Source organism: Phocoena phocoena, chromosome 17 (genome assembly GCF_963924675.1).
Source record: "Phocoena phocoena chromosome 17, mPhoPho1.1, whole genome shotgun sequence".
Taxonomy (NCBI): Eukaryota; Metazoa; Chordata; class Mammalia; order Artiodactyla; family Phocoenidae; genus Phocoena; species Phocoena phocoena.
The window spans coordinates 80,608,104-80,850,689 of NC_089235.1; the positions used below are offsets into that span (position 1 = coordinate 80,608,104).

At 59.2% G+C, this 242,586-nt stretch overlaps 18 protein-coding genes and 1 non-coding gene across 20 annotated transcripts; 8 read left to right on the forward strand and 11 right to left on the reverse strand.

Moving 5' to 3' along the window:
- The first annotated feature begins 1,822 nt into the window (after positions 1-1,822).
- Positions 1,823-18,049, forward strand: ADCK5 (aarF domain containing kinase 5). The gene is made up of 15 exons (XM_065895297.1): positions 1,823-1,834; positions 9,669-9,772; positions 10,260-10,409; positions 15,598-15,673; positions 15,787-15,987; positions 16,077-16,217; positions 16,296-16,409; positions 16,487-16,618; positions 16,687-16,770; positions 16,854-16,935; positions 17,013-17,091; positions 17,182-17,273; positions 17,335-17,587; positions 17,678-17,794; positions 17,879-18,049. Exons 1-15 carry the CDS (start codon positions 1,823-1,825, stop codon positions 17,982-17,984), a joined length of 1,743 nt encoding a protein of 580 aa, XP_065751369.1. The 3' UTR covers positions 17,985-18,049.
- Positions 18,050-18,179: 130 nt separating this feature from the next.
- On the reverse strand, positions 18,180-33,608 carry CPSF1 (cleavage and polyadenylation specific factor 1). The gene is made up of 38 exons (XM_065895278.1): positions 33,497-33,608; positions 33,258-33,416; positions 26,449-26,476; positions 26,214-26,356; positions 26,035-26,115; positions 25,766-25,917; positions 25,532-25,678; positions 25,259-25,398; positions 25,075-25,185; positions 24,896-24,989; positions 24,723-24,810; positions 24,527-24,649; positions 24,394-24,445; positions 24,216-24,310; positions 24,074-24,148; positions 23,911-23,991; positions 23,748-23,837; positions 23,420-23,530; positions 23,192-23,333; positions 22,929-23,107; positions 22,712-22,848; positions 22,455-22,629; positions 22,165-22,371; positions 22,007-22,096; positions 21,773-21,916; positions 21,537-21,689; positions 20,631-20,747; positions 20,442-20,532; positions 20,286-20,370; positions 19,768-19,909; positions 19,527-19,679; positions 19,274-19,450; positions 19,122-19,188; positions 19,005-19,052; positions 18,765-18,920; positions 18,556-18,685; positions 18,335-18,473; positions 18,180-18,249 (listed from the first exon to the last, which is right to left on the reverse strand). The coding sequence occupies exons 2-38, from the start codon at positions 33,399-33,401 to the stop codon at positions 18,202-18,204; spliced, it is 4,335 nt and encodes a 1,444-aa protein (XP_065751350.1). The 5' UTR covers positions 33,402-33,416; positions 33,497-33,608; the 3' UTR covers positions 18,180-18,201.
- Positions 33,609-37,019: 3,411 nt separating this feature from the next.
- Positions 37,020-41,524, reverse strand: SLC39A4 (solute carrier family 39 member 4). The gene is made up of 12 exons (XM_065895287.1): positions 41,256-41,524; positions 40,382-40,666; positions 39,708-39,903; positions 39,441-39,592; positions 39,179-39,350; positions 38,690-38,862; positions 38,383-38,520; positions 38,177-38,305; positions 37,948-38,002; positions 37,668-37,820; positions 37,333-37,520; positions 37,020-37,240 (listed from the first exon to the last, which is right to left on the reverse strand). Exons 1-12 carry the CDS (start codon positions 41,493-41,495, stop codon positions 37,112-37,114), a joined length of 2,010 nt encoding a protein of 669 aa, XP_065751359.1. The 5' UTR covers positions 41,496-41,524; the 3' UTR covers positions 37,020-37,111.
- Positions 41,525-46,079: 4,555 nt separating this feature from the next.
- On the reverse strand, positions 46,080-49,031 carry VPS28 (VPS28 subunit of ESCRT-I). The gene is made up of 9 exons (XM_065895344.1): positions 48,965-49,031; positions 48,368-48,396; positions 48,210-48,247; positions 47,892-47,981; positions 47,060-47,165; positions 46,847-46,948; positions 46,472-46,525; positions 46,306-46,397; positions 46,080-46,214 (listed from the first exon to the last, which is right to left on the reverse strand). Exons 1-9 carry the CDS (start codon positions 48,999-49,001, stop codon positions 46,097-46,099), a joined length of 666 nt encoding a protein of 221 aa, XP_065751416.1. The 5' UTR covers positions 49,002-49,031; the 3' UTR covers positions 46,080-46,096.
- Positions 49,032-52,016: 2,985 nt separating this feature from the next.
- On the reverse strand, positions 52,017-63,832 carry TONSL (tonsoku like, DNA repair protein). Its single transcript, XM_065895279.1, has 26 exons — positions 63,808-63,832; positions 63,612-63,707; positions 63,296-63,438; positions 62,670-62,853; positions 62,160-62,289; positions 61,747-61,918; positions 61,545-61,659; positions 60,857-61,002; positions 60,611-60,763; positions 60,315-60,440; positions 59,994-60,192; positions 58,961-59,037; positions 58,772-58,861; positions 58,422-58,494; positions 58,159-58,322; positions 57,946-58,069; positions 57,100-57,827; positions 56,908-56,984; positions 56,343-56,496; positions 56,183-56,261; positions 55,504-55,805; positions 55,176-55,347; positions 54,276-54,451; positions 53,964-54,037; positions 53,423-53,556; positions 52,017-52,210 (listed from the first exon to the last, which is right to left on the reverse strand). Exons 1-26 carry the CDS (start codon positions 63,830-63,832, stop codon positions 52,017-52,019), a joined length of 4,107 nt encoding a protein of 1,368 aa, XP_065751351.1.
- A 4,087-nt stretch (positions 63,833-67,919) lies between these two features.
- Positions 67,920-79,930, reverse strand: ZFTRAF1 (zinc finger TRAF-type containing 1). The gene is made up of 4 exons (XM_065895327.1): positions 79,559-79,930; positions 70,706-70,944; positions 69,877-70,088; positions 67,920-68,311 (listed from the first exon to the last, which is right to left on the reverse strand). Exons 1-4 carry the CDS (start codon positions 79,928-79,930, stop codon positions 67,920-67,922), a joined length of 1,215 nt encoding a protein of 404 aa, XP_065751399.1.
- Positions 79,931-81,361: 1,431 nt separating this feature from the next.
- TMEM276 (transmembrane protein 276) lies at positions 81,362-82,612 on the reverse strand. Its single transcript, XM_065895346.1, has 2 exons — positions 82,061-82,612; positions 81,362-81,895 (listed from the first exon to the last, which is right to left on the reverse strand). Exons 1-2 carry the CDS (start codon positions 82,151-82,153, stop codon positions 81,410-81,412), a joined length of 579 nt encoding a protein of 192 aa, XP_065751418.1. The 5' UTR covers positions 82,154-82,612; the 3' UTR covers positions 81,362-81,409.
- Positions 82,613-83,515: 903 nt separating this feature from the next.
- Positions 83,516-90,729, forward strand: KIFC2 (kinesin family member C2). The gene is made up of 18 exons (XM_065895286.1): positions 83,516-83,614; positions 83,851-83,932; positions 84,110-84,261; positions 84,390-84,528; positions 84,667-84,791; positions 84,883-84,948; positions 85,037-85,165; positions 85,595-85,672; positions 85,787-85,901; positions 85,980-86,089; positions 86,479-86,587; positions 86,698-86,855; positions 88,534-88,638; positions 88,721-88,842; positions 88,939-89,062; positions 89,167-89,296; positions 89,382-89,638; positions 89,729-90,729. Exons 1-18 carry the CDS (start codon positions 83,516-83,518, stop codon positions 89,981-89,983), a joined length of 2,355 nt encoding a protein of 784 aa, XP_065751358.1. The 3' UTR covers positions 89,984-90,729.
- Positions 90,730-90,845: 116 nt separating this feature from the next.
- Positions 90,846-92,398, reverse strand: FOXH1 (forkhead box H1). The gene is made up of 3 exons (XM_065895347.1): positions 92,140-92,398; positions 91,754-91,858; positions 90,846-91,649 (listed from the first exon to the last, which is right to left on the reverse strand). Exons 1-3 carry the CDS (start codon positions 92,311-92,313, stop codon positions 90,846-90,848), a joined length of 1,083 nt encoding a protein of 360 aa, XP_065751419.1. The 5' UTR covers positions 92,314-92,398.
- A 22,964-nt stretch (positions 92,399-115,362) lies between these two features.
- PPP1R16A (protein phosphatase 1 regulatory subunit 16A) lies at positions 115,363-120,374 on the forward strand. The gene is made up of 10 exons (XM_065895315.1): positions 115,363-116,007; positions 117,087-117,157; positions 117,235-117,380; positions 118,481-118,584; positions 118,679-118,803; positions 118,894-119,019; positions 119,100-119,175; positions 119,258-119,387; positions 119,611-119,776; positions 119,990-120,374. Exons 1-10 carry the CDS (start codon positions 115,749-115,751, stop codon positions 120,362-120,364), a joined length of 1,578 nt encoding a protein of 525 aa, XP_065751387.1. The 5' UTR covers positions 115,363-115,748; the 3' UTR covers positions 120,365-120,374.
- Positions 120,375-122,546: 2,172 nt separating this feature from the next.
- On the forward strand, positions 122,547-125,520 carry GPT (glutamic--pyruvic transaminase). Its single transcript, XM_065895318.1, has 11 exons — positions 122,547-122,844; positions 123,004-123,093; positions 123,168-123,276; positions 123,455-123,588; positions 123,731-123,974; positions 124,123-124,202; positions 124,285-124,421; positions 124,538-124,712; positions 124,790-124,945; positions 125,035-125,147; positions 125,218-125,520. The coding sequence occupies exons 1-11, from the start codon at positions 122,683-122,685 to the stop codon at positions 125,306-125,308; spliced, it is 1,491 nt and encodes a 496-aa protein (XP_065751390.1). The 5' UTR covers positions 122,547-122,682; the 3' UTR covers positions 125,309-125,520.
- A 1,495-nt stretch (positions 125,521-127,015) lies between these two features.
- MFSD3 (major facilitator superfamily domain containing 3) lies at positions 127,016-128,956 on the forward strand. The gene is made up of 5 exons (XM_065895326.1): positions 127,016-127,830; positions 128,132-128,279; positions 128,363-128,487; positions 128,554-128,663; positions 128,746-128,956. The coding sequence occupies exons 1-5, from the start codon at positions 127,065-127,067 to the stop codon at positions 128,917-128,919; spliced, it is 1,323 nt and encodes a 440-aa protein (XP_065751398.1). The 5' UTR covers positions 127,016-127,064; the 3' UTR covers positions 128,920-128,956.
- Positions 128,957-129,268: 312 nt separating this feature from the next.
- Positions 129,269-135,584, reverse strand: RECQL4 (RecQ like helicase 4). Its single transcript, XM_065895174.1, has 23 exons — positions 135,501-135,584; positions 135,403-135,436; positions 135,165-135,268; positions 134,805-134,945; positions 133,899-134,500; positions 133,707-133,806; positions 133,503-133,629; positions 133,269-133,382; positions 133,036-133,161; positions 132,858-132,950; positions 132,640-132,776; positions 132,126-132,209; positions 131,868-132,041; positions 131,604-131,783; positions 131,391-131,532; positions 131,048-131,310; positions 130,686-130,971; positions 130,478-130,607; positions 130,228-130,397; positions 129,974-130,154; positions 129,740-129,893; positions 129,485-129,593; positions 129,269-129,393 (listed from the first exon to the last, which is right to left on the reverse strand). Exons 1-23 carry the CDS (start codon positions 135,582-135,584, stop codon positions 129,269-129,271), a joined length of 3,660 nt encoding a protein of 1,219 aa, XP_065751246.1.
- A 680-nt stretch (positions 135,585-136,264) lies between these two features.
- On the forward strand, positions 136,265-139,406 carry LRRC14 (leucine rich repeat containing 14). Its single transcript, XM_065895319.1, has 4 exons — positions 136,265-136,397; positions 137,501-137,854; positions 138,035-138,619; positions 138,734-139,406. The coding sequence occupies exons 2-4, from the start codon at positions 137,526-137,528 to the stop codon at positions 139,299-139,301; spliced, it is 1,482 nt and encodes a 493-aa protein (XP_065751391.1). The 5' UTR covers positions 136,265-136,397; positions 137,501-137,525; the 3' UTR covers positions 139,302-139,406.
- Positions 139,407-140,226: 820 nt separating this feature from the next.
- LRRC24 (leucine rich repeat containing 24) lies at positions 140,227-145,208 on the reverse strand. The gene is made up of 5 exons (XM_065895316.1): positions 144,955-145,208; positions 142,690-142,940; positions 142,264-142,542; positions 141,925-142,093; positions 140,227-141,255 (listed from the first exon to the last, which is right to left on the reverse strand). The coding sequence occupies exons 2-5, from the start codon at positions 142,855-142,857 to the stop codon at positions 140,333-140,335; spliced, it is 1,539 nt and encodes a 512-aa protein (XP_065751388.1). The 5' UTR covers positions 142,858-142,940; positions 144,955-145,208; the 3' UTR covers positions 140,227-140,332.
- On the reverse strand, positions 144,282-146,922 carry C17H8orf82 (chromosome 17 C8orf82 homolog). The gene is made up of 3 exons (XM_065895343.1): positions 146,753-146,922; positions 146,052-146,100; positions 144,282-145,802 (listed from the first exon to the last, which is right to left on the reverse strand). The coding sequence occupies exons 1-3, from the start codon at positions 146,912-146,914 to the stop codon at positions 145,357-145,359; spliced, it is 657 nt and encodes a 218-aa protein (XP_065751415.1). The 5' UTR covers positions 146,915-146,922; the 3' UTR covers positions 144,282-145,356.
- A 2,136-nt stretch (positions 146,923-149,058) lies between these two features.
- Positions 149,059-186,301, reverse strand: ARHGAP39 (Rho GTPase activating protein 39). 2 transcript variants are annotated; one of them, XM_065895282.1, is made up of 11 exons: positions 186,222-186,301; positions 180,115-180,549; positions 172,172-172,255; positions 162,705-164,064; positions 160,306-160,867; positions 154,483-154,575; positions 151,301-151,374; positions 150,632-150,831; positions 149,919-150,010; positions 149,359-149,528; positions 149,059-149,279 (listed from the first exon to the last, which is right to left on the reverse strand). In XM_065895282.1, exons 1-11 carry the CDS (start codon positions 186,299-186,301, stop codon positions 149,085-149,087), a joined length of 3,345 nt encoding a protein of 1,114 aa, XP_065751354.1. In that variant the 3' UTR covers positions 149,059-149,084. The 2 variants fall into 2 exon arrangements, with proteins under 2 accessions (XP_065751354.1, XP_065751355.1); XM_065895283.1 differs by lacking the exon at positions 154,483-154,575 and having other exon boundaries at positions 149,085-149,279.
- Positions 186,302-237,033: 50,732 nt separating this feature from the next.
- COMMD5 (COMM domain containing 5) lies at positions 237,034-238,622 on the forward strand. The gene is made up of 2 exons (XM_065895342.1): positions 237,034-237,109; positions 237,716-238,622. The coding sequence occupies exon 2, from the start codon at positions 237,772-237,774 to the stop codon at positions 238,444-238,446; it is 675 nt and encodes a 224-aa protein (XP_065751414.1). The 5' UTR covers positions 237,034-237,109; positions 237,716-237,771; the 3' UTR covers positions 238,447-238,622.
- A 2,294-nt stretch (positions 238,623-240,916) lies between these two features.
- On the forward strand, positions 240,917-240,989 carry TRNAR-CCU (transfer RNA arginine (anticodon CCU)). Its single transcript has one exon. It is a non-coding gene; the product is annotated as a tRNA-Arg (tRNA).
- Positions 240,990-242,586: the final 1,597 nt, after the last annotated feature.

Below are 242,586 nucleotides of genomic sequence, written 5' to 3' on the forward strand. Positions count from 1 at the left end.
AGTTCATTCCTTTGTTCATCTGGGGGCTGGGAAACAGCTATAAACCCTCCTCCCACCCCCATTCCCAGCCCAGGGCAGTTGATGGCCCAGGCTTCCAGTGCCATCTGTACCTGAGTACCCGGTCAGCGCATCCTGCTACCTTGCACCTTGCTTTTGTCCCTTCTCAGATGTCCTGGAGGCATTCCTGTGTCAGCTACACCTACCCTATCTCCTGGAACTGGTTCATTAAATGTTATGGGGTTAGGTGGGGAGGTCCAATGTGTACAACTGGAAACTTTCCGGAAAGCCTGGCCCTGGGAGGGGCTCCAGATCCACTCTGTCAGGCCCTGGCCTGGACACTAGGACACAGCAGTGGAGATGAGAGGTCACATTCTTGTCCTCCTGGCAAGGCAGGCAAAAAATCAGCGCCTGAATACAGCCATCTGTATTCAGCCAGGGTATGGAGCCCAGCATTTGTTACACTGGGGACAATGGGAACGAGGTGATTCAGGACATTGAGGTACATCGCAGCAGAAGGGAAGGAAGGAGGCACAGGCCTGCCTGGGCCCAGGGATACCCAAACGAGCAGGCACCATTGGGAGGAGGAGCCATGTGAGGGGGGAGGGGTCGTGTGGGAGGGGAGGGGCCACGTGGGAGAGGGAGGGGCCACGTGGGAGGAGAAGGGACTGACAGGAGAACCGCCAGGTGGGACCAGACTTCAAGGAGAAAGCTTCCTGAGGCATCAATGTGAAGGTGGGGTCCTAGTACGTGTGGGGTAGGGGACACGAGGCCCAGGGCATCCACTGCAGAATGGCCAGGCCACAGGAGCACTCGGGACAAACCCCTGTCCCCGACCCTGAAGGCGTGAGCTTCGCAGAGGTTAGCACATGGCTGGCTGGTGGATCTGCCCTTGAAGAAGTTATGCGGAGTGGGACCAGGGGCTGGTGGAACGTCGGAAAGGGGGCCGCGACGGCCAGAGGAGAGAACCTGAGCGAGTGGGTGCTACCTGTCAGGGTGACAGGGAAGCAGACGAGGGGAGGGGAGAGAAGGTTTGGCATCAGCTGGGATGGCCATTGAGCAGAGAGGACGGGCCCTGCCCTCCCAGAGGGCGGCAGGAGAGGAGGGGCGGGAGAGGCTGGCAGGCCAGTGACGGAGGCAGAAGCTTTCTCCGCGGGCCTTGCCTCCCCTGTGCGCCCTGTTCACGGCGTGGTTACTGAGTGTCCACCTCCCCGGCCGCCCACCCGCACACAGCAGGTGCTCGCATCAGTGGCGTAGATCCAGGTGAACAGCAGGCATTGCATGGATAGGGAGCTCTATTAGCTTGTGACTTATGACCTCATTTTGCAGCGAGGAAAATGAGGCTTGAGCAGTTAGAGAGATTCACCCTAATCCGTGGCACGGAAATGCTGGGCCGGACTGGCCGCCCCTCCCCCTCCCCAGGTCCAGCTCCAGCCCTCGGCGCTGACCTCCTAGTGGGGTCCCTTCTCTCTCTCAGCTTCCGCCCGTTCTGTGAGCTCCTGGGCAACAGGTGAGCTGACCTCCCCGAGCCTCACTTCTATCGGGGGTGGGAAAAGACACCAGCGGCAGGAACCGATGGCGTGCCGGCCGGAGGGACTCGCCGCGGTCCTCAGCCTTCACGGGGGCCGGTCCTTGCCGTAAAGCCAGGTCGCCGGGGGCCGCCAGGGGGTGCTGCTCAGCCGCGGCCGCGGGCCCGCTCGGGGCATGGCCTCCAGTTCCCGCCCACTGGGGCGGTGCGCGCGTGCGCACTGCGCCCCGCCCGCAGGGACTGCTGGGCCGGCGACGCGAGTGTGCGGCCAGCGGGAGCGGAGCTGCGGCCCCGAAGATGTGGAGACCTGTGAGCCCCCCGCGCGCCCGCGCCCCTCCCGCGGCCCGGCCGGGACCCGCAGGGCCCCGAGACCCTGCCCCCAGAGGTCCTCTCGCCCGACAGGGACCCTCAGGGCTCTAGGAGGAGCCCGTCACAGCCCTCAGGCGTCCTGTCCTTCGGGCCCCCGCTTCAGCCCCCAGGCCCTGTGGGGAGATGCCGGGAGCCACTGGAGAGGCTGCCTTCCCGACGCACCCCACAGCCCCCCTTCTCCTCAGAAGCACGTTCTCCCTGGTGGAGCCTTGTCTCAGAGGCGGCCTCTCCAAAGCGCCTCCAAGCCCGCGAGGGATGACCCTCTAGTCCCCTCACGGGCTCCCCTCCCCAGGGAGACACTGTCCCGAGGCGACTGCCCAGCGCCTGACCCCTCCTCCCGCCCCGTGTCTCCCTTAGACCCGTCGCTGCTGCAGACTCTGCCAGAATCCCAGACCGGATCCCCCGTCTTTCCTTCTACCTGCTCCCTTGGGCACCCTTTTCGCCTGGTCACCAACCCCCACGCCCTGGGTCATCCTGGGCTGACAGCTGCCCCCCTGCTTCTGGGGAGACAGAGGACTTTGGGGGCTGGGAGGGGCGCAGAGCCACCCCTCCTCCCACCCTGTCTCCGAAAGCCCCTCTCAGGCCTTCCTAGGCTTCTGCCTGGCCCGGGGCTGCCCTCCTGGCTCAAGCTTCTTTTGATCCTGAACGTGGCAGCTGACTTTCCAGTTTTTCTCCTGGTCGGGCCTCCCCGTTTTATCGCGTCTCTGCAGTTTGGATTAGCACCTTTCAAACCGGGTGTCATAGTCATTGACCCAGATCTTAGCCACTCCCTCCCCGGGAATCTAGCCCTTTTTTCCTGTGGTTGGTCTAGAGCTGAAGAGACTGAGGGGGGCTCATCACCGTTTCAACTTGGAATTTTCTGTAGACCTTGTCTTTTCCTAATAAGCCTAGCCTTGTGGGTTTAGGTATTAATACAAATAAACGCCCATGACCTTTTGTGGCTGGCAGTGAACAGCTCTGTTACATGGGGGTGTTTCATGGGCTGAGATGGTGAAGCAGTCTGAGAGTAAGTCTGAGAGTCAGGCAGAGAGACGCTGAGTTGGTCTTTTATAGTTTTTTTATCTTTTTATAGTTTATAAAGCTGCTTCACACAGTCAGTTCACTCAATCCTCCAGGCGGCTTTAGCCCCTGATGAGGAGATGCCCATGACCAGTAAGTGGAGCAGGGCCCAGTAGCCTTGTAAGTCCTGACTGGTGTTGAGAAGGTCACAGACCCTTGGAAAAGAAAAGGACAGGGCATTCGTGGTCATCTCCGCCACCTCTTCTGGGCCCAGATTCCCAGTCTCTCTCTTCCTAACCGTGAGAACGTTTCTGTGCTTTGGCTTCCTCTCCTGGTGTGGGCGCAGGGCTGTTGACCTCACCGTTAAACCGCTCAGGTTCTTGTCACCTCTTTGTAGTTTCTGTTTCAGGCCTCATGAGACTCAGCAGTTGGCTGGGGGCTGGTTTATCCTGCAGTGACCTTTCACCTTCCTCCTAATCTGCTGTGTCTAATCAGTAGTGTGTTAGAAAAACAGACAGCTCAGCTTGTGCCTAAGACGGGAGTGCTGTGTTGAAGCACACACAAAGTTTGTGAGGGTTGTAGCATCTATCCGAGTGTTACTACTCGAGCTCTTTCTGCTACTTTGTAGATTGTTAGCTGAGTTCCAGATGGGCACTCTGTTTCTGCTGACCGACTGTTCAGGCACTCTTAAGAAAGCGCTAGAGGCTGGGGTAGAGGAGGCCCATCTCATCTTGTCCCAGCTGGGAGGCTTTTGGAGTGAGAGGGGTGCTGGGACAACCCCTATAAGCCAGGACCGCCCCAGGATAGCCGCGTGCGTGGTCACCCTGGTGAGAAGGCACGGTGTGCGGGAGTGTGCCTGGGGACCCACAGCCCTCTCTACACATGTTTCCTGCCACGCTGTGGTGCCTGAGCTCTGGGTATGGTTTGGGTTACGTGTAATGTGGTGGAAACCGTGCCGGACTGGTTCTTGGAAGGTCTGGCTGCAGGCTCTGCCCCACATTTATAGCTACGTGACCTCGTTGGGCTTCAGGGATGTCTCCTCTGTGATGGGGACATTTGGGGAGTCGCTGGGCACCCCGGCTGGAATGAGCCAGGCACACTGGGGGCCCTGTGGGCACTCTGGCGTCGTCAGCAGGAGGCCTCATCCTTGGAGGCCGGCCCAGGGCCAGGCTGCGGTCGGGGCTGGGGCAGTCTCTCGCCTGACCGTGGCCTTCGCCCTGTTGCTCAGTGACATCCTCGCTTGGGCCGTGTGGGGTTCTGGCTCACTCACCGTTTATCTTAATTCAGCGAGCATTCATGGAGTTACTGCTTTATCTTAGAAAGCACAGGGCTAGTCGAAGTACAGAGATGATTGACTGGTGGGCCCTCCTCAGGCTGGTGGAGAGAAAGACCGCGAACTACCAGGCACAGTCCTGTGTGATAACGACAGTGGGAGAGGGATGGGGGGGATGGTAACCGTGGTGAATCAGGGTGAGGGAAGGGCCTTCTAGGCAGAAGGGCAGCCTGGGGAGCAGGCCTGGCCAGGCTCTGCGCGGCTCTCCAAGGTCTGCCAGAGGGATGTTTATCCCAGGAGAGTGAGTGAGGAGTCAGTGCTGGGAATGATGAGCTGCAGCCAGAGCTCCTGCTGCAGTGGTGGCTTCTCAGAAAACAACAGAAGACTGTTACGGGGGCTGTGGTCAGGGGCGCTTACTTTTCTGGCCGTGCCCCCTCGGCATCGGCCGTGTGTTCGGAGGCTGTGGACTCTGGTCCTCAGCTTCCCTACCAGAGCCCCTGCTGGTGGTGGATAGTGGTTAGGAGGCTGCGGGCGCAGCTGGGGCCCCGTGCCCTAGAAGATTCAGCTTCAGTGTCCTCCTGTAAAAGAACTGTAGGTTTTAACATGATCGTGATGTGTCAACTTATTTGTCAGTTAGGTGACTTTTTCCCTCACCAGACCCTTCCTACTAATGGCTCAGGGGGACAGTGTGCTCCGCCCTATGGCTGTCAGGACCTGCCGCCTGGGGAAGGAAAGGGTGACGACTGGGGCAGCGGTTTGACTCGGGCTCCACCCCCAGATTCACCAGGCATTTCTGCTGTGGACCACGTGAGGAAATATGTGTGAAAGTCCCGCCGTCAGAAATGCCCACCTTTTGTTGAACACCTGTTAGGTGTCAGACCCTGAGCGAGGTACTTTTTTTCTACCGTGTTTTTTCTAGCCTGGCGAGGTGTCAGTGGGGATTCGCCCCCAGGCAGAAGGTAAAGGTTGGTGAGGCTTGCGGGCCGGGCCTGTGTTGCTGCAGTGCAGCGCTCGGCCCTCGTGGGCTCTGCCCGACTCCACGGCACCCCGTCAGCACGAGGGTGCTGAGTTCTGTGCCTTTCCACTGGGGTCACCAGAAAACCGGCTGGGGCTGCACACGCTTCTCCGCTGGGGTGTCCTCATCGTGTGCCCCTCAGGGTCTCCCTGATGGACTCTGGTCTTTCCCCAGGCGGCAGGGCTTGGAGGGTGAGCCCTCTCTCAGGGGCGCCCTCCTCGCCCGCAGTCTTCTGCTGCTTCTAAGTCAGACATACGCAGACCACGTGTGCGGGGCCTCTGGGGGAGGAGGTGTAATGTTGGGTCCAGCCGTGGTCTTGGAGCAGCTGTGCCCGGGCTCTGGGAGTGACAGCCCCTGCCAGCCCTCATCTCAGCGTTGGCGCCCGCAGCCTCTTGACTCTGCCCCTCCAGGTCGTTGGCACGTTGGCTAGAATAACTCGTGGACCTGTCCTTTCTTTCCTTCTGAATGTAATCATCATCAATCAGCTTTGGCCATTTTCCTTCTCTGTCTCAGGGTGCAGTCCCCATGGGACTTTGCAGCAAGGCCCACTCTGCTGCCCGTCCACTTCAGTAGCTGAGCATTTCCTCATATCTGTGTATAATCTACCCCAAGCTTTTCATAAGTTGCTCCCTGACTCATGATGGTTTGACTTACGAGTTTTCAACTTTACGATGCTGCAAAAGTGATACACATTCAGTAGAAACCATGCTTCGAATTTTGAATTTTGATCTTTTCCTGGACCAGCGATGCAGGGTGGATACTCTCTCCTGATGCTGGGCAGTGGCAGCCGCAGCTCCCCAGCAGCCCCGAGGTCACAAGGGTGCACAGCGGTGCCCTGACAGCCGTTCTGTATTCACTTTCAATCAATTACATGAGATAGTCCACATTTTAGTATAAAACAGGCTTTGTGCTAGATGGTTTCGCCCACTTGTAGGCTAATGTGAGTGTTGTGAGCACGTTTCAGGAAGGCCAGGCTGAGCTGTGACGTTCGTTAGGTTCAGTGTATTAAATGCATTTTCGACCTATGATATTCTCGGCTTACAGTGGGTCTAGCCCTAACCCTAACCCCATCGTAAGTCGAGGAGGGTCTGTAGTCTCTCTTCTGGGCTAAACAAACCCTTTTTTCCTTCTGAAAAAGCAGGGGGCAGCTGACGATCCTTCAATATAAATAGTTGGACTTCCCTGGTGGCGCAGTGAATAAAACTCCATGCTCCGAATGCAGGGGGCCTGGGTTCGATCCCTGGTCAGGGGACTAGATCCCACATGCATGCCACAACTAAGGAGCCCTGGAGCTGCAACTAAGGAACCCACCTGCCGCAACTAAGACCTGGTGCAACCAAATAAGTAAATACAATATAAATAGTTTAGTTCAACCCAGCAAATACGTCCTTCTTGTTAGGTGGGGTGGTCTGCAGAGCAAGGGGGGCAGGGTTGTTGGGAGGAGGGTTAGGGCATTGGGGACCAGCGGGCAGCTTAGTGCAGTGAGGAGGGCCTAGCAGCCGGTAGCTTCAGCGTGTGCCTCCGCCTGCCCTGCCCGCTGGGCTGGACATTGCTCGAGGGCTTTGCAGATGTCAGCTCACTCACCCTCACTTCAGCAGTACAGCAGTCCCCACCTTACAGACAGGGAAACTGAGGCACAGAGGGAAGGCACTTACCCACGCTGCATGACTGGTAAGTGCTGGAGCCCAGATTCCAGCTCCAGCCCCAGAAGTCTGGCTCCAGGTTCTACTTGAGTCTCTGGGGTGGGGCCTTCCAGTGTCTGGTGTTGAGTGGTATCCCTGGCCTCTACCCCCTACATGCCAGGAGCACCCCTCCCCAAAGTTGTGACAACTAGGAGTGTCTCCAGACAGTGCCAGGTTTGCCTGTCCTGTACCAGCTACCTCGCCTTCCACATGCCGCCTTCCTGATAGGACTCTGAGAGTATAGCAGATGCATTGCACCTTTGATCATGAAAACATTTACACATAGGGACAAGCTGACAGCGTGGTCCCAGAGAGTTAATTATCCAGATGCCACCACCTAGATCTACCCATTATTAACATTTTGCCCTAGTGGGTCTATTTCTATATGAAAATATATATTTTGTTATTGTTGGATCATTTGAAAGTAAGTCACAGACATTTTGACACATAATCTCTAAATACTTCAGTGTGCGTCCCCTAAACAAGGATATTGTGTAGCCACGGTAACCGTCAGGCCTAAAAATCGTAATTTTTGTGTTCCCTGGTGTCTGGGGTCCCTCACATGTTTCATAGGTGCTTTCTTTAAGATTGAGGTTTAGTCAGGGTTCATGCTTTGCACTTGGTGCAAAGTCATCCCACGTTTTTTCTCGTGACTTTTTTTTTTAACTTGTAAGGAAAAATTGCAAATATTTACAAAAGTAGAGAAAACTGATCAATGACGGTGCCGGGCACCAGTAGTTCTCAATGCGTGGATGCTAATGCCTTTCTGGAGAGGCCGGGCTGCTGTTTAGAGACACCCCAGGCCCGGGAATTCTCAGGGTCACTGATGACGAACGAGGAGCCCCAGGGCTGGTAGCTGCTGGCTGTTGTCATTTCTTATTCCGTGGGCTCGTGATCTCGCTGAGAAGACCAGAATCGCGGCAGAACGCTCGCTGGCCAGAGGAGCAGGCAGCTGGTGTGTGGGGCGTCCCGGCCTCGGCCGTCTTGCCTGGTTCCTCACGCTGGCCCTGAACCTACCCGCCCCCCCAGCCCCCAGGCCACAGCTCCGCCTTGAGCTCCAGCCCCCTCCCAGGCTGACCACTCCAGCGTACGCCCCCCCCCACCCCGCCCCGGCCCCCGCTACAGCTCACTTTACTGCCCACCCTTTTCTGTCTGGGTGCCCCTCCCCACCTCTGACCACACATTATGTTCTCCAGTCACAAGCCGCACGGGCCTGTCTCCTCCCCAGCAACGCCCCCCAGTGTCCGGGTGGAAGACCCACTTGCTGCCAGGCCGCAGGGTCCCTGACGCCCCCTCGCCTGGTTGCTGCCCCTGCGTGCGGTGCGCGGGCCCCACCACTAGGGTCTGGCTTGGGACACAGCCAGGGCTGTGGGCTCAGAGAGTGGGGGAAGGCGGGCCTGCCGGAGACGGGGCCAGAGCCAGAGGAGGGCAGCAGGGATGCGGGCAGGAGCGTTCTGCCTGTGGTCCTTGGTCGCACGTGGCCCCTCACGGGCAGGGTGTGTTTGGTGGGTGTGTGGGGTACAGTGAGGGGTCTGGACACCTCGCAGAGAGCAGGCAGCGCCGGGCAGCCAGGCAGGGCTGCCTGAGGGGGAGACCCAGTGTGGAGCGCCCCCCCACGCCTGCTGGCACCGCAAACCCTTGTCATCTGTGAGGTGGGAGGTGGCTGGGGTCCCAGCCTGCAGCCGCTGTGTGTGCCATGCCCCAGGCCAGGTCAGGTCGTGTGGGCCAGGTAGGGGGGCAGCGGGGTGGACAGCAGGCTGGGCTGCCCTCTGGCACGGAAGGCCTGGGGCTCTGCATGCCTGAGTCCACCCGCCACTGCCTCTTTTGCCTTTGCGGGGCCTTCCTTGAGGATCTGCCCTTGCTGTGTGTGGCCTTATGGGGTGGAACTTCCTGTCCTGTCTCCTCTTGGGACAGCAGGTCATGGACCTTTTCCTTTGACTTTTGTGTTGTTCTGCATCCTCGAAATCGCCTTCAGGGCTGTGTGCTTTGGCCAGAAAGTGATTGGAAAGTCAGTTCCCTATTTGGCCCATAATAATAATACTACCATTCATGATAGCAGTGTTAACGTCTGTGTTGTGGGCTATGACTTACTTTGCACAATCTTTTTTTTCCCTAAAAACTGAGAATTTGGAGCTGGGGAGTCTGTGGTTGAGGAACTCTTTAAGGTCTTATTCAAATAAGATTGGGAGACCAAGGCTGCCAGTGAGGGTAGAGGAGCCGCGATGTTTCTTCCGCGGCCCCTGAGACAGCGCAGCATGTTGGCCTGTCTCCCTGGCACTTTGCTTCTCTACCTGTCCCTCCCTCCTCCAGGCAGAAGCTTTCCAGGTCTGACCGCTGGGGGCTCAGCAAACACAGGTTCCTTGTGCCCCCTTCGGCTTTCGGAACAGGCACCACCCCGAGGCCCTCTGCCTCCTTTCTGATCGTGTGGTGAAGCATTCTAGACCCTTCCTTGGGAGGCCGCTGGTCTCGGCAGCGGGAAATAGGAAACGAGGGCTCTCGGGGCCCAGCAGAGTGTTAGGGGCAGGGACCGAGGGGCGTTTCCAGTGGCCTGTGGAGGGGCTTCCGAGGAGGACGCCCCATGTGCAGTTGCACGTAGCCTTCCCTTCCCTTCCCTTCCGAGAGCCTTGCTCTTAACCCGGCGGCGTCTCTGCCTCCCCGCGTCAGACACGCGAGGGCCCAGGAAGCACCAGTGCTCTTCAGCGACGTGCCTGGGGCGGGGGCGGGGGGGTGGGGGTGGTCCCTGCCTGTGTAAGGCCGGGGGGGCATGTTCCTGCACCAACCCTGTGCCCTCTGCTCACTTCGCAGTCCCAGCTCTGCCACTTCCACTCGGCCCTGCTGCAGGGCAGGCTGAAGCCCTGGCCATCCCCCACCGCCTTCTTCAGGAGAAACCTCGGGGCACCGCCTGCAAGGTGGTGAGTTGGCCACGGGCGCCCTCCAGAGCATGTGCCCCTCATCAGGAGAGGCGACCTCCGCTGGGGGGCCGTGCCTTCTCTACGCCACCCGCAAGACGGGACGCACCTGCTCCCACGTGCAGTGCGCTGGCCGCCCCACCGCCAGGGTCCTGGCCTGGGCCTCGGCCAGAGCTGTGGGCTCAGAGAGTGGGGGAGGGCGGGCCAGAGCGAGAGCGGGAGCAAGGGGTCGGAGGGCCGAGTGGGCAGCGGGCAGGATGGAGCCCGCTTGGAGCCCTGGGGTCTGGGGGTCTGTGGGGCTCAGGCGAGGTGACTCGGACCCGGAGGTCAGAGAGCACTGCAGTGACCACACAGGCGTCCGGAGTCGGTGCTGCCTGCCGAGGTCCTGGTGAGGCTGCAGCGGCTATGGGCTGGGCCCGGAGAGCCAAGGCCGGAGGGGCCGGGGCGGACGGGAAGTAACCCAGGCTGTGCGCCTGTCGTCTTCCAGGCCCTCGAGACCGCAGCCCCTGTGGAAGAAGGCACTCTCCGCCACGGTGCTGGGGGTGCCCCTGCTCCTCGGGGCGAGGTACCTCATGGCTGAGCCACAGGAGAGGAGGCGGATGCGGCTCGTGGTGGACGGCATCGGGCGCTTCAGCAGGTAGGGGGCCAGCAAGGTGGCGGCTTCTCCCCACTGCCTCCCATCCTCAGGCGTGTGGGGCCTTGTGCGGGGGCTGGGAGGGGCAGCAGGGTTTTGCTGGGAACTCTGAAGCTGCCTTCCAGGGATCTCTTGTGCTGCCCGGTGGGGCAGCCGAGCGCTGCGGGGCCCACGCCATCCACGCTGGGCACGGCCTCCGCAGACCCCACCTCAGGCCTCCGCCTCCTCTCCCTTCGGGCTGCCCACCACTCCCAAGGAGAGTTGGCATATCCAGACGGAGAATTTGGGGCTCACGGGGGTGGGGGCTCACAGGGGAGGACTGCCTCTCGCCTCCACTCCCAGTGTCCTGGACTAGTGACGGGCCTTGTTGGTCATTGGCGTCCAGGGCGCCTTAAGCAGAAGGGTCTCTCATACTCCTGTATCTCCCGGGACAGGATTCTGGGGGTGTGGGGCGGTCTTCCCATTGGAGCAGCTTGGGCAGGCATTCCTGCTCCAGTCAGATCCAGGAATTCCTACAGCCACAGGGTCTTGAGAGCTAGTTCTTGGCACTGAGTGAAACTTCAGCTTACCCAAACCCATGGTTGGACTGGGGGTGCACGATTGCCTGGGGAGAGGGCTCACATGAGACCTTGGTTGAGGAGGCCGCTGCATGTGTCCTGCTCTGCCAGCTCTGAGCTCCTGCTGCCCTCTGGGAGCCTGGGTCGGTTTCCCAGGGCAGGCTCGGCATGCCAAGGACTTGGGGCACTTGGCCGAAGCTTTGCTGAAATTTACCCCAGTGGCAGCCGTAGGTGGGCAGATGGCCAAACGCTTTACCTCATTCCATCTTCGGGATGAAACAAGGCCTTCTGTCTTCAGCTCGCTGGCAGCGGCTGTACCCACGCCGTCTTCCAGGGTGGTGGTTTGATGGGTTTGCCTGGAGCTCCCAGTTGCCCTCCTGGGCAGGTTCTAGGCAGTGGCCTCTGTGTCCTGCAGGGTTTCCCAGTCTCCACAGCCTAGAGATTGATGAGGGCAGAGCCTGGGGTTGGCTCTCCTGTGGCTTTCCACCATGAGGGACCGCACAGGACCGGTGGGGACTGTCCCCAAGCAGCCTGGTTCTGAAGATCACACTGAGCAGGTCTGGGCCATCTCACCTTCTGCTGCTGCGTATGCGCTGCTGTTTCCCAGCATTAGATACCCCGTGGCAGACTCGGTATACCCCTGCCTTCTCCACTTCCCTCCTGAAAAGGGTATTTTCACAGCTTGCTTTCAGAGGCTGAGCTAGAGCTATTTTCCCAACAATCTGTGCGGTCTCGTCAGCTCTCAGCCCTAACAGTTGCCAGGACAGGCAGGCCTGATGGAGCACCCCTGGCTGGGCGCAGGGTGACCACGGGGCCTCTGGAGACCTCGGGGCCTCTGGAGACCTCGGGGCCCACAGCGCGTCCTGGGTAACAGGGCAACGTACGTGCAGGAGCCCAAGGAAGGAGCGTGGGTGGTGAGTAATTCAGGACCAGCTCGCCCAAGGGCAGCGGGGCTCATCCTGTTGTGGGAGGGGAGACCAGAATGTACCACACACGCCCAGGCTCACTCACAGGGGCTGGGGTGGTGGAGGGTGGCATCGGGGTCCATTTCTGCCCCCACCCCTTACTTAATTTTAACTTTTAAAAATCCTGTGGGCTTTTTGTGGACACAATTTCAAATGTCCAAAGAAGTTGGACTGATAACAAAAAAGAACTCTTTTCTTTTTGAAACATTGACAAATAAGTTGTCAACATGCCCCATTACTCCTGAAACCTTGAGTTATTTCCTAAACAAGGACATTCTCCTCCACAGCCACAATCAGGAAACTGACACATTGTGACCCTCTAACCCTCAGACCCTGTGTTACCAGGTGCCCCAGTAACAACCTTTTCAGCCCCAGGACCCCACCTGGGCCCATGTCAGTCTCCAGTCTGGAAGAGTCCTAATTGTCTCCTCAGCTCTCATGGCTAAACTCGAGGTCAGGGCATGGCCCCCCAGACCCCCACTTGCCCAGGGCGTCTGACACCAGCTGCAGGTTCCAGCGTCCCCATGGGTTCCCTCACCTCAAACCACTGGCTACAAATTGGGGGGTCCCCACAGACTCCCTCAGTTTTGATAGTTTCCTAGGACAACTCAGGAGATACTGTACTTATATTATGGTGTTATCTTAGCAGAGAGATAAAGTCAGAATCAGCAAAAGGAAGAGATGCCCAGGGTGAGGTGAGGTCTGGGAGGGTCCTAGCCTCAGAACTTCATGTCCTCTGACACATCCCCCGCCTCTCATCCCCCTCTGACAGTACACGTGGGTCACCCCCAAGCTTTGGTGTCCAGAGTTTCATCTCATAGCCCTGATTGATTGAAGACCCTGAACTCTAATCCCGCGGTTGTCCTTTCTGGCTGGCAGAGCCCCTCCCTGGTTTGAACCGTCAAGGCTGTTATGCGGCTCCGATGCTGCCGTCACTCAGGAAATCTCATGGGTTTAGAGGCACCTCCCAGGAGCTGGGTAACGTTAATCCTTCGTCACATGATGACCTTGACATGTTTGTGGGCAGCTAGGCCATAATATTGTACAACAGGGGTCAGCAGACTCTGGCCCTGTGCCAAATACAAGGGTCAGAGGTGCTGCCTGTTCTATAAATAGAGCTCCTTGGAGCGGCAGCCACGCCCCCCTCACCCTCCTGAGGCTGCCCCTAAGACCCAAAGTATTTATTGTCTAACGTTTTCAAGAAAAATTTTGCCGAGCCCTGATGTGGGTGTGTCTGATGTTTACTCCCAGTTTGTCCCATTGTTTCGCTCTTTGCTTCCCTTGTCCTTTGATGTGGGTGCCTGTGCCCCTTGCCCCTCCGTCGCTAGTTTAGCGTCCCCAGTACTTCTCGGGTGAACTCATTCCTACCTCTCAGCTGTCCCATCCACGCTGAGGGCTTGTGTTCCACCATAAGGGATGCTTGCGTCAGTCTGGACGGGGACATTTTACTCCGAGGGCTGCTGTCACTCAGCATCAGTGCTGTGTAGTTGCTGAGACTGGGTTTGGCTCATAGGAGGAGCCCCTCCGCCTGGCTTTTAGGACCCTTCTCTCACTTTTTTTTTATTTTTAATATTTATTTATTTATTTAGGCTGCACCGGGTCTTAGTTGCAGCACACAGGATCTTTAGTTGCGGCACGCAGACTCTTAGCTGTGGCATGCGTGCAGGATCTAGTTCCCTGACCAGGGATGGAACCCGGGCCCCCCGCGTTGGGAGCACGGAGTCTTAACCGCTGCAGCACCAGGGAAGTCCCCCTCACCCTTCTCTCTTTAAAAAAAAAAATTTGTTTATTTTTGGCTGTGTTGGGTCTTCATTGCTGTGCGCGGGCTTTTCTATAGTTGCGGCGAGCAGGGGCTACTCTTCGTTGCGCTGTGCGGGCTTCTCATTGCGGTGGCTTCTCTTGTTGTGGAGCATGGGCTCTAGGCACGTGGGTTCAGTAGTTGCAGCATGCAGGCTCAGTAGTTGTGGCTCGCGGGCTCTAGAGCGCAGGCTCAGTAGTTGTGGCGCACGGGCTTAGTCGCTCTGCGGCATGTGGGATCTTCCCAGACCAGGGCTCAAACCTGTGTCCCCTGCATTGGCAGGCGGATTCTTAACCGCTGAGCCACCAGGGAAGCCCCTGACCCTTCTCTTGTAATCTCCAGCATCTGACTGTAAATTGTTTCAAACGTACAGCAGAGCTGGTGAGTCTGGCTTTTATCGATAGCATCTCGGAACCCTTCCAATGCCCTCCGTCCTTTGAGCATTTTACTCCAGCTGGCAGCACAGTCACTCCAGGCTCAGCCTTGGAAGCAGCCAGTCTCCCGATGGTTCTTCGGGATGGAGCAGGGGCTCGGGGGCCACGGTGAGGATGCCGGTGTGCTCGCCACTCTGGGCTGTCTGCCCCAGACTCCTCCATGGACAAGGGCTGCGGGTGTGCGCGCGTGTGTGGCTGTGAGCACACACGCCCAGGGCTATATGTTTGCTTCTGTGGCCAGCCATCGACGGCAAACCCGCTCTTCCATTTCCCACACGGGTCATTCTGGTTTTCTCCCTTTCTGTGTCTGTAACTCCTTCTCCAACTGGGAGAAGCCCGGCTCCCCTTGTCCCTAATTTACTGACCTATTAGCTAGGCCACCCCGAGTATAGCCATCACCCCGCTGCCGTCACCTGCACCCCTACCCTCACTCCTGTGCAGACCTTGCATTAGCTTTTGGACGAATTATTCAGGAAGGAGGGCAGCTCCTCTTTGGGTCTTGGGGTGCTCAGAGAAATCCTGTCTCCTTGCTCACCCTGCCTCACACAGACAGCCCTGTTTGCTTCCTGTGTCAGGCTGGGGTGGGTGGGACAGACCCGGTTCGTGGCACTCAGTCTGGGCTGACCTCATTGCTCTAAGACACCGGTCTCTACAGCTGCTGGGAGGGCAGGGAGCCTGTGCAGGATCTGGCAGCCTCTTCCTTGCCACCTTTTCATCCTGGCCCCTCGTGGCGGAGGGGCTGGAACAGGATATGCTGGGGCGGGCGGAGGCTTGGCCTGCACCGGGGCCCCGAGAAGCAGGAGCCCCACACCCTGCTCGTGACGGTTTGAGGGGCTGGGGTCTGCGGCACTGGAGGCCTGGATTCTGGTCCTGGATCCTCCCCTCTCCAGACCCAGGGCCGCCTTGTCCGTAGCCTGGGGTGTGGGAGTGAGCGAGGACCCCTGCCCACACCAGAAGGCCTGGGCCTGCGGGACTTCCCAGGGCCGTGCCCTCAGCCAGGAGAGCAGGCCCCAGCTCTGGGGTTTGAGCCCCAGGGGCTCCTGTCCACTCCAGTCGGAGTGCAGAGGAGACAGGACCAGTGATGCAGGGGGGCCTGAGCGAGGGCATGTCCACAGACGGAGCAGCCATTGCAGCTGTGCTAGCTCGTGGATGGATTTTCTTGTGTAACAAGTGTTATCAAAGGATGAAAAGAGCACACCCGCTTGTTAGGGCCCGAGGCCCCCGTTCCCGTCCCAGGCGCCCCTGGGTGCACGTTCAGGGGCTGAGGGGTGGTGTGGATGCAGGATGCCCAGTCCACAGCCCAGCGGCTGAGACTGACCTGCTAGCCACGCAGTCCCGAGAGCCCAGCAGCCCCGCCAGGTGCTCACAGCGGTCCGGGGTGCTGGCGGGGATCTGAGGCGAGTGCCCGCTGGGGCTGAGGGCAGCCTGTGCCCACAGGTCTTTGAGGGTCGGCCTGCAGATCTCCCTGGACTACTGGTGGTGCACAAATGTCGTCCTGCGAGGGGTGGAGGAGGTTTGTTCCTGCGTCCTGGCCTGGCTGGTCCTGGCCTGCGGCCTGCGGGGATGGGGGTGCCCAGGTGGAGGTGCCCGCCCGCCCCCATCCCTTCCCTCTATACCTGTGGTCAGAACAGCCCGGGGTACTTGGAGGTGATGTCTGCATGTCACCAGCGGGCGGCTGACGCCCTGGTGGCTGGGGCCATCAGCAACGGGGGCCTCTACGTGAAGCTGGGCCAGGGGCTGTGCTCCTTCAACCACCTGCTGCCCCCCGAGTACATCAAGACACTGCGGGTGCTGGAGGACAGGGCTCTCACGCGGGGCTTCCGGGAGGTGAGCCCTTCTCGCGGGACCGTGGAGGCAGGAAGCAGCCGCAGGCTGCTCCGAGCCACGCCCCCCACCCCACCCCGCTGTCCTGCCAGGTGGACGAGCTGTTCCTCGAAGACTTCCGGGCCCCGCCCCACGAGCTCTTCCAGGAGTTTGACTACCAGCCCATCGCGGCGGCGAGCCTGGCCCAGGTGCACCGCGCCAGGCTGCACGACGGCACCGTGGTGGCCGTGAAGGTACGCGGGGCCCCCGCGGGGCGCCGCGGGGGGCACCCGGGCGCCGGTGGCCAGTCCTCCCTGCAGCCTCCCGTGCAGGTGCAGTACATCGACCTGCGGGACCGCTTCGACGGCGACATCCACACCCTGGAGCTCCTGCTGCAGCTCGTGGAGCTCATGCACCCCAGCTTCGGCTTCAGCTGGGTCCTCCAGGTAACCGTGGGGGCCCGAGGGGGCCGGGGGTGGGCCGCCTCCTGACCTGGACCTCCAGCTGCCCCTGTGGCCCCCAGGACCTGAAGGGGACCCTGGCCCAGGAGCTGGACTTTGAGAACGAGGGCCGCAATGCCGAGCGCTGTGCACGGGAGCTGCAGCACTTCCGCTATGTCGTGGTGCCACGCGTGCACTGGGACGTGTCCAGCAAGGTGGGCTGGGTCCCCTCCTGGGCGGGGATGTGCAGGCCTGCTGAGCCGAGACACCTGTCCTCTCCCAGCGCGTGCTGACGGCGGAATTCTGTGAGGGCTGCAAGGTCAACGACGTGGAGGCCATCAAGACCATGGGGCTGGCAGTGCGGGATGTGAGTGCTGCGGGCCCGGGGCGGGGGAGGGTGCGTGCGCTGTGGGCCCAGAAATGATGGCCTGCGGCCTGTCCTGTCCCCAGGTCGCAGAGAAACTGATCCAGGCCTTTGCCGAGCAGATATTTTACACAGGCTTCGTCCACTCCGACCCCCACCCTGGCAATGGTAGGCAGAGGCCGCAGGGGGTGGGAGTCGGGTCTGGGGTCGGGGTGCGGCGGTGAGACGGCGTGCCCTGTCCCTAGTCCTGGTGCGGAAAGGCCCCGATGGTAAGGGACAGCTGGTGCTGCTGGACCACGGGCTGTACCAGTTCCTGGATGAGAAGTAAGCTGGGGGTGCGGGGGCTGGGTGGGCACACCCCGCCCTGCAGGCCGGCCTCCCCCCCCCCCCCCCGCTCATTGCTGGGCCCCCCAGGGATCGGTCAGCCCTGTGCCAGCTGTGGCGGGCCGTCATTCTGAGGGACGAGGCTGCCATGAAGGCGCACGCGGCCGAGCTCGGGGTGCAAGGTGAGGCCGGGGTGGGTGTGAGGCGAGGAGGGGGGCACAGCCCTGGCTCAGGCCCCCCCAGACTACTTCCTGTTCTCCGAGGTGCTCATGCAGCGGCCTGTGCGCCTGGGGCAGCTGTGGCGCTCACACCTGCTGAGCCGCGAGGAGGCGGCCTACATGCAGGACATGGCGCGGGAGCACTTCGAGGAGGTCATGGCCGTGCTCAAGGCCCTGCCGCGGTCCATGCTGCTCGTGCTACGCAACCTCAACACCGTGCGCGCCATCAACACCGCCCTGGGCGCCCCAGTGGACCGCTACTTCCTCATGGCCAAGAGGTGCCCGCCCCCACCCCACGCGTGCGCACGGGAGGGGGGCGGAGCCAGGAGGCGGGGCTGACGGCCTGTCGGTCGGTGGTCTCTGTGCAGCGCGGTCCGGGGCTGGAGCCGCCTGGCGGGCGCCCCGTGCCAGAACACCTATGGTGCCAGCCTCCTGCGCCACATCAGGGTCATCTGGGAGTCGTTAAAGTTTGAAGTGGCCCTGAGGTGAGCAGGCGCGCGGGGTCCGAAGGGCGGGTAGCCAGGGCCCACCCCCCACCAACCTGCGACCCCTGGATTCCCCCACCCCAGGCTGGAGACCCTGTCGATGCGGATCACTGCCCTCCTGGTCCGAGTCCTGGTCCACCTGGGCCTCATGCCCAAGACCAAGGGGCTGTACGAGTACCTGGAGATCTAGGGAGCCCCGGCAGGAGGACCACAGAGCTCGCCCCACCGCAGGCTGAGGGGCCGGCCAGGGCCAAGGCACAGACGCCTAAGAAAGGCCTGGGGGCGCTGGAGTGACTGTGGCCTGGAGCCGGGCCTGCAATGACCACATGCTCTTCTCAAATCAAACAAACGTTTTTCTTTGTGTTTTGTACAAAGGCGGGGTGGGGCAAGTGGCAGTGTCCAGGGGTCTAGAAGTGGGCAGTGACTCGGTCCGTCTCCAACAGGTCGTCCAGGATCTGTGGGGAAAGAGGTGGGTGAGGGCAGGGGGTGGGGTGGGGGTGGCTGGGGGCACGTGGAGGGGCAGGGCGGCGGGCGGCTCACGATGTCGGGCGTGGTGCCAATCTTCTTGGCCAGCTCCCCACGCTCCATGGTGCTCAGGTACAGGTAGCGGTTGAGCAGCTCCCCATCCAGGACATTGCGCACCGCATTCTGTAGGACGCGCCGGTCCACGTGCAACATTCTGGGGGTAGGCATGGAGGCAGTGAAGAGTCGGGGCAGACGCGGGGTGGTGGGAGAGTGGGGCGGGGCGGCGGCAGGCTCACCGGAAGGCACGCGGGTTGAGGCCGGCGTGGTGGGGCAGCATGGTGGTCAGTGCGTTCTGCAGCATCAGCAGCCGCCGGTAGGTCTTCTCCTGCATGGGCAGCAGGAGGCCGATGCCACCGTCCAGTGTGGCTAAAGCGGACACGGTGTGAGCCCCGTGGGCCCCCACCACACCCCACTGCCACCTTAACCCCCTCCGCCCCACACTCACCAAACCACGTGATGTGCTTATTTTCCCACACAACGGACTTCTTGCTGGGCCCTTCAGCAGCCCCCCGGCAGGGAGTCCTCCAGAACGTGTTCACATGGGCGCCCACGTGGAAGTCCGCCCGGCGCAGCAGCCGCATGCCCCCGAAGCTCTCCTTGGCTGGGCCAGAGGGACCTCAGGTCACTGCCTGCCCGGCCCCATGCCCAACCCCCCTGCCCAGGAGAGGGTGGAGGGGGCACTCACCTTCTGGCAGGTACATGTAGACCATGAGGTTGCGGTCACGGTCGGACACTAGGGAACAGAGCCCACAGTCAGCCCCAGCCCCAGTGACGTCCCGGGGACCCCAGCCCCCATGCTCACCCAGGAAGCCCAGCTGTGCACTGTCCACCATGAAGTCCACGCTGTACACTTCCAGGGGTTTGGCGTCCTGGGGACGGGAGGGGAGGGACGGACGTCAGGGTGGGCCTGGGGCAGCACTCACCCACCCGCCGTGCAGCCCAGCCCCTCGGTACCCGGGACACGAGGCTCAGCGTCTTGCTCTCCTCCTGGTAGCGCAGCAGCGAGATGCTCTTCATGACGTCCGCGGCCAGGATGAAGTTCTTGACGCTGATCATCTGGTGGATGTAGAGCTGTGTGTCGATGAAGGCCATGCCTGTCAGCTCGCTGGCCCGCAGGCTCCACAGGAAGATCTGGGGGGTGGGAGGGGTGGGCGGTGAGCGGTGTGCGGTGAGCGGTGGGTGCCAGGGTGGGCGGAGAGGGGCACACCTTCTGGCCGATGGCCGACACCAGGTGGCCGTTGCAATGGCACAGGGCAGTCACGGGCCCCTTCTGCTCCTTCTCGTACAGGACCTTGAACTTGTTCTTGGTCAGGGGCTGGCCAGGCTCGGGCACCACCTCGATCACGTCCATGATCAGGATCTGTCAGGGAAGGCGGGTGGGTGATTCACAGGGGCTGCGTGCAGGCCGCTGGGCACTGCCTGCCTCCCACCCCCTGCCAGCCGCTTACCCGCCCTCGGCACGTGACCTCCTCCCCTTGCATGAGGCAGGTCCCGGCGGCTACGTAGCCCTTGAGGCCCGACACGGTTTCCTCACTGCGCAGCGACACCGTCTTCATGCAGGTCACGTGCTCCCACTCCTCTAGCTCGATCCTGCATCAGCCCAGGTCAGGACAGCAGCCCAGGTCAGGACAGCTGCCCAGGTCGGGACAGCAGCCCAGGTCGGGACAGCTGCCCAGGTCGGGACAGCTAGCCCAGGTCGGGACAGCTAACCCAGGTCGGGACAGCTGCCCAGGTCGGGACAGCTAACCCAGGTCGGGACAGCTGCCCAGGTCGGGACAGCTAACCCAGGTCGGGACAGCTGCCCAGGTCGGGACAGCTAACCCAGATCGGGACCACTGCCCAGGTCAGGACAGCAGCCCAGGTCCAGACAGCCCAGGTCAGGACAGCTGCCCAGGTCGGGACAGCTAACCCAGGTCGGGACAGCAGCCCAGGCCAGCCACCAGCCCCGACCTGGGCCCAGCCTCACCTGGCGTTGGGGATGGCCTCCCAGCTGACCGGGGAGATGAGCTGGATGGAGAAAGCCTCCTGCTGAGGGTGGATGTAACGGTCATCTGCACGGACAAAGGGGTGACAGTCAGGGAGGGTGGCCCCGAGAACGGGCCCAGCCTGGGGCACCTCGCACCTCTCTCAATGGTCTCAAACTCCTTCTCCTCGCCCGTCATGCGCGGGATGCGGGTGCACGGCGTGTTGGTGCTGGTGGCAACAGCATACACCTGGTGGAGGGGAGGGCGGGGAGGGTGTCACATGCCAGAGGCCAGGCCCCCAGGCTCCAAAGGTCCCTGGTGCGGTGGGGTGGGGGGCGGTGTCAGACCTTGGACTCCACATGGTAAGCCACATAGTGGGCCGTGCAGCGCAGCGGGATCTTCCTGACAGGCCACGGGGCATCGTAGGACAAGTAGGCCGGCAAGACACTGATCCTCAGCTCGCCCTGGGTGGGGCAGGGCGTTAGCGAGGGCTGGCACAGCCCAAAGGCCAAGCCGAGGAACCCAGGCCTCCAAGGGCTCCCTTGGGTCAGCCCTCAGCTCTGCTGGAATGGGTGGCGAGAGACCGCAGCATCCAGGCAAGGACTTGGAGAGACCACGGCCCACTGTCCTGTGCTTTGTGGGCCTCCCATCCCTTCAGCCAAGCTCGCCCAGGGCTGGGACACTGGCCACAGCTGGGGTCTGGGCCGGGACAAGGGAATAGCCAGGCTCAGGGGGTGCTGGAGGCTGCAGGCAAAGGGTGGGCGGCACACACACAGGCCACGCCAGGGTCTGCACAAACAAGCACGGGTGCCCTGCCGGGGCCCCGAGCCAGTTTCCTCCGCCCACAGTTGTAAGCGCACCAGCACCTACAAAGCACCTACCACGTCACCATCACTGAGTCCTCAGAGTGCTGACACCTTGGTGACAGGTAAGGAAACTCAGGTTCAGAGAGGGTGAGCATCTCACCCAGTCACACAGCTTCTAAGGGGCAGAGCTGGGGTCCAAGCCAGCAGAGCAGTGACTGGACCCTGGTTGCCCAGGCGGGTGCCCTTGTGGGCTACAGCCTCCAGTCCCGACCTCCCCAACTCGGCCTTGGCTCCCACCACCCTCTGGACACCCCCTGACTCTCCATTCCAGGGTGCCCCCATCCCGAGCCACTGAGGGCATCTTTTCTGGGGCCCCAGCACCTGGTCCTGCTTGGCAGCATCGGCGAGTGTCAGAGAGCCAGGCTGGGCCGCATGGGGCCTCCCTACCTGTCTGTTGAAGTACAGGAAGCCGCGGGGGCAGTTGACGTTGTGGAATGGGGCGAAGGAGTCGATGGGGCCATCGATGCCCATGGGGTGCAGCCGCAGGGCCCCCCGGCCAGTCACCAGGAGCCAGTGGGGCGAGGGGCCGCAGATGAACACCTGGGGGCAGGCAGTGTGAGGAGGCTGCTGGGGCCGGAGCCCTGTCGGCCGCAGCCCAGGCTCCCTTGGAGCCACCAGCCTACCCCCGAGTAGCCGTAAATGTCCTCAAAGTAGCGGAACCGCGCCACACGGCCTCGGGCCCCGGCACCCTCCTCAGCGCTGCCGCCTTCGGCCTTCTTCTTGGACGGCTTTGGCTTCTTCTCTCGGAAGTTGATGCTGTGCGGGACCTGGGGGGGCGCCGCGGCCGTGAGGGCCAGGTCCTCCCCGCACCCCTGCTCCACACCCTCCCCACACCCAGCAGAGCCCAGACGCTGCACCTTCTTGAAGCGAACTTTGAGGTTCCCCTGGCCGAGCTGTGAGTCGTGGGGGAAGGCCTCGTACACGAGCAGCTCCTGGTCCACGTGCACCTGGGGGCGGGCGGGTCGTCAGGGGCGGGGGCTGCGCAGAGCCTGGGGGTGGGCGGGGCCATACTCACCAGCAAGTAGGGCCTGCGCTGGCGGCTCCCCAGCGCCACCAGCAGCACCTCCTTGACGAGGGGCAGCTCGCCCTGGCGCGTGGCCTCTTCCTTCCGGGCCTCGCCCTGGGTGGTGGGCTGACCAAAGGAGCTGTCCACGAGGACCCGCTGCCCCACAGGGAAGTTCTTCACCAGGAACACCAGCCGCCAGTCAGGGAGCTGGTAGATCTGCGGGGACAGCAGCAATTAGCTGGGCGGGGAGGGGCATGAGCGGGGGACGGGGGCCACGCTGAACACGGGGCGCCACGCACCTCCATGGTTCCGTTCTCCCGCACCAGCAGGCACCAGTGGGTGGGCTCAGCCCGGAAGGGGGTGGGGTCCCGGTCGGCGGGGGGCTGGCTGCTCCTGCGGGCCTCCTCCTTGCTGGGGCTGAAGAGGGAGCCCGAGTCTCCGTAAAGCATCTCCTCCTCGTCATCCACCGTGGGGCTGGGGGCCAGCAGACACGTCAGTCACAGGCAGCCTGCCCCAGGGGCCCCGGTCCCAGCCTGCAGCCCAGCCCCACACACACCTGGTCTCCGAGCCCTGGCACTCGGCCTCTGAGCCGCTGCGGCCGCCCAGCTCGTCGCGGGCCCCGCCCAGGCGGCTCTCGGTGGTGAACATGCCGCTGACGTCCCGGTACACGCAGAGCGTAATCACCTTGGACTGCTGCGGGGATAGGGGGGCTCAGTGGGGTGGGGGGGGCGCGGGGGGGTCAGCCGGCCCCAGGGACGGAGGAGGGAGCCTACGTGGTGCAGCGGGGGCTTGTGCAGCGCCAGGCGGTGGTGGCGGCCCCCATACGAGTCACTCTTGAGCAGGAACATGGTGACGTGGCCCTCGGCACTCATGATGACCACGTAGGGGTCGGCCACGGCGCACTGCACGATGGGGGAGCCCAGGTCCACGGGGATGAAGTGCAGCTGGTTCACTGCGGACACAGCCCGTCAGCAAAGGGCAGTCGGCACGCATTAGCCCTGAGCCCCGCGCTGCCTGCCCGTGTGGCCCGGCCCACCTCCTTCCAACAGGCGGATGCCGAGTGGCGACACTTGCACGATGTAGCGGTTGTCCCCGATGTTGCCAGCAAAGACTGTGGGGCCCTGCGTGGCGAAGCCGCTGGTGTCCAGCTCCATGATCTCCTGCCCCGTCTGTAGGATCTGTGGGTGACGGTGGGTGATGGTGGGTGAGGTGCAGCCCCCACCAGCGGCCCCCCCACCCCAGGCTGCCGGGCGGGCCCCATCACCATGGTGGAATCTTCCCGGCTCAGGATAAGGAACCCGTGTCTCCGCCCATCGTCATCTGCTTCGGGGGCGCTGGGCTCCTGCTCCGCCCCCTCCCCCTTGGTGCTCTCCTCCTGTGAAGGCAGAAGGAGAGCAGGAATCCCATCGCCCAGCCCCAGGTGCCCGGAGCACCGAGCCAGAGCAAGCCCGTGGCCAAGCCCGCCTGAGCTGTAGATTGGCAGAGCCTGGTGCTGGGACCAGCAGCCTCTGGGCCACCCACACACGGGCCAGGTGGGTGGCAGCTCTGGGACCCCGCACCGCCCAGGCCTCGCCAACCTGGGGCGCACCTACCTGCTCCTTCCGCACAGGAGCGATGACTGTCCACATGTCATAGCAGCCAGGAAGCTCAAAGGTTGTCACCACCTGGGGCCGGATGCTCTTCTGGAAGGACACGAGGCGTGTCAGCAAGAGCACCCGGGCCCGCCAGGAGGCGCCACCCCTGCCCCCCACACACCTGCAGCACCGACAGGGCCCCATTCTTCCCGTAGCCGGAGCACACCACGATCTCCAGGTCTGGCTCGGGACTGTTCTGAAACTGCATGGCGGGCAGGGGGGTGAGGACGGCACCTCCCTGCTGTGCAACCTGCCCCCCCACCACCTCGCCCCCGAGCGGGCACCTCTTCAGAGAGGAAGGCGGGCTCGCCCATGGCGGCGTTGGCACAGGGTCCGATGTTGAGGATGCTGTCACACACCTGCGGGCACAGCAGTGGTCAGGCGGGCAGGCGGGGCAGGCGGTGACCCCTCTATGCCCAGGCTCACCTCAAAGGAGTAAGTGGCCAGCTGTGTGCCTGACTGGGCCTCGCTGCCGTACACCTCAATCTCGTCCACCTCGTCCTGCGGCACTGACTTGCCCCCTACAGCATGTGGAAAGGCCACCTGAGCCCACCTGGCTGCCCAGTCCAGCCCCCGCCCTCAGCCCTCACCTGACGGCCCTCACCTGACCAGCCCGCTGTGGCGTCCACGCGCTTCTTCTTGGAGGGCGGCTCCTCCTGTGAGGCAGGTGGGGTGGTGAGCAGCCCCCAAGGCCACCCCGCATGGGAGGGCAGCATCCCCACAGTCCCCGCACCCACCTTGTCGGCAACCTCCCGGGCGGTGCCGGCAGGGGGCTCCTGCAGCTTCTCCGTGTACTTGAGGAGCAGGGAGTTGCCCAGGCGAGAGCAAAGGAACAGGTATCCGGGCTCCATGGTGACCATCTGAAGGCAGGACGGGGGTGAGGGCGGGGCCCAGTCCAGGCCCGGGCCCGCCCCCCCCTGAGACCCCACTCACACTAGTGGTGAGGACGCTGGCGGCGGCCTTGTCGAAGTGGAAGGCGCGGACGCTGCGCATGCCGTCCGTGATAAGCGTCAGCACATAGCTGCCGGGAGGGACACGCTGAGCTGGCGCGGGGGACCCACACCACCCACCAGAGAGGACGGGGCTCCCTGGAGTGGGAGACTCACATCTCGCCGCCCTTGAGGGAGATGACCATCTTGTCGTAGGAGATGAAGGCTGCCTGGGCACAGTCCAGGGTGATCCGCACACCCTCCTGGGTGCCTGTGGTGGGGAGTCAGCCGGACCCAGCAGCCTCCCGCCCCTCCCCCCCACACACACCCCTCGGCCCTGGCACCCCAACACTCACGCAGGGGGAAGGCAGTGGTGCCGGTGGTGAGGCTGTTGAGGGCCACGCCGTAGGGGGGGACGCTCTGGTTCAGGTACAGCAGCGAGTTGACAGCAAAGACCACCACCCCGCCTGGAGGTGGACACGCTGGTGGGTGGGGCCCAGCGCTCTCCATACCCACCCCCTCCAAGCAGCCCCACCTCACCTATGGGCTTGGGCACGGCAAGGGCCTGGGTGCAGTCAAAAGGCAGGCTGGTGAGGGACCAGATGACGGGGTGGACCTTCTGCGTGATGTTCAGCGAAATGGCCACAATGGAGCACGTGTCCTGCCGCACAGCCACCCGCCTGGGACCACGACAGCGCGTCAGTCCCCAGTCCCACCCCACAGAGACTCGCCCGGCTCCTCCCTCCCTCCCTCCCTCCCTCCCCCGGGGCGGGCCTCTCCCCGGGTCAGGGCCACAGCAGCGCAGGACCTCACCCAGGCCAGGTCTGGTTGGGCTCAAAGAGGATGAGCAGGGTGGGCTCGTAGTAGCCGTGCAGGAACTGCAGGTCGACAATGTTGAGAAGCTTCTCGTCCAGGGCCCTCACGTCAATGATGTAGCTGGGCAGGAAGCTGGACCTCTGCCTGGGGGCAAAGGGCTTCAGCTGGGGAGGGGTACGGGCAGGGAACCCCGGCTCGGCAGCGCCTTGCCTCCCCTGCCCGGGCACTCACCCCTCACCCACGAGCCCCTCGTGCTCCTCGGCCAGGCTCTCCCTGCGGAAGGGAAGGACCACCAGCCGCGTGCCGTAGATGAGCATGGCCGCGCAGCGCCCGTCGGGGTCCACGCGCACCCTCGGTGTGTGCACGTTCTGCACGAAGCCGTCCTGCAGGGGAGGGGCATCAGGCAGGCCCTGGCAGGGGACCCCGAGGGGAGCCAGGGGGTGGGGCGAGGCAGGGGGTGGGGCAGGGCAGGGGCGGGGCAGGGGCGGGGCTAGGCCTACCCGCAGCTCAGGCTCCTCAAAGTAGTGCAGAGACAGGGTCTTGAGATCGTGGGTGCCCGGGTCGTACTCCACTACCGACAGCTGGGGGCGGCAGGTCAGAACTGGGCCCGCCCACCGCAGCCCCCCGGCCCGGCTCCCGCCCCCACTGCCCCCCCCGCCCCCCCGCTTCCCACTCCCACCTTGGCATCCTTGAAGCTCAGGAGCAGGGCATCCCTCTTGGCGCCCGCCAGCTGCACGCTGGCCATGGACATGACGTTGCCGAAGAAAGAGAAGGAAGCCACCAGCTCCAGCTTCTCCCGGTGCTCCCGGTGGGCCTTCCCCTCTGCGGAGAGCCAGTGGGTAGGGATCTGGGCCGCGTGCCCCAGCTGCCAACCCCCAGGTGCGTGGCCAGGCAGCCACCCTGCGCTCACTCACCTGCACTCCTGTCATTCTTGGTCGGCACCTGTAGGAGGGAGAAGGAGGGAGGGCAGTGAGGGGCCCACCTCATGGAGGGACAGGAGAAGACCACCCAAGGCCGGCCCTGCAGCCAGGAGCCCCACGGGCTCGCCACAGTGGAGCGTGCGACCAGACACTGCTGGACACAGCCGTGCCCACAGACTCACACTGGCATCTGGGGTCCCCAGCCCGCCCCAGGGCTCCTCCTCGGGAAGCTCCCCACCCAGCTTCCCCAGCAGCCGTCCCGACACGGGACGCTCAGGGTCAAAGGATGGACAGCACTCTCTGCGCACCCCCAACCCACCCCAGACTCACCCTGGGCCCAGCCATGGCTGCCACCAGCTGCCAATGACACGTGATTGCTATGAAGAAGGAACCCCGGCTCTGCTGACATGCCGGGCGCACCCCTGAGCCCGAACTGGGCGTGACGGTGACCCCAACACGGGGCTATGGCCCTCGCCCCATCTGTGTCCTACCGACTACCTTCCCCAGGGCAGGAGGGTGTCTCCAAGTGAGCCTGGCGACATTTGAAAGGATACTACACCACAACCAAGTTGCTATTCCAAGCATGCAAAGTCAGTTTACCACAAGAATGCCCATTGCTACAATCTACCAAAGTCTCAAAATTAAGGAAAAAATCATGTATTGTTTTCAATGGATATGAAAAGCACTTGATAAAATTCAGACCCATTCACGATAGAAATTCTTACTAACCCAAGAATACAACTTCCTTAATCAAATAAAGGTCATCCACAGTAAATCTATAGCAAGTGTCGCACGTGAGCTGCAACGTGAAATGAGGACTGGGCCTGGACAGCCTCTCCCCTCGCCAGACACGAGGTCAAGACCCAGAGACCAACTGCGATTCTGTACAGACGCAAGACACGGAGTAAGAACGTAAATCCACTGTAAGAGACATAGGGACATACTCAAGTGGTCTAACGCACCACTGGCAACACAGAAGGACGGAGGAAGGAAAAGGACAGAACCCATAACTGAAGAAATGACCAAAAATATTCCGCTAAGAAGCATCGGCCTACAGATTCAAGGCCAGCCAGCGAGTCCCGAAGCAGAGGGTAAATACAAAGAAGCATGTCGCAGTTGAAGGACAGGAAACCAAAGACAAAGACAAGTATCATAACAGTGGTCAGAGGCAAAAAGAGACAACACCTTCATACAAACTCATGTTCACGGACTTCCCTGGTGGTCCAGTGGTTAAGACCCCGCGCTCCCAATGCAGGGGGCCCTGGTTCGATCCCTGGTCGGGGAACTAAGATCCCACACGCGTGCCACAACTAAAAACCCCGCATGGCGCAACGAAGACCCCACGTGCTGCGAGTAAGGCCCGGTGCGGCCAAAAGAAATAAACATTTTAAAAAACAAACTGATTTTCAACAGAAACTACAGAAGCCAGATGAAAGAAAAAAGTCAACCTAGAATTCTAAACCCAATGAAAATATCCCTCAAAAGGGAAGTTGAGGGCTTCCCTGGTGGCGCCGTGGTTGAGAGTCCGCCTGTCGATGCAGGGGACACGGGTTCGTGCCCTGGTCCGGGAGGATCCCACATGCCGCGGAGCGGCTGGGCCCGTGAGCCATGGCCGCTGAGCCTGCGCGTCCGGAGCTTGTGCTCTGCAATGGGAGCGGCCACAACAGTGAGAGGCCTGCGTACCGCAAAAAAAAAAAAAAAAAAAAGGGAAGTTGAAATAAAAACATTTGCAGACAAACAAAAGTGGAACAAGTTCACTGACAGCAGAAACTCTTCAAGAATTGCTAACGGAAGGTCTTCAGGCTGAAGACCCCAGAGGATAAAAAAAGGCTACAACCTACTGAATAGAATAAGAATCCATGAGCCTGTGTGGTGTTATAAAGAAAGGAATGAATACAGGGAGAAAGGAGAGCCCACCAAGAACGTAGCAGACAGGGTGGGGTCAGGAAAAGCACCACAGTCGCGTCACCGTCACCATGGACGCTGACAAACACAATCACTGCTGCTGAAACTGGAAGAGGAAGGTCTGAGCAGTAAGACGGCATTTACCGTCTCAAAGTCCCAACATCCCAGTGGGAGAGCTGGCGGGCTGCTCACCCCACCGAGCCACCTACGGCAGCACCCAGGGACTGTACCAAGGAGCACCACAGGACTCGCTGGCCAGGTGTGACCAGGCCTGAACCACACCAGCACCGGCATCCTGGTTCAGACCACTGGCCTGTGGTTCTGCAGAGACTTTGGTATTGTCTGAACGCACGTGACATGCTGACCTCTAAGAGCCAAGGGGTCCCCTGCCTGCAATTTATCCTCCAGGTCCAGGAAAAAAAGACAGCGATACGGCACAAGGTTCACCTTTGGGACTCTGGGTGAGTGTACACAGGAAATCTTTGTGCTTTTCTGCGTCTGAAATTATGTAAAACCGAAGTGCTAACGACAGCAATAATGTTCTGCAGAGCTTCTAACCTACGCAGGGGCAAAACTTGTGATGATAGAACAAAGCGTGTGGGTCAAGAGGATAAAGGGTTACAGGACTCCGTGTTGTTTGGGGAAGCTCAGTGGAGCCAGATTGTAATAAACCACAGAGACCTGTTGCGGCCTCAAAGGTATCAGCTAATTAGAAAATAATGCAGGCTTCCCTGGAGGCGCAGTGGTTGGGAGTCCGCCTGCCAGTGCAGGGGACACAGGGTCGAGCCCTGGGCCGGGAAGATCCCACATGCCGCGGAGCAACTAAGCCCGTGCGCCACAACTACAGAGCCTGCGTGCCTAGAGCCCGTGCACCGCAACAAGAGAAGCCACCGCAATGAGAAGCCTGCGCACGCAACAAAGAGTAGCCCGGGCTCGCCGCAACCAGAGAAAGCCCGCACACAGCAACAAAGACCCAACACGGCCAAAAATAAATAAATAAATAAAATATAATTTTTTTTAGAAATTCTTAAAAATAAATAAAATTACGCATTCTTGATTTGACTCTTCCATGTAAATCTCAGAATCAAGATTATGAAATCTTACAAGAAATCTTATGGCAACTTTGAGAAAAAGGACATGGTTTTTGGATTCATCTGAAAAGGGTATGACATCTCTACAATATCGAGACTTCCCATCCATGATACATTTTCTATTTACTTGAGACCGTGCTTAATTTCAAGGAAGTGCTATCCACTTTCTTTCCTCCCAAAGGTCACAGCTGCCCGGCCCTGCAAAGCAGCGAGACCTGCTGCTCCCGCAGCTGCCTGGGGTCTGCTTCCCCCAGGACTGAGGGACCAGGCACACGCCCCACCCCCACCATCTGCTCCCCACTCTTTTCTTCCCTCCTGTCACCGCGGCAGCCCCTGCACTTGCACTTGATTCCTTGGAGCAGACCGAAGACAGCCTCCAGAGGGGGCTTACCACCCCCTCTTGAATCTGGGCTGGGGGTGGTGCTCTGAAGGACAGTCAGTGACAAAAGGGATGCTGTGCCCCCAGGGTCTGGCCCTGGCCACGACTGGCCGCTTCCCTCAACGTAAGAAGCTCAACTACCTCAAGGCCGTCTGCCACGAAAACCAAGCCAGCCACGTGGAGAGAAAGGGGAGAGACGCCCTTCAAGTCACCCAGACAAGACCCAGAGCTCACAGAGCAGAGGCCAGGCGTCCCCACGGTCCCTGCTGTGCCATCCAAGCTCCCGGCTGCCCACAGGTGTGTGCCACCCTGGTGACAGCGCTGTCTGAAGCTCCAGGGCGGGCTGTCCCGCAGCAGTGACTAGGCTGACCCCCAACACGCTCACCCACCCGAGGACTCCACCCAGCCCGCACTCCATCTCCGGCTCCCACACACTCCACTCTCTGGTGTAAGAGTAGGCAAACTTTCCCATGAAGAGCCGGGGAGCAAGTATCTGATTCAGGCTTTGCAGCCGCATCTAGTCTGTCAAGGATCTTCTTGAAATCGTTTACAGCCCTTCAGAGGCGTGCGAGCTCCCCTGGATCTTGGTGGGCTGAGAGTGGGCTGTGCTGGGGACCCTGCACAGGCAGCTCCTTCCCTTCAGAGAAAAATGTGCCATCTCACTCCCCTTAAAAAGTCCTGCTCTTCCTACCAGTTTCTGCTCCATTTCTTCTCTTCCCTTTGCGCAAACCTCTCCCAGGGAGCTGTCTCTGTCCACTGGTACTGACCCTCCTCCTGCACCAGGCTCTTGGCCTCACTGGCCCGCACCCCTGCCTGCCACCAGACTTCCTCGTCGGGGTCACCAGGGGCCTCCAGGCCTCAGGACCCACCTGAGGCTCAGAAACATGGGACCCAGCATCAGGTCCCCAAACGCTGCCCTCCCTCGGCCGCCAGAACACTCTCTGGCTTGGCTGCCACCTCCCTGACCATGCCACTCCCGACTCATCCACGGCTTCTTCTCTTCGTCCTACCCCTTGATGCTGGGGCGCCCCAGGGGCCATCTTCGGGGTGATCGCAGCCTGCTGCTACCGCGTCTAAACACCACCCACAGGCTGCAGACCCCGACGCCAGCTCCAGCCCCCAACCCTTCCTGGACATCGACTCCGGCTGTGGAGTGAGCACCTCAAAGTGCCTGTGGTGGCCCCAGCGGCTCCCTGCGCTGGGAGGTCCACGTGGCCCTGACCACTTCTAGATCAGGTTACAAAAGACATGGGGCTTCCAACCCGGCAGGCTGAGTTGTCCTCGGGGAGGCTGTGTGTGGTGCGCAGCCCTGTGGAGAGGCCACACGGTGAGGAACCGATGCTTCGAAAGAAAGCAGAAAACACAACCCCAGTGGGGCCTTCAGAGGACGGCGACCCCAGCTGACGTCTCACTGCAGCCCCAAGAGACCCTGTCAGGGCCGCTGCCGGCTTCCCACCCCGAGACCCTGTGAGGCAGTGCCCGCTGTTTCACGCTGCTGAGCTTTGGGGCACCTTGTGATGCAGCAACAAGTAACTCCTACGATATCCAAAGTGAGCTCCTGACCCCAGTCCCTACGCCCTCCCTGCAGCCTTCTCCCTTCTCAGGTGCCGACAACTCTGCCCTGCAGGTGCCCTGCGGGCGCTCAGACCGAAATTCCGACCCAGGCAAAGCCTCGACCCTGAAGAGCCTCGGCATCGCCCTGGGCTCCTCTCCCCTGCCCACCACACATCCCTCCGTCCTGACCCAGGCGCTTCCGCCACCTCTAGCACCCGCTGCTCCTCCGCACAGCGGCCACAGCGACCCTGGGAGACACCGTCTGGTCAGCTCACTCCTCCGCCCAAACCTTAACACCCCATCTGCCTCAAGTCACCACTCAGTTCCCACAATGGCCCAGATGGCCGCGGTGCCAACGCCCCACCCCCGGCCCGTCACCCCTCTGACCCTCTGCTCTCACCGGCTCACTCCTCCCTCCCTCTCCGCCGCTGGGCTGGTCCCGGAACACTGGCCCCTACTGCCCTGGGACCTTCGGCTCTGCCTGGAAGCTCTTCTCCCCACACCATCCTCCTGGCCCACTCAAATCTCACCTGCCCAAGGAGGGGAGCTTTAGACCACGCCTGGCTCCATCCCATCCTGTTGGGGGGCGCAGGCGCTTTCGCCTCCAGCATGTGACGTGCTGGCAGCGTGTGGTCCGCCCCCCCAACCAGAACCAGAGCGCCACCCCGGCGGCGGCGCTCTGAGGCAGCGCTCACCAACCCCTCCCAAGATGCTGTGAACCCTTTTGTAAAACACATAACAATGTAAAAACTTCCAGTCTGTCTCTGAAAGTTGACTGAAAACCCGTCTCAGATTTAGTAACAGCAAAGATCCTCCTGTTCAGTGTGGAACCATATATATTTATTTGCAAAATTTCTTTTTCAGTTTTGACTGAAATTTTAACAAAAGCCAAATACTGACCTCAAAACTGCTGTATCGCAAAAGCTTAAACTAAGATTTTTAAATGACGTATTCAGTCACAAAGCTCTTACATCCTTCTGTATTTTGCTTGTTTTGTCACGTGTGAATTAGTACAACAGTACACACGTTTAACACAAAACAAACACCCATGTCCTGAGGTAGGTCCCCAGGAAGGTGGCGTCCTCCTGGCTGCCCTCTGGCCCTGTCCACCTGCTGCCCCGCAGACGACAACCCCTCCCACCCCACCTCCACTCTGCACCCCAGTCCAACCCCTCCCCCCTCCCCTCCCTCAATTACTTCTGGCCTGCGCACAGGCCTTCCTTCTGCCTGGAACCTACCCCCTCCCCATCCTTGCGCCTGGCTCTTACTCCCGGCTCCTACTCCCCCTTCAAGAACAGATGAGAAGCCGCCTCCTGCAAGAAGTCCCCCTGGACCAAACCTCACACCTCCGGCAACCAAAGCACCCCTGTATCTCCTCTACTGATGGGTTCATCACACTATACCGACCTCCGACCCACACCTACACCCAGCCTTGTTCTCTTTGCCAGGAAAGTTCTTCCCCCAACAAACTCCTACTCTGCCTAAAACAGGCTCCTCTGATCGCTCATTCTCTCCTCCATTTCCTCAGCTGCCCCTTCTGCAGGCTGCAGTGTGTCTACAGGTGTGTTCGCACGTGTGCATTTGGTCAGCGGGTGTCCTCCTGCCCCAAGTTTTTGCAGATTTTGTTCACTACTGCATCGCTACCATCTAGCGCACAGCAGGTGTTCATGTAATTTGCTAAAAAGACGAAAGAGCAAATGAGACGCGCAGGGCAGGCCTCTGAGCCCGCCAGGCGTGGGAAGAGGTGGAGGAACGTGGCAGCGAAGAGAACAGGCTCTGGACACAACCAACCACGGGGCCCGTCTGGCCTGCCTCTCTGTCTGTACCGGGCAACCCTCGCCGCGTGGCGCTGCGGCTGGAGCGGGCCTACCTACCTCGGCGTCGCGGTTGAGGCGGTACACGTAGAGCTGCGATGTCCCAGCCACCACGAGGTTGCGCTCGCTGTTGTTAAAAAAGTTGCAATACATCGAGAACTCGAGGCCGGTGGGCGGATGCGCCTGCTTGTATACGGCGTACATGGCGCCGAGCCCGGACTGCACAGGGCCGGAAGGCGACAAGATGAGCCGGGCCGCCGGCGCACGACCCCAGGACCGCTCGCCCGCCGGCCACCCACCTAGCAGTTGGAGCCGGGTGGCGGGGGACCCGTACGGCAGCGAACACGGCCCGGCAGGGCCCGGAAGCCGCGCGCCGAGGTTCCGTGTTTCTGCGCTTGCGCAGTGCCGCCAAGGCGCAGCTGCCGCGGGGGCGACAGCGGCCCCTGGTGGTCTGGAGCGGCCTCGAGGCTCCGCCTCCGGAGCCCCGAAAACCGAGCTCTCTGAAGATCCAGAGTCCCACTGCGGGCGAACGCAGGAGCGGGTTGGAAGCCGGACGGGGGCTGAGGCGGCTCAGGGCCGCCGGTCAGGGCCCTGCCCGCCCCAGGACCTCAGAATGGGGTCACCGCTGAGGGTCTCGCCCGCAGGAAGAGGCGAGGTCTTAGGCGCCCTGCCGGGTGCCGAAGCCCAGCTCAGCCAGACGAGCCTCGCAGTGTGGAGGCCGGGAGGGCAGAGACCCCCGGACATAAACACTCGCCAGATTACGCCCCGGCAGGTGCCGCTAGTGTGGCAGACGCCCGACTAGTCCAGGGAGAGCTTCCTGGAGATGCCGTGTCCCGTCCCTGCTCAGTGATCCCCCGCAGAGCGACCCCCCCACCCCCTCCAAAACACGCGTACTCACGACGCACGGCGGTCGCGTAGCTGCCGGTGGTCCCGCCGGCCCCTCTACGAGCCCCTCCCCGCAGAACGGCGCTTTTCGCGCCTCTTGCCCACTGCTCCCTCCCGATTCCTGGCACAGTTGCCCACTTCAAGGGCCTTGGAGCCAGGACCGTGCACAGCTAAGCAGTCCTCTCCTCACTTGGCAGGGACTCGCCCTAGGGTACCCGCGAACAGGTCTGGGATTTAGAAACAGAATTTTTTTTTTTGGCCCCACCCGCGCGGCTTGCGGGATCTTAGTCCCCCGACCAGGGATCAACCCGGGCCCCCTGCAGTGGGAGCGCGGAGTCCTAACCCCTGGACCGCCAGGGAAGTCCCAAGAAACGGAATCTTAGGAAATAAAACAAGAAAGTATAATCACAGCCGAGAAAATGGCGTAGAAATATGTGTTCATGTTGCATCCAGATGTGCTCACTTGCTCATTTCGGCAGCAAGGCTTCAAATCTGGACCCTTGAGCGGTGGACAAAGGGGTCACTTGGATGCCTGGGCAGGTGTGTGACCCCTAAGTCACAGCAAAGCCCTTTAAAAGTCATAACAAAACTCAACCCTGAAAAGAGGGGTAGGCTGGGGCAGAGCTCACCCTGAGCAGGAGAGAACACCCGCAGCCCATTTCTCTAGGAGCCCCGTGCCCTTTCCTAGAGTTCCTGCGACGTGTAATTGTGTCAGCTGAGCCTTTGTGGGGAGCCTGCCTCCCAGACTTGCTATTTTATGTAATGTATTTATATGTATTTGTAGATGTGATAGAAGTCTTAGGGGAGTGGGGGCCAGCTGCTACTCTCCCCACTCAAGCCCCTTCTTGCTGTAGCAAAATAAGCCCCCTATTCCCCTTTCTTCAGGCCTTCTATTAATATATAGCCCCCTGGCAGGCTGGTTTAAGGCAGTTTGGGTATTGGGGTCAGGTACCAATGAAGAATCACGACTTACCTCGCTCCCTTGTAAACCATTATTTGAGTTTTCGTCCTCGTGTAATTACTTTATTCCTTGATTTGTTTTTTTTTTTTTTTTGCGGTACGCGGGCCTCTCACTGTTGTGGCCTCTCCCGTTGCGGAGCACAGGCTCCAGACGTGCAGGCTCAGCGGCCATGGCTCACGGGCCCAGCTGCTCTGCGGCATGTGGGATCTTCCCAGACCAGGGCACGAACCCGTGTCCCCTGCATCGGCAGGTGGACTCTCAACCACTGCGCCACCAGGGAAGCCCTATCCCTCGATTTTTGAGAAACTGGTCCTTTTGTCATTTGTCATGTTTCCCTCCCTCCAAATCTTGATCTGGAAATAGCAGAGATATAGCCCCCGCCCCACCCCCACCCCTGCCCAACATAAAAGTGGTACCTGTTTGTCTCCATACAGAGCAGGGACTTCTGCTTCTGTTCTGGTCTTGACCCCAGAGACATGCCTTCCTCCGGCTGACCATTTTAAAATAATCTGAATTCACACTCAGAGATATTCAGCCTGTCAGCCCCAGAGACCTGCCTTCCTCCGGCTGACCACTTTTAAATAATCTGAATTCACACTCAGAGATATTCAGCCTGTCAGCTCTCCTTTTAAAAAATCAAAGATATGCTTTTGTCTCAGTGAAAGCATGTCTCCAAGCAAAGGCTCCTCTATTCTGGTCGTCCTGAACCAGGTGGGTGACTGCTTCAGAGGTTTTCTCTTTTGCCCAAACTCCACCTAATAAAGTTCTGATAGCATGGAAAAAAAAAAAAAAGGTAACAAAAACTGTAGCCAGAGCCACCCTGAGGGTGTACTAGAGGAGGGAGCAGGGGCAGAGGTGGGGCTGTGGCCAGAACACTAATTCTCCTCATCCAAGACAGATGGGCATAGTCATGGCACCCACAGCGCAGGGCATCTGTGATGGATAAAGAGGTCAGTAGCCACAGAGCCCTCAGACTCGAGCCTGCATGTGGCAAGTGCCCTGACAAAGGAATGAGAGTTTGTGTGTGGGAGAGAGGTGGTCGGTGCAGAGAGAGGCAGAGATACTGAAGGAGCACAGTCCTAGGAGAGCAGCAGCAGGCCGGATGCAGCTCCATTCCAGTCAGACAGGAGGAGAAGGTGGGCAGAGGGACTGGGAAGTTGTAGGGCTGCCAGCAGGAAAGCAGATGTGGGCCTGCCTGGTGGACGCACTTCTTCAATGGGAAATTTAGGGAGGCTGTCAGTGGAAGTGGTGGCTCAAAGCTGCTCGAAAGGGACAGTGATGGGCTGGAGGATGGTCCAAGGCTGGGGGGTGGGAGGGGTGATGGGGCTGCCAGTACAAGAAGCCAGTAGAAGCTCACATAACAGATTCTTCCCTAGAGACTTCAGAGGAGCACAGCCTGCTGCCCCCTTGATTTCAGACTTCTGCCTCCAGAACTCTGAGAAAATAAATTTCTGACGTCCTAAGGCACCCAGTGTGTGGTGGGCTGTGCTACAGCCCCAAGAAACTACCACATGGGGACTCTGAGGATGGACACTTCTGGTGAGGACAGTGGAGCAGAGCAGTAGAGGCCCGGGCCTCACGGAGGGTTGCCACACACCCTGGTCTGATTATCTCCAGGCCCATTTTTCATGAGAGAGAAACAAGCCCTCACCTGTGTAAATGCTGCTGCTTGTTTTGTTTTTTCTGCTACAAGCAAACAAATTTGATTCCTGATTGGATCCCAGGTCCTCCCTGCGGCCCTCAGACCCTGGCCCATTTCTCTGGCTTCACTTCCCATGCATTACAGATGAGGGGACTGAGGATGGCTACTTGCAGGTCCCTGAGCTCAGCTATACTGGCTCCTCGTCAGGCACCAGGCACTGCTATGGGGAGAGATACTGCCCCACCTGTCGACCTTTCTTGGTGGGAGACCCTTCCCTCCCAGCGAGGTGAGCAGGCTGGGCTCCAAGCACAAGTGTCTTTATTGAAGATGGGCACTGGGGCTCTCCGGGTGGCTGCGGTTTCTAAGGGGCTGAGATAGTGCAAGGCCAGGAGCCAGAGTCAAGGGCTGAGACTGGGGCAGAGGCTATCAGAGGGTGATATTATCCTCATACAGCGACAACAGCAGCAGGACGGTCCAGCCGCCCAGCAGGCCCACGTTGTGCAGCAGGAAGAGGAGCCAGGGCCGCCGGTCCCGCACGTTCAGCATGGCCGGGAGCTGCGGAGGAGGTGGGCCCTGGGTCAGAAGTCAGCTCAGAGCTCCTGCTCAGCTGCCGCCCACTGCAGTCCCCTCCCGCACTCCGCGCTGACCATGTCGCAGAGCGCCACGTAGAGGAAGAGACCAGTGGCTACCGCCAGGATCCAGGTCTCGCCATCTTCGCCGACGCCTACCGCGAGCGCCACGTAGAGGCCGATGAAGGCCGTGAGCCCCGAGGCCAAGTTCAGCAGCAGCGCCAGGCGCACCGACAGCCCCGCGTGCAGCAGGGCCGCGAAGTCCCCTGGGGCGGGAGGGGCGGGGTCAGGCCGAGAGCCCCGCCCACCCCGACAGACCTCGCTCCGCTCCGATAGTCCCTCCCAACTGTCCCGCCAACCAACCAACCGCACCCCAGGCAGGCCCCGCCCCGCTGGAACCCCTCGCGGCTCACCCAGCTCGTGCGGCACCTCGTGGCAGAACACGGCCAGCGAGGTGGACAGCCCCGTCTTCCAGGAAGACGAGAAGGCGGCGCCCACGGCCAGACCGTCGGCGAAGTTGTGCACGGCGTCTCCCAGCGTGATCACGTAGGGCAGCAGTCTCAGCTCTGCGGGCGCGGCCGGCGTGGGTGGGCATCTGCCTCGCAACACCTCGCCCCCGCCCCCCGCCCCGCGCCGGTGCTGCGCGCCGAACCCCTGGCACCCAGTGCTTCCGGGGCCTCCCTCAGGGCTCACCTGGGCTCAGTCTCCGGGGCTCCGGGCTCAGCAGTTCGGGGCTCTCCTCCGCCACCTGTGGGGCGGGGGGGATGCGGTCCGCGTAGATGAGCCTCTGGGCGGGGAGGTGAGGAGGGGCTCGCGGAGCTAGGTCCTCAGCTCAGGCCAGGGGCAGAAGCCTTGGCGTGGGGGCTGGGAGTGCAGACAGGGCTCCGCGTGGGGTAGGGACGTCCGGTAAGAGCCAGCTCACCAGGTCTGCGCGCGAGCCCTCGTGGGGCTGCTTGGGAGGCCGGAGATCGCTCGGCGCTAGCTGCAGGGACACGCCATGGCTGTGGCCGCCGTGACTGTGGCTGTGGCTGCAGGGCCCGTCCTTTCGGTCCTGCGGGGACAGCTGCTCAGGGTCCACCACGCCTCCCCCCTCCTCCCCACACCGCGTCCAGCCCCCATGCACCTGACCTCCGGGTCCAGGGGCAGCAAGAGGTTGAAGAGGCTCTCGAACAGGAAGAAGGCATAGAGACCACCCAGCACAGCTAGGAGGCGCCAGGTGGGCTGCGAGCCAAGGCCTTCGCCATCATGCGAGTGCAGCCCCAGCACCTGGGGGGGCAGAGGGCGCTGGGCCAGTTGCCCCAGGGCCTCCTCCCCCCGGACAAGGAGATAGGGGTTAGGGGTCAGGGAAGGGTCCCAGGAGGGTGTGCCTGGAAGGAATTCTGGGTAGGCGAGTCCCTGGTGGGGGAGGGAGGGTCCTGGCGGGCTGGGGGCCAACCTGAGGCGTCAAGTGCAGAAGGGCGTCGCCTGTGAGCGCGCCCACAGCCATGCTCAGGAAGGTCTGGATGACGTAGTGGGTAGCAGTGCCGCATCTGGTACAGGTGAGCAGCAAGAGCCCGAAGGCGGAGCTGAGGCAGGTGAGCAGTGTGGCCAGCGAGCCGTACAGGTACCCTGGGGGGGACATGGTGAGAGCCTCCCTCTCAGCCTCAGCCCCCCACCCCCCGCTTCCCAGGGAAGGGTGTCCAGGTGGGGTCCAGGAGCGAGCAAGACCCGCCAGGGCCGCTCCTTCTAGCCCTCCGGCCCCGAAACCCCATCCTCTTCCCTTTCAGGCCCCCATATTCCCTGCTACCCCTCTACGCCAGCCCCGGCCCAGCTCTCCCCGCCCCTCCCAAACCCAGCGGCCACTTCCTCCTCCCTTTTCGGTTCCTCCTCCATGCTGCCAGGCCCCTGGGCACAGCCAGGCACAGCTGGGGAGGTGGGCACTCACTCTGCACCTGACTGAGCTGGTCCTGAGTGGGCTGCTCAGGCTGGGGGCTGCAGGCCCCACTCAGTTGCTGCTGGAGCAGGGCAGGGCTCAGTAGGGCCCAGGCCTCCGGTGTCACCCCAGCCTGCTCAGACAGCCCATACACAGCCATCACATCTCCAGCACTCAGGCATACCTGGGGGGGTGACAGGCCTGGGGGTCAGGGACCTGAGCAGACTGGTGGGACCCCACCTCTCTCCAAGACAAGGGTGCATGGACTGCTCACTGTGTCCCACATGCTGGAGCTGCTGTTGGGGGTGGCAGGGGGCCCAGGGCCCTGGCGGTTGGCCCCCTCTCCCCGATGACCGTGGTCACTGTGGTCACCATGGGTCTCGGTCGCTCCGCCCACCCCCAGGCGCTGCATCAAGGCCTCCAGCTCTGGCCGGGAGGACAGAGTGACAAAGTTTGTGTGGGCTCCAGCCCTGCACTCCCCAGGGGCACCGATGCTGGGGTTCAGGGCACTCCCTGCCCAGTGGCACAGCTCAGGCCTCACCAGCCAGCGTGATGTTGGGGTTCTCGCTGCTGTGCTGCCGGAACACGAAGTCCACGAAGTACTGGGGGGTCGGCAGGGCTCGGAAGCAGGACCCGCTCCTGACGTGGTCCAGCAGGGCAGCCAGGACTGGGCCGGGGCTGCCGGGAGACCCCACCCCCGCTGCTTCCTCCAACAGCTGAGGCAGGGCTACACAGGCCTGGGGAGGAGCTGGACCTCAGTCTCACTGGCCGTGTGGACTTCCTGACCTCTAGCTCTGCCATTGCCCCTGGTGCCCCCTGGACTCCAGTGACTCTGGAGCAGCCTCCTGGGAGCACCACTTCTTCTTGTTCACCTCAGACCTGGGCTGGGCCCCTCCCCTGCTTGGGGCACCTCCCTGGTACCACAGGCCTCCCCCTTCCTGGCCCAGTGGGTCCAGGCCCCCACCTTCCCCCCAGGGCTCCTCCCTGTAGCCCCAGGAGCTTTCTCAGACCCCGTCCAGGGTCAGGGCCCCTCCTGGGGCTCCTGCAGCCCTGCCCTACTCAGTGGGGAGCGTCCATTTGTGATTCCCCCAGCCCAGACTCCCCCAAGTGCCCAGAAAGGCGTTGAGGCCCAACCCCCTAAGGGGTCCCCCTCCCCCCAATCCCTCCTGGCTCCTCTTCACCCACCACCCCTGGCCAGCCCGCCCAGGCCCCCACCTCCACAGAAGTGGGCCGGCCAGCGGCCTGGGCCTGAATCTTCTGCAGCAGCCTGGTCAAGCCTGGGGTCAGGGCCTCAGGGCTCTCGAGCAGGGCCAGGAGCTGGTCTGCGCGGGAGGCCCAGCGGCCAGCCCGGACATCCGCACAGGTGCCCTCCGGGTTGCTGAGGTAGACGGTGGCGGCAGCGCTGAGGCGGGCGATGTGCCTGGGCTCCAGGGCCTGAGCGGAGTGGAGCCCTGGCTCCTCAGGCCTGCCCAGGGCCAGGGCGTCTTCCACAGACAGGCACTGTGGGCAGAGACAGGTGGGCGGGGGCCAGGTATCTGTGGCCCAGGAGCCGCCCCCTTCCCTGCGGGGCCCTCGCACAGGGACCACCATCCTCTCCGTCCCTCTCACAGCGACACCCCTCCATCACCTGCTCACTCACGTGCTCTCCCCACCATCTCTCCCCACCATCCCCCCCCATGACAGGACGACGCGTGCGCATACGTACATACACGCATACGCGCACCCCCCCACACACACACACATACCACACACACGTACACACAGGGGTCCCGCCACCTCAGGGTGGTTTCTTCCTGGAACCACTGCCACTTTGCTGGCCTGGGGGCTGATGGGGTGGGGGTGGGGCAGCCCTGGGGTCCCGGAGCCGCGGGTCCCTACACGCCACCGTCCCACCAACAGGGAGGGCAAGTGGGTCTGAATGCGGAGTGGGGGAAGGTGGGCTCGGGCCTGCAGGCAGCGCCCGAGCGCCAGGCCACTGCACTCGGCCCGCCTCCTGGAGTTTGCCCGAGCCCTTTGCCGCCGGCCCTCGGGGTGGAGCGGCGGGCTGGGGCTGGGGCCGGGGGACCCGTCGGGTGGGGCCGTTCGTTACCTTTCCACACGGCCCGTCAGCGCAATGCACACGGACCGCTAGTGTATTTAACAGGCTGCCCAGCGCCTTGCGGTCCAAAACACCCCGGCCAGAGGACAGCAGGGTCAGCAGACGGGCAGGTGGGGTCGCCGTCCCGGTCAACGCCAGCACAGCCAGCAAGGCCAGCAGCAGCCCCGGCTTGGGCCCGGCCAGGCCGGCCAAGCTGCGGCCCCCGGGTGCTCTGAGTTCCAGGGAGGCCATGGTCGCCTGGGTGGCTGCGGGCCGCGTGGGCTGCCTGGTGCCAGACTCTGGGCTGGGCTGGGACCCGCCCGCCCCGGCGAGGCTCTCCAGGCATTTCCTGCGGGGCCCTGTGATTGGCTGCTGGAGGTGTCGCAGGTTAACCATTCCAGGTCCTCCCCGAGCGAGCGAGCGAGGTGCTGCTGCCCCCCGGGGGCAAGCCCGGGCCGGACTGGGCGGCCCACTGAGCTGTGGCCCCCGGCCACCCACTCTGCTCCTGCAAGGATCTTGTTACCGAATGCAAATCTGTGTGCCCGACACACAGTGAGGCCAAACAAACCGAAACGTCAGAGTCTGGAGCAGAGACGGGTTTACTGGGGGGCCGAGCAAGGAGAACGGGTGGCTTGTGTTTAAAAACCCTGAACTCACCGATGGTTTCCGGGGAGCCTTTAATAGGCAAAATTTGGGGTGAGGGCAGCAGGGCATGTGACTTTCTCCTGAGTGGTTGGTGGGGAGGTGGCGGCGGTGCTCTGGGGTCCCAGCTTGTAGTCGCCATCTTCCACCTGGGTGGGGGCCTTAGTTCTGGCAGAAGAGCTCCAAGGGGAGCCAGGACCTTGCCCCAAGGCTGTAGTTTCTTGACTGCCCCTCCTTTGTTTCTGCATCCCCTCCCTTCCCTGATTAGCAATGGTTTAAACCTGCCCTTTCGAACTCAGGGAAGGTCTTAGGGGGCTGAATGAAGCCCGTTTCCTACAAACAAGAAACGGGGGACAAGGAAAGGAGGATTTGTACTCAGGAGGCCCCCCAGGGTCCTGCTCAGTTTCAATCCCCCCCCTTTTTTTTGGTACTCCTCAGTCTTGAGGGGAACAGGTGTCAGACAAGACAGGGAATAAGATTTGCATAGAGAGGCTGAGGAAGAACTTTGCAGAGGAACTCGGTTTTAGGGGAACTCCGTTTCAGTGTGGGTGTTGCTTCCCAGGGCCCTCTCTCTGAGAGCTGCCCCCAAGGCAAGGGGGCCTGGCGCAGAGGTTCCAAGACACCACTACAGGCCCGGTCCCCACATCCCACCTGAAAGCCCCCATACAGCCCTGCCCCACTCCCCTCCCTGCAGCATCCCCAGCAGGGCCCCCCCCAGCCCCCTGGCTCAGGCAACTTAGACACCCCAGAGCCTTCGAGGGCCTCCCTGGGCGTGGGATCCTGAGCTGCGATAGAATTCTGTGTTGAAATTCTTGCGGGGGCTGGAATCCGAGGGAATTGAGATAAGGTGCTGGCTGAGTCATGTGCCCCTCTACAAACCCTCCAGGGGAAACTCCCCAGGAAATGGCCAAAGCCCCACACAAACAAGAGCAAAGAGGAGGCTGGGCGCCCTACCCATACCCCCCGGCTCACCGGCCAGTGAGGGGCTCCTGGGCCCTGAGGGCAGCAGGAAGCAGGAAGTGGGCACTAGGCTCAGGGAGAGGGGGAGAACTATGGCTCCCAGCCCTGCCCCTCCCTGATGCCTCCTGCTCCGGCCTTTGAACTTCTAGGCCTTATCTCTGCCTAGTTGGCAGTCTGGGGAAAGGGGCAGACCCCAGGGAGCTAGCCAACCCCAGTCTCGGGGCAGCCTTGCCTTCTAGAGGGAGTGTGGGTGGCCCCTTCCACACCTGGTTGGACCAGCTGCTGACCCTGACCCTGTCCCTAGGCGGGGTGGTTGGGGTGGGGGAGGAGAGGCTCCAGGGGAGCTGGGAGCTCGGGCCCCAGGACTCTGTCCCCATCATCCTGTACCACCCAGGGCGGGGCCTCAGGCTGAGGACGGTGTCCTGGGCCCGACTTCAGGTGTGGCTCCTGCCCTCCCACCCACATACATGCTGGACGGCACTGCAGTGTGACCTCGGTGGGTCTTACAGGGGTATCAGGCAAGGGGAGGGGATGGGAAGAGTCTGCCAGGGGTTCAGATGACTCCTGGACCCCTGAGTCAATGAGAAGGGAAGCTGGAAAGATTTGGGCTACCCCCCGCCCCCAGTTGTCGGGCCCAAACTGGCCTTTTTCCCTACCCCACCTTGTCAGGGCCGGGGCTGGCTGGAGCTGAGCCTGGCACCAAGCTGCTGCCTCAGGTCATCCACTGCTCAAGGCCTGCTTAGCTTCAGGGAAAAGGTCTCAGCCCAGCTGTTCAGGTCCCCTGGTGGAGGCCTGGCACGCAGCTGGCACCCCCTTGGGCCTCGGCACCCCTCTGCGTGGGCCCACGTTTCCCTGCTTCGTGTCCCCCCAACCGCTTACCCATGCCCTCCCTTCCTAGTCCAGGGCAGCCGCAGGGTGTGTCACCAACTGCCCTGCACATCTGCCTGTCGCCCGCCAGCGCTGGGCTTATCCCCAGGCCCCTCGTGCATCAGTCCGTCACCCAGCAAGCGCCAGACACCCACCTTCATCGCAGGATATTCACAGAAGCCCAAAGAGGGAAGCAGCCCAAGGGCCCATCAGTGGGTGAACAGATAAACAAATATGGTCTAGACACACCACGGAATATTACTCAGACATGAAAAGGAAGGAAATCCTGTCTCTCGCTAAAACATGGATGAACCTTGAGGGCGTTATGCCAAGCGAAATGAGCCAGTCACAAAGGAACGAATTCTGTGTGATTCCACTCATGCTTCGAGGTTTCGGGGGTCGTCAGAATCCAGGGGTAGAAGGTAGAATGGCTGGTGCCAGGGGCTGGGCGGGATAGGGAGCTGTTGAACGGGGACAGTTTTAGTTTAGGAAGATGAGAAGGATCCTGCAGACAGATGGTGGCAATGAACGCACGACGTGGTTAATGCACCCGATGCCGCTGAACTGGGAAATGTTTCAGGTGGCCGACTTTATGTTTTACATATTTCATTGCAATAAAAAATTAACAATAATTAATCAAAAATTAAAATAGACCTAAACAACCCTCCCTGGCCCTTTGCCCCCTCAGCTCCCTTAACAGCAGGTCACGGGGACTCAGGCACTGGTGGCCTCTCCCAGGCTCCACTGAAGCCTCACCCCAGCCCACACTGTTGTCAAAGTCACCGAGAGCCCCGCAGGCCAGACTCGGCAGGGCTCTTCCTCGGCTCGGTCCGCCCTGGAGCTCACCGTCCTCCACACCTGGGCCTCTGGTCTCCTCCCCAGGCCCCGGTCGCCCCTTCTTCAGCTCCTGCATTGATGCAGCGCCAGTCCTGCCCCTCGGGTAGAATTCCTGGCACCCATGATAGTGTGCCTTCACCCCAGACACCAGCCTTCACCCTTGTCTATGGAACTCCACCCGCTGGTGTCCAGCCACGCACTTGACAGTTCCCCTTGACCATCGGAGAGCGAAGTCCAGCTCAGCCTGTGCACACAGGGCCCCTCCTCCCCAAGTGTCCACATTTCAATAGGAGTTCCTCCACCCCTCCAGGTGCTCAGGCTCAAGCCTGGTGTAACCCCGGAGTTCTCATTCCACCGCTGCATCCAGCAGACTGTGGGCACCACACACAGCACGGTCCACACCCAGAAGCTGACCGTCTCTCCCCGTCACTTGCTGACTCTGCTCTTCCCCCTAACACACCAGGGAGATGAGGGCCTCTGCTCTGAGTCCCTCACTGGCATCTGGGGCTCCTGGGTACAATCCCAAGTCCTGACCTGCCTTCCAGCCCCATTTCCCACCCGGCTTCCCACACCCTTCCTCCTTCCCCAGGGAGCCCTGCTCACTTCTCCTGGACCTTTTGTTCAACGCTGAGAGCTGCTCCTGACCACCCCGTATGCAATGGCACCTCCTCACTGGCAGCCTTGGACCTCCTCCATCACCACTCGAAATACCACACACTTTATTTGGTTGCCTCTAGAAGCCAGGTACAAAGAAGTACCACTAAGAGAAGATGCTACGATGAAACTCTGGCGTGTCCCTTATCCCAACACCACAGCTGCTAAAACTGGAACCCACGCCCCTGGAACCCAGAGCCTTGGTCTCTGGTTTGCTGCTTGCTGTCTGCCCCAGAGGATGAGGACGCAGACATGAACCCCGCGGGGCCAGGCAGCTTCCAGCACTGACGGCACAAGGCCTTGGAGCAGGCGTTGCTTCCCCACCAGGCTTTGGGCAAGGCCAGCTCTGGGGCTCCCGTGGCGTCTGCCAGCTGGGCCTTGCTCCCGGGTGAGGGACACCCTTGGTGGCAGGCAGGAGGACAAGCTGTGCTACTGTGAGCTACCAACCGGCGCTCCTGTGAGCTACCGCGCAAGGATGGGCCCTGCTGCAAAGGTGTCAGGCTCTGTGCCGACCTGGTCAGCTGGGCCGCCACGCTGCCTAAAGCTCTCAGCTGAGAGGTGGGGGAAGGTGTGGCAGGCAGATGCAAGCCTACCTGGCCTGGGGGGAGGCGCACCCCTGCTGGCTTGCCAGGCGGTGCCCACCAGGGAAGGCGCTGCCTCTGAAGTGCCACTGAGGCTCTTCCCTGATGAATGGGCTGCGTGCTCCCGAGGTCCAGAGAGCAGACAGACAGGCAGGGTGGGCCTGGGGCGGGCAGGGGGCGGCCACAGCAGCAGGGAGGTCAGAAAGCATCTTTATTGGGGGAGCGGGCTCTAGGCCACTGTGCATGGTAAAACGTTTGCAGACGTCGGGGGAAATGGGACGATCGCAGAAAGTGGGGGTAGGGAGGCTGGGCTCAGGCGTGCAGGAAGCGGTTGAAGGCGTTGTAGGCTGATTCCAGGTCGAAGAGCATCTGGCGCACCTGGGAGTCGTCCAGCTCGTCTGAGGCTGACATGCCACTCAGGGTCTGCAGCCTGTGGGGCACAGAGCACAGAGCTGGGCTGGGGCAGGTGGGGGGCTACGGGGCTGCGACGGACTGGGTGGCTCAGCAGGTGGCACACTCACCACTGGCTGACCGTCTGGCGGCCCTCGAAGTCAGGGGGCAGGTGGCTCATGCGGTGCATGGTCTCCATCAGCTCCCGCAGGTCGGGCTGGATCTGCAGAAACACTACCCGCTTGGACACCGACCCTGGTTCCCCTGCCCCCACCCCCGACCACCCGGGAGCCGCACCTCGTCCATGGCCCGGATCTCCAGGCGCAGCTTGTCCATCACTGTGATGAAGAGCTGGTGGCAAGGGTGTGTGTGAGACATGGGCCCCTGGCAAAGACCCCCGCCAGCCTGGTCCTCTGCAGGGCTGGGCCCGGGGCAGCACCAGCCGGCCCTCGCCCTCCTCAGCCTCAGCCGTGGGGTCACGTGGGCCCTAAGCCTGACCCTGCAGCTGAGGAGCGGTCAGTGGGTGGGAGCCCTGGGCACATCCCACGTGGGCCTTGGGATGGGAGGGGCCTCAGGGGGTTTCCCGGACGCTGCCCAGGAGGACTGCCCGCCCCCCACTCCAGCTACTCTGCACCGCGGGGCTGTGGGCACGTGGCCCTCCCGCCTCCGCACCGAGACCACGTCGGCGATGCAGCGATTCAGGTTGCCCTTGTCGTCCTTGATGGTGATGGGCCGGTCCTCCTTGATCCTCTCCATGGCAAGCGGGCAGTCCAGCTGAGGGAGGGCACACGGTGCTGGGCCTCGCGGGGCAGCCCAGCTCCAGCCCAATGGCCCCCATGCCCATGCCCACCCACGCCCCTCAGGGTGGAGGGGCCGCTCACTCACTCGGAACTTGCGGCAGAATTCATCGATGGAGCTGATCTCTGACCCTTGTACCTGCCGGAAGGCAGCTTTGTACTGGACCAGGAGCCGCGAGCAGGCTGCAGTGTACCTGGGGGGAAGGGTCAGGCTGCCGCCCTCAGCGCCAGGCCAGCGCCGCCTGGCACATCCTGCTTACCCTCCGCCCTTCCAGACAAGTGGCATCTCACATGGAGGGCTGGGTGAAGGGCCAGGGATTGGCCATCGAGGGCCGAGCCTTCCCACTTGGTTTACACAAAAAAAGAACTCTGGAAGGTGGCAGAAGGTGGTAACGGCCAAAATACGGCTGCCACACGGACCTGGCCTGGACTGTGCAGGTTGGCCCCCAGCCCAACACCAGGCAGAGGCCCAGCGAGACCCCTTGTGCCCGCTCCTCGGGCCATGTTGGCCGTGCCTCCACGTTGACAGCTCGTGGTCCTATGGGGGAGGGGCTGCTGCACCGAACAAAGGCCCCACGTACCAGCTGGCTGCCAGGCCTGGCCGGCGGCACCCACGGACTGACTGCCTGTGCCACCCTGCTCGCCTCCTATGCCTTTGCACTGATGAGGCCCCAGGCAGCAAAGCTGGGGCAGAATGCTGACGCCAGGGCGCTGGGCTCCCCTCTCCCCAGAATGCTGGGCTACTGCCGCCAGGGCGCCCCTGCCCAAGATGGCACCAAGGCCGCCAGCACCCAAGCGACCCTCCTTGTGCTGGGTGGGCCTCAGACCCCCGCCCCCGCTCCTTACTGAGCGCCCCAGCCCTGGAGGGCAGAAACAAGCTTCCAAGTACGGGTCGGTGGTGCAGGGAAGTGGGCTCTCACTCGTTGGGGCTGACGCAGTCCTTGATGTACGCCTTCTCCAGGGCCTGCATCGTCTTCACAACTGCAAACAGCTCTGCCATGTTGTCATACCTGAGGGGGCGCACCCTTCAGATGCGGCTGCCACGGCAGGGAAGCCAAGGTCCCGGAGCCTAGGGTGCCAGTCCTACCCAAGGTGCCGCTGAGGCAGAGCTCCGTGTTTGGCTGCCCCTCTCACCCCACCCCTGGCAGAGGCTTCTTGGGACCCGTTTCCCTGGGCCGACCCCATGTTCTTCTGACCCTCAGTATGGGGGAGGCAGGCAGCCTGGGTGCTGGACTCACTTCTCCCGCTCACGGGCATTCTTATACAGCTTCACTTCCTGTTGGGGAGACAGGGCGGAAGGTCGGCCAGCAGCACCACAGTGGCTGCAGGGTCCCGGTGAGGACCACGCAGATAAAGACTACTGGCCAGCGCCGCCAGGCAGGTGCCCGCCGCTCACCTCATACAGCTCCGGCTTGTTTCCAGGGGCTGCGACAGAACAGGCAGATAGCTGGCAGGCTGCTTGCGAAGGTCACCCTGGCAAGCTTGTCCAGCGCCCTGGCCCAGCCCTGTCTCAGCGCCCCTCCCAAGGCCTCCTCCGGGCTATGTCCCAAAGAGCCCAAAGGGAGCTGGGGGAATTTCAATCTCAGCATTCCCATCAGTTTGTGGGTGACCTGAGCAGAGGACATGCCTCTGGGTCCAGGGGGCTGTGCGCCAGGGCTGGTCCTCCATCCCACCTGTTTCTAGGCTCCCTTGCTTACGATGCAGTGATGGGCACACACGTTTGTCACATGCTCTGTCATCTTTCCCCTGGCCTGGGGACTGTGGGATACCTAAGACCCCCTGAAGTTCCAGCCACACTAAAGCTGTCATCTCTGCGCCCAGCTGACCCCACCTGGAGGAGGTCTCTGGGCCCCTGGCCACTACCTGAGGTCTTGCAGGAGCGGACACTTATAGACCTCCCAAATGCTCCGGCCACCACTCCCGTCAGCCTCTGCCACAGAGGTTGAAAGCCTAGGCCCTCTGGGTCCCTGGGCCCAGCTTGGGCCACACTCACCTCCCATGCCAGGAGTGGCTGGGATCCCGTGAAACATCCTGCAGGCTCAGGTGGCCACAGCAGAGACCTAGGGAGCAGAGCCAGTGCTGACGCAAAGGTGACCCCCTAACACCCCTGAGGGCTGGGCCTCATGAAAAGCTTCCCCACCCTCAGCAGAAACAAAACCAGCAATGAACACACAGGGTGCTGTGCACTGTGCTGGGAACACCGAGCCACCCTGGAGGCTGCCGGGAGGAAGCAGGTGCAGGTGAGCATCTCAGGAGTGAGCAATGGCAGGCTGGCAAAGCGGGTGGGGTGGGGAGTGGCGGCACGGTCAGGGCAGGTTGCTCTGAGTCAGGTGACCAGGAGAGGAAGGGGCTGCAGCTATCAGATGAATGACCTGGATGAACGTTTGGGCAGAGAAAACAGCACATACGACAGACAGCACGTATAATGGGAGGTCTTTATGCAGCAATGAATTTAGAGAAACGGACAAGTGGGGTGGGGGGGAGGTGCGCTTTCTGAGTGAGGGGCGTTCTAGGGAATGAGGACAGAGACGCAGGGGGATCAAAGGGCACAGATCTCACAGGCCAGGAGGAGGAGTCTGGGTTTATCCTGGCACAGCCAGAGGGAACTACTGGAAGACTGAAGAAAGTCCTCCCAGCTCCAGGTGGGCGGTGGGCTGAGCAGACCGTGGAAGCAGGAGCCCCTGACCACTCCGGAAGTTGGTGCGGTGGCTGGGGCCACGTCCTGATGTGCTTTGGAGATGAAACCACCAGACCCAGTGGAGAATTTGAAAAGCGGTAAAAATTACAAAGGACTCAAGAATGACCCCTTATTTTTGGACCAGTGGCACCATGACAGTGAGGTGAACTGAGATGGAGAAAGTGAACAAAGTAGGTGTAGAAGGCAAGCGGGTGTGCAGGAAAGCGCTGCGGTTGATCTGTTGGCTTTGAGAGGCTCCGCAGACATCCAAGGAAGCTGCCGAGGCGGCTGGAGATCAGGGGAGAGGCCTGGGGCTGGCAGGGCTGAGCCAGTGGCACCGAGGGGGTGCATGGCGTCCCACAGGAGATGGCTAAGGGTGAACCACGGTAGGAGGGAGAGCAGCCCACGTTGAGCCCCGGGCACCGCGGCGTGCGGAGGCTGGGCAGAGGAAAGGCGGGATCAGGGCTGGGAAAGGCCAAGGTTGTACAAGTTAAGCAGCAGGGGCGGGGGGACGGGGCCGAGAAGGCCGATGAAATTACGAGAGCTCGCGGGGGTGGGGTGGGGACACGGATACCACTGAGCCACCCTCCCGCAGCATCAGAGAGGAGGTGCAACGGAGAGAAGGAATAAGGGGGTTGTCTGTGGCTCTACAACGGGATTCCACGCAGCCACGAAAACGGACGTCCGCGGCCTCAAGCGAATACTCGGCTGAACCTCACCAACCTGCCGCGACCCAGAACGGCGAGCTTCTAGAGAAAGCCCAATGAGCGCGGTGGAAGATCGGGCGGGCCGGGCGCGGGGCGCATAGGCCGCGGGAACCTTCGGGCCCGGCGGTCTGAGCGCCGCACTCGGAAGCGCCAGTCCCGGGGAAACGGCTCTGGAACCCAGGGGGGAGCCAGGACAGCCGGACACCGGGAGAGGGGACCACAAGACGGAGAGCGAGGAGAAGCACGGGCGCGGAGTGCCCTCCGCGCCACAGCGACACCCCCGGGCCTCTACCAGCGCCGCCTTTCCCGCCCGCCCCCGGCCTGGAGTACCTGGGCGGCCTCGCGGATCCCGGAAATGGCGCGTGGGCGGAGCGCTCTCTGACGCCTGCGCTTGCTCGCGGGCCCCGATGTATGCGCCTGCGCACACTTTCTCAGCGCCGGGACCTGATGTCTGCGCCTGCGCGCGGGGCCGGTCCACCTGGGCTTCCGGCTACTTCCCCCCTACCCCGCGCTGAGGCCGGGCCAGCCCGGGGGTAACACTCTGCGGGTCTGATCCAGCCATGCCTGATAGGAACCGGAAGAGGTAACGAAGGGAGAAGGTTTTGCCTTCACCTGTAGGGCCTCTAAGTGGCCGGATCTGCCCTTGAAACTGTGCCCCACAGGGTTAATAGAAATTGGTAACAAATCCTTGAGCTTGTCTTTACAGCTTCTTAAAAACTCCTCCATAAACAACAAGGACCTACTGTACAGCACAGGGAACTATATTCGGTATCTTTTAATAACCTATAATGGAAAAGAATCTGAAAAAAATACATATATACAAAACTGAGCTAAACTGAATTGCCTTGCTGTACACCTGAAACACATTGCAAATTAAGTGTACTTTAATAAAAAAAAAAAAAACCTTCCGCTTGTAACCTGCCTTCACTGGTCAAGCTCACCTTAATTGTTGATACAAAAAAGTGCACGTCCTGAAAAATAAGATGTTTGCTCTGAGCTGTTTTCCAGGAACTTGGAGTCACCTGTGTCCAGTCTGAGCTCAAGCCAGTTAAGACTGGTTAGGACCACCAACCCTAAAACTGGGCCTGCACAGGTGTCCGGTGAATGACCTTTTGACGTTGGAGGGCCCAAACCCCCACCCTCAGCTCATGTCCATTTTTTAACATGGTCCCATGAAGAAGCAGGTAATTCAGACACGCCTCTGCAGACCACAGATTACGTCGCCTTTTTCCTACCTCCAATCTCCTCTCCCCACGCTTAAGATCACCCTGCCGCCTTTTCTTTTTGGCCACGCAGCTTGTAGGATCTTAGTTCACCGAACATGGAACGGGCCGTCGGCAGTGAAAGTGTTGGAGTGCTCATCACTGGACTGCCAGGGAATTCCCCCAACCTGCTTCTTCATCCCGTAAATATCCCACGCCCCTACTTTGGGGAAGCCAATCTGAGATCTGTCCTCCTGTCCCCTCACTTGGCTGCCTATGAATAAACCCTTTCTCTGCTGGTTGTGGCTCACTGCTTATTGGGCAGGGAGGCCTCATTCCAGAGCGCTCTGACAGCAAGATGAACCCCTCCGAAGGCCACAGCAAGGAGGGAGGCGGCAGCAGCGGCTCCCTTTATTAGAGGCTTGGGCGTGTGGGGAGGGCGGGGCACGGCTCAGCCAGTCAGAGGTGCCTGAAGAAGAGCTTGGGTCCCCGATCCAGGGTGCATGCTTTGGGGCCCAGCTGGCTGGGCAGCAGCTGGTGCAGGGCATCCCGGTCCTCAGCAGAGAGACGTCTGCTGCACAGCTGCAGCTCCTGCAGCTGCACTGTTAAGTTGTCCCAGAGGCGCAGGCCCAGGGGGCCCTGGACAGCACAGCCTGCAGAGGGGAAGCAGGAGTAGGCCTCAGGCTATGGCCGGGGGCCCGCGGGAACCCGTGGTGTTCGTAGAGGGGGCCCTGTGGGGCTTTCCTCTTTACCAGTGTGGCCCTTGGGAGGAAACACACTTCCTCTGAGGCCCCAAGGGCTGCAGCGAGGGGCATGAGCAAAGGCCAGCAGAGGCCCGATAATTCTCTAGGAAGGAGTGTGCTCTCCCAGGCCTAGTGTGCCCAGGACTGTGGACTCCCTTCCCAGCCAGTGGTCAGGCACAAGGGAGGTTGGCTAAAGTAAACACCACATTCACATGTGTGCCTCTGCCATTGTCTGACGATGCCTGGGTCTCTCCCTCCATAAAATGGACCCAACGGGCTACCTGTGAGTCTCAAGACACTGAGCTACAAGGCTCAATCCTCAGAGAGACCGGAGAATACCCAGCAGGCTCGCGACCCAGGGGGTTCGGTGAGAGGGTGCAGGTGCCAAGAAGCCAGGTGTGTGGGAAGCAGCCCCTCAGCTGAGCGCAGGTCTCCTACCAGCCCACCTTCAGGGGGGCCTTCCTGGAGGAGCCAGCCTGGCCCTGTGGGCCCGTGGGCAAGGAGCAGGAAGAACCCAGGGGTCCCCTGTGTGTAGACCCACTCCCAGGTCCCCTGCCTCTCTGCCCTGCCCTGGGCCCCAGCAGGATGTGCCAGGCCGCTGGGTGGCCAGTTCACCAAACGCACCTCCCTGGGGTCCTTCTCAAGACAGCTCTGGTAGGGTCCTGCACCAGGGCGTGGCCAGAGAAACCAGCTAAGTCAGGTCATAGGCCTGGATGGTAGGGTCAGGGCAGCCTTGGCCAGGAAGCAGGAGGGTCCCTCAGAGGCAGGTATTGCCACCCTAGCCCGACGTCCCTCCCTCGGTGACAACAGGAACGAGGAAGTCCCTGTGGCACTGGGTCCCCCTGCCATGGTCTCGAGGGTCAGGCTGACCAGGCCAGAGGCAGAGACCCACGGTCCTCCCGCCCTACGGTTTGAGAAGCAAGGCTCACACCTGCTTCCAGTCACACTGGTCACCATCCTCCACTGTGGCGACCCCAAGGGGCCCAGCTCACCCTTGCGGTCTGGCTGGTGGCAGTGACGGCCCCTTCAGAGGAGGCACCTGGGCCTAAGGCAGGTCCTCGAGGAGGGAGCTGTGTCACCAGCTCCGGTGTGGCAGGTGTAGAAACCATACCCAGAGCTCACCTGACAGGCCGAGGAAGCTGAGGCCTTGGGGCCGCCCTTGGAGGGCAGACAAGAGCTCCTCCAGGCCGGCACAGCTGATCTTGGGGTTGGCAGACAGGTCCAGCGAGACCAGCGAGGGGCAGAGAGGCAGACATCTGAGACAGGGAAGAAGCCTGGGGGTCAGCTTCCATCACGAGGGGAAGCTGCCCCAGGTGACCCCAAGGCTCGGGGAGCTGCAGGCCAGGACCATAGGCTTTGCCCCCAGCCTGGCACGGGTGTCTCACACTCCTGCGAGCCAGCTGAGGCTGGAAGGCCACAGAAGCCGTGGCCCGTGCCTGGGTTGCTGGACAAAGGGTGACAGGAGGGGACACACCAGACAGAAAGAGTCTCGAGAGCCGTGGGAGCATGAAGAGAGACACGAGGGCCAGCCAGGAGGCAGGCTAGTGGCTGGCGGCCAGGCCTCGGGGCACGCTGGGGCAAGGAGCCCCAGCTTCCCCGGGCTCCTGGGCCCTGAGATCAGAACCCCTGCAGGACGGTGGTGGCACGAGCTGGCTGGCATTACCTGCTCAGATCTCTCACGGCCTCGTCGCCCAGGTGGTTTGCCGACAGGCCCAGGTGCTCCAGGGCGCAGCCTTCCTAGACAGCGGAGGCCCAAGGGGAGCCGGCCTGAGTGGGGCACCTGCCCTCCCTGCCTCCCTGGATCCCAGCTGTCCTTCCTGCTGGCCAGGAATTCACAGCCTGAGGCAGGCAGGTCTACAGAAAGCTTTCCCCGCCTCTGTTTTTTCCAAACGTGCAAAGCCTCTTCCCAGCACCACCCGCCAATCCTGGGTGGCCCAAGGTGCCTCTGGCTTAGTGCCCCTCCTTGACCGCGTACCTTGGTCAGGTAGCTGACCACGGGCTCCGTGAGGCCTGGGTCACTCTTGCTGGCGGCCACAGAGCTCAGCTCCAGGCGCAGGAGGGTGCGGGCTGGCAGGCTCTGCAGGGCCTGGGCCAGGGCGGAGGCACCCAGGCCGTTGTAGGACAGGGACAGTGTCTTCAGGCACTTGGCGCCTATACCAAGGGCCAGAAACTCTGTCAGCCCCGCGTGCCACCGCCCCCAGCCCTGCCGCACAGTCCTGGGCCCAGAACCCTCGTGACCCTCGGGAAGCCATCCTCGTCCCTGAGGTTTGGTGTGCAGGGAAACTGGGGTGGCTCTGGCCCAGTGTCTCCCAGTGGGGAGGGAGCAGAACTGGACTCCTGAGCCCAGCTTCTTCCCACCATTTCTGGGTCCTCTACCTGCCCCTACTCACAACAGGATGGCCCCAGGTGACCTGAGACAGGCCCTAGGCTGGGACATCCACACGTGGTGGGGTGGCTCGGGGAGTACTCCGTCTGCCACCCCAGTCCCAGACCCCTCCTCCCCTGCCGCTGTGCTCATAGCTCTGTGGAAAGCCCCCTAGAGGACCCCAGTTTCCAGCTTCTCAGGGCTGGGGTGGCGGGTCTCTGCAGCCCCAGTGGGCTTGTGGTGGAATCGTCTCCGGCAAACGGGATGCTCAGACCTGGTGAGAGCTGTGGGGCTGGGGCTCTGGCCTGCAGCGTAGCTGGGACTGGGGCTGTGTCCTGAGGGGGCCGCCCAGGCCAGGCGAGCACCCAACGTCCCTCTGAGCCCAGACAGGCCCAGCACCTGCACGTCTACCTACGTGCTCCCGAAAGCTGGGCTCGTGCCCTTGGAGTCCTTGTGCTGGAGGCTCTCTGAGCCCTTGGGGCCAGGTAGTGGACGTGCCTGGCAGCTCACCTTGGAAGGCGCTGCCCAGGGCCGCCTGGTGGTTCAGGAAGAAGCTGCGGCCAAAGCCACAGGCCTGGAGGTGCAGGGTGCTGAGCGAGGGGCAGGCCCGTAGGATGGAGGCCAGGGCCTGGCCACAGCCATCCCCGAGGGGGTTCATGCTTAAGTCCAGCTCTTCCAAGTTCTGTGGAGACATGGGTTCCCCAGAGGATCTGGTCTGGGCCACCCAGAGCTGGGTACTGGCCAGCACTCTCAACCACACCTCCCCACCCAGGGATGGGCCAGATGTGGACGTTCAGATGCTGCCCTGGTACCGGTCCGCCATTCCCCACGCCTCTACCTGCAAGGCGGGCTGCCCCCGGAGACCCACAGCAAGCTGGCGCAGCCCTTCAGGGCCCAGGTGATTGGAGGAGAGGTCGAGGAGGGTCAGGCCGGGCACGGTGTCCAAGGCAGCCAGCAGCTCGGCAACACATCCATCCCCCAGCCGGTTCCCGGCTAGGCGGAGCTCCCGGAGTGCTGAGTGCAGCTTCAGGGCCCGCAGCAGCGGGGTGAGCTGGGCCTGGCGCAGCGCCAGGGAGCAGGCACTGAACGCGGGGCCTGAGCCCTGCTGCTCCATCGCCTGCAGCACGTGCTGGTGCGCCCCTGGAGGGAGAACATGGCGTCACCGGGGCCAGAGCCTGCCTGTCCTGCCCTGTGCAACACGAGAGGCAAACCAGGCAGCCCCTCCTCACTCACGAGCCCTGGGGCTGCCACCAGAGGCCCGTGGACCCCATGGCCCAGGAGCCACGCTGCACAGCCGGTGGGTGGCGCTCATCTACCTCCAGACGGGGCCAATCTCCCCCACCCCACCCCACTACCTACACACAGGGCCGCTAGGTAGGGGAGGAAAAGCCAAGAACAGGTGTGCTGGGAAGGAACCCTGGTGGACACCTGGGGTCCTGGGAGTAGCACGGGCAGGAGGAGCCCACACACCCAGCCCCCTGCCCAGGCCACCGCCGCAGGGCCCCCTGGGCCCTTACCTTGCTCCAGGCTCTGGCAGGCCCGGCGGTAGCGGTCCGTCAGCGGGGGAAGGTCCCACGAAGTCACCTCAGCCAACACCTGGAAAGCACCAGCGGTGTGCAGCCCCCGGCACCCAGTATTGGCGAACACCCCGAACTCAGGGCCTGGCCTGCCACTCACCTCCTCATTGCTCTGCAGCACGTCGGAGATGGGGTCCTGGGGGGCCAGCAGGGCCCCCTCTTTCTGTAGGGAGAGCCGAGGCAGCAGCCCAGAGGCCTGGTAGTAACGCTGGGCGGCCTGCTCAGCCAGCCAGGCCACGGAGTGGGTCTCCCTGCTGTGGGGACAGAGGTCGAGCTGAGTCCTGGACCTGGCCAGGTTCCCGCACACGCTGAGGAGCGGCCCCCGGGGTCCTGCCATCCCAGCTTGGCGTCCACAGCTCCCTTGTCTGGCTCCTTCGTCTCCCCCTGCCCCTACATGTGACATGCCAGTGCCCCGTGCACACATGCAGCACCTCCGGGCCGTTTCTAGGGACGCAGGGCCTCCCCTGCGCCTGTGTCTGCCATCACCTCCCCCAGCTGCCAGCCCCCCAAAGGTGGGGTATAAAACCAGATGGATTCGCATCGCACATTCCACGCCATCTACAGCCATGAGGGCCCTCTGCTGCCCCTGGGCACCATCCCCCGGCCCAGAACCCGCAGTGGCGCAGAGGGGGCCAGGGGTTGGGAGAAGACAGGTGACACCTTACCTGTGTGGGACGGGAATGAGGAAAAGATTATTCTGAACACGAACACGAACTCGGATGGGAGGGAGCAGGGTCTGACCCTAGTCGGTGCGGGCAAGGAAGGACAGCCTGAGTCAGGGAAGACGGAGCCCCCTGCCCACCACCCCCAACCGCCCCAGCCTGGGAGGCAGCTCTGCTCCAGGCCTGCACACCCACCAAGGGCTGGCCTGCTGCAGGGTTTCCCCCAATGGGCCCCAAGGCCCTGGGGACATCAGGGCTCCGCGGGGGCTCTGCGGCTGAGCTGCAGGCTCCATCTGCTCTGACCCGTGCACTCCAACTCTTGAGACAGGACAGCCGGCTCTTCCTGGCCCGGGCCCGAGACCTGATGGCGCTTGCCTCACTGCCTGACCCCGAGGCACTGTGTCTGCTGCCATCCGCACTGCTATGGGGGCGGGGCAGGTGGCTGCCCCCATGACCGTGGGCCAGCGGCAAGTCCTCTTCCAGCCAGTCCCCGGCCAAGCACTCCTCCTCAGGGAGGAGCGCCGCCCGGGGGCTGGGGGCCTCGCCGGGGCCTCGAGGGGGGCTGGGGCGCAGGTGGTAGCTCTGGGCACTGCCCACACTGCGGATGGCCGCCCGGTAGGCTGCCCAGCCGGCACTCGCTGTGGCTGCCTCCCCGTCACTGGCGGGGCTGGGCATCCGGGGCCTCTTCTGGGGTGGCCGGGGCGGGCCTGGGTTGTCCTCCCCATCCGAGCTGCTACCGCTGGCCAGCTTGTGCCTGCTCCTCCAAGGCCTGGCCGCGGCTGGCACCGCCAGCCCCTGGGAGACCCTGGCACTGGCCTGACAGGCTTCTGGTGGTCCTGGGCTGGGACTTGAGGGAGGAGAGGTCTCAGGGTCAAAAAGATGGTTACTTGGGACGGTTGGGGAAGCCAGGGAGCTGTGGGGAGCTGCAGAGAGATTGAATCTATTGTGAGGCAGTGTCTGGCACCATCCCCGCCACCCAGGGCCCGGGGACCCTCAGGCTACAGAGCGGGGTCCTTAGGAGCAAAGGAGGTCCCCGCTTGCCTTGGCCCGAAGAGGCCGCCTGGAGCAGTGTCTCCATGGCAGCAGCCTTCTCTCGCGTCTCGCCATCCAGATCCTTGCAGTACAGCTTCACCCACTGCTGCAGCGTCTCCAGCGGGCTGCGGCCCTGTGGGGCACCCAGCTAAGCAGGGCTGGCAGTGGCAGTACCGCCAACCGCGTGCGGCCCACGCCTGCCTGGCCTGCGTCTGTGCTCACCTTCCTGGTTCGGAGAGTGACCGATGCTCCTCGCTCGATGAGCAGCTGGGCCACCTCAAAGTGGCCACAGTTGAGAGCATCATGCAGGGGCGTGATGCCCTCACAGCCCTGGCCACCCGGGTCATCCACCGCGGCCCCGTGGTCCAGCAGGAAACGGACGATGTCTGTGGACGGGGGGGATGAGCCAGCTCCCAGGCCCTTCCTTGGGAGGGACCCTTTCCCTTTCCCTGTCGTATGCTAGCACCCCGCAGCCCCACACTCACCCAGATGCCCATAGTTGCAGGCCTCGTGCAAGGGTGTCCAACCACAGTAGTCCCGAGGGTTCAGGGGGTGGCCCTGTGACAAAGAATGGGAAGGAGCCTGGCCCCGAGTAGCCCCCAGCCTGGTCTTGCCCTGGGGCTCTGGAGCCTGAGGAGGGCCCCCCGGGGCCCACCCCCGAGCCTGGCCCTGGCCCAGGTCACAGCAGAGTGAGAGAGACACTCGCCACAACAAGTACAGAGTCCCCAGTGCCGGCTCCGGCCCCTGTACCCTGCCCTGGCCCCTGGGGAGACAGTACCCCAGCGAGAGCCCCTGCTACGGCCGCAGGGTGACTGGGGTGGGGCAGTGGGCCCACCTGCCTCACGAGGTCCTGGACACGGCCCAGCTGGCCCTCAATGCAGGCTCGGTGCAGCAGGGTCTCCCCGACGTCGTTGCGCCGGTTCCACTGTGGGCACAGTCGCCCCATGGGGACGTAGGCGTGAGGGGATGGGGAGGCACTGGTGGGCAAGGGAGGGTGACACACGCGCTCAGCCGCTGTGCTCACCTTGCTCCCCCTCCGCCGGCCCAGGCAGCCCTGAAGCTCCTCCTCCTCCAACCGCTGGGACCCGTCAACTTCATCCTCTGGAACAGAGCCAGGCCCACCAGCCCAGGTGAGCCTAGCCCCTGCCCCGGCTCCACTGCGCCCAGGAGACTGCTCTGTGGGGCAGCCTCCCCCACCCCAGACCTCTGCCGTCTCCTTCCCAGGAAGCATCTTTGTTGGGCCACGTCAGGCCCAGGGTGAAGACAGCTCGCCCCTGGGGCCCAGGCGTCCTCCACCTGCACGACTCCCGGTACCTCTGCCTTCTCCTGCCTGCTCTCAGCCCGACCCATCCCCCCCACCCCTGCTCCCTCCTGCGCCTCCTTCCCAGCACCTCCTTCTCCTCCAGGGGTAACTGCCTATGCCTATCGGAGAGTCGAGAGTCGGAGAGTCGCCTGAAGTTCTCCTTTTTGGGTCCTCTCTCCCCGCCCCTCCTGCGGACCCTCCCCCACACCTGCATTAGAGCCACGCCCAGCTCAGCACCCCCCTAAGGCAAGGCTGAAACTTCCCGGAGGTTCTAGAGGCCCCTCGAGTTCAAAACTGAAGCCACTCCTTCTGGCCTCAGGGACCATGCAGCCAGGAGCCAGCTGACTCCTGAAGCCCACCCACTGGCCCGCTGCCTGAGCCGGCTTCCGCCACAGCCCACCCTCACAGCCGCCCCTCGGAGCTGAGCACGCTGGCCTCAGGGGAACCGCGCGGGCCCTCGAGGGTCTCGGGACCGCCTGCGGTGCGTTTCCCCAGGTCTGCCCCGAGCCACCTCCCCTGCAGACGCCCGCCAGCCTCCCGGCACCGGCCCCTCCAAGAACGTCCCCCGGCTGTGCCCGGCTCCCTGCACCCCCCCCCCCACCTCCACCCTTCTCCACCTGCCTCACCCGTGCCAGTTACCCACCCGGCGCTGGGCTGTTCCCTCCCATCCCGAGCCTGTGAGCAGGACCCACCGGCCCGGCCCCGGCGTCAGGGAGGGAACACCGGGGCTGCCGGCACAGCGTCTGAGCCTCACCGCTCTCTGAGAGCTCCACCTCGATGGCCTCCAGGGTGGCGGCATCCCCCTCGTCCCCCTCATCCTCCTCGTCGTCCTCATCCCCCTCGTTCTCCTCGTCTTCAGCTGCTCTCAGTTCCTGCAGCCTGGCTTCAGTGCCAGGGGCCTCCTGAGGCTGCAGCCTCAGCTGTACCGCGTGGAGGTGCCGTAAGACCTGCCTCTGAGGAGCGGGGGACACCAGCTCAGGGCCAGAGCAGAGACGGGGACGAGGGCCAGGGGGACAGGTGGGCCGCGTGGAAGCTGTACGTGGGGATCCCAGCACGGGCGGGCGGGCTCCCACACCTGCAGCCGCGGCTGCTGGGCTTGCTGCGCACAGCTCAGAGCCTTCTGGAAGCATGGCGCCAGCACCTCGTAGGCATCCCCGGCGTCCTCGCGGGACAGCGCGATGTTCAACCAGGTCTTGGCCTCCTGGAGGAGGAGGTATGAACTCGGTGGCGGCCGCCCCCGCACCCAGCTGGCCCTGGCTCCCCATGGCTGCCCACACGAGACAGGAGGACGACAGCCCTCCCGTGCCCACCCCCAAGGGCAGCAGTCCTGGGACAGAGCCCTGGGCAGGGCAGGGCGCCGTGACCTCTCACCTCCAGGGCGCTGCCGTCCCGCAGCCTCAGCTCCTCTTCATAGTGGCGCACGGCCTGGCGGTGGTCCTTCATGTCCCCCAGGGTGGCAGCCAGGGACACGTGGATGACGGCCAGCTCAGGCCCCGGCCTGTTTAGCAGCTCCGCGAACTGCAGCTGGGAAGGCGGCAACAGCGAGGCCAGGGCTGCGCCACATCCCACAGCCCACAGCCCCGGTGCCCTCACCCCCGCCCCAGCCCGGGCACGCACCTGCTTCTGGTAGGCCGCGACAGCCTTAGGGAAGTCGCCCGCCTTGGAGAACAGGTCACCCAGCTGCTCGCAGATGCCCATGGCGCCCCGCGGGTCACTCTCCTCAGACTCCTCCAGCTGCTGCTGCAGGCGGACCACCGCGAGCACTGCCAGAAAGAGCCTGGTGTGGGGGCGGCACAGCCTGGGGCCTGGCCCTGTGCCCTTAGGCAGCCAGCCGCCTGCCCGAGCCTCCGCTCACCCACTGGTAAGGGGGGTGATAGGAGGAACTGCTTGGTGGGGTCGCAGCAAGAATAGAAGAACTAACGACAAGTCAGGGCAGGGGCTGGTCCGCGGCATGGGGTGGGGGCCTGCTGACTGCCACTTACCAGTCCTGCTAGGCCACACGCACCGTCCACGCTCCCACCCCGTTAGGCGTGGCGGCTTTTCTCTCGAGTTTGCCAACGAAGCTGGCTTGTGCATAGACACTAGTCTCCTGACCATCCTGGGTGCCCCTCTGACACTCTGTGCTGAATGTAGCTCAGAGAAAAATGAGGCCCCTCCCAACAAGAAGTGGGGGGAGACGGGTGCCCTACTGGCGCTGCCACCTCCCAAAGGACACACGCCCAGGCCTCCTCTGCTGAAGGACGGGAGCCCTCCCTACCCCTTCTCAGGGGGTTCAGCACCCCCCCCCATCCCCTCCTAGGCTCACCATACTTGAGAGTCCGGCAGACCACTGCCTTCTGCAAAGGCTTCTGGGAACCAAGCCGATAGGCCTTCTTCAAGGCTCTCTTGGCGGCCAAAAAATCCCCTAGGTCTTGGAGGACCTGGGGGGCAAGGGAAGGTGAGGCCCGCAGGCTCCTGAGGCCCAAGCCCACCCGGGAGCAGAGCCCGGAGCCACCAAGAACCAGCACCTCCGAGAGGAGCAGGCAGCACTCGCTCTCCATGGAGCCCTGCTTCAGGGTGCGTGCGCACTTCCGCGCCCCCTCCAGGCAGCGCATGGCCTGAGAGTGCTGCCCCCGCCGCCAGTGGATGGCACCGAGGTTGTAGCGGGCACGAAACAGGTCCTCGTACAGGTGGTTCTGCCTGGGGGTGGGGACAGGAGCTCAGTGCCCGGGGCACTGTCGCTTAGGGACAGCACAGCAAGCACCCACCGATGCCACTTAGGGTTCCGGCCCCCACAAAGCCAAGGCTGCCCCTCTGCTAACAGGAAACTGACTGGGTGGAGGGGTGAGGTCAGCTCGGCTGCCCTCTCGGGAGGACCCTGGGAGCAGCTCAGGCCCCAGTCACTCCCTCCTGGGGCCGAGCGGGGTGCGGGGGGCCTTACTCGGCAAGGAAGATGCTCTTCGTGAAGTAGGCGTGGCATAGCGCCGCCTGCTGCAGGCTGTCACAGGTGAGGCCCACGTTGAGGTAAAGTCGGGTCCTCATCTCACTCAGCTCTCTCTTGGCCAGTGAGCCTGGAAGATGCCCCTCCAGACACTCAGTGCCTTACCCCAACTTGGGGTCTCCAGCCCTGGGCCCTGGCCTGGCCAGCCTCTCCTGGACCCCTCCTCCAGCCTCTCACTGTAGGTGCCAAGGGTTCTGCTGCAGGTAGAGCAGAGCGAAAAAGAGCAAAGGTAGCCGGACCCGAGGTCGTGAGGAGCACAGGCTCTGCGGGGCAGGGGGCGGGGGTGGGGGAGGGCTGCTGCTTCTGAGAACCAATCTCAGTCTCACAAAGGGAGGGTCCAGGCGGGTGGACCCACCACACGGGCAGGGCGCGCAATGGGGCTGGAGCCTCTTCTCCCTGCAGAGCTCAGGAGGCAGAAGGTGGGGAGGGCCAGTCTCCAAGGGCAATTACCCTGCAGCTTCTCATCTACGATAGCCAGGCTTTTCTCGAAGGCACCCTGTGCCTGCAGCAAGGCATCCTGTGACTGGTGGTGGTCAAAGATGTCCAAGTGGGTGCGGCCAATGGTAGCCCAGGCCCTCTGCTGCTCAACATGGTTGGACAGGGAACATGCGAGCTCCAGGTAGCGGTGCTGGTGCTGGAGCACAGAAGAATGGTGACTGTGAGCCAACCCCACGTCAAGCAAACCCCATGTGTCCCCCAAGCCCCCACAGAGCAGGCCAGAGCCAGGCTGCAACACCCCGTTTTCTCTATGCTAAGAACTGACTGTGGGGACGGTGGCACCACACTCAGACCAGCCAAAGTCATTGGGGGAGAGACACTGACCGGAAGTTAGCTAGGCTGTGGCAGCCCCAGAAGCCGGGGCCAGGGCAGCTCTGTGTGGACAGAGGGCCTGTGGCACACCCACCCAAGGACCAGGCTACCAGGGCCCAGCGCAGCGTGTCCCCCTCTCCCCTCCAGCCAGAGGCCTGGACAGCAGAGACTGGGCCTCCCTTCTCGGAAACGGACCCCCAGGAGATGAGAGCCCAGGAGAGCTGGGTGTGGCCAGCGTGGGGATCCACGTCGCGGCCTCCGCCCACCTGCAGGGCAGCCGAGTAGTCCTCCATCTCCGCCAGCCGCTCTCCGATCTTGCGGTGGGCCACGGCGCAGCCCAGGGGGTCGTCGGCCGACTCCAGGAGCTGCAGCTCCTGCTGGTGCTCTCGCAGGGCCTCCGCGTAGCACCCTGGGCAGGCGGGACAGGCTTCAGTCTGGCCGGGCAGAGGGCCAGGGGCCGCGAGGGCCAGTGGGGCAGCGGCCGGCCGGCACTAAGGAAGCCTCACCACCCCCCCCGCCCCCCGACCCCACACCCCGTCCTCCCGGCTCCTCGCTCCCAGGCCCGGACTCCACCCCACGCACCATGGCTAGCCAGGAGCTCCCCCAGCTGGTGGCAGACGGCTGCCTCCTCCCGCAGCTGCCCGCTCCTCTGGGCCTTAGCCTTGGCCTTGCTCAACTCTGCAGAAAGAAGAACGAGGCCTGGGTGCTAAGCTTCTCCGCCCGGGAGGGCCAGGCCCGCCCCCGGCCCCCGCGTTCGGGCACTAGTCCCTGGACTCACGGCGAAGCTCGCGGTCCAAGCTCATACTCCGGCCGCCGTGCCGAGGGTTCCGGACTTCCCGCGCTCTAGCGCCGCCACAGCAGCCCCACCCCCAGGCCCAGCGCGCAGGCCCACTCCTGACGCGGAGTGTCCCGGGAAGTGTAGTTCAACCGCCCGACGCATCCTGGTAGTTGTAGTAGGGCTGGCGCCGGGGCCGAAAGAGCGGCGGGCGTCTCCATGGACTCCTGGGTCTTCCTCTAGAGCTGAGCGCCCCCGCGCCCCGCCCAGCCCCGCCCCTCATCCCGTATCCCGCATCCGCCCTTGGGATGGGGTCTCCTGGGCTCCCGCCGCGTGCTGCCGCATCCCGCACACAAGCAAACCTACGCACCCACGCTACTTGACCTGAGGAACGGCTTGCCCTCGCGTGGGAGGAGAGGAAGGCCTCGGAGACCACGGGCACTTGAGCACTCAGATTTGTGGGCATGGTCAGAGGAGGCGCCCCGCAGAGACTGCGGATCAGCCTTGAACGCTCCACAGTAGTCACACGTGGGGACTCCGATCCCCAGTGCTACCGGCGGGAGCGGGGGGCGGGCTGTGTGTTTCAAAAAGAATCGAGCGCGGTCCTGCTTCCTCAGTGTGTACGCCAGTTTTGTATTCCTGGAAAACTCAGCGTGCGCTCGTTAAAACTGCAAAACCGTCTTGTGCTGAGAGGTAAAGGGAGCAGAATCCGGGCTCGGAGCGCTGTGACCAACCTCTCAACTGCATTAGATCGGGGGTGTGGGGAGCCTAAATATCCGTCCTTTCCCCCCACCCCTGCCTCGAGAAGCTGCCGGGCCTCGGGGCTCGCAGTCCCCACCCTGCCGCGAGGCCCTGGGCCCTAGGTGCCAGGGTTCGCGCCCCAAAGTCCCCAGAGGAGGCCCGGAAGGAGTGGGAGATGGGCACTTTTATTTCCTGTGGAAATGGAAACAGACCCAGTGGGGTACCCGGGAGGGAGCCATGTGGAAGGTGGCTGGTCCCCAGGTCCAGGGGAGGCTGCAGGTGTGACGGTGAGCTTGAAGAGCAGCAGGACGGCCTCCTCTTTGAAGGGTGTGGTGCTCCCTCCTCCTCCCTCCACCGTGGGGTCCCAGGAGACAGGACCGGAGGCCTTGAAACCAAGGTGCTGCTTGGCAGGCAGGCTGGTGAGGTGCAAGGGGCACAGTGAGAGGCAGGGTGGGCATGGGGGAGCCGAGCCATGGAAACAGAGACTGTCTCGGCAGAACGGGTGAGACGGCACCTCCCCCGAGAGCCTTTCCCACTCCAGCACCAACATTCCCAGGACAGCCCAGGTCCTGGGGCCTGATCTCCCTTCAGAGAGGACCCAACTTCTCTAGCCTTGGCCTCCCCACTGATCAGACAGGAATGCGCATATGAGGATACCAGCAAGAGCTGAAGGCCTGGGGTGGGGAGGCCGCAGGCTTGGGGCCAGCAGCTGACCCCTGGCTGGGAGGCTATCAGAGCCCAGGGAAGCCCATCCATGAGGCTGTCTTCTTGTAAGGAAATACAAACAAAACTTGGTTTGGACCTTTTTAAACACTGTAGTTACATACAGAAATATTCAAAGAGAACACAGACCACAAAAGCAACATAATATGTTAAGTCGTTTCCGACAGCGGTAAAAACACTTCTTCACTCCTCTCTATAAAAAATTATTTTTATTATTTTTGTAAATGTCTCACTTTGGGCATACTGAGAGATGTAGTGCTTAAAGGGAAGTGTGGGGTTGAGAGAAGGGAAGGGGGGCTGGCTCGACCTGTGCCCTCAGGCCTCCCCCAACCCTCACCAGCTCAGGACGCCAAGGTGGACCGGGATCCTGGAGACAGACTGCTGGTGTCTTCTCCTTTCTTAAGACAGGACTGGTACATCCTCCAGTAAACCAGTGACTCCCAGTGAGATGACACAAGGAGGTTTATGGCGCCAGCCTCCAGCGATGGCCAAGAGCGCACTGCAAAGTCCCAGAAGTGCCTGGCTCCACCTGGCTGTAAGCCTCAGCTGCTGAGACGACTGTCACAGGGCGGGGCCATGTTGGTGGATTAGCAGTCTTCTTGGGCCCCCCCAGACCCACCCACACCCCTACAGGGAGGGCCTTGCCTGGGTGCCAACCCACTCCCACGCACTCACTTGGGCATTTGGAACTCGAGGGCCATGTGCCCCCAGCTGTGTTCCAGCAGCTGGAACTCTGATCCTGGTGCCGCAGAGCCCAGCCCCTCCGGTACCCACCCACCCCCCAACAGGTCTGCTAGCCCAGCCCTGGCTTTGCCCTTCTCCTGCCTGGCCCTCTGTGGCAGCCACACACCTTCACCTGCCCCACCCAGGAGAGCTGCCGGGGGCCCGCCCCTCTGCTTCCTCAATCTCACACAGGCACCCAGACACACACGGACCAGGCAAACCCACCCCCGTCCTGGCCCCGCTCACAATATGGTCACTTTGGAATCGACAGAGAGGGTGTCCATCCCCAAGAGACCCAACAGGGTGACAGGGCGCCATCCATGCACAGGAGACCTGGCCCGTGTTGATGTGAATGTCATCCTCTGCGCCCACAGGCAGGCAGGGGCAACCCCTGAGGGCAGTGGGACAACACCAGGGTGTGCCTGGGTCAGATGCCCACAAGGATGGGCTGGGGCTGGGGTGGGGTCTCTCTTTGTGGAGGGCAAGCCAGGCTGAGTCGGCCTTGTAGGATGGGAGCCCCGCCAGCCCCATGCACTGGGTGCGGAAGAGGGGACCTGCCAGCCTGGGAGGGCTGCTTCGTCCACTAGGAACTGGCTGAGGCTCGAGCTGTACCCCATAGCTCCTTCACTCCCCTTCTCAGCTCCCCACCTCGAGGGCCAGGAGAGAAAGGAGCCCCCAGAGATAGGCCAGGGCGGCCCTGCCCACTGAGCCTGCAGGGCCTGGGCAATAGGGGGCCAGGCCAGCAGGGGCTGCTCTGAGCACGGGGTGGGCCTGGCTGGGGGCGAAGCAAACAGTTCTTTGGTATTGAAGCAACGAGAAACTATTGCAGAAGAGCCTTGTCTCCTAAGCAGGGCCCCGAGCTCTCCCTTTCCCAGTAGGCCCCAGGGTCCCGGGATCCCCAGGCAGGGCTCCTTCCCCCTGTGAGGCCTGCGCTTGGGCCTGCTCACCGCAGCTCTGGGGCAGGACTGCAGGACCTCGGGGGGCCCACCTCCCTCGGGTGAGAAACCACACTGCCCAGCGCTGACTTCCATGCAGAACCCTGGATGCAGGGCCAGCAGCTGGTCCCTGAGAGCAGCATGGGGGCAGCTGGACCACTCAGACCCTCACACAGCCAGGACTGCTCACCGCCGGCAGACCCCAGAACTCTCCTCACAGCCTGGGGACACTGAGTCCTTAAGGCTGAATACAGAAGATAGATTCTCTCTTGCTAAATTTGCATAACTTGTACAAGAGCCTGTAAAGGGTTTAATTTTTTCCCTGGGAAGAGACAGAAAATCACCCTGCATTCCGAAAAGTCTGCTGAGCCCTGGTGGCCAAGTCCTGCCTCCCTGGAGCAGCCGGGGATGGGATGTGCTGGGCTAGTGAGAGCCCCGACCCCGCCCGTTCCCCTGCCCAGGCCTGTGACAGAGGGGGCAGCAACTCCAAGTCTCTCCTGGGGCGGGGCACATGAAGGTGCAGTCACAGGGATGGGCGGGCTCTGACCCTTGGCCAAACCGAAGACCCCATTCTGTCCAATTACAGCCACACCTTCCCCTCGAACAAAACAGAAAGTAGGAAACAAGGGTGCCTTTTTAATTGCAATCAAATATGCCGTCTGAGGTCAGCGCCCCCGAGCCCGGCCCAGGGGCCGTGCGCAGCCCCATGTGCGGCCCAGAGCAGGCATGTGGCCCGCTGCGCGGTAGGGGCCGGGGCCAGGCTGCCGTGCTGCGCCGCGCCCTTTGGGTCCCGAAGCAGCGTCTCCTCTGCGGTGGCCCGGCCTCCAGCGGCCGGGACAGGGGAGGTGGGGCAGAGGGCGAGGGGGGCGCTCCCACCTTCGCACACGCATGCAGACGTCCCAGTGTTCGCTTCTGTTCCTTCTCCTTGGCTGAGATGGGCGATGGCGCCGTGAGGCCGCTGCCGGGCAGGCGTGGGCAGTGCCACGGGGCTGCCTACTTCTGTATTTGGAACAGGAAGAGCCGCAGGTTGATGTTCTTGGCAGCCAGCAGCTTGTTGCACTCCACGGAGTCGACGATGGGCAGCGGCACGTAGTCCGTCTCGTTGCTCTCGTTGGTGAAGACAAAGTGGTAGATGACAGGGCTGATCTTCACGTCGTCGTACGGGCCCTTGAGCAGCAGGAAAGAGCACTCCAGGGGCGCCGTCACCTTGCTCTTGAGGAGGAGCTGGAAGGACAGCGTGCGCTTGCACGACAGGTTGGGGTTGCGCTCCGAGTCGTTCACGCGCGCCTTTAGGACCCACGTCTGGTTCAGCACCGTGAACCGCGGCGTCTCGTAGTACAGGCGCGTGATGAAGTCGTCCGTGCGGTACGGCCGGAACTGGACCTCTGTGGAGACAGACAGGCCGGGGAGCCGGCGGTCAGAGCAGGCAGGGCCAGGGGCAGCGCCTTCCCAGCCGGCCGGGGACACGGGCTCGGCCAGGGAGGAAGGCAACTTACCAGGACACAGCAGGCTCTACTTGTCACAAGGCAAATCAAACGCAATTATGGCAAACGGAGGCGCACGCAAGCTTTGGGGAAACAACTACGAACAGAAGTGACACGCGTTAGCGGCAGAGTCCAGAGGCTGCGAGAGGTGAACGGCCAGCCCCGCCTGACCCCCAGGTCAGGTGAGGCCTCCCTCCTCACCCTTCCCCAGGGCCCAGCAGAGGGAGAGGCCCCGCCCAGGGGGCCGGGGTAAGCAGACACACAGACAGGATGCAGTTCTGTGAACAAGTGTACTTTATTGGTTCCGATACACAGCTGCCAGAAAAGCCGACGGCCGGGCTGGTGTGTTGGGCCTCGAGGCAGAGCGCCATCGCGTAGCTGGAGCTGGGCTCTGCCGGCCGGCCGAAGGGCCCATCGGTCAGTGGGCGACTGCCGTCACACAGTTCTCTCGGCAGAGCCCGTGGCCCACGGCTGGCGAGTCCCTCCACAGAGGCGGCCAGTCCTCCCTGCCCGGCCACGGCTGCAGTCACGACGCCTCGGTCCACCCAGACTCTCCAGGCCTGGCCTGGACTGTTTGTGACACAGTGCCCACCGGGGCAGCTGAGGCTATGACTGCCCAGCGGCCACGGTCTTCTCGGGCTGAGACCCTGGCCTCCGCAGGCCCCCACCTATAGCCAGGCCCGGTCCAGGTGGCACAGTCTGACTGGCTGCCCGTGACTGCCCCTGACGCTCTGAGCCGGCCGCCTGGTGTGGGCCGGGCAGCATAGGGCCAGCGTACCCCCGGCAGCTCCAGCGACAGCAGGGCCTTCTTGCTATTCTCTGTGTCTAGACCAGGCTCTGCTCCCCAGAGTGTCCAAAGGCAGTGGCGGCAGCCAGGAGAGCCCGAGAGATCCAGTGGGCCTGGGCGCAGTCCAGCCTGCCCATCCCTGGGCATCCACTCCCAGCAGTTTGAGTCGGGCACCCTCAGCTCGTTCTGGAGCCCCGGCCCTGACCATCTTCTCGCTGGCCTCAGGAAGCCCGTGGCCACCGCAGTAACCGCCTGCAGGTAGGACCTGCCATGACGAGTGCTCTTCTTGCCCCTGGCTCCGCAGGGCAGGCCCTCAGCTCCCAGACCCCCCAAGACACGCCCACCTTCCGGTTAGACCCCGACTGTCCCAAGGTTGTGCAGCCCCACACGGTGAGGACACCACTTTGCTGGGGTAGCAGGGCCGGGGTGGGGAAGACAGGTGGGAAGGGCCTCTGTGAGAGCCATGCAGGTGCCCCCAGGGTCCTGCCCGGCCCCTCCCCAGCTCAGCCTCCGGCCCCTCTTCTCCCTTAGATGTCCTCCCATTCACCAGGAGCTTGTCCAGAGCCTGGCCATCTGGTGCAGCCTGTGCCACTGCCCAGACCCCACGGCTCCCCCGGCTCCCGGCCGCCGGCCCCACCCCCAGCCTGTGTGGCATGCAGCAGGCAGCAGGGCGCCTCACCTGTGTAGCCGATCTTCTCGAAGCTGAGCAGGCTAAAGATGCTGTTGTAGAGCTGCATCTCCTTGCGGTGGCTCTGGTCCATCTCGTCCAGGATCTCCATCAGCTCATTGCCCGTCTTGGTTGGGTGGGCACACGCGGCCTCGTGCACTGTCAGCTCGTGGAAAGGGCCGTGCCATGGGCAGCCGATACGCTTGTACTTGCACTGCGTCACCCTGGGGAGGAGGTGAGCCCTGCGGTCACACCCGCGCCCCATGGAAGGTGGCTGTGCCAGTGGGTCTCCAACCAGCCCTGCTCACACAGACCGCTCCCTGAAGGACATGTTCCCCACGTGCCGGCCCTCAGGAAGGGGTCAGAGTGCGTGAGAGCCTGAGAAGGAGCAGGGCATGTGTGAGCTGTGCGTGTGCACGCCCCCTGCACCCACGGCCATGGGGCCTCTCTCCACAATGGTCCTGGGCCCCACGTGGCTTCACTGCAGGGGAGGCTCGGCAGCCTGGCCCCCTGGAGGGGGGGATTGGGGTGCTAGTGCCACCATCACGCTGTGCTCCCAGAGCCCCTGTGCTGGCCACACTTTCCTGGCCCAGGGACACCACGGACAGTCTCTAAGGAAGAAGCCACCACACAGCCACAAGGAACCCTGGAGGGCCAGGATAACGTTCAGACGCTTCCAGTTGCAGATCTAAGCCCCCGAGTCTGCGGAGCCTCCTGCCTGTCCCCTCCACGGCCTGGGAGCTGAGCAGCTTTGCACTAACCCGGCCCTGTGAGGTCGCCACCGGGTGGCGTGTGTGGAGCCAAGCCCCCGGCAGGCAGGCCAGGCGGCCCAGGTGCTTACCTGTCCTGGCACTCCTCTTTCTGGTGCCTCTCCAGGAGGGAGCGGGGGAACTGGCACAGGCAGAAGCCACACTCAGAGGGCAGCTCGCTCACGGCCTTCTCCACGGCCAGGTTGCGGCAGCAGAGGCTCTTACTGATCTCGCAACGACAGTTGGGGCACGTGGCTTGCTCCTCCTTCAGCCGGGCATCTGCTAGTAGGTGGATAAAACAGCCAGCGCACATCAAGTGCCCATTAGTACACTGCGGAGAAGGAAAGGGAGATGAAGCTCACGGACCTGCGGGGCCGCGCAGATGCGCGCCCGCCCCCTGGCCGGCCCCTCCCAGGGGCTGCGGTGCAGGGGCCGCGGGCAGGCTGCTGCCCGACAAGCACAGGCTGCCACTCCCACTCCCGAGGGAGGGCCAGGCTGTCCTCCCGGAGCCCTGTGCACGCGGCCAGCAGGATCCCCATGGCGAGGGCGGGTCTCAAGGTGGCCCTCATTGGCAGCAGAGGTTCGGGCTCTTCACTGTGGTGGCCCACCAGCGGGCACTGGGTGGGCCACACGGGGGCTTTTCCCATCCAGGGGCTGGAGACTGTCCCCAAAGTCCACCACAGGGCCGATTCAGGGACGCCCACGGAACGCGGGCTCTCGGCCAGCTGCCCATGCCGAGGCAGCTGCACCCTCAGCCTGGCCCCGCCACTCTAGCCTCCTGGGCCCGCACAGGTGAGCAGGCAGCTGCCACCCGCCCAGTGGGGCTGGCTACCTGGAGGGGACCTTCCCAAGGACCGGTGGCACAGAGCCATGGTTGGCGGGGAGGCCCACTTGGCCCAGGACAAGGCACGTGGGCAGCGTGCGCCTGCAGGAGCGTTGCTGGCTTTGGGCCTAGGAGCCAGGCCCCTCCCTGGCTGAGCCTGTGGATCCAAGGAACAGACGATACCGTCGGCGACCTGCCCCTCCCTGCCGGGGGTCCTGGCGTGTGGACAGTGGGCTGCCGGCTCAGCTACCTCGGCTCTCTCACTGGCTCCACACACCTCCTGAGCACCCACTTGGTGCCCTTGAGACACATGGCAGGCTATGGGCCTGGGCCTGCAGGGGCTCACGGGGTTGGGGGAGGAGAGGCCCACATGGGAACCAGAGGTACAAGAGCAGACAAGCTGTGTCCTCCAGGGCAGACACGGCAGTCTTGGAGCCCGGGGAACACTGGTGGGAGTGTGGGCCCCCCCGCCGAGGGCACCTATCTCCATTGGGAGACGCCCAGTGGCTGAGGGCAAGTGGGCAGGCAGTGCTTCCACAGGCTTCCTTGGGGCCCAGGACCCTTTTGTGACTGGGATGCAGTGTGGTAGAGGGACTCACATGGCCACTGCCAAGCCACGCCTGCACACGATGGGGTCCTCGGTAAACACCAGGGGTCCGTGCACCCTGAGCTGAGGGCTGCAAGAGGCTGAGTGAACTCTTAGCGCCTGCGGTTCGTGCTTGGGGTCCAGTGAGTGATGGGACCTATGTGCTGAGGACCAATGGTGGGGCCGGGGACAAAGGCCTCAGTCAGGATCCAGGTCCACACAAACACCCTAGATCAGCTGCACTCAAATCTTAATTTCTAAGTCAGGTCAAAAGTTAAGATGTGCGAGACGAGGAGGGGACTGGCAAGGGCCGGCCAGCACCTGCTCTGGACACACAGCCTGGCTGGGGGTTGTGAAGCGAGGCTGGTCCCGAGAGCGGCCAGGGAGGAAAAGCAGTCTGCCCCGTCCACTGCCCGGGGTCAGTGGAGAAGCCAGAGACGCGATGAGTGGAGGAGAGGGTGTGGGGACACGGCACCATAGGCTGCTGCCACCCTGTGGGAAGCCCAGACCAAGAACCCAGGTCACATGTGTTCTCAAAGCCCCGCCAAGGGCCTGAGCCCAAGAGGGCCTCTGGCTTCACCGTGCCACAGCCCCAGAGAGAGGATCGCTATGGCTTCTAGAAGGCAGAGAGGAAGCAGTACGTGGCAACCTGACCACTCAGTCACGGGAGGAGGAAGCTGCAGGGCCCCCAGAAGTGAGGCCAGACAAGGCAGCACTGGGCTTGCTGAAGTCCCAGCCGCTGCCTAGCACCCCAGTGAAGAAGCCAGGAAGGCCTGGGGACCCCACACTACTGTGTGGTCAGCTCTAGTTCTACAGGCCCCAAGGCAGGGCCCGCGGCCTCAGCAGAGAGCAACAGCCACTGCTAGGCCCAACTCAGCTGGCTTCTCCTGTCTCTGGTGGCCCAGCCAGGGCGTGGGCCTGCAGGCGAGACTCGGGGTGGAGTCCTGGGAGGTCCTGAGGGACCCGAGGCTGCCAACTGTGTGACTGCTCACTCCTAGCGCTGCCCTGAAAGCCCACTGCTCTGGAGCAGAGGGTGTGACCTGCGCACCCCCCTGGCAGGCCTTTCCTCAGAACCTGGGGGCCGCAGGAGTTCCCAGCCTCCAGGGCCAGTCCCCACCCCACCCCCTCAGAGCCTCCAGACCCAACACAGGCTCAGGTACTAGGGCACCTGCCCTCTGTTGGGCTCTGGGGAGGTGGGGGCACTGCCCCTCTAGCCCTAACAGCTCAGCTCTGAATCGGAATGCGGCTAACCAGCAAGATGCTCCCAGTGCTGCCGGCCTGCCAAGGGACGAGCCAACGTCCACACGTGGCTAGTCCCTTACCGGCTGCCCAAGGTACGCTCTCTCGGTGGACCCAGGTGGCCAGCCTTGGCCCCAGCACCTACCCAGCCCAGGCAGTCTGTCCACAGCAGGAGAGTCACCGTGCTCCAGAGCCCTCCCCACCAGCCAGGCTCCCCCTCAGCCTCCAGAGCAAGACCCAACTCTGCACGGAGGCCTGGCCCAGGGCCTCTGCGGTGGTCGGGCTGGACTGTACCTGCCCCATTTTGCCCATCCAGAAGCTGGGCCCCAGAGGGCTCAGCACAGCGTTGGCCATATGCCAAGCCTCTGACAGACAGCACAAGCCAGGGCAGTCAGAGTGCCCCACGCTACGTGCCAGGGCCAAGCCCCCGAGAGCTTGGGCAGTTCCAAGGAGCAGTTCCTGCAGTGCCCAGGATGGGCTGCCTTCCCACCACCTGCCAGGAAGACCCTACAGACAGGGAGGGCTACAGAGGGGGCTCCACGACGCAGGACCTTGCAGGGCCTCCCAGGCCCTCCCAGGACAGATGCTGGCCAGATCCCACAGGTCACCAGCAGTATGCTCTGAGGCTGGTCACATCCTTCTCTGGGCCTCAATTTTCTCAGACACAAAAGACAACAGGGGCCGGGGAAGTACTTCCCTGATAGCACAGTGGATAAGACTCCACGCTCCCAACGCAGGGAGCCTGGGTCAGGGAACTAGATCCCACATGCATGCTGCAACTAAGAGTTCGCATGCCACAGCAAAGGAGACTGCGAGCTGCAACTAAGGAGTCCACGTGCTTCAACTAAGGAGCCAGCGAGCCACAACTAAGGAGCCCACAAACCACAACTAAGGACCCGCCTGCCACAACTAAGACCCAGCCCAACCAAATTAAAAAAAAAAAAAGAAGACAACAAGGGGACTTCCCTGGCGGTCCAGTGTTTAAGACTCTGTGCTTCTACTGCAGGGAGCACGGGTTCGAACCCTGGTCGGGGAACTAAGATTCTGCATGCCACACGGTGCAGCTGAAAAAAAAAAAGTCAACGAGGACAGGACTGGCCTTATTACGCACTGACAGGAGCACAAGTGCGACACACAGTGCCCAGAGAACTAATGCCTGGCACCACACTCATCACCCAGCAGAACCCAGCTAGCCCCTCATGCAGCCCCTGCCCGGAAGCCTCAGGAAAGACTCCAGGCACAAGCCTGTGATTTCAGCAAAACCCCCTCTCCCTCTCTCACCCCTGGGTTCCCCAACCCCACCAAGTTGTGCCCAAGCCCCTCTGCAGTGGCCCAAAAGTGGGCATTTGTCCCTGCCCCTAGGACATCGCCCAGCAGCCCCTCCCCCTGCCAGCCCAGTGCACCCAGGCCATGCAGGCTGGGGCCTCTATCTGAACCAGCTTCCCCCTGGGGGAGCTGAAGGAACTGTCCGGACTCTTGAGGAGGAGCCCTGGCCCCTGGGCCTTGGGACAAAAGCAGGTCTTAGAAAATGCCCCCCAGCTTCTGGGGGCCAAGTCCTCAATCAGTAGGCCTTTTAGGCCTGGAGTCCACAGTCCCCTCAAACCCTGGGGTGCCCCCCAACTCCGCTCTTTACCACTAAAGGAAGGCTCAGCACCCAGACTCATGTGAGCAGCCCCATCTCCAAAGCACAGCGGAGGGTACCCACCCCCAAAGTGCCCCTCAGCCCAGCTGGAGGCCCCCTTCACCAGGCCCAGCAGGGCCTCACAGCACCCCACACACCCCTGCACACTCGGCCTGAGGTTTCCTCGACCTCTTCCATTAAGGGGCCCGGAAGGGACCATGCAGGGTCTGAGACACACAAGTGTCTCAGGGGAAGCCAGGACTGCAACCTTCCACCAGGTTTTGGGTTTGAAGTTCTGGGCCAGCAGTTCCTGATGTCACAGCACCCCGAGACTCGGGGACTTGGGTGGGGGCCGTCAAACCTGCAGCCAGGCTCTTGCTCAGAGCCCAGGTGCTGCCTGGATCAAAAGGTAACTCAAGTGACAAACCACCACTACAAAAAGCACAATTTCGCATCTAGTCAGAGACCAGAAGCGTGCTCTTCCCTCTGCCCTTGTCTTGGATAGCTAAGCAGATATATTTTCAAAGCTTTTTTCTCAAAGCATGAGCCAGCCATAGTCTTGGAGCTGGGTAAGAGGGTCCCAGGCCATGTGGTGGGCAGCCCCATTGGAGATTCCTTAAACATCACCTCGAACAGAGTCTGCAGCACCAGGCAGGTCGACAGATGCCAAAACGGCGCACTTGGAAGCTCCCCAAGGCGGGCACCCACATTGGCCAGGACGCAAGCAGAGATGGAGCCACCCCTGCTTCCTGGGCCTTTTACCCACATGGCTGCCAACGAGCTAACCAAGCCAAGTGGGCTGAGCCGAGTCCTGGCGGGGACAGGAAGCGCAGCAGGACACCCTCAATCCTCCCACAGGACAGATGGTGTCAAGTGCCCAGGCAGGTGGGATGGGACAGGCGTCCTGTAGCAGGGATAGGAAACGACCTCGGTGCAGGGGTGCTGCCTCAGTGGGGCCCACGAGGAGCAGGAGTGGGCAGGGGCAGGGACGGGAGAGGGCACCCAGGCAGCAGGGGCAGGAGAGCAATGGGCTGAAGGGGCAGGTCTCAGGTCTGAGGCAGGAGCAGCGGGCACAGGGGCCAGAGGCCAGCTGGTGCCACATACTGTGACAAAGGCCCCCTGCCTACTCCTCCACCCCAGTGGGGGTCACAGGAGGCTTCCTGGCTGAGAACCAAGTTGGGGTGGGAGAACTCTGCGGCCCCTCCCTCCAGATGTTGGTCTGCGGCTCAGGGCCTCAGCTGACACGAGCGGGGTCAGGGCCAGGTCCACCTCGTGTGAAGGGCTGGAGGAGAGTCCCAGATGGGGTCAGGGATCAGGCTGCGGCTGCAACGATCCAGGCACCACCCACTGAGGCTGTGTTTCCCCAAAGAAGGCAGAGGACCCAGCTCACATCGCCCTGGGGCCACGGGGCTGCATTCAGAGCAGGTGCCAGCACAGCTGCCCGTTGCCGGCTCCAACACAGAGCTCCTATGTGCACGTCACTGCTGCATCCCCGGCCCTCCTACCCCTAGCTGGTTGCCCGCTGCCGTGCCCACCCAGGACCCTAGAAAGTGGCTGCACACCTTGTCAGACCAGTCACCAAGAATACACCTAACACCCACACGGAGAACATCAAAGCCAGCACCTGCCATACCAGTTGTAGCCCTGACCTGACCTGACCTGACCTAACGCAGGTCACGGTGAGAACCATTTGCACGAGTGCCCTGGTCTGACACCAGAGCAAGAATCCCGACCCAGGTGGTGTGATGTACTGGACCCATGGCGGAGCCAACACTGTGGGGCTCAGATCAGGGAGCAGGCGACCAAGCCTAACCGTGCAGCCCGTGTCTGCTCTCACCACCACCCAGGCTTCCCCAGAGGCACGGAGGCAGGGGATGGTAGCCGGAGAGCAAGCTCTTGAGTTACTGCGTACCCAGCCACATCCAGAGGCCCATGGAGATGCCCCTGTGGCCCCAGTGCCAGGCACAGTGTGCAGGGCTCAGCACGGTCACTGGCTCTTCTCCTCACCCCAGAACTGGGTACCATCTGAAACAGCCCTCAGATGCGGAGCACTGCCGGTGCTTGCCCCGAACCACGTATCCTGGTGGGGTCAGGCAAAACGTTGCCTATAGGAACAGAGAGCAAAACATACCACATGCCTGAGGCAGGTCCACCAGAGACAGCCCGTCAACGTGACTCACCAAAGAAGGCCGGCAGAAGCGGAGGGGCTGAGCCCAGGCCCAGAAGCGTTGGCGAGCAGTGGGCCCCAACCAGGGGCACACAGAGCTCTGCGTCCTCGTTTCAAGGCAGCTCATGTGGAACCTGTGCTGTCCTTGACCAAATCATCCTGAGAGCAAACCCAGCTCTGATGCCAACCAGGCAATGGGGTGGGCCTCCGGGCCCATCTCGATCCCCCCTCCCCCAATAAATGTCCCCATCCAGGGTGGCTGTGAGAGTAATGCGGACCACTGCACGCAGCAAGGAGCCACCAAGAAGCCTTCCCTCGGGCACCTCACACCCCAGGCTCCAGGGTGGGCACGGCTGTGCATCCATGCCCCATGGGCCCCCATCACACGGCAGGTCTTCCAGCAGCCAAAGCGAGTTCTGACCCGTGGCAGAGTTCCAGCCAAGCCTTCTAGGGCCAAGGGCTCTCCCACTGATCACACGCTGCAAAGCTTTCTCCCAGCCTCTAGAGATGAGAGGGAATCAACTCCCTGCCAAGACCCGGGTGTCACTTGGGAAGAATGAAGGTGGGGCAGAGAGCTTGTACCAAAACCCACAGCTCAGCATTGGTGGGCTCTCCTCACTCAGCGGGCCCGTTCCCAGGGAAGCCACTGAGCAGAGCCCACTAGGCCACGGGGAAGGCCACAGGCCAGGTGGCCCAGAGCCTTCATTCCCCATCAGAGCTGCTCAGCCACCTGCCTCCTGCCAGCCCAGAGCTCAGCTACCAGCACGGTGCGGGCCGGTTTGAAGCAGCCAGGCTCAGAGGCCCGGTCACCAGGGGCTCCGGCTAGAGGCAGAAATGCAGCTCTCTGTGCTGAGTGGACCCAGAGCTGGCACCACATGGCCGGTTTTCATGCCAGGTCCATCTCCAGCCCACTCACACGAGGAGAGATGAGGAACCCCTTAATCCCCCTGGGACCCCCCCACCATTGGCTTGGCTTCCTAGACTCTCACTCAAGGCCCAAGGAAGGAAGAGTGCTTTTGGGAGGATCAAAAGGTCGTGGGCAAGCCTAAAAGGCCAGAGAAAGGACAAGTCCTGAGGTGCACCCCCAAGGCTGAGGCGGTTATGAGAAGTGCTACCCCAGTTTGCACTGGGCCAGGAGGCCTGTGGTACTCCTGAGCTAGGGCCTCTGGCCAGGAGCTTCCCAAAGCCCAGGAGGGTGGGTTGAAAGGCAGTGTCCTCTCCCCAAGGAACTCAACCCACTTCCCCACCAATGCCTCTTCTCCCTCCGTCACCCAGGCACACTGGGATCCTCCAAAGCAAACTCATGCCAGAGCGGGAAAGATTTGGAGATCCAGAGGTTGGGGAAATGGCAATTCAGAATAGCCTGCCCTGTTTACTACAAAAATGGCCCTCGCACCACAGCCCTCACTCTGAGCATAAGCAGGGGGACAAGGCCCCACCGGCCATGTCCAGCTCCTGTAAATGCAAAGAAAGGTGACAGGGTACCTGTTTCATTCCTCAAAGGGGCTGGGGGTGTGGGGGTAATCAGAGATGGGGGTTGACGTGCAGAGAGACACACAACGGAGAAAGCAGAACACTGCGCAGTGACCCTGGGACCAGAGTGTGACCCTGCTGCTACAGGGTGCACGAGTGAGACCCCCTGGGCTAAGTACCCTCTCTGGCAGCCCTGAGCGGGTTAAGGACTCTGAGTCCGGCCACCAGGCTGGCTCTTCAGACAGAAGGGAAGAGGACAGACCTCCTGGAGCACCGGTAGCCTAGGAAGCCAGACCTGGTGTGGGTGAGGTGGGATGTGGTAGGAGCCCAGCCTGAGGCACAGCACGTCCAGAAAGCACTGGATTGGGCGGGGGCGGGGGCTGGGACTGGAGAAAAGACTCAGGCTGTGGGGCTTGATGTGGGCAGTTCATCCGGACCAGGAATGAGGGGAAGGGGTGGGGGAGGGCAAAGAGGTGAGCCCCTCCCTTCTCAACTTTCTTCCAAAAAGAAGTGACAAGGGAAGGGGATTCTTCCACACCAAAGGGTAAAGGGATACGGGACGAGCATGAGGACAGGTTTCGGGGGGGGGTGTCTGCAAAAGAACCGAGAAGAAACACTTGAGGAAGAGCAAAGACCAGGGACCCCCAGAGCCCAGGGAGCTCGGGGCTGCGCGGAACAGGCTCAGAAGTGGGGAGGAGCACGGGCATCTGTCGCCAGCTTTCTCTGGGGTCAGCTTGAGGGTGGGCTGAGGAGTGCTGAGAAAGGGGCAACAGGGGAACCTGGAAAGAAAAGGGGCGTCCAAGTGGGAGACAGGAGATTCCCATCAGGAAATAAGGGCAGTCAAAACGAGAAAAAAAGGAGGTTCAGAGCAAGAAACAGGAAAGTTCCCAGAGGACGAGAATGAGGAGCTTCCGAAGAGGCGCCAGAGTCCCACCTCTGGGCCCCAGGGCTCGGGCCTGGCCTCCGAGGAGACGCGGTGCCGGGGGGCCGGCCGCGGCGGGGCTGGAGCCGAGCCGGGTCTGGCCGGCGGCCCTACCTGGTACACGGAGGCCTTGGGCAGGTCCAGGCAGACCGTGCAGCACAGAACCGAGTAGAGCCGCTCCTCCAGCTTCCCGCTGCCCGCCGCCGCCGCCGCCGCCGCCGCCTCGGCCGTCTCGGCCGCCCGTAGCCGCTTCTTGGGCGGCGCATCGGAGTCGCCAGCCGCCTCCTGCAGCTGCCGGGCGCCGGCCAGGCCCGCCTCGTCTGGGATCCCGGGCCCCGCCGCCTCGCCCAGCGCCGCCGCCGGCCCCGCAGACGCTCCGGCCCCGGCCCCGACCCCGACCCCGGCCCCGGCCCCGACCCCGGCCGGCACGGCACCGGCAGGCCCCGCGGCCGGGCCGCCCCCGCCGGCCTCCTCGGCGCCGGACATCGCGGCCGGCCGGCCCGGCGGGCGGGTGCCGGCGCGCTCCCGCGGCTAGAGGTTAGGGGCGCCGCGCGCTCCCTCCGCCCTCTCGCCGCCGCCGCCGCCGCCGCCGCGACCCCGCAGCCCCGCTCCCTGCGCCGCCGCCTCAGTGGTTTCGGCCCGCGCGTCGCCCCGCAGCCGCCGCGGCCACCGACCCCGGCGCGGCCGCCATCTTTGTTTTCCCTGTACGCTCCCCCACCCCGCCGCCGCCTACGCCCCCTTGTTCTCTCAGTCACGTGAGCGGAGCGAGGCCAATGGGAGGGCCGCTCGGGGAGACAGCGCGACGGCCAGAACCAATGGGCACGCGAGGGCCCGCCCCTGCATAAGGTGGGCGGGGCCCCGGGCGACCCGCTGAGGGGCGATCTTTGAGGCCCGAATAGTCCTGGTATCAGGGCTGAGCGCGGTGCTTCCCGCCAGTCCGGCCCGGAACCACACGCCTTGGGTGCCCCGGAACGGAGGGCAACCTTGGACCCCCACGTCCATATGTGCCTGCGCCTTTGTGCCCGGACGCCCAGGCTAGCGTGCGCGGGGCTCTGGCCTGGCTGGCCGGAGCGAGAAACTGCCGGCCACCTCTCCCCTCCTGTGCGGGAAGAGATGTGCTTCCACAGGACGCGAGTGCAGGGACTCCCCAAGGGAGGACTCTGGACCCGGAATCTAACCCACTGCTTTGCCCAATCCCGTTTCATAACCCTGGGGTTGGGAGCTGAAGAGGGGTCCGCTGAGGAAAGCGAGGGTCTTAGGAAATCAGGACTTGCCTTGCACAGGCCGGTGGGCAAACGGGTAGAGGTCAAGTCGGCCCTGGGAGGAGATGTACATTTCTGGGAACAGCTGTGGTACGGCCCTCCCCTGCCCCCACCCCAGCCGGCGGCCGGTTAAGGTCACTGCCCCATAGGGCCACCAGCCAGACCTTGCAAGGATATTCAGAACTCCACCGTGTTCTAGGAGAGCAAGGGCTCCTGTATCTTCTCAGTCCAGGGGTCCTCCTTACAAAGGTGCCGGCAGGCCAAGTTGAGTGAGGCCCCCAGGGTTGGTTCCAGCACATTGCCTTCCTTTGCTCAGGGAAACCAGTTGCTGCCCTGGGAGCCTTAGGAAGCTCACTGGAGGCCCTCTCAATCCGACTCAAGAATAGGCAGAGTCCATATTCCTGCTAAATCCCTAAGATTTATTGGAGACCAAGCCTCTCTCTGGATCCACAACTATGGCCCGCCCAGAATCAGGCCCCGAAACATGCCCGGGACCCAGTCCCCCTCATTTTGGTCTAGGCAAGTCCTCACACTGTGCTAGAGAAGGAGATAGTACCCAGACTCTGCCCCCTGACCAGTCACTCTGCAGCAAGCTGGCTTCGGTTGAAGGAGAGTCTCTCCCTAGAGGAGGAGGCCCTAGGAGCAGGACAATGAGGGGAAAGTGGTAGCCAGGGCAGAAGCCTCGCCTTGCTGTCCCCAACCATCACCCCCACTGCAGGCGCTGTGTGTGCAGGGCCCGGTGGTAGGCCCAGCTGCCTCCGGCCAGGGCCCAGCGACAGACGTCCTCCTTCGGCAGCAGCAGCAGTCTGTCCTCCTCCAGCCGGCTCAGGAGGCCTGCGGCGCCGAGCATCACCCCCCCCAACATTCCATAAGTGTTGGTCGTGAAAACAGCCACAATGAGGATGGTCACTGCGACCACCAGCACCACTGCCTGCCCAGCCACAGAGCGGCCCTCAGCACCAAGGTGCTCACCAGCCACTGCCAGGACCATGCCTCCTCCCAGGAGCAGGTTGGCGGAGGAGCAGTCCCCATTCACCCAGTGGAAATCGAAGGCCAGGAGGGGCAGGCCAATGACAGTGGCCACCCAGGCTCCAGCAAGACAGTCTTCATCTGTGCCCAGCCCTGGGGCCAGCATGGTGGCAGCAGCCAGGGCCTGGAGCAGGAAGCCAGCAGCGGCCCCTCGATTTGCCTGTCAACACAGGGAAGGGAGATGTGGATAAAAGAGGCCAGGACCTCCCTTTAAACAGGGAAGGGTCTGAAGGTCTCACAGAAGTCGGGCCCCCACACTTACCTCCCACCACCCTCTAGGGATTTGGGAGTGGGCTACGCCCCTGCCCGGCCCCAGTGTACTCACCTGGGCAGTGCTCAGAGCTGCATACAGAGACACTGATCCCAGCGCCAGGTGGGACAGGGCGGAGCTCCACTCGCGCCCTGGCCTGGGGGCCATGACACGTCGGGCGGTAGTGAGTCTGAGGGAACGGGAAAGGGATCCTCAACTTTGGAGAAGAACGTAGAAGCCGGCGACAGGGGGCCCTAAGGGTGTCTCTCCAGGATTCCCAGGTTCCAGAACCCCATTTCTAAATATTGTTATGGGCTCATCCGAAACTCACAGGAGCCCTGAGGCCACTGGACACAACCTTGGGGAAGAAGAACCTAAATCCGCCGGGAAAAGACGGTGTGGGGCCTGGACTGGGTGGGCGTTAGCTCTGGCGTCCTGGAACCCAAGTCGGCGCAGGGCCTGGGGGAGAGGGGCGCAGGGCCCCACGCTCGGGGAGGCGCCGTCCTCGGAACCCGGCCCGGAAAGAGGGACGGCGCAGGCACTCAGAGACCGCTAAGCTGCGCGACCCCGGCGCAGCGCCGAGCGGAGGACCAAATCACCCCACCGCGCCGCCCTCTGGCTGCCGCTCCGCCTCCCGCGCCGGGTGTGCGACGGCCCCGCGCCAACCAACGAGAGGAGCGGAGGCTAGAGCGGCCGGAGGGGGGGCGGGGCCGGGGCGTCGCGGGCGTGGAGGAGAGCTAGACTGGGTTGTAAGAGTGGGCGGGGCTAGGAGGAGGGGTCTCTGCTTGGTACTGGACGCACACGCCCGCTGGTTTGGGGGGAGGGAAGGGGCTCGAGGAAGGAGCCGTGAGGGGCGGGGCAGTGAGAGGTGGGGTTAGAGGAAGGGGCGGGTCGGAGTTGGAGGAAGGGGCGATGAGGGGAAGGGCCGAGGAAAGGGAGGCGAGAGGAGGGGTTTCTAGGGGAGGGGCTGAGGAAGGAGTGGTGAGGGAGGGGTCGGGGAGGGGGAGAGGGATTGGAGGAAGGTGCGGTGAGGAGAGGGGCATTGAGGGGAGGGTTGGAAGAAGGGGCCGAGGAGGACGTAGGGCGGAGTTGGAGGAAGGGGCGGTAAGGAGAGGGGCTGAGGAGGGGGCGGGGCCGAGGAAGGGTATTGAGGGGAGGGGAGGGCGGCGCGGGGAGGGGTTGGAGGAAGGGGCCGAGAAGGAGGTGGAGGGGAGGGGTCGGAGGAAGGGGCGGGAGGGGAGGCTCGGAGAGGGGAGCGCTCGGTGGAAGCGGCGATGAGGGGAGGGGCCGAGAAAGGGGCTTGAGGGGAAAAAAGGTTGGACACCTGCGGGCGGAAGGCTCTGGGTGGGTACAGCCGCGCGAGGGTCCTTCGCAGAGGACCGGTAGGGATTCTGGAAGAGGAGGTGCGGGGCCGTACCGAGGGGGCGGCCGCCAGAGCATGCGCACGGGCTCTGCAGCGGTCGGGCGCGGAGTTGGGGCGCGGGGACGCGGGGCGGCGCGAAGCGGGGCCCTCTGCCGCCCCGCGCTCTCATGTACGCCTTCTACTCGCTGCTCATCTACATCTTCTACAGCCTCTTTCGCAGGGATGGCGGGGCCGCGGCGGCCGCCGACCCTGGGAACCCCGCCCAGGTGAGCGGGGGCGGGCGCAGCTCGGCCGGCGACCCCCTTCCGGAGAACGGTTTTGCAGGCCGGCGCTGCGTAGGTCCCGGGGCGCTGACGCGGGGGAGGGGCCGTGCCGAGGACCCCGTCTGTGGTGTTGGAAGCTGAGAGCCCGGCTCCAACCCCTCGGGCTCAGTTCTCGGAGGCAGGGAGCCCCATGGGCTGCCTGGCCTCGCCTGAGGGACTCCCCCCCGCTCCCTCCCTAGAGTGCCCGCGGCAAGCCCGGGGGTCGCCGCCGCCCCGACCAGCCCACTGCAGAGCTGTGGACCGAGCTGACCGGCCTGGTCGGTAGGTACTGTTGGTGCATCGGGAGTGCTGCGTCTCCCGGGGCAACGAGGGAGCGCCGCCGTCCGAGAGATGCAGGGGTGCCCGTGCCCTCATTGGGAGGGAGGGAGCTGGCAGGTGCCGGCTAGTGGCCTAGCATCCACGTGACCCAGCACGCCTACCCATCCCACTCCCTCGCAGGCTGCTCGGAGTCCGAGGATGGGCCGGGAGGGGCAGCGGAGGGCCGTCCGGCCGAGGTCTCACTGGAGGAGGCTCTCGTGCGTCTTGCGGAGTTCCTCTCAGTCCAGCTGGGGGCGGAAGAGAGCTTCGGGAATTCTGCCGACCTGAGCAAGGTAAGCAGAGTTGAGATTGCTAGGGCAACCTGTTCTGTGTTCTCAGGCCTACTGATTTCTATCCATACCCCTGTATCCTCTCCACCCGGCCCCATCCTTTTCCACTTGGATTTTTATTTCTTTCCCAGCCTGGTGATGTTCCCCCACTGTTGACGGTGACCGGTCAGCTCTTGGCCCTCCTGGCATGGATTCGGAGCCCCAGGGGGAGGCAGGTCCTGCCCCAGGCGACACAGCCAGCCTCAGGGGTGCAGCCCCCCACTCCTGCTGGTGCGTAAGGAGTAGTGAGTTGAAGAGGGAGTTTGTCCAGGGAGTGACGCCCACCAGAACCCTAGCAGCCAGATGTGAGGTGTCCCTTCCTTCAGGCCAAAGAGCTCTTCTGTCCTAACTGGGTCCACCCCACCCCAGGATCCCCATCCCAAGAAGAAAGCCCTCCCGTTTCACCAAGGGGTGAGGCCCAGGGGCAGCAGCTTCCTCAGTTAGAGGAAGACCAGAGAGCTTGGCAGCGGCTGGAACAGCTTATCCTTGGACAGGTGAGGGGCCCAGGAGGCAGTGGGGGGATGGGGGGGTCTGGAAGGGGACTGGAAGGAGGCGTTCCACCCGGTGCTCTTTCCTCCTTTCCAGCTGGAAGAGCTGAAGCAGCAGCTGGAACTGCAGGAGAAAGAGCTGGGCCAGCTGCGTGTGGGAGTGGTGAGGCTGCTGGGGTGGGGGCTGGACAAGGGGGACATGAGAGGGTTTCAGCCTCCAGGTGAGTTTTGAGGGCTTCCTTCTCTCCCAGGGGGCGACAGACTCGGAGAAAAGGGTTCAGCATCTGACTCTGGAAAACAAGGCCCTGAAACAGAGCCTGAGCCTTACTCGGGACCTCCTGCTGCACTGGGGCCCCGCCCCCCCCAACAGGGCCCCCCAGGTATCCTGCTCCTTAGCTGCCACTATCCCTGCAGCCCGGGGCTCCTGCACCCTGGTCTCTAGCAACACCACCTGGGCTTTCTCAGGACCTTGTGCTCACTGGAGCAGAGGCAGGGAGCCCCCTCTGACCCTTCAGACCTGAGGCCCGGACTGTGGGTGGCAAATGCACGGTAGCCCCTTCAAGGAGGCTGATGCCTATGAGAGAATCCCCTCCTTTCAGTCCATGGTTTCTCCCAGTGACTGACTCCAGGAGAGCAGAGAGACGTGGGGAAAGGAGCCCTGCATGGATTGGGAGGCGGGTGTGTGACCAGCTTTGTGAGCCCCTGTCGACTTGACTTTCTCATCTGTAAAACGGCGCAGCTGGAGCGCCCCTCCCTGAGCTTCCTCCTGGCTCCACACTTCAGCTGCCCCACTCCCCTTGCAGGAACAGGAGGAGGCAGAGGCACTGCTGGAGCTCCGGGGCCGGCTTCAAGAGGCCCAGGACACCACAGAAGCTCTCCGAGTCCAGGTGGGCTCTGGGCCCAGGGGCTGGGAAGTCTGGGGCTCTGGGGAGGGGGTGTCTGAGGCAGAGCCTGGTAAGTGCCTGTTTCCTCAGTGACAGGGCTGGGGTTGGGTGGGGCAGCTAGGGGTGCAGGAGGTGCAGCTTCAGGGCCTTCGGGGGGCCCTCCGGCAGCTCCAGCAGGAGGCTGAGCAGAAGTGCAGGAGGGAGCTGCAGCAGATGCGCGGGCAGCTGGCAGGTAAGGGCTGGGCTCCGGAGCTCATGGGAAGGCTGTGGGGTCTGGGCTTTCCCTCACAACAGCCTTTCCTGCCCCCAGGACTTCGTGCTCGCATGGCCAGCTTGCGTCAGGGCTGTGGGGACCTCCGAGGACTGGTCAGCACCTTTACCCAGAGCTGCCAGGGTTCGCTGAGCGAAGCCCGGGGCCAGGTCAGGACCACTCGCTCCCCTCCCTTGCACTTGTTCTCTGTGCAGCCTCGTCACTGGCCTTCCCTTGGGGAACCCCTGCTCTCCCTTCCTTTGCAGCCCCAGGGTCTTGTCTCATCTACTGCAAATCTTAGGTTCTGGAACCAGAACAACTGTGTTCTGTGCAAACTGGGGTGACGGTGAATCCCTCACAGGATTGCCGGGAAGCCCATGGTCCTCCTCGGGTCCCTGAGCTCCATCCCAGGCCCACTGAATGACGCCCCAAGGGTCTGAAGCCACTGAAAGTTGTGGATCCCCACAGCTGGGGGCCACGTGGTGGATATTGCCCTCAGCACCCCATCCCTCGCTCTCTTCCCACTGCCTTCCCCTTCCTCACCTTTCTGTGCCCCCAGGTATCGTGGGCCCTGGGGGCACTGTCAGCGGGCGGGGCTGGGACTCAACTCCTGGAGGCACAGCAGGGGCCCCCAACTGGATGCCCAGGGCGGCTGCTGGAGCTCAAGGGTATGGCAGGCTTGGGGAGAAAAGGGCTGGGGCAGCAGAGGTGGGGGACATGGGGGCTCTCCATGCTTCAGGATCTGGGAGGCAGCCCCCTGATCTGATCTCCACCCCAGGAAACATCCGTGTGCTCTGTCGGCTGAGGCCAGGGACACCCTCCAACTTGGTGAGCTTAGAGCCCGGCCCGGGTGGCACTGTCACCACCTGCTATCGAGGGCACCAGCGTCGCTTCCGCCTGGACTGGGTCTTCCCTCCACACGCCAGCCAGGAGGAGGTGATGCTCCACCCTTTCACCTGTGTCAGCTGTCACTCAGAGTTCCCTGGAGACCAGAGAAGGCTCCTGTCTGTCTGCCCTCCCAGGAGAGAGGGCGGCTGGACTCCAGCAGGGAAGGGGAGGGAGCCGGAGGGTCTGGGAGGCAGGACTGGTATGCTAGCTGGGCACCTACTTTCTTTCCAGGATTTCCGCTTTGCATCCCCCCACCAAACTCTGCAGGCTGGGGGAGACAGACTTTATGGCTTAAACAGGAAGATTAACATTTTCAAAAGTAACTTTGTGCCAGGAAACGAAGGAAAATGAACATGTTTGAGGTGATGGTTACTCAGGGGGCTGTGGAGCATGGCTGGGGTGCTGTTGTTGTTGTGAGGTCAGTACTGTGACCTCCTTCCCGCAGGCTTCACTGGCTGCCCACTCCCCTGGCCCAGGGTCCAGAGATGGTCAGCTCTGAGGGTGGGTAGCTCTCCTTGCTTTGTTGGCAAGGGGAGTGGGGGGGCACAGGTGAGCTTCCAACCCCAGCCCCCCGCTGCCTCGTTTCCCGCACACTATCTTCACTGCACACCAACTTGCAACTAGAGCTCAGGAAACAAGGCTGAGAGCTGGGAGGGGGTGAAGCGAGGGGCAGAGCTATCGGAGACCCAGACCTGTGCTGGCCTCATGGGGGACGGACTGTGATGAGAGTGCCTGGCAGGTACTCCCTTCCTCACTTTTTGGGGCACCGCAGCCGTTTTCCACCTACCTCTATTTACCCCCCATACCACCCCCACCCTGTCTTCAGCCTCCATCCCAACTGCAGCCCTGAACAGGGGCCCCTCGTCTACTGTCCTCTGGGTAGCCTTCCTAGACAGGGTCCTCCACTTCTGGCTGAAAGAGCCGAAGGGCTGTTACTGGGCTCCCTCACCTGTATTCCCCATCTCTGTCTGCAGTAGCGCCCCCGACGCTCCTTTCTAGTCATGGAATCTTAGCAACCTCACTGGCAATTCTGGATTCTGCCCTCGTAGCTGGCAACCAAAATTTCAAAGAGATCTGACAGCCCAGTGGTTACCCGCCCCCTTCTGGGCACAAAAGCTGGCCGACTGTGTCATTGCTCAAGAGGCTGCTGCTGGTGTCCAGTTGCCAAAGGACGCAAGTCCCAGCTCCATCTCCCCTTCACCTGCCTCTCTGCACCCTCCCAGGGCCCGACTTCCAGGATCCTGGTTGCCCACCAGCCTCCACACATGGGACCCTCTGGGTTCATCTTTCACGTGCCAAGTGCTGCACTAGTTCTCTTGGTCTGCATTCTCACTTAATCCTCACAACAGGTGCCACTACAGCCCTCATCTCACAGAGGGCAAGATGAGTGACTTGCCTCCAGTCACACCCAGGGTTTGAACTTGGCCATCAAGCCCAGGGTCTGGGCTCTTGCCTGCTACACCCCCAAGCCTTCCAAGCAGTCAATCGTCAGGATTCCAATACTCTGCATCACCTGTTCCTGCTCCCTGTCACGTCCCTTCCCTACTTTGCCTGGCAAATTCTGGCAAATGCCACCTTCTCTAGGGAGCCTCACCTGTCTGTTGGGAGATCCACTCTTGCACTGTGCTCCCCTAGAGCCAGCCTCCTTCCAGGGGAATCAAGTTTTGTTCACAGCTTGCCCCAGGTCCTGGGGCTTAGGGCCCCTCCCAACCCCTCCTACCCCTAGGTCTTCAGGGAGCTGGAGTCGGCTGTGCTGTCCTGCCTCGGAGGCTACAGTGTCTGCATTTTCACCTACGGTCAGACAGGGACGGGAAAGACCTACAGCATGGAGGTGGGAAAGGGGGCAGTCTGGGTGGCTTCTGGGGCCAGGGGCTGGGATGTGAGCCCGATGAGGCACCCCACCCCCTCCCCAGGGCCCACCTGAGGACCCTGGCATAGCTCCTAGGGCGCTGCAGTCACTGTTCCGGGAGATGGGAACAGGGGGACAGCACCACGTGACCCTCAGCATGGTGGAGATCTACAACGAGGCTGTCAGGTCAGGGCCGCAAACAGTGCCTCCTCCCCGCCCGGGGCCCCAACTTCGGGCTCCGCCCTTCAGAACTCCCAACAGAGCCTTCCCCCTTTTCGCCAGGGACCTCCTAGCCCCAGGGCCTCCCCAGCGCCTGGCAGTGAGGCAGGGCCCAGCAGGCGAAGGGGGGATCCAGGTGGCTGGCCTCACCCACTGGGACGTGCCCAATCTGGAGTCGTTGCACCAGGTGAGGGTGCCCGGTGGGGCCACGCAGCCCTCCAAGCCCCCGCCCTGTACTCCCACCTGGGCCGCGGACGCCGCAGCAGGCCAGCCCTGTCCTCCGTCCTCCAGATGCTGAACCTGGGGAGGAGCAACCGGGCCACCGCCGCCACAGCCATGAACCAGCACAGCTCTCGTTCGCACGCCCTGGTCACGCTGACGCTGCGCACGGCGTCCCCATCAAGCGGTCCCGGCACCGCAGGTACCTCGGCGTCTGAGTCCTGCGGGGGGCTTCGCTGCACCCGAGACCGGGCCTCCCTCCACGCCGGGCTCGCTCGCCCCTGCAGGCACGCTGCACCTAGTGGACCTGGCAGGGTCCGAGCGCGCCTGGAAGGCAGGGGCGGCCGGCACGTCGCATGAAGACCGGGACGGCGCTCAGCGTCTGCGGGAGGCTCGGACCATCAACCGCTCGCTGCTGGCGCTGGGAGGAGTGATGGCTGCGCTGCGGGCTCGCCGGCCACACGTGCCCTTCCGCGACTCGCAGCTCACGCGCCTGCTGCAGCCCGCACTGGGCCCCGGCGCCACCGCTGTGCTGCTGCTGCAGGTGGGGCCGGGCGGCCGCGGCCCGCGGGAGGGTCGTTTGCATGCCAGGCGCCGCCCACCCGGGCCCGCCCACCAGCGCCGCTCCTCGCAGGTCTCCACGCGGCCCGAGGATCTCGGCGAGACCGTGTGCTCGCTCAAGTTCGCCGAGCGAGTGGGGCGAGTGGAGCTGGGGCCTGCTAGGCCCCGCAGGGCCCCGCGCTCCGGGACGCCCTCCTCCCTGAGCACCGACACACCACTCTCTGGGACCCCCTGCACCGCCACGCCCTCGCCCGGCAGCCCTCCAAGCCCCGGCCTGGACAGCGGCTCCAGCTCGGCCCTGGCACCGCCGGAGGACCTGCCTTCGTAGTCCTGCCCGAGGAGTCTGGGTCGCGTCTCTGCCGGCAGAGGCAGCAAAGTCCCTATTCCCCCCACGACCTCCTTGATCTCTGGGGGCCCGCTGCCCCCCAGACTCCCAGAGTCCACCCCTTTCTCTCCCGCCCCCAGGAGTGTTCCGCCTGGGGTAATGATCACACCACCGCCCCCCCGCCCCCCCCGGCCCAAGCCCTTAGCTTATCACCATCTGCTGTTATCGCCGCGCACAGCAGGGGATCCCAGAGTCGCGGAGGCAGACCCTGGCCAAGTGGCCACCAGACTCACTACCCCATCACCAAACATCGGACTTGCATTAAAATGTCGTTTGTTCCTTTACTCTTATCTTCCCCACTACCACCACCAAAACCAGGTAGGGTCTCCATTCTCCGTCCCCTCCCCCCAAAGGTGCTACCTCCTTGCCAGGCAACAGTGGAGGGGGGACAGGACTTAGGGATGGAGCGGCTGGGGTGGTCATCAGATCTACCCTCCCCCAGCCCGGAGCCAGGGAGGGGAAGTGACAGATGGTGATGGATGGATGGATGGATGGATGGATGGATAGATGGACAGAGGGCTGGAGAAGGTGGGACCAGGAAGGGGACAGGAAGGGCTACTTCAAGCACAGCCCGTTCCTTCCAGCCTTGCCTCTCGGGGTAAGAGAGGCATGACTGACCATCAGGGCTGCGGTGGTGCCCAGCTGGGCCATAGCTCTTCGGGAGTGTCCAATAAACACGCGGATTCTCAGCACGGCTGGTACCTCGTGTCTCAAGGCGGAGCCACACATACCTTAGCTTCCCCTCAACAGGCCTAAGGGTGGCAGGAGAGGGTGGGAGAGGAAAGCAGCCCCTGCCCTAGGAGCCTCACAGGCTGTACCAGGAGAGTAGCCAGCCTGGGGTAGGGGCAGCCAGGTCTCGGGGGTGGCTAACCCACGCATCATAGATGCTTTTGTTGGGTGGCACCCCCTGGAAGAGGGCGTCTAGATCCCAGAGCAGACTTGGGGGGCCATGGGTTTCAGGGACCACCCCCCAATAGCTTGTGCTGGTTGAGGGGGGGCACCGGGGGCAAGAGGTGGGTGGCAGTGGGGCAAATGGCATCACCACGTTGGGAGTGTAAATGGGCAAGTAGGAGGTAGGTAGCTGCCCCCAAAGCGAGGCCCTGTGGCTTCCACCAGGGAGTCCCCCAGGGCCTGGGGTACCCTGCAGTAAGTGCAGGGGCCAGGTTCTGGGTTCAGGGGAGAGGGGCGAGGGCCTGCTGTTTCCCCCCTGGGAAGTCTCCCCTTCTGCTCTCAGGGACCCTGGGAGGGGGCAGACGGGCCACAGAGGCCTCTCAGAGGTGGGGACTGGAGTGGGTGCCTCTTCCTCCCCTATGCGAACTGAGCCTGACCGACTTGGGCTGCTCGGCGGCGCCCCCTCCCCGGAGTCCCCTAGCAGAGACTTTATGCTGAAGCCCTCGCGGGGCGGCGGCTGGGGACTGGGCGGCCGGTAGGGCCGGCCATGCAGCACATAGGGGCCCAGGTCCTTGGCGAAGGCTCCCCTCGCGCCCCTGCTCTGCCAGCGCCTGCACAGGGCCGTGTTCTGCAGCCGCAGCGCCTCGGCTGGGATCAGGCTCACGTCGACCGCCCAGAAGTTGCCCTTGGCCTGGGGCTTCGCGGGATCTTTGGGCACCTGGTGGAGGAGGGGGGCAGGCTTGGGTGGGGCTGTACGACCCCGGATACTCAGGATTTCCGCCCGCGTCCCGCCCCCAGGCTCCGACCCTCGCCCTGCCCCACCTTGCGGAAGCACCGGTTGGAGGAGAGGTTGTGGCGGATGGAGTCTTTCCAGCCCTCGTAATCGTCCCTGAAGAAGGGGAACACGGCCTGGACCTGACGGATGATCTGAAACCATCGGGCGGGCACCGGGCGCCGTGAGCCGGGGCGCCACGCTGCCCCTCCCCTCGCTTCTGCGTGGCCCCCCTCGCCGGGAAGGGGCCTGCCTGAGTGCTTTAGCTCTCTCCCTGGGTGCCCAGGCCAGGACCGGCCCCACTGGCATGGCTGGGTAGGGCCAGGTCGGGGTGGAGGCCGGAGCCTGAGCCTCCGAGCAGGGGCCAGGTGGAGGACGCTTCCGGGGACAGGTCCGATCACGGAGTGTGAGGGAGAGCGGGCGGGGATCCTCTCACCTGGGCCAGCTTCAGCCTGCGGGAGGGTGCGGCCTGGATCACCAGGGCGATCATGGCCAAGTAGGTGTAGGGGGGCTTGTCATGCCGCAGGTATCTCTTCTTTCTCCTCTGGGGGGGCTGGGAGGGCGACTCCCCGCCGGGGAGCCCCAGGCGGGGGTTGCTGCAGGGCCCCATGCAGAGGAAGCAGGCAACGTGGGCAGGGGTCCGGCCGGGTGGTGGGCGCAGGGCACTGGGGCAGTGTGGTAGTGTGTTGAGGAAGAGCTGGGGCCTGAGGCCAGGCGGGGGCTGGCGGGCCAAGCCCTTTATCATTCGGATGGAAGGGGGAGGGGAGGGGAGGCCAAGGGAGGTAGAAATACGCGGTGGGGGAGGGGAGCGTGCAGAGGGCAGCCACAATTAGCAGGTTTCAGTTAATCTGGAAGGGAGGGGCAGGAAAGATTCCAGTGGGGGCTGCAGGCGGCCACCCCCCAGGCCTCATTCCTCACCCCTGGGCTGCCTTTGGCACTCCCCCTAGAGCTGTAAGGAAAAGCCCTTGGAAGGGTCTTATGACCCACAGTTACTTTATCCCATCTAGAGCCCAGGTTTACATTTAACAGATGGGGGAGTGATTGGTCCAAGATGAGCCGCCAAGAAGGGGTGGGTCCTGCCCAGAGTTCAAGGCCAAGCAGCTAGCAGGACTTGGGTGGTGGTCTGGGAGGGCTTCCTAGAGGAAACCTCAGAAACAAAAGAGGGATACAGTTGACTCAAGGGATTTTCCCACAGGCTGCTGCATGGCCCCAGAAGGCTCCCCAGGCCCTGGAGGTCACTTTCCTTCCCTCCTTGGTGCTGGTCAACAGTGGGTCCTGGGAGCTGACCATAACAATAGTCCCTCATTATGCCCTGTGCACCTCACTGGTCCTGGGTAAGCTGGACCCCCCTGGCTTGAGAGAACTTCCTGGAAGTATGTTTGCCTCTCTACTCTTCTGGTCCTCTGGGTCCAGATACTCTGGAGGTTGTCCCCTGAGGAGGACGCCACTTGGTCCTCTGGGGCACTCAGGCAGTGCCCCTGGGTGGGTGTGCATGGAAGGAGAGGCCTTATAGCTGTAGGTGTTTACTGGCTACCACTTGGGGCCAGGCCTTGAGGACACAGCCCTGTGGGCCATGGTGCCTGCCCAGGGGAGCCTGCAAGAACCACTTGGCATCACCCTGGGCAGGAGTGAGGACAGGTGTGTTATGTCTGGGTACATAGGGCTTCCCAGGCAGCCCCAATGCCCTGTGGCTTAGGCTAGGAGGGAGATGCTCCCCAGGCAGGAGGGGGGTAGGCCTGAGTAGAGGAGGGGCACTCTGGGAGACAGAGTGGAGGCTGAGCCTGGGGAGGCCTGCAGGGCCAGCACCCCTTGGTCAGCCCTGGCCAGAGCTTCTGAGTGCTTTAGCAGGCACAGGGCCTGGCCCAAAGGTGCGATTCTGGAAAAATGCATTTGGCAGCTGCCCGGAGACATGGTCCTCCTGGGTCCCAGACCCTTCTGTCCCCTGACCTCCTCCCTGGCCATCTAGTCTGTGGCTCTGCCCCTCAAGTCAGTCAGGGCCTGTGCTCTGTACCCTGACCCAAAGCCTGGGTTCCCCCCGGTGAGGACTGGGCAAGTCTGCAAAGGGATTATCTGGCCCGGGACACCAGCAGTGGTGGGGTGTTGCTACTAGGACCCCAGACCCGAGCAAAGCCACAGAAGCACAGGGAGACACTTTCTATCACTTCACTCTAAGATTTCGTCTTTTCTTGGGCGGCAGCAGCACCCCTTCCACACACACACCAATTATACCCTTAGAGGGTAGAAAATCTGCAGCCTACAGTGGGTGCCCAGCTCTCACTGAGGTGCTGAGGGAAGGGGTGAGTGATGGGTGCAGTGGAGGAGGAAGCCTGGAGCTGAGATGGATGATGTATGTGGGGTACCACACGGCTCCCTCCACTATCTCAGACTCTTTCTTCAGACTTCACCTGGCTTCCTCTGGATCCCTATGTCACCTCCTCAACTCCTGTCTGTTTCCAGGACTCTAGCTGAGGGGTCCTTGTGTCTCACCAGGCGACCTATGGCTTCCTAGCTCCACTCGGTCATTAGAGGTCTTTTTCTCCAACAGGTCTTAAGTCACCCCCTCTCCTCCACTGGTCCTCCTGTGCTTCCAGGATAAAGCCCAGCTCTTGGTTTGGCGTTCAAGGCTCCTCATGTCCTGACTGTTCATCACTGACCGCACGTACCACCCTACCGGGTCCCCGCCCTCCTAAACCACCACCTCAATTCTTCCCACCGGGTCCTTCCACCTTTGCGCATGCTCTTCTCTACACCAGTGATGCCCCTGCTTTGTCGAGTGAACTCTGACCCTTCCTTAAAAGCTCAGCGTAAATAGATGACCACCCTCCTGGGAACCTTTTGACTACTTGCCCTTCCCGCCCCAACCGGGCCCCACCGCGCCGACGACGCCCCTACCACAGACGTTTGCACCGTGCGATCAGCAACCTCCCGCTACTTGCTCTGCGCAAGCCCCGCCCCCGCGCGGCTCGGCCCCGCCCCCGCGCGGCTCGGGCTCGCCCCCCGCGGCTCGGGCCCGCCCCCTGCTCCCACTGGCAGCCGCGGCTTCCGGCTCCGGGACCCGGGGCCGGAAGTGTCGCGTTGCCATGGCGAGGGGCCCGCCCCCGCGGCGCCGGGAGGAGCGCTAGGCTGACGGACCCGCAGACGGGCTCCGATCGACTGCGCGGTGGCTGCTGGCGCGAGGCGGAAGGTCAGGCGCGGACTTCCGGGGCCTGCTGGCGGGAGGGGAGGCGCCGGAGGTGGGAGGTGGGAGAGGGGAGACGGGGAGGCCCGGGTCCGGGCGGGAGGCTGTCCAGGCCCCGCTTGGGCGCAGGTGGGTGAGGCCCAGGCAGCCGGTGCTGAGGGTCAGGAAGGCTCCTGGAGTGGCAGGCTGTGAAGGCCACCGGTAGGCTGTTCACGTTTTAGCTAAATGTGGAGTTGTTTGCAGCCTTGCAACCTGTTGGTCAGGTAGGCAGCGCTAAAGTTACCTCCATGTCAGCTGAGGAAATTAAGGCCTGCGGAGAAGTGACTTGCCAGGCTTCTTTTGGGCTTTGGAGTTAGGCCAGAGGAGAAACTGAAGCCTTTCTGGGGCAAGTTCCTTAAACTTCCAGGGGTTCAAGTGACCTCACTTGTGGGTGGATCCTGGGCTCCAGCTCACAGATCGGTGTCCGGGCGGGAATAGTAGCTGCTGTGTGGTAAGTGCCGGCCGTGCTGGTGCGGAGGCGCTCGGGCCTGGGAGGGAGTATCCACGCCGGCCTGGGGCCCCTCGCCGTCCTGGAGCAGAGGCTGAGGCGACTGTGGGATTAATTTTCGTGGGTGCGGAGACGGGAGGTGTGTACGGAGTCATTCCAGGTTTGGGGAAGCGGGAGAAAGGCTGGACCTCCCCAAACCTCTGGGCCTTCTTTTTCCTCCCGGTCCTTAGCTTGGGGGTGGAGGTGCAGGGGCACCACACTGCTCTTCTCAGTCCCTGCCTTTGCTCCCCCAGCTGCTCCCCACCAGGATTGGGGAGCTCTCCCTGGGAGAGGTGTAAAGGGCCTCTGTGCCCTGGCTGGGCCGCCTCATTCACTTAAGGGGCGGCAAGGGGAGCCCCAGGCTGGAGTGAGTTGCCTAAGGGGCTGGTGGTTGCCTGAAGGATCTTGTGCGGGGCTGGCACTGGGGTCCTTGCCTGGTGGGTGTGTGGCGCTCTGAGCAGCCAGCTCCCGTACCCCGCCTCTCCTGCCCCATCAGCTCTTACTCAGAGCTGGAATGGGGCAGCGTCAGCAGGTCTGTCCTCCCTTCCTGTGGGCTCTCCACTGGCCTCATCCCTTACCTACTTAGTCTGTGCCTGGACTCTGCCCTCCCCAGAAGGTTGCCTGGGCTGTCAGGCACCTAGCGAGGGGGCTCTCGTATCTATGGGCTCTGCGTTGGGGTCTGTGTTCTAGGGATTTTGAACCTCTGGTGTCTATCAACAGTTTGCCTCCACTGTGTGCAGTTTTGGAACCTCAGTCTCGGATGAACCTCTGGTGACCCAGCACACCATCTGTGCCCCAAGAGTGCCCCACCCCAGTGCCTCTGCCATGGTCCACCTGTTCACTAAAGCAGGATGTCTGGGTGGCAGTGTCTTCCCTCACCTCCAGCGCCCCAGAACTTCCTCCTCAGTAACCCGGATCCTGGCCCTCCTGTCCGTCCCTTCTACCATATAGCCTGCTTCTGTGGCTCCTCAGTTCCATCCGGGATGGTAGCCTTTGCTCCTGGCTGCTCTTCTTGGCTGTGTCTCAGCTCCTCGACTTCACCCTTCTCACCTGAGCCAAAGGGATGGGTCTGAAACGCAGGTCTGATTCTTGTCCTCTCCTCCTGGAAATCCTTCCTCACAGACTGCAGGATGACATGCCTGTCTTTGCACACTAGCCCCCGTCCCCTGCCCAACTCCTGATCACCTTGCCATGTGTGTGTCAGACCACCACCCTTCTGAATTCCTGCAATAGTGGTGGAGGGGAGGGGAGGGAGTATACCTCCCCTGTCCCTTTCCAAGCTCTGTGGCCTTAGGAAAGGTCTTGTCAGCACATCAGATTGAGAAAAAAGACAGAGAGGTGAAGGAAAGTCTAGTTCCACAGACACCCAGGGGAGAGGGTCCCGGGGAGGAGAGCATGGGCTCCACTGCCAGGACCCCTGTGTGGGCAATGTGGTGAGGCCCGACGGCGGACGGCGGGTTCTGGACTGCTTCCTTCCTGGGCGGCTGTGACAAACACAGAGATTGCCAGGAGTGCGCGAGACCTTGGTCATTCTTTGATCTGACCATTGCTGTTGTGTTGGTTTTGTGTGGCGTGCTTTGTAAGTCTCACCCCCACCCACCCCCTAGAACCTCTTCCCGTTTTGGAAGGAGGAGCGTGGTGTAGTTGCAGGTGAACCCTGGGAGCCTCCAGGACTCAGATGAAGCCCCTGCAGAACCCTCCCCACTGTCAGGGAGGTTGGAATGGCCCTCGCTGCGCTGGCAGGGCCCGCGGTGAGCATTGCCGTTGCCGACAGGCCTCCTGTGTTTCCTCCGGGCTGATCTCCGGGTGGGTGAGCAATGCATGTGTCACCATCGCTGGCTCTGCATCCCAGTGCTGAGCCCGACCCTGACGCAGCTGCACACACAGCTGAGGGGGGTCCTTTCCATTCAGCCGGCTCAGTCCCAAGCTCACCGTCTCCTGTGTCCCCTTCTGTGCCGTTCCCCAGTGCCCGGAATGCATCTGCTCCTGTGGTTATGGGTGCTTCCTGCAAGTCAGGCACCGGGTTCAGGGAAGAAAACAGTAAATTGAGTCAAAAATGAAAGCAGGGTGAAGAGACAGGAGTGACAAGGTAACCACAGAAGACCTCTGAGGAGCTGATATTTATATTGAGATCTGAGGGACTTCCCTGGTGGCCAGTATTTAAGAATCTGCCTGCCAAAGCAGAGGACACGGGTTTGACCCCTGGTCCGGTAGGATCCCACATGCCACGGAGCAACTAAGCCCATGTGCCACAACTACTGAGCCCGCGCGCCTGGAGCCTGTGCTCCGCAGCAAGAGAAGCCACCACAATGAAAAGCCCACGCACAGCAACAAAGAGCAGCCCCCGGCTCGACACAACTAGAGAAAAGCCCGCGTGTAGCAACAAAGACCCAATGCAGCCAAAAATAAAATAAATAAATAAATAAAAATTTAAAAATACACTTTAAATTGAGATCTGAGTTACAAGAAGGAAAGAGCTATTCTGAGATCTGGTGGAAGAACTTTCCAGACAGAAGGCACAGCTGATGCAAAGGAGGAATGATGATGAGGATGGTAGATCAGGGGTCTGCAAAGCTTTTCTGTGAAGGGCCAGAGAGTAAGTATTTTAGGCTTTGCAGGGCATATGGTCCCTTTCGCAACTATTCTGCCCATTTGTGGAAAAGTAGCCACAGACAATACATAAGTACATGTGCTCTGTTTCCACAAAACTTTATTGATAGACCCTGAAACTTGAATTTCATATAATATTCATGTGTCACAAAATATTCTTTTTATTTTTTCCCCAATCATTAAAAAAGGTAAAAACCATTCTTAGCTTATGGGCCATACAAAAACAGACAGTGGGCTGTAGTTTGCCAATTCCTGTGCTAGGCACCAAAAAATGCCTTTGTTGTCTAACTCATTGAATCCTCATAAGACCCTTAAAATGAAAGTACTGTTATTCCATTTACAGATGAGGAAACTGATTTAAAAGAGGTCAGGAAACTTGACAAATCCCCTCAGCTGCTGCCACTTTAGACCCAGAGTCTGGTTCCAGAGCTCAGCTCCCAGCCTCTGGTATAGAGCCGAGGTTTCTGAGGTGCAGGAAGCGGTCTGGTGCTGAGTGGGAAGTGGAGAGAGGTGTGGGAGGGGACAGCAAGGCCAGGAGGGGCCAGACCACTCAGGGTTAGAGGCCAGGAGAAAACTTAGGTTGTATACTTTTTTTTTTGTTACATCAAACTTTACTGAGGTATAGTTTACCTACAATAAAAGGCACCTATATAAAATAATTTGGTGGGTTTTGATAGATGTATACATCCTTGTAAAAGCCACCATAATCCAGATGTAGAGCATTTCCATCATCCCCATTCCCTTCCCCAGGCAATCACTGATCTGCTTTTTGGGGTGTTTTTTGTTGTTGTTTTTATAAATTTGTTTATTTATTTACTTTTGGCTGCATTGCTGCACACGGGCTGCTTCTAGTTGCAGCGAGCGGGGGCTGCTCTTCGTTGCAGTGCGTGGGCTTCTCATTACGGTGGCTTCTCTTGCTGCGGAGCACGGGCTCTAGGTGCACGGGCTTCAGTAGTTGTGGCTCACGGGCTCAGTATTTGTGGCTCGCGGGCTCTAGAGCACAGGCTCAGTAGTTGTGGCGCATGGGCTTTGTTGCTCCGCGGCATGTGGGATCTTCCCAGAGCAGGGCTCGAACCTGTGTCCCCTGCGTTGGCAGGCGGATTCTTAACCACTGCGCCACCAGGGAAGTCCCTACTTTTTGTTTTTATAGATTCACTGTCCCTTTTTTTTTTTTTTTTTTTAAGAATTTCACATGAATGGAAGCGTACAGAATGAACACTTTTGTGCCTAACTTCTTTGTCCAGAAGTTTTGGAAATTCACATGGCTGCATGTATGTGTGGTCCGTTCTGTCTTTGTTGCCGAATGTCTGGTACCCACCGCATAGATACACCACCGTTTACTCTCTGTGCACACACCTGTTGATGGACATTTTGATTCTTTCCAGTTTTTGGCTGTTTTGAATAAAACTGCTGTGAATACTTGTGTCTACAAGTCTTTGTGTGGACATATACTTTCTTTCTCTTGGGTTGAGTTGATAGAAATGATGGTTGAAATGCGTATTTGTGTTTAACTCTATGAAAAAGTACCAAACTATTTTCCAAAATGGTTGTATCATTTTACATTCCCAGTTCCATATCCTCTCGTCATTCTTTTAAAGTTTAGGTAGCTCGTTGTGCCTTTTTAAATTGGCATTTCCTTAATGATGAATGGTGTTGCACATCTCTTCATGTCCTTATTTTATTGGCCATTTGTGTATCTTCTTTTGTGATGTGTCTAAATCTTTTACCCGTAAAAAATGGGTTGTTTGTCTCATCAAGCTTTAAGAATTCCTTGTATATTTAGGATGCAAGTCCTTTGCCAGATACATGTATTGCAAAATGTTCTCAGTCTGTGGCTTGACTTTTCATTTTCTTTCTTTCCTTCTGTCCTTCTCCCTTTCTGTCTCTCTCCCTTTCTCTCTCTCTCTCTTTCTTTAATTTGGCTGTGCTGGGTCTTAGTTGCAGCATGCGAACTCTTAGTCGCTGCATGTGGGATTTAGTTCTCTGACCAGGGATCGAACCCACGCCCCCTTCATTGGGAGCACGGAGTCCTAGCCACTGGACCACCAGGGAAGTCCCGATGTTTAATTTTGTTACCAGGGTCTTGAACAGCAGATACTTTTAATTTTGATGAAGTTCAGTTTGTCATTTTTTTCCCTTTATGGTTTATGCTTTCTCTTATGGTCAAGAGGTCAAGGATCATTGTTTTCCGAGGATATCCAGTCATTCCAACACCATTTTTGAAGACCATCCTGTCCCCATTGTATTACCTTAACAGCCTTGTTGAAAATCAATTGACAGTGTATGTTTGGGTGTATTTCTGGATTCCCTATTTTATATTCATTGATCTTATTGCTAATATCCCACATATTTGATTATTGTAGCTTTATAATAAGCCTTGAGGTTAAGTAGTGTTAATTTTCCAACTTGGTTTTTCTTTTTCAGATCATTTTGGCTCTTCAAGATATTATGTAGTCCTATATAAATTTGAGAATTTCTACAAAAGGGCTTACTGGCATTTTGATTGGGATTGTATTGAAGCTACAGATCTATTTATGTAGGTCTCTTTTTTTGTTTGTTTGTTTTTGTTTGTTTGTTTGTTTTTGCGGTACGGGGGCCTCTCACTGTTGTGGTCTCTCCCGTTGTGGAGCACAGGCTCCGGACGCGTAGACTCAGCGGCCATGGCTCACGGGCCCAGCCGCTCTACGGCATGTGGGATCTTCCCGGACCGGGGCACGAACCCGTGTCCCCTGCATCGGCAGGCGGACTCTCAACCACTGCGCCACCAGGGAAGCCCTTCCAGAACGTTTTAATTACCTGAAGCAGAAAATCTGTCCATTAAACAGTACTTCCTTACTCCCCCTCCCCCCAGCCCCAGGCAACCACCATTCTGCTTTCTATCTCTGAATTTACCTATTATATAAAGGGAAATCATACAATATATGTCCTTTTGTCTGATACATTTGTATCATGTATCAGAATTTCATTCCTTTGCATGGCTGAATATTCCATTGTATGTATATACCACATTTTGTTTGTTTCTTCATCTGTCGATGGGCATTCGAGTTGTTTCTGCTCTTTAGCTATGGTGAAAAATGCTGCTGTGAACTTTGGTGTGCCCATAGCTGAGTCCCAGATTTCAGTTCTTTTGCTTGTATACCCAGAAGTGGAATATGCCTTTGCTCCCACACTGCATGGTCGGCAGCGTCACGTTCTGTTCTGTACCCTAGTTCACTGTCCTGTGGTGCAGAAGTTGGAGGCGATGTCAGTCTTTCTGTCTTCAGAGCCAGGCATTGTGCACAAACTATGTCTCCTCATCTGCGGGCCTGTTGTCCCAACTCCTGCACCCCTAGAGTGTTTTCACGGGCTTCAAGCTCGCAGGATTCCGCTGTGTTACCTGTTTCCGGTCTCCTGGTGTGTTTCCGGTCTCCTGGTGTGTTTCTGGCCTCAGGTCATTCCCAGACACCTCCCCCACGCAGCGCCCCTCTCTCTGCTCTGGGGCTGCTACCTTCTTCCCTGTGACCTCAGGAATGTGTAAACTGATCATGAGCTCTCTTCTGGATGCCCCTCTAGTTCTCCTGCTAGGTGTGTGGAGGTCACAGTGTGGTCATCTGGACCCCACACAGGTCTTCTTCTAAAGCTTTGTGGCCTCAGTGCCCCCCCCGCCCCGCCCCCGTAACTCTCCAGCCCCGTGCTTCTGGCAGCATCCTGCCCAGCCCCAGGCCCAGCATCATTGTGTGTGATGTGTGTGTGGGTGACTGAGGTTCGAATCAGAGCAAACCCAGGGTCACAGTGCTGTCTCCTCCAGAGCCCACTTTTGTTATTTTGGTTTTAACACTGCTGTACTTGACAGACCTTCATTTCCAAGTCTACACGGTGAGGTCCTGGCCCATCAGAGTCATGAAGCCGAAGGTGCAGCACCGCGGCAGCCGGGATCAAGCCTGTGGCCTGGCCTTTAGGAAGGTGTGGTGCTCAGGCCTCTGGAAGCCTGTCCTTTCTCCTCCTAGCTGAGCGTGGGTTGGCTTTTTGTTTTTTTGTTTGTTTTTGGCTGCACTGCGTGGCTTGTGGGACATAGTTCCCTGACCAGGGATTGAACCCCGGACCTCGGCAGTGAGAGCACAGAGTCCTAACCACTGGACCACCAGGGTGGCTTTTATCCTCAGTTCTCTTTGAGTCTCTTTTCAAATGCAGATGCCTCCAGCTGCCCAACTTCTTTCATTTGGCCATCTAGACTTCTGACACCTTGCTGTGAGTTAGTTTATTAGATTTCTTTCAGAGCTGGGTGGCAAAGGGAAGGGAAATGGACGAGGGAGCTTTGGAGTGCCCCTGGCTTCTGGGGAGGGGCCCTCCCAGGTTCTCCAGCCCCCACAACAGTGCTGCCACACCTTGCTGGCAGTCCCTCACTCACGTGGTCCAAACGGATCTCCAGTGCCTGCTCTGGCCCAGGGACCTAGGGGGCTGCAAGCACCGTGTGCACAAACGTGCCAGCGTCTTGGGGTCCTCCTTCCTCACAGGATTGTCAGCTGGGCAGTTGTAACGGAGCCAAATGAAATTTCATTTTTGTAGGTCACAGCTTTGAAATAGCTTCAATTTCCTATGGTCCTACTGGTGAGGGAAGTTTGAGGAGTATTGAGATCACTGAAAAAGGACACAGATCTCATGGGAGGGGTCAAGAAGGAAACTGAGGCCAGAAGATGAGTAGGAGTAAGTAAGCCAGAGAGGAGACTCGTTATAAAGCTACAATGGGGAGGACACTGTAGCACAGGCTTAGGACGGATGGAACAGAGTCAAGAGGCTCGGACAGGTTCACACATATATGGGAACTTAATTTATTACCAAGACGGTGCTGCAGAACAGTGTGGAGAGAAGCACCTTTTTCCAAAAATATTTAATTATTTATTTTATTTTTGGTTATTTTTGGTTGCGTTGGGTCTTCGATGCTGCACGCGGGCTTTCTGTAGTTGCGCTGAATGGGGGCTACTCTTCGTTGTGGTGTGCAGGCTTCTCATTGTAGTGGCTTCTCTTGTTGAGGAGCACGGGCTCTAGGTGCGCGGGCTTCTGTAGTTGTGGCGTGTGGGCTCAGTAGTTGTGGCTCGTGGGCTCTAGAGCGCAGGCTCGGTAGTTGTGGCGCATGGGCTTAGTTGCTCCGCGGCATGTGGGATCTTCCCAGACCAGGGATCGAATCCACGTCCCCTGCATTGGCAGGCGGATTCTTAACCCTGCGCCACTAGGGAAATCCCAAGAAGCAGCTTTTAAATAAATGGTGCTGGGACAATTGGGTATAAATGTGGAAGAAAAATGCAACTGGAGTCTGTACTAGTTATTATTGATGTGTAACAAATTGCCTCCGAATATAGCAGCTTGAAACAACATTTATTGGGACTTCCCTCATGGTCCAGTGCCTAAGACCCTGCGCTCCCAATGCAGGGGGCCCAGGTTCAATATCTGGTCAGGGAACTGGATCCCACGTGTCACAATGAAGAGTTCACATGCTGCAACTAAAAAAAAAAAGATCCCGCACGCAGCAACAAAGATTCTGCATGCCGCAACGAAGACCTGGCACAGCCAAATAAATAAATGTTTTTTAAAAAACCAAACAAAAACCCAGCATTTGTTATCTCAATCTCTGTGGGTCAGGAGTCCAGGACCAGCTCAGCTGGATGGTTCTGGCTCAGGATCTCACACATTTTCTGAAGACTTGACTGGGGCGGGGAGTCTGCTTCCAAGCTGGCTCCCTTGCTGGTCCCAGTGGGAGGCGGCTGGCTTCCCCCAGAGTGAATGACCTAAAAGAGAGAGCAGGGATGTCTCAGTCACAGTGCCTTTCACATCCTAATCTTGGGTGTCACACTGTCACGTCTGCCACACTCTGTATTCATTATAAGCAAGTGACTAAGTGCAGCCCACATTTAAGGGGAGGGGAATTAGGCTCCAGCTTTTCAAGGGAAGAGTGTCAAATAATTTGTGGGCATATTTTTAAACCACTATAGATTCCGTACTTTACACTATACACAAACACTAGCTCCAGGTGGACTATAGACCTAAATGTGATGGAAACTATGCTACTTTTAGAAGATAATATAGGAGACTAGTCTTTAGAAAGATGTCTCATCTGATTAATTCTCAGGGAACTGCAAATTGACTGCAGGGCGATACCACGGCCCACACACCAGAGTGACAAAACGAATATGTTTTGTATAAACCAACTGGAATGTTTCTCCATTGCTGTTGGGACTGTAAACTGGTACCACGTTGAAAAGTAGTTGTAGCATCCATTGATTCATGTCATATAGCCTGCAGTTGGCTGCTGTGCACCAGTGTCTGTGGACAGGGTGTTCACGGCAGCCTGTCATTCACAGGCCCACACCCAAGCTGCCCTAGGCCCTCAGAAGTGTACCCCGAGCTGTGTAAACAGGCCTGTAGTGGACTGTTACTCAGCCCAAGGCAGAAAGCCTAGGGCACAGGCCTCAGAAGGGGTGGATCCCACGCACATGATGGGAGTGAGGTAGCTCAGAGCATGAGGCCCAGCCCCACCTGGACATTCAGCCTGCCAGCACGGCGCTCTGCTGTTCCGAAGGTGTATTGGGGTGTGCAGGCGTAAAGAGAAGCCAGGTGGTGACCACTGCGAGGGGGAGTGGAAGGAGGGCTCTGGGGAGCTGCTTGGCACCCTCATGGGGTGGAGCTCACGTGGTTTTGTGTTTCCATTTTATGTGTGCATTGGTTTTTTTGCACTTTCTGTACTTGTTTTTTTTTTTGCAGTACGCGGGCCTCTCACTGCCGTGGCCTCTCCCGTTGCGGAGCACAGGCTCCAGAAGCGCAGGCCCAGCGGCCATGGCTCACGGGCCCAGCCGCTCCGCAGCATGTGGGATCTTCCCAGACCGGGGCACGAACCCGTGTCCCCTGCAGCGGCAGGTGGACTCTCAACCACTGCGCCACCAGGGAAGCCCCTGTACTTGTTGACTTAAAACAGCCAGTTATTTTATCAGGAAAATGGGTTTATTTTAGAGGAGCAAAGAATTGCAATTGAGGACCTGCAATCCACGGGGAGCCACAGGCAAGTCTGGAGAACGAAGAGAAGAAACTCTTTTATAGAGGAGAAGGGGAGTTGGGCGGGGCTGTTCTAAACAGAGTCCATTGGAGGAAACTGGGAGTTTGAAGTTTACTGGTTTTTCATTGGCTGAGCTGTTGCCGGGCGGGGAGAAAATCTTCCTTCCTCCTGCTGGGTAGTAAGCGGTAACCTTCCTCCTGCTGGGTCTGCAGCTGAGGTGGAGTGACAGGGTGTGAGAGCTCCCCCTTCTGGCCTCCTGACTCCATTTTATTTTATTTATTTTTAAGTTTTATTTATTTATTTTTTTGGCTGTGGCTAGCGGGATCTTAGTTCCCTGACCAGGGATCGAGCCCAGGCCCCCTGCAGTGGAAGTGTGGAGTCCTAACCACTGGACCGCCAGGGAATTCCCCTGACTCCAGTTTAAATGAGGTTTCTGTTTATTAATTTTCACAGTATCACACTTCACAATAAAAAGTTTTTAACAGGGCACCCCAATACCCTGGGGAAGCCTGTGTAGGAGCCCATCCCAGGCACAGGAACCCCTGTTCCTCCAGACCTGAGAGGCAGGGCATGCAGGACTGACACGAGGTCTAGCCTGGCTGGACAGTGGGGCGATGGGCAGGGCTGCTGAGTCTTGGCTGGGGTCCTACGCAGGCCCTGGGCCTAGGATGTCATGGGCTGTGTAAGAAGCACGGACCTTTCATGGGGCCAGCAGGGCCTTAGGACCGTTTCACGCACGGGGGCGACTGGGTTGAGCCTTGCGATTTCAATGCCCTGGGGCTGCAGTGCGGAGAGGGGCTGGACCCCCGACTAGGAGCAGGGCAGCAGGTAGAGGCCCTGTGAAAGATGAAGACCCAGTGGGGGCTGGGGGCAGGAGTGGGCTGGCGGAAGGGGCCCCAGGATGGCACTCTGGCCTCACTTCTGGTGCTGTCACTGCCCCTCCTTGAGATGAGGGTCCAGCCATGCCATGGGTCTCCTCACTCCCGCCCTTACCTGCTCCCCAGTTCTCACAGCTGCCAGGTGTGCTCCTCTGGGCCTTTGCACCAACCTTCACTAGGCCCGGCCGCTGCTTCCTGCCCGTGAAGAGGACACCTGGTAGCTGTGTGGGTCACCCGCCGCCCTTCCCTCGAATGCCAGCCTGGGAGGAGCAGGGCTGTGAGTGCTGCTGGTGGGTGGGGGGCGCGGGAGACGCTGGCCTCCTGCAGCCCACGTCTGCCTCGGTGACAGTTGTGGTGTCAGGGTTGCTGCGCCACGACGGACGTGACCGGTGCTGAGGGCGCTCTCGGTGCAGCGGCACTTCCTAGGGGTCCTTGGGAGCCCTGAGGCCGAGCTCTGTGGGGGCTGCTGGGGGCCGGGGCCACAGGAGGGGCTGCTCATGGCGGGTTCCCCAGACCTGTGGGCCGTCAGGAGGCTCAGGCTGGGGCACGGTGAGAGACTGGGGCCTGGAGGAGGGGCCCCTCAGGGCCGGGGACCCGTAACACCAGCCCTGCATTGGCTTTGAGAGGCTTGTGCGTCTGGAAGGACCTGTGAGCGTGTCCGGCTGGGTGAGAGCGCGGCCGAGGGGCCCAGGGCTGGTCTCAGAGCGCATCCTGACGCGTGCTAAGTGCGGGCTGTGCGACGCTGACCCTCCCCAGTCTGTTGCCAGGTGCTGGGGAGGCTGTTAGCGCCCTTAATTCTTGAGTCCACGCTTCTGCTTCTGTGACCAAGTGCAGCCTGAAGCCTCAGGGGATCGGTGTGGATGCGGCACTCGAGTCCCCAGCCCAGGTCCCAGTTGGCCAGCTGTCCTGGGAATATCCTCTGTAGCGCTGTCCCCCATATAGGCCCAGTGTGGGGCCCGGACACGTTTCTGTTGGGGACAGTGCCTGGAGTGGGCGGCTGGTGGAAGGTGTGTGGTCCACGGGCACCCCCGTGAGCAGGGACAGTCACAGTCACCCCGCGCCTTCCCTAATGCTCGGTCTCCCCCTGGGTGGGCGGGCAGGTGCCGGTGTTTTGGGTCACGTGTGCATTTCCCTGATGACTGTTGACCTGGGGCCCCTCATTGTGTGTATTTATTTTGGCTGTGCTGGGTCTTAGTCGTCGCACACGGGATCTCCGTTGTGGCACGTGGGATCTAGTTCCCCGACCAGGGATCGAACCCGGGCCCCCTGCCTTGGGAGCGCGGAGTCTTACCCACTGGACCACCAGGGAAGTCCCATTTAGTCGTTCTTTTTATATCAGTTGTTGTTACGCATTTCCTACTCTGTGGCTTGCTTTGTCATTCTTTTTATTATTTTTCTTTTGGCTGCTCTGCGGGGATCTTAGTTCCCTGAACCCGTGTCCCCTGCAGTGGAAGCACGGAGTCTTAACCACTGGACCGCCAGGGAAGTCCCTTCACACTTTTAAAATTTCAGTTTGAGGAGAAAGGGTTCGGGAAGCCCCGAACCCTTCCCCTGTCCCCAAGGGCACGTGGCTGTGGTGCAGAGTCTGGTCTGGGACACAGGCGTGGACGCACTCCATTGACCCTTTCAGATTTTACCAGTTTTACGTACACCCAAGGGTGTGTGTACACCCAAGGGTGTGCGCGATCTGATCACTTGTGTCGAACGGTGTGACCACCACAGTCGAGGACCCTCGGCTGCCCTATGTGGCCCTGGCCACCTCCTTCCTCACCCCACCCCCACCCCATCGAGAATGCTGGGTGGACCAGGCCACGCAGGATGTGACTGGGGGAAGAGCAGAGCACCGTCCATATCCATCCCGGCCGTGTGCGTCTATCGTGGGCTCTTTTCATCGTTGAGGGGTGTTCTGTGGGGTGGGTGGACCGGAGTGTGGTTAACCATTCACCCAGTGAAGGACATCTGGGTCGTTTCCAGTTTATGCATGAAATTGCTCTGAAATTCACGTACAGGTCTTTGTGTGAACCCTAAGTGTTCATTCTCTGAGATAAATGCCCAAGAGTGCAGCTGCAGGGTCATAGGATAAATGCATGTTTAGTTTTAAGAAACAGCAGACTGTTTTCCGAGTGGCCGTGCGCCTCCCATCCCTAGCAGCGCTGGGCGAGACCCGTCCTTGTCCCGTCCTTGCCGTCTGACGGCCACTGTGATTTCCGTTTGCGTTTTCCCAGTGGCCAGTGCTGTTCCGCATCTTCTCGTGGGCTTTGCTGCCATCCGCATCTTTAGTGAAATGCCTGTTCACATTTTGCCCCTTTTCTAATTGGAGTGTCTGTTTTCTCACCGCTGAGTTTTGAAACTTCTCTGTGTCCACTGGATAAAAGTCCTTTGTTCTGTTTGTGGTTTGCAAATATGTTCTCCAGGCAATAGCATGTCTTCTGGCCCACTTCACAGGGTCTTTAGCAGGACAAAACGTCTAAATTTTTATGAGGTCTACCTAATTTGTCATTTATGGGCTGTGCTTTTGGTGTCCAGTCTTCATAGATGCTGTGCTGTCTCACCTTTCATGTGTAGGCGCACAAGTCACCTGGGGGGGGTCAAGGTGAGCTTTTACATGTGGCTGTTCAACTGTCCCAGTGCCATTTACTGAAAAGACTCTTTTTCTGCTGCTCTGCAGTGTCGTAAATTGAATGTCTGTGCATGTGTAACTGTTTCTGGACTCCGTTCTGTCCTGTCAGTCTATTTCTCTATCCCTCAGCACTTCAGATTTGTCTCTTTTTAGGATTGTACTGACAATTCTTGCCCTTTGGCATTTCCTATTAAATGGAGAATCAGTTTGTGAATTTCAGATAGAACCAGTGGGATTTTGATTGGGATTGCATTGAATCTTAGATGAATTTGGAGGAGAGAAAAAGCAGCCCCGGAGAAGGCTGGCGGGAAGGGAGCAGGGAGGAGGGGCCGCGGTCTGGGGGAGAGCAAAGGCTGAGTGATGGGGCTGAGGGCGTGGGGGGATGCGGAGCCTGGCCCCGGGGGAGGGTGTCAGGACTGGGGGGCGGAGAGCAGGGTCAGGAGACCCCTCCTCTGTGCCACGTCTCTCACGAAGCCTCTCTCGCCTCCCGCACACGTCGTCTGAGACTCTCAGGAGGTGGGGCCCCTACCACATCCGAGCCCACTGCTCCTCCGCCTCGGGGACTGCTGCTGGGCCGCGGCGAGGAGACCACCTGTGTGCCTGCAGGGCAGCCCCTTGGCTGAGCAGGTCCGAGGCTTTCTACGCTTGATTAGTCACTCAGGCGCGTCCTTTAGGGCTGGCGCTCTCAGCCTTTGTGGTCCAGCTGCGGGTGCCGTCCACGCTCATGTCCTACTTCCAGTTTGCATGTGTTGATTATCAGGGAGTTGAGTATCTATCTGGATGTTTCCAGGGGGATCCGTGCTCTGTCCCTGTGTGCGGCCGTCATGATCGACGAGAGGACCCCTTTGTCCTGTTTGTTGCAAATGTTTTTGCTCCGCTGACCGTTTGTCCTTTGATTTCATAGGTTCCGTTTTGAAGTGTTTGTTTTTGCAGCGCAGACATCTAACAAATCTAGTGCAGTCGGATGTGTCAGTTTTCTTTTTGGTTTCTGGGTTTTGTGTCAAGCTTGGAAAGGCTTTCTTTGCCCTTTGCTGGGGTCACACAGACGGTCTTGCCTTCTTACCGCTGGCGCTCCTGTGGCTTTATTTTTCCTACGGCTGTGCCAGTGACGCCTCTGGATTGGTTCTGGTGTGAGGAGAGAGGTGGCGTCCCGCCCTGCCGCCCACTGGAGCAGGCCTTCCCTGAGGCCCCCGCTCAGTTCTCCCGTCTGTGCCTCTGCTGACCACTCACTTCCACGTACTCTCTCCTGGGCGTCCTGGCCCCTGCTCACGTGGACACTGCTCGGGCCCGCTTCTCAGGGCCCTCCGTCCTCCGTCTGCCCCTCGCTGGAGCTTCCCTCGCACCAGGCAGCCTGTCCTGCCCTCCGGCTGTGGCTCCTCTCCTGTCCGCCGCTGCCGGGGGTGTGTGTGGGTCCCATCGTCTCTCCTGCCAGGTCCCCCCACCCCCCCGATCTGATCACATCACTCATTTGTCTGGAAGCCTCTGGGCTCCCCGGGCCCAGGCTGAGGCCAGCTCCTCTGCTGACCCTGGCACGGGCTGGTCCTGTTAGTCCCCGCCCCCCGAGGCCGCACCCGATACCTGACAGGTGTGCTCACACCTGCCCTCCCTGAACAGAGCACTAAATGTTGTTCCAAAGAGGTTTACCTTCACGTGGCTCAAAATCGAAACAACAGGAGTGACCCAAAGCTCTGGTGCCGCCCGCCTGCACCCCCACCCCGCCCCGCCTGAGGCCCTTCCCGTTGCTTCTCTCCTGTCCTGTGTTTCTGATACCGGTTTACGTGTGTGCTCACACAGAAGTTGCTTATCAGGTACAGATCTTGCACCTTTTTTCCTTCGCTGAACAGTTTCTTAGTGACCTTCTCACGAGGGTGCACAGGAGGCTTCCTCATAAGCCCCTTAGGGCCTTACTTAATGACCCTTTGATAGACGTGTAGGACGTAAAGGCTGCTGCAGTGAGGGGCCTGATGGTAGTGCTGTGGAATTAGCTTCTAGAACGTTCTAGAACAGGCCTGCCGGAGGCAGGTGAGTGCCCCTGGGGACAGCTGCCCTGGCCGCACCCCCAGGTCGGCTCCTCCATGGGTCCCGCACCAGTGCGAGGAGGAGCCCGCCGCCCACCCACCCAGCTGCTTGGCTCCTGGCCTCTCCGTCCTTGCTGCGCACGCCTCCCAGTGCCCCCAGCCCAGCCCGCCCCGCTGCTGCTGGCGGTGCCCCCGACCCCTCCCTGGGCCCGTCAGGTGGGCCCTCCTCCCCACCAGCGCACGTCCTGCGCCTGCTCCAAGGGCAGGCCAGTTTTCCTTGTGCCCTGACCCTAGGCCACCCCCAGGCCAGGCTCGTGGGGCAGGGCTGGGGACAGCATGGCCAGACCACTGGCAGAGTGCCTGTTGTGAGCCAGACCCTGCCCTTGGGGCGTCGGGTTCCCTCCTTGAGCAGGTCCCCACCCGAGGTCCCAGCACGTGGCTCTGGGCATGGACCAGGTGGGCCCCCAGCTGGCTGGTCCTTTGCGGGACGAACGGTGCCCTTGGTGGACTTGTGCCCGCGGCGGCCAGATATGCAGCGGGGATGGGAGGCTTCCCAGGTGAGCCGGGCTGGGGCGGAAGGGTGAGGGGATGGGGCAGGGGGTCAGCCAGGGATGAAACCCAGCTACTTGTGGTCCCCGAGCAAACAGACGCCCCGCCTGCAACGCAGCGCGGTCAGCTCTGCCTCGGGGTTTCGGCAACCAAGCCCCAGCCCCTCGCCCATGACATTTACATGCCCTCACCTGCTGACGGGCACGTCTGTGTGTGTGACTCTGCAGGATGGCGACACACACTTTGCTCTTCCCAGAGTGAGGAGCAGCTGGTCACTCCCCATCTTCTGCTGTCGTAGATAAAGCCACAAGGAAAACCAGCTCCAGCAACCCTTAAGCAGGACAGGGATGCGAAGCCCCCAGAACCTGAGGGGAGGTGGGCACCCCACTCCCCCTCCCCCGCCCCTTCATCTCTCCTTTCCTCTCTCTGAGCAAAGCACAGCCTCCCTGTCCCTGGGCGAGTGAAGGGACACTTCCCGACCCTCAAAGGCTCTGGGCTCTTGCTACACTGTCCCTGATTCTCACAGATGCTGGGAAGTGGGCATGAGAGGCAGGACGGTGGCGTCGTCAGCAGGGCCCCACGGGTTTAGGCCTCAGTTCCCCAGGTGGGAGATGGAGATAATGACGGGGACCTGCCGGTGCAGGGCTGAGACTGTGGTTGGGGAGGAGCCGCTGAGACACTCAGGCCAGCGTGTGTCTGTGTCTGTCCACACCGAGGGCCTGGGCTGGGGCCCATAAGCCGGGTGTCAGGGGTACTCTCCACAGACTCTGGACATAGTCCAGTGCTGTGGGCTCAGAGGATGAGGGGCAGTGGCCACTGTCCTTCCAGAAGGCTCCTCCCACCTCAGCCCCACACTCCCATGCAGCGCCCCAGGCATGGAGCTGAGAAGTGGAAAAATCGTCCAGATTATCTCTGTTTGACATTCCAGGGAGGCTTGGGGCAGGATTTGTGGACTGAGGCGGCAGCCGCCCTGCTTGGCCCCCTTGGCCTGGGTGTGGTGCGGTGGTCAGTTGTTGGGACCCCACTGAGCTGTCCTGCGTGGCTGGGAGGAGGTGGAAGAGTGGGGCTTGAGGAGGGGGGACAGACGGAGAGCTCAGACTCAGCCTGGGGGGGCCGTTCCTGGACTGCGTGGCTGGGAGGAGGTGGAAGAGTGGGGCTTGAGGAGGGGGGACAGACGGAGAGCTCAGACTCAGCCTGGGGGGGCCGTTCCTGGACTGCGTGGCTGGGAGGAGGTGGAAGAGTGGGGCTTGAGGAGGGGGGACAGACGGAGAGCTCAGACTCAGCCTGGGGGGGCCGGGGCTGGACTGCGTGGCTGGGAGGAGGTGGAAGAGTGGGGCTTGAGGAGGGGGGACAGACGGAGAGCTCAGACTCAGCCTGGGGGGGCCGTTCCTGGACTGCGTGGCTGGGAGGAGGTGGAAGAGTGGGGCTTGAGGAGGGGGGACAGACGGAGAGCTCAGACTCAGCCTGGGGGGGCCGTTCCTGGACTGCGTGGCTGGGAGGAGGTGGAAGAGTGGGGCTTGAGGAGGGGGGACAGACGGAGAGCTCAGACTCAGCCTGGGGGGGCCGGGGCTGGGCACTGTGCTGCCCACCATGGAGACTGTTCCAGGATGGGCGCCCACTGCAGCGGGGTCCTGACACTCCCTGGGGTCACCTTTCTCTCAGAGGAGGCAGTCCAGCGGCCCAAGGACCCACCCAAGGTCACATGCAGACTGTCCTCAGGCAGCTTCCAGCAAGGAGTGCTGCTAAAGGGGCCCAGAGGGGACCTGGGGCTTCAGGCAGGTGGGGCCCCCAGAGTAGGGGGCTGAGGACCCGGTTGAGCTGCTGTAGCCCAGCAGGAGACCAGAGTCTCCAGTGTGCAGTGCCCGGGCCGTTGGGGGCCCACAGGGAGCAGGTCTCTATCCTGAGCCCCGTGCTGCCTGGGGCACAGGGGTGGGCCTGGGTGAGGCTTCAGATCCTGCCCCACATGTATTTTCATGGGTGGCCTTCAAAATAAGAAAACAACAGCTAGAAAACACAACATCTGTTCAATTTGAAAAGCTGGTGGTTACTCTATTTTAGGTTGTTTTCTGCCCCCTACCCTGCTCCCCCGCATGCAGGGGTCTTAGCTCCCTGACGAGGGAATTGAACCCGTGCAGTGGAACCATGCAGTCCTAACCACTGGGCCATCAGGGAAGTCCCCTCTAGGGGAATTTCTGTAGGACGTGGGCGTCAGAATCTCTTTTCTTCCATAAAATGATGGGGTAGATGACATCTCCTAAATCTTGTCAAACTTAACAAAATCGGGCTGTGGCTCTGATGTTGGCGCCCACTTGGAGAAGACTGTCGCTGAGGCCCTGTGAGCCTGCTCTGCTGTGGAGCCTTGGCCTGCAGGGAACCTCCTCCCTCGTGGACAGGTGGGGGCAGCATCCTCTGTGACGGGGTCGGGGGTGGCCCTGGGCAGAGTGCGTTGCTCCTCCTTCCCGCGTCTCTTGGGGCAGGCTCTTCAGAGACCTACCCCAGACAGGTGAAGATCCCATGTGTGGGCTGGAGGGGGTCCCAGCTCCCTCCAGGGGAACCTGAGGCTGCCTGTGAGTGGCCAGCAGGGAGGGAGAGTCTTACAGAGCCAGTGAAAGCCCTGCCATGCCTTGGGTTTGGTCTGGGATCCACCCCCAGCCTAATGGGTGGGGAGTTGCCACGGTGCCCGCAGGCCTCCTGCCTGTCTCGGTGGAGAAGGGGTGTCTCAGGGCAGAGGTGGGACTTGGGGGATCCAGACAGGGCGTCTAGGCAGCTCATCTGCAGACGTGGCCAGCTGGGGGCTGTCCGCCTGGAGGGCTCTTTCCTGTCCCCAGGTAGCCTCTGAGGCCTGGCTCACAGAGCGGATAGCTGGAGTGCCAGCAAAGTCCAGGGCGAGGCAGAGCTGTAATGCGAGGCTCCCAACACACTGGGGGTCCCGGGGCAGGAGGGACCTGACCTCACTTGATCTGGCCCAGGACAGTTCCCCTCCAGAAAGAAGGGGGCACTCACTGAGACCCCTGAGTACAAGTCTGGCCAGAAGAAGCCTGGGTCAGTCTCTAGATGGCCACAAGGTCTGGCCGAGTGGGAATGGGGACTCCCAGTGGGCAGGCTGAGCTGCAGGTGGGTACCTTCTAGGTGGAGCATGGCCATGGCCTCCCGAGGAGTGTCCTGGGACCATGCCTAGTGAGCACACCGGGCGTGCTGGGCAGGACGGGCCATGGTGGGGACTGTGGGGCTGTGCCCCAGCCCAGCTGCCGGCCCACCTGTCTGTCAGGCAGGCCACCTGCGCCTGCGTTCACACGACCAGGGCTTGGACCGCCGCCCAGGATGGCAGAGGGAAGCAAAGCACCGAGTGGCCTGAGCTAGAAACAGAAAGCCCGGCGAGGAAGAGGCCCAGACTCGGGTGTTGAGGAGCTGGGGTGCTGGGCACGCCAGGCCAGGCCCTCCGCCCTTCACAGCTGTGGCGGAGCAGCAGGGCGGCCTGGTGTCCAGGCGGCAGGGCCCGCCCTCGGGAAGGCCTAGGCCGCACAGCGCTCGGGGAGTCCGGGAGAGCCCAAGGAGAAGGTGACCTTGGCCAGCCCGGCCCGGCCCAGGGCGCACAGGTCAGGGGCGCTGCGGGGCAAGGGCTGAGCCGGAGGCCTCAAGGGGCCGCCTCTCAGGAAGGCCGCAGCGAGCTGGCAGTGCCGGCCCTGCGCCCCTCTCTCAGCCGCACAGCCTGCAGGGCCCTTGCTGGAAACCGCGAGCGTGTGGGCCAGACTGCGGGCACTGCCAGCCCCCTCCCCTCTGCCGGGATCTCCCGGGCAGGGCTCGCCCTCACACAGGGCGGGGCTCCGGGTGGAGCCGTTGCCGCCGTCTGGCCTTGACGCGCTTCCTGCTTCCTCCTCTCAGGCCAGCGGGAGCGCCTGCCATACACAGCTGGGCCGCCGGCTCCTCCGAAGGGGAGGCCTTCCTGAAGACACAGTTGCCAGGCCCGCTGTACCCTCGGTGCCCTGGCCACTTAGAGAGCCTCGGCTGGGGGCTGGACCCTGGGACTCTGGACACACGCCCGCCCAGGCCCCCTGTGGCCACACCTCCTCGTTAGCACTGACCCCAGAAGGCTGGGGGCGTGGGGAGGGAAGTCCCCCGCCATGGCTGCTCCTAGACCCCACCTCGTCCCCTAAGGCCTATTAGGTGAGAGGGGCTTTTAGGGCTCCCAGGGGCCTCTGCCCCTTGCCCTGGCCTCCTCTTCCCCTTGGCAAGGCGTCAGGGAGCTGCAACTTCGCTATCTGGGTCATTAGCTTCAGACCCTGAACTGAGGCTGGCCGGGTCCAGGACTGCTTCCCACAGGGTGGGCACCCTGACCCCACGAGGGAGGGAGGCCTTGTCCATCGAGCAGCCAAGGTGCCAGGGCCCTGGGAGGCCGGCTGCAGGCGCCCTCCCTTGCTGCCCTTTCTGCCTGGGGCCTGGGCCCCTCATGGCTGCCCGGGTCTGGTCACAGCGGGGTGCCTCCTGACCCAGCCTTGCCAGGGGCAGAGGACACTGAGCCTTAGAGAGGGGATGCCCCCCAGGGCGCCAGTCCAGCCAGCTGCCCCGCCTCGCAGGCCCAGCCTGGCCCCCGTGCTTCCCCGTCCGGTGCCCCCAGCAGCCCCCCTGGCAGGCAGCCCCCGCCATGGCCGAGCACCTGGAGCTGCTGGCAGAGATGCCCACGGTGGGCAGGATGAGCACACAGGAGCGGCTGAAGCACGCCCAGAAGCGACGTGCCCAGCAGGTGAAGATGTGGGCCCAGGCCGAGAAGGAGGCCCATGGCAGGAGGAGCCAGCGGACGCAGTCACAGAAGGAGGCGGCCGGTGGCCGGCCACAGAAGCGGGTCCTCTTCCCCCCCAGCGTTGCCCTTCTGGAGGCGGCTGCCCGGAATGACCTGGAGGAAGGCGAGTGTGGGCCAGCCATGCACGGCAGGCAGCCTTGTCCCTGTCCCCCGGTGCAGGCCTCGAGAGGTCCGCCAAGGGTGAGGCCCAGCGTCCTTAGCCACAGACCCCAAGTGGTGGGAGCCCCAGGGTAGCCCTCACAGGCCAGCCTGCGGAGGCTCCTGCAGTGAAGGTGAGGCCTGAGGGGGTGGGCGGGGGCCCTGGGTGGGCTGGGAGCCGCCCAGTCTTCGCCGCCTCTTGCCGGGGCGCTGGGCTTTGCTCTGGACACCTGCTTGCCTGGGTCCTGAGCCTCCATACAGGAGTACGGTGGAGCCCACCTGGGCAGGTTAGAGCACGGGGAGCGGGGCTCCCTGTACGGCCTGGCCCCCTCAATGCCTACCCCTGGCTCTGCCTCTGAGTTCTCCCTTTTTCCCATCAGAACCTTCCCAGACGACAGGCCTGAACTTTGGGCAGGCTTCCTGTTCCTTTCCTGTGCCCACATGCTCACAGCCCCTCTGCTCTCCTGGGAGGCTGCCGAGGGCGCTTTCTGCCTCCCTCCAGGGCAGAGGCCTCTGCCGTAGAAGCTGGGGTGCAGAGGGCAAGGAGGGGCAGGGTGTGCCCCAGGCCGGTGCATGGGAGCTGCGGGGAGGGTGCAGCCAGGGAGGGCCAGGCCTGGGCACCTTGGGCCCACACTCTTGGCTGCAGCGGTGCAGGGGTGGGGGGGCTGTGTGTGTGTGTGTGTGTGTGTGTGTGTGTGTGTGTGTGGCTGACAGAAGGTGCCAGCACCCAGGTCCGGGGGACGACAGTGGAGGTGACTGTCACACAGGAGGGCCCTAGTGCCATGACTCAGGAGGGCACCCTGCTGGAGGGTAGAGGCAGAGTGCTGCTGTCTGTACCCCACTTAGGGGCCCAACTCCTGAGCCCTCGGCCTGGGCTCTGGTGTCCCTCCTGCCACCTGTACCACTGCTTCTCTCCCCGTCCTCTGCTCTCCCAGCTACGCACAGCCATCAGCCCAGGTACCCCAGGTGCAGGGACCTGAGCAGGATGGCGCTGGCCTGTGGTGGGACTCCCGTGCCCTGAACGCGCCCCCCTCCTCTCTGCAGTCCGCCAGTTCCTCGAGAGTGGGGTCAGCCCTGACCTGGCCAATGAGGACGGCCTGACCGCCCTGCATCAGGTCAGCCTCGCTGAGGGTGCGAGGAGAGGACGGGGCCCCGGCCAGCGGCTCGGGCACTCAGGCCACGTGCTTTGCAGAGCTGCATCGATGACTTCCGGGAGATGGTGCAGCAGCTCCTGGAGGCTGGGGCCAAGGTCAATGCCCGTGACAGTGAGTGCTGGACACCCTTGCACGCCGCGGCCACCTGTGGCCACCTGCACCTGGTGGAGCTGCTCATTGCTGGGTAGGGCCCGCTGGGAGGAGGTGTGGCTGGAGTGGGCGTCTCTATCAGGGAGGGGCTGCAGCTGGGCCAGGGCCAGGCAGGACCTTCCTCGCAGTGGGTAGTTCATCTGGAGACACCGCCCAGGCATCTCATCTCTGTGGAAAATGTGTGCCTGGACCCTGGCCTCTCGTGTTCCCACTGACCTTTGCTTACCCTGCCGCACCCTGGCATGCAGAGCGGGACCTGGGCCGAGACCACGGATGCTGCCACCCCAAGGGAACTAGCACCTATGCAGGGCAGTGTGGTCCTCTGCCTGCCAGGCTGCTCACACCACGAAGAGCGTGGAACTCCTTGAGGACAGGCCTTGACCTGCTCTGGTCTCCTGGCCTTCCCAGGGTCTGCATAGAGAAATGCCGTTCTGGTCAGAGCCACAAGGGAGAAATTGGCAAGAGGGGATACCTGGACACAGGTGGGGCCGTTAACAGGAGGGCAGAGCAGGGCTGTGCTCCTGAATACCCGCCTTGGTGAATGGAGAGGGTAGTCAGCTTCACCAGGACCCAGGAGTCCCCCGCTGGCTGGCCGTGGAGCAGTCTGGGCAACACTGGCGGGTGTGGGGGTGGATGCCGGTGGCTCCCGTTTGCACACAGATGCCTTGGAGTGGGACGGGCTGGGTGCGCAGCGTCACGGGGTAGCAAGGGGGGGCGCACAGGCGGCCCCTAGCCCCACTCCGTGCTCCTCCACAGTGGGCATCCAGCCTTGTGTTTCGGGCCCCTTCAGCTCCCCGCAGTGCTCTCCTGACACCCAGGCTCTCTCCCCACCACCTTCTGCTGCCTCGGGCCCCCAGAGTCTTGGCACCCCCTCGTGGCAAGTGGGCCCACTGTACACGTTCATGGGGGCAGAGGGGTGCCAGGAACCTGAAAAATCAGACATGGTGGAGACTGCAGGACAGCCCACCTGGCCCCAGGACAGCACCCAGGGCCAAGGGGCCGCCTCTCACTGCGGCAGGTGAGGCCTGGGCCCCTCTGAGGCAGCCCTAGGTGGAAGGCCTCTGAGAGGGTCCTGGGGGCCTCCGCTGGGGGAGAAGGGCCCTGTGACCAGCGCCCCATCCACCCTTCCCGCAGTGGTGCCGACCTCCTGGCAGTCAACACGGACGGGAACATGCCCTATGACCTGTGTGAGGACGAGCAGACACTGGACTGCCTGGAGACGGCCATGGCCAGCCGTGGTGAGTGCAGCCCTGCCCGCCTGCCGGGGCAGCAGGGCGCGGGGCGCGGCGGGTGGTGTGCTGGGGGTGGAGCCCTGAGCCTGCTGCCCCGCAGGCATCACCCAGGACAGCATCGAGCGGGCCCGGGCCTTGCCCGAGCTGCATGTGCTGGAGGACATCCGGAGCCTGCTGCAGGAGGGGGCAGACCTCAATGCCCCCCGGGACCACGGCGCCACGCTGGTGAGGACGGGGCCGCGCGGGACGCAGGCAGGGGAGGCTGCTGCAGGCCGAACCAGGGCCGGGACTCAGGGGCCGGCGGTTTGCCTGCAGCTACACATCGCCGCGGCCAACGGGTTCGGCGAGGCGGCTGCCCTGCTGCTGGAACACGGGGCCAGCCTGAGCACCAAGGACCGCGACGGCTGGGAGCCACTGCACGCAGCGGCCTACTGGGGCCAGGTGAGCGCCTGCGGGGCGGTGGGGCCGGGCAGGCTCCGCGGCTCCGCAGGCTTCAGCAGCCCGGGCTCGCCGGCCCACAGGTGCACCTGGTGGAGCTGCTCGTGGCACACGGGGCTGACCTGAACGGCAAATCCCTGATGGAAGAGACGCCTCTCGGTGAGCCTGGGGCCGCATCCTCCCGGTGTAGGGCGCGGGCGGGCGGGCGGGCACCCGTGACCCTCTGGCCACTCCTCCTCAGACGTGTGCGGGGACGAGGAGGTGCGGGCCAAGCTGCTGGAGCTGAAACACAAGCACGACGCGCTCCTGCGCGCCCAGGGCCGCCAGCGTTCTCTGCTGCGTCGACGCACCTCTAGCGCCGGCAGCCGGGGGTGAGTGCCCGCCCCTCCCGCCAGGCCCCCGCGGGCCCGCCCAGTGCCCCACCCCCGGGCCCTCAGCCCCCCTCTGCCCTCCCCTCGCCCCTTGGGCTCTGCCCCGGCCTTGGTCCCTGCTGATGTCAGCTGGCAGGCCTCCGTGCCCGCCGGAGCTCGGGGCAGAGTCCGCAGGGAAGGCGGTGTCACCCCCGCCCCACTCCTCCTGCCCGCCCCCTCCCAGGAAGGTGGTGAGGCGGGTGAGCCTGACCCAGCGCACCAGCCTGTACCGCAAGGAGCACGCCCAGGAGGCCATCGTATGGCAACAGCCCCCGCCTACCAGCCCGGAGCCGTCCGAGGAGGATGAGGACCGCCAGACAGACGCGGAGCTCCGGCTGCCGCCCCCCGAAGTGAGCCCCGCCCAGCCGTGCCCCGCCTCCCTCCGTACCAGCCTCTGGAGCTGGTGGGACCAGTGGCCCTGCCCCCATATGCAAGACTCGCGCCCCGTGGGCGTCAGCTGCCGCCCCCACCCGCGTTTCTGCCCTTGGACCGCCACGCAGCCCGGGACCCCAGGCCAGAGGGGACCCTCCTGATGGCCTCCGGGGCCTGTGCTCCCCACACAGGAGGAGGACCCAGAGGCGGCCAGGCAGCACAACGGCCGAGTGGGGGCGCCCCCGGGGCGGCACCTGTACTCCAAGCGGCTGGACCGAAGTGTCTCCTACCAGCTGAGCTCCCTGGAGAGCACCGCCCCTGACGCCCTGGTCCAGGCCAAGGCCCCCCACACCCTGGCGGAGCTGAAGCGTCAGCGGGCTGCCGCTAAGCAGCAGCGACCCCCGCCTGAGGGGCTCGAGGCCGCTGAGTCTGAACTGCCTGTGGACACTGAGACCCCCCAGCTGGAGTGTGGCTCCAGGGCTGGTGGAGACCCACCCCTGCTCAGACTCACAGCCCCCTCAGAAGAAGCCCGCGTGGAGAAGAGGCCGTGCTGCCTGCTTATGTGAGGGGCTGGTGCTTGGGTGGCCAAGGTCCCACCGCCAGGCCCAGGGCCGCTGCTCCGCGTGCCGCAACGTGTGTTCCGGGCTAGGCTGCCAGCCTCCTCCTTCCTTGGGGACGGACCTGTGGCAGAGGCTGTACCTGGGAAACACCTGGCTGTGGAGACCTACTTTCATTCTGTGGCTCTCAGTAAAGGGCCGCTCTGCCCCCTGCCCTGTCGTGTGTCTCAGCTGGGCCGCCACCGCCATGGCGGGGAGCTGCCGTGTTGCTGGGCCTGGGTGCGCCTGGCCCTGGGAGCACCTGAGGGCTGTGGGCACGTGCTGGGGCTTGCTTGTGGTGCCCAGCCCCTGTGTGGGCGTGAGGCCCACGGTCCCTGGCAAGAGGACGAGTGCTTCCTGCACCCTGCCTCCCCAGCCTCCTGGAGACACCTCTGCAATTCTTTGCTTTCTTGAGGGGAACAGGGGGCTTCAGAAGGACACTCCTTGTTGGCCAGGGCTGGGGGTGTCCATGCTGGAGGGGCAGGGATCCTGGCTTGGAAAAGGAGAGGGTGTTTTCCGTAAGACTCTTGGGCAACAGCCAGAGGGTCAGAGCGCTACAAGGCTGATGTCGGAAGCCTCCCTGGTGGGGGGCGGGTTCCCCGTTCCTGGCGTGTGGCCCCGATCTCGGGGCCTGGCGGCCTGGCTGCCAGCTTCTGCTCAGGCTGGCAAGCAGGGCCTGCTGAGGCTCTGAGCTGACCGGGCACGATGTGTCAGGGTGACAGGGCCCCCTCGGGGCCTCACTGGGGAGGGCTGGGGCACTGCCAGCTCATCTGTCCAGGGCAGGTTGCTTGGCATGGCCACCAGTGCTGGGTGGCATGGGCTTGGGTCACCCTCTCCGCTGGACATTGACCCGGCCAGCCCAGTGTCCACAGGCCCCCCCGCCGTCCCTGAGCATCCGTGGTTGGAGGGGTCTTCTCAGCACAGCGGTGGGGGTGGGGGCCGCGGGGAGGCTGCTGGTTAAATTTAGAGTGTGGGGTGGTGCACTGCCCAAGGTCCACTTGCCACCACAGCTGCCACATAGCCCTGCTGCCAGGGGGCGGGCGGGGCCTGGCTCTGCTTGCGGCTGGGCCCATATTAACCTGTTCTCCAGCCCGGGGCCCAGAGAGGCCTGCACACTGGGAGGCAGAGGTGGCAGCAGCGGCAGCAGAGCAGGAGACGCAGGTGAGAGGCTGCTGTCTGGCCTCCCGTTTCCTCTCCAGCCGGCAGGAGCAGAGGGGCTAAGCCTTCCCCAGGCCTGACCAGCCAGCCACAGCCCCGCTCAGCTGAGAGGGCCTACTGCTTCCTGACCCTCACTGCGGAGCCAGATCCTGGCGCTGGGGTGGCGTATCAGCTCCCTGCAGGGCCTGTGGAGGTGGGGCCCTGAGGGCTTATCCCGGCTCGCTTCCCACTCTCTCCACCAATCACAAGCCACAGGGAAGGGAAGCTTAGATCACCCTGCCTGTGGTGTGGCCCCAAGGGCAGCCCCAGGCTGGTGTGTGTTTGGTGAAAGGGCAGGACAGCAGCCCAGAGCAGCTGAGGTGTCCAAGGGCCCTGCGAAGGCACAGAGCTGCCCTGCCCCTCCCCCAACACCCCAACCCAAAGACTCCAGCCTTGCAGCACTGATGGGGGACCGAGGCCCGGCCCCAGGGCTCCTGCTGCCCCGGGCCATGGTCCCCGGCACAGGAGGGGCCAGATGGAACCCCTGCACCTGAAGCCTCACTCCCCTCCCCAGGGAGCCCCAGGATTCCTGAGGCCTGGCTCAGTCACCCGGGAGACAGGCCTACTCTGCTGGTCCCAGCAAAGATGGGGGCGGGGGGTCCAAAAGGGTTAGGCCTCGGCCGTGCCCTACTGAGGTAAATCTCCAGAGGCCCCAGGCCTCATTCTCCCCTCCAGGTTCTGCTCTGCCAGGCTCTGCCAACCCCTCAGGGCACTCGGCCCACCTCCCCTCCCCCAAGCCTAGTCCCTCAGAGCTGCAGGACCTTTCCGTCTGTCCCTACCTCCCATGTGGCTCTCCTGCTCCCCTGTCATGGGGACACTGGGCGGGCACTGGGCCTCACCCCAAGCCCCGCCTGTCTTCTCACCCACTCCCTGTGGGCAGAACTGTGCCCAGACGGGTGGGGCGGGGCGGGGCCCGGCGGGCCCGGCTCCTTCAGCCTTTTCTGTCCCTTTCAGTGGGGCCAGCAGGCTGCAGTGAAGTGGGTGCCCCCTTCCCAGCCCTGACCCACCAAGCCGGGACCCAGCTTCCCTCACCCACACTTCTGGATCCTGACGCCTCCTGAGTCTCCTTCTTGCCCGGTCCGAGCAGGGTCATGGCCTTGAGGACAGGTGACCACAGTCAGGCTGCAACGAATGGGCTGAAGGAGAAGGTACTGACGCTGGACACCATGAACCCGTGTGTCCGGAAGGTGGAGTACGCGGTACGAGGCCCAATCGTGCTGCGCGCGCTGGAGCTGGAGCAGGAGCTGCGCCAGGTAGGGTCCCGGGCCGCACCACCGCCTCAGCGCCGCGCCGGGGCGCTGCTGGCCCCACTCTCCCCCCACCCCTGAGCCGAATAAGACAAGGCCTGTGGGAGCCACAAGGTCCGTTGTCACTGCCCACGACCCCCCTCCACCACCACCCCCCCGCCACAGGGCGTAAAGAAGCCCTTCACTGAGGTCATCCGAGCCAACATCGGGGACGCACAGGCCATGGGGCAGACGCCTATCACCTTCCTGCGACAGGTGAGGCTCAGTGCTGCCCTGCACCCCTTCCCTGTCAGCCCACGTGTCCTGGCCCCAGCACTTGCTCCTCCCAGGTCCTGGCGCTCTGCGTCCACCCTGATCTCCTGAACAGCCCTGACTTCCCCGACGACGCCAAGAGGAGGGCGGAGCGCATCCTGCAGGCATGTGGGGGCCACAGCCTGGGTGAGTGCCAGAACCTGCCCAAGCCCCAGGGAGGGGCAGGGGCAGGCGCTGGAGGAGGCTGTCCCAGGAGACGGTGGATCTGCCCGCTGGAAGGGGCGGGTCTCCTCGGGAGGGATGCAAGGGGACCTCACCTGTCCCACCCGCACTCCCACCCTGTCCTCCCTGTCCCCGGGCCCAGGGGCCTACAGCATCAGCTCTGGCACCCAGCTGATCCGCGAGGACGTGGCGCGGTACATTGAGCGGCGCGATGGAGGCATTCCCGCCGACCCCAATAACATCTTCCTGTCCACGGGGGCCAGCGACGCCATCGTGGTAGGCCGGGGCAGCGCGGGAAGACACCGCGGCTCCTAGTGCGTGGCCGAGCGGGGCTGCTCGTCCTGGCACGGCGGCGCCCGGGGCGGGGGACGGGTGCAGCCCTCGGCCCGCCAACCCCGCCTCCCTACCCCACCCGCAGACGTTGCTGAAGTTGCTGGTGGCCGGCGAGGGTCGCACGCGCACGGGCGTGCTCATCCCCATCCCTCAGTATCCACTCTACTCCGCCGCGCTGGCCGAGCTCAACGCGGTGCAGGTGGACTACTACCTGGACGAGGAGCGCGCCTGGGCGCTCGACGTGGCCGAGCTGCGGCGCGCGCTGCTCCAGGCGCGTGACCACTGCCGCCCCCGCGCGCTCTGCATCATCAACCCCGGCAACCCCACCGGTGCGCGCCCCCACCCGCCCCCGCCCCACCGCCCTGGCCAGAACAGGCACCCCTGCGCTCTGCGCCTGGGTCAGCCTGGCCCTCCGCCCGCCGCCCCGCGGAGAGCAGCGCGCCCCCTCAGCTGACCCCGGACCCGTCTGTGCCCCAGGTCAGGTGCAGACCCGCGAGTGCATTGAGGCCGTGATCCGCTTCGCCTTTGAGGAGGGGCTCTTCCTGTTGGCCGATGAGGTGCTGGCCGGGGCCCCCGCAGGGAGGGGTCGGAGAGCGGCGGCGCGCGCCCCCGTGACGCACCCCGCTGTCGCCAGTCCAGGTGTACCAGGACAACGTGTACGCCGAGGGCTCGCAGTTCCACTCGTTCAAGAAGGTGCTCACGGAGATGGGGCCGCCATACACGGCGCGGCAGGAGCTCGCCTCCTTCCACTCGGTCTCCAAGGGCTACATGGGCGAGTGCGTGCTGGCCGGGCGGGCGGGGCCGGGCACCCGGGCCGCGGCCTGGCTCCCTTCGCCCGCCAGGCCGGCCCCTCCTTGCCGGCCCTGCCTCGACGCCCGCCCTCGCCTCGCAGGTGCGGCTTCCGCGGCGGCTACGTGGAGGTGGTGAACATGGACGCAGCGGTGCAGCAGCAGATGCAGAAGCTGCGGAGCGTGCGCCTGTGCCCGCCCACGCCGGGCCAGGTCCTGCTAGACGTGGTGGTCAGCCCGCCCGCGCCCTCCGACCCCTCCTTCGCGCAGTTCCAGGCGGTGAGTGGGCGGGGCCGCGGGGGTCAGGGCGCCGCGCCCCTGGCCCAGCCTGACCGGCCCTCCCTCCACGGCCGCAGGAGAGGCGGGCGGTGCTGGCCGAGCTGGCGGCCAAGGCCAAGCTCACGGAGCAGGTCTTCAACGAGGCTCCCGGCATCCGCTGCAACCCGGTGCAGGGAGCCATGTACTCCTTCCCGCGCGTGCAGCTGCCCCCGCGTGCGGTGCAGCGCGCTCAGGTCCGGCGTGCGGCGTGAGGGGCGGGGCGGGGCGGGGCCCGCGCGGCCTGGGACGCCGCGCCCTGACCCGCCCCCCCGCCCGCCCCCAGGAGCTGGGCCTGGCTCCCGACATGTTTTTCTGCCTGCGCCTCCTGGAGGAGACCGGCATCTGCGTGGTGCCTGGCAGCGGCTTCGGGCAGCGGGAAGGCACCTACCACTTCCGGTGAGGCTGGGCCCCCGCAGCCCCTCCCCGCGACTCCCACCCCATTCGCTTACCTTCTTCCCCCTTTTAGGATGACCATTCTGCCCCCCATGGAGAAGCTGCGGCCCTTGCTGGAAACGCTGAGCCAGTTCCACGCCAAGTTCACCCGCGAGTACTCCTGAGGACACCGCTGGGGGCCAGGCTGGGCCGGCAGGGACGACCGCGGGCGGACAGTGCTCGGGTTCTTGGGGTCTCTGGAGCCCTCTGGACTTGCTCCTGCTGCCTGTGTGGCTGGGCCCCTGCCTCTTTTCAGGCCCCTAATAAAGCAGTGGGCTGGCTTGGCTGCTTGGAGGCTGTGTGTGCACACCTGTATGCGCCCCCGCAGCCTTGTCCACTCCTGACTGCCTTTCTGTGTGGGGTTCTGTGCAGGCCTGGGGGCCCGGGAGGAGTGGTCACGGAGGGCTTCCAGGGGAGGTGACCTTCTTACAGGATGGATTTGGCGGGATGGGGTGAGCACCGGGAAGCGGAGTGACCGTGAGGACTCAAGGGGGCAGTCTTGGTTCCCGTAACTGGGCGCGAGCAGTGGTGCTGCCACTTTGGACAGCTGGAGGAGTGGTGGTGCCGGCCCAAGAGCAGGGAGGGGAGGAAGAGCAAATGGGTCTCGCTTTGCCGTGTTGTGTGTGACATCCACGTGTAAATGCAGTTCTTGGGCTGGGAAGCAGTGAGAGGGGAGGCCCCCTCCTGAGCTGGGGCACCCAAAGGCAAGTTCCGGGGAAGAGGGCACGGAAGATGCTGAGGAAGAGGTGCCCTGTGGAGCTCTGGGCTGAAGGACCTGGGCTGGGGGCTGGCGGGCAGCCTTGTGTCCTTGACACTGGCGTGCGAGGATGTGCATGCCAGACACTGTTGTGGATCACTGCACAAAGGGCCCTCTCTGGTGGGCACTGTAGTTCCCATTTCATAGATCAGGAAACCTGGGCCCCAAAAATATGTGGAAATGAAAGGAAGCTCACTCCTCGTGGCCTCAGCAGCTGACGGAACGTCTTGGCTCAAGTGTCTGCGAGTTGGTCTAGAGGTGGGCAGGCCTCAGTGACCCACGGGCTTAGGGAGAGTATTGGCCAAGGCCCCAGCTCCACTCTGGATGAGGTTCTTAACCATAGTCCCTGCTTCACTATCTCCCCTGGCACTCAGGTGCCCCACACAGCAAGGCTCTGGGCAGGAGAGGACGGGAGGTGCAGGTTTCTCGTCTCAAGGCCAGCTGGGGTCAGGCTTGGGCCGGCCTGGACTGGCTCTCCTGGCCTTGTCGCTAGACACTAGAGGGCGTTTCGGGCAGCAGCCGGGTGCCTCCTTGGGCTGAACGTGGGCTCAGGCCTTTCCCACGAACTTCCTGCCTTCCACGACGCTCTGTGGCCACTGGCCTGGGGAGGGCGCCGAGACCACTAGCACAGCGAGGTGAGGGTCCAGCACCCGACGTAAGCGGTAGTAGACAGTGGGTCCTCCGTGGAGGGCCCAGTAGACCCTGCGGCCACCAGGCTCCAGGTGAGACACCAGGAAGCACTTCCGGAGAATTAGGGTCTGGGGACAGGATCTGATAGCCCTGGGAGGGACCTGAATGGGCTGCGGGTTCGGCCGTTTCCGACGTTCGAGGACAGCTGGCCACCGGGGGCGCCAGAAGGCGGCCGGCGCTCTAGGCCGCCCGCGTTCTCTATGGCCGCCGCGTCTCCGAGTTGCGCCGCCCGGGCCAGAGCGCCCCAGCGCCGCCGCGGAGGAGGCCTGCAGTTCTTTGGGGTTCTGACGCCCCCAGGACCCAAGGGCGCGGGTGCGGACGCCAGCCTGTCCAACCTTGGCCCCAGCCGTGCCGCTCTGAGACCCCTGAACCCATCCCGACCGGACCGGACCCCCCTCGGAAGCACCCTGCCCCTACTCTGAGTGGAACCTCTCATGCCGCCCCGGCCAGCCTTGAACCCAGACCCAGCCACTAGAGCTTGGGCCCCTGCCCCCGCCCCAGCGCCCGGCCTCCTCGCCATGCGTGGGAAGCTGCTGCCGCTGGCCGGCCTTTACCTGGTGCAGGGCCTGCCCTATGGGCTGCAGTCTGGGCTGCTGCCCGTGCTGCTGCGGGCCCGCGGCCTCTCCCTGACACGCGTGGGACTGGCCAAGGCGCTGTATGCACCGTGGCTGTTCAAGCTTGTGTGGGCCCCGCTGGTGGACACTCGGGGCTCCCCAAGGGCCTGGCTGACGCTCAGCACAGCTGCTCTGGGCCTGGTGTGTGGGCTGCTGGCATCCCACCCTCCCGCCGCAGCTGGTCAGGCCGGTCTGCCTGTCACGATGGCGGGGCTGCTTCTGCTGCTGAATCTGGCTGCAGCTGTGCAGGATGTGGCCCTGGACACGCTGGCTGTACGGCTCCTGGAGCCCGCAGAGCTGGGGCCTGGCAACACTGTGCAGGTGGTCGCATACAAGCTGGGGGCGGTGCTGGCTGGGGGTGGGCTGCTGGCCTTTGTGCCCACCCTCTCCTGGCCCCTGCTCTTTCTGCTCCTGGCTGCCACTTATTGGTTGGCTGCTGCCTTGACCTGGGTGGCACCAGCCCTGCGACAGCTTCCCACACCTCTGCCCTCAGAACACCCCCGACACACCCTGCACCTTGGGCAGGACTTGCTGGCCGTGCCTGGAACCCTGTGGACAGCGGGCTTCGTGCTCACCTACAAGCTGGGTGAGTGAGGAACAGCAGGGGTGGGTCCCCAGGAGCCCTGGAACTCACTTGCAGGGCTGCCTTTCTTCTTTGGGGTCTGACCTGAAGTCTGGAGCCCAGCCCGGCCCTCTGCAGGTCCAGCTCCCAAGGTCCACACTCCCTTGGGCCTCGCTGAGCTGCTTCACGCTGACCCTGAGCGTCGTCGAAGCCCAGCCCCAGCTATCTCCTGGCATCTGTGGCCCAGGAAGAAGGCAGGGCTGGGGGAGCGTGACTGAGACCCAGGTGGAGGTGTGCCAACCACCCCTGCTGACTCTCTCCACAGGTGAGCAGGGCACCAGCGGCCTGTTCCCACTGCTCTTGCTGGACTGCAGCATCTCTGCCCCAGAGCTGGGGCTGTGGAATGGTGTGGGTGCTGTGGCCTGCTCCATTGCTGGCTCATCCCTGGGTGGGGCCCTCCTGGCCAGGCGCCGGTGAGCCCCCCTCAGCCCGCCCCGCCCACCTGTCTCCCCTTCCTTCCCCACGCCCTCTGACCTGCCCCATCACCCCACCCCAGGCAGCCACTGCCCCTGTTGAAGTCAGCGCTTCAGTTCCGTCTTGGGGGCCTGGCCTGCCAGACTGCCGTGCTCTTTCACCTGGACAGCCCTGGGGCCAGCCTGGCCCCCAGCACAGTCCTGAGAGGTGAGGGGTGGGCCACAGGGGGGAGGAGCTTGGAGTCCTGGGCCCTGCTGACCTCAGCCCTCCCAGGTGCAGCCCTGCTGAGCCTGTGTCTGCAGCACTTCCTGGGGGGCCTGGTCACAACCACCACCTTCACCCTGATGATGCGCTGCAGCCAGCTGGCACCAAGTGCCCTGCAGGTGAGGGGATGTGGCTGCAACACCAGGGGCTGCAGGACTGGAGTCCAAGCAGGTCCTGACGTGATTCCCCCTCCCCCAGCAGGCCACACACTACAGTCTCCTGGCCACTCTGGAGCTGCTGGGGAAGCTGCTGATGGGCACGCTGGCTGGAGCCCTGGCTGACAGCCTGGGGCCACGCCTCTGCTTCTCCGTCTTCTTTGCTCTCTCAGCCATGCCCATGCTGTACCTGGGCCTTGCATCCAACACCCTGGCCTGAACCGGGTGGCCAGACTTATCAATAAAGTGGAGCGTGCCTTCGGACTGTGTCCGGGATGAGTGACGTGCAAGGTTGTTCTCAGACTGGGGGGTTGTCCGCGCTGGAAGAAGGGTTCCTGAAAATGGCTCAAGCATCTTTTATTCTGCACTTTAGGGCCTCCTTGCCCCCACGCTACTGGTGGTGGCCTTTGTCCAGAGTGGTTGGTCGCTGTCCTGGCCACTGATACCTATGCCCATCTTTGCCTCGAGGACCTGCTGCACCTGACACCCCCCCATGCTGTGGCCACGCAGCCCCTGCTGAGGCCCGTGCTTGTGACGTGGGGGAACTGGGTCCTTCCGCGGCAGGGTGGTCAGCAGCCCCACAGCAGGATCTCCTCTGTGGCCAAGTGCACGAGGGCATGGAAGCTCAGGTGCAGGTACTTTCTCCAGAAGCGCTTGTCCCGCCCGTACACCTGGGCCGGATAGCAGGGGCTTCCTGCAGTGGGAGGAGACACAGCTCTGATGACTCCGGCCAGGTCTGCCCCCAGCCCCCGCCTTGCTCAGGGCTGGGCCTCCCAGGTCCGCACCGATGCCGTGGAAGATCCGGGCCACAGCCCTGCCCGAGAACCGCTGCTCTGGCCACGAGGACAGGAGGTGGCGGATGTCCCGGCGGATCTGGTCCTCCCAGTCCTGGAGCTGCCGGTGGGGACACGTGGCATGCTGTTCTGCAGTGCTTGGTGAGGGGCAGGAGGCAGGTGTGTGCCTGCAGCCGGGGGTGCGTCCTCTCTGCAACTCCTCTCCTCCTCTCCCCCTCCCCGCTCCCCGGAGGCCCTGACGCTCACCCTGGCCTGTCCTGGCTCAGGGTCCTCCTCGGCCTCCACGCCCCCCGGTGCTTCTAACTCCTCCTCGAAGTAGTGGCTGAGCAGGGCCTTGAGCCTGCCGCTGCGTGCCTCATCGGGCTGCTCCAGACACGGCCCGCAACTGGGGAAGGCCACGCTAGGGTGGGGAGAACCTGTCAGAGCGGCCCACCTTGGGGAGGATGGGGTGGCCCAGGCCCTGCCCAGCCCCTCCTGCACCTGTGGAAAGCCCGGAAGGTGCGGTGCAGGCGGGCCAGGGCTTCTCGCTCACGGGCCTGCACGCGGCCGTGCAGGAAGTCACAGATCTGGTCCCTCTCCTGGGCTGTCAGGTCCCCGGGGCTGTGCAGGTGGAAGGCCAGCTCCCTGAACTCCACCAGCACCCCCGTGCCCTGAGGCACACCTGCCAGATAGGGTGTCAGAAACTGGCAGAAAGGCGGCAAACAGGAGGCAAGCAGGGCTGGGGGCGGGCGCACCTGTCCCGGGCTCTGGATCCCACCGCAGCTGGTGGAGAGCCCGCCGCACGGGGGCCAGCTCCCAGCCCATGGAGTCTGCCAGCTCGACCATGTCCAGCTCCACAGAACTGCTTCCCCCACCTGTCGTCTTGGGGCACTGCCGGGCCAAACACACAGCCAGTGGGGGACACCTGTACCAGGGGAAGGGACGTGTGACTGGCAGCCCTGGCTCTCTGTCCCGGTCCTGAGCCCGGGGTGGGATTGCGCTCACCTGCGGGCCAGGGCCTGGAGCTGGGTGGGGCCCCCGGGGCAGCGCAGGTGGCAGCAGGCATAGGTGGGCGCCAGCAGCTTCAGCCAACGCTGTGGGTGCAGCTCAAGGTAGCACAGCAGAGTCTCGATGGCTGGGGGCAGAGCAGGGCTCAGAAGATGCGGGGGTGCTGGGGTGTTCCCCCCCCGCCCCGACGCTCCCTTCTCCTCACCCTCCTCGGGCAAATCCAGGGCTTGCACAGTTGGCTGCACTGGGAGCGCCCGCTTGTGGCCCGGGCACCGGGTTGTGTGCTCGAGGCTGGGATGGTCAGCGTCCTGGGGAGATGTAGCCACGAGGACCCTGGCTGAGTGCCCTTCCTGGCTCTCGTCTCCCTGCTGCTCTGGGGGCTGCCGGGCGCAAGCACAGGGAGGGAACACGCGCTGCACCAGCCTCTTCACGGCGAGGAAGTCGATGACGTTGGCGTGAACGTGTCTGCGCAGCTCCCACAGATCCTCACCCTGTAGCAGGGCAGCATGAATGCGGGGCTGCAGCAGGGGGCGGGGCTGGGGGAGCGGTGGGGGGACGGGTACCCACCTGGGGCCGGAGGAAGACGTGGCACTGTGCAGGCTGCCCATCACGCCCAGCCCGGCCCACAGCCTGCACGTAGCTCTCAAAGCTTGGGGGCAACCCCAGATGCAGCACGGCCCGCACGTCTGGCCGGTCCAGCCCCATCCCGAAGGCCACCGTGGCCACCACCACCCGCAGCCGGCCCTCCATGAAGGCCCGTTGCACCCGCCGCCGCTCCCGGCTGCCCATGCCGGCGTGGTAGGCTTCAGCCACAGCCTCCGGGGCTCGGCCTGCAGGGAAGACCCACGACGGTCAGGCGGGGCGTGTGCCCGGGGCCCATCTGTGGAGTGCAGGCCTGCCTCCACCTCACCTCGGGATCCTGGGGCCTGGGCCTCACGCAGACAGGTGCGCAGCAGGGCGGCGACGCGCTCCGTGTCCTCTCGTCTGTTACAGTAGACGATGACGGAGTCCAGGGCACGGAAACGATCACTCTGCAGCAGCGTCACCAGAGCCTGGAGAGGATGAGGCTGAGCGCGAGCATCGGAAGGCAGGGCCTCTGCTCGGCCCGGGCGCGCGTGCTTACCTGGTCTGGGTCCCTGTCCGAAGACACAGAGAGGTGCAGGTTGGCAGGGATGGTGCCCGGCCCCCTGAGGATAGACTCTTCGGCCACGCCCAGGTGCCGGGCCACGTCGAGGGCACTGCTGCGCGTGGCCGTGGCCGTGAGACCCAGGAAGCAGCCTATACCCACGTGTTCGCGCAACACCTGCGTGGAGAGGAGTGGTGAGATGCCCAGCCTTCCTCGGTCTGCTCACGTAGCTCCCCCCCTGCCCCCCGGCACAAGGCTTACCTGGCAGACACGCAGGTAGCAGGGCCGGAAGTTGTGGGACCACTGGGAGAGGCAGTGGGCCTCATCGATGCAGGCAAAGGCGACCAGTGGCAGCTGGGCGAGGAGGGCAGCGCCCCCCGCCCCTACTAGCGCCTCTGGCGACATCATCAGCACTTGCACCTGGGCTGCCCGAACCTGAAGACGACAGCAAGGTCAGGAGCACCGCCCAGGGGGTCCGCCTGCTGCCTCTGCCGCTCTCGCCCTGTGAGGGCCCCTAACCTTCTGCAGGGCGGAGGCCCGCTCCTTCTTGGTCATCCCCGAGTGGATGCAGACCGCCTTCAGGCCTGGGGGCAAGCCGGAGACCTGCAGGTACAGCAGCACAGCCTGTCACAGGCCACCAGCCCTGGCCCTTCCCCAGATGCCTCTTAGAATGGTTTGGCCGGACAACTACTGCTGTGTCCCCTCCAGGATCTCTGGGAGAACCCAGGTCCTGGGTCCTGTGACTAAGGGTTCAGAGCCACCTGTGGGCTTGGACTCAGGAGCACTGGAAACAGGTCCCCATGGGGACGCCCCCTCCCCCAAGCTGCTCCTCTTGTGGGTGGGCCTGGGTCTAGCCAGCTGTGTCCCTGCTGCCTTTGGGCCACTGCCAGCTCATAGACAGAGCTGAAAATGGCCTGGCAACTTGCCACTCGGGGGTGGGGGTGGGGCAAGAAGCAGCAGCCCAAGTGGGTCAGCAGAGCCACGGGTACCAGCTCTCGCCTTCTGCACCTACCCAGAGACCCTGTCTACCAACCTGGTTGTCCATGAGCGACATGAGAGGAGAAACGACCAGCGTGAGGCAGGGGCTTCGCCGGAAGTAGAGCAGTGCGGGGAGCTGGTAGCACAGGGACTTACCAGCCCCCGTGGGCAGTACCAGCAACGTGGACACACCTGGGTTTTACCGAGAGGGTCAAGAGCACAGCTCTGTGGCCCAGCCGCAGTCCCACCGCGCCCCCTGCCGGCCGTACTCACCAGACAGGGTCCGCATGACCACACGCTCCTGCAAAGGGTAGAAGGCTTGGTGCCCCAGCTGCTCCAGGGCCTGAAGCACCTCAGCTGGCGTGTCTGTGGACACAGGTATCAGTCAGCATGGCCCCGAGTCGCCCCCACCTCCCAGCCAAGGTTCTGGAGCTGGTAGGCGTCTACTCACCTACCACCTGCCCCAAAGGCCCTGGCGGATAGAGTGGTGGCACAGGAGGCGGACAAGGAGCCTTGGGCACAGACTGCCCTGTGGGCACCAGCAGCTCAGACCCTGCAGGCTCTGTGTCCTCTTCACCTGCCGAGAGCAAATAAGACAGGGTAGGACAGGAGCTCCGGACTGGTCTGGAGTCACTTTGGCAAGAAAGCCACTTGCTACAACCTCTCCTCCACCTCTTTGCTCACCAGAGAGTTGGTGGCAGGCAGCGCCCATTCTCTGGGATACTTCCTTGAACGTGGCCCGGGTCTGTGCGCCACCCTCATCCTTGCCACCCTCCTTCTGAGGGGCCAGGGTAAGTTCTGGACCAGGGGCAGGAGTTAGGAGGGCCTTTTGCTTGAGCTAGAGCCGCCTCCCCAAAGAGCACAACAACCCCTGCAAGCAGCGCTGGCCCAAGCCACCCCCCAGGGCAGAGGCCTCACCTGGCTGAGGGCACTGGGATGCCCAGTGACTGAGCTGCCCACACTGGGAGCAAGAATCCTGGGCTGTGGCTCTGCGCTGACCACCCCCAAAACACTCTCCTTTCTTCTGCCACTTCTGCTTCCATACCTAGTGGGGACACAAAGGAGACTCACAGAGCAAGAAGCAAGGCAGGTGGGCGGGAACACCCGGCACCACCTTCTCACCTGCTTGCGAAGGAGCCTGCCCCTTGAGGCCGGGCCCCGTACGTAGCGCTTCTGCTTCATGTTGAGTCGCACATAGTTCCCCCTGTTCTGGACAGCAAGTCTAGAAGAGACGCACAGGTCGACTGCACCCACAGCCCTCCCCACCATGGCGCGACTGAAGGCAGCGCTGCTGGGAGGCTAGGGCAGTGATACCTGGGGGCTGGGGGCTTGCTGGGGGGCTGTGCCTGCACAGGCTGCTCTGGACAGTCTTCTGTAGGCACTGCAGCCCCAGCTCCTGCAGGCAGGGGTCCTGCTTGGCCGCTGTCCTGCTGGGTCTGTGCAGGGCTTCCCTCCAGCTCCCCACTCCATCTCCGCTTCTTGCCTTGACGGGTACCAGGCTGAGAGTTCCCTGCACTGATACCAGCTGCTAGTAGGGTTGGACTCTCTGGGCCCTGTAAAGGCACCTCAGGGCCAGCGCTGGGACCGAAGACAGATGCAACACCTGGAGTAAGAAGCTGGGACTCCTCTGCACCCAGGCAAGGCTGGCAGGCCCTGGGAACCCCCGGAAAATCTGAAGTCCCGTTGTGACACCGCTGCAGCCAGCCTGGGTCTAGGGAGCCCAGCCGCAGGCTCAGGGATGCCCTCAACTGCTGGGGCCGGCCTGGCCTCAGCTCGGGCCTGGGAGGCTGGGGGGGCACCTCACTGACTTCTTCTGGAGAGATGGTGGCAGCTCCTGTGCCTGGTGGCCCTGGGGAAGGCATCTTGGAGGAGGATCTTCGTGTAAGCCGGGGTATTCGGCCCAGGGCTGGCCCAGCCTGGGAGGGAGAGATAAGCAGGAACTGAGGCCCTTGGGGTGCTGCAGACTCTGAAACCTGCTGGAGGCCCCACCTGTAACAGCTGGGCGATGTGAGAAACCTACGGCTGGGACGTAAAAGAAGTCGAGAGTAGAGGCGACGCTGGGCTCTTCTGGAGGGCTGCGCTCTGGGAAATGCTGGAGTTGGTGTGTGTGCACGTGAACACGTGTGAAAGACTTAACAGGGTTGGCTGCCTGCTGATCCTGCTTCTGGGCCAAGCGTAGCTCTGGACCTAGGCTGGATGCACTGCCTGCCCGACCCTCACCTGCAGACTGCCCTTTAGGTTGGCCTTAAGCCTCTTCCCGTAGTCCTGCACAGATCCCTGAGAGCTGAGCCTTGATGGAGGATGGGGGCTCTGGGTCGCGGCCCGATTCAGGTGGGGCCCCCAGCAGCTGGGCTCCAGCATCTGCAGGAAGAGACGGTAGAGATCTAGGCCACGGAAAGGCTGGCGCAGGGGGGAACAGAAGTGTCTCCAGCCCCGGAGACCTGAGGGTGGGGGCTGTCCTTCCTCCACCCTGTCAGCCCGCCCCCTGAGTTCTTTGCCCCACAGAGCCTGGGTCACGACTCCTCCTGGATCCGGCATACAGGAAGTTGACCGATAGGCTGGGATGTCGAGCCCGGGTACCTCCTCGGCCGCCGCCGCGGGAAGCGACTGCTCCGAGCCGTGAGGCCCGACGCCGCCGGCCTGACCCAGTGCCTCCTTCAGGGTGCGGTACTCCCGGTAGAGCGCTGAGGGCGGGGCCGGACGGGGGGATGGGGGTCGGTGTTCAGGAGGCAGGGCTCGGCTGGGCGTGGGGGTGGAGGCCGCCCGCCCCCTGCCCGCGTCCCCTGCCGCTGCCTCCGCCCCGCGCCCGCTCGCTCACCGCGGGTCTCCTCGGGCGCCGCTTCCACGTCCTCCTGTAAAGGGAGCGCGTCAGCCGGATGCCGCTCCCTCAGCTCCCCGCCCACGGGCAGCCCGCACCTGGCCCGGCAACCGCCCGCTCCGCCGCCGAAACGCGCGCTCCCACGCCTGCAGCCGCTCCCGCACATCCCGCAGCTGCTCCATGGCCGCCCTGCCCTGCGCCCGGCGCCCCAGGAATCTCCCGCCAGGAGGGCGACGCCGGCCGCCAGCCACTGGGGGCGCTCGGCGGGGTTGGAGGCGGGGCGACGCGGCGGCCGCCGGGCCGGGGCAGCCAATCCGCGGGGCCCTGAGGCGGCAGCCAATGGGGGGCGTAACGTCCTCGCGGTGCGCGGCGGCGCTGGGCGGGGCGGGGCGCGGCGTACGGCGAGGCGGGGCCGGCGGCGGCGGCGGCGGCGTCGTCGTCGTCGTCGTCTGCGGGCCCGGTGAGCGCAGGCTGCCGGCCGGCGACGGAGCGTGGCGGCGTGTGTCCCCGTCTCTGCCTGGCCGCACGAGGCCGGTGCGGGCGCTCGGGACGGCGCCGCCCGGGAGGCGGGGGTGGGAGCCCAGGCGGTGTGGCTGCGGGGAGGGGAGGACCCGGAGCACGGTGCCGGGCTGAGCGGCCTCGGGTCCCAGGAGGCGACGCGCAGGCTTCGAGGGCAGACCCCGCCCGGAAGGAGGAGGGCGTCGGATTTAGAGCCTCCCGCGGCTCGAGGCTTGGAGGAGCCGGGCGGGGGCATCTTCAGGGAAACGGCGGAGCCGCGGGCCGGTTGGGGGGGACGGCGGCCACTACACAGAGGCTCCTCCCACGGTGACCACACTGGCTGCTTTCGTTTCTTCTCGTGACAGGTGCTTGGTTGGTCTGTCCTGTCACAGCGAGGTATGAATCGTCCTCGCGAGATTTGTCCACAGGCAGAGCGAGGCCGAGGGTTGACGTCCCGGGCTTTTCAGGAACCAGTGTCCTAAGGACTTGTGTGTGAGGTCCGCAAGAGCAGGGGCTCTGGAGCCAGGCTGCCACCCTTCCCGAGCTCATCACCCAGGCTGTGACCTCTTTCGGGCAAGACCTAGGTCTTAGTTGTCTAACCTGTTTTCAGGCAGATGACCCAGAAGCAGTTTTGAGGATGAGGTGCCAGGCGGGCGCACAGTAAGTCAGCAGCAGAGCTGACACCCAGGTACCCTGTGCTCTTGGGCACGTCCTTTGTGCTCCTTGTCAGTTTGGACGTCCCTTTGGCAGCTGCCTCTACCCATCTGAGCAAAGGCTCCTAATTTGGGGCCTCTGAATCCCATGGGTTTGAGACTTGGTCTCTTAACATGGTTCTCCAGGGAAGAGAGAGAAGTTTACGCAGGTAGCGAGGATCTCGATGGGTGAGGCATTCTTTCTGTAAATCTCCAGGGGTCTCCGTACCTGATAATGCTCCTGGAAGACAGTAGTTAGAACCGGGGCTCGTGTTGAGGGCTTGGGTTACTCAGGCCCCTTGGACTCAGAGTTGTCTGGGTTCTGGTCTTTTCTACCTGCCCTGCTGTTTATTAAACAGCATCTGCACTTCCAATTCTTCTTTGCTGTGCCGCACAGAATCCAAGGGCGGCCTCCCAAGGCTTCTGAGGAGGCTGGGAGAGGGTCCTGTGATGCAGCTTCCAGCCCCCTGGTAGTATCCCATTTCTCTAGTGTTTGGGGGATAGGGGCCTTTGTTTTTGCCTACTTTTAAGGAAGGGCAGAAGAGCAGATCTCTGATAAGTGGCATTGTGATTTGGGAGGCCTGGAATATAGATGGTGGGCCCTGCAGAATAACAGCCATCAAAAGCACACGCAGGCAAGCTGGTCATCTCTGGTGCCATGCTGTTTATGTGCTGCTCGATGGCTTTGTCTCCCTAGGGAGGCCCCCGTGCTGGAGGGCGGGGACTGGGGGTGGCCTCGTTCTCCTTTTCACTACCCTTAGCCTAAGGCAAAGCACCTAGCACTTGCTCTTTAGTGCCATGGTTCTACACTCTGTGCCGAGCACCATGCTGAGCTTTCCCGCTACCAGTGCGTGGAGGGGGTGGAGGCCTGGGGTCTGTCCTCCCCACTGAAGGGCCCTTCCCTGCAGGTGGCCTCCTGCCCGGCCCAGCACCATGCACACCCTTGTGTTCCTGAGCACACGGCAGGTGCTCCAGTGCCAGTCAGCTGCCTGCCAGGCCTTGCCCCTGCTGCCACGAGAGCTCTTCCCCTTGCTCTTCAAAGTGGCCTTCATGGACAAGAAGACCGTTGTGCTGCGTGAGCTGGTGCACACGTGGCCCTTTCCACTGCTTAGCTTCCAGCAGCTGCTGCAGGAGTGTGCCCACTGCAGCCGGGCCCTGCTGCAGGAGCGGCCTAGCACAGAGAGCATGCAAGCCGTGATCCTGGGGCTGACTGCCCGGCTCCACACCCCGGAGACTGCGGCTGGCACACAGCCCCTCTGCAGGTATGGGCTCACTGGAGGGGCCCTCGGGCCTGGGGGGTGCAGAGAGGGTCCCCTAAGAGGTTCCAGGCTAGTGCAAGAGCACAATGCAGGAACAGGCATGTTGCTCCTGTCCTAAGGTGGCTGGGAGTGGGTGTGGGCTGTGTTCCCTTGTCTCCTGCCTCAGCCCACCCGTGCTCCCAGGAAGCACGCGCTGCGGGTGCTGGACATGACGGGCCTCCTGGATGACGGCGTGGAGCAGGACCCGGGCACCATGAGCATGTGGGACTGCACGGCAGCTGTGGCCCGCACGTGCATCGCACAGCAGCAGGGCAGGACTGCAGAGCCCGGCCTGGCCCCCGTTCCTGTGGAGGTGCGTGTGGACCTGCGGGTGAACCGGGCCTCTTACGCGTTCTTGCGGGAGGCACTCCGTAGCAGCGCGGGCAGTCCACTGCGGCTCTGCTGCCGGGACCTGCGGGCTGAGGACCTGCCCATGCGCAATACCGTGGCCCTGCTGCAGCTTCTGGATGCGGGCTGCCTGCGCCGCGTGGACCTGCGCTTCAACAACTTGGGCCTGCGAGGCCTGTCTGTCATCATCCCACACGTGGCCCGCTTCCAGCACCTGGCCAGCCTGCGGTTACACTATGTGCACGGGGACTCTCGGCAGCCCTCTGTGGACGGCGAGGACAACTTCCGTTACTTCCTGGCCCAGATGGGCCGCTTCACCTGTTTGCGGGAGCTCAGCATGGGCTCCTCTCTTCTCTCGGGGCGGCTGGACCAGCTGCTCAGGTGAGCAGGCCCTGCTGTTGCCCTGCCCTGCCCTGCCCTTCCCTTCCCCTCCCCTCCCCTCCAGGAGGCCTTCCCCTGGCCCAGCCTGTTTGTGATCCCTTGTGTCCTCCGCAGCACCCTGCAGAGCCCCCTGGAGAGCCTGGAGCTGGCCTTCTGCGCCTTGCTGCCTGAGGACTTGCGTTTCCTGGCACGGAGCCCCCATGCTGTCCACCTCAAGAAGCTGGACCTGAGTGGCAATGACCTGTCCGGCAGCCAGCTGGAGCCCTTCCAGGGTCTGCTGCAGGCAGCAGCAGCCACGCTGCTGCACCTCGAGCTGACCGAGTGCCAGCTTGCTGATACCCAACTGCTGGCCACACTTCCTGTGCTGACTCGTTGTGCCAGCCTCCGCTACCTCGGCCTCTACGGCAACCCGCTGTCTATGGCGGGCCTCAAGGAGCTCCTGAGGGACTCGGTGGCACAGGCCGAGCTGCGCACGGTGGTGCACCCTTTCCCCGTGGACTGCTATGAGGGCCTGCCCTGGCCACCGCCTGCCTCTGTCCTGCTGGAAGCCTCCATCAATGAGGAGAAGTTTGCCCGCGTGGAGGCTGAGTTGCACCAGTTGCTACTGGCCTCAGGCCGTGCCCACGTGCTCTGGACCACAGACATCTATGGGCGCCTGGCTGCAGACTACTTTAGCCTGTGATCTCCAGGCTCTGGGTGAGAGTTAGGCTGTCCTGGGGTCCAGGGCTGCTGGAGGCCTCTTGCCCCTTGGGTAGTCAGAGCCTTTGGGACCTTGCTGGAGGCCTGACACGAAGGCACTGGTCTCTGATTTTTTTGCTCCTGGGCGCACCTTGAGCATGCCCATGCTTTTTGCAGCACCCTGTGCAGTTTGTCCTGCACTTGCTCCCCTGACTCACTGACCATCTGTGGGCCTGAGGGCTGGATTCCAGGCCTACATGGCCCTGCTTGGTTTGGCTGCACTTAGCTGCCCTCCGGTGTCCTGGTTCTCTCCTTGGAATGTTCCTAGGATCTATGAGCTGAGAGAGGATGTTTTCCTTTGGGCCCTCCCCAAGAGCAGACTGCTCTGGGGTGGAAGTTTGGACAGGGGCCTGCTTCAAGGAGGGTTGGGCTCCCAGGCACTCTGGGGCCTCTTAACGTTCTCCTTTCCCTGGCACACAGGAGACTGCCTGTCGGCCGGGTTTGGGGGCCAGAGGGTGTCTTTAAGGTACAAACGTGCAGTGTGCTTAGAACTTAAATCTGTGGCTATTTTTTCTGTCCTAACTGGTCAGAGTGAGTTGTCTCTTGCTCTGCTCTCACCCCCAGCCTGGCCACCGGGTGACATGTCTTAACGGCCTGCAGCCCCATCTTTTCTCTAGAAATCTCCACAGTCCGTCGCCCCTCCTGGCAGAGGTTCAGGCTTTTCCTGGGGCGGCGGGGCCCGAGGCGGACCTGCAGAGCTGGAGGTCTGGTTATTTGGGCAGGGGTCTTTTCTGGAGGGTCTCAGTGGGGCGTTGGAAGCCTACCCTGGCTACCCGCCGTTCGCGCCCCAGAACTTCCATCTGCAAGGGTCCGCAGGTGCTTCCGCCCCGCCCGACGCCCAGGGACCCCATACACGGCTCGCGACACGGCGCAGCTTCCACCATTTACTGATGGCGCTGGAGCATGCGCAGGGCGAGCCGAGCCGGCCAATCTGCGGGGCCCGCGTCATCAGCGCGCGTCCGCCCCGCCCCCCCCTCAGCAACGGATCTCGTAGGCGGCAGGCGGCTGCAGCGGGAGGCCCTGCGCGACTCCGGGCGCTGCGCCCTCGGCCGCCTCCGCCGGGCCCTCGGCGAAGAGCGGCTTGGAGCGGTCGATGACGAACATCTCGTGGCCCCGCTCGTCGCGGAGCTCCTCGAGCTGCGCGAAGGTGCAGGGCCCGTCCGAATAATCGTTGACGAAGAGCGCGCCCTCCCCGGGAGGCCCCGGTGCCTTTTTGCGCCTGCGCCGCCTGCGGCAGATCATGGTCGCCAGCAGCAGCGCCGTGAGCGCTAGGAGCGCGATGGCCGTCGCGATGGCCGTCTGCGAGGCCAGGCCCAGGGCGCGAAAGGCCATGCCGCCCACCTCGGGCAGGGGCTCGTGGCTGACTGGGTCAGCGGCCCGGGGCGGCGCAGGCGCCAGCAGCAGCTGCTGGGACAGGTTGACCAGAAGCTGGAAGGGCAGGCGGGCGGCGCCGCCGGCGTTGGAGGCCTCGCACTCGTATTTGCCAGCGTGGGCCAGGGTGATGTTGGTGAGGAAGAGCATGCCGCTGCCCGTGTCGGATGCCCCGGGCCCACCTGGGCCCGGCACCCCGCCTCCAGGTTGGGCCTGGGCCTGCGGCGGCCCCTCGCGAGGCTGCGCCACCTTTCTCCAGGTCACCAGGGGCTGCGGGTAGCCGGAAGCCTGGCAGGCAATCCGCAGGTCCTCACCCAGGTTGGCTGTCACCTCCAGCGGCTCCACATGCACAGAGGGTGGGATGCAGATGAGGCTACTGCCAGATACTTCCAGGAGACTCTGAAGTGCCAGGCGGGGGGGCTCTGCACACGTGATTTTCTTGTCCCTGGAGCTGAGCAGTCGCTGGCCCTCTTCCTTGATCCAGGTTCCCAGCCAGTGCAAGGCACAGTCACAGCGCCACGGGTTCTCTGTGGGCAGAGCAGCAGCGGACAGGTAGCTCAGGGGCGGCCCCAGAGCACAGCGTGTGTGGTTGAGGTTGTTGGCCAGAGCAGGAGCCGCTTTCTCACCTCCCACAGCTGGGGACCCCTGCCACCCCTTCTCTGACCCCAGTCTCCTGAAGTGTGGGCAGCCAACCCCCCCCCCACCCCCATCTCCTTTCTGTGATGCACGTCCAGTTTACTTCACCCATCTCTGAGAAAGCCCCCGCTCCTCTGATGTCTCTCCCTGTGACAAGTCTTGCTATCTGGGGGGAACCTCTGTGTGCACATAGATAACCCACCTGCACTAAAACCTTGCACATCCTGCCAGTCTTGTCTTCGGGTGCTGTCTCCAGGAAATGTCCCCAGTCCTGGTCTTATCTTCCCAGTTTTTTCCTGTCTGGCCCTAAAGTGTGTGAGCCGCTCAGCTATGTCCAGTTTGTTCAGGGACTCATACTTTTTCTGTCTTCCTTAGGCAACAGTAACCCGGCCAGCACCCCTACTCCTAGCAGTCTTCTGTCATGGCTGTGGGTGGTGGTGGGACCCCCCAGAGCACTGCCACTGGAGCCCCCTCCACAGCTGGGCCGGCTACGTACCGCCACCACTGTGGTCAAGGAAGCTACCTTTGCATGAGAGTCCCTTGCCCCCAGAAAGAGGTACCTGTGAGGCGCAGGACCTGCAGGCTGGCCAGGGGCTGTAGGGCCTCCTGGCTGATGGTGCCCAGCTGGTTCCTGCTGAGGTCCAGCAGTGCCAGCGAGGAGAGCCCAGCCAGGGCCTGGTCCTCCAGCAGCTCGATGCTGTTTTCCTGCAGGTGCAGTTCCTGCAGTCGCTGAAGCAGGGACAGTAGGTCATCAGGGAAAGGGGCCCTGAGGTACATGTCCCCTTCTTACCAGGCTAGACTGGGCTGCCTTTTCTCCCCTTCGCTACTCCAGCCCGGTAAGGCAGGTGGCAGTGCAGGAGGACCTCTTGCCCGTATTGCCCACTCCTCCCCCCCCTCACCTGCAAGTGTAGGAAGGTGAAATCCAGCAGCTGTACCAGCTGGTTGCTAGCTAGGTAGAGCACGCGCAGTTGGGCCAGGCCGGCAAAAGCGCCAACGCGCAAGCCGCGCAGCTGGTTGCCGGTGAGCGCCAGCTCCAGTAGGCGCGACTGCGCACGGAAGGCGCCTGGCTCCAGGGCGCGCAGGCTGTTGTTGTGCAGGTAGAGTCGACGCAGGGAGGCGAGGGGTGCCAGGGTGCCCGGCTCCAGGCGCGCGATGCTGTTGTCCTGCAGGAACAGCGTCTGTGCCAGAAGGAGGGAGGGAGGGCGTTTACCCCGCTGAGGGGGTCTCTCTTTTCCCTAAGGCGCCCCATTCACCCACCGGGAGGCTCACACACCATCCCTGCGTGTCGCGGGCACCCCTGGCCCGCAGCCCCACTCGGTGCCCACCTGCGTCCCGGGCGGGATTCCGGACGGGACCAGGCGCAGCCGCAGGGCGCCGCACTCCACCGTGGCGCTGTAGCAGCGGCAGGCCGCAGGGCAGCCGGCAGCGCGAGGCAGGGGACCCGGCAGTGACAGCAGCGACAGCAGCAGCAGTGCGGGCGCCCCTGGGGCCATCTCTTGCGGGACCGGCCGCAGGCCACGAAGTTGCAGCCTTCGCAGCAGCCTCCCTACAGTCTGGCCCCGATGGGATGCGCCTCCTGAAACACAGGTTGTCAGGCCTGTCCCTAACATTTGAGAGCCAGTGAAAAGCACGGATGGAGGTACACACCGTGTCTGATTTTTGAAGTTTGAAATTAGTTCAAGAAACTGATAAAACTGCCTTCCTTTATAAAAAAGCATAAAGATCTGGGGCATCAGGTTTCGGTTTAGAATTTCTCATGTCCTCCGTCTTGCCACACAGGCCACAGAAGGAGAGCCTACACCACCCCAACCCACTTCTCTCCCCATCCCATCTCTGCCCAAGGCTCCACGCTGCTAGTGTCTGTCCCTGCCCTCACCTAACCTTGACCCAGGGTTTACTCTAGGCATTTTTGTCTCTAGAACTCATGCTATGACCCCAACCCTGGGATTCACCTGTTGTGAACTGATGGAGGACATGAGCACAACTGGTCTCAGGGGAGCCACCAGCCAGCCACAGGCACAGTTTTGTCCAGCCTCTGGCCCTGCCCTCCTGGGGGTGGGGGTTGGTAGAACAGCTTAGGTAGAATAAGAGCTTTTCCTCAGGGAAATTGTTAGACAATTGGGGGATGAGACAAATAGGAAAGCCAGTTCAGAAGCTGTGGGACTGTGTTCTCCATGCTGGCTCTGAGAAAGGTGCATCCGTCTTTGGAGGTAGGTGGGGCCCTGGAATGGCTGGGGTGTGAAAGAGGGGCCTTGGGCCACTAACTGGGTTTTAGTGTAGTTTCCCAAGTAGGCTCTGGGAACACTGATCTCCTGGGCTCTGAAGGAGTGTGTAGTGTTTTGGGGTTTATACACATGCAGCTGTGATCCTAGAGAGAGGAGAAGGCCTGGGTCTAGTTCAAGGCACAATGAGTCCAGTTGTAAAGGTGGGGACCTGGGCTGAGAAGCCAGCCAGTATGAAGCCATGGATGGTAGGGCTGAGGGTGTGCTATCAGCTAGCCTCCAGCCCCACCTCTAATGGTCCCTGCTCTGAACACCTGCCTGTTCACCTGGTCTCCCTATTAGGAGAGTGAGTCATGTGGAAAGACACCAAGTGGCCTTGGTGTTTGTTTAAATCTTGCTCTAAATTGTAACTCACATGATTATTTAAGATCACTGAAGAGAAGCAGGCACAGCAGGGCTTCCCTGGTGGCGCGGTGGATGGGAGTCCGCCTGCCGATGCGAGGGGTGCGGGTTCGTACCCTGGTCTGGGAGGATCCCGCGTGCCGCGGAGCGGCTGGGCCCGTGGGCCATGGCTGCTGAGCCTGCGCGTCCGGAGCCTGTGCTCCGCGACGGGAGAGGCCACAGCAGTGAGAGGCCCGCGTACCGCAAAAAAAAAAAAAAAAAAAAAAAAAAAAAGTAGGCACAGCAAAAGTTTTAATGGAATCGCTTTGGCCCAGGCAGAGGCAGTTCCCAGATGTCTCAGAAGGTGTGTGAAGAACCCCGAGAACTAGGGGGCATACTCTGAGCCCCCAGGATCCATTCCCTGAGCAAAAGATTTGGCCCAGGGCGCCCACCTACCTTCCAGTGGCAAGGCCTCTCAAACAGAGAAGGTTCTTGATCTCCTTCTCAAGACTCAGGGGACTGCTGCCCACACGGACACCCACTAGATGCTGATTTCGTGTGGAAGGGCTGGCCTGGGCAGCATTGAGGATTCAAGCAGGAAGAGCAGGGGAGGCCAGGCCAGAAATCCTTTTACTCAGCGGAGAACTCCCTAATCTGGCTGGGCAGGGGGCGGGGCGTCACATACTGGATTTGGAGAAGGCTGTCACTGTCTCCAGGGAGCCCATCTGTGCGGGGAGGGGAGGTTGGAGGGGTAATGGAGGAAGCCCTGTGACGCTCTCCAGCGCAATGCGAGGCCCGAGTCGGGTGCCTTGATCTCCCAAGGCGCCCCTTGCATCTGCTCCGGCGCGGCCTGTCCCGGGCCGGTTCATGGCAGGGTGTGGTCCCCGCCAGGTCGCACGCCCTTCTCGGTGATCGCCGGGGACAGAGCCGGGATGGCCCCTGATCCCGCCCCCACGCCCGCTGACCTTGGGTCGGGCGCCCCCTCACCTGACACTCCTGCGGCGCGGCTCCCCCGCCGAACGCCGGCCCACAGAGCAGCGCCGGGCGGGGGAGGGGCGGGCGCCGCTCGCGCTCGCGCACTGGAGCCCCCGCACCTCCCTCCCGGCAGCCCGGGTCTGCCGTCGCAAGCGCTGGCCGAACCCGCGGACGCCGAGGACGCCCCAGGCCGGGGGTGTGCGGACGGGGTAGAGCACCCGTGACCCCGCCCCTCCCCGCGTCGGTTCTCGGGCCGCGGCAGCACCTCGGACAGCTCCGGGCGGGGCGGGGCCGCGGCGCACCTCCGCCGCGCACGCGCACTCGGACAGCGCTCTCTCCGGGTGGCGCGTGCGCAGCGACGCAGCCCGGGGGGCGCAGCGGGGCTGGGGGCGCCGGCGGTTGCGCGCCAGCCGCTCAGGGCGGCGGGGTGGCGAGCAGCAGCGGGGCCAGGTCCATGGTGAGGTCGAAACGGCTGCCCTGCCAGCGCACGTGCGAGGGCAGCTCGGGCGCGCCGGGCGCGTACTCGAAGCAAGCGCTGAGCTCGAAGGCCAGAGCCGATCGCACCAGGCCCACGCCACCCGCACGCTCCGGCGCCGGGTGGTAGAGACGCCCATTGGAGGACAGGGGCAGTAGGCGCGCCGGCTCGAAGGGCACGGCCAGGGCCTCGCCGCCGCCGCAGTAGGAGAGGCGCGGGGGCTCGGGGCCAGCGGCCAGCAGGTGCGTGAAGACCACGGGACGGTCCTCGCAGCGTAGGTAGTTGCGCTCTCTGCCGCAGGGCGAGAGGAAGGGGAAGGAGGCTTCGTAGCGCCCGCTGCGGTTGGGTCTCAGGCGGGAGAAGAAGATGACCAGGAACTGCGGGTCTGTGGTGGGGGGGAGGCCGCGACTGCTCAGCATGCCGGGCCCCGAGGCCCCCTAGGCCCTACTGCCCCAAGCAGGGGGTTCGCCCTGGGTCACACCAAGGGCAGACGCCGGCGGTCGGACAGCCTCCCAGGCCTCACTCTAGATAGGGGGCTTTTGAGCGCAGGACAGCCAGTGCCCTTGGTGTGGTTGGGCAGCGGGGCCCTTCCCCGAAGGAAGAGGGAAGGTGGGGGAGGAGGGCGCATCAGTACCTTTGAAGCAGGTGATGAAGTTCTTCATTTTGGAGTCATCCAGGAAAAGCTGTAGAGAGGCAGACCGTGGCCCTTGAGTCTCAGGGGGAATCCCGACAGAGCCGGCCCCAGGGAGAGAAGGCCTGGGCGGGCCTGAGCCCGGGCCAGTGTCCGCTTTCTTCGCTTGTCTGTGCACACCGTGTGCAGGGAGGCGCGTGGAAGGTAAGCCTGGGGGCCCTGCAGACTTCTTTCTCCATATCTACCCCGCACCCCCGGCCTTGCTTCCTCATGCACAGGTCCTCTGGGTTGGCATGCCTTTCCCGCGCCTCTTCCCTCCCCCTTTCAAGTTTCTAATGAGATGTGCCCCTCCTCCGCGGAGGCTATCTGACTTGCTTCCTCCTGTTTATGTGGGATGCCCCCTCCAGGGCTTCCAAAGCAGGCGGGGCGGCCCCGAGCTGGGGGCCGCAGGATCTGGGGATGCAAAGCGCGCAGGGCGTAACCACGTGTGGGAGGTGGGCCGCTCGGACCTAACCCTCTGGGGCCGGGGCCGGGAGCCCCAGTCTGTCCAGCGCGACTGCGGAGGTCGGGTACCCTTACTTTAAAGACCCCGCCTACTCAGGCCCCGCCCCCCACAGCGTCCTCCCTCTGGCCCCGACCCGCAGAAACCCGGCACCAGGCCCCGCCTCTCACGGGAGCCTCCCTCAGGCCCCGGCCCCGCCCACCTGGCCCTGATGATCCACGTAGTAAAAGTACTCGCGCGTCCGCGGCTCTGGGCTCTGGCCCTGCGTGTAGGAGACGCCCCCGCCCCCACCGTAGGCCCGGGTCCCCGGGGACCGCGCCAAGCCGAGGGCCCAGGGCCGCAGCACTCCGCGCGTCGCCCACATCGTCCTTCCGTGCCGGAAGCGGCCAGAGGGTCACGCGGGGGCGGTGCTGCGCTAACGTAAGTCCCCTGGTGTCGGCGACCTCGCGCTTTGGGTTCCGGCGGCGGCCGCGGAGCTCGTCCCCACCCCCCGGGCTTTGCTTGTTCCCCGGACCCCGGGCGGTTCCGACACTTCCTTCTCTGGGATTTAGGGGCGCGCCGCCCTGCCGTCCGGCTGGGAAAGGGGTGGCGGGCGGGGCCTCCCGACGGTGGGGTTCGGGTGTGAGACGCGGGTGCGGGCGATTTCGGGAACAGGGATACGGGCTGGGGACGGGGCGCTGCCGGGCATGCGGGCCCTGTCCCTCCGCCCTCGGAGGCTGGTTGCTCTCACGTGGGCGAGGTACCCGCCCTGTCTCTTCCCCCAACCCCTAGGAAGCCCCCCACCCCCACCCCGGTGGAGCAATCTGCCTGTCCAGCTGGGTGCTGAACGGAGAGGTGGTGAATAAACACTGCCTAGAAGCCTATGCCAGCTTGCGGGTAAGGTAGCTCAGAAAAAGCCCCCCTCCCAATCAAGCAGGGCTTTCGGGCTCAGTTGTGATACCCCAGGTGCCTCGCACCTTGCGCGCCTACCTGGAGTCTCGTCCCCGTTCCCGGGAAGCTGCCTTGCTCTCCCCCCCACCCCCTGCTGCCCCCATTCATTCTCCCTTGGCCTGGCTTCCACCCTGGTGCCCACACCAGCAACCGACTGGCCGCTGATAGCTGCCCCGCCGCAACTGGAAGGAATGGGATGCGACAGGCTCGCAAGTGTCCATACGTACTTTATTCACACAAAGTGTTGTTATCTCTCGAGTCCGTGCATCATAGCGAGAGTCTGTGGCCGGGCCGCCCCTACCCAGGCCCCGAGACCCCCAGACTGAGGACGCTCCCCCAGTGGACACCAGGCCTCGGCAGGACTGGGTTTTTTTGTTCTTAATAATAAATAAAAACTCAACTCTAAATATATATATATATAACTGGGGAGAAATTAAGTTTTACCACAATTGGAACTCAAAATTACAAATTGGAAAATGTACAAACTGAGAGTCTAGATACCTCCCCTCCACCCACCCACCCACCCTACCCCCCACCCCCCCCCGCCCCGGCTCTGGCCTCGAGGAAGGGCAGTCGCCGGTGCCCCTCTGGTCCCCCAGTTCAGGGCTCCTTCCCTCTCATCTGCTGCAGGTCATGGATGGGGATGGGGCAGGGTTTGATTTTTGGTCAGAAGCCAAGAGGGTGGAGAAGAAAATGAAGGAATGATCTCAACTTGTCTGCAGAGGACGGGAGAGGACTCAAATAAATAACATTTGGGTTAAGACTGTCATTAGCAAATTTAGTTCTTATATCTTTCGCTCTATTTATATCTCTATACACAGGCGGGTTGGGATGCGGGATAGATTCTGAATTTATAGTTACACGAAGAAAAAATACTCTTGCCCCTCCCCCACCCTGCCCTAATAATGCCTGCCCAACCCTGCCCCCCACCCCAGAGGACTTTGGCTTGGGGGGCCCCTTTCTACCCAGAGAGAGCCTATCGGGCCCAGCACCAGCCAGGTTCTGCTCTGGTGGTGAAAAGCCCAGAGCCCTGGAGCCCCCAAACTCCTGTGCAGTCACCACGCTGGAGGCCACAAGTGGCAGGGGGAGGGGGCGGGAAGGGACTGGGGAGGGCGGAAGTCGCATATCAGGAGACCCCCCCCCCCCCAGGTCAGGGGGAGGGCAGAGGAAGAGCAAGATGGGCAGCCGGGCTGGGCCGGGGCCAAGCTGAGCGCAGCAGCCCCAGCAAGGCGGCTCGCCCCAGCAAGGGCGGCTTGTGCTCTCGGGCCGGCCGGGAGGGGCAGTGTCACTTGGCTCCAGGAAACAGAAGGCACTTTCTCGCGGCCGGACCGCGGCTGGCGGTGGGCGCGGCAGCGCCGAACGACACGGCCACGAGGCCCGGCGCGGGGCAGAGGCGCCCTTCCCGCAGCCCCTCTGCCTTGGTTGCGCCTTCAGGCCGAGGGCCCGGGTCGGGGGATGCGGGTTCCAGGGCTGGGGCGGGCATGGGCGGAGCTGGCATGCTACCTCCGCTTCTCGGGCGTCCCCTCCCCCCTCCCCGCGTGCCCCCTGCCCGGGCGCACCCGGGCAGGCTCTGTCCCCACCCTCGGTCCCTCGGTGCCCACGCGCTATAGCACGCCCTCCATGAAGGTGGTGTCCAGGTGCTGGATGAGCACGCGCAGGAAGGACATCTCCTTGCGAGTGTTCTCAAAGATGATGCGCGGGTCGTCCGAGCGGCAGCGCAGGCAGTTGGGCGCCATCACCATGGCCAGGTTGCTGACGTCCATCTTGGTGATGGCCACATTGGCGGGCTGCACGAACACCTGCGCGGGGAGCGGGGAGCTGCGGGTGGGCCGGGGCGGGGCGCGGAGGGGCGGGGCGCGGAGGGGCGGCACCGCCTACCTGGAGGAAACGGATGAGGTAGCACAGCACCAGGCGGTTGATGCGGGGCAGCGCGTGCACCACGGCCACGGCGGCCTCGGGGCTCTCGTAGTGCGCGATGCACTGCTCGTAGAACTCGTGGGGGATCAGGGGCTCCTCCAGCTCCCGGTACCACAGCTTCAGCAGCGACGCTGGGGACGCAGCGCGGGGGTTTCGGCTGGGCGGGGCAGTCGGGGACCCGCCCCACCAGCAGCAAGGGGCGAAAGCGGCCGTGTGTGTCGGGGGTGGGGGCGAGGGGCCAGGACCAGACGGGAGGTGTCCACCCAGCCGTGTGGACTGCGCGGCCGGAGGCCTGCGGGCTCCTGGTCCTGAGGGCCTGGACTGACCCCGAGCGCCGGGAACCAAGAGAGGCTCTGCAGCCACCGTGCGCAGGCAAGCGGAGGGAGGCGCCGCGGAGGCTGTCCAACGGCAGGGGGACGTCTGTGCTGGAAATGGACCAGAGGGCTGTCCCTTCACGACGGAAAGCAGGGAGGGCTGAACCGTCCGAGCTGCTCCTGCTGCTGAGGGGACTGGGGGCTTACCTGGGACGTGGGGGTCCTCCAGGCCTGTAGGCACCTTCCACTGGTCCACCTGTAGCTTCAGGGCATTCACCTCATCAATGTCCCCAGGGACTCTGCCAAGCACAGGGCAGGCCTCAGGGAGGAGGAGCTGGGCTTGCTCAGGGTCAGGGCTGCCTGACCCCTCTCTGCCCAAACGGCCTCTTTCCTACCAGAGGGAAGTGTGGCTGGGGTCCCCTGTCCCAGGCCCCCATCCCTCATCCCTCTGCTGACTGCCCTCAGGCAGATCCCTTCCTCAGAATGGTCCCCGAGGCCCAAACCCATAAGCCTGCTTCCCCACCTGTCCCGGGTCCTGGGTAGGTGAGTCACGACAGCAGGTGCCTGGCCATGTGCCACCCTCCATGGCACAGGGCCATCATCTCCACTCTCAGGTGAGGGCCGTTTGCTGGGCTTGCTGCATCTTTCCAGGCCCTGCCCATGGTCGGTGCCCAAGTACCCTCTGGGCCCCTGCTGGTCATTTCTGCAAGGGCACTGTCTGGCTTCCGGTGTGCTGCCACTCAGGAGGGAGAGCCCTGCTGACCCACCTCCTAAAGATGGGGCCCTCCCCACCCTCCTGGCCGCAGAGCGCCCGGCCCTTCTATTTGCTCCAAGTTGCCTTCCCTGCCTGCATGCTGGCCTCTCAGGGGGCTTCTCTGGCTGCTCTGAGGCAGGGGCCCGGGGCCCAGGTTGCAGGGCACCTGAAGATGCCTTCCGTCTGGTCACCGTTGAGTGCAAGCACCTCCTCGGACAGCCGAGTCTGCACCCAGGGCAGCTGCCGATCGGGGAAGCGCTCCCTCTGCATGCTCATGACCTCCTGCAGCGCACTGCCAAACATGGACGGGCTGAACACAGCGTTCTTGGCATGCCGGATCTCCTCCACGTTGGGCTTCTTCAGCCCCTGCAAAGGCGGCCCAGCTCTCTGTCCCAGTGTGGCCTGGCGCCCAGCTCCCAGCCCTCCCTCCCCCTACACCCCTGCAAGGGCTGCCCCTGGCTCACCCGCCCTCTTTCCTCCTTCTGTCCTCTCGTCCCTGTGAGCCCCAGGCCCAAGCCGGGGACCCCCAACTCCCTGGCCCCTGAGTCACCAGAGGCGCCTCCTGCTGGGCCACCTGCGGCATCAGAAGCTCCAAGTGGCACCCTCCGCACTGTGAGCCGTTAAGTGCCCCACCTGCCCCCCCCCACCTCCCGCTGGACTCTGTCTAGGCATCACCGGCACAGGCTGCCCACCCACCTCCGCCCGCTGGACCCTGTCCGGGCATCGCCGGCGCAGGCTGCCCCCCCCCCACCGCCTCCCGCTGGACTCTGTCTGGTTATCACCGGCGCAGGCTGCCCGCCCACCCCTGCCCAGCGGTTCTGGGAGGAGCTCGTACCTTCTTGGCTCCAGTCAGGGCCGCCTTCTGCAGCTTGTGGTAACAGTACTTGGCGTATGTGCTTATTGCCACCCCTGGAAAAGAATGGTGCCAGTTGGCTTGGCATGGATGAGTGGGAGCAGAGGCTGCAGGCCAACCAGTGACTGAGGAGGAAGCAGCAAGAGGGGTGAGGAGAGGTGGCTCCTGCAAGAACCTGGCGCCCAGGCCCAGCCAGCCTCCTGCCTGCTGCTTGCCCCGCCCAGGCAGTGGGTCCTTACACTCCTGGGCCGCCCTTCAGAAGTACACTCATGTGAAGAGGCGAGGGGGCGCTGCCCCCTCCTCCAGAGGAGCCAGGTTGAAGAAGGAAGCCCTCCGCCAGCCTACCCAACCCTCCCCCTGGCCAGGAAGGTCAGGCTGGGGATGAGGTCTATTCCCCCGAGGGAGTCGCAGGCAGGACAGGGCAGGGCCTGGGGGGGCCCCCTGAGAAGGGTGACCTCCATGTGCTGCACGCCTGCAGGCACTCGGCGCCCATCACCTTGAGCCAGCACTGGAGAAGGGAGCTTTGCGAGGGGCTGGACAGCAGGCCCAGCTCTCTTGCAGCCCGGCTTCCAGCCAGAGGCACTGGACAGCCCAGGGAGAGGCCTTAGCCCACAGGACCTCACGCCTGCTTGGTCGAAGGCTGCCTGGGTGGAGATCAGGGAGAGGGAGGCCCAGGGCCTGGCTCACTTGGGAGGGGCATGAGTGTGGAGGGGATGCCCTGTGCCCTGACCCTGGGTTTTGCTGGGAGGGCAATGCTGGGGAAGGACCACATGGTGACTCTGCCTGAGGGCTGAAGGTGACAGGAGGACTGGTCTCCTTTCTCAAGGGAGGGGGCTTTCTAAAACCTCACCCCTGAAAGCAGAAGTTCTAGCTGGTGGTCATGGAGGGTGGCAGGGCCAGCAACCCGAGGGCAAAGACCTCAGGCCACGGGTCTTTCCAGATACGGTGTGCTGGGGCGGGGGTGGGGGTGGGGGGCTGGAGGCAAAGGGAGGAGGGGGGAGAGGGAGTGGGAAGGAGACCCCACCCAGGGAGGGTCTGAAAGGTGTGGCGCATCTTTCCTGGCCCAGGCCAAGGGAAGCAGCAGCAAGACAGGAGCCATCTGGGCCGGGCTGCCCCAGACCATGGACAGACAGATGGGCTGACCATGTGCCTCCAGGCTCAGGACAGACCCGCTCCCTGTAAGGCTCTGCCTCCGCTGGGCCTCCCTGCCTGAGGGGTGCCTCTGGACCCAAGTCTCAAATACAAACAGAGTCCTTTTTAAAGGAAGCAGTTGTCTGAGGACACAGGGTTCCGTGAACCTCAGTGTGAAGAACACAAACATGTCTGATGCGTGTAAGCCTTTTCGTTTCTAGTTACCGCAAAATACTTCCGTCGTTATAACTGGTAAGGGGAGTCTGGTTTAGAGTAATCGAAGTGAAAACAAACGTTTCTTATAGGTGTTTAAACCGTGAAGAATCTCTTTCAGGTCCCTGGGGCCCCACAGACCCAAACAGAATCCTAGCTGCAGCTACCAATCAGCCAGCTTGGGACACAGCACTTGGAACCTTCCGCCACTGGCCCACGTGGGCAGGCTCTGGGCTCAGGGAGAGTGGATGGTGCTCAAGCAAACGGGACCTGGGCTGCAGCTTGAGCACCGGGAGCCCAGAGAGTGCTTGGTGGCAGGGCAGCGGGCGGCGCCTGCTCGCTTTCCGCACCCTGGGAGCATGCCCACCCCTCCCTTGGGGGACAGCCTCCTGTCCCTGGGCTCGGGGCCCGTGGGCAGACTTGCCCTGACCTCGTGTCACAGGGCTTCCTGGGACCAAACCGGCCTCTCCAACAGGCTGTGATCTGAATATCCTTGGGCCACCACCTCTCACCTGGCGATTGTGGTGCAGCCTTTCCAGGCCTTATTTCCTCTCTGTAGGATGGGGACAGGTGCCCATGAAGGGCTGACCTCAGTCTGGCATGGAGTGAGGGCTCAGTTGAGGGCTGCAGCTGCTGGAGTCCAAGCTTTTGTGGGCAGACCAAGGACTGAGGCCTCGTGTGCCTGGAGTCTCAGGGCTGGGGCACCTCTGCTGCCAGGGCACAGCCTCCTGGGCCAAGACTATGGGGTGTCTGAGTGCCCGTGGCCAACCCAGGGAAACCCACATGGTGCTGTGGGGGACTCTGAGTCCACTGCCCCGTTCTGGCCTTGCCAGGGCATGCTCCCACCCAGCGGAGAAATAGCGGCCCCCAGAGCGACCGACAAAGCAGCCCTCCCAGAGCCTCTGCTGCTGTGCCAGGTGCCCAGGCCAAGAACCTCGAAGGCTGCTGGGTGTGGCCAGGACCTGCCACCTCTTGGCACGGACTCTGCTGGGTCCCGGGGGAACTAGCCCCCTCCTCTGACCCACTCGGGGCTCCAACCACCCCCAGCCCACAGGAGCCTGCACTCTGTGCCCCCAGCCCCCCCCTCACTATTGCATCGGGACTCCAGTGGATGGAGCTCAAAGCTCCTTCCCCAAGGACAGGGCCCCAAGGGTGGCTGGGAAGCCTGGACTGTGGCTGCCCCCCTTCTTCTGGTGAGGGTAGCATGTAGCCAGAGAGCTTCCCAGAGGAAGGGGTGCCAAGGGTGAGTCTCACAGGAAGAAGAGTGGGGCAAGTGTGGGTAACCAGGTACAGGTGGGATGGGGGCTGGTCCCAGGGCCCTGGTGCCAAGAAGGGAGGCTCATGGGACAGAAATGGACGGCTGGGTCTCCTGGCCAGGAGAGCACAGCCTTGGGCTAACAGGGCTTCTCGGGAGCTTGGGTGGGGGTGGGTTGTGCTGGGGGCCCCAGGGAAACAGTGCCAGGCTTGGCCCCCAGCCCCAGGGGTGGCCCGGCTGGAGGTCAGGGCTGGGGAGGCACCTGCCCACAGGGCACTCCCTCACTTCGGGGTGCCTCCAGCAGGCCCCGCCCCACTGAGAACCCAGCATGCACTTTGGAAATTGTTCTGAGCACCGTGGAGAAAGGCGCAGGGCAGGTATGGCCTCTCCCAGGAGCCCTGTCGACGACCTGGGCTTCCAGCCCACTCAGGAGGAGACCTGACGGTTAGTGTCCCCCCACTGTCCCCCCAGCCCAGAAGCGGTTAGAGAGAGGAGGCCAGGCGGCCGAGGCCGGAGAGCAGAGCTGTGCAGACGCAGCGCACAGGGGCTGCGGGAGAGGCCCTACCATCCGGCTCCTCAACATAAGGCTTGGGTTTCTTTCTCAACTTGGACTTCTTCTTACTGTTCCTTTCCAGAAGCGCTTTCATGTGCTGTGTCACTGGGGAGCAAACAAAGGGTGAGGCCACAGAACACAAAGAGGAACACGTGCCCACACGGTCCCACTCGGGGCTGACCCTGGGCAGCTGGGAGGTCACTGCCCCAGCCTGCTGGACTCCTCAGAGGGAGATGGGCTGATGCCCCGCCAGAGGTGGAGGGGAGTGCCGGGCGGGGGCGGGTGGCTCGCTCACAGTCCTGGGCACAGGGGTGGGTGTGTGGGCACACCTGGGTCGTGTGGCTGGGGAGGTGCCAGGAACATGCCCCTGGGCAGTGGGGAGAGGATGTAGTCAGCTCATGACCCGCTGGCCGACAGAAAGGCAGGGGTAGGGAGCCCCTAGAGGGCCGCAGCCCAGCCATCTGGTTCCTACGTGGCTGCGCTCCAGGGGCTGAGTGGGTGCTGAGTGAGAGAGAAGGGGCCTGGCTCCCCTCTCTGGCTGACCTGGGCACCCCCCCCACACACACACCCTGCACAAAATAACTCAGCACTGTCGATCCGGACCCTCCATCCCCCCATCCCGTGCTCTGGAAGGAAGTCGAGGCACACAGCCCACACTGAGGTGGGATTCACGCTCCCCTCATGGTGGACCCTCTTACCTACATAAATTATTTGTAATTCTTTTTTTCTTTCTTTCGTTTTTTTGGCCGCATTGCGCGGCATTTGGGGATCTTAGCTCCCCAACCAGGGATCGAACCCTCACCCCCTGCAGTGGAAGTGTGGAGTCTTAACCACTGGACCACCAGGGAAGTCCCATATATCTATCTAATCATTTATATCAGTATGGGCTTAGGGATATTCATCTTACATTGTCGGCTTACAGTTCAATATGACTTTATTCTGTTCCTTAAAGTGCTCTAGCTGTGGCCCCGGGGAGCTCTGTGTCCTGTGACCCGTGTCCTGTGACACGCCCCATCGTCTCCCCTCTGGCACATCCTCCCTTCTGGCACTGCATCTTGTACATTCCCTACCCCAGCCTTAGAATCAGCTGTTTCTCCAGACAGCTCTGGTTCCTTTTAATGGAAAATGGTAGAAACCAAGAGCTGCGGGTCAGGTGTCCTCAATGCTATTGGGGTGTCACTGCTTCTAGGCCCTAGGCTGACAGGGCAAGGAAAGATACGAGGTTGAAGAGACTCCCTTCTCTTCCAAGTTTTTAAATCAGGAATGGAATGTTGGATTTTGTCGAATGCTTTTTCTACACTTATTGAGATGATCGTATGTTTTTTTTTTTACTCTGTTGATATGGCAAATTACATTGATTGATTTTTGAATGTTAAACCAACTTTTCATTCCTCAGATAAACCCCACTTATTCAAGATGCATTATCCTTTTAATATATTCTTGGATTTAATTTGCTAAAATACGGTTCATTTTTGTCCTATCCTCATGAGGGATACTATCTGTGCTTCTCTTTCAAATTTTTGGTAATGCCCTTTTCTAATTTTGATATAGAGAGAATTGGGAAATATTCCCTCCACTTCAATTTTCTGAGTTAATTGCTATACAAACAATGAAATAGTTGATAGAATTCACTAGTGAAGCCATTTGGGCCTGGAATTTTCTTTGTGGGAAAGTTTCATAAAGTACCAATTTCTTTAACAGACATATGATTTTTCTGGTTATCTATTTTTTATTGAGTGATGTTTGGTAGTTTGTGTCTTTCAAGGAATTTTTCCATTTCCTCTAACTCGTCATATTTACTGGCATAATGTTGTTCATAATATTTCCTTATTATTATTATTATTATTTTTTTTTTTTTTGCGGTACATGGGCCTCTCACCGTTGTGGCCTCTCCCGTTGCAGAGCACAGGCTCCAGACGCGCAGGCTCAGCGGCCATGGCTCATGCGCCCAGCCGCTCCACGGGATGTGGGATCTTCCCGGACCGGGACACGAACCCGTGTCCCCTGCATGGGCAGGCGGACTCTCAACCACTGCGCCACCAGGGAAGCCACTCCTTACTTTTTGATATAATTTCCTCTCACTGTTTTTAAGTTTCTTAAAGTAGCTGAGATAACTGATTTATTTCCTAATACAGACAGTTAGGTGCCATAAATTTCCCTCTAAGTACTGCTTTAGCTGCATCACACAAATTTTAATGTTTTGTTTTCATTTTCTTTCAATTCAAAATACTCTGCACCTTCCTTTTTCATTTTTATTTGACCCATGGATTGTTCAGTAGTATGTTCTTTAGTTTCCAAATACTCAGGGATTTTCCAGATATCTTTATGTTGCTGATTGCCAATTTAATTCCACTGTGGTTAGAGAACACACTTTCTATGACTCACATTCTGCTTTTTTTTTTTTTTTTAGTATTTATTTTGTCTGTGCCGGGTCTTAGTTGCGGCACGCGGACTTCTTAGTCACGGCACGTGGACTCTTAGTTGCGGCATGCGTGTGGGTTCTACTTCCCTGACCAGGGATCAAACCCGCACCCCCTGCATTGGGAGTGTGGAGTCTTACCCACTGGACCACCCTATGACTCACGTTCTTTAACCTTTATTGAGACTTGTTTTATGGCTCAGAGTATGGCCTATTTTGAAAAAGTGGCTGAGATCTGAGTCCAGATGCTCTGGGTGCAGAGTCTTTAACCTTGCCTACTCCATTGTAGCTGCTTTGCTTCCTAAACAGACCTTCAACTAGTCCTTTTGTTTTCAGCTTCGTGGTCACTCCCACTTCCATACCATTGCTGGAGGAAGCTGGCTCCACCCACTGCTGCGCTTTTTAGGGTTTGCTACTTGCTTCGACTCGTCAGCTTCCCCACCACCTGCTTGGGATCCACGTTTCTTGGTCGGCCAAGTCAGTTTCCAGCCACTTGTCCATGTGCTTTTCAGCTTCCAAAGCATGGTTGCTCTTCCTCTTCCATTCTCTTTGTCCTGGTGGGTTTCAGTATTTTTTATTGTGATAAATTATACGTAACATAAAATCTGCCATCTTAACCGGCTTTAATTGTACAGTTCAGGGTATTAATTACATTCATATTACTGTGCAATCGTCACCACCATCCATCTCCAGCACTTCTTCATCTCCCAAAATGGGAAGTCTGTACGAATCAAACAACTCTCCATGTCTCCCTCCCCGTAACCCATGGCACCCACCATTCTGCAGGAACTCGACTACTCTAGGGACCTCATACACTTATCTGATTCGTGCAGTATTTGTCTTTTTGGGTCTGCCTTATCTCACTCAGCATAATGTTTTCAGGATTCAGCTATGTTGTAGCCTGTGCCAGAAGTTCCTTCCCTATTAGGCTGAACAATTCCATTATGTGTACAGATGACATTTTATTTATCTATTCATCCATCAATGGACACCTGGGCTGCTTTCTACCTCTTGGCTATTGTGAATATGCTGCTATGAACATGGGTGTACAAATATCTGTTCATGCTCCTGCTTTCAATTATTTTGGGTATATACCCACAAGTGGAATTGCTGAGTCCTACGATAATTCTATTTTTAATCCTTTGAGAAACTGCCATTCTGTTTTCCATAGTGGCTGCAGCATTTTACATTTCCTTGTGAGGTTTCTTTTTCTGCCTTTAAAAAATTCCTTCACTTTTATCGTGAGTTCAGGGTGGAATGCAAGTAAATGCACGTGATCGTCCTGCCATCTTCACCTGGAAGGCAGCGTCTTGCTGTGAAGGCACATGTAGCCCTCAGGGTCTGCAGCCTTCTCGTGTGCTCTTTGTGGAGCATCCCTGTGATGCCTGTGCTGACAGCACGCTTAGGGAAGTTCAGGGCAGAAAGGCTGTGGAGTCACCTGGTGGTGGCTGGTACAAAGGTGTGACCACGTGCGAGCCGAGGCTAAGCCAGGGGGTGGGGTCACGTGAATTGGGGTTCACTGTGCGGTACCTTGTTCCCTCGGAGTGGTGACCACACAGCAGATGTGAAACACGTGCTGGCACATGAATCAAAAGCTTCTGAGGCCAAGGCAGGCAGTATGGTTCAGGGTGAGGCCCCACACACGGGAGCCAGCTCAGCTCTGCCCCCGTTGGTGCTCCCAGGATGGACTGCATTTCCTTTTTCTAAGCACAGGCTAGGTCCTTCTGGGCTGATGGGGCCTGCCCTCCTGACTGGCAGCCGGCACCCATGTTCTCGACAGGGGCCAGTGGGAGGAAGATCGAGGCCTCTCCTCTGGGCTCAGTGACGAGCAGGGCCTGGCAGAAAACGCCCACCCAGGAGTGGGTCTCAGGGCTGGAGACAGGGCTTTGGCTGGAGGGCAACCCTGTGCCACAGATGTAAGACCAGATCCCACAGACACAGAACCCTGCTAGCGGGACCACACAGACCCAGCGTGGTCTGTGGGCAGAGACCACCGGGGCCTCAAAACCATGACTGCCAGGCTGAAGCTCGGTTCTCTCAGTCTGGCTCCTATGGCACAGACACTAGGGCGAAAGTGCACTAACCTCCGTGCAAAACCGCAACGTCCAGCTCTTCATGGACGCCCCAGCCAGAGAGGGCACAGCCTGGAGCCTCTGGCCTCTGTCCACGGCTCACTCACCTTTCACTCAGCAAGCACTCCTGGGGCCCCCGAGGGCTGTGTGCTGAGCGGCTGACACACACTTCCAAACCTCCAGCTCACGGCAGGGACGTTTCAAGACCTTTTTGGAAGAGGCTGAGGTGAACCATGAAGCCACTGGGGGCCCACCTGCTTCTGGGAAGGTCTGAGAAGACAGAGGCGGGTCCAGGCTGCCCGCTTCGTCCAGGGAGCCCCCTGGGGAGACCCGTCTGCAGTGTTCAGTGATCCTGCTTCAAAAACTGCAAGCCTGAGCAAACGTTTCATGGCTTCCAAGATCTGCCCCTAAACGGCTGGTGTGCTGGATGGTGCCTATGCTTCACACACCTTCCCCGGGCCCCCCCACTGCCCTGCAGCCCTCATCGCTGTGTGCACAGGCCTCGGCCCCTCACACCTGGGCTGGGGCAAAGCCCTGGCTAGACCAGCGTGGATGGCCACTCCCACTGAGCAATCTTTGGCACGGCAGACACTCACAGACATGGACACGGGGTGGCAGACGGCCTGCTGCACTGGCAGGCGCTGCCTGCAGCTCCACCCCCATGCTCACTCTGCCCAGCCCAAGGCAAGCACCGCCAGGCTAGCGGGACCGTGGCCCAGAGTCCTCCCCAAGGAAGGCCAAGCGGGGCCCACACAGACCTGACGCATGGCCTTCAGGAACCCCAAGCAGCCATCAGCAGGCTGCTGTCCATGGTGGTCCCAACCTCTGAACGCCTGAGGCGGCTCAGGCCAGCTCAGCTCACAGCACCTCAACAGCCTATGGCACAGACCCCTCAGACCCAGCGCTGGGCCAGGGCGCCCATCAGAAGCCCCCCTGCGATGGCCACAAGGCATAGTGGCCAGGGCAAACGCTCTAAGTGCACACAGGCTGACTGGCCTCCCTGCCCTCGTCAGGCAGGGTGACCAGGACGGTAGCCTCAGAGTGGAGTGGGTGCCAGCTGGCGGAGACATGGGTCCTCAAGCAGACCCCCACCTGTCAGCCCGTGGCCAGGGAGGGACCCTGTGCCACAACTGCCTGTGGCTCTTCTCAGGGCCTCAGTGCTGAGAAGGGGCTGCCTGAGGGCCCCGCATCCCAGTGCCAAGGGAGGCCAAGGATGTGCGCCTCCGGGAGATGCTGTGTTCGTGTACCTGCTGCTGCCAGGTGCCACCCAGCGCAGACGGAAGCTCTAGCCACAGCCTGTACTTGAGCTGGTGGCAGAGCCCAGGGGTCCTGTCTGGGTCTTACCTTTGGTGTCGTTGACGGGGTCCATGTGCCGGTAGATGTAGCCCTCCAGGTAGGAGTGGAACTTGGGCGTGGGCGGGAAGAAGGCCAGGCAGATGGCCATGAGCTCCCAGCCGCGGGCCAGGCTCTCAAGGCGGAAGTTCTCGGTGGTCTGCCGGCACAGCTGGATGTAGAGCTCGTCCCGCAGGCCCTGCACGCTCCAGCCCTTGGTGGCGATCTCCAGGGCCACGTGCAGCGGGTCGGCCTTGGCGCGCCGGTCGCCCATGTACATCTGGATCAGCTTGAAGACCTCACAGGCCTCCTTCTTCACGTGGCGGTCGCTGGTCACGATCATGGGCTTCTTGATGGACTCGCTGCTCCACGCCAGCATGTTGGCAATGGACACCTTCCGCCGGAAGAGGCCCTGTGTGTGTTTGTTGAAGTGCTTGGAGGCCCAGTTCTCGATGTCGGTCTCCGAGGACGGCTTGCGAAGTGTGAAGGTGGGGAACACGCAGCTGGCGCTGGGCATCACGCTCCGGGTCTGCCGGCTGCTCTCGAACTGGGCGCAGGTGCCAAGGTCCTCAGACTGGGGAGGACAGGGGGGCTGTGAGGGGGTGGGGGCCCGTGACCCAGCCAGGTGAGAGATGTGGCCCCCCTACCCCAAGCGGGACCTGAAGCTGCTGTAGGAGAGAGGCCTGGGCGGGGTGGGGTGGGGTGAGGCCGGGCCTGGGCTTCCAGCTCTGCGCCTTGTACTGGTCTCACAGGGACCCAGAGAAGCCCTCCCTCTGACTTTTACCCTGCGGGCTTGGCCTCCGGGAGGTGCCTGCCCTGGTCTGGAGACCGAGGTTTGGGGGTGGCCAGCATGGGTCTGGGGGCAGGAGGGAGCCGCGCATGTGTCTCGTCAGCTTCTTGGGCTGCCGTAGCCCCAGGTGGGAGAGGGCCCAGGGACGCTGCATCCCCAGTGCTCACAGGGCTCTCCCCAGGCAGGGAGCTGGACCGTGCGTGGATGCAGGAAGGTGCTGCCTCCTACTGGCCTTGCCGCGGCTGTTTGCCTTCTGCTGGTTCAGATGGGAAGGTTAGCCCCACAAAGCAGCAGAAACCCCCAGATGCAACATTTGACAGAGAAACACAAATGTCTCTGGGCCACAACGGCTGAACCCTTTTCCCCAACAAAGATAGCGTTTGGAGTCTCGGGCATCGGGAAGAGCGATGCCATGCAGAGGGGCAGAGCCAGGCCTGAGAGGGCCGTGGGCTGCGGCCCTCCGCTCCCGTGATGCTGGGAAGGGAGAGCGTTGCCCCAAGCCGCACCCCCACCCCCACCCCCGCCACCAACAGCCTCCACGTACCTGCACTGAGATAACAGCCCCTCACCCAACACTCTTTAGGGGCTCCTGTCCCCTCTGTCTGGGAGGTGGGCTCTCGTCCCCAAACCCGTGCTGGCCTCCCCAACCCTTGGTCTTGAAAGCAGGGAAGGTACCTCCCTGAGCAGCGCCAGGAGTGGACCTCGGTCAGGCCCCTGGAGCCCACGCGTCCTGCTGTCCAGGTCACATGCTGGGAGCCAGGTGCCCCAGGATGCAGCTGTTCACACTCCACCTACCACCTGCCCCCCCGCCTCTTCCCATCTGTCCTGATGTCCTCCTGTGTTACAAGCCACAGACAGAAACGCTGCTCTGAGCTCTCCAGTCTGGAGGAACACTAAGTGCCCCAGGGGATGCTGGCCACCTAAGATGCCGTAGTTCTTGGGCATGTCTTCCCCACCAGGACTGGGGGTGGACATGAGGATCCTGACCCCGGGAGGCCCTGTGGCCAGTGCCAGCTCTGAGCAGAGGCCAGGGCAGACCCTCAGCCTTGGCTTCAGGCAGCAGACTGGTGAGAAAGGTCAGGGACCAGGAGGTGAGAACGAGGATACTGGGCGACACCAAGCCCTGGGCACCATGCTCCTTGCACGCAACCGGGACAGAAGGTGCACAAGGATCCCGAGGGCCTGATGGATGCCCACGCCCAGCACTGAGCAGGGAAGACACCGCAGGCTGGGCTTCTGCTTTGGCTCCAGCTACAGTGTGGGGTTCTGGGAGCCACCTGGGGCTTGCTGAATGTGTCCTGGCCCCAGGCTCTGAGCCACCCAAGGAGCGCCTGGTGCTCTACCTGCACAGCTCCTCACCTGAGAGCCATTCACAGGTAGAAGAACAGAGGCTCAGGGCTCAGTGGGCAGGTGGCGGCCTCTGTGGCCTGGAATCAGGACATGGCCTCTAGCCCCCTGGTGACGTGGCAGCACTGTGGGGCCTGGCCAGCAGCTGAGGTAAGAGACCCCCGTGCTGGCAGAGGCCTGGGGGGCATCTACCGTCTGTCCTCACTCATGCCTGCTGGGAACCGTGAAGCCACACCACCCCTGCCCGGGGACCCGGCCGCGGCCCGGCCCCTACCTGAGAGGGGTGGAGGTAGGGCTCCGGGGAGGCCAGGCTGGTCTGCACAGACACGCTCTTCTCGAGCAGGGCCTGGGGGAAGGCGAGCCGGTCCGAGGCGGCCCTCTGCCAGTGCTTTTTGCTCTCCTGCTGGGCCAGCGCCTCATCCTCGCTGAAGGCGCGCACCACAGGCCCAGGCATGGGCAGCGGCACGGCCCCGTCGCTCTCGTAGCCCGAGCCGTCCTGCTGTGAGTCCCAGCTGCCCCTCTGCTTCATGTGCAGGCGGGCCTGCTGTGCCTCCCAGGCCAGCCGGGCCTGAGCCAGGAAGGGCTCGGCCTCGCCCCGGGTCCCGTCCCCCTCACGCGCCTCGCCCTCTGCACGCCTTGTGGGCGCCAGGCTGGGGCCGCACAGGGGCCGCTCCTCGGTCAGGGGCTGCTGGCCAAGCGGGTCGCGGTCCCCGGGGCCCTCGGTGGGCAGGGCGCTGGGGGTGTGGCACGCAGAGGGGTTCCTGCTCTTCCTCTTTCGTGTGCTGGGGGAGCAGCCCGTCGAGGACATGGTGTCCTGCTGGCTGGACCAGGACATGGCATCGTCCTGGGCCTGGGGCGGCGCCATGGGCGGCTGGGCGGGCCGCAGCTCGGGCCCCTCCATGCTGCTGTAGTCCCCGGACGTGGCCCCTGGGCGCTGGCCGCGCAGCAGGCAGGGGCTGGGCTGCAGGGAGAGGGAGCCGCCGCCTGGGTGGGGCGAGTACTTGTGCCTCGGGCCCGCGCGCAGCTTGGGGCTGGAGCCGGCCTGCTCCACATACACCAGCTGGCGGACGTACTCCTTGCCAGCCGGGCTGTACTCCAGGCTCAGGTAGCGCTCGGGGCACTTCTGCCTGGTGAGCACCAGCTGCTGGTAGGGCGACGTGGAGGCCTGCTTGGGCGGCTTGCGGCTGGGAGACCGCCGAGGCGAGCCGGCCTGATAGCCCCCGCCGGCCTCAAACTGCACATCCATGGGGGGCTCGTCATAGATGGGGGCCTGGTACTCCACGGGGGGCTCTTCGTAGAGGGGGGGCTCGTAGGCGTAACGCGGGGAGGACGGCTGAGAGTCGGCGGCGGGCTTGCGGGGCTGGGCCAGCAGTGGGGAGCAGCTCCCCAGCTCAGCCCTCTTCAGGAAGGGTGACGGCCTCCTCTCTGAGAAGAAGACAGGGCCGTCCGCGTCGGAGGTGAAGGTCTGTAGGCTGGGCGAGTGCTGTCCCCCAGAGGGTCTGCGGGAGCGACCCCTGGGCTGGCTGTCCAGGGGGTAGCCGTTGCCCTGGGGGGAAAGGAAGCTGGGCTCCCTGTCGGCAACTTTGATGAGCATGCGCTCCTTGGTGCCCGAGTTCCAGCGGAGCGAGGAGGTCCTGGTGGGGGCGGGGGGGGGGCGGTGCAGTACAGGTTACCTGGGGAGGTCCTGGGGGGGGCAGGTTACCTGGGGAAGTCCTGGGGGGAACAGGTTACCCAGGGAGGTCTTGGGGGGGGCAGATTACCCGGGGAGGTCCTGGGGGGGGCAGATTACCCGGGGAGGTCCGGTGGGGGCAGGTTACCCGGGGAGGTCCTGGGGGGGGGCAGGTTACCCGGGGAAGTCCTGGGGGGAACCGGTTACCCGGGGAGGTCCTGGGGGGGGCAGATTACCCGGGGAGGTCCTGGGGGGGGGCAGATTACCCGGGGAGGTCCGGGGGGGGCAGGTTACCCAGGGAGGTCTTGGGGGGGGGGCAGATTACCCGGGGAGGTCCTGGGGGGGGCAGGTTACCCGGGGAGGTCCTGGGGGGGGCAGGTTACCTGAGGAGGTCCTGGGGGGAACAGGTTACCCGGGGAGGTCGTGGGGGGGGCAGGTTACCTGGGGAGGTCCTGGGGGGAACAGGTTACCTGGGGAGGTCTTGGTGGGGACAGGTTACCTGGGGGAAGTCCTAGGGAGAACAGGTTATGGACGAGAGGAGGAAATCTGACCCCTTTGCCAGCCTGGACCCATTACCCACTTGCTGACCTCATGGGTGTCTGAGGTCAGGGCCCAGAGGCCTGGTCATTTCTCACTGTCCTCTTCACACCCGCCCCCCGGGGGCTGCAGGCTGTGGGGGCCTGGTGCCTCCTGGGGCTCCCAGCAGTGAGCTCTGCACTCTTCATAGGCCCTGACATCTGGTCACTGCAGCCTAGAGTAAGCTGCCCTCCTGGCCTGGGAACTCCCCTCACACATTTCCCTGCAGCCTTCCCCTCTGGGGGCTCTCCTGATCCGGGAGCTTCCCCCAGACCCCAGCTGCTGCCCACGGCAACACTCCCTGCCAGGGCCTCTGTGAGTGTCTCTGCTCTGGTCCCACGCTAGAACCAGGCACAGAACTATTTCTGTAAGGAAGAGCCAGGAGGGGGACCTCCCAGGGGCCTCTCTGGCTTTGGAATCTATGAGTACTGCCCTGCAGGCCTCACTCCCGGGCTCAGCACCTGCCTGTGTTCCTACCAGGGGTGGTCAACACATCCCTTGTGCATCAGCATCTCAGGCCTTGGATTTCAACCACAGAGGCTCCTGTGAACTCCAGAAAGGCCAACTGCCCTCCTCTGACTGCCCACACACAGTCGGCACTCTGCACCTGGACAGAGACGATAAAACTGTCCCCCAGTTCCTGAGAAAGCCTGCATCAGGCTAAGGGAGAGCTGGGGAGCTGTGGGGCCCAAATCATGGCCCCGCCACCGAGCGCAGGGGGCCACCCAAGACGCTCAGCCTCTTCTGAGCCTCACTTGCCTGGTGACATGAGTGACGCTGCCCCTCGGGATACATGGACTTGACCACACACCATATCCGCCCACTGAAGGTCTAGGTCTGCACCACGTCCCACAGCTGTACCAGCCATGACGGGCCGGACCAAGTCCCAGAGAGATGAGTGGGGCTCACCTCTGCCACCTGCTCCCCCACCCCAAGAGACTCCTGGCTGCTTTAAAGATTTTCCTTTTACATTATTTATTTATTTATTTATTTATTAGTTGGCCGCATTGGGTCTTTGTTGCTGTGTGCAGGCTTTCTCTAGTTGCGGCGAGCCAGGGCTACTATTCGTTGCGGTGCGCGGGTTTCCCGTTGTGGTGGCTTCTCTTGTTGCGGAGCACGGGCTCTAGGCACGGGGGCTCGGTAGTTGTGGCTCGTGGGCTCAGTAGCTGTGGCTTGTGGGCTCTAGAGCACAGGCTCAGTAGTTGTGGAGCACGGGCTCTAGGTGCGTGGGCTCAGTAGTTGTGGCTCACGGGCTCTAGAACACAGGCTCAGTAGTTGTGGCGCACGGGCTTAGTTGCTCTGCGGCATGTGGGATCTTCCCGGACCAGGGCTTGAACCCGTGTCCCCTGCACCAGCGGGTGGATTCTTAACCACTGTGCCATGAGGGAAGTCCCTTTGGCCCATTTTAAAATCAGGTTGTTTTCTTACTGCTGGGGTTTAAGAGTTCTTTGTATATTTCAGATAACAGTCCTTTATCATTTGTGTCTTTTGCAAACGTTTTCTCCCAGTCTATGGCTTGTCTGCTCATTCGCTTGACACTGTCTTCCGCAGAGCAGAAATTTTTAATTTTAATGAAGTCCGGCTTATCAATTGTTTCTTTCGTGAATCGTGCCTTGGACGTTGTACCTAAAAAGTCACTGCCAAATCCAAGGTCATCTGGGTTTTCTCCTCCGTTACCTTCTAGGAGTTAGTTTTGTGTTTTACATTTAGGTCTGTGATCCATTTTGAGTTAATTTCCATGAAGGGTGTAAGGAATGTGTCCAGATTCATTTTCTTGCCTGTGAATGTTCAGTTGTTCCAGCACCATCTGTTGAAGAGACCATCTTTGCTCTGTTGCATTGCCTTTGCCCCTTTGTCAAAGATTACTTGACTATATTTATGGGGGTCTATTGGTTGTTTCTCCAGTCTATTCTATTTATCTATCTATTCTTTTACCAATACCACACTGTCCTGATAATGGTAGCTTTGTAGTAAGTTTTGAACTCGGGTAGTATTATTCCTCCAACTTTGTTCTCCTTGAATATTGTGTTGGCTGTTCTGTATCTTTTGCCTCTCCATAGAAATTTTTTTAAACATCTTTATTGGAGTATAATTGCTTTACAATGGTGTGTTTTCCATAGAAATTTTATTATCACTTTGTCAATATCCACAGAACAACCTGCTGGGATGCTGACTGAGACTGCACTGAACATATAGATCAAGTTGGGAAGAAGTGACATCTTACTCCATTTATTTAGTTCTTCCTTGATATCTTTCACCAGAATTTTACAGTTTTTCTCACATAGATTTTTCACATATTTTGTTAGATTTATACCTATTTCATTTGGGGGGGATATTAATGTCAATGCTATTGATTTTAACTTCAAATTCCACTTGTTCATTGCTAGTATATAGGAAAGCAATTGACTTCTGTATATTTAGCTTATATCCTACAACCTTGCCATAATCACTTAGTTCTAGGAGTTTGCCAGTTCTTTAGGATTTTCTACATAGATGATCATGTCATCTGTAGACAAGGACAGTTTTATTTTTTCCTTCCCAATCCGTATACCTTTTATTTCTTTTTCTTGTGTTACTGCATTAGCAAGGACTTCCAATACGATGCTGAAAAGCAGAGGTCCGAAGGGAAACCCTCGCCTTGCTCCTGGTCTTAGTGGGAAAGCTTTGACCTTCTCACTCCTAAGTGTGATGTTAGCTGTAAATTTTTTATAGAAATTCTTTATCAGGTTAAGGAAGTTCCTTTCTAGTTCCTAGTTTACTGAGGGTTTTTTTTTTTTTTTTTTTAAATCATGAATGGGTGTTGGATTTTTGCCAAATGCTTTTTCTGCATCGGCTGATACGATCATGGATTTTTCTTCTTTGGCCTATTGATGTAATGGAGTATTACTGATTCTCAAATGTTGAACCAACCTTGCATAACTAGGATAAATCCCACTTGGTCATGGTGTGTAATTCTTTCTATACAGTGGTGGATTTGATTTGCTAATATTTTGTTGAGGATTTTTATATCCATGTTCATGAGAGAGACTGGTCTGTAATTTTCTTGTAATGTGTTTTTCTGATTCTGATATTAGCGTAATACTGACCTCATAGAATGAGTTAGGAAGTATTCCCTCTGCTTCTATCCTTTGAAAGAGACTGTAGAGAACTGGTATAATTTCTTCCATAAATGTTTGGTAGAACTCACCAGTGAACCCATCTGGGCCTGGTCCTTTCTGTTTTGGAAGATTATTAATTATTGATTCAACTTCTTTAACAGATGTAGACCTATTCAGATTGTCTATTTCTTGTTATATGAGTTTTGGCAGACTGTGTCTTTTAAAGAATTGGTTTATTTCACCTAGGTTATCAAGTCTGTGTGCACAGGGTTGTTCATAGCATCCCTGTATTTTCTTTATTTTTATTTCTGTTTTTTTGGCCATGCAGCTTGCGGGATCCTAGTTCCCTGACCAAGGATCGAACCTGGGGCCCTCAGCAGTGAAGGCACAGAGTCCCAACCACTGGACCACCAGGGAATTCCCTGTATTTTCTTTTTAATGTCCAAGGAATCTTTAGTGATATCGCTTCTTTCATTCCTGATATTAATAATTTGTGTCCTTTCTCTCTTTTTCTTAGACTGGCTACTGCTTATTGGTTTTATTCATCATTTCAAAGAACCAGGTTTTCATTTCATTGATTTTTTTCCATTAATTTCCTATTTCAATTTCATTGATTTCTGCTCTAATTTTTAATATCTATCTTTTCTTCTGCTTACTTTGTACTTAATTTGCTCATCTTCTCCTAGTTTCCAAGAATGAAAACTTGGATGATTGATTTTAGATCTTTCTTCTTTTCTAATATATGCACTTTTCTAATATATGCACTGATATAAATTTCCCTCTAAGTACTGCCTTTATCACACCCCACAAATTTTAAGTTGTGTTTTCATTTTTATTCAGTTCAAAATAGTTTAAAATTTCTCTTGAGATTTCTTCTTTGACCCATGTGATATTCAGAAGTGTGTTGTTTAACCTGCAAGTATCTGGGGGTTTTCCAGCTATCTTTCTGTTACTGATTTCTAGTTTAATTCCATTGTGGTTTGAGAGCAGATACTGTATTATTTCTTTTCTTTTAATTTGTTAAGCTGTGTTTTATGGCCTAGAATGTGATCTATCTTTTCTTTTTTTTTTTTTTGCAGTATGTGGGCCTCTCACTGTTGTGGCCTCTCCCTTTGCGGAGCACAGGCTCCGGACGCGCAGGCCCAGCGGCCATGGCTCACGGGCCCAGTCGCTCTGCGGCATGTGGGATCCTCCCGGACCGGGGCACGAACCCGTGTCCCCTGCATTGGCAGGCAGACTCTCAACCACTGTGCCACCAGGGAAGCCCATGTGATCTATCTTGATGAAATTATTTGATTTGGAAAAACTGCCATTTAATATCTTGTACAAATGAATCATATTTATTAAAGTGAGTGTCTGATAACTCCAAAATACAGATCTCTGGTGGGTCTGTTTCTACTATCTGTTTTTGTTCCTAATCAGTTCTGGCAATTTTAGACTGAAATTCTGGTGACTGTGTATGAAAAACTATTGAGATAATTTGAGGCTCTGGTTTACTTTCGTTTCTTAGCAGGCAGCTGGGATAAGGGCAGATCGATCACCTGAATCCCATCTGGGACTGAGCTGACTGGAATTCGGGCGTCTATTCGAAGACTGGTCTACTTATGGCTCACCCTATGCCTTCGTGTAGCCTTTCAGGAGTCCCAGTAGAAACATGGAATGCTGCCAAGGTCCCCTCTGTGGCTCCTGAGGCGGTGACACGTGTGCTGGGCTGCAATGACTGCCAGACCTTGGCCACACGTCCTGGCTCCTCGGATGCCTGCAGGAATATTTGGTCTATTTTGTTCTTGTTGTACAGGCTGGTCTCAGTTAAGTGAATCCACCATCACAGAAAGGAGAAATCCCAAGCGTCTTAAGAAACCAGTTGTGTAGTCTGGTCCTCCGCCTTTATCCTCTGACTGAGGCTGGGGCTTTCTGGATAAGGCCATGAGTCCTAATTACTGGGCGTGGGTGAGGCAGGACTTAGAGAACCAGGGTCAGCATGTGCGATCAGGGTGAGAGTGAGAGGCCTCGGGCCGGGCAGCCTGCTCCAGCATGACTAGGACCAAACCCTGCAGCCTGACCTCATTACCCAGGGGAGAAGTCAGACTGCAGCAGGACTCCACTCCCGGTTGCCGGAGGCTGCTCCCGGCCGGCCCCCCAGGCCAAGCAGGCAGAGCGAGGGCGGAGGGCAGCAGACCCAGAGAGCCAGCTCTGGAGTCAGAGAGATCTGTGGCTGCACTCCAGGCCATTGTTCCCTGGCTGCAGGCTGAGGGAAATCACCTCCCGGCTCTGTCCCCGTGTCCTCATCAGTTCCTACGAGGATTAAACAACACGAGGTGCAGATGCGCATACGATAAAGTCCTTAGCTCAGCACTGGCACACGGTAAACACTCAGCAACTGGGAAGCGTTAGTTTGCGCATCTTTTCACCCCTTGGCAGGAGGGACCCCGCCCCTCTGCGGGGCGAGGGTGGCGGGGCTGCGGAATGAGGAGTGTGGGAGAGTGTGTCCTGTCGGGCGGAGTCCAGAGCACAGTCTACTCCAGGGCCCAGAGGGCTTCCATCGAGTCAGGGCAGAGGCGGGAACGGGGCAGCAGGAAGGAAGGTGCCCGGCAGACGGCACCCCTGGCTGAGGGCGGGTCACCCGCACAGGAGCCTCTGACTCCATCCCCAAGGCAGGCCTCGGGGTCACGGGCTCCCTGTCTTACCGGGAAACGAGGGCCGCCTGGGTCACAGAGCAGACGCTGGCCTCAACCACCCGCCCCCGCGCAGGCGGCCTCACTTCCTGCCCCACAGGCCAGCCCCTCGCAGCCCCGCAGCCTCGCAGGGCCCCCCACCGCTCCCCCTCTAGCCTGCCTCCCGCCCGCCCGCCCGCCCGCCGGCCCCTCCGTCTCCTCATGACTCCCCAGACTAGGAGTCCCATGCTTCTCTCTCGACCTCTAACCCCCTGTTGGCTCTGCTCGGGCGGAGGCACCCAGGCGAGAGAGACGCTGCCCCACGCCCCTGTTCCGAGAAGGCTTCCGGCCCACGAGGGGAGAGGCGGCCTCCCACGCCCGGGGAAGTGCTGGAGCGGGCGGGCGGGGCCTCCGCTCAGCTCAGGGCAGTCGCCTGTTCTCCAAAGAAGGAGACGCCTCCTCGGGGAAGCGCTGCTCCACATGCGGCCCCCAGAACCGGCAAAGGGCAGCAGGGAAGCGGGGCTGGGACAGCTGCCGTGTGGGTCTGGAGGGAAGCCTCTGCCCGAGATGCGGGCGCAGCTCACGCGCAACAAGAAGAGACCACGTCAGAAAACCGGAGCCACGTGGTCCTCTGACCACCCAGCAAACCGCAGGCCCCTGACGTGCCCTGAGCCAGGCTGCACGGCCGCTGGCACACAGCCCCCCTCCTCAACAGTCTCCCTGTCCTTCCCGCTCTGTCTGGCTGAGGGAGCTGCTCTCACGCCCGGCCCAGGTGGCACCGGGATGGCAGGGCCAGGGCAGTGCCGGGCCACCACACAGCAGGTGGCACGTGCGTCCCACAGAGCCCAGGGCTGTGACGCGCAGCCGGCAAGAGCAGGACTCACTGCCCGGGAAGAAACACGTCCGGGGACCTGCCCTGCCCTGCAGCCGGGGTGAGGCCCTGCCCGTCAGCCACCGCACCCCTTTACCAAGGAGAACATGGGAGGCCACAAAACACATCTGTGGACACCACCACACCACTGGCCCCCCGCAGGCTCAGATCCCTTCCCACATCAACAAGCCCGGTCGCCACTTGCAAGCTCAATCTCTAAACCGAGCAGACTGCCAGAGGCCCCTGGCACCTGCAAATCCCTCTACAATTCACATTAATCCTGCTGGCCTGTGCTGGGGGCACCCAGGCCACCAGCGGCCTAGCACTTGGCCCGGCCCCCCTTGGCTGCAAGGCAGGTGCTTCCTCCAGCCTGGACACACGAGCTGACCAAGGGATGGCCCCTGCCCAGACCGACGGCTGCTGTGCCCAGAGTCCTGAGGGTCGTATCCAGAAACCCCAACGCCCTGCAAGGCCAACCCAGGGCCGAGGGAGGCTAGCCTCCTCCCTTCCCTTCAGCTGGCACCAGTCTTCCCCACGTGGCCGGGGAAACACTCCGATGTGTGGCCCGGAGCTCCCAGGGAGACCACATGCTGAAGAGCCCCTGAGGAGTCTGCCAGGGGCCAGGGCCGGTACCACGGACTCAACAGCTCCCCAAACTGTGCAGTGACTGGCAGCTGCCATGCGGGCCTGGGGCCACTCTGCCCCGGCGCTGGTGGCCCTGACGACCTCTCCTCACGTTCCACTGGCTGGGGCAGGGCCCTGCGTGCTGTGCACGTCCTGCTGAGCCAGACTCTCCTCCAGCTCACCGAAGAGCTGCCAGGAAAACCATCCCCGGGTCAGGAGACAGGGCCAGGCCTGAGGCAGGGGCCCTACCTGCAGTGGAGAAGGTGGCCGTCCGCACTGTAGTCCTGGTAAATCTCATAGTCCTTCTCAAGAAGACCTCCTGACGGTGAGGAACTGAAACACAGCAAAATAAAACGGAGACGTGAACAGAAGTGCAACCATTTAGAAACACGATACATCAAAAATAACACGCCTTTCTTTCACTTTCCAGAATGTGGGTGCTGTCCTTTTAGTTTCTCATCCACAGCTCCTGCCCACAAAGTCGTCCCCTTCATCTGGTCTGAGTATTTCTTGGGAACGTTGAAAGGATTGAACGGACTGGAGGTCCACCGCCCTCCTACAGGGACAGCCCACTACGGCCCAGGTCCACCTCAGAGCTGGGGCTCCGGCCGATGAGCTGTGGCTGGGCCTGGGCCGGGGCTGCAGCCTGAGGCAGGTGAGGCCGACACACTTCTGCTCCCACAGGGCTCACACTCCGGGTGCAGTCCACTGCAGAACGAACCAGAACCTCAGGCCACTGTAGGACCAGACCGGAAACAGCTCCAGGGATGGCTCTCTAGGGGGGTGCATCTGAGCTGTGGACAGGAAAGCGGGCCGGCAAGGGGGCCGAGCTGGGCATAGCCCGGGAACAGGAAGAGGCCACTGTGCTGAGACGCAGCAGGTGGTGAGGAGGGGGACACAGAGGGGCTCGGGCCGGGCCACCAGGCCCCGTGGGCTGGCCATGCCAGGAAGCCTGCACGCCCCTTCAGGTCAGGGGGCAGCTAACTACAGCCTGTGGGCCACGTCCAGCCTGCTGCCTGTTTTTGTATAGCAGGTGAGCTAAGAATGGTTTATATATTAAAATTTTTGTGTGTGTGAAATGGGAAAACTACACGAGGTTCAAATTCCAGTGTCCGTCAGGAACACGACGTGGGAACACAGTCCCATTCGCTCATCTGCAACAGTGACGTGCGTGGCCACGGCAGAGACCACAGGAGGTGCCCGCATCGCTCAGCGTGGCGCAGGCCCGGCGATGCAGCTGCACCTCGTTGGCCTGAGTGCCACACGCATGGCCGACCCATGACATTTCACTGACGCTTTTACTACCCTGCCTATCCACGATGCCACACGAAGAGAGTGGGCATGTACTGCTATGCCTTTCAGGCGCCGTGGCATGCGGGCTCTTTGCTGCTGGGTCGGTAGGACACACAGCCCTGCCGGAAGCACTGCAATGTCCCAAAGTGCACAACAGTCAGAGTTCGAAATGGAAACCTCATCGCAGCAGCATTACTTCACAAAATGAAAACGAAAAGGACCCTTACACCAAGTAAGCTCCCAAGGGGCTCATTTGTTAGCCAAGCAAGGAAAGCAAGGAATGCTGTTCACCAATGATGAGTCTATTAAATTGTGTTGACTGCAGCAGCAAAAGTTATGCGTCCAGAGAAAACAAACCTGCGTCAGACTACCAGCCTTTCGGCACGGACAGTCTTGAAGAGTCAAGGACAGTGAGAGCAGCGACAGCAGCCACGGATCAGAGGGTCCCCGGGCTCCGGACACCGCTCTGCAGCTGCTACTTCACTCAAGCAGTCAACACTGAGTCTGAATTGACTGAGAAACTGGCCTCCAGGAGTCCTCTCTGTGGAGCAACTGCAGCTGAAAGTACTGCCAAAGAAGCTGAGAAGACACCTAATGCAGTCCAACCTGAAGTGGAATCTGCTAAGATGTGTTAACAACTGATCATGCTAAAACACGCGTGTCAGAAGAAGCTCAGCTGGGAACCCACAAGGCCTGCACAGGGTGGGTGTTTTTTTTGTTGTTGTTTGTTTGTTTGTTTGTTTTGCAGTACGCGAGCCTCTCACTGTTGTGGCCTCTCCCGTTGCGGAGCACAGGCTCCGGACATGCAGGCTCAGCGGCCATGGCTCACGGGCCCAGCCGTTCCGCGGCATGTGGGATCTTCCCAGACCGGGGCACGAACCCGTGTCCCCTGCATCGGCAGGTGGACTCTCAACCACTGCGCCACCAGGGAAGCCCAGGGTGGGTGTTTAAGGGTACGCGCCATACCCTTCACTGGCAGGTGCTCTGCAGAACACACCAAACCCATCACGAGTCACGAGACAGCAGCATCGGCTGAGAACTTCCTCTGCTCTCCTGGACTTTGCCATCACCAGTTCCAGGGATTTTTGTCAGAAATAGAAGCGAAACATCCCGACTTGACCTACTACACAACAGTTTAACAGCTTGAAAGGGGAAAGTTTTACTGCAGTTTTTTAAAAAAACTCACGACCTAGACTGAAATTTTCTGTTTGAGAAAAACCTCTACTCGACCACTATCATCAAACATTGAATATGAGGGGTTTTTTTTTTTCAGATTTGAGAATGTTTTTCAATGAATTCAACCTAAAATTATAAGGCAAACAGAGCTTATATGAGATACCGAGACTGCAGTAGAGCCATCTTGACTACAGTGAACGTGAGTCACAAATAATACCAGAGGCTGTTCTATCGCCTCCTTCCCGTGCCACAAAAATTAAAACAAGAAGATCTCCATTCCCACACAGTTTTGCAGCAGATGTATTTTCTGAGCTCAAACTACTGGGGAACCTCAGAGGTACTGCAGCTTTAGTCCCAGATCACTACAATAAAGCCAGTCACATGAACGTTCTGGTATCTCAGTGCAAACAAAAGTTATGTTTAGGGGCTTCCCTGGTGGCGCAGTGGTTGAGAGTCCACCTGCCGATGCAGGGGACACGGGTTCGTGCCCCGGTCTGGGAAGATCCCACATGCCGCGGAGCGGCTGGGCCCGTGAGCCATGGCCGCTGAGCCTGCGCGTCCGAAACCTGTGCTCCGCAACGGGAGAGGCCATAACGGTGAGAGGCCCGCGTACCACAAAAAAAAAAAAAAAAGTTATGTTTACACTATACTGTAGTCCATGCAATAGCCCCCTGGGTTTTCTGAGGAATCTGAACTCTAGGATTTAAATGATAGAAGAAAAGCCCACAACTAGCTAAGATGCTCTTAAGTACAAAGAGGAGACAGGGACGCTTCCTAGCACACATGAGGCTTGGGTGGTGCCCAAAGAGCAGACTGACGGCGCTGCAGGGAGAGAAAGTGACGTGTGGCACGGGTGGGCCGGGGAGAAGACGGAACGAGGATCCTTCTGGCCACACACGAAGGTGGCACCAGGCAGACCTAGGCCTCCACGTGGAAGAGAAAACTATAAAATTAACACAAGACATATAAGTGAATACCTCTGGGCCCAGGCCAAGAAAGAACTTTCTAAGCAAAACATTAAAAACAAACCATGGGCTTCCCTGGTGGTGCAGTGGTTAAGAATCCGCCTGCCAACGCAGGGCACATGGGTTTGAGCCCTGGTCCGGGAAGATCCCACATGCCGCGGAGCAACTCAGCCCGTGCACCACAACTACTGAGCCTGCGCTCTAGAGCCCACGAGCCACAACTACTGAGCCTGCACGCCGCAACTACTGAAGCCTGTGTACCTAGAGCCCGTGCTCCGCAACAAGAGAAGCCACTGCAACGAGAAGCCTGTGCACCGGAACCAAGAGTAGCCCCCACTCACCTCGCCGCAACTTGAGAAACCCGTGCACAACAACGAAGACCCAACGCAGCCAAAAATAAATAAACAAATTTATTATAAATAAAAAAGAAAAAGAAAAACCATAGGGCGAAAATAATGGCAAATTTGGTTGCGTCGAAATCAAGGACACCAGGGACCAGTCAGCAGGCACTCCGAGGGGAGGAGCTGAGCCCTGGGGTCCATGAGGGCTCCTGCACACTGAAGTCAGCCAGCAGCTCCAGAAGAAAGCGTGCGAAAGGCAGAAGCAGCCGATTCACGTCTGCGAGATTCTGCCTGACCAGATCTGCTGGGTAAGCCTGGTGCAGGGCCGCCCTGCCGGTCACTCACCCCAAACGCTCCCACCCGGGCCCCGGGCACAGAGGAGGAGGTGCAGGGCTGCCCCGGGCTGCAGGGTGCACGCAGCTTAAGAGCAGTGTCCTGCGGCGGGAGCACAGCCCACAGCCCCCCGTGCACAGGAACACGCTGGGCGGTGGACGCACGCATGGAGCAGTTTGGGGACGATGCAGGAAGAAGGGTGACAGGAAGAGCCTGGGCCTGGAGAATACGAGGATGGTAAACCACATCCTCTCGCCGTATCAGGGATTCCCAGGAAGCACTCCCGCAACCATCCCGCCAGACCAAGGACAGGTGATGGAATGGGTGAAGCATGACCCTAACCCTACAGGTTACTGATGAGAAACACACCTAAAGCGCGTGGGAAAGGGCTGCCGTTCAGAGGCAAATACTAACCACGGAGAAACTGGCCGACGCCAGTTCCAAAGCACACTTCAAGGCAAAAAACATCAGCAGGTAGACAACGTAATGACAAAGGAAAAACGCATCCGGACACCTAACTGCAAATCCATGTGCAGCCGGCCCACAGCGTCCGCACACAGGCAGCAGCAACGCGAGACAGGAAGGAGGGACAGACCAGTTCCACCGTGTGGGGAGACTTTACCTCTCAGAATCGATACATCAGGTAGACAAAAAATTAGTAAGAAACTCAACTGACACAATTAACAGATTTGACCTAACAAACACACAGAGAACCCTGGACCTAACAGAACAGAAATTTTTGAAGTAGTCCTGAAATCATTTATAAAAATTCAGGATTTAGGCTACAAAGCAAGTCTCAAAAAAAAAAAATCATGCTTTCTGGCCAAAATGAAATTAAGTTCACAATCAAGAACAAGAATGGAGAGTAACCTACAGTTTTGGAAATTAAGACATTTCTAAATTACAAACGAGCCAAAAAACCAATCATAATTAAAAGTAGAAAATATTTAAAATTGAACAATGAAAATTCTACATACCAAGAGTTGTGTAATAAAACTAAAGTAGTATGCTGAGGGAAGCATGACTTCAAAAGTCCATTTCAGAAGAAACAGTGAAAATAGATGAGTTAAGTTTCCAACAATAAGTTAGTAAAAGACTGAGAAAAAAATGTCCAATAAATAGAAGAGCAGTGACACAAAAGAGGCTCTTGAGAGCCGGAGCGGGTTCTCTGAGAAGACTGAGCACGTGGAAATCCTCCAGGAACCGGCACAAGGCACGGCAGCAGGAGCGAAGGGCCTGTGTGGACAAACGTCCACGAAGGAAGGGGCAGCACCAGGGCAGCCTATGCCAACGTGTCTGTGACTTAGATCAGCAGGCCTCCATAAAACAGGATTTCAGACAGTAAATGCCTGAACATTCCTGCAAGCAGTAAAGAACAGAAACCAGTAGTTAAAACTCCATCCACACAGGTCACAGGACTGGCTGGTGAGCAAGTGCTCTTTGCCAGACACTCTAGCAACAGACAACGTTTCAGAGGAAACACTCCCACTGTTGATAAAAAGCCAGGACACACAGAACAAGGAGAAAAGTATAGGCCATTTTCACTTATCAACATGGAAAAAAATCCTAAATAAAATATTCGCAACCTGAATCTATTTTAAAAATTACAGAGTATCCCAGGAACACATGAGAGAGACGACTGTTTAAAAATGCTGATTGTAGCAGTGCCTGGGGCTGCTGGACCCAGCACCACAAAGTGGGCATCTTAGAAGAACAGACATTCACTCTCTCACGGTCCTGGAGGCTGGAAGCCCAGGATCAAGGTGCCAACAGGGCCGGCTCCTCCTGGATGCTTGGAGGGAGTCTGTTCAGGCCCCCATCCAGCTTCCGGTGGGGCCAGCCATCCTTGGCGTCCCTCGGCTTGCGGCCACAGGGCTCCAGCCTCTGCCTCGGCCGTCAGGGTACTGTCCTGTGCATCTCTGTCTTCTTGCAAGGACGCCAGTCCTGCGGGACTAGGGCCCTGCCCACTCCAGGGTGTCCCCATCTCAGCTTGGCTAATGATGTCTGCAGCAGCCCTATTTCTCCATAAGGCCGCATTCACAGGTGCTGAGAATTAGGACTTCAGCCTATCTTTTGGGGGACAAAATTCAACCCACAATAGACTAAGAAAATGTACTGGATGAGGTTCTGCATCCATTCGTGCTAAAAAGCCTAATAACAGAAAGGGATGCTGCAGCCTGACGGCCAGCGTCACAGTGCTACACGGACAGCAGGCCAGCAGCCTGAGCACAGGGACAAGCCCTCCCTGGTCCATCCTCACTGTGAAAGTGCTGACCAGCTTGGGACAGCTGGCCAGTGTCACAGGCAACCCAGGAGACAGACGGTGAACGCTACTGCAGCTAACGAGACTGCAGCAAAAGTGTAAAAGCAGGCAAATAAAAATTCACATCTGTATACCAGTAACGATCATATGACTTCATATGGTACCTAAAAATAAACCTTAAAAATATGCGGGTCCTTTGTGGAAGAAAGTGTAAAATGCACCACCTTCATCTATGGGATGGTGCCTACTCCCCACAAATCCAACACAATTCTAATCCATGTCCGAACACGGCTTCTTGTGGGAACCCGATCCCAAGCCAACCCCACGATCCGAGTCACCACGCTGCATCCAGGACACTTTTGGAAAGAAGACGCTCCCACCCACAGATAGCGGGCATGGGTGCTGGACACGTTGGTCAACAGAATCCTAAAGAGTCCAGTCCCTTCACCTGACTGCAAGGATGAGCCAGCACCCACCACAACCCAAGGCAAACGGGAGGGTATCTGAGCCCAAAGGCTGTCAGATCCGTGGGGCGGGAGGAAGCAGCCCGCCTGAGCTCCATGAGGACACCAGAAGGGCGGAAGGCTGCTTTTAAAACTCAGCCGTTGGCTTCCTCCTTGGGGTTCATCCCGGGCTCTGGCTCCTGAGGACAGCTCCCAAACAGCCTGTCAGCCCACTCAGGCCCACCTGCCCAGGCCTCAGGCTCTGGCCCGAGCCCAGTGTGTGTCCAGCACCCACGCTGACCTGCCCCCACGCGTGTCTGGCTCCCCGTGCTGTACGGGAGCAGCACGTCCGCCTCTGCCGTCTGCCCCCTGCACCTTCGGCACACGACGCCACCGTCCCTGGCCTGACACGTCATTCTCCAAGAAGCAAATGGACCCACCGTGTAAGTCCGCTTTCGACTGCTTTGTGATTTCCACCGTCCCCAAGTGAAACCCAGGCTGCCCAGCCCCTTTCCCGCCACCCTGTCCCCGCCCAGCCTCCAATTCCAGATCCTCCTTGGCTTCTTTCTGGTAACTTCCAGCCTGTTTGTTTTCTCCAGGGCACATGTCATCCGGCCATTCCTTCTGGACTTGGTCCCTTGAGAGCTGGGCCCTGGGGTCGACTCTGGTGCCTGGGATAGGGTCTGCTGAGTGCCAGCTCTGGGGTACAGGCACTCAGGGTGCAGCCTCTGGGGAATGGGTACTCGGGGTTCAGGCTCTGGGCACTTGGGGTGGGCCACAAGAGCTGGGGGGAGATGTCCAGATGTGCGAGGCCAGCAGGAGGTGGAAGCCCTCACTGTTCTCCAGTCCAGGAGGGCAAACAGTCACCTCTGCACACAGCCACGGCGGCTGCTGGAGAGGGCAGACACTTCCTGGGCTCTGCCTCGCTGCCGACCACCTCAGTCCTTCCTTTGTAAAACGGGGGTGACCCCCTCACCTCCCTCCCAGGATGCTGGCGAGATCTGTCAAGCCTGGGCAGGGGTGCTCGGTACGGATCCCCACGGGTCTGCATCCCGAGACCAACAGGCTGGTCTGCCTGGGGAAGGCACCCCCTCCTCACGCGTACTCTGCGGGGCGGCTCTGGGGTCCCGAAGCCACGCTCGCACTTCCTCCCCCGCGCGGAAAAAACCAAGCAATTTCACAAGTGGCCAGGTAACCTCCAGCCCCAGGCAACAGGTCCGGAGAGCGGAACAGAGCAGCCCTCGCTGCCTGCCGGGCTCCGCCCCCAGCGGGGGCAGGGGAGCGCGGCCCTTCCTCCCTGCACAGGGTCCCACCCCCAGGAGGCAGGCTGCTGCAGCCCCCGCGGCCCCTGCACCCCCCGCGTCCGGCCCCGCCTCACCTGCCGCTCTCCTCCTTCACCGCCCCGAGCACGGCCTGCCGGCTGGCTCGCCCCACACTCTCCTGCACCTTGTCGCCGGCATCCAGCTCAGGCTCCAGGGACGAGCTGGTGCTGCCGTCGTGGCTGACGCTGCTGCCCCTCCCAGGGCTGTTCTCAGCCGAGGCTCTGGGGGAGTCGGTGTTCTGCTTCAGGGTCTGCAGCTTGGCCAGGGGGATGATGTCGCAGTCCTGCGGCCGGTGCCACACCGTGCGCTGGGTGGTGGCGTTGTAGTAGTAGAAGCGCGACGTGTTGGGGTCGAAGAGCTCCCACCACTGGTTCTCGCTGGTGCGCTTGATGCGCACGCCGGCCGGCGGGTCCCACACGCACTCGCCCGTGACCAGGTTGGCGTACATGCGCTCGCGCGTGCGCGGCTCGATGATCTCCACCCACTCCAGCCTGGGGAGAGGGGTGGCAGCGTTAGGGTGCGAATATCCTGCCCATCGGGCCACCCGCCCTGCGTCCCGTGTCTGCAGAATGGCTCATCCAGCACCAGACCCGTCCTCGTATCTGCCTGCCTCCAAAGCAAGAAATCTTGTCACTTATAAAACTGACGCATACCTAAATTCCACCCACTTCTGATTTTCTACACGCTCATTAGAGCCCAGCCCTGGGAGTGCTGGGGGTCTTCCAACTGGCCCCTCTCTGCTGCCCCACATTAGGGATGCCCTGGGTTCTGGCCCCCTGTCCTCAGAGGGCCTGGACCACGTGCACTGCCCACACTCCTCCCAGCCAGGCGCCAGGTCCCTACAGGATGCCCTGGCTGCTCTTAGCAGCAGCCACTGCAGGCCACCACCACCCGTCCACCTGCAGCAGAAGCGGACTCCACCGTTACTGTGATGTCCCAGTCAAAAGCGGAGATGGTTCCCCCCAGAGGCCCCCCGAGCACCCCCCACCCCAAGGAGAGGGCTTCCATCCACGTAAGGCCTTTTTTTTTTTTAAGAGTGTAAATTAAAGCTATTCAGAACAAGGCAATTATGATGCCGATGTGTTTGATATCAGGGTGTGCTCCAGCTGACAAGGAGCATTTTTTATTCTGCTTCCAAGTTTCAACAAACAACAATCTTAAATGCCATGCACTGCTCTGCAGTGTGGATACACCGTGTCCACTGTTCCTGGACTCTGTGATGGGCCTGGTCCTCACCACCACTGGGATGGTCAGGAGCTTCCAGGGCTTCGGAGAGAAGGGGAGGCACCCTGCTCCTTGCCCTCTGCTGAAGGCCCAGTGTTTCACTTGGGAGCCCGGGTGGGCTTTGGCAGAGAGCTGAGGGGGCAGCCCTTCTCTGAGGACCTCATCCTTCTCTGGGGACCTCATCCCTACTCTTTGAGGTCAGAAGTGCTCGGGGTGGGGAGGAGAGAAGGCACAGTCCTGCGGGCGATGAGCCCCGATCGCTTAGGATGCGCACGCGCACACACACACACACACACACACACACACACACACACACCTGCCCCGCAGCAGCCCTGCAGGCTCTAGGGCCTCTTTCTGGCTCCACAGTCATTTCTGGAAGCCAGCTGAGCCAAGGCAGGCTAGCATAGTGGGCAGGGCACAGCAGCTGAATGGTGTGGAGCCACAGAGAGGGCAGGAGATGAGGAGGGAGCAGGAAAGAGGGAGAGCCCTGAGGATCCTCAGGGCTGGAGGAGGAAGTGCGAAGTGGGCCCGGCCTGTGGGGCTTGGCCACGTCTGAGCGGCCTCCCCCCGCCCCGGTCATCCAGCCAGCGAGCCCCCTCTCTCTCCGAGCTGCAGCCCTCCCGTCTCCCTCTACCTGCGGTCACACTGGGCAGCTCTCAGTGGGGGAGGGCACTGGGGCTCCGTGCTTGCCCATGTGGGACCGCTGCCTAACCTGCCATCCTGTAGCGGGAGGAGCAGGGCTGGGTGGGCATCCTGGGGTCAGACGGCTCGAGGGACAGAGGCCGTGAGGCGGTGTCCTAGACGTAGAGGACAGGAGGCAGACCTCGCGGCACTGAGTGGACCAGCCCCTGCCCTGCTTCTCTGCCTGGTGGGAGTGTGTGGCCCTCTTGCCTCTTCCTGCCTGGATCCCCACGGCCGCCAGCTGGCCATTGTCCACACAGAAGACGGAGCAAACTTCTAACTTTGGGAACTGGGTACTTTTAACCAGGAAGCTGCGGCCGCCTGCACTGCCCTAGGATGGAAGGCACCGCCAGCGCAGCTCAGCGGGCACCCCGCATTCAGCCAGAGGATACGGGTGCCACCAGGCCTGGAAGCTGGCGGGCACTGCCTGAGGGCGCCCCCCACCCAGGGACGAAGGCGCCTGGAGACCAGGCCAGGAGCTGGGGGTCTTGCCCCCGTGAGGAAGGAAGCCCTGAGGTTCCGAGATTGCCCTCAGCTGACCGCCTGCTCTCCCCTTGGGCCGCGGCATGGGATCGGCTGGGACAAAAGGCAGACGCTACCCAAGGAAGGGCTGACCCAGCAGAGATGCTCAGAAAGCACTGGACTGAACACTCTGAGCCCCAGGGAAGCGATAACAATTCTTATTTTTGCTCTAAATACGTTTTCAAATGAATTTAATGGCGATAATTCTCTGTGAATAAAGAAAAGCATCTGTTCCCTTTTCAGCGCATCCCTGTGTGCACGTGGGCAGGACCCCGCCTTTTCAGAAGAACGTTCTGGGCGCTCCCTACGGCACTGAACCAAGTCCCCCGGTGACCCAGGGGGCAGAGAATGTGCTGGAACCTGGAGCCTGGGGAGGGCTGGGAGCGAGCGGGGCCCGAGCAGACCCCATGGCAGGGAGGGGAGGGCAGACCTCGTCCCCGAGGTCGGTGCTGTCCACACCTAGCACCCGGGCAGTGGGGGCTGCAGAGCCTAAGGATGCTTGGTCCCCGGGCGCGTGATGGAGGAATGGTGCTGAAACCACTCTGGGGCTTCCCTGCCAGTAGGAAGGGTCGGGACCTGTGGGTGACAGGCTGATCACAGTGACCCACCCACACCATCGGAATGGAGTTTGAGGGAGATTATATGGCGACGATGTCTAACGTGAATTGGGTAGGAAAGGATGAGCCATTTGGGGAAAGAGCCGGAAGATTCAAGATGACAGCAGTTTCCTGGGTGTGACGCCGGCCGCGGCCTCTCCCCGTGTGCCGGGCAGGCTGCGTGGACGACCTGCCTCTTTCTTCCAAGTCCTGGAGATGTTTGCTCGCAGACAATGACCTGTTCAAATACTTACTTCCGGGGAGAGCCTCACGAGTGCCAAGTATGTCCCAGGCAATCTGCCAGGTGAAAGGGAGGCGAGCATGACCAAGCACAGCCCCTGCAGTGGGGATCCTGCAACAGGAGAGGCAGGACCGTTCACCAGGGAAGGGGCAGCCTCTCCAGCAAACGGTGCTGGAAGCTGAGGTCTCTGGGCAGGAAGGCCCCTAGCTCATGCCACACACAGGAAGCTCACGCCTAGCAGTGACTAAGAACCCAGAGGCACTAAAAAAAGATCAGTAAATTGTAAAGTAAAAAAGATTTGGTTTCTTTGGACACATTGGTGAGAATATTAAATATTTGCAATATAAATTACAGATAAAAGGTTCATATACTTAATACACAAATTTGAACAAGAAGAAAACAAATATACTACAGGAAAATGGGCAAAAGATAAGAACAGACAATTCTTAAAGTAAATAACATATGTGAAATGTCCCACTTCACCTGGCATCAGACATAAAACCCACGCCACACTGAGGCCCCCAGCCCCCGGGCACCACATCCAGGCCCGAGCCTTGTCCTGGGGGAGGCTGTGGGCAGACAGGGGCAGCGTGCAGGGCCCCACGGAGGGCACGTGAGGGCACGACATCTCCAGCCCAGCAACCCCTCCCCCAATCTCCCTGAAGACATACCGCCAAGAAAACAAAATGACACCAGCACCAGGCGCTCACCGCAGCATCACTCCTAAGCACACGCTAACTGGAAACACCTACACTGAACGCGGGGCTGGTGGCCCCACACCCAGGAGGCTGCAAAGGGGGCCACCTCTGGGGCCCGAGGTCCAGGGCACCCTTCCAAACAGACATAGGAGATAAACCAGAAAACCTCCTGCAAGAGGTAGGTGGGGGCACGGAGAAGGTCTGGGGGGGCCCTTCTCTGAATATAAATACCTTTTGAATCGTTTTGTCTTTTGAAAGCATGTTAAGGGTCTACATGTTTAAAAAACAAAATTAGGGACTTCCCTGGCAGTCCAGGGGTTAAGACTCGGCGCTTGCACTGCCGGGGGCCGAGGTTCAATCCCTGGTTGGGGAACTAAGATCCCATAAGCCGAGTGGGCACGGCCAAAAACACCAAACCAAAACAAACCAAAACAAAATTAAATCAATAAGAATGGAAAGGGAGAGGAAAAAACCTCAAACTGAAACAAATGGACGCAACTGTATTTCGATGGACATCATAACCACAAGAGGGAGAAGAAAGCTAACCCAGCGTGAGCACAGGACCAGACGCCAACCCTGCTGCTGGGGGGAGGGTGCGTGTGGGCGCGCAAGTAAGTCCTGGACATTTCTCTAGTATGTGTATGTACACACACACACACACACACACACACACACACACCTCTGTAGCAGAATGGGCAAGCGACTTTGAAACCATCTTGGACACACTGTCAGTTGAACAAACGAGTCACTGCACTGCGGCTCTTGGAAACAGGGCTCTCCTGGGGGAGGCGCCGGACGGTGGTACAGGAGGCGGCAAGAAAACGCCTCAGAAAAGGGCTGGCCGCGACCGGAGATGTCCACGCAAACTCAGCGCTTCTAGCCCTTCTGCTTAAAGGGTCAAGAAACACACACGTCGCAGGAGCCACGAGCACACACGCTGGTCCTTAGACCCTAGTCTTCCCTTGGGGAACGGGGCCCCTCAGAGAAACAGCCAACAGGGGGTGGGGGGAGGCAGCCCAGGATGCACCTGGAGCCCGGGGAAGCCACCAGGAATCACCGGGGCCAGCCTGGAGGAGTCTCACCGGCCCATCTGGTACAGCAGAGCACCAAGTCATTAAGTGCGGGATGAACGACAAACCACGGAAAACAGAACGGAATTTGTGATTCCACACTGAGAGGGATCCACAAGTGAACACAGCAATGGGGAGGAGGGGCTCTTGCTCCCGAGGGACGGGGGGCACTGGCTGGCCGGTGTGGACCGGGTGCCGTGGCTGGGAAGGCATCCAGCTCTGCACCCATCCCAGGAAGGCCCAGGTCAAGGAAGAAACGGTGGAAGCCCCGAAACTGGCGAGGAGCACGGCAGCGAGGCAAACAGCCACTGTCCCGAGAGCAGGTGGGCGGCAGGTGGCCGTGAACGTGCAGAAGGACACACTCTGCTCAGAAATCATCGGAAAAACCAACCCGAGTGCTCTATCTTAACAAGGGTGGCATCCCTGAAAAAGTGTCTATGTCGCAAAAGGCAGAGGAAGGAGGTGGAAATCTTCCAGGTTACAAAACACATGGGAGACGTGCAGCAGACTCGGGGTAAGCGGCGCTGGAGGGGCCGGAAACGCCGCGAAGGACGGCAAGGAGCCAGCGGCCAAAGCCGGACCAGGCGGTACAGGAGGCGGGTGCTTCCCATCGCACAGATTTACGCACGGCACCTCCTGTCCCGGGAGATGTGAGCAAACACGGGGCTGGATGTGCGTGTCCCCCCAGATGACTCAGAACAGTGCTGTTTGTGGAAGGAGCAGCGGCCGCACGGCGGCACAGAGCATGAACTGGGTAAGGGGACCTGATGCTCAGAGCACTCTTCCTGTTCGTGCAACTTGTGGAATTATTCCCAAATAAAGCCATAAATTAGAAAAACGCAAGGGATCATCTGTGGCCGCCTGCCTCGGCGTGGATGCCCAGAGGGCGCCTAAGGGGCTGGGCCCAGCTGAGGGCTGGCAGGGTGTCCACTGCCTGAGGAGAAGCCCTCCCTGCTCTGCAGCCCGTTGGCGACAGGAGGTGGGGCTCCCCGGGGAAGCCAGATTCAGAAGGCAGCACACAGCTCCTGGTGGAGGAGAGTGGGGCCAGGCCGCGTAAGCAGGCAGGACAGCACTGACAAGCCGAGGAAAAGCCTCCTGCTTTGCTGGCCCCTGGTAAGTCAGCCTCCTTACCTCGTGCTAGATCCTGAAATCCGAGACTCCTGCAGGCCAGCATGATGGCTCTCGCATTCGTAGTCCTGTGTCTGGGACATCGCAGCCTCTTCCTGAGGACCCAGGTGGACGGATGTCAGCAGGTCAGTGGGATGCCCTCAGCATCAGTTGGGAAGGCACTGCCCTGAGAGCAGAAGCCACATTATTATGCCTTTGGGTTTTTGGGGAAACAGTAACTCCCAGCCTGGCCCCTCATGGTCCAGGTTGCCGGCGAGAATGAGGCACACTCCTGCCTGAGCTGGTTTCTGAGCTTCCCGCGCCCGACCCTGAACCCCAGCCGGGATCCGGCCCCTGCCCAGCTCCCGCGGAAGGCATCCAGACCCCCTCGCCAGCTGGCCCTAGGCAAGCTGCCTGCCCCCTCTGAGCGCAGTGTTCTTGCCTGGTAAACAGGGACAGCACTACCCACCTGGCACTACCGTGTCCCCAAGCGAGAGGCACATGGCACGCCCTGGACTGGGCAACACTCAAGGGTGACCTATGCACACGCAAGGCCCCCAGATTTAGGACAGAGGGGGCTGTTCAAAAACGGTGCTGCATTGACACGATTTACACATGGGAAACAATGAACCTTGACCCCTACCTCATCCAATACATTAAACTCAATTCTAGGTAAACCGATGCTCTGAACATTAAAAGTAAGACAGTAAGACTTTTAGAAAAAATGTAGAAGAAAATCTTTGTGGTTTTAGAGTAGGTGCACATAATCAGACACAAAAAGTCACTAACCACAAAAGAAACATTAACAAATTGGACTATAATATTAAGAACCTCTGCTTATAAATTTTTACCATTATGAATATTACTCAGCCATAAAAAAGAATGAAATAATACCATTTGCAGCAACATGGATGGACCTAGAGGTTTTCATACTAAGCGAAGTAAGTCAGAAAGAGAAAGACGAATACCATATGATATTACTTGTATGTGGAATCTAAAATACGACACAAATGAACTTATTTACGAAACAGAAACAGACTCACAGACATAGAGAACAGACTTGTGTTGGCAAAGGGAGTGGGGTGGGGGAGGAAAGGACTGGGAGTTTGGGATGAGCAGATGCAAACTAGTATATAATGAATGGACAAACAACAAGGTCCTACTGTAGAGCACAGGGAACTATATTCAATATCCTGTGCTAAACCACAATGGAAAAGAATAGGAAAAAGAATAGATATATATGTATAACTGAATCACTTTGCTGTACAGCAGAAATTAACACAACATTGTAAATCAACTATACTTCGATAATTTTTTTTTTTTTTTTTTTTTTTGTGGTATGCGGGCCTCTCACTGCTGTGGCCGCTCCCCTTGCAGAGCACAGGCTCCGGACGCACAGGCTCAGCGGCCATGGCTCACGGGCCCAGCCGCTCCGTGGCATGTGGGATCCTCCCGGCGGGGCACGAACCCGTGTCCCCTGCATCGGCAGGCGGACTCTCAACCACTGCGCCACCAGGGAAGACGAATAAAAATTTTAAAAATAAATTTTTTCCATTACAAGAAAAAAGACAAATCCAGGGTAGGAGATATTTGATACATAGAATATGTATAATACATTACATAAGTGTGTGTACATGATCTGATCTGACAAAGGACTATTTCCAAAACATATAAAAGATTCCTAGAAATAAATAAGAAAAAACCACAATCAATAGAAAAAAGGACAAAAGACTTGAAAGCACACTTAACAACAACAAAAATCTAAATGACTAATAAACACACAGAAGTGTGCTCCACCTCATTAGTCATCGGGAAATGCTAATTAAAAGCATAATGGGACACTAGCGTACCCACCAGAATGGCTAGCATGGAAAAGTAAACCTACCCTACGCTGGCCAGAGTGTGGAGGTTCACCGGCTGCAGGGCGCAGGTTAACACCCTCCAACCGGGTTGGCAGCACTTCCTAGGCTGCACGTACCCCGAGGCCCGGTCATCCAGGGCTGCCACTTCCAGCGACAGGGGCCAGCAGAGGCCACATGGCCGCTCACCGAGGCCTGCACATGGCATTCCCAGCAGCCGCAACGGGAAACTGCCACATGTCCGTCACAGCAGAAACGGCACACGGGAGTTGCCCCCGACAACCTGGGTGTGGCTCCGGGGGGTGAGAGACAGGAGCCTGACACACTGGAGTCACCAGCACGATCCCCTTACGTATGTTCAACATCAGGCACACGAGCCTCTGCGGGTGCATCAGAAGCAGCCGCCTCTATGCCGGGTAGTGACAGGTGGGCCCAAGGGGCAGGGCCACCATTGAGCATGTGTTGGTTTACAAAAGCTCTCAGAGGGACTTCCCTGGTGGCCCAGTGGTAAAGAATCCGCCTTCCAATGCAGGTGATGCAAGTTCGATTCCTGGTCAGAGAACTAAGATCCCACACGCCATGGGGCAACTAAGCTCGCACGCCTCAACTAGAGAGCCTGCATGCTGCAAACTACAGAGCCCACGCACTCTGGAACCCACGCGCCACAACTACAGAGCCCACATGCCCTGGAGCCCGCGTGCCACAACTAGAGAAGGGAAAAACCTGCACGCCACGACTAGAGAAGAGAGAAGCCTGTGCGCCGCAGCGAAAGATCCCGCATGCCGCAACTAAGACCCAATAAATTTAAAAAAAAAAAAAAAAAAAAAAAAGCTCTTGGAGTTCCATGCCATCGCTTTCACACCTTCTTGTACACAAGCCTCACTTCAGTAAAACGTCTGAAGAACTGTGGAGCAGCGGCAGCGCAGCAGGGGACACCTGCCCCTTGCCCCGTCCTCACCCCAGCTGCTCTCGGGACGAGGCCCTCTCTGGAAGAGGCTGGTCCACAGATCCTATCTGTGCTAATCAAGGCGGGGAGAAAGCAGGTTCAGGGCACAGGAACACAGCCAGCCAGGGGCCCAGGGGCAAGGGACGCTGCTGGCCAATCAGACACTTTCTCTAAGGCCCAGAAGGACTGTGACGCCCCGTGTCCCACCCGACTCCACTCAGTTCCTGGGCTGGAGAACAGGCTCCCAGCCGCCTCCTTCCTACCACTGGAATGTCCACACAACTACTAGGAATGCTTAAGACTACCAGGAATGCCATTTTAAAAAAAATGAAACAAGTCTTTCTAATTGTCTAAGAGAAAATAGGTGACCTTCTTGTATGGCTTCAACATTAAAAAAAAAAAAATTAAAACAGCACTGTTAGTGAAATTTTGGAAAAAGTAAAAGGTACCTACCATAACCTGAGAACAACTCAAATCAATGTCTTCAAACTGTGCACCTCCTTTCACTCATCTGCCATCCTTCCCGGCTGGTCCAGAGCAGCAAGGCTACCACCTCCAGTGCATCTGGCTGCCTTCCTCATTTCAGTGCCAGCTAAGGCATCACCCCCTCCAGAAAGCCTTCTCCAATCTGGGACAGACACCTCATCTTGGTGACCCACATGCCCTGGGTCTGAAATCAGGTAGTGTCGGCCCTCCAACTTTGCTCTTCATGTTTGAAGTTGTTTTAATTATTCTAGGTCCTCTGCATTTCCATATGAATTTCAGAATCAGCTTCTCAGTTTCTCCAGAATAGGCTGCTATGATTTTGCTTGCAGTTGCATCGAATCTACCCATCAACATGAAGAAAACTAACATCGTAACAATCTAAGTCTTCAAATCTGTGAACAGGGCATATCTCTCCATTAGTTACCAGTTTCTCTCAGCAATGTTCTGTAGTTTTTTTTTAGTGCAGAGATCTTGTACATATTTAGTCAAATTTACCTGTATTTCATATTTTGGACACTGACAAAATATAAAACAATTTCCAATTGTTCGTTACTAGTACAGAAGTATATCATTTGGTTTTGCATATTGGTAACCTTGCTAAACTCACTCATTAGCTCTAATTGTGCCCTCCCTTTAAAAAATTTCATTAGAATTTCTACATAGATGATCATGTCAATGGTGAACACAGACAATCTTACTTCTTCCTTTCCAATATGGATCGTTTTCTTTTTCTTCCTTCCCTGCCCTGGCTAGAACCTCCGCCAAGATGCTGACTAGGATGGGTAAGAGCAGACACAGTTGCCTCATTCCTGATCTCAGGGGAAGCAGCCAGTGTATCATTATTAAGTATGATGTTGGACTTCCCTGGTGGCGCAGTGATTAAGAATCTGCCTGCCAATGCAGAGGACACGGGTTCTAGCCCTGGTCCAGAAAGATCCCACATGCCGCGGAGCAGCTAAGCCCATGCGCCACAACTACTGAGCCTGTGCTCTAGAGCCCGTGTGCCCCAACTACTGAAGCCCGCATGCCTAGAGCCCGTGCTCCGCAACAAGAGAAGCCACTGCAATGAGAAGCCCGCACACAGCAACGAAGAGTAGCCCCCACTCGCTGCAACTAGAGAAAAGCCCATGCGCAGCAATGACGACCCAACGCAGCTAAAAATAAAACTTAATTAATTTTATTTTAAAAAAAGTATGATGTTAACTGCAGATGTTTCATAAATGTCCTGTGTTGGGTTGAAGAAATTTCCCTGAATTCCTACTTTGTGGGGTTTTTTAAAAATCAGAAATGGATGTTGGATTTTGTAAATCGTTTTTACCATGTGTATTGAAATGATCACATGATTTTTCTTTTTTGGTTTCAGAATAGTTGAATTCCATTGATTAACTTTCTAATGTTAAACCAACCCTGTATTCCTTGGACAAATCCCAGTTGGTCAGGATATATTATCACTTTTATATATTGTTGTATCACGTATATATATTGTATGTATCATATATTGTTAACAAAATAAAATTTTGTTAAGAATTTCTGCGTCTATGTTCATATGTACTTTATTCTTCTTGTGATGTCTGTCTGGTTTTGGTATCAAGATAATACTGGCAAAATAAAATGATTTGAGAAATATTCCCTCCTCTCAATTTTCTGGGAGAGCCTGTGCAGAATTGCTATTATTTCTTCCTCAAATGTTTGGTAGAATACACCAGTGAAGCCATCTGGGCATGCATTTTTTTGAGTGAGCTTTAGTGGGTTTTCTCTTTCAACGAATTTGTCCCCTTCACATAAGCTGCTGAATTTATTGGCATAAAGTTGTTATAGTATTCCTATATTATCTTTTTAAGATCAATAGAATCTGTAGTGATGCCAGCTCTTTTGTTCCTGATATAGGTAATTTATGTCTTTTCAGTCTTTTACCTAATCAGTTTGGTCAAAAGCTTGTCAATTTTATTGACCTTGTTTAAAAAAAGACAGTTTTTCACTTTATCAGTTTTCTCTATTATTTTTCTGCTTTAATTTCCGCTTCGATCTGTTACTGCCTTTCTTTGCATTCTTTTGGATTTAATTTGCTCTTTTTCTAATTTAAGGTAGAAGTTGAGTTCAGTGATTTGCGACCTTTTAAAATTTTAATCCAATTTAGGCATCTAGTGTTATAAAACTTCCTTTAGAGGACAGCTATCACGATATCCCACAAATTTTGATATGCTATATTTTCATTTTCACCCAGTTCAAAAGCTGTCTCATTTCCCTTTTGATTTCTCCTTTGACTCATGGATTATACAGAAGTATGTTATTTACTTTCCCAATAGCTGGTGATTTTCCAGATTTTTTTTAAAAAATTTATTTATTTGGTTGCGCTGGGTCTTAGTTGCAGCAGGCGGGCTCCTTAGTTGTGGCACACGAACTCTTAGTTGTGGCATGCATGTGGGATCTAGTTCCCTGACCAGGGATCGAACCAAGGCCCCCTACATTGGGAGCACGGAGTCTTATCCACTGTGCCACCAGGGAAGTCCCAGATATTTTTTTTTCTTTTTTTCCAGATATTTTTATAGTTTCTAATTTAGTACCGTTTTTGTCGAAAAAGTTATGGTGCAGAAAAATGGTCTATCTTGGTAAATATTTCATATGCACTGGAAAAAACATGCTGTTGGGTGGAATGCTCTATATATGTCAATCACATCAACTTAGTTGATTGTGCCAACACTAATTTCCTGTCTACCTGTTCATCAGTTACTGACGAAAGGGTACTGAGAGCTCCAACTACAATTGTGGCTTTGCTTATTTCTTTTTGCAGTTCTCTAAATTTTTGCTTCACATGTTTCATAGCTCTGTTATTAAGTACATAAAATTTATAGTATTTTCTTGAGGAATTAACCTCTTTGTCATTATGAAATATCTTTACCTGGTAGTTTTCTTTGCTCTGGAATGAGTACATTTGATATTATTACAGCAGGTCCAGCTTTCTTTCCATTAGCGTTAGAATTGTATCTCTTTTGCCTTTCTTTTACTAACCTATTTGTCTCTTGATATTTAAAGTGGGTTTATTGGGTAAGCCAGCATATAATTGGGTCATGCTTTTTTATGCAATCTGACAATTTCTGTTGTTTAATTGGGGTGTTTAAACCATCTATATTTGTGATTGTTGACAAGGTTATGTTGAAATCTACCCTCGTTTCCTATTTTTGATTTCTCCCATCTGTTCTTTGTTCCCCCTTTTCCTCTTTTTCTGCCTTCTTTTGAATTATTTTATGTGATTCCATTTTATCTCCACTGTTGACTTATCAGCTGTATGTAATTCATTGTTTTGCTATTTTAGCAGCTGCTTCTGGGTTTGCAGCATCCATATTTAATTGATCATAGTCTGCCTTCAAGTGAAATTATATTTCTTCAAGCATATGAGTTTGCCATTTCTCCTGGACTTTGTGCCATTTTTGTCATACATTTTATTCTATTTATGTTACAATCCCCCAGCTCTGCTAAATTATTATTTTTAGTTAAATAATTGCGTTTTAAAGAGATGCCGTTTAAAGAGAATTAAATAATAAGAAAGTGTCATATATTTAGTCATGTAGGTACGTTTCCAGGACTCTCCATTCTTTCACATAGATCCAGATTTCCATCTGGTTTCATTTTCCTGCAGCCTGAAGAATTTCCTATAACATTTCTTGCTGTGAAGGTCTTTCAGCTTTTGTTATGTTTGAAGTATCTTTATTTCACCTTCATTTTAGAGATATTTGCCCCGGTGTCGGCTCCTAGGCTGACAGTTTTCATTCAGCACTTGCACACGGTGCTCCACTGTCTCCTCATTTGCACTGTTTCCAAAGAGAAATCTGCCATCGTCCGTATCTTTGTTCCTCTGTGTGTAATTATGTCTTTTTTTCTGGCTGCTTTTTTTTTTTTTGTGGTACACGGGCCTCTCACTGTTGTGGCCTCTCCCATTGCGGAGCACAGGCTCCAGACGCGCAGGCTCAGCAGCCATGGCTCACGGGCCCAGCTGCTCCGTGGCACGTGGCATCTTCCCGGACCGGGGCACAAACCCGTGTCCCCTGCATCGGCAGGCGGACTCTCAACCTCTGCGCCACCAGGGAAGCCCTTTCTGGGTGCTTTTAAGACCTTTCTCTCCATCACTGACTTGGAGCAATTTGATTATGATGTGTCTGTGCATGTTCCTTGTGCTCAGAGTTTAAGATTGTTTGATCTAGGTTTATAGTTTTCATAAAACTTGGAGGCTTTTTGGCTATCATTTCTTCAAGTAGTTTTTCTGTCCCTCCCTCCCTCTTTGGGAACTCCAATTACACAAATCGCAGCCTCTGCCCACTGCCCCTCAGCTCAGTCAGGCTCGTTTTTTGCATTGTTTACTTAGTACTTTTCCTCTCCTTGTTTTAGTTCGGATACTTCTTACTGCTTTGTCTTCACATTCACTAATCTTTTCTTCTGCCACATCTAAGCTGCTGTTAATCCCATCCAGTGTGTTTTGCACTCAAGACAGTTTGGTGTCAAACCTAGAAGTTTAGTTTGGATCTTTAGTTCAGTGTCTTTACTTCACCAGGTCTCTACTTAAAGTCTCGAATATTTCCTTGAGCTTTCTGAACATATGGAATGTAGCTATAATAACTGCTGTAATGACCTCGTCTGCTAAATCTAACATCTGAGTCAGTTTTGCATCCGTTTCAACTGAATTTTCACTGCCTAATGAGTTGTATTTTCCTGTTTCTTTCTATGCCTGGTAATTTTGATTGGATGCCAGACACTGAATTTTACCCTTTTGTAAGCTGTATATTTCTGTATTCCTATAAATATTTTTGAGCTTTGTTTGGGGATACAGTTACTTGGAAACAGTGTGAAACTTTTGGTTCTTGTTTCTAAGATTGTCCAGGGGCACATAGCAGCATTTATTCCAGGGCTAGCTGTTCTCCACTGAGTAGCCTGCCCAGTGCCCTGTGAATTATGAAGGTTTTCACTCTGCCTGATGACAAGGCACTCTTCACAGTGTTGTGACAGCTCTGGGTACTGTTCCCCTTAATCCTTCTGAGTGACTCTTTCCCTGGCCTCTGGTGGTTTCCCCACACCCACACACTGATCAACACTCTGCTGGAAACTAAGAGAGACCCTCTGCACATCTCCAAGTTCTCTCTGTTTGCGGCTCTCTGCTCTCTGGTGCTCTTGCCTGCAAACTCTAGTCCCCTTAGTTGCCCTGAACTCTAAGCTCCAGCTCCTTTATGGAGGGAATCTGCCAGGCTCTGCATCCCTACACCTCCCTGAATGCCGTAAGAGCTGCAGAAACCATCAGGCTCATCTTGTCTGATTCTCATCCTGTAAGCATCACTGTACTTTGCTGCCTCATACCCAAAGTTTAGAAAACCAAGGTTTCACAACTATTGCCCAGCTTTTTTTTTTTGCAGTACATGGGCCTCTCACTGTTGCGGCCTCTCCCGTTGCAGAGCACAGGCTCCAGACGCGCAGGCTCAGCGGCCATGGCTCACGGGCCCAGCCGCTCCGCGGCATGTGGGATCTTCCCGGACCAGGGCACGAACCCGTGTCCCCTGCATCGGCAGGTGGACTCTCAACCACTGCACCACCAGGGAAGCCGCCCAGCTTTTTATTAGTTTCGAGTGGGAGGGCTAATCTGTTACTCCATCTTGCGTGTAGGTGGATTGTAGTATAGTCACACACATGTCATTATAACTGTGATATGCCATCTGTCTCCCCACTAGAGGGTGAGGGTAAGCTCCTTGAGGGCAGAGATGATGTTTGTTTTGTTATATCCTCGATACACAGTAACCAATCAAACATTTACTGAATAAACACACTCCTTAATCACCTGGAATTGATTTTGGCACACTGTACAATTAAGGACCTCAAATGTTTGTTCTGTTACATACTGTATGACTCCAAGTATTAAGACAGTTTGGACGAGGCAAAACTATATTGCTGGTAAAAAGATCATGGATGCCAGTGGTTCAGGAGGGAGGATGGTTGAATGGGGGAACACAGGGGATTTTCTACAGTGGCAAAACGGTTCTGTGTAATACTGCCATTGTGGATACCTGACAATATGCATTTCTCAAACCCAAAGAACTTTACAGCAAAAAGAGTGAAACTCAATGTACACAAACTTAAAAGAAAATAATTCAGGAAGTCAGACGTTCTCAGGATGGGGCTTCCCTGGTGGCGCAGTAGATAAGAATCTGCCTGCCAATGCAAGGGAACACAGGTTTGAGCCCTGGTTCGGGAAGATGCCACAAGCCACAGAGCAACTAAGCCTGTGCGCCACAACTACTGAGCCTGAGCTCTGGAGCCTGCAAGCCACAACTACTGAGCCCACATGCCACAACTACTGAAGCCCGCGCACCTAGAGCCCGTGCTCCGCGACAAGAGAAGCCACCGCAATGAGAAGTCCGCGCACAGCAACGAAGTGTAGTCCCCGCTTGCCGCAACTAGAGAAAGCCCGCGCACAGCAACGAAGATCCAATGCAGCCAAAAATAAATAAATTAAATAAATAAATAAAAAGATGATCCTGGAGGATCTCGTAGAGTCAGAAAGTAAGGAAAACAAGAATAAAACAAAACCCCACGATGAAGGGGTCTGCCAAAGGGACAATGGTGCTAAATAAAAGAGCTCCCAATGACCAAAGCTGGAACATTTTGAGGGAAAAAAAAAGTCATCCTATTATACTTTATAACTTTTATAAAGTATAAAAGGATATCCCTATGTCCATATTGATATAAATAAATGACCAAATAAGGAAGTAAAATGGGGAGAAGAGACAAATATCCCCTGCAAACACCAATCTATGCAGACACTCGGCCCTTACGGACCCTCCTCCCGCGGGTGCCCCAGCCCGGCCCGGCCCGGGGAGCTCCTGGAGGACCCCCCTCACCTGCCTGTGCACATCCCACCCCCCCCAACCTGAGCAGAGGGCGGCGGTCCACGCTTTACAGAGGGTCCCATTTGGGCACCAGGTCCTGGGCCGTGCTGCCCAATTCTTCCCAAACATGACTCTCAAGGCGCAAAGCCAGCCCCTCCACCCCAGGGGGTCTCGTGCACCCCCTGGACGCCCCGCTGCCCGGTGCCTCGCAGCCCCTGACCATCGTCCAACTGTCTCCCGTCTGCTCCTCTCTGTGCCGCACGGCATGTTCTCTGCAAGCAGCTGTCCTGGGGACTTGCTCTCCCCGCTGTCTGCCGTTACTCATGGGGCTCTCATGTCTCTCACAGCTCTTGCCCCCCAGCTCCTTTCTCAGCTCTGCCAGCGCCCTCTCCCCGCATCCTGTCCCCCGGAGCCTCCTCCTCCTGTGCATAGCTGAGCTCCGCTCCTGCCCCCGGGGCTGCCTTCTCCTCCTTCCAGTGCCTACATGGGGGTCCCACGCTGGCTCCTGATCACTGGTCGTCTATAAACGAGGGCAGGGACAGGACTGAGCCGGGGAGCTCCCACCAGCTGTGTGGCTCCAGAATGCTCGACTGCCAAGTTTCCTTACAGGTTCTGCTCTGGAAATGAGTTTCTGGTCTTAGGACATTTTTTGGTTGCAAGTGACGGAAACCCAACTCAAACTTAAGACAGAGCAGCTGGCACCCGTGCCCAGTAGGGTTGTCCGGTTTCTAGGAAGCCCCGGGCCACTCTCCCCTATACTCTCTGCTCAGGCTGGCTCTCTCAAGAGCCATACAGCAACACCCCCGAACACGCCAGAAGTTTCTTCCCTCTGGCTCTAGCAAGAGTCTCCTGGCTTCTGAGTGAGCACTGGGACCCCAGCCTTGCCTGGTGCTGCGCGGGGGCAGGTGGGAAGATGGCTCCATGGGCATCCGAAGGCCCTCCTGCAAAAGCTCCTTCGGGTGACTGCCTGCCTGCCTGCCAGGGGACTCACTGGGAGGCCTCTTAGCCCCCACAGTACGGGGGACACGGCCCAAGGCACTGCCAGAGGCCGGCATGTCCACAGGGAGTGCCATTTCCCCTCTCTTCTTCCCCATCTCACCGCTTGAGTCTGGATCTTGTAGAAAATGCGGCTGGAGCACCTGGGCCCTCCTCCTTCGGCTCCTCTCTCACCGGACGCCCACCCACATCTGGTTTACCCCAAGGCCCACCCAAACCACAGACCCCATTCTGCCAAGTAAATGTCGCCAACGGTGCCCCCAGAATCCTCTTTGTTGGGCGAAAACTCAGCCCCGCTCAAGGCTCTGGCTTTCGCTCCTCTTCCCTGTCTGGCTGACACCCTCCTCTGGCTGTGGCTATTCCTTAGATTCACTGTAGACGAAAGCCTGTTCCCTATTTTTCATTCTTTTTGTCCATTTCAGTGAGTTTCAGGGAGGAAAGAAGAACAAACAAGCCTCTACTCAGCCATCATTTCCAGAAGGCCTATGTTCCATTCTCCAGGCTGTTTTTAATACGTTTTCCAAGTTCTGAACAATGAGCCCATCTCAGTTTCGTGTGGGCTGGCAGCACAAGGCCCCGCTCTCCCCGCTCAGCCAACAGGCCGGGCTGGCATTTCCGCCTCCACACCTCCCGCTGCAGCTGTTCTCACTGACCTCCACCACCCCCCAAATGCACGGGCCACGCTGTTACGCTGAAAATCGTGGCCCAATCCGTCAGCAAGTCATGGAATCAACCCGTAGGTCAGAACCAGCTTTTCAGACCTTTCTGGAAAAGGACGTCAGACCGCACCCCACACAGAAAGGACACTGCTGTTTGGAGTCAACTGGACGCAACGTAAAGTGAATCTCGGAGGCTGGAGCTGCCCTGCAAGCTCTCGGAAAGCTGCCACTCTGGGGACAGCACGTGGCTTCTGTCTGGCCTCGGGGTCGCATGACAGGCAATCAGGACACACAGACCCCTCTGCTCACCCGCGGTGTGCGTCCCCAAGCCCTCACCTTCTTGGGCTTTCCTCACCAACAAAACCACACCGGAGCCCCTGCAGGACCGTTTAGAGAGAACAAAATCTCTATCACACGTTCACGAGCCAAGGTCGGGGACACAAGCTGGCCTGTGACAGGAACAGCCCAACACCAGCGAACTGTTCGGGTTCCCCAAACCTTCCAGGCGCACAGCGCCCTGGCGCCCAGAGGAGGACGGCGCGACAGGCCTGTCGTTCTGCACGACGCCAACGCCAGCCCTCCTGTCACCTCCAGCGCCCACGGGGCAGCCACTCCCGACCCCTCCAGGCTGAGCCCCCAGCCGCCTCGGCCCCAAAAGATGATGCGGGGGCTTTGGCGAGGGGGCGGGGGTGCAGGACAGAGACGGGGCCTCCACGAAGGAGGAGCAGCGGCGCTTCAAGGCAGAGGATGTTTCCTTTTTACTCCAACCTCCTTGTGCCTTCTGCTCATTCCCACCCCCGCAGCCAGACCTCTGCCCCGTGACGCAGCAGCACTTGCTGCAGTGACAGGCCTGCCTCCTTCAGAGGAAAGTCGGCGGAAGCGCGGACGCTTCTCACACTCACTCCAGGGGCCACGTGGCACCGCGCACAGCCCCGCCCACCCCACCCCGCCCAGGAGAAGACAGAGGGTCCCTGAGGAAAAGGAAACTCCTGAGGACGCTGTGGGACGGCTCAAAGCACAGAGAAGAGCGGCAACAGGCTGTCTGCCCAGGACTCGGGGGTTTCCTAAGGCGCTTCTCACCCGCCCGGCGGGCGAAGGTGGCGCCGGGGCAGGTGGTCAGACTTCCCGTGGCTCTGCGTGTGGAGACGCGGCCGCCTGGCGTTTCCCTGTGCTGCTCTTCCGCGCAGTGTCGCGCTTCGGGCCTTCCCCACTCACGGATCTGGGTCGCCCTCACCCTGTCCTGGCCGGCTCCCCAAAATGCTCCATGCACACCCCTCACCTGAAGGAGGTCTGCTCTCTTTAAAGTCACCGCAGGAGGGACACCCTCCCCACCAAGGCCCCTCAAAGGCCCCCGGGGCCCCGCGCCCCCTGGCGCCCCCTTCGGTGAGCCGGGGGCCGGCTCCGCCCCGGGGGCCCGGCTGCCCTAGCTCAAGAGGACGAGGAGCCCCTGGACCCGGCACCTGGGCTCCGGAGCCCCGCCTCCTGAAAAGCACCTGGCACAAGGGGAAGTAAAGACACCTAAAAACTCACAAACAGTTCAGTGGGCTGTGACGATGGCTGCCCTTTGCCGGGTGCTGCCGAGCTCTCAGCAGCCGCACCGCCCACCGACCTCACCACGTGGTCGCTCGGCGCCCTTTCCCCCCCCTGCGCAGGCAGGTCGGCTTGTCCTTGTCACAGACCCCGGCCGGTGCTGAGGCCGGAGCTGCGTAGGGGCAGCTGGACCGGACCACTGTTCGCTCTTCCCCGCCCCCACTGCAGGAAGGCTCCGGTCACACGTGGGCGAGAAGGTTCTTGATTCCAACTTCCTACGCGAGTTCTGGAACAGAAACACTCTGTGCCGGCTCCTGATGGGGTCTGCTTGGAGCACGAGCCCCAGGAAGCTGCAACCTGCAGGCCGGGGGCCGAGGGGGACGCTCTGCCCAGTGCCGCCTGCGTGGAGCGGGGTGTGCGCCTCGTGAGCGTGTGAACACGTGTGAGCACGGTGCCCACCGCCCGCCGGAGCGACAGCCTGAGGCCTGATGGGGCCCGAGACGCCCGCCTCCGTGCTGCACCCCACTCCCCCGGGGCGCTGAGACGGCAAGGGCAGGGAAGGGGCCACGGCAAGGGCAGGACATCCCAAGACCCCTGCAGCCCACAGCCACTGGCGGTAACCTTGGCGGGCAGGGCTGGGCACTGGGACACTGAACGGCACCCTCCACCCACTGGTGTGTCCAGACAGACAGGAGCCGACTCTAGGAGGCCGCCCAGCTCTGCCCTGCCCACCCCAGCCTGCTGTCCTCCCCACCTCCACGCAAGGTGGTAGGGACCAGCCAACCTGCACGACCTTGCGGTCCTGTCTGCCATGGCCTGAGTCGCTCCCATAAGCCGACTGCCTCCCTGAGGACCTCCCCGCCCCCAAGGCTGAAAGGCCAGCAGATATTTCTGGAATGCAAAGCTGGCCAATTCCCACCAGCAGACAGACCACGCAGCTGAACACAGCCCAGCAAAGAGGTGGCCCAGCAGGAGGTGGAGCCCTTCTCAGGCAGCAGCGGAGGAGGGGGCTGCGTCCACAGGGTCAACGGTGAAACCCAGAGATGCTGACCAACAAGGAGTCCCAAGGTCGGCAAGGTCACGTCTCAGAAACAGGAGTAAAATGCGGTTTCCACCACAGAAGCAACAGCAACACCTCCCTCCCACGACCCAGCAAGCAAGGAGGAGGGAGCGGAGCAGGGGGGAGGGTGATGCGTGGTTCCCAGTCATTCTCATAGCTCTCAGGCCCCGGGGGTGGAGGCACTGGGTGACCACAGGCTTTGTCAGGACTCACCTAAAGTGTGGGACAAAATATTAACCAGACACAGAGGAAAGGAAAACAAAGTGGAAACCTTTTCTCTATCTGCCGGAAAACCATCAGGAAACACGGATCTGGGCCCCTGCACACCTGCAGGTGGTGCCGGCAGTCACAGTAACAGACCCCACGGGTCCCACAGGGCCCTGTGCAGAAGGCCTGGGGCAAGCCCTGCTGTCAGACAGCGTCTGAGGGTGCTTCGCCTTCCTGGGGGGGCGGAGGGGGATGTCCCATCCAGTTCCTCGCTGAAGGTTCCAGAAAAGCACTGATAAACATGAGGAACGTTTCATCAACTCAGACTGTCAGAGACTCCTTTCTGCCAAGTTCCAGTAGCAGAAGAGACGGTGCCTTCCTGGCAGGGCCAAGCCTGCCAGGCCGCTGGGAGAGCTGGGACCCGTCGTGCAGGGGACACGCCCCCCACCAACACACACACAGGAGGCTTGCCCCAGGACCTACTGGGAGTAAAGACTTCAGAGAACACTGCCATTTCTGTCACAATAATGAAACAGACAGCTTTGACCAACCCTCTTAAGAGAGAACAAACACACTATTATGACAGTTTTAAACTACTGAAAAAAATTTTAACCCATTGATGAGATAGGAAGAAAGTTCGGAACCTCAGAGGGCAAAAGCTAAGTAAAACCGGCAACGGGAAATCAAGGCACCCCTCTGCTGTCTGCATCTGAGGGCCTGGCTGATCTTGAGCATCTGTACTGTTTAGAAGAGGCAGGCGAGCGAACAGAAAGCCTTGGATGTGCCCAGGTGTGGACCCTCTTGGAGACACCCCCAAGGCTGAGGCCCCGAAGGCATCAGGTAAATGAGGGCCACTAGGAAACCCAGCCCACCCACCCTGAGGAAGCAGGAGCTGCGGGGGGAGAGGGAGAGGTTAGCCCATACCTGGGATGGAACTAAACAGACACACAGTGTTCTAAGAGCACTGAATTGTTTGGAGGAGAGTAAAAATATCAATTAATTTAGATTTTGATAAATGAATTCTGTGTGTTAAAATATCCAGGGCAGCCACTATGGAAACCAAATGAATGAATTCCAATCTAGTTGAGGAGAGAAAAAGAAATAAAAAAAGATCAACCCAAAAGAAGTTAAGGGCTTCCCTGGTGGCGCAGTATTTAAGAATCCACCTGCCAGTGCAGGGGACATGGGTTCGAGCCCTGGTCTGGGAAGATCCCACATGCCACGGAGCAACTAAGCCCATGCGCCACAACTACTGAGCCTGCGCTCTAGAGCCCGCGAGCCGCAACTACTGAGCCCGCGTGCCACAACTACTGAAGCCCACATGCCTAGAGCCCATGCTCCTCAGCAAGAGAAGCCACCGCAATGAGAAGCCCGCGCACCACAGCAAAGAGTAGCCCCCGCTTGCCACAACTAGAGAAAGCCCACGTGCAGCAACGAAGACCCAATGCAGCCAAAAAATAAATAAATAAATAATAAAATAAAATAGAAGTTAAGAAAGGAGGAAAAAAATAATCTGTCCCCAAATAACAGGACAAATAAAGTGTGAAATAAGACCATAAAAATAAATTCAAATATAATAATTTTCATAAACATAAATGGACCAGCAGTCTAGCTAAGACAAAGACTGTCAGACCAGATTTTTACAGATCCAGATGCATTCAAACACAAGGATGTGGAACTGTGAAGGTCAAGAATGGACAAGACACTCTGACCTGAGGGAGAGCTGGTGCGGCTCTGGGGTGTGGGCAGAAGGCACCTCCAGAAGCAGGCCTGACGGGCTGGCCCACCGCACGGTGGGGTGGGGGGCCACACATCTGTAAGAAGGAAGAGCCAGCACAGCTAACCAGGCTTCATCTCAGGGGACCATCCTTGGAACATCTCTGAAAACTGACCCCACACCAGGGCATGAAAGTCAGAGTTCCCAACAAAGGTCAAAGGCCCAGCTGCTCAGTCACAGCCCCCCCCATGGGATACAGCAGTGAGTCAGGGAGTGAGAAGGCCCCGCCCCAGCAGTCATCCGTGGTCACAGCTCGTGGGAAAAAGGAAGATATATGCACCGCTTCCATGGCCAGCGGCCTCGGGGTCACGGCTGAGAAGCGACCTTTTGGGGAGGGACTGGAAAGCTGGCAGGACCATCACGTGCTACGAACAGGTGAGGCTGCAGCTGCCTGCTGCGGCGGCATCTCTAAGGAACCTAGAACCACAGTCACCCCCAGGGCACCGTCTGCACCTGCGCACCACCCCACCGCGCTCCGGGGGGCACCTGCACTCCCTGTGCAGCACACATGGGAGAGCAGGTCACGATAGAGACAGCCTTCTGTATGCACAAGGGCAAGCACCCCACAAGCAACTATGAGGAAGAGGACTGGGTGGGGGCAGGAAGCATGGAACCCACAACTCAGCAGGTGGCCTCAGCGCAACACGACACTGCCCTGACCACCTGTGAAAACGCGCTTGCTCCACAAAACTGCCTCAGCTTCAGCATCTAAACTGGCACAGACCTCGCCCTGGCGGCATCATTTACTGAGCACCTACTGTATACAGTAAGACGCTTGGGAAGAGCTGTACAAACTCCATCACATTTCCTCTTGCACACCTGGGGACACGGCAGCTGTGTCCGTCCTCACCTTACAGAACAGAAAACAAGGTCCCGTTTCTAAAAGGCCAAAGTCTGAGCTCACGATCCGAAGCCCCTGCTGGGCCCAGCACGTGCCACAGGAGCCGGCTGTCCGTCTATGCTTCTCTCCCTCCTGTCTGCTAGGAGCCCCATTCCCTGGGGCTCTCCAGGTGTGTTTTTTTTTTTAACGTCATTAGATTTTTGTTTTCATATTTATTTATTTATTTGGCTGCGCCAGGTCTTAGTTGTGGCACGTGGGATCTTCGTTGCGGTATGCAGCACATGAACTCTTAGCAGCAGCATGTGGGATCCAGCTCCCTGACCAGGAATCGAACCCAGGCCCCCTGCATTGTGAGCATGGAGCCTTAGCCACTGGACCACCAGGGAAGTGCCCCTCCAGGTGTTTGAGTGGAGGCCCTGCTTGCACCCCACCCCATGGGATGGGTGCAGGGCAGAAGCAACGTCCCCGAGGATCACAGGACACGCCCTGCCTGCTGGAAGCGCCAGCATGGGGCTTGGGGCCTACAGCTGCCGGGCCACTTCCACCTGGCATCTGGATCCAGCCACCCCTGAAGCAGGTACTTCTCAGTACCTGTCCAAATGAGAGGACATGAATCCCTTGTCCTAAAGCTGGGATGCAGTGGTGATCAGAACAGCCCTCCTGGGGCCATTTAGCCCCCCACACCTGCTGATGTTATGAGGCAGCAGGGAAGAGAGAGGGAAGGGGGAGAAGGGGGCCAGGGCACAGTAGAAAGGAGTCTCCAATCCCACCCCTTCTCCAAGGGCCTTGGTTGCAGCAGGCTGCCCCTCCAGGCCGCGGTACAAAAGGAAAGTAAGGAGGATTCACCAAGTCCTCAGAAAGCTGCACCCCCAAAAGAGCTGGTGCTTCCGGAGTGGCTGGGGGCATGCAGGCTCTCACCCAGCCTGTCACCTCAACGTGGACAGCGTCCAGGGTGGCTCCTTACTCTGTGGCCATCGTAACGTCCAGAGTGAAGCCACTGTGGGAGGCTCATGAGGGCTGGGACCGAATGACAGGAAAGCGGCAAACACTCGAGTGGTTCTCACACCCGGAGGAGACAGCGACGCCCAGAGATGGTCACTCCGCCACCACGAAGGGCCACCAAAGGACAAAGCAGGACAACGCAGCATCAGGCATACAGACACCCGAGTGAAAGGAGACCCAGACACAGCCGGAGCGGAAGTACTTAAACCTCTCCCTGGATAACCAACAGAGCAAGCAGAGGACAAAATCAGGCCCACAGCTGGCCCGAGCAGAGCTGACCTGCAAGTAAGCGCGCTGCCAGCCCTCTCTGGTGTCTGCCTAACCTCAGCCACCAGCCGCTTCCTGACCCCGCCGGCCCTGGGGTTTTAAACAGCGCACATGGCATGGATCATGTGCTCCTCGAGATCTCAACTGTTTCCCTGATCCCCAGAGCTGCCGGTTCACTCTCCTCGGGAGTTTTCTTAGAAAACTGGAAGAAGTTTTCTACACGTTCAGAACAGGGTGTCATCTGCTGCGGCGCCCTGTGCGACGGATTTCCCGCTTCACCGCACACCACACATCGCTCGACAGGTGCACGAGTAGCAACCTGGGTGGCAGCACAGGCCGAGCCAGGGCAGCATGACGGGTGCAAGAGGCAGGGAGACAGCGCGTCAGGGCAGCCGCCACACCAGCAGGTGCTGACTCGGCGCGTCAAGCAGGTGGCCACACGCACCTGGGTCGGGACGAGGGCCACGTTTTGGATGCAACCTTAGGAGAAATCAGCACACAACAGGAACTCCACTTTCCTGCCCCGCGTGTTTACGGGCACAGCGAACTAGCAGAGATGACAGAGGTAAGGGCTGGAGGAGGCGAGGAAGCCCGCGTGGAGAGGGTGCTGGCAGCCTGCGGAGACAGGCGGTGGGGGCGGGCTCAGGGGAGCAGGGAGGAGGGACAGCAGGCACAGGTGCGCCAGGTACAGGGAGGCGGGGTGGTAACCTGGGGAGAGGCCAAGAGCTGTCTTGGCACCACGACAAAGGTGGGCAGAGGGTGCTGCCGCTGACGTGGGGTCACGGGGCCTCGTTTCAGCTGAAAACCTCCAAAACACTTGTTACTGAGAGGCGTGCGCCGGAGCTGACAGGCTCCTGCTGGCATCACAGAGCCCCGGCCCAGCGTGAGGTGCCCAGGGACAGGCCCGGCCCCGGGAGACCTTCGACACACTCTCCACTGACCTCTCTTCACACCCAGACTCTGGACGTCCTCACACGAGCAGCCTGTCTACTTCAAATGCGAGTCCAGAAAGCAAAAACCATCTTCTCCAACCGCCCCCCGGAGCCTAGGCGCCTGTCCTCACCGGGCCTGGCCTCTCCAGGCACTCAGCTGCCAGTACACGGAGCTGGGGGAGCCCACCGACGGCACACGTGGAGCGGGGCGTCCTCCAGGGGCGCTGCAGTGGAGCCGATTAATACGGCAAGTGAACAGGACCCTCCGGCCCAGCCGCTGAGGGCAAGCCCAGGGTCCCGGCAAACAGAGGCTGCTGGTGGGCACAGGGTGGGCTCGGTGCTCTGCCTCTTCCACCCACAGGCAGCCCCGGGGCACCGCCGCTTTGGGACCGCCTTCCCTTCTGCGAGAGCTTTTTCCTGGCTCCCGTTTCTTCTCTCTTTTTCCTGGCTCCCGTTTCTTCTCTCTTTTTCCTGAAAAAGGGCAGGTGGATGCTAAGGTTTTGAAAATGTGTGCGTCTGAAAACGCCTTTATCCTACCTGGACAGCTGATGGGCCATCTGGCTGGGTCAGAGTTCATGCGTCAGGTCTGGAGGTGCCTCCGAGGTCCCCTGCTCCTGCCAGCCAGCCTGCCCTCAGGCCCTTGCGGGGCCCCTCTGCTCCACACCCCACCCTGTGCTGCTGAGGCTCCTGTACCAGCTGCAGCGGCCTCTACTGGTCTATTTCCTACTGTTCATGTCTTTCTGTTCTTTTGCACGACTACGTTCGCTTCACTCACTGCACCTTTCACTCTGCCCTCCCGCCCACACTCTGCCCCGTCCCCTCCTGCACAGCACTGCCTGCTCCCTGGGAATGTAAGTCCTCTCACCTCAGCGACGTGGATGCTTCTCCACTTCCTTCTGGAAGCTCAGCTTCAAATCTGGGCCTGGCAGGGCTGTACACTGGCCCACTGGACGGGCGCCAGAGTAGGCCTCTCTGGCTGGACTCTCCCCACCAAAAGCTGGTACAGAGGGAAAGGCCTGGCCGCCCACGTCCTGGGCAGGTACCTGCATCCTCACTGGTGCCGGAGTCCCCGCTCCTGTGACCTCTGCCTCCTCTCCCAGGAGGAAAGATTTCACACGCCTCCTGGGACAGGGAGGGGCAGTTGTCAACTCAAGGCAGCGAGGGAGAGGATCTAAGTACACAACTACTTCTCAAACAGCCCTGGGAGAACCTCCATGGTGCCCCACGGGCTTCCTCCCGAGTCTGTCCTAAGTGCCGCCAGCATTTGGAACGCTCACCTCAAGTCTTAGGATTCTTTTTTTTTTTTAACCTCCTTTTTCCTCTAATAACCAAAAGCAGGTGTGAAGTGCCTCCCTGCCCATCCTACATTTCCACAGGGCACTCACCCTTCGGGGCTCACATGCACCCCATGGCTCCCGGACCACACCGTGGCTGCCACTTGAGGCCGAACCTCCTCCAGCATCCAGTCCCCATGGACCTTCCCCAGCACCCGCACTGCCCTGCGCGCACCAGCCTCCACGTGTTCCTCTGGGAGATGGGCAGGCGCCGACCAAGTGAAGCCCTACTGCCCAGGGATGGTCGGCGATTTGCACCCACACCCTTTACCGTCCAAGCACAGGCTCCAAACTCAAGGAGGAGTGGGAGCCCCCAGGAAGTCTGCCCAGCCTGTGGCACTGGCTTGAGCGCTGCCTCCCCAACGAGTATCCCAGGGATGCCCAGCTCTGCCCAGCTCCGAGCTCACGCCGAATCCTGACCTGCAGCTACCAAGACAACAGCACCATGTGAGCGACCAGAGAGCCCCTGCGAGGCTGTGACCCCACGAGCTCTGCTGGCCCCCCGGCCCGAGGCGAGACTGCCAGGATCATGCAGACGTGGGACAGGAGGGTTTGGCCAGTTATAAAAGAAGGGTTTATTCTGGATGATGTGACAGCTGCCAGGGTTCAACCGTCAGAAGCATCTGCTAATAGGATGATTTAAAACGTGAAGCATTTAAATTGCACTAGTTGTAAAAGTCATAAGTGCAACGCGGGCTAGACAGACCTCCTTGCATCAAGACGGCGCTGCTCCGCCCACTGCCATTTCCCTAGCTGAGCTTTCCAGTCTCCTATTTCTAAGGTGGCCAGTTATCCTAGGAAGATGCCAAGTACTGCAGCCTCTCCCAGAACCCACCCTCCCCATCGCCACCTGCCCAGCCCACTGGCACCGTCCCGCCCTGCTCCTGTCTCACGTGGTACCCACAGCACCGCCCTGGATCCCTCTCTCCCACCTCGCCTAACATCTGGTTCCTCACCCAAAATATAAAGTTACTTTTCTGTCCCCATTACTACCACACCAACCCCAAACCTCCCAAACACCAGCAAATTTGAGTGAAGAATCAGCAGTAGTACCGGGAAAGGGGTGGGAACACGTAAAGGAAACAAGGGTGAAACTGGCGAGCAGGTCAGCTGGGCGGCTCGAGCTGCTCCCGCCTCTGGGGTGAGGGAAGAGCACAGGAGGCAACCGGTCCTGGCCCCTAGCGCTCCTAACGTCGCCTGCAACGCAGGTGCCGCAATGCTGATGCCCGAAGGCTCCTGAACGGCTGGGGCGGCAACCACATCGGAGAATGGTGGAAACACGCGGGCGCTCAGCCTCGCCCCGCTCCCGGCAAGAGGAACACGCTCAGAGGCACACTCCATCGCTGGGCGCTGCCGTGGCCAGGGGCCGCCCTTCACCGCAAACAGTAAAGAGCATCTTGGTCGTTTCCAGGACGGGGAGGGCAGGGCGCGTCCGTGGGCGGAGCACCACACTGGAGGTCACCTTCCATCAGATTCTGAACTTACTGCTTCCCAGACCTCTAGACTCCAGAACCGCTACTGAGAAGCGCAAAGTCATTCGGACGCTCAATTCTCTCTGTCTCTTTCTCTCTGAAGGCCCTGCGAGGCTTCCATGTGTCCGGAGAGCTGCAGAGCGTCGAGCCCCTTGGACAGGGTTCCCAGACGTCAGTGCTCTTCTCTGCTCTCCCACCCCAAACCGGGGTTCTGCTGCATCTGGCACCCCTGCTGTTGCTGTGTAGTCTCTCTCTGAACCCTACAAAATATAATTATTTCATGCAAACATGTTCATCATTTGTTAACCATTCCATTTTGCAACTCATGCTTTCCCTGATGATTCTTTGCTTCTCTGAGAACAGCATTCCACCCTGCTCCGGGAGGCTACCCTGCAGGAGGCCAGTGTCTCCGGCCGCTCCCACCGGAGCTTGAGGGGCGGCAAGCAGGACCGCTCCCTCCTGCTTGAGGGGCGGCAAGCAGGACCCGTCAGCACCCTGGAAGAGCTCTTACTTCTGGTTGCTTTAAACGTTGTCTTGGTCTTTGGTGTTTTGGAGCGTTGCTGTGACGTTTCTCAACATGGACGTTATTTATCCTGTTTGAAATAAACGATTTTTCCATCATCACATCTGTCATTAGTTCCAGCCAACAGCTCTTCCAACACTGTCTCTTCTCCATTCTAAGCTGGCTTTTGGGGCTGGCATCAAATGTATCTGAAACTCTTGCATTCTGTCCTCCACCCCTCAATCACCTTCTCCACCATACTTTCCATTCCATTAACTCTTTGTTGTTCTTATTAAAATCCTTTCACCTCGTTCACAAAGCCTCTCTTCAACTGCTTATAATCGAATATTTAGCCCGTTGGTTACTTTTTAAGTTTCCGCTGTCATTTGTTTCTGGAGATTCCCTTTGGTCTCTCTCAAATCTTCCTGACCCTTCCTGTTAGCCTCTTGTTTTCTGCTCTTCATTGTGGTTCTCTCTTTGACTTCCTTAAGGTCCCTGGTGCCTCTAAATTTTGAGCCTTTTGATGATTCTGTGGTGCAAACAGGATTAGTTCTCAGCTCTCCTCACTGCCAGCACAGAACCTGCCGTTCTCAGATCTGCTAAGTCAGTTATGACGTATGCATCTGCCTCCCAGCTTCCAAAACTTTATTGCTATCATCTCCCTCTCACTTTATTCAGCCTTGTGAGTTTGACGTTTTTAAACATCACTTTCCTGTTCATTTAGCAGAATGGGAGAGAGTTTGGGAGAGAGTGAAGCTGTATACATGTGTTCAATCTGCCATCCTTACCTGAAAACCAGGAAGCTTTCCTTAAAAAATTATCTTCAGCATGAAAAATGGGAGTTGGAGTCCAGACATTTTTAAAATTAATTTAAATTTCATTTTCACCATACAAATTATTTCAAAATAGAGAAGAAATAACTTCTTAACCTCATCATCTATTAACATTAACCCACATTACAAATACAGGCACATTTGTATTTCCCCATGGAAATCATCCTGGTTAAAACTGTTTGGTAGAATATCTTTTGGTTTTTGATAGTTTAAGAGTTCATAGACTATATATATAATACATATATATATATAACTGACTCATTTGGCTGTACAGCCGAAATTTACACACTGCAAATCAACTATACTTCAATAAAACATTTTTTAAGTTCACAAATCATTTAATTATTCTAATATGTATTTCAGTTTTGGTTATTAAAGGGGTAAAATTTGTATTTATGTCAAAAAACGAACTCAACAATTTCCTCAAAACAACATGCAGGGAAAAAACCTCAGGTTGGATTTGAAATTCAATTGGGAGAAGCATGCTGCATGCACCTCTGAAAATATACACATTGATACTATGTATAAAATAGATAACTAATGAGAACTTACTGTATAGCACAGGGAAGTCTACTCAATACTCTGTGGTGACCTAAATGAGAAAGAAATCCAAAAAAAAAAAGGGGCTACATGTATATGTACAGCTGATTCACCTTGCTGTTCAATAGAAACTAACACAACATTGTAAAGCAAGTATACTCCAACAAAAATTAAAAAAAAAAAAAAAAAAAAGCGTCACCAGGGCACCCACTGCTGAGTCGCCGGGACGCGCAGAGGCTCTAGGCGTTACCACAGGAAAAGCAACAGCAGATAATTTGCATCACTTGTCTGGAAAACAAGGAAACCCTTTTTTACATTCTAACATGATAGCCTATTTCTTATATGAAGGTCCTTTATCAGGGTTTCAAAGATGTTTTAGGAAATTGACTGATACTTAATGAGTTAATAAATTTTCCCATTTAACATGATGAAAAATAGACTCTATTTTCAAGTAGAATGTCTGATTTTCAGGATGGGTTACCAATGTTGAGTGAGAAATATGTGAACACTTGCTCTTTATAGAATATATTACAAGTGTTATTTAGAAAATACTGAAAATTGTTTCTGCTGCAAGGCACATCAAAGGCTCTATGCCCTGTTAGAGGCTCCCTGATGCCAAGGATTTGCTAAACTCAGACAAGTCCAAACAAGCTGCGGCCGGCCTGTTTTTTCGCCTGTGATCGGCTCAGTTCCACACAAAGGGTGAATGTGGGAAGGCAGTTTTCATGGCACACGTACAAAGCGACACTTCAAGACAGATGCAGCAACAACAACAAATGCTGAAGTACTGCAGGAAAAACACAATGTTTTCCTGACAAATACCTGTTGGGGCAGATAAATATCCCACAAAATAGTATTAAAAATTTGGGCTTCCTTGGGAGCGCAGTGGTTGAGAGTCCGCCTGCCGATGCAGGGGACACGGGTTCGTGCCCCGGTCTGGGAAGATCCCACATGCCACGGAGCAGCTGGGCCCGTGAGCCATGGCCGCTGAGCCTGCGCGTCCGAAGCCTGTGCTTCGCAATGGGAGAGGCCGCAACAGTGAGAGGCCCACACACCACGCAAAAAAAAAAAGTATTAAAAATTTAGCTAAACTTTCTGGGACTTCCTGGTAATGCGGTAGATAAGAATCCGCCTGCCAATGCAGGGGACACAGGTTCCAGCCCTGGTCCAGGAGGATCCCACATGCCGCAGAGCAACTAAGCCTGTTCGCCACAACTACTGAGCCTGCGCTCTAGAGCCCGCGAGCCACAACTACTGAGCCCACGTGCCTAGAGCCCGTGCTCTGCAACGAGAAGCCACCGCAATGAGAAGCCCTCACACTGCAGCAAAGAGTAGCCCCCACTCGCTGCAACTAGAGAAAGCCCACGCACAGCAACGAAGACCCAACACAGCCAAAAATAAATAAATAAATATATTAAAAAAAAATAATAAAGGATATATGTAGAGGTATAACTGAATAACTTAGCTGTACACCTGAAACTAACACAGCGTTGTAAATCAACTATACTATAAAATAAAAAATTAGGGCTTCCCTGGTGGCGCAGTGGTTGAGAGTCCACCTGCCGATGCAGGGGACACGGGTTTGTGCCCCGGTCTGGGAGGATCCCACATGCCGCAGAGCGGCTGGGCCCGTGGGTCATGGCCGCTGGGCCTTCACGTCCGGAGTCTGTGCTCCGCAACGGGAAGGGCCGCGGCGGTGAGAGGCCCGCGTACCGCAAAAAAAAAAAAAAAAAAGAAAAAAAATCCTGCCAAACCAACAGAGAAGGCTCCAGCCCTGAGCAACACCATCCTGGGCCCCAGTGGCCTCAGGCAGGAAGGCCCACACTGTCCCTTGGTGGCCGGCCGCTGGGCTTTCTGCACATCCCTGCAAATGAGGGTCTCCGGGACCCACAGTTTACCCCCTCCCAGGTTTTGGGAACCAGAGGCTAATTCTTGGGCTTCTCAGAGTCAGAAGAAGTAGGAATCCTCATAGTATGGCTGAATTCTGAATACAAAATAAAAGGCCAACACCACCAAAATTAAATAGAAAAACAGTATCTAGAGTCCAGAAGCTGCTGCGACACGTGCAATCGGATGCACAAACAACCTGAAGTCTGTCGGCTGGGAAATTTGTATTGTACATGCTTCACACGATCCCAATGGCTAGGAAGCACATGCTGGCCACCAGAGAAGTCCCAGGAAGCAGCTGAAGGGACTGTAACAGAACCACCAGCAGTGTCTCAGGACGACATTCCTGTGAAGCTCCACACATGAAGGAAGCACCCACATCTCTGGTTCGTGCTGGGCCTCCAGGAACTTTAGGAAGGACCCAGAGAAGCAGCAGAACAGACAGAGGAGTGCAGCGAAGGAGGAAAATAGGCTCGAGTAGTGGGGGCCAGATGAGGGGCTCCCAGGCCTGAGCCCAGCACCCTGGGGCCACGCATGGTTCTGTTCACAATGCAGCTGGCTACACTCGGGTCAACCAGTCTGCAAGAGGACAGAAAACGTGCTCTGCTGACTTGGCCTCTTGGTGTTGAAATTACTTTTTTAGAACCCTATACACATATAACACTCAGTAATTTACAGAGTCCTCTGAAATTCAGTCACACTTCAGCCTCACAACACACCCTGAGAATAGACGGGACACATATAATCTAATCCACAGATATGAGCCGAGGCTCGGCTGTTAAGCGATTTGATCGATTTACCTGTGATGGGCCACACTCCTCGGGGACTGAGTCAAGGCTGAACTCAAGTCTTCCACAGTGGGAACAGTGCTGTGTCCACTATACCCAGTATCTCAAAGGCCGATCCGGGAGTCACCGTGCTGCCCACTGGACTTCTCACCACAAGCCCAGGACAGAGTCAACACTAAGGCCTTGGGCCCCCCCTTGGAACGCTCCCTCCTTAAAAATCCTAATCACTCTTATTTTTAACAGCTTTATTGAGATGTAATTCACATACCGTACAATTCACCCATTTAGAGCATACAATTTTAGAATATTTCAGTATATTCACAGATAGGCACAGCCTTCACCACAGTCAATTTTAGAATATTTTCATTACCCAAAAAGAAACCCCATACGCCTTAGCTGTCATTTCCCAGCCCCTGGCAACCACTAATCTACTTTCAGTCTCTATGGATTTGCCTGTTTGGGGCATTTCGTATCAATGGAACCGTACAAAGCCAGACCTCTGTGTCTGGCTTCTTTCACTCAGCATAATGTTCCAAGATTCATCCACATTGTAGCATGAATCAGTACTTCCTTTCTTTTTATTCCCAAATAATATTCCACTGTATGGACAGAACACACTTTGTTTGTCCGTTCATCTGTCGATGGACATTTTGGTTGTTTCCCCTTTTTGGCTATTACGAATGATGCTACCGTGAACTTCTGTGTTCAGGTTTTTGTGTGGATATGTTTTCCTAGTCACTCCTACCTATAAGAACACATGAAAGGTGAGCCAATTTCCAACTGAGAAACTCACCTAATCTGACCATCCTATATTATTTAAAATACAGACAGATAACTGGGAGAAATAAATGACCATAGAAAGTACAGTTAAAGACATTAAGAAACAAAAGCAAAACCTGATTTAACAGAATCAACAGTGATTAAACAAAGAGATGTCACTGCTAGGGATGGGCCCCACAGGCACACGTGCACATGTCCACAATGCTGTGCCTGCAGCCTGATTTTAACTGCGCGAAATACGATGTTCACCAGCAGGGGCTGGTCAGATAAATTATAGCACCTCCACTCAGCCAGACACGATGTAGTCATGAAAATGAATGAACTGGAAAATGTACTGACATGGAGTGACTTCCCAAACCCAAACACATTTAGTTAAAAAGGCGAGGTTACGAAAAATTTTTTAAAGAAAAGAGCAGGAAAAAAAGAAGACATATACATGTTTGCGTGCATAGTTACAACAAAGTATCTCTAGAAGGAGACGGAGTGGGTGCCTCCAGGGGACCAGGCTTCTGGGGGCAGAGACGGGAAGGAGGCAACAGACAGTTACACTGTGCACCCTCTGTGCCTTCAAACCCTGAAGATGTTACGTAGTAGAAAATTTTTTAACCTTTTAAGGAGCAAAAATGAAAAGAATCTATGAGAATTAAAACATTTACACTTAGGAAAGCAAGAGATGAGAGGCCTCAGGTAGCTGGAAGGAGCCGCTGCTGTGTCAACCTGGGAAGCACAACGGTGACTCCCACCTAAAGGCGTCCATCCCTGCTGATGTTAAGACACAAAGGAAATGCTACACGAGGCACTGAGTCCGCTGCCCTCGAGGACTCCCCGTGCAGAGGGGGACAACTGGAGGCTGTGCAGAGCGTTGCTGGCATGGGGACAGATCAGACCCCAGGCAGGCCCCAGTGAGGGCCTAAGGAGCCACCCGAGCCCTGCTCGTGTGAGGGGAAGAGAGAATGCGGAGCAGGGCTGGGCCTGGCGGTGCTCAGCCAGAGTTGCCGGAGCGCTGGGTGCGAGTCGGGGCACGCTGGGCCACGGACAGCAGTCCAGGGGGCACGGCGAGCCGGGGAGGAGGGCAGGGCAGCAGCACGACTGGCACACATGCCCGGGGCCTGCTCCTCAGCCGCGGAGCATCCTGGGTGGCACGGGATGGCCTCCACACATTCGCTGCCGCTGCACCTGCTCCCAGTTGGGACGACCGCAAATGTCTCCAGATGAACCACCGCTGGATGAGAACACTGACCTGCACACATGCCCTGAGCAGCTGCGTGGAAGATAGAGGGGAGGGGGTCCAGCCAGGAGGCACCGCCACAGTGCGGACGAGACAGGCACAGGCCCCGCCTGGCAGCTAGCCCTGCTGCCAGAGGAAGGGGGATTCATTAACTACGTGGAAGGTACGACGAGCAAGGCAGGGAGCAGCAGCATGCGGGGGAAGAACCTAGCACGTGATGGGCCCAGAGCACCAGGCGGCCAAGGCTGGAAGTGAAGCAGGAGGCAAGGCCTGAGACGCCTGCAGGGCTTCCACGCAGGCGGCTAAGGGAAGAAGTGTGGCTGGCACTTGTCTGCTCCCTTGGGGTGGTCCTAGCATTGGCTCCCGTTCTTTGGCCACCCTCCCTGTAAGAGGGCTGTCCATCCTACAGCCCGCCCCTGGCCGTGAGACGTAGCTCCTCCCCCAGGGCTGGGCCAGGGGACCTGCTTTGGCCACGGAACTTGAGTCTCCAGTTCTAAGCTGAAGCTCAAAGAGAGGCTGAGTCTCTGCCACTCTCTTGCCATAAGAATAGCGTGTCCCAAACAAGGGCACGTCCCCGATCCAGCAATGAAGACTCTCAGAAAAGAGCCTCAAGCAAATGAAATGTGAGCTAGAAATAAACCTCTGACTTGTTACTGCAGTCTTTCTAGAGAAAGCTGCCCAATAAACTCCCTGATTTCTTCCTTCTCCAACCTGTCCTACGCATCACGGCCAGGTACATGTTCCTAACCCATTTTATCAGGACTTCCCCTACTCACAGACCTGAAGTGGCTCCCTATAGCCAGAGAACTGAAATCTAAAGTCCTTCACCTAAGTTCAAAGATCTTCACGTTATAACCCTTATTTCCTCTTATTCCTTATACAAACTTCTAACCCCACAAACCACACATGAGCCACCTTCTTGCCTTTACTCCCAAGACCTGAAACCCTTTCTGTCTGTAGTGCTGCAGTGTCCTCCATCCTTCCCCCACTCACCTCCTGCTGAGGTTCAGCTCAAAGACCACCTCTTCCTTGAAGCCCCCCACTACAGTCCTTCTCCCTCTGAACTTCTAGAGCAAACTTTTTCTGAAAATGGGCCAGACAGGAAACAGTTTAGGTGTTGTGGGCCATGAAGTCTCTGTTGCAACTAGTCAAGTCTGCCAAAAAAGCCACAGATGAGGGCTTCCCTGGTGGCACAGTGGTTGGGAGTCCACCTGCCGATGCAGGGGACACGGGTTTGTGCCCCGGTCCGGGAGGATCCCGCATGCCGCGGAGCGGCTGGGCCCGTGAGCCATGGCCAATGAGCCTGCACATCCGGAGCCTGTGCTCCGCAACGGGAGAGGCCACAGCAGTGAGAAGCCCGCGTAAAGCCACAGATGATACAAAAATAAACCAGGGTGGCTGTGTTGCAATAAAACTTTATTTACAAAGACAGGCCAAGGGGCTGTCAGTGGCTGTAGCTTACAGACCCTCGTCTGGCGCGGTGTTTGGAAGGCTGAGGCGTGAGCACAGCAGAAGCAGGAGTGAGCTAGGGCTGCAGGCCCAAGGGAGGAGGCTCTTCTCAGCAGGGTGAAACAGTGTGGCTGCAGGACAGCAGTCAGGGTCAGAAACAACCGCAGGGAGCAGGGCAGAGCTGCCAGGTGACATCAAGGGCGAGTCCCAGAGGCCGATGGGAGGCACGGTGAGGCAGGCATAGGAGGGAGCAAAGACAGCCCACAGCTGAGGGTGCAGACTTTACCAGGGGAGCAAGAAGGATAACAGGAGAAGAGACCTCCAGGCAGGGCAGCCCAGTCCAGCTCTGCCAGGTGTCGCCAGGTCCAGCGCTGCGACACCCAGGCTGAGCTCCTGAGACAGGACACCCACAGAGCCAACTCTGAGTGGGAGCATGTAAGACCCTCAACAAATGGCCACATGGGTCAGTGAACAGGCACAGCAAAGCTATCTTGCTAGTAAAACTAGGTATTTCACTATGAGAATGTTCTCATAGTGAAACATTTTTTTAATTTTTTCATCTTTACACGGACATTTTTCTTCAAAAGCAACAAAGAACCAGGTGGAGGCTTAACAAGACACTGAATTCACTGTTATTACATTGTTCAAGGACAGCCCACACCAGCACACATGCAGGAAAGAAGGCGGGAATGGACGTTTTTAAATCTATCTTTAGGTATTTTAAAATTTGCTCACAGAAGCTATTTCGTTACCATTCACTCTGAACATCAAATGTTCTCAACCTTAGACTCCACAAATGCCCAAAGACTCTCCTTAAAGTGGGGGGGGGGTCCCTCCTAGTCTTAGTGTCACACAGATAAAGGGGATGAGATGAAGTGATCTAGGGTAAGCCTAAGATACTCTTCCTAGACCTGAGAAAGAGAACCATCTCCTTGGGAAACATGACGAATTTTTCCACTTTGTTCTGAAGCAAGTTAAGTTATTCCTTCCAACAGCTTAGCAAGACAGAATGTTACAGCACTGATAATGCCAAGTCCTCATTTTCTGGTGCTTATGCCCTCACTGTCACTTAGTTTGTTAATAAAGTATCTTTTCTGTTACAAGGATAACACTGTGAAGTATAACAACAGGGCTTCCCTGGTGGCGCAGTGGTTAAGAATCTGCCTGCCAATGCAGGGGACACAGGTTTGAGCCCTGGTCCGGGAAGATCCCACATGCCGCGGAGCAACTGAACCCATGTGCCACAACTACTCTGCCTGCGCTCTAGAGCCCGTGAGCCACAACTACTGAGCCCACGTGCCACAACTACTGAGCCTGTGCACCTAGAGCCCGTGCTCCGCAACAAAAGAAGCCACCACAATGCAATGAAGAGTAGACCCCGCTCTCAGCAACCAGAGAAAGCCCACGTGCGGCAACAAGGACCCAACGCAGCCAAAATTAATTAATTAATTAATTAAACTAAAAAGAAAAAAGTATAACAACAATGGCTTTGATAGTTTAATTCAAGTAGAGAATTACCCAAGAACTGCTTGACATCTCATTTCTGTCAACAACAATCCTATCTACCTCCCAGGACAATAAGTACTGCAGGATTCTAGACTGGTTCATTAGAAGCTTTCTTCTTCTAAAAAGATTTTTTAAAACAGTTCTATATGATAATTTATCTAAGTACATGAGATTTGTTCCTCGTTTACCTTTATAAAGACTTGTTTCTCCAAATATGACCCCAGCTTGCACAAGAAAAGAGAGCCACAGACCTCAAGTTAGTGTTAAACTAAGATGAAACAGCCGACCCAGTGAGTGCACCCTGGAAACCAGATCTTGGCAGCGATAACAACTCCTGACTTTTCTCAACACTGACAACAAGGCACAATGAATTCACCAAGTCCCCACAACCACCCAGGGAGCCCAATATTATTGGTGCTCCCATTTTACACATGAGGAACCAAAGGCAGAGTACAAAGCCAGTAAACAGAAGAGTCATGACTCAAAGGCAAGCAGTCTGGCTCCAGAAGCCGCCCTCTTCTCCCCCCTGTTCTCCAGCCTCTCCAGACAGCTGACTAGACAAAGTGCAGGCAGAGAGACCCAGGGCCCTGCTCATTCCCAAGCCAGCGCGCGGGGCACACAGTCCGCGCCAAGCTGCTTTATGGAATGAGTCTCCTTGCTTCACATTCACCCCTATCAAATCTCCTTCCCCTCCCCCAACGAGGAGAAACACACCTTGCTCACTGTGAAAGGGGAGCCGCTGACCGGGAACCACCTGCTGTTTACAGAGGCACCCAGGATGTACAGGGTGCAATTCCCCTCGCTGGCTTCAAAGACAAACCTCCTATTGTCTGCACCAGGGGAGGAACAAGAAGCCTTGCAACTGCAGGTTTCTGTAAAGGTCACAGGAGGTTTGGTTAAACCCTAGGACAACGAATTGGGTGAGGGACGCCGCATTTTTGCTGCTGAAGGCTGCGCAGCGCCCACAGCAGCTGCTTGTGGGAGCAGCATGTAACACACCCACAGCTGCGGCGGCCTCCCCGCCAGCTGCACGTTTTAAAATAAAAGACGTCCTGACCCCCAAGATGCGCACAGCCTGCCTCTATCTCGGCCCTCGCGCGGAACACTGCCTCCACCCACACCAATCCCGCAACCAGGGGGCCACCGAGGGAATTCCAGCTCCGGGAGAGCGACCGGGAGGGAAGGCGGGGACGCCCCAGCTCGCCTCCCTGCAGAGGCCAGATCGGCGGGGCTGGAGGCCACGGGCCGCACCCGGACACGCGCGTCCCGACTCCCTGGCCCCGCACCTCCCCGACTGCGCACCCGAACCGCGCCGACACCCCGCGCTCAGGCCCGGCACTCCACTCACGCCCACCCTAGGCCGGGCACGCTCACACCCCAGGGCCGGCACACTCACCGACCCGCACCCAGGGCCGGGCACACTCTCACCCACCTTCACCCCTAGGCCTGACCCCACACCCACCTCACACCCTGGCCCCGCGAGGCCTGGGCCCCTCGCGCCCCTGCGCCGCCCCCCCACCAAGACCTCTACACACAGAACCCGCCCCTCCCCGGCCCGGCCGCGGCACCGCCCGCCCCCTCAGTCGCCAAGGACCCGTATCCTCGCGGGCCGGGCCGGGGACCTCCGCGAGACCGGGCGGGGGCCACAGCGCCGGCCTCTCCGCCATCTTCCCGGCCCGCGCCGCCCACCGTCCGCGCTCTCACCCGCAGGCTGCGCGCGGGCCGCGCGGCCACAGCCCCTCATCCCGGCTCGCACGCCGCGCGTGAGCTGCTCGCGGCTCTCCCGCGCCGCCGCCGCCCGCTCGGTGCGCGCCCTCCGCCGCCGCAGCTGCCGCCGCCGCCGGCCCAATGCGCCGCGACCGCGCGTCCTCCCGTCACCAGCGCAACCCCCCGCCTCCGGCCCCGCCCCCGCCCCGCACGGCCCCCGCCGCCAGGGGACGCCGCCGCGAGCCCCATGCACATGCGCCGGCGCGCGGCACGCCGGGAGCAGGAGTCCCGCCGGGGGCGTGCGCTGCATGCCGGGAGTCGGGAGCGTAGTCGCGCTGGCTCCGCCCACAGCGCGGGTGTTGGGGTACTCGTGCTGTCCGGGCGAGTCCGGGGATGCTTCGGGCGAAGAGGGGCGCCCCCGGCCCGGGTCACCCGGGGCCCGGGGTGCGACGGGCGGAGAGGGGCGGCTGCTGGCCAGGTGATGCCGAAGCGCTCCCTCCAGCCCCGCGGTCCGCACCACGGCCGACGATGTCTGTCAGATCGCTCCTGAGATTCTTCCGAGCCCCTTCGGTGCGGTGCAGTTGACATTTCCTACGTGTCGGTGTGGATTTGGTGTAATTTTACCTACTCAAACCATGTTGGACTTCCTGGAAAAGATTTCACTTTTCCTCGATTCTGGAAAGTTATCAGCCACTGTCTCTTAAAATATTGGCTCTCCTCCATTCTTATAGGTTCTCCCTATGTATCTGTCAAGCTAAACTGGACGGCCTGTGTCCTCCGTGTCTCTACGATTTTCTCTCTTTTTGCTCTGTCATCTTAACTCTTGGTAATTGCTCAGTTAAGCTTTACTGTTGTTCTATTTAGCGTTTTCTAATCTGCGTTTAGCCTGCTTTTCAGGCTTTTAAAAATTGTTATTACCTATACAGTATTCATTTCCAGAAGTTGTAGTATTTGACATGCATGTCGATATAAATGGAGGCTAACCAGCCTGAAACTCCCACAACAAAACAGAGAAGCCCACACCACTCCGTGGCCACAGCCCGGATCCCATTCGCACAAGGAACTGCAAAGGGCTGAAAGCTCAAGCTGAGAAGCCCTCAGTTGAGTTCCACTTCCGGCCTGCAGCTCACTCCCTCAGTGCGCCGCTGCTGCAGTGCTTTGCCTCCCGGCTCTCTGATCGGGACTCTGTCACCACTCTTTGACTTCCCTTTTGGCCCATCCTCACACTGCACTCCCATACACAGGAAAAATGGTCTCTGCTCTCCTGTCTCTAGCTCCCTCTCTGTTGTGCACACTTGAGAAAGCCCAGTCTGGAGGAACTCCATCATGAATGCTGCAGAAACATCACAGACCTGTGCTGGCTGGCTTCGCTTTAAACTTAGAAGGAGCACTTCACGCTCCTTGGCAATCTTGTGATTTTTCTCCAGAGGGTAAGTCTCCCATTCCCCAAAGTGAGCATAGGAATTTCTTAGGCCTCTCTAGTTGAGCCTCCCAGATGAGAACAAAACTTCTTATCACCAAACCCAAAGGCCCGCCCATATCTATCCCTGCCCTTCACCTTCCCTCCTGAAAATGGGTAGGCAGTTTCCCTGCTCCTATACAAGGCAGGCCCTCCTCTGATGAACTGGGACCCACTGCCTCTTGCATTCTCAAAGATTTTGTTTATCTGTCTCCTCTCCTGCATCATCTGTTTGTCTCTCTCTGTTTTATTATTTGCATGAGCATACAAAGCCACTGATATTTCTTGTTATAAAAACAAAACGCCTCCTTTAACTCCACTTATCCCTCCCAGGTCCTTGGGTCCCCTGGTGGCCATGCTTCACAAAAGACTTACCTGAACCTCACCATAATATTGTTTTTGTTGGTTTTATTTTGTTTTTTATTGAAGTATAGTTAATTTACAACATTGTTAGTTTCAATTGTATAGCAAAGTGATTCAGTTATACATATTTTTTTCAGATTCTTTTCCAATATCACAAGATATTGAGTATAGTTCCTTGTGCTACACAGTAGGTCCTTGTTGTTTACCTATTTTATTTATAGTAGTGTGTATCTGTTAATCCCACACTACTAATTTGGGATGAATGGATAAAGATGTGGTACATATATACAATGGAATATTATTCAGCTATAAAAAAGAATGAAATGATGCCATTTGCAGCAACATGGATGGACCCAGAGATTATCATACTAAGTGAAGTAAGTCAGACAGAGAAAGACAAATATCATATGATATCACTTATTTGTGGAATCTAAAAAAAATGATACAGGGAATTCCCTGGCCGTCCAGTGGTTAGAACCTGGCAATTTCACTGCTGGGTCCCGGGTTCAATCCCTGGTTGGTGAACTAAGCCACAAGCCATGTAGCATGGCCAATAAATAAATAAATAAATATGTTTTTAAAGATACAAATGAACTTATTCACAAAAGAGAAACAGACTCACAGACATAGAAAACAATCTTATGGTTACCAAAGGGGAAGGTGGGGAGGGCTACATTAGTAGTCTGGGATAAATTAACTACATTAGTAGTTTGGGATAAATTTATAAATAAATAATAAATTATTGAAAACATAGATGTGGAATTCGTACATAAAAATTGTTAACTGAATGCCAACATACAAAAACACAGAATGCTTAAGAATATACAAGAATGTAAGGATAGGGACTTCCCTGGTGGTGCAGTGGTTAAGAATCTGCCTGCCAATTGCAGGGGACATGGGTTTGAGCCCTGGTCCGGGAAGATCCCACATGCCGCGGAGCAACTAAGCCCGTGTGCCACAACTACTGGGCCTGCTAGAGCCCGCAAGCCACAACTACTGAGCCCATGAGCTACAACTACCAAAGCCTGTGTGCCTAGAGCTGGTGCTCCGCAACAAGAGAAGCCACCGCAATGAGAAGCCCACACACCGCAACGAAGAGTAGCCCCTGCCCGCCACAACTAGAGAAAGCCCGTGGGCAGCAACGAAGACCCAACACAGCCAAAAATAAATAAATAATTTTAAAAAAGAATGTAAGGATAACATAACATCAGAAAAATCTATCCGTGTAATTTAGCATATCATCAGACTAAGGATAAAATCACCTCCTCTCAATTGTTGATAAAAGTCAGCATCTCTTTATGATCAAAAATTTTTTAACTGAGACTACAAAGGAAACTTTATTAACCTGATAAAGGCTATATACCAAAATCCCACACAAATTATTTTCAACAGAGAATCTTTGGATACAAACCCTTTAAGGTCAGGAGCAAGAAAGGATGCCTTTCTTGGTGGGTGTTGGTGGGTGGAGGCAGGTGTGCTCAGCCGATGCAACAATAAAAGAAAAAAAAGAGCCTAAGGATTAGAAGAGAATAACCTAAAGTCTCAAAAATTGAAGATAATATGAAATTCTACACAGAAAATATACAGAATCAACAAAGTATTAGAATCAGTGAGTTCAGTAAGATCTGCTCACAAAACCCAACAATGGTTCTCTACAGATGAGAAACCACCAACTGGAAAATATGATGGAAAGTGAGATGCCCTTCACAACACCAACGGAAGCTATAAACCATGTAGGCGTTAAGCTAATTAAACATATACAAAACTTTTATAGAGGACACATAAAAACTCTATGAAAGTATCTTAAAAGAAAGCCTAAATAAATGGAGAAACATACAATGTTCATGGACCAGATGGCATAACACTGTAAAGATGTCAGTGCTCACTAAAGTGGTCTAAAAAACCAAAATATTAATAATCTAGTTCTAGTAAGATTTTCTGAGGAATGTGAAAAACATATTTTTTAGATATACATGGAAGAATAAAAGTCTACAAATAGCTAGTTCAGTTTTGAACGAGGACATACAGCAGGCAGGTACTCTACCAGATGTTAGGATCTACTCCAAAACAATGGTACTTGATAGGCTCAGGAACACAAATGGACCAATAGAACAGAAAAAAGAATTCAGAATCTCACTAATGTATAAAAAGTAATGGGGAAAGATTGATTATTTAATGTATTCTTTGTTGAGGAATTATTTGAAGAAACATGAAGCTGGATCCACATCTAATATGTATAAAATTGGGTTCCCAATAGATTATCCACATAAATATGAAAAGTAGAAGAAAGTAAAACTGAAATACTTCTAAAAAAAATAGAGGTGAATCTTTATGACCTTGGGGAAGGTAAAGACTTATTAAAACCACAAAACTACAAGCCACAAGGTAAAAAATTAACTAATTTGACTACCTCTGATTTAATTTCTACTAAACAGATGACATCACAGTTAAAATCAATAGATGATGGACTAGCAGAAGACATTTGCAGTCTAAATCTGACAAGAGATTGGTATCTAGAATATACAAGAGCTCTTGCATATCAACAACGAAACAAAACAAAAAACAGGAACTCCAATAGCAACATAGGCCAGAAACAAAAACAAAAAAACATATACATATGAAAAGACAACTCACGAAGGGGGAAAGCCCACATGTTATTTGAGGAGATCATGAAACTCACTAGGAATCCATTAAGGACAAATTGAAACAACCATGATATGCATCTGATTGGCAAAAATAAGAACACTGTATAACACTTAGTGTTGGGGAGGGTGTAGTGAATTGGGAACTCTCAGGAACGGCTACTGGGAGTGTAAATGTACTCAGCAGCTCTGAAGGGCAACCTAGCGGTAGTCAGAGAAATTAAGCGTGCAGATACCTTATGAACAAGCAACCCGTTCTTGGATAGATAATCCAGAGGAATTTTCATTCCTAGGGACCAGGTAAAAAGATACGCAGCACTACGTGATTTGCAGTGATGGGGAATAAGAGGCAACTTAGGTGTCCATCATCAGGGACAGACGCGCAGACTGACAGTGCTACGCAGCAGTCAGGGACAAAGAACCAGAGGTATGGAGAACAAGAGAAGATCCTAAAAACAAGGCGCTGCGTAAAAAATTAAGTGAAGTGGGCTTTATAGCACAACATGTAAATTAAGTCACATACACCACACAACAGTGCATATTTTACAAGGAATAAACATATTAAGGACGCGTATAAAACACCTGCACCTACGTGATGGAAAGGAAGAGCTGCGGAGTCAGGGATACGTTGATAAACGAGGAGAATCGCCTGCTCCAGACAGGAAAGGGCCCGGGGCTGCGTGCAAAGGCGCCGCCTCCCCTCCGCTGCCCGGCCGCACGCAATCCCACTGAGGACCCCTTTTCTTCCCACTCGCCCCTGCAGGACGGGGCCAGGAAGACAGAGTGCTCCAGCATCACCTCTGGCTCCGTCCCGGCTGGGCAGCGGCCTGGCGCCCTGAGGGCCCGAGCACAGGCGGGACAGCGTGGACCCGCTGGAACCCGCTCCGGCCTCCTGACCACGCCCCTCACAACTGCCCCTGCACCCGGTCACGCCCCCAACACCCTCCTCGCCCCTTCCTTGGCCGTGCCTCACTCCGGACCCTGGCTTCGCCGCGTTCCTCAGATCCCAGTCACACCTTCCCGGGCCACGCCCCTTGCCCAAGGACGCGCCCCCAGGAGACAGCCTCTTAAGCTCCTCGACGCTCCGCCCTGACCACGCCCCCGTGGACTTCACCGGGGCCACGCCCCCACGGCTCACTCCCTCAGGGGCCCCTCTCCCTAGCTGGCTCTGGGCTGTCAAACCCAATCAGATCCCTTCCCTCCAGTCCGAGGGCCGCTCCCCACCTGCAGTGGGCTCTGTGCCAGGTCTGGGGCTCTGCCCACGAGCAGGGACAGGCTGATGGTCCCCTGGGTTGCTGGTAACTGGTTTCCACCTTAATCCGCTTACAGCTCATCAGAAATTGCTTAGGTGTTCTATCAGGGACGCTCTTTATTCCCCAAGGAAGCTGCCTCGGCACACCAGGCTTGGTATAATTTTTCCTTTACGGTAGGTACTGTCATCATTCTCTCTTCCGGGTGGAGACGCTGAGCACAGAGTTGAGAAACTTGGCCAAGGTCGCCCAGCAGTCCGCTGATAGGACCAGGGACTCAGCCCCACGCGTCCTAGGGAGTTTAGAGGAGAGGGGTGGACGCGCCCCGACCCGCTCTTTCTTCTCCCCTGCAGGAGGCTGGTTGCTGAGACGTCAAACAGCCTTCAGACCTCCTTTGATTTTGCTGCCTGGAAAATAAGACAGGCTGACTCATTTTTTAAAATATTTTTAACTTTCATTGAGATATAATTGACATACAATAAACCACACAAATTTAAAGGACACAATTTGATGATAAACTTTGATGTATTGTTTAATTCTTAATTTCACATCTGTGAAAGAATTACCACAATCAAGACAATGAACGTGGCTGGCACTTCCCCAGTCTTGCAGGACCCAATGAATCCACCCTCTTACCCTCCCCCACCCCATCTCCAGGGAACTCTGCTTTCTGTCACTACCTATTAGGTCAGTTTCATTTTCTAGAATTTGGTGTAAATGGAATCCTTTTCTCCTAGGGGAAACATCTAGGAGTAGAATGGATGGCTCATATGCGAGGTGTATGTTGGACTTTTTATGAAGCCTCCAAACCATTTTCCACGTAGCTGCACCACTTTCCATCCCCACCAGCAGTGATGAGGGTTTCATTTCCTGCACATCCTCACAGACTCTTGACATGGCCAGTCTTTGTTTAAATTGTGGTAACACACACACACACACACACACACCATAAAATTACCATCTTAATCATCTTTAAGTGAACGGCTCAGTAGTGGTAAGTATATTCAAAATGTTGTGCAACAGCGCTCCAGATCCAGATCTTGCAAAACTAAACCTCTCTGCCCATTAAACAACTTCTTATTCCTCCCTCCCGTCAGCCACTGGCAACCACCACTCTACTTTGCATTTTTATGAATTTGATTACTTTAGATACCTCATATAAGTGGAATGTATTTGTCTTTTTGTGACTGACTTATTTCACTCAACATAATGTCCTCCAGGGTCATCTATGTTGTAGCATGTGTCAGAATTTCCTTCTGTTTCAAGGCTGAGTAATATTCCATTATATATACACACCACATTTTTTTTATCCCTTAGTCGATGGACACTTGGGTTGCTTCACTATTATGAATAATGCTGCTATGAACATGGGTGTGCAAATATCTCTTTGAGATCCGTCTGTCAGTTCTTTTGGGTATATACCCAGAGATGGGATTGCTGGATCAAATGGTAGTTTTTTGGTGTTTTTTTAATAAATTTATTTATTTTTGGCTGCATTGGGTCTTCGTTGCTGTGCGTGGGCTTTCTTTAGTTGCGGCGAGCGGGGGCTACTCTTTGTTGCGGTGCCAGCCTTCTCATTGTGTTAGCTTCTCTTGTTGCGGAGCACGGGCTCTTGGCACGCAGCTCAGTAGTTGTGGCAGCAGGCCTAGTTGCTCCGCGGCATGTGGGATCTTCCCGGACCAGGGCTCGAACCCGTGTCCTCTGCACTGGCAGGTGGATTCTTAACCACTGTGCCACCAGGGAAGTCCCCAAATGGTAGTTTATTTTTAATATTTTGAGGGACCTCCATACTATTTTCCACAGAGGCTGCACCAATTTACATTTCTACCAAAAGTGTCCATGAGTTCCAGTTTCTCCACATCCTCACCAACAATTGTTTTATTTTTTTATAGGCACCATCCTAATGGGTGTGAAATGGCATTTCACTGTGGTTTTCATTAGCATTTCCCTAATTATTAGTGATGTTTAGCATCTTTTTGTCGCTTCGTTGGCCATTTGTCCATCATCTTTGGAGAAATGTCTGCTCAAGTTCTTTGCCCATTTTTAATGTTTTTGTTTTGGGGTTTTTTTTTTGTTTTTTTGTTTCCCAGTACGCGGGCCTCTCACTGTTGTGGCCTCTCCCGTTGCGGAGCACAGGCTCCGGATGCGCAGGCTCAGCGGTCATGGCTCACGGACCCAGCCGCTCCGCGGCATGTGGGATCCTCCCGGACTGGGGCACGAACCCGCGTCCCCTGCATCAGCAGGCGGACTCTCAACCGCTGTGCCACCAGGGAAGCCCCTTTGCCCATTTTTAAATCTGGTATTTGTTTTTTTTGTTGTTGTTGAGTTGGAGTTCTTAATATATTTTGGATATTAACCTCTTATTAGATATAGGATTTGTAAATATTTTCTCCAATTCTGTGCATTGCCTTTTCACTCTCTTGATTGTGTCCTTTGATGCACAGAAAGTTTGTCTGATGTAGTCCAATTTACCTATTTTTGCTTTTGTTGTGTGTGCTTTGGTGTCATATTCAAGAAATCTTTGCCACACGCAGCCCATTTGGGTTTCAGGAGAAGAAAGCTCTGGGGACCAGCACTAACTGCAGCAATTCTGCACGAATCCACAAACCCACGGATCCATTTCTCCATCTGCTTTTCTCTGTACATTTGATTCTTCTGTTCTTTGAGACCTGGCCACCTCACAGATCACTGGCTTCCCCTGCAGATGGGAATACAGCTGGCTTTGCCTCTGCCTGCACTCTGGTCTAAGGGCATCATGTCTCCCGCAGAGCAGGGCCAACCACGGCAAGAACTGGGTGTGGGAGGGGCGTTTGTTTAACAGGGAGCATCTGGCAAGGGCAGGCACCCAGAATGCCCCCTCTGCCCATGACCAGAGCCTTTCTTGTACCCGTTACATCCCATATGAGGGGAGTTTACAGTTAAACAGGTACTTGCTGCCTTGAGGGACCTCCACACTGGTCCATGTGCCTGTCCTGGAGCCTCCCCCAGGCCATGCTGACTGGACAGGGTGCTGCAGGCTCTCTGAGCCTCTGTACAGCTGAGGGGCAGGTGCCTGTCCCTGCAAGGGCTAGTGACACAGACAATGCACTTAGTGCCAGGGTGAGGGGCCCCACGTGGAGAAGCAGAGGAGCCAGCCTCCACAGAGAGATAGAGAGGAGAGAAAGTCCTGGGGACAGAGGGGTCCAAGGCTTCCAGGACAGCCTCCTGCCCTCTTTGTGAGCCAACTCTGTGTCCTCCCAGCTGGGTCTCCCCCTCACGGTGAGCAGCACCCAGGGCCCCCACTCCTTGCGGTAGGATGATCCCAGACCTAAGGCGCAGGCAGACGTCCTGGACAGTGCACGGGTCCTGGGAGCCAGTCCCTGCCCTAGACACACCTGAGGACATGGCCTCATTGAGCAGCTGTGCCCACCAAACTGTCCGGCTTCCCTGAACACAGACGTGGGTCCACAAGTGTCCCAAGCCATTGCCTGCGCTCCGGCTAGTAACCCTGGGGAACAGAAGGTGAGACTCCCCCCAAGGAGCCCTGGGCACTCATCTCTGGGTCCAGCCCAGGTGGGAGGGGCCAAGGTGGCCCGAGAGGCTGGGAGGCTGCTGGACACACGTCCGGGTCCTCCTCTCCATTGCCCTCCGCCAAACCCCATCATTCAGTGTCATCCACTTGTCTCCTCTAGCCTGAAAACACGAGCCCACAATCCATCCCAATGCTCCCTTTGGGTGTCCTGCTGTGAGGAAAGGGACAAAGAGAAGGGACAGTCAGGCAAAAGATGTGAACAGATACCTCACTAGAGAAGATTTATTTTTATTTATTTATTTTAATTTACTTTTGGCTGCGCTGGGTTTGGGCTGCGCAAATGGAGAGCAGCTGACAGCTTCCTACATTTCTGTACTAAGTTTCTGGAAGCATGCAAAAGGGGAGTTACCCTGCCTCCACAGTCAAGTGGATCACTGGCTGCAGCAAACACCGCATTCTAAAATCTGTGAAAGAACGTGCACTTGCAGCTCAATCCTCCCCGAAGTAATTAATGGTAATGACGTATATAATAAGGTCCTTACGGTAGAAAATAAAGGCTAGAAAGCCACCGTGAATTTCAAACTGTAGGTATAACGGAATAGTTGGTTGTTTACATAAAATGGTTGTTGAAAAGTTTCCGGCTTTTTCCACAGTGGATTTGGTCACAGACACAGGCATTTAAAAACCACCACTAGGGCTTCCCTCGTGGTGCAGTGGTTAAGAATCCGCCTGCCAACGCAGGGGACACAGATTCGAGCCCTTGTCTGGGAAGATCCCACATGCCACGGAGCAACTAAGCCCGTGTGCCACAACTACTGAGCCTGCGCTCTAGAGCCCGTGAGCCACAACTGCTGAAGCCCGCTCACCTAGAGCCCATGCTCCGCAACAAGAGAGGCCACCGCGATGAGAAGCCCATGCACTGCAACAAAGAGTAGCCCCCGCTCGCCACAACTAGAGAAAGCCCGCGTGCAGCAATGAAGACCCAATGCAGCCAAAAATAAATAAATAAATTTATAAAAACAAAGCAAACCAAAAAAATGGATCTCCATTTCCTTACAAAAAATAAATAAATAAAAACCACCACTAAGCCTAAGCTTAAACGGGCAAGGAAAAGACGTCGTCGTTGCTGGATACGGAGCTCAGGTGCGTCCACCTCTCCTGGCTGTCTGCCTCACAGCTATGGTGGGAGTAACAAAGGAGCTGTGGAGAACTGTGGGGGGTGGGGAGGGAGCCTGCGGGGATGGGAAGGGCTCCCCTACGTGGCTTCAAGCTCAGCATGAGCGCCATGTCCCCACCAACCTCCCTGGGGAGACCCAAGACCAGTCAGCATTCTGTGACCATCAGTGACGCCCCAGGACACAGAGACATTATTGAAAACATGACCACAGGCGCATCTCAGGCTGTCTGTGCTGTCCTGGTTGTTGTTGCTTCTGTCTCCAAGAATGGGCAGACCCCTCCCTGAGCAGGCCCTCTGGCTTACACACTGGTGTGACACCACTAACTGCAGGTATTAACAAGATGGGCTCCACTGAGGCCCCTGCAGCCAGGAGGGATGGAAAATACCTGGTAGAGGTGGCAGTGCCGTGGAACCGAGCTGCCCACAGCTCGTCCAGCTGACAAGCCCTCGCGTCCACCCCTCCAGCACATCCACACAATTGGTGCATTGGCGCCAAGCCTGTGGGATGAGGAGATGGGGGCTCTCAAACCCAGCGGAGTGGTTACCTTTGTCCACGTGCACAGCGGTAGCTTCGAGTGAAGCTCTTCTTGGGGAGTGTGGACTTCAGTGTCAAGAACGTGTCTGTTAAAGATGCTCATCGTGGCAACAGCAAAAATGATGCAGCAACGCAGGTGGCTGGCCTCACAGCCCAGGTGACTGTCCTGAGTCATCCAGGCTGTGTCAACACTGGCTGGGCATCTGTTGCTTGCAAGTCTACTGAGGTGAAGAATGTTGATCACTGTTCTGGGAAGAGTCTGGAAGATGGCCCCAGATTCTCAAAACCTCGTGATGCTTCATTCGTTGAAATGGTCCCCAGCAAGCCCATGTGTGTTGAGAGCTTCTCTGACGATCCTTCTCTGGGCCATTTTGGTGTTTGTGACATGAGATGGACGGCAGCTGTGAGTGTCGTCAAAGCAGTAGGCGAGACGTCTGCTGGAGCTGGCAAGAAAGTTCAGAAGGCTAAACGAATACACTTAACCCTTGAGCCATGTAGGGATTAGGGGCACTAACTCTCCACGCAGTTGAAGATCCGAGTATAACTTTAGTTCCGTATCTGCAGATTCAACAACCCCAGATTTTTTTATTGGAAAAAAAAAAGTTGCATATAAGTGGACGCACAGTTCAAACCTGTGTTGTTCAAGGGTCAACTGTATTGTCCCTAATACCTGCCACCCACTCTTAGCCTGTGGTGAAAGAACGGTCTCAGGACAGTCTCAATTGGCCATTTTGGTTTAATAGTAAAAGACTGGCTAATGAGAACAATGCATCATAAAATCTTCAGAAGAAAAAGAGAATGTTTTGTGGACCATTGTTGCAGGGGTGTTGCATGGCAGTTTTAAGTTACTAGTTTTTAAAATCAGAACTACTTTTTAAAAAATATTTATTTGGCTGCGCTGGGTCCTAGCTGCGGCACACGGGATCTTCGTTGCGGCACGTGGGATCTAGTTCCTTGACCAGGGATCGAACCTGGGTCTCCTGCATTGGGAGTGTGGAGTCTTAGCCACTGGACCACCAGGGAAGTCCCCAAATCAGAACTTTTTAATGGAAACAACTGGACCAAAACTCTGTCACAGAATTTTGAGACCCATTAAAACAAGGTTTAATGAGAAAAAAAAGTTTTGAATCAGATTTCCCAAGTTGACCCAATCCAAGGGGAAAGGAGGAAGGCCTGAGAGGAACAGGTGTGAGGCACAGCCACCCAGACCTCCTTCCCACCAGGCTGAGCCAGGAACACCGGGTCTTCAGAAGTCGGGAGGTGCGGATGAAGGCCAGCAGGGTGCCGGCCCAGGGGCTCCCCATTGTCAGGCCTGGGGGGAGGAGCAAGGTGTTGCCTCACACAGGTCAAGAAGGGAACGGGAAGGGGGATTTCTGAGTCCTGTCCTCAACTGTGGGCTCCTCGTGGGGAGAGGGAGACGCAGCCAGTCAGGTGCTTCCTCGGGTCCTGTTGCGGGTAACACAGGAGTGCGGTGGAGGCAGTGGTAGAGGCCAGGAAGGCTTGATGAAGGAGGACTGGAACTGCCTTGCAGACGGTGGGATGACGGCACAAGGGGACAGAAGTGGCACAAGCAAAGGTGCAACATAGCAAAGATGGGAATGTGACTCTGGAGCTGGCAGGGCCTGGCTTTTTGTCTCCTGGAGACTATGGGCTCTGTCCTGGAGGCCGTGGAGCGTTTGCAGGTTTTGAGGAGCGAGGCATCGTCAAGGAGGGCTTCAGAGTTAATCTTCAGGCCATCCAGGAATGAGGACTGTGTGGGATCCGGAGAGGTGCTCGGTGAGGCTCATCTCAGCTGTCTCCCGGGCATAATATAGAGGCTTCTCTGTTCCTCAGGGATTGTAAATCAGTTTCTTGATCACCCAAACCTCATGATCCATTTCCTTCACGTAGGATTTGAGGGTAGAGAAGCTCTCGTGCAGCTTGTGGTGGAGTGGGGCCCCTGTGGTTAGGGAGCCAGAGGGAGGCTGTCCAGAGACAGGCTCACCAACCCTGGTCTGCTCCTCAGGTTTGCCCTGGTGCTGAGATCAGGTGCCCTGTCCTCCAGGAAGTGGGCACAGAAGAGCAGAGAGCCAGGGCACAGGGGAACCCACCAAGGGCCCATCCATTGTCAGTGGTACCAGTGCTGCTGCCAGGAATGCAGCCCTCTTTGAACACAAGTTTCAGGGGAAGCTGGGAGATCTGGGAGTGGGTCTTAAGATTCAAATTTCAGTGGCTCCAAACACTGACAGCTGCTGTTTCCATCTCCATTGTAGGGATCAGACTACAGATGTGGTCACTGCCCTCGGCTGTCCGGCCACAGGTCTCCCAGACAGTGCCTGGGTGGCGTCTGCACACATCCGGATCTTCACGTGTCCACTTTCTTTTTTCCTCTGAGGCTTGGAGTCTAAGCGGAATGGAGGTTTCCTCAGACTTTCTCTAATGAGTGAACAAGTTTCTGCTGAGTTAAAGTCATTTCTCTTGCCCTCTTGGGAAGTAAGTTTAGGGTTGATGAAGCTTTAGAGTGACTCCAAGCTATTCGGTAGCACACCTGCAGTCTCTCATCTGTCCTCACGGAAGCCCAACCGCACCCACTGTGAGTCCCTGGGGGGAATAACAGAAGCATGGGTTTGGGGCCGGACAGATGGATCTGAATTCACTTAGTATGCAGTCATAGACAATCTGTGTAACCTCCAACCTTAGTCTTCTTATCTGTAAGATGGTGATGTTAATACCTGCCTGGTGCGTGCGGGGCACTCAGCACCACCTGGCACGTGGCAGGTACTCAATGAATGTCAGATACTGTTCTCATCACGTGGATTTTACCAGGTTCATGCCCAACGGGCAGCAATATCTCTATGAGCTCTGAGTGCTTAGGAGATAACTGTTTCCTTCAGTTAGTGACAAGACCCAGGTTCTGACTCCTCGCCTCGTGCTGTGCATTTTATCTTTAACCACAGCCACCTAGAAGCCCTCCCAAGGGCTACCAAAAGTAGTTCTGACTCTCCACAGACCCCAGCTGGTCCATGAGGGTCCCCGCCACCAAGGACCGTCCCTACAGTCCTCAGACCCCAGGGTGCCGCCTCCCTCATCATCTGCGCAGACCTTAACAAGCCCCAGGGGACCAGGGCCTCTTCAAGTTGGGTGATCAAGTGCCTCAGTGGAGTCAGCGACCGTCCTACGCCTACAATTGTATCGCAGCCGGCGCGACTCCTTTACGCTCGGCAGGCCCTGCACTCGGAACCCGGCCCACCCGGGAGGCCTTGTTAGCCGACTCCCTTCGGCCGCCCGCCTCACCAGCCAATAAGCAGCCCTGTGCCCGCCTCCGTTGGACCGACCGCAGGGGGAACGTCCCCTGAGGCCAAGTCGCCTCCACCCTGCGGCAGCCGCCACTGCTCACGATGCTGGGGCCTAGCAATCCCCAAGTCAAGGGCTGAAAGAGAACGGCCGGGGCCACGCCCGGAACCCCGCTCTCCAACCCTCGGTTTCCCCAGCCCCTCTACCACAGCGGACCGAGGAGGGCGGGACGCCGAGCACCATAGAGTCGACGGTCTTCCCTGCGTCCTAGAGCGACTCGAGGGCGTACGCGCAGGCCCCGCCCCGGGACTACTTCCGGCGGTGCGGCCAATCCCGCGGGTGGGCTCGGCCTCTTGGGGGCGTCCGGGTCTCCGCAAGGCGCGGGCAGCCGTCTGATGTTGGTTGAGGGCGGATGTGACTGAGGTCCCCTCAGCTAAGGGCAGCTGGGCCTGCGGAGGCGGAGGTGGCCCAGGCGGCTTCCGCGATATGCTCGGTCTAGGGAAGACCCTCAGAACGCAGCTCAGTGCGAACGAAAATCCTGTATCTCCAGGCTGACTTCTCGAACACATGACAAACTTCGCCAGGGATCCGGTCTCATCCTGCATCCGCTGGGACTGCGGCCCTTGAGGGCTCGAGTCTCCAGCCCTAGTTACTGTCCGTCTAGGCCCGGCGCGGCGTATCTCCTTGTGGTTGTGACTTGTATATCCCTGAGAGCTAATTATGTTGAGCATCTTTTCACGTGCTTATGGACCATCTGTATATATTTTTTGCCCAAATACCTATTCAAATCCTTTTCCAATTTTTAAATTATTTATCTTTTTACTGTTGAATTGTGAGAGTTATTTATATGTTCTGGATACAAGTCCCTTATTTCAAATATATGGTTTTCGAATATTTTCCCACTTCCGTGCGTTGTCTTTTCACTGTCTTGATAGTATCATTTGCAGCACAAAAGTTCTTAATTTTAATGTGGTCCAATATTTCTAGTTTTGTTTTGTCATGTGCTTTTGGTGTCTTTTTCAAAGAATCTGCTTTTGGTTTTACTCATCCGCTCTGTTTACTTTTTTTTTTTTTTTGGCGCACCACTGAGGGATCTTAGTTCCCCCCCACCAGGGACTGAACCCTGCCGACAGTGAAAGTGCCGAGTTCTAACCACTGGACTGCCAAGGAATTCCCTGTTTTTATTTATTTTTATTTAATTTGGGTGTGTTGGGTCTTCGTTGCTGCGCGTGGGCTTTCTCTAGTTGCGGTGAGTGGGAGCTACTCTTTGTTGCGGTGCACGGGATTCTCATTGCGGTGGCCTCTCCTGTTGCGGATCACGGGCTCTAGGCACGCGGGCTCTAGAGCACAGGCTTAGTAGTTGTGGCGCCAGGGCTTGGTTGCTCCGCGGCACGTGGGATCTTCCCAGACCGGGGCTTGAACCCGTGTCCCCTGCATTGGCAGGCGGATTCTTAACCACTGCACCACTAGGAAAGTTCCAGTTCATTTTCTCTTTATTATTTCTTGCTACTTCCTTTAGGTTTGGTATTTTTTGTCTAGCTTAAGTTGAACATTTAACTTGATTTTTAAAATTCTGACTTACAATTATTAAAGGACAAGTTATTTGCTAAAAGCTTATAAATTAATGGTCAGAAAATTGGACTTAGTGATAGGCTGGTTTCTTCAAGCTTCTAGGTAATAGAAGTTGAAGAAGGTAGTAAGGGAAAGGGAAGGCCCTGGATATTTTATGGGAGGGAAATGGGCAAAAAGAGAACAAAATTCAGGATAAATGGAAGAAAAGGGCTGCCTTTTTCTCCTGACTCCCTGGAATTTGTTTAATAAGTATGGGAACAGAAGCAAGTATTGTGGTTTTTCTATAGCTATCTTTTACAAGTCGATATTTCTTGCTTTTGGATCACATGGGTTTAGAAAAGATATCGTTTTGTTTTTAGCCTTTTTAAAATTTTTATTTTATTTATTTTATTTTTGGCTGTGTTGGGTCTCCGTTGCTGTGCGTGGGCTTTTCTCTGGTTGTGGTGAGCAGGGACTACTCTTCATTGTGGTGCACAGGCTTCTCATTGCTGTGGCTTCTCTTGTTGAAGAGCACAGGCTCTAGGCGCGTGGGCTTCAGTAGTTCTGGCACGGGGGCTCAGTAGTTGTGGCTTGTGAGCTTTAGAGCGCAGGCTCAGTAGCTCAGTGGTTGTGGCGCACGGGCTTAGTTGCTCCGTGGCATGTGGGATCTTCCCGGACCGGGGCTCGAACCCATGTACCCTGAATTGGCAGGAGGATTCTTAACAACTGCACCACCAGGGAAGCCCTGACATTAAAATACCACTTGATGGAGATAAATGCACATCCCATCAAATCACCTATTCAAAGCGAACAACTGAGAGGCAAAGTTCGCGCGCATTTTTGTGCAGGCGAGCCTCCCCGCCCAAGGTCTGTACTGGACACCCCCCCACCCCCAGGCCCCCCACCCCCGTGCCCCCAGACCCCGGCGGAGACCCCCCCCACTTGAGTCCAAACGAGGAAGCAGCCATCTGAGCGGAGGACAACCGGAAGTGTGTCCTGCGCGGTCGGACCCGTAAGACCAACCCGGCGGCCTAGGCCCCGCCCCACAGGCTGCGGATCACCGAGGGCGGGTCCTCCCGCTGTCCTAGAGGTGCCCCCCGGGGGGGGGGCAGGGGTCTCTAGGTCGCTTCCGGGAACCAGGCTGCGCTTCCGGCCGCGAGCGCCTTTCTGCTCCGCTTGGGACCCCGCGCCAGGTACGGGGGCGCAGCGGGAAGCGGGGGGTGGGTATGAGTCGCCCTGCTCGCGAGGCGGCGAACGCTCTGGAGGCAGGAGGCCGATCCGGCAGCTCGGGACCGGACCGCAGGGCACTGACCGCGGCCGGGGCGGCGGCTCGGAAGAGCTTGGGTGGCCGCCTCGGGGCGCTCCTTCCTCCGGGCCGGGGGGCAGCGCGCTGGCCTCCAGGGACCAGGGCCTGAGCGGCAGGCGGCGGGGCTGCGGAATGCTGTCCCGATACTGGCCAGGCCCTGAAGGAAAACCCGTGGGTGTTCGTTGGCAGCCGGGGTGAGGGAGCCCGGCCTTCCCGGGAGAGTGGGGTACGAGGAAACCGGTGGGGAGTTCCCCGTGCGCCCGGGCCCGCCGCGCTGAGGCCCGCAGGCCAGGGGTGGGGGCGCCCTGGGGACAGCTCTGCTCGGCACCTGGCGCGGCTGCGGTGGGCCGGGCGCTCCTGCAGAAGCGTGGGGTGTCGTGCTGTCCTTCAGGTGACGTCTCAGCCCTTTTCTCCAGGTACTGCACCCACCTCTCTTAACACCTGCACCTCAGCCCTTCCTGCCTAAGGAACGCCGTCTGGTCCCCCCGCCGCTGCAGGGACTTCTGAGTGGACGGGCCTGGGTTCTAGTCCTTGACTTGAGCAGTTGTTTCCGCCTCGATTTCCTTGTTGGTGGGGTGAGAACGTTAACCCGCTCGTGCAGAGCCGTGTGCGGCTTGGAGGTGGCGTAGCTGAGTGATCTTTGAGCGGTCAGTGGCAGCGGCAGTGGCTGTTGTGTCCTTGTGTTCTCTGGACCTTTCTTCTCCGTCATTCTTTAATCCGTTATTTATTTGGAGAACTTATGTTGCTCTCCTGTTTCCTGATTCTCTTCCTTCTCTCCTCCCCACCTCATCTCCCTTTTCTGCCGGCTCCTGCCTCCCCTCTTCCAGGGACCGGAGAGGGGCCCCTCCGCCACCTGCTTCCAGGGCACCTTCCGTCATGCTGGCTGTCATCAGTGGTTCACACCATCAGCATCTGGGAGGTGGAGACCATATCAGTCCTCATTCACTGGCCCAAAGGACATGGGAGTCACTGGGCTTCTCTTCTACCCCCCTTCCAGGCAGTTGCAGCTGGGACCTCCTACCTGGGCTGCCGGTCAAAGAGCAGGAAGCAGCGATGTCTGCCATCGGTCCTGCAGCTCCACACTTGCATCGCCCTGGTGACAGTCACAGTGGCTGCATGAGTTTCCTGGGCGCCCAGCTGCCTCCAGAGGTGGCAGCAATGCCCCAGGTCCTGAGGGACCTGGACAGGGGCACATTCAGAAAGTTGCTGAAGCTGGTGGTCAGCAGCCTGCAGGGGGAAGACTGCCGTGAGGGTGTGCAGCGCCTCGGGGCTGGCGCAGACCTGCCTGAGGAGCGGCTGGGTGCCCTGATCGCTGGCACACACACCCTGCTCCAGCAGGCCCTCCGGCTGCCCCCGGCCAGCCTGAAGCCCGATGCCTTCAAGAACCAGCTCCAGGAGCTCTGCATCCCCCAAGACCTGGTTGTGGACTTGGCCAGTGTGGTGTTTGGGAGCCAGCGGCCTCTCCTTGACTCTGCAGCCAGGCAGCAGGGGGCCTGGCTGCCCCATGTTGCTGACTTTCGGTGGAGGGTGGACGTGGCCATCTCCACCAGCGCCCTGGCCCGCTCCCTGCAGCCAAGCGTCCTGATGCAGCTGAAGCTCTCGGATGGGTCGGCCCTCCGCTTCGAGGTCCCCACGGCCAAGTTCCAGGAGCTGCGGTTCGGTGTGGCCATGGTCCTGAAGGAGATGGCCGACCTGGAGAAGAGGTGCGAGCGCAAACTGCAGGACTGAGCCTTGCTCGCCAGTCCCCTTCTGGTCACCGGGGATAGCTGGCTCAGACAGGTGTCTCCAGAGCAAAGGCCGCCCTTCCCAGGAGGCACTCCAGTGAGTGTTTGAGTATAATCGTGCATTTCTCTAAGTGAAGAAGACAGCTGTGTCTTTCCCTCTTTTTGGAAGTAAAGCAGCTACACAAAATATGTTCTCCTGGGTAGGCATCAAACTGCAGGCCCCGTCCCCCCAGCTGTCAGTTGGTCTTGTTGCCAGGTGAGGGCACCCACTGCTCCGGTGTGGCCATGTGTGGTCTAGTCACAGTCTGGGGTCCAGGCCAAGGCCTTTGTGAGGACACAGAGGTTGCTCAGGCTGCCCCCACCTAACGACTGAGCTCTTGCTCCTGTGATTTGGGGAACCCTGTGCTTCAGGGTGCACATTTCATTCCCCTGTCTTAAATCCCTGACCTTATGGAGAGCATTCTAGTGGGGCGAGGGAGGCATTACGAAGTGCATAATACAAACAAGTGGTGTAGCTCGTGGGAGGATGGGAAGTGGCGCAGGAGGTAGAGCAGCCTTTGGAGATGGGGGGCCAGGCTGTGGGAGAACTGGGCTGTCATTTTAAATTGGGTCATGGGGGGACCTCCCTGGTGGCCCAGTGGTCAAGTGGTCCCCTTCCAACGCAGGGGACACGGGTTCGATCACTGGTCGGGGAACTAAGATCCCACATGCCATGGGGCAACTAAGCCTGCGTGCCACAACTGCTGAGCCCACGCGCCGCAAACTACAGAGCCCACGTGCTCTGGAGCCCGCGCGCTGTAACTAGAAAGAAGCCTGAACGCTGCAACGAAAACCAGACGCAGCCAAAAAAAAAAAAAAAAAAATCAGGGCATGGGTTGCGCCTCCTTGAGGACATGGTACCTGAGCAAAGACTTAAAGGAGGCGAGACGGAGGGAGCAGCCTGTGGTGCACAGGCCACGTGGCTGCAGCCAAGTGGGGGCAAGGTGAGTGGAGGGCACAGGGGGCAGCCTTGAGGGCCTCTCGAAGAGCTTTGGCTCAATTCTGAGTGAAATGAGTGTGTTGTGGCAGTTGTTTTCAAAGGGTCACACTGGATGCTGTGTTGATAGCAGAGCGTAGGGCAGCAGGGTAGGAATTGGGAGTCTGGTGGAGTTGGCGGTGGCAGGGGAGACGGGAGCAGGGGCCTCACCTGGGTGCCTCTAGGGTGGGAGTGTGCAGAGCCCATGGCCAGCCCTGCACCCTCCAGCATAACCACACCCCAGGTAGGGGCCTGGCGTGTCCCTGCCTCCATGGTCTGCCACGAAACCAGGTCACAGGTCTGGTAGTATTAATAGGCCCGAGCATCATGCAGGAACCTCCTCTGAAAACAGAAAATGAGCTTGGGTGCCCACCTGGCACCTGCCCTTCCCCAGCGCCCCCTTCCTGCCCCCTGCTCCATGTCACGACCCATCAAGAGCGGCAGTGTTTGCTCTGTGCTGTTTCCAGAACACTCCCATGATCTCGGTTAATTAAGGCCTTTCCCTGAGTGAGGGTCCTAGCTAGTTAGGTGTGGGCCAGGGGCACAGAGGAGGCCACCCTAAGGTGCTGCTGTGCGCTCGGAGCTAGAGTGTCAGAGGCCAGGCTGCAGGTGGGGCCCCGTCTCGGCTCAGCTGAGGAGTGCAGACTCCCCAGGTCTCCTTCAGCGTCAGCTGGCATCCTTGGGCTCCGCTCCCCTGAGGACAGGAGCTGGACCGGGCTGTGCTCGCTGTTGCCCAGGCCTGCTCAGAAGAACGTGCACAGGTGAGCTGAGCACCACATCTGCCTCCACCAGTGATGGAGGCTTTCCTGTCAGTCACTGTGCTGTGATGTCTTCCTCGACCACTGGGCATGTGTCAGGAACATGTGCTCATTATGATACGTTTGGAAAAGCCGAAAATGTAAAACAAACAAAAATATAAAAAGATTCAGAAAGCTCCTTTGCCCATAGACGGTCATGGAGAAACTGTCTTGACCGGACTTGCCATTTACACTCTGCTGTCTCTGTGGTAACACAGCTCTGTTCATGTAACTCTTCCTGATACGAGGGTCTGTCTGATGGCAGCAGAACATGCATCTTCCTGGTGGGCGTGCCAAGTTTTTCTTGGGCAAAGAAAGCACCACAGACCGGGCAGCCTATAAGACAACAGACATTGATTTCTCACAGTGCGGAGGCCGGATGTCCGAGGTCAGGGGGCCAGCAGGGGCGGGTGAGGCCCTCTTCCTGGCTGCAGACTTCTGTGTCCTCACGTGGAGGAAGTGGCAAGGGAGCTCTGTGGGGTCTCTTATCAGGGGGACTCCACCTTCATGACCCAAGCACTCCCAAAGGCCCCACCTCATAACACCCTCACACTGGGCATTAGGATTTCAACATATACATTTTGGGGACACAAACATTCAGACCAGAGCAACTGCTGTGTTTCATTTTTTTTCTTGATTAAAAAATCACTGATGTTGGGACCTCCCTGGTGGCTAAGTGGTTAAGACTCTGCGCTCCTAATGCAGGGGGCCCAGGTTCGATCCCTGGTCAGGGAACTAGATCCTACATGCTTGCTGCAACAAAGAGTTCGCATGTCACAAGTAAGGAGCCCTCGAGCTGCAACTAAGACCTGGCACAACCAAATAAATATTTTTAAAAATCACAGTGAGGACTTCCCTGGTGGCACAGTGGTTAAGAATCCACCTGCCCATGCAGGGGACACGGGTTCATTTCCTGGTCCAGGAGGATGCCACATACCGTGGAACAACTAAGCCCATGTGCTGCAACTACTAAGCCCATGTGCTGCAACTACTGAGCCCGCATGCTGCAACTACTGAAGCCCACACGCCTAGAGCCCATGCTCTGCAACAAGAGAAGCCACCACAATGAGAAGCCTGTGCACCACAATGAAGAATAGCCCCTGCTCTCTGCAACTAGAGAAAGCCCACGTGCAGCAATGAAGACCCAACATGGCCAAAAAAAAAAAAAAAAAAAAATCCGTGATGTTATGCAACTAGAGATTATCGTACTAAGTGAAGTCAGACAAATACCATATGATGTCACATGTTTGGAATCTAAAATGCATATGATACAAATGAACATATCTATGAAACAGACACATGGAGAAGAGACTTGTGGTTGCCAAGGGGGTGGGGGTGGGGGTGGGGGAGGAAAGGACTGGGAGTTTGGGATGAGCAGATGCAAACTAGTATATAATGAATGGACAAACAACAAGGTCCTACTGTAGAGCACAGGGAACTATATTCAATATCCTGTGATAAACCGTAATGGAAAAGAATATGAAAAAGAATATAACTGAATCACCTTGCTGTACACAAGAAATTAGCACAACATTGTAAGTCAACTATACTTCCATAAAAAAAATTTTTTTAATCATTGATGTCAATAGGAAACGGTAGAAGGATTTTATATTAAAACCATTTAGAAGTAGAAACAGAGGAGGCAGAATGTGACCACTTTCCCCATTGAATCATTCCATGTGTAGACTTTTGTGTTGGCTTCTTAACACAGTGTTGTAAAAAAAGAATGTGATCATTTTAGGGGCTTCCCTTGGTGGCACAGTTGTTAAGAATCCTCCTGCCAATGCAGGGGACACAGGTTCGAGCCCTGGTCCAGGAAGATCCCACATGCTGTGGAGCAACTAAGCCCGTGCGCCACAACTACTGAGCCTGTAGTGCCACAGCTACTGAAGCCTGCTTGCCTGGAGCCTGTGCTCTGCAACAAGAGAAGCCACCGCAATGAGAAGCCCACGTGCCACAACGAAGAGTAGCCCCTGCTCTCCACAACTAGAGAAAGCCCGCGCGCAGCAACGAAGACCCAACGCAGCGAAGAATAAAGTTTTTTTTTAAAAGAATGTGATCATGTTAAAGCCCTTGGTATTATGTCCCTAACGACCCAAAGCACCACCTCGAGCGCCCCCTACAGGCCAGACGCTGTCGACCAGGCCCCAGCCGAGCGCAGAGAAGGTACAGGTGGAACCACCAGGTGCCTCTGCCGGGCGCGTGTTAACTCATTAACTCACAGGCACGAGGCCTCTCCGCCTCACGGATGACTAAGCGCAGAGAGGTTTGCGTCTTGCCTAACGACACACAGCTGATGGGGGAGCTGGCAGTCCGTTCTCCGCCAGCCTTC

Coding starts and splice junctions, on each gene's coding strand:
- ADCK5 (XM_065895297.1), top strand. Junction 9,773..10,259: donor CTCGGGGCACCGCCTGCAAG/GTGGTGAGTTGG, acceptor GTCGTCTTCCAG/GCCCTCGAGACCGCAGCCCC. Junction 15,674..15,786: donor TCCTGCGAGGGGTGGAGGAG/GTTTGTTCCTGC, acceptor ACCTGTGGTCAG/AACAGCCCGGGGTACTTGGA.
- CPSF1 (XM_065895278.1), bottom strand. CDS start 33,401: ATGTACGCCGTATACAAGCAGGCGCATCCGCCCACCGGCCTCGAGTTC. Junction 18,921..19,004: donor CTACATGTACCTGCCAGAAG/GTGAGTGCCCCC, acceptor CCTCTGGCCCAG/CCAAGGAGAGCTTCGGGGGC. Junction 18,686..18,764: donor TAAGCACATCACGTGGTTTG/GTGAGTGTGGGG, acceptor TGTCCGCTTTAG/CCACACTGGACGGTGGCATC.
- SLC39A4 (XM_065895287.1), bottom strand. CDS start 41,495: ATGGCCTCCCTGGAACTCAGAGCACCCGGGGGCCGCAGCTTGGCCGGC. Junction 39,904..40,381: donor GCCGGCCCACTTCTGTGGAG/GTGGGGGCCTGG, acceptor GCTCCTCCCCAG/GCCTGTGTAGCCCTGCCTCA. Junction 38,863..39,178: donor CCAGCTCAGTCAGGTGCAGA/GTGAGTGCCCAC, acceptor TGTCCCCCCCAG/GGTACCTGTACGGCTCGCTG.
- VPS28 (XM_065895344.1), bottom strand. CDS start 49,001: ATGTTTCACGGGATCCCAGCCACTCCTGGCATGGGAG. Junction 48,248..48,367: donor ACAAGCCGGAGCTGTATGAG/GTGAGCGGCGGG, acceptor TCTCCCCAACAG/GAAGTGAAGCTGTATAAGAA. Junction 46,949..47,059: donor AATTCTGCCGCAAGTTCCGA/GTGAGTGAGCGG, acceptor GCCCTCCCTCAG/CTGGACTGCCCGCTTGCCAT.
- TONSL (XM_065895279.1), bottom strand. CDS start 63,832: ATGAGCTTGGACCGCGAGCTTCGCC. Junction 61,919..62,159: donor AAGAGCATCTTCCTTGCCGA/GTAAGGCCCCCC, acceptor CCCCACCCCCAG/GCAGAACCACCTGTACGAGG. Junction 58,862..58,960: donor GCCGGCGGAGGGGGAGCAAG/GTGAGCACAGCG, acceptor CTGTGCCCACAG/TGGAACCGGCGCAACGACGT.
- ZFTRAF1 (XM_065895327.1), bottom strand. CDS start 79,930: ATGTCCGGCGCCGAGGAGGCCGGCGGGGGCGGCCCGGCCGCGGGGCCT. Junction 70,945..79,558: donor CCAAGGCCTCCGTGTACCAG/GTAGGGCCGCCG, acceptor CCTTCTCCGCAG/TGTACTAATGGGCACTTGAT. Junction 68,312..69,876: donor CGAGAAGATCGGCTACACAG/GTGAGGCGCCCT, acceptor CTGTCTCCACAG/AGGTCCAGTTCCGGCCGTAC.
- TMEM276 (XM_065895346.1), bottom strand. CDS start 82,153: ATGGCCCCCAGGCCAGGGCGCGAGTGGAGCTCCGCCCTGTCCCACCTG. Junction 81,896..82,060: donor CAGCTCTGAGCACTGCCCAG/GTGAGTACACTG, acceptor CTGTGTTGACAG/GCAAATCGAGGGGCCGCTGC.
- KIFC2 (XM_065895286.1), top strand. CDS start 83,516: ATGTACGCCTTCTACTCGCTGCTCATCTACATCTTCTACAGCCTCTTT. Junction 83,615..83,850: donor ACCCTGGGAACCCCGCCCAG/GTGAGCGGGGGC, acceptor CTCCCTCCCTAG/AGTGCCCGCGGCAAGCCCGG. Junction 84,529..84,666: donor GCAGCCCCCCACTCCTGCTG/GTGCGTAAGGAG, acceptor ACCCCACCCCAG/GATCCCCATCCCAAGAAGAA.
- FOXH1 (XM_065895347.1), bottom strand. CDS start 92,313: ATGGGGCCCTGCAGCAACCCCCGCCTGGGGCTCCCCGGCGGGGAGTCG. Junction 91,859..92,139: donor GCAGGCTGAAGCTGGCCCAG/GTGAGAGGATCC, acceptor CGATGGTTTCAG/ATCATCCGTCAGGTCCAGGC. Junction 91,650..91,753: donor CCAACCGGTGCTTCCGCAAG/GTGGGGCAGGGC, acceptor CTCCTCCACCAG/GTGCCCAAAGATCCCGCGAA.
- PPP1R16A (XM_065895315.1), top strand. CDS start 115,749: ATGGCCGAGCACCTGGAGCTGCTGGCAGAGATGCCCACGGTGGGCAGG. Junction 119,176..119,257: donor GATGGAAGAGACGCCTCTCG/GTGAGCCTGGGG, acceptor ACTCCTCCTCAG/ACGTGTGCGGGGACGAGGAG. Junction 119,388..119,610: donor TCTAGCGCCGGCAGCCGGGG/GTGAGTGCCCGC, acceptor GCCCCCTCCCAG/GAAGGTGGTGAGGCGGGTGA.
- GPT (XM_065895318.1), top strand. CDS start 122,683: ATGGCCTTGAGGACAGGTGACCACAGTCAGGCTGCAACGAATGGGCTG. Junction 124,203..124,284: donor TCTTCCTGTTGGCCGATGAG/GTGCTGGCCGGG, acceptor TCGCCAGTCCAG/GTGTACCAGGACAACGTGTA. Junction 125,148..125,217: donor GAAGGCACCTACCACTTCCG/GTGAGGCTGGGC, acceptor TCCCCCTTTTAG/GATGACCATTCTGCCCCCCA.
- MFSD3 (XM_065895326.1), top strand. CDS start 127,065: ATGCCGCCCCGGCCAGCCTTGAACCCAGACCCAGCCACTAGAGCTTGG. Junction 128,280..128,362: donor GCCCTCCTGGCCAGGCGCCG/GTGAGCCCCCCT, acceptor ACCCCACCCCAG/GCAGCCACTGCCCCTGTTGA. Junction 128,488..128,553: donor CCCCAGCACAGTCCTGAGAG/GTGAGGGGTGGG, acceptor CAGCCCTCCCAG/GTGCAGCCCTGCTGAGCCTG.
- RECQL4 (XM_065895174.1), bottom strand. CDS start 135,584: ATGGAGCAGCTGCGGGATGTGCGGGAGCGGCTGCAGGCGTGGGAGCGC. Junction 130,972..131,047: donor ACGTCTTCCTCCGGCCCCAG/GTGGGTACCCGT, acceptor GCCCTGCTACAG/GGTGAGGATCTGTGGGAGCT. Junction 130,608..130,685: donor CCTGGATTTGCCCGAGGAGG/GTGAGGAGAAGG, acceptor CTCTGCCCCCAG/CCATCGAGACTCTGCTGTGC.
- LRRC14 (XM_065895319.1), top strand. CDS start 137,526: ATGCACACCCTTGTGTTCCTGAGCACACGGCAGGTGCTCCAGTGCCAG. Junction 137,855..138,034: donor GGCACACAGCCCCTCTGCAG/GTATGGGCTCAC, acceptor CCGTGCTCCCAG/GAAGCACGCGCTGCGGGTGC. Junction 138,620..138,733: donor CGGCTGGACCAGCTGCTCAG/GTGAGCAGGCCC, acceptor TGTCCTCCGCAG/CACCCTGCAGAGCCCCCTGG.
- LRRC24 (XM_065895316.1), bottom strand. CDS start 142,857: ATGGCCCCAGGGGCGCCCGCACTGCTGCTGCTGTCGCTGCTGTCACTG. Junction 142,543..142,689: donor GAATCCCGCCCGGGACGCAG/GTGGGCACCGAG, acceptor CTTCTGGCACAG/ACGCTGTTCCTGCAGGACAA. Junction 142,094..142,263: donor TCACCTTCCTACACTTGCAG/GTGAGGGGGGGG, acceptor TCCCTGCTTCAG/CGACTGCAGGAACTGCACCT.
- C17H8orf82 (XM_065895343.1), bottom strand. CDS start 146,914: ATGTGGGCGACGCGCGGAGTGCTGCGGCCCTGGGCCCTCGGCTTGGCG. Junction 146,101..146,752: donor ACGTGGATCATCAGGGCCAG/GTGGGCGGGGCC, acceptor GCCTCTCTACAG/CTTTTCCTGGATGACTCCAA. Junction 145,803..146,051: donor CTTCATCACCTGCTTCAAAG/GTACTGATGCGC, acceptor CCCCCACCACAG/ACCCGCAGTTCCTGGTCATC.
- ARHGAP39 (XM_065895282.1), bottom strand. CDS start 186,301: ATGTCCCAGACACAGGACTACGAATGCGAGAGCCATCATGCTGGCCTG. Junction 154,576..160,305: donor CCCCGTCAACGACACCAAAG/GTAAGACCCAGA, acceptor TTTGCTCCCCAG/TGACACAGCACATGAAAGCG. Junction 150,011..150,631: donor CAGACGGAAGGCATCTTCAG/GTGCCCTGCAAC, acceptor TGTGCTTGGCAG/AGTCCCTGGGGACATTGATG.
- COMMD5 (XM_065895342.1), top strand. CDS start 237,772: ATGTCTGCCATCGGTCCTGCAGCTCCACACTTGCATCGCCCTGGTGAC.